This window comes from Dermacentor silvarum, chromosome 4 (assembly GCF_013339745.2).
Source record: "Dermacentor silvarum isolate Dsil-2018 chromosome 4, BIME_Dsil_1.4, whole genome shotgun sequence".
Classification (NCBI taxonomy): Eukaryota; Metazoa; Arthropoda; class Arachnida; order Ixodida; family Ixodidae; genus Dermacentor; species Dermacentor silvarum.
The window spans coordinates 45037901-45323426 of record NC_051157.2 but is presented as its reverse complement, the minus strand read 5'-3'; the positions used below and the strand labels follow the sequence as shown (position 1 = coordinate 45323426).

Here is a 285526-nt window from a genome sequence, read left to right as displayed (position 1 = left end):
TCGCTGCCTCTATTTTGGGCCCAATTGATTGACCAATTGATTGATGGACAGTCGGTTCAGCAACGTCCACTTCTAAATTCTGGGGTTTTATGGACCAAAACCACAATGTGATCATGAGGCACGCCGTAGTAGAAGCCTGCGAATTAATTTTGACCACCTGGGGTTCTTTAACATGCATCCAGTGTACTGCACAGGGCCGTTTTTTGCATTTCACCCCCATAGAAATTCGGCCGCCGCGGTCGGGATTTGATCCTGCGCCCTCAGACTGCAGAGTCGGCCCTGCGACTGCGATTTTCGTCGCATGCGACGGAAATCGCACTTCCGGTGCGATAATCGCGGTGCAAAATCGCACCATGTGAAACGGCCTTGAGCAGCGCAACACCAAAGCCACTGCGCTACTACGGCGGATATGGGTGAAGTTAACAATAGCAAATTTGGACCTTTTTTTGTGTATAGTATATAGCGATTCAGTGAAGCAACAAATTACTTTTCTGGGAAAAGTTTTTGGCGCAGCAGCAATTCCTAGATATGATGCGCCAGTCCAGTGGCCATATACCTCTTCGATATTTCAGTACTTTGTTGCTATAGTCTGTTATCTGCGTAAAACTTTCACAACCAGTATTTCATAGCCCAGGCGTACTTTTTAGCTGTCATTGTCATGTCATTGACCGTATGCGATCGCACTCCGACACCCCTACATTCTTTATCTCTCTCTTCTTTTCTTACTTCGGAAGCCTGCCTTTGTGCCTCTAATACAAGGATAAAGTACGTGTGCATACATATTGTTCCGTGCGGGAAGTCTAATAGAGAACGATAGTATGGTCCATGAATGTGTTTCATGTCGACAGAGCGTCCTGGGCGAAGGTCTGCGTGTCGCACAATGGTTGGCGTAGACCGTTTGCAGTTTACTCGGACAGGCTAAACGTTGCTCTGTCGGGTACTCGTAAATGCAACAAAGTGCAGTCTCTATTTGTTCTCATTGTGTGCAGTGCATTGTCAGCGTTAGCTCTACAGGTAGATGGTGTGTATGTATACGTGGCGCCCACTGCAAAACACCATATAGAGGAATGCGCATGAGGTTAGCGCAATTCGCAGCGGGTGATAACACAGTGACCTCCAACACGCCTCGGGAATGGACTGTTTCTATTGTAAGCAGCTTTTAGGCAAGCAGATATAGTAGTAGCGGAGTGCAGGTTGAGCAACACATCGCGGAGGAACTTGTTTTTCCAGCGAGACACGGAGGATAGCATCTACTCGCTGCATTCCGACACAGAACAAGCCGATCGACTGATATCGAGTCGCTTGTGGGCAACAGAATGTGGTATACAGCTGTCAAGAAAGAAAGAAGGAAAGGGAAAGAAAAAAGAAAGACACACGACGGCACTGACGTAAATACGTATAGAATCGATCTCCCATCATGTATGTGAATCACTCCACTTTGTGGTGGTTATTGCGTGATCGGTGATTAAACGGCGGCGCCATGAGCCGGGACGTTTCGTTTTCGCACGTTACATTTTGATTCACACCTTTCCGCATGTCCTTTTCTTCTTCTTCTTATCTCTCTTCAGTATGTGCTGTCCTGCAGCGTCGCGAGCACTCCCGTCCAGCTTGTTTTCATTTCAAGCCGTGGACGATATACCTTATACGGTTAATATTGCCTCACGACTGAAGGAAACTGGGCTTCTTACGTATACTTTGGCCAACCGTAAAATGAGGCGAAGCTCGTACACTCCCCTCAAGCAACTTGAAATACAACTCCCAAATTGCTTTCAAGGGGCTGTAGTGGATAAACAGGCATATGGCCAGTATAAAAGTGTTTGCTGTTCTATTAGATAAGTCAACGGCGCGGAACAAAGCAAGCACAGGAACAGCAGGAGGCATATATAAAACACACACGCGGACGCCCATGTGTGTGATTTATATGTGCCCCCTTTCACTGCGGTCGTCGTCCTTGTTCAGCGTCGTTGACGTATCCGTTAGAGCCAACTAGACCAGACACTGGTCTAGTTGAAACGCGTCAATTTAGGACCAACTAATTCACATACTTCCCTTTCCACAGTCCCCAGTTCTTGTGACATCGGCGTAATCTTGGCTTGCACACTTAGATCAGAGTGCGCATAACCTTTATCAGAGACCAGATTCGTAGCGACATGACATGACGCTCTTTCGACATATGGAGTGTTCTATATGCTTTAAATTTTTCCTGTCGCGTTTGATTCCGTGAGCCTACAATCGGTATAAGGTTATTCTTATTTCAAACTGGAATACACATAACGAGTAGTCGTTGCTTACAAATACTTTCGACGTTCCTTGTCATATTACTCACGACTTACGTTGCGAGTTGTGTATGGCGCTCGAGCGGGGCGTATTGACCCTTTTCGCGGAGCAGTTTGTTTTAGATAAACGAGATGGCGCTCACGGCGGCGCGCCATACCTCTCCTCAGCGACCGCGCACGAGTACGAAACCATTACCGCCTCTACCTTGCTTCGGTGCGATCAGCTGTCGGAAATGCAACTACACTGTGCTCCAGTCATGCTAGATTGAATCATGTGGTTGGAAGACGTGTGCAATAGTTGGTTGTAAAAATAGTGACTGGGATGTTAAGGAATAGAATGAATATGTGTGGCCAAGTTCGCCGACCGCTGCTGCAACTGTCCGAACGTGTTACCGGCGCTTCGTGATGTATGGCTTTCCTCGAGGATACAGAAATTTGCTCATCCGCCAGCCTTGTATCGCTAACCTTCAAAGAAAGGGCTTCATCCCCAGGACTTCGGTAAGAGTGAGTACCACTCGGTAAACAATGACAAAGGGAGTAGCGCCGCTTCCTGTCATAGTAAGTTTCGCGCACGTTATCTATACACATCTGTCCCAAATGGCAGGAAAACTTACGCCCACTCTATCGCCGACGTATCAAGAATAAGTGAATGGGCGCACACTTGAATATATGCGCACTGTATACGCGCAATAAATGACGGACTACACCTATGGCGCACGAATGGTCGAAGCTGAATGTTTCGTGACGGTCCACAAGAGTAAGCGAGTTACTAGCTGTAATATATATTTGCTACAAGGTATTACAATGCACAAAACAGCTACTTTTCAAGCCTTGTGCGCAGCAAGAACAAATCTATCGTAACTGAGCACACCCGCGAGCGATTAGGCAGAAAATAATCAGATAGTGGCCGCACCGAGGAACTTCACTGAGTAAGAAACTGACAAGCCACTGCTTCAAAATATTTGCCGAATAAAGAACAAAGAGCAAAACACACGAATCCTGACTGAATTCATAATCGCAAAGCTTGGATAGCTTGGAATACATACTTAGCCCCGCTTTTAGAGCAAGCATCATATCCGTTGCTTGCGCCGTTTGAACATGGCTTAATCAGCTCCGAAAGTGCTTTTGCATGTCCTCTGAAGCTGTGATCAAAGCTTCGTGTCGTCCACCTAGTCACCGTCTACGATATCTCCGAAAACAGGTTTTCTAAGCCACGCCGGCGTCATACACTTCTATTGTAAACAAGGAGGCAACGGAGGCAGTTGAGGCAAGCAATGGACGCGTCACCACGTGATCAAACATGGCAGCGCCCACAGGATTACCGCGAAAAGGGTCAATAGGATACATTACTATTACTTATTTAAATATAATTCGAGCGCTTCTTGGTGTTTCTTCAAATTATCTCCTGATTTTTTATCTTGCTTTTCGTTGATTGTTTCTTGGTGGTTGTCGAGTTTGACGAGCAGTTCACCTTTCTTGCGGCTGATTTTGTGCAGCACAAGTAATTAGCCAACATGCGCAGAGACGTGGGAAGGCACCTGCCTTCGATGGTATTCCCGCCACGTTAGCTTGAGAATAACGTGGAACCTACGGTTACAAGCGCCGCTGTGTATAAAGATTGTGCTGAAAAGAGGTTTCTTTCACTTACAGCTTCTCTGACACCTGGCGTAGACTGTCGACACTATGCGCCGACAACACCTCCACCCTGTCGTAAACAATGTGCATTTACTTATGTCCTTGCACTCTTGGCAACAATGGAACCGCTGCCAACAGCTTCCGTTGTGTCTCCGTGCCGGCAGTTTTCGTCCCTGTGAATACACATGTTTTCCCAGCGCTTCGCTCGAGCGGTTTGCATTCACGGCACGCGTTGACGGGGTTATAGCGTGTTTCAGCGAGCTGCTCAGAACGTCATGCTGCAGATTGAATTTATTTCCCCCCAAGCCGTCAAGGCCGTGACTATAAGGCTTTACGCAATGGTGCGCGCGACAGGAACGGGCGGCATAAATATGAATGGCCTTTGGCAACTTGCCTTTATGGGCTTACTATGTTTCTGTTCTCGACACGCGCCTCCTTTCTCGCTACCTGTTTCGTTTGTGTACGCGGACGAAAGAGGCGGAAGATGGGGTTGTAAAGAAGGTTTGCTAAATGCAAGAACCGATGGTGCCTACAGAGCGCTTCACCAGGCACAGCGCAATCTCCAAGCTCGAGCGTCGGATGCACACGATGAGTTGGCAATGTCGCTGCTTATCCGCGTGCGAGGCGCCTCGTCGAAGCTGTTTCGCCTAGGTTCCGACTCGGGTCGTTGAGAGAAATAGGTGTGCTGAGGAAGGGTGGGGAGAAGGAAGGGGAGGGTGGGTTACAGCGAACAGCTGTTTAGAAGTAGTTGTTGCATTGGAAGTCCTACACTCTAGGGAGATCCCCCAAGGACCGGGTAGCCCAAAGTAGAATAAATAAAATGGATCAGAAATTAACTACTGTAGTTTAGAACAATTAGGTTACAATCAAATGAATTAGACGTTGGAGAGTATACATGCAGTAACGATAAATGAAGAAATAACTGAGAACGCTGTAAACTAATACAAATCAAGCTAAATTTGGCGAAAGAAAGCTATAAAGGTCTGAGTTTAGCAGTTAAAGTTCATTGAAGCTAAAAGAGATAAGGCGTAGAAACGTAAAAAAACGAACAAGAGGGAAGAAGAAACTGATTCTGAGAATATATTTGTGGTCGCACACAGTCTGTCAGTGTCACACAATCTCACAAACACGTAATTAAAATTAAATTCTGCGGTTTTACGTGCAAAATGCACGATTTCATAATGATGCGTGCCGTATATAGTGGGGTACTACGGATTAATTTTGACCCCCTAGGCCCATTTCTGCGCCCATGCGTATATACACGCATGGGCGCAGAAAACTTGCCGGGGCAGTCATATACAGTTTCGCTGTAAAAATAAGTATGCGGCTACGGTCAGAGTTCGCACTCGACTCTCTAGCGCGTCGTAGCAGTTGGCCCACACGCGCAAACTGCCGTACCGACCTCGACTCCGTTCTCGCGTACACAGACCTCGTTCCGGTAGCCTTAACACGCTCAGCGGAATAGCTAAAAAAGAAAAAGAAAAGCTAGAAACAAGTTCCTCTCGCTGACGTATATACTGTGCTGATACTCCCGCGGCATACTCACTGGTGCCGCTTTGCGCAGCAGCTGCATACTGAGCAAACCATTTCCAACTCCCCCTCCTCCCCCCTGGCCCCCCTCTTCTGTCCTCACGTTTAGGTAAGTGACGCAACTGCTATTTCCTACGCTGACCACAAGAACTGCGCAGCGCAGTGAAACGAGACGCTCTCTGTTGATAACTCATCAGCGACTCTTCGAAACGTGTAGGCAAACAAAATAGGCGCCGGTTGCGGGGCCCGGGATGGCGACGCTGACTTCGTCGGGCGCTAGCCGCTCGCACCTGACGGTTTGTTGCGGCGAACTGCCGAACAATGCGATTGCTTTGTCAACGCGAGCACCGTCGCCGCGCGCATCGAGGCACCCTGATCGTCGCACTAGCGGCGGGCGCTATGGTATACCGAGCGGATGATTCAACGGCGCTCTGTTGTGCCGGTCGGGGCCGTTCACCCGCGTCCTCCCCCCTCCTCTCGGCTTGTTGGCGTGCTGGCGTCAGGCCAAGCTAGGGCCAAGGTTGTGCGCGGCCTTCGGCACGGGCGCTTTGGCCTCTGGGTGAGCGCCAACAAGAGAGCGAGACTCATCGCTAGCCGGGTTTTCTTTCTCCTCTCACTCGGTGAGAGCGCGGTTCCAAACAAATGAGGCGGCGCTTCGCGACGAAGATTGCCAGTGTCCAATGCCTCTCTCGTTTTATGACGTTTTTAATTTTTTTTTTTCAATCCTGCCTCCCCTGTACTACGGCCGGCGTGTGTACGTGTGTGCATCTTTGCTATTTTCCTGCTCTTTCTCTTCTTTTTCTCCCCACATAGCGTCACGTTCTAAAGCAGTATAAGAGAAAGATCGCTCGCCCGAGTGATCTTGTCCTTTTCCCGGTGGTCGTTGCCAAATGTATTAACCCTTTCCCATTAAACGCGGAGAAATTTCTCTCACGAAAAACCAGGCTCGCGTGCGAAAGCGAACTTTCCTTACACGTCATCCGTACGTCACACTTTTTCTCCGTGACTGTCGCGCTACGCGACCGACGCAGGGTGATATGGGGTGATCCGAGGAGGGCCTTCTGGGAGCACTTTCCCCCTGTTGGCAAGACACAAAAGAAATGACTGGGTTGAGGTGGACGATGCGTGCTGTGCGACTATAGTAATCGTTCGTCTATCGGATAGGGCTCCTCTAGTCTGTGTGTGGCCCGTGACTGTATATCGGGAGAAGAAAAGCGATCATCTGAAACAAGTGCAGTGTGGAGAAAACGCCGGGGACGACATTATACCGCTGTCATAAACGTCGTGATTGCGAGCCTGCTGCTTCAACTGAAGATAGAGGTAACCTTGTTCAAATTATTTATGACTTGCGAAAAAAAAAAAAAAGAAACGCGCTTACTTTCGAAGGTTGAAAGCCACTCGAAAACCTGTACATCGGTGCCATCAAGATGATTCGATGAAGCCAAGATGATTCGCTATGCATGTCTCGGGGGGTACATGTTCCGGCTTTATTACGGTGTGCGCGCAGTAAGTGGCGATGTAATTGACCTCCCGGTTCTGCCGGCATTTGCATAATGACGCGGCAGGGGCTATGTAAGATGCGACGATTAAGGAAAACCGAGCTTACGAAGGGCATAGTTAAACAGGCTGGATAGAATATTAATTAACTTGGACTGTGTTAGTAAACTACCTTCGTAGAATTCTAAATAAGCCAATCTCACCGTGAGAAGAGGCTTGCGTGGTTCGCCAGGAATGATGCAAAAAAAAAAAAAAATGAAAGACAGGTGCCGACGCCGCGTCGAAGTTTCTGCACCAGATCGCCTGTGACGTCATTGATTCTGACTGCGCCTACTCGGGTAATAGTCGATTGTTTATCGGCAAACGTGGACTAAACTGTATTCCAAAGCATCCAAAGACTCAGCATGTTTCGAGACCATTTACTGCGCCACAACGGCCAAACTCTATGGGAGAAATCCATGACGTCATATCGACGTATACCGGCGCTAGGGTATGTTTTTCTTTTTTTTTTTAATGAAATGTATGCGTCAACCACGGTGGTGGCTCTGTAGCTGTGGTGTCACTGCTGTTGAACTCGAGGTTGGCACGTTTGAATGCCGGCTGCGGGGGCTGAAGTCAAAGACACTCATGTAGTACTTAAATTTAGGAGCACGTTCAAAATCAATCAATCAATAATCAATCAATCAAAGTTACTCTCTCGTTACATCCTAATTCGCAGCGTGGTATACCGCAGGTTGCGTGACAAGTGCGTCTTCATGCGAACAGACGTGCTTTTCATCCTATCTCCTACAGTGCAGCATCGCTAAACCGAATCATTTGTTACAACTGAGAATACCTGCAAGTTTCGTCGCAGTAGTATTTCTATGCTGAATAAACTCGCTATAGCGCAGCTATAGACCCGCCGCGCCATAGCCTATCGTGGTTATGGCGTTGCGCTGCTGAGCTCAAGGTCGCGGGTTCGATCCCGGCCGCATTATATACGATGGGGGCGGAATGTGAAAACGCTCGTGTGCTCTGCATGGGGTGCATGTTAAGGAACCCCGGGTGGGCGAAATTTATCCGGAGTCCCCCACTACGTCGTGCCTCATAATCGGAACGTGCATGGGTTTTGCCCGTAAAACCCGATAAATTATTTGTGATGTGACTATAGTTGCTCACTAATTGTTCTTTGTATTTGCGCGTCACTCACTCCTCAGTTGCGAGCACCGTGTTCCGCACGACGAGCAAACACAAAAGGGACAAGGCAGTCTTATCAACATTATCGCGTGAAAAAAAGAAAAAGAAAGAGGGAATCGAGAGTTGTTAGTTTAAACGTATCCTAATTGTGCACAGCACGGATGTGCCTTTATAGCCTTGTATAGTTATCGACACGCTGCGAGGATAATGACGTGGGCGCTCCGGGCGTCCTTCGCGGTGACAGGGTTATTGTTCCTCGCGTGAAGGCAGCATCCGCTCGCCATTTATATTCAGTGTTGCTGTATAGGAGGAGCCTGAACATGCATGCCGCATCGTCTCTCCTGTTACTAACCCGAACCATAGTCCCTCAAAAGCTATTAAATGACTATGCCCGAACTAACGACATGCAGGCAGCGAATTCGGGATTTAGTGTGCCTGTGTCACCTAGAATCGGTCTCTAGCGAGGGGCATGTCTTAATTACACTGGCCCATTAACTACAGGGAGTTTTAGGTGTTCCTCCCCCAAAGTTAGGGGGCGCGCGACGAGCGGGCGTGTAGAAAAGAACGAGATCGCAAAAGGAGTACAGAGGAACGCAAGCCAGGGGGTGAGGCTTTGGGTGCGGTACTTCTGAAACTTCGCCATCACAAAACATTGCGCAGGCTGTATTACAGCGTCACGCTTAGGACAGCAAATGAAGGTCAGAAAGCGCTTCTTGCCGTATACTTTATTTTGAAATTAGACCAACACACGTATTACGCAGGATTAAGAGGGGAAGCCCCTTCGAGATGTAATTACCAGCCCATGGCTTCGAGAGCCATTAAGTTGGTAATGTATACTGTCCATGCCCTTACCGAGACAGGTGGCGGTATTAGTTTTCGTAATATCAGGTGCACGAATCGTATATTGCACTGTAATAGTGTGTGTCAGTTTTGAAAGAAGGCCGTGAGAACGAGTCTTTTATTTGAAGAGTCGTATCAGAAAAAAAATTGTCTTAACAACGTTCGGGGGGGTCCCAGTTGCCGACAAATGAATGCCAAGCACACTTGAACGGTAGGACTTGACAAGTCTCAGTTCCACAGTTCTTATATGTATGTTCATGGCACCAATGTTTCGCTTTCTTAGAGGTATTGACAGTTTCTTTTCGTGCCGCAGATGTAGTTTCTCGTTTTAAAGGGGATATGACATTGATATCAAAACAGGCAGAGAGGTCGGCCTGATGTGCAGTACTCAATAGCTCGCTGAAAATGGATTTAAAGGCTGAACAAACCACACGAACCTTAGCGTCATCGAAACAAATAAAAACCATCAAAAGACTATCTTTGTCAAACTCAAGCTACCGTGAAACACTGACTTGCAAAAATCTTAACTCTTTAAATTATTACTAAGAGCGACAGACGGCTTACTAACACATCTTTCCCCTTCCCTATCGATATGATAGGCTTCCATAAACTCCCTAGTAGTTTGATCTTTATGCCAGAACGAACCCAATCTGTATTTCTTTCTTTCGTTGTAGAGAGCGTGGGTGCTGACCGATAGAAAGAAATACAGATTGTTTGTTCTGGCATAAAAATCGCATACGCAGACGGGGTCGACCAGTGTCAACAACGCTTGAGGCCTCGCCGTTATCACAATTGGCAAGGGCGACACAGTGCTCATAGACGCTGGCGGGTCGGGAAGGCCGTCGTTGTCGCCTCGCGCTTCCGCGGCGACGCCTAGCTCTCTTCCCAAGTGTCACGATGTCGTGACTGCGCGCACTGACGAGTGGCGTGGTCGGCGCTGATTGGATTTCTCGACAACTGAGCTCTAGTTGGGAACTCTTTCTTTATTTTCGGCGGAGAAAAATACAGCATTTCATTTCTTTTTACTGCAACAACAGTCGAGCTCTCCAAACAGGGTTTGTTCCGGTCTCCAGTCCGTCCGTAAACTTCGTTAGGCCCTTAACCGTCGCCGTAAAGGGAAGGAAAAAAAAAAAAACTAAATTTCGCCCGCCACAGGGATTACAAATGTTGAACACATTTCCCTGCGGCAATGCGAAGTTGGGAGCTGGACGCCTCAGCCAGTGACATACATCGCGCTGCTTTGGAGCTGTTAGTTTGTGCCGGGTTTCGCGCCCCGTACTGTCTCTGAGTGGTGGCGTTTCTGCGTTTATTTTAGCGAATGAGGGCGACGTTGCCCCCCACTGCTCTCTCAGTTTCCTTTTCACCGTGCCGGTCCGGACATCGAGCTATAAACGACATTAAGGCTTATTCCTACTCCTACTTGTGCGCATGGCAAAGCAGTAGTTGTCCTTGAGCAGATAGCGGCGTTTTCTGTGAGAGCCTTGCAGCTGCGCCGCAGTACACGAGTTCAGAACGAGATGAATCGCCGATGTCTGATGCATTTTATTTTTCCACTCGTATTAAGCTTTCGAGAAAACAGCTTATTTCGCCATACTAACCGCCTAACTGTCTTAAATTTTCGCGTTACAAAAAGAGAACATTCCTTGCCGGAAGCGCTTTTAAAGGCGTATATGCATCTATCATGCATATACAAGCACTAATGGTTGCACCACGGTATTGCGAAAGGTATTGGGTCGCGATGTCTGATAAAGGAAGTTATTTTTGGGCCCCTAAATTTAAGACACCACCGCCCGCCCGTGATTTCACAACCTACTGCTTTTAAGTGGGGCAACAAATCCCCATTGGCATCATTACAGGCCGCTTCACATATCTTACAGCAGCGCTCGTCTACGTATCTCGTCTACATCTTCGACCTTTCGTGCTGCAACGAAACCGTTATACCGTACAACTCGCCCAACTTTCGTTCCTATTGCAATACATTTGTCATATCTCTTGGTCGCCAAACCATGCATTCGGTCGCACGTCGCAAGTACCTTTGCTTTCCAATTATAGAGTCCGTGCGTATGCAACTTAAAATAGGACATCCGGATTTCCCAGAGCATTAATAAAGGTGGACTTGGACGATTGGCGTATATATATAAACTCGAGTGTAGACTGCTTTGCCGTTTATTATAGACTTTAAATAAATGAAATGAAATTGTCATTTTCCTGTCAGGGTGTCCCAGCTAAAAGTAGCCAATGTTTTAAAAATGACGGAGCGTGCTATGAGGCTCAAACCAACTCAGTGCATGGTGTTGGGGATCGCATGTCCTAGTCTGCGGTATTTCTTGTTTTGTTTTGCAAACTCAGTGAACTAGTATAAATTAATTGCCCATCTTTTTATATATTAGCTTCACCAAGAAAGTGTCAATACGAAAGTTGTAGATCACATTCAAAAATGGCCGACTGAAGTGTTTGCAGCTAAGTACTATTGAAGGAGCTTCTTGTAATTGTCTTTAAAGAAAGCCCGCGAAATACAAAAACAACCGCGGGATAGCGCCACTATTTCAGAGCCCCCAGACAACCGATCAGTAAAGGACATTGTTTGCGTGCCTTTTTTCGAGACTCACTCGCGTGCCCTGTCGCGATCGGGCGCACAGAGCGAGCGGCCGGTGATGAAGGTCTATCGCGCTTCGACGTGACGTGGCATAAACATATCATTCGCTCCACTTGTGGAATGAAGCCCGAACGCACAAGGCAACGACAAAAACAACAACAAAAATCACCAGCCCTTCCTCTGTCGAGAAAATGGGGGTAAGCGAAGCTTGTCGTGTTTGTATCTGACCTTCTTCAGGGCAACGTAAAGTTCACGACATGTCACGGTAATAAAACATAAACGTTTATTAAATGTATGCATCGAGGGAAGGAAACGTACAACGCAACGGAAGGAGCTTCTTGTAATTGTCTTTAAAGAAAGCCCGCGAAATACAAAAACAACCGCGGGATAGCGCCACTATTTCAGAGCCCCCAGACAACCGATCAGTAAAGGACATTGTCAGGTTCTGATTTTGTGCTGTTGCACAAAAGGGAAACAAAAGTAGAAGGAAAGGGAAAGTAGTAGGTCAAGTACACACACAACAACCTTTGCTTATCCCCATTTTCTCTACAGGGGAAGGGCTGGTGATTTTTTTCTTCTCTCTCTATCTCACTTTCTTTCTCTTCTTCTCCCTCGCTTTTTCTCTTCCTTTTTTGTCCCTGATATGTGCCATTGAGCTTGGAACCTTTCTGCACTATCGCCAGGATCGGGCCACTTTTCAGCGTGAGACCACAACCACCACCTCCGCCGAAACTTGTGAGCGCCTATAAAGCTTCGCTTATAACAGAAGCTCGGGCTTGAGTAAATGTTGACGGTAGAACTGTTTAATCGGGAAGGAAAATGCAGTTGTCATGTTCTATTCGTTCGCGATCATATCTGCAGGCGCGTACCTTGCGGCCACCGGGAACGCCAAGCCCGTCCCGGAACCGCTGTCAGCGGATTCAGTTTCTTGGATCGGTCGTCTGGGAGCACTGAAATTTTTCTTCTTCTTTCTGGGGTTTTACGCGCCAAAACCAGTTATGATTATGAGGCACGCCGTAGTGGAGGGCTCCGGATTAATTTTGACCACCTGGGGTTCTTTAACGTGCACTACAACGCAAGCACATGGGCGTTTTTGCATTTCGCCTCCATCGAAATGCGGCCGCCGCGGCCGGGATTCGATCCCGCGATCTCGTGCTCAGCAGCACAACGCCTTAGCTGACTGAGCCACGCCGGCGGGTAGCACTGAAATAGTGGCGCTATCACGCACTTGTTTTCGTATTTCGTAATTGCAAGAAGCTCCATCAATGGTACTTAGTTGCAAACACTTCAGTCGACCATTTTTTAATGTGATCTACAACTTCGTATTGACACTTTCTTGGTGAAGCAAATATTTAAAAGGTTAGACAATTAATTTATACTAATTAAATGAATTGGCAAAACAAAAAAAAAATACCGCAGACTAGGACACGCGATCCTCAACACCACTGAGTTGGTTTGAGCCTCCTAGCACATGCACTCCGTCGTTTTTAAAACACTGGTTACTTTTAGCTGGGACACCCTGTATATATACGGACTGGCTTAGGTTTACATACGTAAACTTGGGTTTACGTATGCTTAGATTACTTTAGTTCTTTTCCGTATATTTCGAAATCTTGTCTGCTGCAATTGACTATTGCACTTGTTTCTTTATAGTGTATATATTTTTGTGCAACATAGTTTCTGATGTTTATGTTCCCAACTAATTGCAACGCTTCTGTCCGTTCATATATAGGGGAACGTTCGTATACTTTCAATAGGATGCTATATATATATATATATATATATATATATATATATATATATATATATAATGTTTGTGTGTGTTCAATTATTATAATAAGCCAACAAACTGGTGGCGCTGGCTAACACTCCCAGGGTTAGTTCTAGCTATAAAACATATACTCCAGAAAGTGGATGGGAAAACGGCTCCGCGGTAGCTCACTGGTAAGTGCATCGCACGCGTAATGCGAAGATGGGATCGTTCCCCACCTGCGGCCAGTTCTTTTTTCATTCATTTTCATAGTAAAATAGGGTTTCTCCTCTAGATGATGCGTGGTTCTCACCCCCACCTCGGCGTCCGGGACGCACCGTCAGAGACGGTCTGCACAGGTGGCTCAATGGGTGAGATCGGCTCGAAGGACGCAGACGCTGATGTATCAACAACGAAAACTTGTATTTATAACGATTCTACAAAGCTTGGTTGCAATGATACATTGGTTAGAGAGTTATACAGGTTTGGACTACATAGAGCAACCCTATCTCGGCCGAGCCGATGGTGCTTAATTAGCACCCGAAATCAGGTCCACAACCACTCTCCTTGATCGGAGCACTGCAGCCTCATTTTCTAGGCCCAACGCTCCGCCCCGAAATGTTTGTTGACAAATCGCTGTTGGTGTGTTGTGTGACTGGACAATCAGTTCACCAATCCTTGGGTTTGTTAGAATTTCCATGCGTGATTGGCCGGTCCGTCAACCAACCATTTTAGAACACTTTTTTAGCACAGTTCACAGTGTAGAATCCTCACCCAAAGTATACAATATACAGCAACAAAGGGGAGAGGGTCACGCTGCCCACATTTGTCTAAAGTTCCAAGAAACTGCATGCCAGCGCAGCTGGTGCAACTAAGTAACAACAAGCAAAACACATGTACAAAACCTGGACGCGAGGAAGCACAGGAATCATGGCGCCAGTCCTCGAACACGGGCGCGAAGCGACCAGATTCCCAGGAGTCAAGGGCCATGTGGCGTCATGAACAACTACTTGTTTTCGAGTAAAGTTGTCAGTGAGTCGCACGGGATAACTGTTTTCCAGCCAAACGCCGACCCCGTGTCTCGACCTCAAGACGAAGTAAACATCTTCTCGGCGCCTACGGTCCGAGACAAAACCGATAGGCTGTCATGCGGCTCAGAAACCACACGCCGGTGCGCGCGGTAGCGCGCCCATAAAAAGTAATGGTGGCCGCGCATCCGGTCGGCGTCGCGCGATTCAAACTGTCCGTGTCGAGACCCGAACCGCGCCTATTCCAAGGCTACGGCGCCAGAACACCGTTGGGGAAGTCGGACACGAGACGGGGTTGTTTGTCGCCCTTTAGGGGAGGCCGCCCGTTTAACTAATCGGTGCAACCTCAAGTTGTGAATCTGTTCACACCCACGCGTTTACCGCGCGCGAGGAGCACGCGTGCGGCGGTTCCGGGAAAGCGCACCGCAAAAAGGGGGTTCGAGAACCCCGCGTCACTGTCAAGCGCGACCGCTAATGTGGCGCCGGTGGTCTTCTCTGCTCCCCGAGCTCTGCGGTAGTTGGGAGTCAAACATGCGTGTTTCTTCCACTTGCCCGCAAGATAACGCTCTGTGTCAGCCTTCGACTCCCATTACTCAAGTGGCGTCGGTGCGCAATGTGCACGTCGAGACGAAAGCCCACTGCCCAGATGGCCCACGCTGCGCTTTTCAATTTGCTTTACTGCTGTTCGTGGCGGTCGGCCTACATTAATTTTCTATTAATTTATAATTTCTTTAATTCAATTAGTAAGCACAATTCCCCTATGTTGTCCTTGGTGTCATTGTTTGTTGGCTTCTTGTGATATGATGAATAAAAATCGGGCCCCTTGGTTCCCTTTCTTCTCGTTCATATATATACTTCACACGTGCCCCACTGGCGAACTAACCACCGCATGCATCCGCTCCATTGCCGCTGATAAAGCTGGAGGTATAAGCAGATATGGCAGTACTTATAAGTACAAATATCCGAGTAGAAACGCGCAGCCTTCGGCCACGACGATCCTCATCACTGAATAGTAAATAGTCAGGAAATAGTTTCTGAAGGTGCCTGACATCTGTATAGACACGTATAATCCGATCTTCTACATGCCTGAACCTGTCGCCGTGACGTATAGCTGCGTTCTGTGATGATAGTGATCTGTAGGATGGAATATGACGCTTAATTCTGCAACCCTTGAAGGAGCACGGGGAAGCGTCGCTGCGCTCAGTGTACCGCGAACAAAGAAAAAAAGAAAAAGTGGGAGAGAGAGAGACACGCATTGTGGTAAACCGTCTGGGCGTTACGGGCGGGCGGTGGCGTGATGTTGCCAGACAGGCGGTCACGTCATCCACTCGTGGACAAGCGGTGACCCTGGAACAGCGGGCGCGCGACGAGCCGCCACGGCGCATGGAAAGCCCTAATCACGTCACGCTATTCCAAGGACTGTAAACACGCCGCGCCTGAAAAGTGCGCCGCTTCTTTGTTTTCCCTCGTTTCCGCTTTTCTTTTTCTGCTCATCTTTGGCTCCCCTCCGCTTTTTCGGACCCCGCGCTAGATGCCCTTCGATGGAAAGCGAGAGTATATGCACCATGGATGGGGGCGGCTGTCCCTCTTATCTCTTCTAGTAGGGAGATGCTGCAAACAAGTTTTGCTGTGGGGTGTGAGACCGCGATAAAACAACCAACAGCCTGGTGACGATAAGCCACAGTGGGAAAAAAAAAAAAAAAAGTTTCGCCCGAGGGGCGAAGCCCTGACAGCGATAGCAAGGCTTAGTTAGGGCTGCGCTTGAACTTGGGTGCGCCAAAATTTGTGGCTCTAACACGCCATGTATAGGGCCTGTAAGGACACATCGCACAGTGCCCACTGTAACCACTGTGCTGCCCGTGAAGAGCGGCGCCAGTGAAATTGAGCACTTACAGATTATGAGCACTTACATTGTTTCGCCCTTTTTAACAATCCGAGAAGACTTAAAATAAAAGGCACGCGCTGTGAATGAAATGTTTCATGACTTTTGTTTGTGCGGTGCATTTCTAAAAAAAAAAAAAAATTCTGATGAATAATTTAGTCAACATAAGACCAGTCTTATAGCAACTTTGGCTTTTCAATAGCAACTACCATGCATGCCGCCCCCTTCGGAATGCGACCGCCGTGGCAGGGATTGAACCCGTGACCTCGAGCTTAGCAGCGCAACGCCCTAGCCACTGGCTAGCGCGGCGGGTTCGTCTCCAAGGTTGGCGTTGGCACGAGAAAAAACATGTGTGGGATCGTAGCCGGAAATAAAGAAGAAAAAGATCGTGGCCCACTGGTTAGAGCATCGGGTAGTTGTGCTCGGCTTCAGAGGTTAAATCCCACCATCGGACACTAAATAAAGCAAGCTATAGAGTAGCGTATAAGCAGCCGTCTAGGGTTTATCGAGAAGCCAAAAAGTTGGGATTACACGTAGGAGAGATATGCTCCTTAGATAGAACAGAGACCGAGAAAAGAAAAGGGTGGCGAGTGAGCTAGTGCAAGAGAAAATTAAATGCATGCAAGTGAACGTTGGGTGCATAACATACGCAGAAGAGACAAATTGGCGCACCAAAAAGATTCTGGAACCATATAAGAGCACTCGGAGCTCGAACTAAAAATTCGCAAACGGCTATTAGGGATGAAGACGGTAACATCTTCGATGGAGATGATGCGCTGCTGTACATCAGAGACGTTATTAGGGATAACTTCGGCACAAACGAAAGCGCAGTTCAGACTCAAACAGATCCAGGAACAACAAAGAAGATTGAGAGATCAAAATTTAGTATAGAAAACTTTTACTGAAAAAAAAAAACAGAAGAAAATGTTCCTAATATCACGGCCGCAGGACCCGATGAAGTCCCAGTGCAGCTAATCAAAAACCTCGGTCCAAAGAGCAAGACACTGCTGACTAATGCGTGATTAAAACGAAGAAAATTCCAGTTGGATGGCGTGGAAGCACGATGAACCTAATATACAAAGGCAAAGGTGATAAGGACAGGACGAGCTCGTACAGGCCAGTTATTGTAACGTCGGTGATATATAGAATGTTATAGAATGTATATAGATATACATTCTTGTAAATCTCCATGGTCCTTTTTGTTTCCATTCTTTGAATTTTATGCAAAGAATGGAAACAAAAAGGACCATGGAGATTTACAAGAATGAGAAGAAAGAAATTAGAAGGAAAATCTGTACGATAGCCTTGCTATTTGAGGTTCGAGCTGGTTGCCTAAGGACAAAAACATACCGGAGCAAATATTCGCAACAGGATGAGACATGTGTATGCTGGAGACCACTCAACATCCGGAGACCACTCAGCACATCCTAATGGAATGCGAAGGGATTCACCCAGTGAGACCAGGAGATAACGTACACCTTCCAGAAGCGCCTGGATTTAAAGTGGACGGGAGCATCAACGGGTCGACCCAACAGTCGAGATAAGCAAGAGACGTTTAGAGTACTGGCGGAAAGAAAGCAAGGAAGAGATTAATACGACCGGATCCGTTACAGGCGTAGGTAGCGGTACAAGGCAGATATAGATAAGTTTTGAGGAAGAGAAAAAAAAAGATTAAGGAGATTTATACAAAAATGCTAGAATGAAACGCATGTATAGCATACCGGAGTAACTCAAGCAGGCTATAGTGACCATTTTTCACCGTCCCGTTTCAAAGGGGATGTCAATATCATCATAATCATCATCATCATCATCATCATCATCATCATGCTTCGTCGCTTTTTGGAGCTCAACGCACTTCGCATCTATGGAGGCTTTCTAAATCCTTCACGCGCAGGCCGCGCGTTAGTCGTCGATAGCAGGACAGCACGGCAACGTCAACAGCAACGGCGCAAATGCGCCTCGAGCGTCCTTATAATTGCGCTATCCGCAATAAAAGAGAGAGAACAGCGCCGCATGAAATAAGCGTCGTGGGGAGCTTATATTCAAGCAGCTCCCACAGCATTCAGTGGGAGCTGCTTCTCTGGAATCCGGTGCGTACATGTCCGGCTCGTCGCATTTACATACGGAGCGAGGGAAACGTGCCTCAAGGTTGAGCACCAATTCCAGATAGCTTTTTCCTCGGCTCGTTGTACAACCTGGCCACGTCGTCAGTACTCATTACTGGGAAAATTGATTATGCATGCTACAGGTGATCGTCAGTAGTCATCACGTGCTATCTTTTTGAAAGCGAAGCTTTTTTTTTTTTTTTTACGAACCTTCTCGCACTTTGCTGACCGTGGGGGTCAGCAAAGTGGATCATAGCCAACGTGTCTTCGCTTGAATTGAGCGGTACGCAGATTTAACAGCGGCTGTATCCGCCAAGGCCCTTGCTGGGGTGCTAATCTCCGCACATTTCCCGTTTCTCTCTGTCTTTCTTTCCTTCTTTATTTCTTTTTTATTAATATGAAATGAAACGAGATGTTGGCACCATTATTGGCACCGACGATACTCCTTTTCGAAGTGCAAGCAGAACAATAGCACAAGTGATATTCACTGGCTACAGTCAAATGGTACTAACGTTTGCATTAACGTTGAATAAATCTGTCGCATTCGGAGTTCGAAAGTAGAAAGGCCTACAGAGTGGCGTCGGTGACCTTTTACTTCGAACCTGTCAAGCCCCGTCAGTCCCCGACAGGGTCTGCTATTGTCATCAACGCAAATGGGGTGCTATAAAATAGGGGCCGATTCCGAGCAGTGCTTGCATAGGTTCGCCGGCGTTCGCTCGAGTTTTATAAAACGGTTGCGCTGTCGGATTCGCTAAAGTTTAGCCAACGGTTCTGTTCGTATGCATACAAGTCCTTGCTAATTTGGTTCTTTGCATCGTAAACTGTCCGTAGTCGGTGTACCAAGTACGGAAATAAGTCTGTCGCCTGAGACTTTTTTTGACACCCCTGTTTCTGCTTTACAATTGTGATTCTGATTCGGAATAGTTTTGCGGCCTCTGTTGCTGTACGTGCGCCGTACGCATTCAAGACCATGAAAAAGGATGTGGACTGTTCAAGATCATGCATGAACGAGGACCTTGGTACGTGTCATAGTACGAGTATATATAAATGTAGTGTTTTGCTGAGAACGGGCAAATTTCCGCTCGTGTCCTCGTTGTTTCTCACTGCAGCATCAGCCACTTCCTGTATATGCACTTGATAATTGTCAGTTACCCTTCTTCACTATATACATCAGAAATTGGGTTAGTTACATCATCAGTAAAAAAAAAAAATACTTAAAGCATTTCAGCGCGAGTAGACAAATACCAAAGGAAGAGGTAGACACCATGGTGCGCTAAATTTAACTGTTTAATTGTTCTCTGGAAATTCACACGCTTATATAGCATGTGTTCATTCGGCACCACTTCTGCTAGAAACGTCACACTGTGCTCCTTGGAGAAATGCGATGCAGAGTTGTGTGCGGGCTAGTTGGTTCTTGATCATGAAAGCCAAGTTGAGCTGTACAGTTAATACGAAACACACACCAAGTGTGTACGAAACACAAACCAAGTGTGTTTCGTACACGAGGACATGCAAGATGACGCGCATCATCTTGTGTGTCTTGGTGCTTTTTACTCGATCCGTGTGTATTTCGTATCAACTATACGTGCAACGCAACTTGGCTTCTATGGAGTTAAACCAATTCAACTCTCCCGATTTTCTCTCCTGGAGAAAGCTAAAGCGTAAGCATAAAGCTAAGGCACAAGAGTCGAAGAACAACGTTTTCAAACTATATATATATATATATATATATATATATATATATATATATATATATATATATATATATATATATATATAATTTTTTTGACGGCCATGTGTCTCATACGCGTGATGTATACGTTCCACCTGACAAACGATGTCCGTTTCTGACCTCTTCGTTTAGGCCTGACGTGGTACCACCATCATGGCTTCGACCTCGAGCAGCGCCAGGCGCATGCTGAGGCTGGCCAGCCACCTGGCCCGGCCTATGGTCGCCGGTAGCAGTGTGAAGCCTGCGGCGGTGGTCTCGGCGCACTGCTGCTGGCCAGTGTCGGCGCCCGGAGCCATTGTTGCTCTGCGAGGTTTCAGCAGCGGGCCGCTGTGTTGCCAGATGCAGACCACTGAGCTATACCGCGAAGAGGCCATTCCGCTGCAGAAGGCCGAGCAGAAGACCACCGTGGTCCACGAGGGACCCTACAAAGAACGGCACGTCACGGTGGGTGCCGTATCTATACCGCGCGTCTCGTGGTGTAACTATGCACTCTGCCTATCAGACCGTGAAAGACAATGGACATGGGAACACAAAAAGGACTCCAGGGTCGCTGAACTTATTTGCTTAGAACGACAGGAACCTGAGCAAGTTGATTGGATCAGGAATCAAATCATACCAGTGTGGAGAGCGTTGTAGCATGCACGCAGCAGCACAAACAATGGGATACGTGACATGGATGAAACGCAGCTGCGAGTTCAGTGCCCATGGCGTCCGTTTTACGTTCTTGTACCTATTGTCTTTCAGCGATGACGCTATAATTCAGCAGAAGTAAGTGGGAAGCGACATGCTTATGTATATGTGCTAGGCTGTTCTGTTATACCCATTATTGTACACTGTTGTGTGGTGAAAGTGCTCCGTGGCACTCTACGCGGTCGGCAGTGTGGAGCTCTAGATTTAGTCGCAAGCAAACACGCAATGAAGCTAGAGAAAGCGAAGAGAAAATTGTTATTTTATAGTTTAAATGTAGAAATAATATTTCAATTCAAGATAACGGTTAAAATTTCTTATGGTTCTTTTTTGCTTCGTTGTCTGTTTGCTTGATATGCTTGTAACTAACGAACAACCAAGTCCCGCGGTTCTGTTAACCTCTACGCCTCATTTTTGCAGGTGTGACGTGTGCGCGCTTAGTGTGATGCTCTTCTGTCAATTTATATGTAGCACGACGTTCTCTCGCGCGTGGCCTCAGCTATTCTAGTGCTTCCACAAATGCTTTTATTGCTTTCTAGTCCGAACTCAATGTTCTGTTTTAACGCGATAGCGTGAAGGGCCCCGTGTCGCAGAAAATCCGGCGTCGGCGTAAGTATCGGCGTCTGGCGGAAATAATCATGCCGAACCACATCATCCCGAACCACCCCGACCGGCCGGGCCCTTCGCGTGGCGCAAGGCGTTAGTGAACCAAAAATGGAATTTCTCGAAGTAAAATCCGTCAGAAAAATCGTAAAGTACCACTTAACCACAACATACAGACGTGATAGCGTCGGATTGTAATTTGAATACATGAGAAAAAAAAAAAGCCTGATAAGCAGCCAGGGATCTTTGAATGCTATCGCGTTCCACTCTTAAAGGCGAAGCTTAAGCGTCCTCCAATTCTGATGTTGTTTCGCTGTTCTAGGCAACATTGAGGGGAATGTTGAAAACCGAGCCTTTCTAAATTTTGATCGGGCGCCCCATGTCGCAGAAAATACGGTCGGTGTCGGCGTCAACGGCGTTTAATAACGCTATCGCGTTCCGCTCTTAAAGGCGAAGCTTAAGCGTACTCAAAGTTTGTTCTTACAGCGAAGCTGTTATAGGCTAGGCTAGGTTATAGGCTAGGATTGCGTCCGCAGAAAACCATAAGTGTAGTTTACAACAATTTTGGACACTGTCCACTGTGCAGAGCAAGGCATTCTAACGACCCTCGCACTGTAACAACTTTAATGGTTCGTTTGACTTAAATCATTTATGAGGCGTACCGAAATGCGAAATTTCATTTAAGCCAACCGATGGAAGCAAACCCTGTCTGGAGTCCTTTTAATTGATTCTTATTGAAACCTTAGAGCTAAGAGGGTAATTGTGCAGAACGCTCTGAGTGGCATCGTGCAATTTGACCTCGGAGCAATGCTGGCAGTAGCAGTCCTGTTCAGGCGCGGATCCAGGGGGGGTGTCCGGATGTCCTGACCCCCCCCCCCCCCCCCCTCAGATTTCTGTATCACCCCCTCGCTGACAGGGGGATGACCCTGTCGCAAAAAAAAAAAAATATGGCCACCAGCATTCTTCAAAAGTATTTTTCGCGAGTACCAGTGGTATCAGCCATGTAGAAGTAAAGCTAGCTCGCTCACAAGCTTAGTTGTATTCCGTAGGAGTGTGGTGTCGCGAAGTTGCCGTAGTTATTTTTTCTCATGAACACCTTGGACCTGGCGCCTGCCGTGCCTTACTCGTCCCGTCGGTGGCGTCGAATGAACGAGGGGACGTCCCTTTTGCCAAACACTCCGAGGTCCGCTCGAGCGCCTTCGCGCCTGATTAACTTAGTTTCCCCTTGGGGTGTCAACGGTTGCCTCATTGGCTGTCATCGGTTCCGTGACCAACCTGCTTAATGAAAGAGATCTCTTGCTGAAGTGTTCATATATAAATAATAACAACTAACAGCTAAACTAAGAACTACGCATAGGCAACTTTTTTTAACTGTAGCACTCATTGTGATCGCAGTTACACGTTGACAATATACAATACGAGCACAATACCGTTCGTACGCTACAAGTTTTTCATTGTAACTTCGCAGTTTTATTGTCGTACATTAAGCATAGGAGGCTCAAGCCCACCGGATCCGTTTATCTGAGTGGGCGTTCTCGCGGAGCGGGGCGAAGCCTCGAGCCGCGGCTGCGAAGTGGGGGAGCGTGACGTCAGCGGCCAACGCCAGCGCGCGGGCCTAGGATGGCGTCGCGTGGTTAGAGAAACGGGAGCAGATGCGCGCCTTGTGTAAAAGGATGACGTCGCGTGGGAAACAAAACATGAAGACGCTGGCTCGCGCTCTCGCCTACTACGCCACATCGTTATTCTTGTAGGTGGCGTCGTGAGTCTTCATACGCGGTGATTCGCATATCGTAAACAACCAGCGTAGTGGTTGCTGCTTTGGAGCGGACCGTTACGCCCGTATTCAAGAACGTTCCTCTAGTCAACACACCACCACGACTCTAGAGAGAAGATGACACCGCCATCCCTCCACAGAAGTGGCCACTGAGCTTCATGATCATTCACGGGAATTCATGAGAATTGTCGCATCTTTATTCTCGATTATTCTGCGCAGTACGACAATTGAAATTTGGAGTCTGATATCTCGGAGCACGGACACGCTAGGATAATTCTTCCGACTGATACTGTGTAGAAACTCGATTGTCTATAAGTTTTCAATACAAACATACCCACTTACTGCAGTCAACAAAAAATAATTGTTCAATGTTAGTTAATTGGGCTGCTTACAGCGATAATTATCATCTCACTTTGTGCCCCCTTAGCCACATAACTTATTTGCACAGGTGGTCTTCGCATGCCTCCCAGTGCCTAACTTTAAGAAAACCATAAAGCTTAGTTTTTAACACCCTGTATTATCAGGCGCAGCCGCCAAGCACATGGCTGTATTGGGTAACGTCCTTTTCCTATAAGCTCTGAGAAACCGATACCTGGCTTCGCTACAGGTCTTCTTCCTCTTTCTGGGGTTTTACGTGCCAAAACCAGTTCTGATTATGAGGCACGCCGTAGTGGAAGGCTCCGGATTAATTTTGACTACCCGGGGTTCTTTAACCTGCACTACAACGCAAGAACACGGGCGTTTTTGCATTTCGCCTCCATCGAAATGCGGCCGCCGCGGCCGGTATTTGATCCCGCGATCTCGTGCTCAACGCCTGAGCTGACTGAGCCACCACGGAGGGCTACAGGTGTTGCTTTAGCCGTATAAAACGCGGGTTTATCGTGAGGAAAAACGGTAAATTTCGGTAAATAAGAAAGGCTACTATCATCATCATCATCATTGACAGAAGCTGAACCCCCCCCCCCCCCCCCCCCCCTCAGAAAAAACCTGGATCCGCCCCTGGTCCTGTTACCAAGAGGGCTTTTACAGCGAAGCTGTTATAGGCTAGGCTCCAGGAGATTGCGTCCGTAGAAAACCGGAAGTGTAGTGTACAACAATTTCAGACACGCTGCGTCACCTCGTGCAGTCGTATGAAAACGCCGGGTTGGCGGCGTTTTCAAACTTAGGATTGTAAAAAAAAAACGTGCATTATACCGGGGTTTCCGCCGGATCTTATGTTTGCTTCTTCCTTACGGGACGTATATCACCCTGGCGACCACGTGAGCGTGTTAGCGCCTGTCTGCACGCAACGATTGGCGTAGCCGTCTTTAATAAAACGTTTTGACGGTACGGTGATCGCGACTGTGTACGTTCCCCCTACAACGCCTACGAAAAACATCGAAGCGTTCGTGATAGACATGTTCGGTTGGGTGATGCCCAATGACGATACGCCCATTCTCATCGTGGGGGGCAATATTCACTACACCAGACCCACCATAGTCACAGCTTCGCTGGCTCCCATCTTCACAGTAGTGGAAGGGCTTTGAATTTTTCTCATTCCACACTTTTACCTCGCACGCAGAACTTATTCCCTTCCACATCCGCGGCTCAACATAGCTCAGGCCCTCACACTTCGGCTTTTGCAAACAAGTATACATATCCTAACCCGTGACCGCACGATCTATCCAGATACTTACACCGACAATTCTTGTCCCTCATGCGGAGAAATAGACATGTTAGATCACATGCTCTGGCGGTGTGCCCGGTCACACTCTACAGTCGATAACAACTCGGCCAGGTGGGATGCGGACCTCCACAGCCCTGATCTGGCCGATCAACTCTGGGACTGTCCAGCAGGCCCACAATGCGGCCGAGAGGCTTGGCCTTCCGGTACCTACATGGGAGCGGCCCGCTGCGTGTTGGAGACACGCTCTGCAGGACCTCAATAAGTTCTCCATAACGCACCATACTCGACTGTACGTGGGCCAATACCCCATAGTGGGTATGCGCCACTAGTATACGGAAACCAAAACGGTGTCCTATGCAACAACCTGCAGTAATGTCCCAGTAAATGAGTTCGGCGCCAGAGAAATCGCTGAAGTCTGCCGATTTTCTTAATTATTTATAATCTAAATATTTTTCATTTTGAAGGGAACGAGGATCACAGCGTCAACATTGTAATGTGGTTTTGAGGCTGCTTTATTTATTTTGTTTTCAGTAAGACAAAATGGCATACCAGTAAAACTATATACTACCAAGTCATCGGCATTGCTGCAGCACGCGCAAGGAATGACCTCGATCCACTTTTCTACGTTTTCAGGCCACCACGACCCCGCTTGCAGGTCGAAGAAAAAAAAAAAAAAAAAGGCGCTGCTAATGGTTGGCGCGTGTGCTCATAAGCGTTGCTGCTCGTTCTGCGCCGGCCATCTTTCTTCCACGCTACTAAAGGGAACCGTCTCAGAAATTCCGTTCAGCATTGCAGAAGCCGAAGGAGAGCACGTTCGCGCTCTCCTTTGTTAAAAAGCCAAGGTGAAGCGCACGCGAAGAGGCAAGAGTCACTTATATCGTTTGTTGCTGACTCTTGTAGTACGAATCTCTGACGCCGAAACATGGGGGATAACGAATAAGCTAGAGAAGCTAAGGACCGCGTGACGAGTGACGGAACATAAAATGATAGACGTAACGTTGTATGATACCAGAAGACGGCAGTATGACTTAAAGAGCTAACAAGGGTAGCTGTTCTGTACTCCGTCTCCTAGGCAATTAGGAAGTGTAAGCTGGCTGCATGGTTCCAGTGAAGGGAGGAGGGCTTTCCCATTATGCGGTACTAATCCTCCCGTGACGCTTCCTTTCCGACTGCACCATGCGGAGTTCGATCAGAGGCGGACAACGGAAGAGGTCTTCTTCTGGTTGCGTGTTTTGTAACGTCCCACTTCATTTTATTGTGAGAGCAATTATATGGACACTACCAGACTCATTTCCACCGTCACCGTAGCCCTGATGTTCAGTATAAAGTCCAAGTGCAATAACAGCTTGGCCGCACGCCGTGTGCTCTGGGTGCGAGTGAAAGTGTGTGAGGTGAGCCGAGGATGGTGGCTCGATCCTCGCGCGCGCAAGGGAGGAAGGCGGGGAGGAATCTTGAAAGCGATCTGCGTTCGTTGCAGAGTCTAGTTTCGCTGAGGGTTTCGTTTGCAATGTGTTTTCGCCGCTTAGTTCGCGTTGAAGCGAAAGGCAGCACGAAGGTAAATTCGCTCGCTGCTGCTGCTGCCGCTCTTCCTCATACCAGCGTCTTGACAGCGAGTGTATACGACCGCGGTCGTCGAGTGAGATGTGTTCGTGTTTGCCTGTGCGCGCGTGACGCCATGCTTGTTAGTTTAATTAGTAAGCGAATGTTCACAAGTTGTTGTTTGTACAGCCGATGAGACTTATTCTTACTTCGTATAGATGTCTAATAATTTGCTATAGCAATCGGGCGAAACTGCAACATTTTTATATTCTTATAATCATGCGACGCGCCGCCTAGTGGCCGATCTCAGCGATAGCGGTGTCACGGCGGCGGTCGCGTCATGCCCGCAGGAGCCAATGAAGCGCCAAAGGGAGAAAAAATGAAATGGAATGTTTTGAAAATACGGCCCCCAGTATCTTTCCTGGTTAGATGACGTGACTCATAGCCTCTGCTGCGCGGCTCGGAGCACGGAGTTGTTAAGATGGAGTATACAGCTGAGATTAAAGCCCGTTTCACATGGTGCGACTTTGTCTGCGAATTCGCAGCTGCGGGAAATAGGCCGCCGGACCCTTCGTGCGTGCGATTTTTCGATGTTCGGCGTGCTGAACTTCTCTGCGAAAACGCAGATGCGGTGGTAGCCACTGTAGCGGTGGAAACAGACGACCAATAGGAGGCGGCTCGCTCATACGTCATCGCCAGTCAGAATGCTTAACGAGTATGCGAAAAACGCAGCTGCCGTAGATCCATGTGAAACGGGAATGCGAATTTCGCATCTGCGGAAATCGTAGCACCGAAAAACGCACTGCAACATCGCACCACGTGAAACGGGGAAGTGGAGTTGTACGTGCATGCCATTTGTAATGCGCATAGCGCAGATAACCGTTGTTTTATTGCTCTAACAAAATCGGTGCCATCAGAAGGTATACGAACGGAGTCGATAACAGAAGAAAATTAGGCCGTGTGATGAGAGGAGAAAATTTGAAGACTAATATATAGATGGAGTCGGCTTGGGCGAGTTTTGGACTGAATTTTGTGCGAGTTTGTACGAATACATGTTCGCCCTAATGGCTGCAGGAGATAATACGACAGAGCAAGCGCTAACTTCAAACTGGTTTTAAGTGCAAGCTAAACTATAGTTTGAAGTTAGCATTTGCCCCGTCGTAATCTCTTCTGTCTACGTCTTCCTTGCGCATTAGGGCAAACATGCACAATACGGGGTTATTGGAGGTTGATTGGGAGAGACCTTCGTACGGCAATATATGATGATGATGGTGATGATGATGATGATTGGTTTAAAATAATGATTCACAATGAAAAAGGAACCACCTCCATAATACTAGTGCTTGCTAAATGCGTTTGTGTCGGAGGGGATGCTATGAAAATTGGAAGGGGCTCCTTTTGAAGTGTGCACACTTCAAAAGGTGCCCCCTTCAATTTGCATAGTGTCCACTCATGAGCGGACACTACGCAAATTGGACACTACGCCTCGCGCGCCTGCTGAACCATAGCATTTGGACTGGACTGCACGCAGGTACACGCGTGCGCCGAGCTCTTCCGCGAGTGGAAGCGCAGCCGGCCGGGCTACAAGTACGTCAACGAGGAAGGCGTGAGCGTTCCGCTCACCTACATCCACACGGGTCTGGACCGCCAGGCGGCGCCCGACGCGCCTGTCGTGTTCGCGCTGCACGGGGCGCCCGGCACGTATCGAGAGTTCGACTCCCTGACGCCCGTGCTCGACGCACAGGGCGCGTCGGTCATCGTGCCCACCTTGCCAGGTACGACGGCAGTGCCAGTCGAGACTTTAGAGACTGGTTCGCGAACGAGATGTCCCACAATGTGTTTCCATATATAGTGTTTCGCCCTGCCCGTTCCAGACCTGAATTTCAGCATGAAAACGCAGAGCTTCTGGCACTCGGTAGAAGAGCGGACGGACCTCCTCAAGAAGTTCCTCACGGCCATCAACGTTCGAGAGTAAGCACTGACTGACTGACACCTTTGATCGGAATAAGAAGTGCTATGCTGAAGCTGGATAATAAACATCAGCAGGTTTCCTTTCCCCAACCTCCACTTTTTGTGCACTTCGTTCGCCCCCCCTGTTACTGCAGATGGAATGCTTCCATGTAAGAACGCTCCAACCCTAATATCTAGAGAGCTTTAGCATGTTTTATGTCACTAAGAAACCTAAACTACACTTGCTGGAATTAGTTTTAGCGCGTCCGGTATTCCGGTGTACGCAATGCGTAAAACTGGGTTACCGATAAAGTCATTTCTTTAGTTACCAGACGCTGGTAGCGACATCTTGTTACGCTTAGTATAACCACAATGCCTTATAAACGCGTTTTCGTAGTTCATGAGCGTTCTTGTCGAAAAAACTTAGTGACGTTTCACTTCATGAACGCGGGTTACGCGCAAGTGTATGGGTGCTATTCCGTTTTTGTGCATTGACCAGCGTTGTCGCATGCCGCCTAGCACGTTCTTCGGGAGTCTTCTGGGCACGCCGGTCTTCAGCTCGTGCCCGGCGCTTGCCGACGACTTCGGGGTCGGTCGACTCGCGCTCGGCCTGCCGCCGCTTGCGTTGCTGCACCGTCCTCGCGCTGCCTCTCGATCGCCAGACGAACCCGGTACATCCATAGCGCACACAGAGCCCGTAGCAACTGCCAGAGGAGGTGAACCCAGCGCGCCTCCGCCTACCCTCCTCTTCCCCCGCTCCGCCGCGCGCTCCTCCTCACAAAAAGACTTGCTCCTCACCACTACTAAGTGGTTCGTTGGGAAAGGGAAAGGTTGGCGCTATCTTCTGCAGCCCTTGAGGGAGCACGGCTCAGCGCCAGTCCTCACCACCTACAGGCGCGCGCTCCTCGAGTCCTCCTCTGGCGCTCGCTTCCTTCTCCCGGCTCGACGGCCTCCGACTTAATCTCACCGATTTCACAGACGGGGCATGTACGCTTACACGTGAAAAAATATAAAGAGGCAACGTGTTAGCGATTACGCCACCGCCGAAAATTTACGCTAGCAGCGAAGTAAATACGCTTGATTACTGCAATAACAGATCTGCCTGGTTAAGCTATGCGCCACCAGGTGGCGCCACCGACTCGGCCGCTCACGTTTAAGCCTTCGGTTAGAGTGTACTAGAACTATTTAGTACACTCTATTTCGGTAGCCTAATTCGTAAACGTCATTGCAAATACCGGAAACGATAAAACAATCTATTAACTTCGCACGTATATATTGCCCTTTACGTTGTCTACGGAATACCGGAACACCGCCGGTGACGTGGATGACCGCATCAGCACTGGTATCGGCATCTTGTGACGCATTGTCCATCTTGTGTTGCATATGGGTGTTCTCGTCGTAGGAAAATATATAAATAAATGTCTACCGACGGTATTGTTGGTCATTGTAATGTTGCAATCCTCTAGTTAAACTCGGCGTCATTAGATGGTCTACGCAGTTGCTCATGTCTACGTTTAGGTTTACGCGGCGTTCAGTAAATAATAGCGCTTATACTGACAGGATAGAATTCTCTATTTTGCAGTTATCCTGCACCCCTAAGAGAAACGGGTTACAGGCAGGCTTTTCTAGAAATAGTGTGCGCGAACGCCTCCACCCTTCCCTCTTGCAGGAAATAAACACCTTAGCGTGCGCAAAAGCGCAGTCGCAGAACCAAGGCTGTTGAAGCCCTTTTGGAGCCCTTTTGCACGCAGGACCGATAGCGTCCGAGAACAGCCTTGGTCCGCTGTGTCTAGAATTCCCTGCTGCAGTGAATATGTCAATTTGGGAATTCTTTTACGCTCTAATATATATATATATATATATATATATATATGTGTGTGTGTGTGTGTGTGTGTGTGTGTGTGTGTGTGTGTGTGTGTGTGTGTGTGTGTGTGTGTGTGTGTGTGTGTTCTCATCGTGCGCACCGCTGCGCATGTCTAAATTACAAGCTGGCCTCCGTTTCTTCGTTTTTCAGGATCGACATGATGGTCGCACACAGTAGTTCCATGTATCCAATGCTCTGGCTGGCATTACGAGACCCGGAAATCAAGATTAAATCCCTAGTGTTCATCGCCCCTTCTGGCTGCCGGAGAATCACGTAAGTCTCGTCTTTACGGGGTTTATGCACGTCCCTTGTCTCGGGGTCCCTTTCAGAAATCGGCAATGTAGAGACCCCTTCGCAACAGTGACTGAAAGGAAATTAACAACAACAAAATTCGGCTGCTCCCGTTTGACCTGTAGGCCGTGAAGTGAAGGCCGACGTACGCATAATAAGATGGGACCGATTTTTTTTTCGGTGTCACGTTAGTGATGGCTACCGGACGTCGATCAGGAATTGTGTGATTCGTACTAGCAGTCTACAACAGGCTACAGTTCTCTAATTATATTTTTAATTATTAGCGCTAGGGTACCGCCTCTGTGGCGCTCTGCTGCTGAACCCGAGGTCGCGTGTTCGATTCCCTGCCACGGCGGCCGCATTTCGATGGGGGCGGAATGCAAGAACGCTCGTGTGCTCAGATTTAGGTGCACGTTAAAGAACCCCAGGCCGCCAAAATTAATCCGGGGCCCCCAACTACCACGTCCCTCATAACCAACTGCGCCGTGATTTCATTACGTTAAAGGAGAACTGCAACGAAATTTCACTTTGGCTATATTTGTTATGAGTAATAAAACCCACTGAAACAGTCTTAGCGAATCCGCAGGGCTGATAATTGTATAGTTCTTTTGATAGCAGCCTTTAAACAGTACCTAAACCCTAAGCAGACGACGCGTGCACCTGGTGGTTGTCGCTATGACGTATAAGACCCAGCACACCGCCTCCACGTTTTTTTCAGCTAGAGTTACTGTATATGCTACCTTTGGTAGCAAATACAGTAACTCTATTTTTAGCGCGCCGCAGGCGCCGCCTTATCTCAGAGGTACTACCAAGAAGTGCGAGTGCAGCTTCTAGCAACCCTAGCTATCCTAGATGCGTGTTGAAGGTAATGCATGTATCACTTCCGGCGACTAGTAAAGGCTGCTTTTTTTTTTTTTCAATTTCGATCGGTCGCCCATCGCTGTGTAAGTTATGTCTATTCGCTAGTTAACAGACCGAAGGCCTTTCCATGAGACCTCCAGTCATGCCCGTCCTACATCAACCGAACCAACCTTGCTGCATGTTTCGTAATCTTAATTTGATACATCCGTCTTCGTGATGCCATTGTATGTGTTCTCGAGTTCATCTCTGAAACATGCGGTGTGCGTTGACGTACATATTGCTAGTGTTCATTTGTAACTATAGGCATGAATTCGGCACGGCGTATTCTCGATGAGCTGTTCGCTACAAGTCTCCTAGTGGGATGGTGTCTTTTTATAGAATCCTTATCGTGTGTAAGTATCATGGGGCAGAGCAGCGCAAATACTTCTGGAATTTGGGCGGCCACAACTCAATTGTTGGCGCGTTGGCGCGATAAGTGTTGGTTGCTGATAACACCTACTGTTTAGGTGACCTGCCCGCCTTATCATCAACACGACCGTGTTGTGTCTCACACACGTCCTCGCTTCGATCCAGTCTGAGCAAACAAAGCGGAGTGTACCGGCGCATAGTGACAGTAAAGTAGTGCGAAAAACGTCGCAAGCCTAGTTTTAGATATTGTATATTTAGAGGTGGCCTTCGTGACTTTTTAGTGGACTAAGTTCTGGACACTAAAAGTCAGCATTTTGGCGTTTTGAGCCAATCAGAAAGGCCAGAGTGGCTTTTGCGAGCCAATCAAAACTGACAGGATGGCGAACTGGACAAGGTCCAGACTTGCACCCTGGATATATGCGCCTCGATTTGTGACTACTTCTAAATACATACCGAAGAGGCTTATTAGTGAGTCAATCAGAGTGCATCATAGCTGCTTTTCCAGGCAAAGCACAGATATAATTTGAAAAAATAATAAGGAAGACGTCTAAGATCCATTAAAAGATAAAAATACAAACTTCCTAGCTAGCCATCGATCATCATCATAACTTGGCGACATTTCTCATAAAGATGAAGTGTTTTGGATTCCAACGCTTGCGACTTAAAAAGATAATAAGCTACCAACACTGAAACACAGTTAATTTCCCCTATACGACTTATTTGCTTTCATTGTCTGTTCATTGGTTTCAAAGTATATTGTTTTGGTACACGGCATCTAGGCAAGTATAAATGTCCACGCTTATATTCAAGGAATACAAAATACAAACATGAAATCAGTTCATACGGGCATGCTATTTCCCTGAACTGCAACTTTAACAAGAATAGAACTTTGATTATTAGCGCCGGGAAAGGGAATGGCTGAACTTCATTCGTACGGCCCTTACGGTTCGGTCTTTTACGTGGAGGCTGATGATGTAATGCGACTAAAGCCTTTGCAACGGGCAGGCATAGCCATAGATAGGGCGCCTCGATGCCAGCGCCGCTTTACGGGGTGGGGACAGCTTTTGAACCGCCCCGCGCAGCCGCTCTGGCTTTTCGGCGCCATGTTGGTTCTTTCGTGCCGGCTGTCGAGCTGAATGAACGCGCGCTCCATTTGCTTCTTTATGGCGTTGTGGTGCGAGAGCTCGTGTTTTGTGTAGTCCCTTGTGATGTTCGTGCTTGTTAACGAAACATGACGGGCTGCTTTGTCGCTCTGTGCACTGGATCGACCGCAAAAGAGCTGCGGGTATTTTGTTACCCCCGCGACGTTGAACGAAGGAAGGGCAGCGCAAGTAAAACGTGACAGCTGGGTACCGACGGACACAACGAAGATATGCGAGTGAGGATCATGATTTTGTTAAGGATAATGTCCCTTTGTAATCCTTTTCACTTTCACAAAGAAGTTGCTTGTATATGTTGGCGCGCCTTTTCTAGTGATTATAAGGCTGCAGTATGGTGTGATCGCCGTGTTTGACTTGTTGCAACGGCGTAGGTTTATTCTAGACGTTTGTGAATTGACCTTTTTTGTAGCTAGAAGTATTGGGGCACTTGTAAACTCGTTTCCTGGATACGCGATCGATGACAGTACCTACCTGGTCGATTTTTTCTCAGCAAAAATTAACCAAGCACAAAGCATTACTCAGTCGGAAGAGAGTGATGAGAGAAGCGACTTCATTCTCGACTTAGAGGAAGTTTCTTCTCTTGGGGAAGATGTGCTCTCCCACTTGGCAGGTTTTTTGTTAAAGCCGATTATCCGCACTGTGGAACACTGCTCTGTGTGCATGTGCATGCTAGCGGCTGTAGAACCCGGACAAGAATACCACCTTGCTCAACCAAATGAATATGTCCAAGGCGGCAAATTTTAATTTATGCAAGCAGACAAATTCTGGACTATGTTTTTAATGTGAGGGTGTTTTCAAGTTTTTTGCTGAAGCTCAAGATCTGAGCTGTCTGACAAACGCAATTGAAAGCACTGAAGGAAATTATTGGAAAGGATGTAACTTGGCAGAAAACCCATGTTATCAGCACAAAGATGTGATTGGGAAACCTCTTGAGCGATTTGTGCCCACACATCTCTGAATCTATCTGTGATGGCTTAACACTCCTGAAAAGGCAGCTGAGTGTTTCGCTAGCAAGACTGTAGCAGGTACGAGCGTGCAGAAGGGCAACCACGTTTTGATCAGATAACCTCGCTGAGAGCTTATAAAGTGGATTAATTAGTGCTTACTTTTGTAAATAAATTGTGTTTGGATGTCAAAACTGTTGTCAATGCCAGTGGCGCACCGACGGGAGGGGGGGGGGGGGTTCGGGGGTGTAACCCCCCCCCCCTTTTTTTTTGTTTAACCCCTTTTCTTTCCTTGCGCATTTGAGTACAGCAAATAAGATGTAAGACGCGCAATCGTCTGCACACTCGCAAAAAGCGCATTTTTCGACAATTTCCCGTGAAGAAATCGAAATTAGTGCTGTTTAGATGGTATTGGCAAACTGTCAACCCCCCCCCCCCCCCCCCCCCTGGCAGAGATCCTGGGTGCGCTACTGGTCAATGCATTTTTCTTCTTCAGCTGGCATCTGAACTTCTGCACCCCTATACTCACGCGACGTCTCCTAATTTTTCTCCCAGTTTCATAAATATGACGGGAAAACCCTAAAAAGCAAGATTACTATTAAAAGAGCTTCAAACATAACATTTCATCAAGTGTACAATTCCAGCAATATTTGTGGGTCGTTTACCAGTGAAATGAGTAAATAAAAAAGGGGGTAACCTCGCAAACAAATCATGCTACCTTCAGGTTGCGATACACGCGACAAGTGTCAGACAACCTCTTTTGAAACGAGCACTCTATGTAAGCAAACTGTTTATCAGATGGTAAAGCAGAAAATCTGCATTTAAATCGCGTTGGTATCGCCCTTAGCACGCCCGCCGCCTTTTCTTTCTGCCCAATGGTTAATCTGCAGCCGCCACACGCCCAGCGCCTCCGTATTAGAAAGAACCAAGATGGCGCCGAAAAGCGTGGGTGTCTCCACCCTGAAAGCGGCGCTGGGAATGTTTAACTGCGCCATCTGTGTGGCTTCGCGCCATCGAATATTACGATAAGTCTTGTCATATGTTACATGCATACCGCTTTACGCTTCTTTCCTTGTATTCCGTCAGATCCCTCGCACGCGGAAATATGTTAGGCGTCGTCATATATTCATCGGTTTCGCTTGACAGCGCTGCGAGCCTTGCCATGTTGCGTCTCGGGACGAAGGTCGCGAACGCGCGCGGCCGGCTTTGTGCATTAGCGCACTCTGGGTTTATCCCATAGGAATGCGGGCCAAGGACACCACACGCCGCGCGATTGTTTGAAGCCTGCAATTTAGGCCCGTCGTGTATTATTGGCCTGCCCATGTCTCGCATATCCTAGCTTTTCGCTAATGCAGCGGTGAACGAAGTGGAATATGTGGAAGAATGGAGCTTTGTTGAAGAGACACTAAAGACGGAATTTAAGCCGGGTTCGTGAATTAAACTTCTCGGATAACCGCAATTTTGATCTTACTGTTAGCGGAGTCGCTGTAAGCCAGAAAAGGCGCAAAAAAGGGAGCAACAGGCTTGAAAGTTCCCGCGCTAGCTGCACGTGACATCATGAGGTTTCGACATCTAGTTTATCAATAAACGATGATGTTGTTGCATTCTGAAGGAACCAGATACTCCACACAGTGAGTTTTAGGAACTTTGATTAGAACTAAAACGGTCTACACATTGAAAATTTATTAAAATCCATAACGTCATACATAACGGGCGGTAAATTTGAAAAGAGAAACTTCGCCCTTCATTTTTTTTTTCTGATAGTAACCAACCTTTCATAGCCGAACAAAATCAGATATGTTCTTCAAATGTACACATAACAGAGCAGATAAACTTATCTGCTGCATTTTGTATTTATTACGACCCAAAAATTGTTTTGCGTGTTTTTTTTTTCTTTCTTTCTTGCTTTTTTTCGTAAATACAATTTTGCCAGTAAACATTCAAACAGTAAACATTTTCCGATGGATAATTTCTTGCATCGTGCTTGCCGTTTTTTCTGTTTTTTTTTCCCGGGGAATATATCTGGTTCACTAATTTTATTGACGCTGAAACGTGTTGCGTAACTGCAGATAGATAGTGCATTTCAACAGTAGTTGTATCGATTACAAAGTTTACAGAATCCAAGCATTGCAAAGATTACAGAATAATAAAGTTTTCCAGAAGCAATCTATCAAAGGCACAGTGGCATGCGGAGATGTGTGACTATACAGGAAGTACAAGTTAGTGCGTTTCATTCAAGGAGGTTGAGTTAATTCGTTTGATATCCGAACACAAATGGAACGACACTTTATTTGTAACGAAATGTGGTCACCGAGCTTCGTTGTATAATAGAGAAAAAAAGAATGACTAGGTAAATACAAACGCTGGCCCCTTCTACATTTTCTCGTTTTCATTGCATTGGCAGGCAAAAGGGAGAAAAAGACCTATTAAAGATATTGCTTGGCCGGCAGGGTTGGTGGGCGTAACAATTTACTCTTGCCAGGCTATATACTTGCATTTGAGCACATGTACTGTAGCAGGTGCGGGCAGATCGGCGCCTTAGTTCTCTGTAAATTTGCTTTTGCTGCCCTTTTTTTTGTTAAAACGGAATTCCAGAAAACAAATTTCGTGTACCTTTTTTCGGTATTTTATTTATTTATTTTTTTCAGTCTGAATACAAAAACACTGAACCCTAGAAGCATAAAATTTCATTTCGATTGAGGTTGAATGTTTGTAAAGTTAACCTCTATTTCAAAGCTCCATCTGCGATAGGTAATGGGCAAGTGATGCACAGACGTGTGATAGTCAAACAAATGTAGAGCGGCGAACTCCTTTTGCCGCAGCAACTGCTTGGAGGGGAGCAGTAATGTTCACCGAGTGGCCACATGCAGAGTAAACATACACCATATCGGGAAGTGTGAGAGCCCTCGAAAAATGGAGTTGACATGGGATGAGTGGTTTACTCTTGCATAAAGGAGTTGCCAGCATATCCTTTCTCATTATGTGTATAATGTGCTGTACTGCACTTATATAAGACTCGTTCTGTAAACAGTTGCTGGTCTGGAGTGTTGTGTATACTGCAACTGTTGTCCTCATCAGTGTTTCCTTGTGAATCACTGTGCTCTGAAAAGCAATGCATACTTTGTAAGGAATATATTCTCTCTTATTAAGCTTTCAGCATACCCATATGTTTTTATTGGAAGGCATGCTTTGTTTATATGCTCTGTGCTTTGGCTCACATTATTGAATGTTGTCTTCTCTAGTCAAGTACTATTAGAATGGGGTGTCTAGCTGCTACCATATGCTGAGTGTGCCGGTACTGTAGTTGGAAGAGCTTTAATTTTGCCAACCTCTTGTGTGTCCGCACCTGCTGCAGGCAGCTGAGCCCATACTGGCTGATGAAGAGCTTTGACGAGTGGTTCCGGGTCCCCTGGCTGCAGCATTTCATGTGCGAGCTTGCAGTGTATATCGTGCGTGTACTGGGCAAGCCCAACAACAATCAGATGAAGGGCACCATCCTGTCCATGATCACCGTTAGGAATTCCAAATACGATGAGGTAGGTATATTTGATTTCGACTTCCAACATTGCATGAAAGCTAGCTATACTACGTGATTCAGGTTATTACCTGAATCATGAATCAGGAGTTTGCTCTGCCCTGAATCTGTAGGGCAAGTGCATCACACCACTTGTCTGGAAACAAGACGTCTTCAAAGCATGCATTAGTCCACCTGGTAACTCATTGCGAAACCCCAGACTATGCTGGATAGCCTGATACCTGCAAAATACTTCTCATAATTCATAGATTCCCACAGTGCATGAGTTATGCATAATTTCTTTTTTAGATTCACACTACACTCTGCGAATGGGTCTCGGAGCTATTTATTGCGGCTTGTTGCGCACTGATGACCAAGCTTACAGGCCAATGAAAAGCTATTCATTCTGTCACGTCACAAATGGGCCATTCAGTCATGATGCTATGTTATGATGATGGCATGGTTATTGCATGGTGATTTTCTCTTTCTAGCAGGCAGACATAAAAGTTATGTCCTAGCTAGCAATGGTAAATGAAATGACCAGAGTCACACTGACAAGATCCATCGTGCAGTGCAGACCTACCTTGCAACACACATACCACGAGTGCTTTTTGTGTCAAATAGGTGCAGACAGCTTGTGGAGTTATTTGCTTGCACGGGAGGCCTGAAGTGCTCTGTAATTGAGCATTCAGTATATTTAAGACTTAAAGTCATTATAGTGACTCCAGTGAACTGCTGAACTGTGCAGGCGGGGCCCATGGTATGCGAGTTGAAACGGCGCGGAGTGCCAATGCTGATGCTGTATGGTGAGCGGGACAAGCTCATTGATGCCGTGATCAGCGAGGAGATGGCTGCCATGATGGGCGTGGAACCAGCTCTCATGCATGTCTACAATGGCAGGGACGACACGTCCTCTGTCTTATTACAGTCTGGTAAGCACTGCTATAACAGTTCTTGTACGAGTCTTGGCAGTGACCACCAACCACAATATATTTTCAGTGGAAGGTGGAATGCTGCAAAGTGGGCATGTGAAACTTCTGTGATTTTTGCATATGTTATTTTTGCATCTGCTACTGCTCGCTATTCATGCTCGTATCTCAATGCATCAGTACTTGCCACTCAAAGCTAGAAGCTGAGTGGGTAGTGGGTATAGGTAAAGCTGGAGGGGAGTCTGCAAGTTTGATATTGGCATGGATGAAGAGCAACCCAGCAGTAAAGTTCTGTACAGAGAAAGAATGCTTTGTTGGCACAGAAAAATCAGCATCTTGAAATACGGTGTGGCGAAGCTATCACTGACTGATGTGCGCTGACAAAGAACATGGCTGTGTCAGGACACATACTAACCCATTTGTGAAAGAATGCACTTGTCACTTGGCTGAAGCGGGCACATTACCCCCGCCTTACCCACCGTGGTGACTGAGTGGCTATCGTGCTGCGCTGCTGAGCACGAGGTCGCAGGTTCGATTCCTAGCCATGGTAGCCATATTCTGATGGAGGCAAAATGCAAAAACGCTTGTGTACTGTGCTTTGCATACATGTTAAAAAAGCCCAGGTGGTCAAAATTAATGCGGGACCTTTCACTACGATGTTCCTCTCTCTCTCGAGACATTAAACCCTACAATTTAAACTGCTGATTTCGAGACCGCCATCAACGTATCCACAATGGTAGTCCATTTCCCTCTATTTGCAATTTCAACATTTGACAAAGAATCTGAGGCTGCATTTTGATTTGCTAACTTTTGAGGGCGCCTATTGTGTCACATGATAAAAACTTCCAGAGTGATCACTCATTTGAACAACAGCTGCTCTGACAATTTGCTTATAAAAGGTGTGCTTCTCATTTAATCGAATCTGCTTACATTGCTAGCCAATCACTGCGCACTGAAAGTGATCAATTGAAAATTCAGCCAATGGCAAGTATTTCTCGATAGGCAGCTGCGAGAGTGTGCACAAGACACTGGGCTTCCAACAGCAACCGCTAGAATAGCTTGTCATGCTTATGTTAAAGGCACACTAAACAGAAAAGCAAGTCCAGCTGTATTCGTAGACTGCCCTTCTACAACACAAGAAAGCCTCTCTTACCCCAAGAGAAGCCTTGATTAGCCAGGAAAAGACTCAAAACTTAAAAGATGGGTGACAACATTGCCCTGAAGTTTGTGACATCATAGATTCTGATGGCTGCCTAGGTAATTTTTCGTCGGTAAAAAAGATTGCCTACATTGTATATTGTAAAGGAGTCATGAAGTAATTTAGCAAGTTTCGTGAATTTTTATTGCACAGCAATAGCCCAAATTAAAAAAAGCAACTTTGAATTCCGTGGTGTTACACTGCAATTAAAGTGTCACACTGCAGTGTAATTAAAAAATGGAAATGTGACCTTCTTTTTCTCTACTAGTTATCGATCAAATGACTGTCGCATCAATTGTCGTCATCAATCTCTTTAATGTCCCGTTAATGGTGCATGCAAAACTGCAAATAAGTTCTGGAGGGTGAAAAGTAAAACATTATGACGACTGTCATGCGTGTTTTTAGTGCAGGCCTCCAATATCAGCTTACTATGCCGAGATTGGGTTGCCGTATAGGAAAAGCATGATGTCATTGCTTTCATACATGCCGAGCTACTTGGCACGTTATGTCTTGAGAAGTTATCTCAGAGTAAATGCTCAACCTTTGCTTGAAACTAAGAACATTTCATTTCATGGAACACTTTAGTAATTATATTGGACTGTAGTTTAAATACAGGGTGTCTGTGAGGATACTCAAAGGTTGCTTTATTGTGTGAGGATTGATTTCCCCCCTTCTCATGTTTGTTTTTATTTCCAGGCAAACTTGCGGGCAACTGTGAAGTCGTCTGCTTCAAGCAAGGAACGCACTATGCATTTAAGAAGTACCCAAACATTTTTAACAATGTTATACTTGAGTTCTGGAAGAGGAATGAAGACAGTCGCACTTGATTTAGTGTACAGAATTTTACGCTGTTTTTTTAGATAGCAGTCTGAGTGGTGCCTTCAGATTTGCCAGACATTTGCAAGTGTTTCTGTGAGTGCATCTATTCTTATGCAGTTGTGTTTAATGTCCATTTATTTGCACAAATGTGTAACTTAGTTCAGCCTGAGCAATCTGATTGCCGGGGCACCCCAACTATGCACTTGCTCCGTATTAACAGGCCACGTTTGTATTCTCCACTAGCACCAAGAAATGACACATTTTTGGTATGTGGTTGTCGCCACGATTTACGCAAGTTTCTGCAAGGCTGTGCCTATGGTAGTTCAAATGTCTTTCAGGCTTTTTGCTAACAATTGAAAACCCTCACGGAAGCACCAAAGTAAAAAAAATATCACAAATTAACTCCAATCTCAATTAATTCTGGGGACTGATGCTACAAGGCAACACAAGTGTTTATAGAACAGTTGAAATCTCTTAAGATGCAGTATTTGTTCTGCAATCATGTTTATTGGCAGAGCACAAAGACAATACAGCCATCCGCTCGTATGCAGATGGCTGTGACGATCATGGCTAACACTTGCACCATTTTTCCAAACATGCAATGATGTCAAGAGTGCGTGGCTAGAAATGCAGGGATCAATATTCAATGACGCTCTTACTAGGTCATTCATTTATCGAATGCCACCTGAAGTGATAAATATGCCCACGTTCACAGTGGATGTCATGTAAGATAAACACCAAAAGCTAGCAGCTATTGTAAACCAATGCTTATATACTATATTGTTATCTTATCGACCGACACAATTAAATGAACTTGTTTTACTTTGTTGTCATGCTTTCTTGACCTGCATAAAGGACATATTCTATTACAAATGCTGTGCTTCAACAATTCACACATATTTATGCCCACTTGACCTCAAGTTGAGTCACCAAATAAAGGAAGTTGGTGGCACTATAGACCAGAATCTGTTATTCCCGCGCATGCATGCAAATTGAGAGCATGAACACTTAATTTTGACCCCAGCTGTCGGCGCAGCCCGCGCTGAGCTGCCAATTTGATGATAGGGTAGCTGACGACAAAGCCATGTCGAGTGAACACTGGCGGCAAGCACGCAGTAAGAACAGGCTAATATTATAGCGGCTGGCTTTTCCTTCTTCCCACAAGTTCCCGCAGTCCTCGGCAAAAGATGGTTGCCCCCTAGAAGCGCTGCAAATTCTGGTCTATAGAGCTTCCTACAAAATTCGCTTGAGAGGAAAAAAGAGAGATGCTAACTTCAATGAGAGAACAGTGAAAAGATTGGTCTCAGTGATGCGACTATAACCTGGCACTCGACGCTGGGGAAGGAGTTTGTAGGAACGACGGAGATAGGGTAGGAACATTAAAGGCAAATCTGCCACAAGTGTCTACGAGACCTGCAAGCATGCCATTTGAGCCAGCGCCGGATGATGGGTGGTACATGGGTTTGTCTTGACTTTGTCCTGGCTTCACATGGCTTTGCAAGTTGACAACATCAATCAAAATACAGCATTATAAATGCAACAGTTTGCAATGACTTTGCATGTGGGCTTTGTGAATTGACTATATTGCGAATATTGCATTGTAAATGCAGCAATTTGGAATGACTATGCATGTACTTACTGCATTCATGTATTTAGAAAGATACGATTGTTTGGAAATTTAAGCCAATAAAGGCACGTGAAGCACAATATATAAATGTGCAAGAACATCTAAAATCACAGGCATTCAGATTAGACAAATCCACATACTATACACCATTTCTGTGGCCGCTGAACAATCGCAGCACCCGAGTTCCCTCTAGCTTGTAGGAGACTATCACATCCATACAGATAACTGCTGGACACTATAAAGGCAAGCATTAAGTCAAATCGTACAGTGATAAATGGGTGCTTCTAAATATTCAAAGCACCACATTTTTATAGAGTACAGATATTTCATAAGTGAGAAAACACAGCTGGCACCCCTAATGCGAGGAAAAGCAAAAAAGCTGCCAGTGACATTTCATATCCTGTTTACAATTGGCAAATCCACAGAGGCAATTAACAGATAGTATTCCGCATTAACTTACAAGAAAATGAAGTCAGGTCAATATTACTGGCTTTTGCCACAGAAGAACTCTCCTCTCCCAAGATTGTGGCTGTAGTACAGAATTCCTGCTCCATGCTAATCTGAAAATGGCCTATATCCACCAGTTCTATGTCAGTCTACAGATTTCATTTTCAGTATTATTGATGGTCTTCTCATTGCAATGAAAAAGCTGGAGGTTTGAGGGCCATAACCAGGCTTTACAGTCTCTTTAGATCGTACATTTTGGATAAAACTGGCACTGAACGCTGCTGGGAAACATTGCAATGGCACTGGTTGAGACGAAAAACATTCTGCTCATGTGTTGGGGTGCCTTGCCCCAATCGGCCTTTTTCCTCCATGCAAACAGCACTTGTTCAAGATGCATGGTGGCCAGTGCACATGACTAAATTGGTGTGGCATACTGTCCCCGTATTTTCACCTGCACCACCCTTTACTATCTCGTGTAGCAAAGGTTGATGCTGCGAGCACAATCAATGTCTATGAAGTGCTGTTGATAAAACAACAGGGGTCACAAGTTCTCGTGGAAAAGGCAGATTGCGAAATGCAAAAACACCCGTATACTTAGATTTAGGTGCATGTTAAAGAACCCCAGGTGGTCGAAATCTTCCAGAGTCTCCCATTACGGCGTGCCTCATAATCAAATCGTGGTTTTGGCACGTAAAACCCCATAATTCAATTCATTCAAAAGGCAGATTCTCGCATTCAAAATTTCAGTGCGAGTTGCTATGCACAAGCTTTGCGATGCACAACCACAACACTTTGTGGACAGGGTTGAATAGACATTCCTTTATTTTGTAACAACTAGTACAGAGAACCTGTTGACACTGTTTCCACAATGAAAACAAAGACAAGGAGGTGAGCAAAATGTATTGTGCCACATTCCCAGTAGAATGATTCTGGCAGTGATAATGTTTTGGGTTGTGCCACTGTATGTCTTTTCACTGGTGCCTACTCACCGGTTGGGGTGTAGAACAAACTAAAGAAAAAAAAAAAAGCTTGAAATACACTGCACAGACATGGAAAATGTGCCAGTCTTGCACATCTTAAGAGAGCCCCATTGGCCAGCAGCTTGCATAACTGCCACTGGCCAAGAAGGATGAGATATGGTGACTCAGCTGCCACTAAAGCAACCTGAAAAGAAAACCGTCAATTCACCAATCAACAGATGGCTGCCTACACCTCGAAACACCATTGCGCTGCAAAGTCAGCACAGGCTCATAGTACATAGACCAAGCAACTTCTACATACAATGTATTTCACAGACTGTACGAAGCTTTTTAAAGAAGGGTCAAAGGAATGTGAGCATGATCACCAGCTGGGACTTGTCAACTTGGTCAAGAGAAACTAAGCAAAGGAGTGGCACTGCGGTAGTACCACAGGCGTTGGCTTGGCGAAAGATAAACTTGAGACAAGGCACAAGCAATAGAGCATGCTCAGCATCTGAATAGAGCAGCAGCCTGTTCCGTTCACATCAAGTACTATTACTATGGCCCAGACATACCTTCAATCAACGAAATTTTATGGACTTGAGATGACCTGCTCTGTCGGATGCCTTAAAGTTGGCTTGCCTCTCTGATACGTAACAGTTGAAGTTATAAAACTGCGCCCTTGGATGTACATTTGGAAAGCCATTTTTATGCAAGCATTATCTGTAAGCTTACTAGAGTGACTAACTGATTCAAAGGATTGACCTAAAGGAAAATTTCGGCTATGAGAGACGCTGCAGTAGATTTTAAAATAATTTTGACAATCTGGGGTTCTTTACAGGCACCTATAGTAAAGTAATTAACTGGAGTTTACATGTGGGCAATTCGTTATAACTTATGGATCAGCCAGGCCTTGTAGCAAGTGGAGTACTTGTGCCACAGCCAAGCGCCGAGCATGTATCTATTCCTTCTGCACCTCGTTTGCATTTTTTTTTTTTTTGTGATGTCAGCACTGAGCATGCCTTGTGCTGCGAATCACTTTCCTACCAAGCTGCCTGAACGAGATTCTAAATGCTTTGCATTGGTGCAGATTTCACCTGAGCTGTGTTGGGATGCCTGCTCAAAACAGAGAAAAAAAGTGTGGGCCAAGTAGGGGGAAAAATAAAAGCCCTAAACTATACACAGAACAACAAGTACACTTGCAATGGTTATGAGACAAGCAAGACATACTGCTCACTTGACTGCTCATGTATAACACATCACCTGCACCACTCGCCTCCACAATATGGGCAAGTCTGTTTTTGTTTTGTTTTTTAATATAAAGAACAAACATTCAAGTATTAACAGTGCTCTAACACGTGGAAGGGCTCTCAACCAACAATCACGCCTCTGGACGAAACAGGTACAGACCCTTGAAAATTACAGCAACACACTCAAGGTGACGAACAACAGCTACCTACAGCTTTGCAAGATGGTCACCGCATCCAAGAAGTCAGATTTGTCTGTGGTACAGTATGCAGAAGTTAAGGTTCAAAGTAAAAAATAAAACAATGATATCCTAAAAGCTGTCGCTTACTACACTTTTTTTTTTTACAGCATAAAACCTGCCCTAGCTGAAGTGTAAAACACTAAATATGTACAAAACTACTGCACTGGGAGCCGCACAAGGAAAAGTTAACGACAGGATAACGTACTCTTATGCTTTAAGCTTCCAATGGATGCATTTGAAGCACGTTGCAAAAGCACGTTCCCAGCGGGCAATCAACATTCACTTTTTAGGCTCTGTACAACTAGTGCAATACAAAGTGCAGAATTGTGCTATGAACAAAAAATCTGCTCTTACTTTACCTCAAGTGTATAAAGTTTGATTCACAGGGATATCTCGTAATGTACAAGATCGTGTTTAGGGATGCCGACCACCGAACTGTCAACGGACTACAAAAAAGAAGGAAAAAAAAGGAACTTTTTAATTTTGATTGTTATGTGGATTGCATGATTACATAGCAATATGTGCAAAGGCTAATTTGTGAGTGAAAAACCAATGCCCGCCCAACAACCTTAATGAAGATGTTATCAATCTTGTACGGCATGACTGCCTCCACACTTGCCACCAACACATTCAAACAGTGACTTCAAAACAGCATCTATAAAATCACTTTCACTGCTGGGTCAAAAGACTATATCCTCGTATCTAATACACATACACCAGCATGAATATAGAAAATGGTTACTGCCAGTGACTGTGGCATATCAAGCGGCTACAAAAGCTTCCACTCGTAGTAACTTGAGCATTTACACATAAACTCCATGACAGAACAAAAGGAACGCAAGAACTCCAGAGGAAATGTCATGCTTTTTCTGCAGGCATATGAAGTACTGCTATAAGCACCGGGTGAACTGCACTCGGGTACGAACAATTCATGAAAAAAAAAAAAAGAGGATTACAGCTACGTTGCCATAGATGAAAAAGTGCTGTAGCTCCAAGTACGCAAAAGCTCATGCGGAAAATAAGGCCACAAATTCGTCTGGCAGTATTGTAATTCACAAATTATTTAAGCCACTGGAATGTTGTGCCACCAACCAACACAACTCTTAGCTGCCCATGCATATGTGGTGCCACGCAAGACAAACTGTGGCTGGCAAAGTGAACATTGGTAGACAGTGCATATAATGAGTTCACACTTTCACAGAAGGTAGCTCGCACACCAATGTTGGTGCACATCTTTCAAAGCCTTTTAACAATGTCGTTTGAGCACTGATCGCTACGCAAGTCGGCATGGCAGTGCTGTTTAAAAGTAGGCAAGTTAATGCATACTTGTAAATCTAGGGTGGCACAAGGATCATTTAGCCATTGTAAGGAAGAGCTGCAACAAACTTCTTGCAATTATGTGCAGCAAACTTCTTGCACCATTGTTAGAGGGAATGAGTAGTAGTGAACAGGTGCAACATAACTAACCAGTCTAACGAATTTTTCATGTCCGTGGATTGTTCTGTTTATTTTAAAGTATGTTTTTCCCCCTTTTTATCAGTGTATTTCAAGCAAGTAAGAAAAGAATAGGGGCTCAATGCAGGTGCCACAGCCACATCCAAATGGCACGAAATGATCAATGTTTCAGAAAGTCAATAAATGTTTATAAAAGCAACAATAGTCTAGCATATATAGCTTGTAATGGAGCCATGTCCAGAAGCAACTCCACTTTCCATTCCTTTTGCCATTTTTCAGGGCTTGCATGCTACCTGACAGCCATTATTGTTGCGGTTGGATACTTGGTACTTTGCCAATGGATAAGAAATCATACAAATTGAAAGACAAGAATTTCCACAGTGATAAGGCTCATCAATTCTGCTGTTCTGCTATGCACAGACTTGCTTGCTAGTCAATGTTTCCGTGACATTGTTAAAACACAAGAAGGGTGTACACCTCAATGTACAAGCCGACCCACTTTTACCAGGCTTTGTGCCAAAGCTACACGTATTGGGCAGCTAGCATCTTGCACCCCGACTTACGTCACCAATCAACAACCTACAGCAGATTACGACGATGAGTTTGAAGAGGGCAATAATGGTTGCGATCAATCTGGCTCGGGTAACAAGGAACCACAAGAACAGTGAGCAACTGTAGTATGCATTAGAATGAAGGCTGGGCAAGACCTTGGCAGTGAACCACAACTTCACGCATGCACCACACACACACACTCATCAACAAATGGGGCAAGTCTCCACATGACACCAAATGAGGAAGGACGTCATCGTCGTAGTTGTCAAAGATGTCGCCAGCCTCTGCCACCACCATTACTTGAGCCCAGCTCCTGGTGGGACAGTGGCGGCAGAAATGGTTGCCCTGTTGAGTGCCACACTCACTTGCAGAGCCCGAGAAGAGGCAGCTAGTAGGTGTTCCCAGCAAGCATCGCATTTGCATGTGCGTGCGTGAGAAAACAGATGGCCTCCTCTGCACAATTCAAAAGGTGGCGCACTGCTCTGGACCACAGGTGCCTCCGAAAATGCATATTCAGCAGCGACACTGGACACTCTGGAGAACACAGCAGTAGTCTGAACACTGGCACACCATGATGCGGCAAGCACTAGCATCCTGTTCTGGGGCAGACAGACGGAAGAAAAGACGAGAGAAAGCACCACTCGGGGAAAAACGGCAAAGCAAGCACCTTTCAAGACGGAACAGCCCCCTTGTGCACAAAGGTGTACAGAAAAGCATTTGCACAATAAAGTACGCTCCTGTGCATCTGCATCTTTGAAAACAAGAGAAAATAAAAATGCCTATATATTTTCATTTTTAACGGCTGTTACAGCATAGTGAGTATGCTTGTGACCTGTCTCGTACTGCTTTGTTGTATAAATATTCTGAGTGTAGATAGCAAAATCACCTCTCTCCCTTCCTCTCTCCAATTCGCAAGGCTTGCACACGGGTTTCTGAAACTACTTAAAAGTTATTCCTACATGACATTTACAACCGAGATGTTGCAGGTGCGATTCACAGTGTAGCTGCTACAATCACTACCTATTTGAAATGCTGTTCTCCTTTTGCATCAAAATAACACCTCTACATATGTAACAGTTTATAAGTCAAACAGAGAATTGCCTAGCCATCAGCTGAACCTGGAAAGGCCTTTTGAAGACTTATTGGCAGTGAAGTGGAACAGGTTCATAACAGACTGATGACTGCACTACTATCAAACTGATGTTGCTGACGTGCTTCAATGACCATGATGTGTAGAAAATGATGTCATGCATAGGTTCTATGGAGAGAAACAAGCACAAAATGTGCACGTAATGCTGGTGGTGAACTGGTGCACATGTTGAGAGTAGATGGTGATCTGCTTTGTTCACATATGATCCAGCTTGAATGCAACCATGCAACATTAAGACATAAATTAAACAAAAGAAACGAGGAGGCTAAGAATGTAAAACATGAATAATGTTCACGAACGTGTACGCCCTATTTTACAGATGCCATCAGTCGCTCCGGTTATTCGATACACACAACATCAGACTAACCTATTATAGCTACATAAAAATACACGCAATACACTTATCAGTGAAGCTGCAAGAGCTACCATATAATCTTTTGCCAAATACTAAAGATGCTGACCAATTTCATTAGACTGGGAATCTCAGATTGCTGAGAAACTGAGCAGTCTATAAAACTATTTGATGGAAGAATAATTTTATTAAATTACACTCTGTCAGCTACATAAATTTGCATATCTGCAAATGCTTACTCCAACTGATGCTAGAAAGAACAGTGCACGACTTGCTGCACATAATATTGTGCCAGCTGTCACGTTACCGCTTCGCATTATGGGCAAAACTGCTATTTGTCGGTTAATTTGATCTCGTCCAACAGCTCCGTCAGGCACCCATAATTTTCTACGGGCTGAAACTTTCGTTATTTTGATCCTGAAATTGTCCTCGCCAGCTAATTCGAACTTGACTGGACAGCACGCACATACCTTATTCCGATGGCTGCTATACTAGTCTTGGTGCTAGACGTGCAAAAGACGCATATCTCCTGCCAAAAATGGCGACTTACTGCTGACCTTGATGAAATTTCAAAGTGGGAATAGCAGCTCACAATGAATGATAACCATATTTACCCTATGTGCAGCTTTTCCCCCCATAAATTGGTTCAGAAAATTTTGAAAAAGAGTGCATAAAAATTTGTCGGCTACTGTAAGAAAACTTACTTGCCAACTTCACAGTGCTGATCGTGCAAGCCTAACTGGGGCTATAAATAAACATAACCTACTACATTTTGCGTGACAAGAGACTTAAATTCATGGACGATAGAGGAGCTATGCGTATGAACAGTCAAATAATATGGAGAGCTGATGCTGCCTAAAACACTGTACACTATATACATTACAAGCACAGTTAGAACGAACACCGATCACCTTGCTTTTTATATTTGAAGTACACACTTAAAGCTGATACTACTCTTTCTCACAAGCAGACCTCAATGAATGCACCCAACAAGGACACATAAAGGAAGGCAGGCCAGTCATAAAACTCTACCTAACAAGAACAGCCTGTCTGTTTTCACCGTAGTTGTTCTCACTGATTGAGTTTAGCTATCTCGCACATTTTACAGTGCAATCTAGAATGATGGTGCACCGACTAGGCCATCTTCAAGCTTTCCCGTAAGATGCTGCAGTGGACTTAGTAATCTCTGAACCTTGGGCAAGATCTGTACAACCGGGACTGTCATGTGCCGACTTTATCGAACACTAGCGTCAAGGTGAGTATGTTCATTCTACTGTGGTGTCCTGTGCAGCTATGTGTTGACACTCTATTGCGGGAGCTAGCATCATAGGACTCCCTATACCCAAGACTTACTTAGCAAACCTTCCCTCATCGTGGTTGTTAACACAGACTTTGCCTTGTGTTTTTGCCCACATACCATTTATCTACTCGTAAAAACACAGAACAGCCATAGCATTTCCATGCCATCACACCCATGTGGTCTGCCCCAGAACAGGAATGCCTATGAGATGTCCATGAAAGGCAATCGTTCCAGGAAGGTCCACAGGACAGCACAGTTTGAGGCGGCGCGAAAATGTTGCGGGCTCATCATTTGTGCCATGGCCACCGCATGAAGAAATAAATTACTGATGATGGACAGAAAAGGTCCCACAATGAGATTCTTGCAGGAGTCTGCTGATGCCTCACGGGATCTGTCCAGATTCACACCACTCAAAACATTGGTGAGGACCAATGGCGCTGTGGAGATGGGCTACCTGCAATGAGCAGAACACATACTGTTACAAGAAAGCTCTGATGAGCACATGAAAAAGTTACACCTAAAGATACGGTGGCCATAACGAAAATTCAGCACTGAAGCCCTTTCCGGAAAATACCGGTGACGTAAAGAAACAGCGATTTTGCAGCAAGTGCTTGGTGTCCCCCTCTTAGCTCACAGTTCAAACTGACACTTTAGGTTACTGGATCAGTTGCTCAAGGACCAAGTCACATGTGATCTGTTTCCATTGCCAACAGGGCCCTCTAGATCCACAATTAGTGCCATCACTTGGAATGCTAGAGAAATCGGCCATGTGCAATGAGGCCTCTGAGGTTGTGTGTGTGGTGCTTCCAGTGAGTCCAAGTCACACGCGGCCACTTTTTATGCCTGCTGCATGAAATTAGCCTAACGGGCACAGCAGGCAATAAAGAGTCATGATTTCATAGCGGCACTTGAAATAAAGGCAAAGTTCAATAAATAACCAAGTAACCTCGCAATGTTGTTTCAAACTTAGTGCCAGAAACAATATTCATATGTGACTTTTTCAGACTCCCGTTTGCTGTATTTACTTGCATACTGAATGCACGTTATTTCCCAAAAAATATGTGCAAGGTTGTTCATTAGGCAGGGTAAAATTTTCAGCAATTATTTGCCGCGGCCACCTCTAAAAAAGTCGCAGTTTCGCCGAACCATCGATTACGATAGCAAATGCATAGACAGCTATACGAAGTAAGGATAGTAGTTTTATCGGCCGTATAAACTTGCAAACTTTTTCTATGTAAAAGAAGCATGGTGTCAGCGCACACAGGCAAACATGAACACATCACACTCGAAGACCGCGGACTCTCACAGTCAAAACGCCGGCGTGAAGAAGCACGGCAGCAACAGCGAGTGAAGTGAGCTTCATGCTGTGTATTGCTTCAACACAAACTGAGCCGCGAGAACAGAGCATGCACAAAGGTATAAGCCGTCGCACCTAGACTCGGCCACTGGCGCAGATCGCTTTCAAGATACGGCGCGCGCGGCCGCGCAATGCACATCCCTCCCCCCAAGCGCCATGCGCGCGACGGAATACGGCGTGTTTACTCCTTGTTTTCCTCTTTCCTCCCTTGAATGCGGGAGATTGTGTCACAATCGACGGCGGCATTGGCAAAAATGCGGCTGGAGTGTCCATATAATTGCGATCGCAATAAAAGTAGGAGACACACGGTACGATTCGGCGTTCAATACGGTGTCCGACAGAATCGTAGCCGCCGGACGCCATATCAGATGCCAAATCATACAGTGTTTCTCCTACTTCACGGCAGCAAGTTCAGGGTGTGATCATTACGCGAGTAAATACAGTACGAAGCTTGTGTGAATATTTAAAATTTTTTACAGTATTCTGAACAAATGAATATACCGTAAAAACCCGCGTATAGCTTAGACCTGCATATAGTCAGAGATATAATTTGCAGACAGCAAGAACGGAAAAAAGTTTTCATCTGCATACAGTCCGAAGAAAACGGTCACTGACAGCATTTATTACCAATGGACTTCTCTCTTTAGCCATCGTCTAATGCACTTAGCTTTTTAGTCATAGTCATCTATTGCACTTCACTATTTAGTCATCGTCATGCCTTGGAATCCCTGCTTCAGTCACAGAAACTCGTCTTCAGTGCTAAGAAGATTGTTTGATATCGAGCATTTCATGAACACGCGACGGACGAGCTCCTCAGGAATGCAGGCCCAAATCTGAGCAATCAACGAGCAGAGCATCACTAAAGAGGCCCGTTTTAGCTGTCTGGCTGGAGTCACCCTTCTGGCTCTCCCTATTTCAGCCACTGCATATAGTAACGCTTGATGGGGTCTTTTTTTTTTCTTTATGGTTTATTTGTGCACACATCAATCATTTTCAACTTTCATGTCATCCCTCCCAAAATGACGACGAGCTCGGTGCTGAAACTGCATAGCAGTCACTTCACTGAATCAGCCAGCTGACAGTGAAAAGCATCCAGGACAAGTAGTGATGGGAGTTCCAGCAGTGCTCCGGGCCACGGACACCATACAGTCTTTATCCAGTCAAGCACTAGTGCTTTGTCCATCCACCGTTTTTCTTGACAGAGAATGCCAACCTTTTTTGGAAACTTGTCCTCTTTTGACAGAGTCTTCAGTTTGAACAGCACGTATGGTAGAAGCTTGCGACCGTCTGCGGTGCAGGACTTATGGTGACCTGCGTCTTCTCATTTCCACTTGACCTCACAAAGACGTGCCTGGAGCCTTTCCGTTGCACTGTTAGTGCGAGAGCACGTCCAGATATACAGTAGAACCTTGTTGATACGATCCCATTTCATACAATTTCCCGGCACCAACGTTTGCAATCAAGAAAGCCAAAAATGAACCAATACAGTTACTCTTCTTTTTTACTGTTAAAGTAAAACCTCGCTACAAGAGACACTCAAGGGACCCGGGAAACATGTCGCTTGTAGCCAAACATTCTAAAAATACTGAGGAGTCGGAGGAGTCACTTTATTATACACCAGCGTCAAAGTGTGTTTAAATACATCTACAGGAAACTGCTCAGAATGGCTTAACATAGTAGTTTGTTTTTTAGTGACTGCAGATTTTATTGCTTTCCTTCCAAACTCCTGGAGGTAAAGCAGAGTAACCAGTTGGGCTTGTTGGTTGTACATCGTAGAAGGTTGTATATCATTATTGTTGAAAGTCAGCGCTGTGTCTTTTTTTTGTGTGCCTTTCCTGTCTTCATCTTCATCGGTTCCGCGCTGTAGCCTTCTACGAGGTAAAGCACTTCACTTGGCAAGCCTTCTTGTTGCTCACAATACAATTCAGTTTCACTAAGTGCACGAGCGGAGAAGGGGGGGGGGGGGTGAGTGGGGGGATGCGAACTGCAGACGGAGCGATAGCAGCACGAAGCAGAAAGTGAGCGAAGATCAAGATGCAAAGTCCCAACATGGCAAAGATTCACAGCAAGATAACTGGGCCGATCGCACGTCTGCCCGCGTCCGCTCGGCACTGTTCGGTTCCCGACAATTAGAACAGAACTGTCTCGTGGAAACATGCGATGGCTCCAGAGTCCGCCTATCGTAATACAAAGCGACCAGCGCCGCAGACAGACAGACAGACAAAGAACTTTAATGAAGGTCCTGAGAAGCTCTGTTGCCCCCTCTCAGGGAGGCGACGAAGCCGCGGGCCGCATCCACGTCGGGACGGGGAGACTAAGCTCCAGCGCCGCATCGTGGGCTCTCTGGACAGCCCAAAATTGGCGTGACTGACGCTGCAACGGAAATCCAACTCAAACTCTCACACTGACTCTGTCGCAGAGTCGGTGTGGGAACGTGACAGCGATTATGAAAGCATAATAACAGAATGTTCGGTGCAATTTGTAGTCGCAACCATGCAAGGAATGACATCCCGCTGCAGAACGGAACAGAATCGAGCCAAGGGAATAAAAATTGCAGCGCATACCGGTTGGTACAATGCTGACCGCGTTGCATGAGCGTGTTTGGGTTGTGTCTCTTCAAAATACATAGCGAAGAATTTACTCTAGGGACCTAAACAAGTTGCCCTTAGTAACCGAGTGTCTCTTGTAACTAGTCTCTTGTATGCGATGTTGTTAACATGGCACAAATAGGAAAACCAACCAAACCCTTTTTAAATGTCTCTTATAACTGACTGTCTCTTGTAACGACCCTTTACTGTAGTACGTTCCAAGAACAGCTATCGCCGCCAACTGCATTGCAATAAGCATATTCGCCTATCTGTTACACACCGTATGTGTCGTGGTGCTGTCGGAAGCACAGTGCCCTTCTAATAGGCAATAAACCCATGTGCCACCGTTCTCTGCTGCAGGAGACACGAAGTGAGCTCCAGGTTTCGCTCTGGCGGCACTGTGGCATTGTATTCTGGCAATGCCCACCAGCTAGATTTCGTTTTGGTTTTTCATCACCGTCTTAAAACGACAAAGCGTGTGCATCAGGCTGCTCGGGCCCAACCAGCCCGATGCAAATCAACGATTCTTGCTGCGTCTCGTGCTGCAGCAATTTGTGCAACGGTTCGCATTACGAACATGTCAATTATAGTTGACTCTGCTGAATTTTTAGTGGCTTCAGATTGTACATTTTTTTGGGCAGTACATTTTTTGGTGCGTTTTTTTTTTACACAGCTTATCAATGAGGTTCTACTGTACTGGCGAAATTTTGAGTAGATTAAATAACAAAAACTCAGAAAATGTCTGCCAACAAATTTTCTGTACTGCTAAATTTTGATGAACTTGAGTTTTTCATGAAAATATCTGAATAACAGAACTTGGGAAAACAAACTGTTTCTTGAGCTGATACTGTTTCCATCTTTGCAAAGGATCCCTTTGAATTATTTTTGTTTAGACTTGTGAACTTCTGGCTTTTGTTTTAATGTTTTACGCAAATCTAACTATTCGAACTACACTAGACACAATTTCGAACCACATGGTGGTTTTTCTGCCAACAAGCATTCTTGCCTCCCACAAATCAGTCTCTGCAGGATGACAGTACTGCCACTGCAGAGTACAGATTTCTGCTTGGTGGAAATGCTCATTGTCAAAGCCACATCACTATAAGCGAAACACGCAGAGCCATCAGCAAAATAAATAGGATGCAAACGTCTGATTTTCATGTTTCAATGCCACATACATAAGCTCACTTTGTTTACGTAGCAGGTGTACAAACATTTAAACTGACGTTTTTGGTTATAGTGCAGCACCAGTTATAGTGTAGAGGTTTGGAACTGCAGCGACTTGTTATTTGCAGCCTACACTGTAATTCAAGCACCAACTCATGGTCCACGAGAGTTTGAAGCAATGCGAGCAAAGCATTGCTTGGAAAAGAGTCCCTAACGCAAGCACCAATGACAGGGGAAGGCGCACCTGAGAGCAGCCTTCAAGAAGCAGCTGTTCCTGCCACAGCGGCGTCCTCTGTTGCCTGCTGTTGCTGCGGCTGCTGCTGCTGTGGCGTCTGGGGCTGTGCAGCGGGGATGTCAAAGATCTCCGCAAAGAGTGGGGGCAGGCGCAAGGCATGCCAGTGCGGGCGCAGCCAAGCCAGGTGCCGGGCGTGTGCCAGCCCCAGGGCACGGAGGGGCCCCAGCAAGGCCAATGCCCGCCCGGGAAGCCCCGGGTCCCCCGGGTGGTTGCGGCCCGCCTGCAGCCGCAGCGCCTCACACAGCCGACTCTGGCCCATGTCGATGGCCTTGCTGTCGTACAGCCCGCTGCGCTCTGCACACACAAGAGGCGAGGATAGCACACTCAATCCTCTTGGGCACTTTCTTTCAACTTGCTTATCACACTACCTAGCGAAATGTGACATAGGCACCCATTGTGCAATTGTTTAAAAGGTCTCAAAGTTTCACAACAATGACAATTCAATAGCAAATGGTGAAAAACAGCAACTTAACTGAAGTGGATTTTGAAATGATGAAAACAAGTGAACATATTCCTCAAACTTTGATATGTGTACATGACATTACCCCCACTAGCTTCTGGGCCACTGCAACACCTTTTCTTCAAAACTGAAAACACAGTGGAGCGGGTGTGATGCCTTTCGATGAATACATTCCCCCAGAATTTTGTTAAAGGACCCAATAATGAATATATAGAGAGTGCAATACTTGGTTTCCACGTTCCTTCTCATGGGGAGGGAGGGTGGTCATAAACAAGTTGTCCAATGGATGGCATCCATGCGCTGATGCCATAGGCAGGACATAGTAGATGAGGCCTTGAAGCTAATCTTTCAACACTTTCTCTGCGGCTAAACTTTCTTTAAGTCCCGAGTACTGTGCATGATGACCCATGAATGAGTCGCCAGGGAATTGTGCCCCTTTGAAAGTTCCTCTAAGTGCAGAGAGATGGCCCCACAATGCGTCAAATCAGAAATGACAAGAATTTTTCCTCTCCGTTGACCCATGTCGCAGTGAACGTGTTAAGCAAGATTGTAGGTCTCATGCAGCGGAATAATATTTGACTCGCATATTCATGGCAGCAATGCCTTTGGAGAGCGAACATTTTCTTACTATGTTCAGAAAGTGCTGCAGTGCCCCCTCACGTCTAAAGGATGGCTACTGGAGAACTGATTTTTCTATCGACATTTCTTTATGCTCCAGCTGACTGCTCTGCAACGAATACCAGCTATGTGGTATATATCGTGTTTGTAAGGACAGGAGAAATGGCTGTTCTGCACTTGTAGTCTATTAGGCATTGTCTAAGCCTGCTCTAACAAATGTTTGGCGATAATGATGGCATGAAGGGAAGCGAATAGATCACAGGAAAATACTAGTACCATGTGCAAAATATTGCAAAAAGCTCTATAGTTGCCGACCGATAATTCGTACAGCTTTGCGGCACCGCCACTGGCCCCACAGAGTTATCATATTACGATGATTGAAATTTCGGACCCCTTACAGCACCACTACATGCTAATTTTGCCTGAGTCGAGCAGAAATAGCAATACAGTGTAGACCGCTTATAACGTAAGTCGCCGGAGTCGCGAATATCCGCACTATAACCAAAGCAACAATTTTCAAGGCCCGCACATATGCAAAACATGTGCACCCGAGCCGCCACGCGTATGCGACAGTCGAGGAATGCAGCTAGAACGTTTGCATTCGATTTACAGTCGAATCTCGTTAATTCGAACCAAATCACGCGGCGGCGCCTCCGACCGGCATTGCTCCGGCACCGCCATAGAGTAAAAGGGTGCAAAAGAGAGACCCCTCAATGTTGCGCGCGAACGAAACAAAAAAGAAAGAAAGAAAGAAAGAAAGTAAAAAACACGGCGGAAATTTCACCCTCTCTCAAATGGCAAGGTCGCCGATTCTGCGTTGCGCCGGAACATGCGTGTACGTGCCGACGTCTCAGCCACGCTACCGTAGCCATGTGTAGAAAATGAAAGTGAACCCTTCTTTCTCCTTTATGCTTCCTCTACTTTCTAGTCACGTGTTGACCTTGCACGCAGCGACGCTGTCCCAGGCCGGCGAACGAAACTGCCCATGCCGGCAAACGCCCGCTTCCCGATAACGGTAGAAAACGAAACTTCGGGGAGCTGGCGCCGGGCCGGCTGGAGCGGCGGCAGGCGCGCACGGTGACAGTCGAAAGTGAGGGAGCTACGAGGGAGGGCGAGGGGAGCCACCGACGCGGCGGAGTTGCCGAGACGAAATCCGCTTCTCTGCTGCCCTCCTCCCTCACATTCCACGGTGTCCTGTCCGCATACGCCCTTCGCCGTGATGTGCCGGCGCCGCCCGCTCCCTGAAGTTACGTTTACTGCTGTTATCGTGAAGCAAGCGTTGGCCGGCGTTCGCAGTTTCGTGGTGCTCGCTCGCTATGCGCGCCGTGATATTTCACGACTCGCACTCAAGATTCTGGTTTCAGTCTCACTGGCTGTTCGTTCGCACTACGTGCCCTTCTCCTCCACTTCATCTCTCTTTCTTCCTCGAGCACTCCTTGAGACGCCCGTTTGAGGGGAGCGTTTGCCGTCGCCGCTGACTTCTGTACTCCCAGACAGCCGCACTGTAACCGGTATTTCGTTTCCCGCAACTGCACTATAAGCGATACGTGTATACATGGAGTGTTATGGGAAAATTTACATGGAGTGTTATGGGAAAATTAATGGGAGTCTGAAAAGACCGCACTATATCCAGTCCTGCACTATAAGCGGTTACGTTATAAGTGGTCTATACTATATTTTGGTTTTTACACATCGCCGGCGCCTTCTCGAAACTGAAACTAGGGAAAGATTAGTTGATCCAGTAATCACCGACCATGCCCAAACCACAGGACAAGCCAAGCCAAGCTGCTAGTTGTAAAAGCTGCATGGTTCGTCATGCAAGTTCCGCCTGTGGTTTTGTGCATCCAGCATTTGTTCCTTTACATGTTAAATAGTAGTGACGTGGTCCCAGGCAGCTTTCGCCAAGCTGTTTCAGGTGGAGCCATTTCCCCCACGATGTCTGTGCCGACAAGGGTGGTGATTAAGTGAGGGAAGTGTCGGACAATGATTGGTGCAAAGAAACCTACGATCACTTCTCTATCGCAACACAACTTCTGTTGTGTTGTCAGGCAATGAAGATTCAGTGCACCCATTACTATACTTTCATCTATCTGTAGCATATGTCTGAGCAGCAACGTGTTGACAAACGTCACTTCTCGGACGATCACTTGCAAAGACCCTTTCACTTTTGTGATATTTCATGTCACTAGAACACTTTGATGAGCGACAGCATTCCTGGCACTGTGATGAGACAGTGTGCTCAGCACTGTGCCAAGATTGCTGTTGCTTGTAGAGAATCAGCATTTATGCTAGTCACGAAAAATCATGTAAAAGTGAAAGTTGCTCTGAAAGTAATCAAACGAGTATGGCACTTCTGGAATAATGCAGCGTATCTTCTGGCAAATCTGATATTTCTAACTCTGGATTATTCAAACATTTAGGTGGTCCTCCGTTGAGTTCAAATTATTGGCCAGTGACAGTACTTAGGCACAATTACTGCAAGCCATGGGACTCTTGGCTGTCAATAAGGTTTCTTTTCCTTCGCATGTGGACACAATAAAGTGGAGCCGATCTAGAAGGTCGTCAACATATTTTTCCAGATCACTCTGAAGCAATGACAGATGGGATCACACCGCTCTCTTTCTTGCAACGAATTCCCACAAAGCAATAAGTTTAGACAAAAATAGAGCAAAACAGATTGGTCGTCCTGTAGCTTACCATTTGTGAGTAGCACAACGGCTGAGAAGAGGCCAATCTCCGTGTCATTCAGCTGAAGGTTGTTGAAAGCCACAAAGAAGTTGAACATTGCTGATACAAAGTCGTGCTGCAAGACAAATGAGAAAGGCACTTCAGGAATCAACGTGCACAAGCAGGGCCACTTCAGATCACAGCAAAATGTTTGCTAAAAATGTCTGACTTAACTCATCTTAATTACTTCCAACGACAAATTTATTACTTTGTTGATTCCCCAGCCTCTGCTTTAGCATTCCGAGTAATTGCACAGCAACTCCATATGCATTGTGCACAAAGCACTCGATACAATCCTCACATCCCCAAGATCAAGTCCTGTAGTAAATGAGCTCACATACTATGTGACGGCTGCGGTTAAAAAATGGATATTCCCCATTCACCGCCTTGGCGGTAAGTGGCAATGGCTTACACTTGTGGGGCTGACCTTGCACATATACATATGCACAAACACTAAAGAAAGTTGGCCGGAGGATGGCGCCATGGCAGCTTCACTGATGAAGCATGGTATGCGTAATGCTCAAGATGTGGTTTCAACTCTCACTTATGGTAGACTTTAATTTCTCTTTAGCTTATTACTTTTACAATTCAATTAAACATAACAATTTATTTCCTCTATGCTTCTCTGGCTTCCTTCTATGTACCTTTATATGATTGAGTCCCTTCGAGACTTGCGTTTTCCTAAGGACCTCTCGCTGAGCTATGTACAAAATCTAAATGAGCTGCAACATAAGTCGTCTTAGTGCACACATGCCAACCTGTTAACGTTAAAATTCGGAAAAATCCTGTGGGCACAACGAAGGGTCCAGGGGCGTGGGGGAATAGAAAGCATATAAGTTTGCTCTGAGTGCACACATTTGTTGGCCACCATGCTTTATAATGATGATTTAACTTCTGACACAGCACACATGCAACAGTAAACTTTGAAACACTACGCAATGCAGCAGAGCAGCTTTGAAACACTACGCAATTATGCTTTCGCAAAACTTGATGCAACATTAGTAAAATCGTAAAGCAAGCTAAAATGTATAAACTACAGCTACGCAGATCTGGCAAATGGTCCGGTAGCAGTGGGAGTGTACTTACATCAAACATAAGCTCGAGCTGCTGCCGAATGAGGTAGGTGCCATCACTGAAGGTGAGCGTGTCGTGTGGGAGACCAACCAGCACTCCTCGAGATACATGCACCAGCCACACTTCAAAGAAGCCGGCCTGCAAGGATCACACAACCTTGTCAGGTGAACAGAACTGAACACAACAAATTGTCAGCGCCATGCTGTAAAACCCTAGAATTTCGTAACCTCAACTGTTTGCGAACTGGGAACGTTGGGCATATTTGCGGCTACTAAGCTTCGAGATTTTGGGCTTGTGCCATATGGTTTACTTGGGCCACAAAAGCTCCTTTGCATTTTTTTTACCATTTTTGCCTTTTGGAAAGAGCGCAGTCTGTGTAGCCTTCATTGAGGTACTTCAGTCACCCGTGTTCTTCATACATGACCTCTCTCTCTCTTTCTTGTCCAAAGGATGAATTGGCTTGCCTGCCCAAGATCAATTAGCATGCCTGTGTGCACAATATTTTCTTTTTCACACAGTCTTGTTTCTGGCATAACGCAAGCTTGCGCAAACAAGTACATTGAATGTGCCACATTTTAGAGGGTAAACCCGCTAGATGCAGTCGGCAAAATTTTCACATCGAACATTTTCAAATCATACATATTAAGGGCACGCAAAAAATAACTGGTTTTACAGTTCTTGAAGTACACAAGAACAGCATAATATCCAGTCATAGCATATTAAAAATAAATACAAAATGAAAACAGCAATAAAAAATCTAAATGTTGAGTTTGATAGCCTTTGCAGTCCATGTGTATTTATCCAATTTGTGGTTGTTCCAGTCAGGAGCCATTTCGCACATTTAGACACCACGGAGAAAAAGCACTCAGGTAAACAAACGCATGTTAAGTCAATTATTTCAGAAAATTAGTTTATTCCTGAGGCTCTCAATGGTACTTCAGCACTGTTGTGGTAAGCACTCGAAGCACTCTCCTGTGTGGAGGCCAGGATTTGCACTGCAGGTCAGTAGGGTTCTTAGTGTCGCTTTCTTCTAAAGTGCTCTCACCAGAGAACGGTTGCTGACCATCTGAACACGAAATATACTCATTCCCGGCACCAAAATCTTCTTCTGATTCACTGAACTGAACGTGTAGAGTCGCAGGCACGAGACTGTTGGCAACCGTGTAGAGTCGCAGGACAAGACGGTAGGAACCGTGTGTGGCGGACGGTGAGAAGATGGATGGTGTGTGTGCGATGGAATTGATATTTTGCAAGAAAATAGAGGTGGAAGAGGTCTCAAAGGAATGCTGATGACTTAGGATATTATGACATACAAATAAGAACTGTGAGCAACGTTGGAAAAGGGTACATTTTCTGGCCTTTAGCATGTAGTTACCCGTCACAAAGGGGCATTTTTGACAGTGCTCAAGTGCAACTGGGAAGGTCGTCGTTGGTACCTTGATGAGAATGAGCTGGTCGTCTTGGACGAGATCAAGGAATCCTGGCACCCGCTTGGCGAATTCGACCACCCTCTGGACCGAGGGGGTCACCAGGGTGGCAAACTGCTGCCATAGGCCCAGTTTGCTCTGCTCGGGGCTGTCCGGCTGCGGCGCACTGCCTGGGCCCTCGCCACTGCCCCCAACCTCTTCCAGGCTCTGCATCCCCCGCACACGACACAAACACCCCCCCTTCTCTTGTCCACATCACATATGCAAGAACAGGTCAACAGCATACTCTCTATACAACAAATTCACAAACCACTTCACAGTGTTAGTAAACGAAAAAAATTTCTGGACACCGCATAACATGAGAAAGAGATGTAATGCAATAGCATTTGTAGGATTATATCATTCATCAAGACATTTGCATTGAATCAACCTTTCTGTGCTGTCCTGACGTCTTCCATTGATGCTGCTCCCTCTCAGCATCTGCTTTGGCCTGACAATTTGCATTCTTCTGTGCTCACTGCCTTTTACAAACGAAACACCTTTGACCACTGAGTTACTTTCAGATGAGCTGTGTTTTGATTGGCCATTTTGTTAGTCTCATGCAGTGTTGTACGAAACGTCGTTCCAAGGAACGGCGTTCCTGGAACTAGTTCCTTTTGGGAGGAATGGAGGAACGCCACCGTTCCGTTAAGGGCCGGTGGAGGTGTAACGGTAACTCGTTAGGTTTACGAAGGAACGGCAGAGGGAACGGCGTTCTTTCTGTAAACGTTCCACGGCATTGAACAGACGCATGCACGTGCTCAGCACATCATGCAGGGCGGACGGGCGACCGCGTGAGGCGCAAAGAACTACCGCTTGCCTGTCACATAATTACGGGGCATTTCTTTTGCGAGTTCTCCGTTTTATTTTTTTTATCATTAGGCTTCTCTGAAACTCCCTCCTGTAGTTTCTTTCCTCCATGCCCGCATGCCAGCCTGCCGCAGAGGAACCATGACGTCAGGATTGCAGCGAAACTTGAGGGACTTCGGATGGAAAATTTCCATTCCTCACATCCTCAAGGGCACCAAACCCTTCTAACCGAGGCACAGGATGAGCTGTTGCGGTACTTGCTGGTACTAGTCGACTACCAGCTGTCGCAGATGAAGAACTTCAAGGGACTGAACCAACTTTTCCTCAAGCACAACATGGCAGTACCCTCAAGTGCTTCGGTGGAACGGCTCATCAACATTGCCAATGAAGTGCTGGCGAAAAAACGGGTTCGTCTGGTGGACACCAACATCGAGATCCAACTCTTGCTGAGTTCAAACAATAGACTTTACTAAGTTGCGAATACGTATTCCGGACATTTTTTTTTTCACCACTCGTACTGCAATATTGAATCAGCATTCATTAAACGCCTATGTATTGTTTCTTTCGATGCTGTTCCTTGTGCAAGAAATTTAATTATATTGGTGCATGTGAGTAACTTTTTGTTTGCACATCTAAAGCGCAGTATCCTGACTGTGCATTTGAATACCATAGTGGAAAGTGCTCCAGACATGTGTTGCATTTGTAATAGACGAGCACCAAAGTTGCAGTTAGACTTATGTCTGGAGTATGTCCGGTGCTTCCTGAAAAAATTTGTCTAGGAGCATTTCTTTAGATTCTTTTTATCTCCAGATAATCTGCTGCCAGCGATGCTCAAATTTGTATAATATACGTAGTTCGATGCGAGTTTTAAGTAGCTAATTTTATTTCGCCTCAGGATTATCTGACAATATATTTTAATTAAAACATCAAATGTAACGTTAATGTAACAATGTGTTCCAATGGTCGAAGTGTAACTGGAACATGTTCCTTTCACATTAAAGGAACTTGTAACGGGAACTTGTTTCAATATTAGGAAGGAACGAGCTTACATTCCTGTTTTAGAGGAACGTGTACTACACTGGTCTCATGTTACCGCACTGCTTTGGCCTGACAACGCCATCTCTCTATAGCAGTAGTGGCCACCTCCTCTTTTGACACGGCCCCTTTTCTCGCGAGGTAACTTGGCGAATGATGCAATCCATGCTGCGAATGCCGCCTTATATAGCGGACAATGAGAGTGATGCCTTCAGCAGCGCACCCAGCTCAATCTACAAAGCCTAAAGGACGAAGCAGTTGGCGCTGCACCCAATGCAAATCAGCGAGCAAAGAGGATTATGCACGGGGTCAAACACTGCAGTGGTTCTCTCATGTGGAACCAATGTAATCGCCTACGTCCTCCTCTTCCTCATCAGTGCCTTGCTTCTCTTATCTCCAAATGTTTCCCTCTTTACCTCTACGCACCTCACCCTCCATCCCAGCTGTTTTTGTGGCTAACTCACAACACCATGCACCCTTGAATGATTCTCATAATGCTATCGCATCAAAACAGAAACATTTAGTGTGACAGTACGAGACATGACATGCACAAGCACATTTTCCAGAGGTGAGGACCCAATCAGGGTTCGCCTTGTCCATCACCAAGACCTTTGTACATAATGCTGCAATTGGTTGCCGAAAATGTCGGTACAGAGCTGTCAGTAGCAACAGAAAGCACTTTAAAGGGATGTTTGTGTAAGTTAGCTGCTGTGCGATGACTCGCAGGAACAACTCGACAAAAAGAAATCAGGGCAAGAAATAGTGTGACAATTACTTATGCTAACTTTGCTCCAGCGTTACTAATTATATAAGGCTATGTTAAGTATAAGCTTCAAAGCTGCAATTTTTAGCACGATAATAGCAACAGCAACCAAGGAGGCTGCAATTATGAAGAAAGAAACCATGACTGAAATGCTCATATGCTGCTCTTACAGCTACTGCTTTCTGGTGTCACTGCAGCTCCAAATCTTATTCATGGCTGACTTAACCTGGCAAAAAGCACAGACATTGGGCCAAGAGATATATAAGCAGGAGAGATGCACTGTGCCCTGCATATCCTGTGTTCCGTCATCTGTACTGTTCCCCACACCGAATGAAAACCAACTAGCACAGCTTTGAACTCTTGCACAATTCATTGTTGACTACCTAGTTACAGACAGTCTGGCTACAAGCAACCCATACCAGGCTCATGCTTATGCACACTCACGAAGATCGCTGGCCGGCGCACAAGGGCGCGTGTCTTCTCCTCCGTGTAGGCGCAGTGGGCGTGGTGCGCCTGGGAGATGGTCAGGATGATGTCGTACATGGCGAGTTGCTGGCTTTCGAGGTCCCGTGCACACTGGTCAGCCTCCCCGGGGCTGCCCAGTGAGAGGCCCTCCTCGCCCGAGAGGCCTGAAGAGCCACCCCGCTCTCGGGAACGCTTGGGCACTCGCCCGTACCGCACCGCTGCATACAGCACCTCATTGTCACAGCATGCCCTTCAAAAAGCCATGGCCACACATTCTGCCGACCATCGGTGGAGATCACCTGACCCATTTTCAGATGGCGAGCATTAAGCATATTTTAGAAGAGATGACAAATTAATAAGATACTGAGGCAGATTAATAAAAGTATGGCAAATAAGTTCTACAGAAATCTACAGTGTAAAGGAAGTTTAATTGAAGGGAAAATTGTCACCCACCCAACAGTAGCCCAAACCTACAAAGGAAACCAAACATGTTTCTCAGAAAGCTTTACACTTGAAGAAAAAATTGTGCAGAAATCATCGACAAACGATTGTCAATATAAGCGAATAGAATGAACGAACAAACGAGCAAGCAAATGAAAGAGCGAGTGAGAGAATTAGAGAACCAGCAAGAGAGAGAGAGCAAATGAACGAACATTTTCCATGTAGAGTCCAACCATCGACCATTGACTAACCACCACCAACCAACCACAAAGAATTCCGAAAGAGCCATTTTAAAGCTATTCGCTTTAAAACTCACCCCGCTCCGGGGATCAATTCCTGGACCCGCGCCTTTCTGGGGCAATTGCTCTACCATCTGAACTAATCAGGACACTTCGCAGGTCATACAGCAAGTCTGTATTAATCGACAACTCAAAGCACAGGGTTTCCTTTGTAGATTCATGCTAGTGTTGGGTGGATGATAATTTGCCCTTTCAGATCAATAAAGTGCTAACAGCACTAAGTAGCTTGTACAGAAAATTTATACCCCTGGTCATATTATGACCACTGTAAGTTTAACAGTTTTAAAAGAAATGCTAAAGATGTTTGCCTAGGCAGGAAGATTACCCATTCAGAACTCTATTTGCCTTTCTTCGATGGAAAAGCACTCATTATAAAAGAAAATTATGTCCAAATTTCGTCTTCTAGAATTTTGCAGCCAGGACGTGGCCCTGGCGATGCCAGGCTCCCGTCATGTTTTTTTGAAGATATTTCTCGGAATCTGGGTTTATTTTTATGCAGGAAAGTTTCTACGACAGTTTGTCTAGTTGAGTGTTTGCTTTGCTGGTAAACAATCGGTTCGTGCCAAGTGTACGCTGCCAAAATCTATGACATCGTGGGCAGGTGGCGTTGGAATTACGAAGCACCTCCAGCGCATTTTCTTTCGTTCGCTTATTTTTTTCATCTTTTCTGGCTTCGGTTCGGTTTGGAATTTCAACCGTATTACCTAGTAATTAAGTAAACTTTATATCTTTCCAATGTTGAGCGTTAGTGCTGCATTAATGCAAGAAATAATATCGATGGTTTGACAACATCTCGTCTGGTTGGGTAGTAAATTCATGTCACAAGAACGGATGCCAAACAAAAAAGTGTTGTTAATAAGTACTAGACATTTTGGCTTCCATATGGTAGCCCTGTGACAGAATAACAAAGAAGTGAAGATTGCTTGAGTGGCAGGCACATGTGTGTGTGTTTGGCGGGCGGGGCTGACGCATGACCTCACCAGGCTTTTTGCATTGGAGTGCATATAGGTTCGCAGCTGCACGCTGATCACAGTCTTAGCTCTTTGTAAATCGGCTTTTAGTGACCGTTTTCTGTTAGCGCCAAATTCATGAGAAAATGGTCAGCATACTTTTTTCAGTTTTTCTTGGTTTGAACAAAAAACACTGGACTCTATTTAAAATTAAGCAACTAAAATCACACAGATTTCAGGTGTCATAGCCTTTTGCTTTTATCTTGTTTTCTGGTATACCTAGCTCCTACTCTGTAGAACGCGACTTAATCTTACCATGAGAGGAGACTTGCCAAGCTAAAAAATATGCATTCAAGTTCTTGCACCAGCCAGCTGTGACGTCATGGACTTTGAGGGCATCTTTTCTGGCCTAGTCAAATTTTTTTTTAGTTTGGCCCAACCCAGTTTCACGTTTGTTGATTCGCATGTTGCAGGATATGTTTGTGGATATATATACTGGCACCGGTATTTATAACTACAGCATGTTGACCGACAAAGTAGTACGAGTCAGTGCATCTCTGTTCTGCATTATCAAACAATGTAGCATGACATAAAAGTTGCACATATAATGTAGCCTCATAGCACACACTGACCACTGGAATAGCACATGATACAGATTTTCTTAATTTGGGCTACATGCCCCGGCTTGTATAGCACGTTTCCTTGATCAACAATGTAATGCCAGTGAGTGCACCTCTGTTCTGCATTTTCAAACAATAAACTACTACTTAAAATTGGCAAGTATAATGTTAGTTCATAGGTATCTTTAGAGCATTAATGGAATAGTGCATGATCTTGAATGGCTTCTTGGATTTTCGTATATTTCTTATATTTGGCTTCACCCATTCTTGGGTCACTGTGAGACATGGAAGCCTGAAATGTGTTCACGTATGTTTCGAGTTTCTCTCTGCCTACACCTCTCCTCACCATTCTTTCCGCAACAAACATCAACATCAGCTTCACCCTTGGTGAAATTTCTGCTTCAACGTCTCACATTGTGCATTCGCATGGAGTTCTGTTTGCATTTTGGCTTAGCTTAGCTTATGAACAGTCTCTGACATTGTGCATTCGCATGGAGTTCTGTTTGCATTTTGGCTTAGCTTAGCTTATGAACAGTCTCGAGAGGGAAACAGCGTGAAAAAACACGACAAGAAGGGAGACACACACCAGCGCTGTGCTACCGACCAGTGTGTACCGACTAGCCCAAGCATCTACGGTCTTGCAATTTATGAACAGTCTAGTGAATAAACTTTACATGGCAATAAAGTTGGTACCTCAGCGGTACACAAACATAAACATTGCATGAGATTACATGTTGCACTGGATTGCAATAAAGACAGTTGTATGCATCAGTTACACAGCATTTAATTAACCACTTCACGATGTTTTGCATCACATAGATTCCAACACATATGTGTGCTAGATCTGTATAATTTGCATGCTTCATGTTTCGTAGAATCTAATTTAAACATTTCAGAAAAGCTCCGCTTAAAATTGATTTCAGCAAGTGCACCGGATTTGCCGTATCTTTTTAGAGCAAAAGACGGGCTACATTGTATTCTAAAGGAGACAAAGACCGACCTTAAGTTTTGTCAGCCTTTACAGTGTCAAAATGGCCTAAATACGAGAAAGAGAAATTACTTCGAAATCGACGATGCTACAATGAGGTGTCAGTGCAAAGGTCTCAGTGTGAAATCAAAGAAATGGAAGTTTGGCCTTAAACAACCGCTTCCTGCAAAATGAATGAATATAGAATTTTAAAAAGATACTTTGTCAGCCTAAACTGATCCAGTGTTTATCTTCAGTGTCCCTTTATTGTAATACTTTTCATCAATTCAAGAGAAGTTAGGATATCCTCAATTGAATTGACGAGCTTGTTCAGAGAGGCTAGGAAAACACATAAGCACTTCAAGGAGAATTGGAAAAAAAGAAAACAAACCACTCACAGTCTCAAGACATGCCCACAGTCAAGCATAGGAAAACACATAAGCCCTTCAAGGAGAATTAGAAAAAAGAAAAGAGAGCACTTACAGTCTCTAGACATGCCCACAGCCAAGCATTTCTTGAAGCGGCAGTACTGGCAGCGGTTACGATTTAACCGGATCACCAGGCACTTGCCATCCCGTAGGCAGCGGTATTCAATTTGCTTCTGGATGCTCCTTCGGAAGAAACCCTGCGAGACAAGGGGAAGGAGCGAGAACATGAACTTGTGTGACAGGCTGGTGCACACAGCTTAAGAACGCCTGCTCCTCTTTCTGAACAACAACCGAGGAAAAACAACTTCACTGCTACAGAAAAAGTGCAATCACCAGAAAAAGCATGCGTTGGTATGACTGAAAAGAAGGCAACTTGCCGGCAATAAAGAAAGAAGAAACAAAACCAGCGGAAAAACGCACATAGGCACAATCTTTGAAAGAGTAGTTTACCATAATTCTAGCATTAGCTAAACACACCAAGGGAAAGATTGCAGGAAATTGTACACTCAAAATGCGATCGCACAAGGCTACTTTCCCCAAGACGGTATGCATTATTTATGCGACCCCAAGTTTAGCGTTATCTAAACACTATAAAAAAATGTTAGTAGTAGATTGTCAAAGTCAACAAAACGTTTGGCCGTACTAAACTGTGCTTCCCTATGGTGATAAGCTTACAACGGAATCTGCAGACCCCATGCCCAGTTTAAAGAAAGGGAACTTTCCAATCACAGCAGCTTCTCTTTTCTGACGATAACATGCCTCGATGGCAGAGACAACAAAGACTATTAATAAATAGGTGTACCGATAACATACTAAATTACTGACATACCAAACGCAATATAAACGAGGAGAAAGCAGCTTGATATGTACTGTACGCGGTGTGCGACAACCTCCTTGGTCAACTGAACTTACAACTGGACGCTTTGAAATACGCTTTTTGTGAACTACGTGGTACTGCGTCAGTTGCGGGCTTCTGTAATTAGGCGCCCGCAATGAATTTGCACGTTAATTCCCTCGTAACAGAGCGCTCATGCGAAGTTTACGAAAAGCAGATCTTCACATCAGACAAGCGTACGTACAGTGCAGTCGCTAGCGGCGGTAGGTAACAGTAGGAAATAGCGACAGAAAGGTATAGAAAACATACACGGTGCTCGATCGACAGAAAATGCGTTCACCTATCAATCCTCGAAGCTTCTGAAGGCGCGTACACCGAGACATCACGCAGCAACATTAAAACAAAAACAAAGAAATCAGTGGTGTCAACGGCCGGGGCGTCATGACACAGCAGAGAGGCCAGAAAGAGCGCCACTGAGGAACACGATAAATACCTTATTAAACGGCGATGAACTTCAGCAACGGCGGCACCAGTATTCACTGTTAACGTACAGGCGGCATAACACGCGAGCTCTTCCAAGCAATCCAAGCAGACAAAGCGAAAAGAAAGTCGTTCGCCAACTTTTTCTCGTCGCGCCAGATCGCTGCGACTGCCCTGTCAGTAGCACCTAGTTTCAAAATAACTCGCCACTAACTCCTACGATCGACTCGAAGCTATCAAACCTCATACAACAAGGGTCTGAGCGATCGCACACAGTAAAAAACTTCCCTGGGCACACAATCGTTCGTTCGTCTCAACCAGGGAGCCGGTTACTTCGAGAAGTTAGGACTCTCACTTACGTCAAGTTGTGCGATATTTTTCTTTCTTTTTTCTTTTTTTTTTTTTTCCTTTCCCTTCGGAGGCAACGTCCCGAGCAGAGTTGGGAGCTTCAGCGATGAAAGTTGGTTGGACGCTAGCGGCAGTTGTTCGGCGGCAGTAATAAGAATTTATAGAGCTTAGGTTAATGTCCTGTCACCGCGCGCGGCGACTAGCGGCACGGCCGAGCCAGATCCCCTTTGTTTTAGGTATGCAGTCCCGCAAGCAACAAAGTTAAAAAGTTTCTAAACTGCCGACGTAGCCTCCGCTAGTGTTCGCCGCGATGGCGCTGCCGGCAACCGGTCCAGCAAGTCGAGAGCGGGGCACGCAAAAGAGAGTTTCGGTTTCGGTACGGCCAACGCGCAGCTTCTGTTGCGTTCTGCAAACACTCTACTGCCTCGAGCCACTTCACTTGCAAAACGCTGTATATCACGTATGACCTCATTTTTGATAATGTTCGGCAAGGTTTACCTGGAAAGTTAATAACGCATTCATTATACAACCTGCGTGCGGCGTCCTAGCAGCAAAAACCGATCTAATTAGTGAATAATAATTTGAATGGTGTCACGCAGCAAGTGCTGGAGAACAAAAATTCCGTGTGGGGCACTAACATGTATGTTCGGCATCTGGGGCCGCATTTTCTAGCGACCCATTTCATTTTTAATTATTTCGACCTTCGTCACTGGCTCGCTCGCCGCCGCGTCGTCGTTACGTCTGGGATCGGCCGCTTGACGCTACGCGAAAAAAAAATTTTTTTAATGAAATTGAAGGTTACAAAAATGCAGGCCCTGGTTGTCCACAGTTCCTGTTCGGACATTTACAGATTCTTTATCCGGCGAGCATGCGCAACACACCAGTAGCCAAACCTTGCTTGATTGTTTGAAATTGCAATACAGGCCAAAATACACGTTTAAAGTGAAGAAATCATCGCTGCCGTAATCATACAAGACACGCTATACATTGCTAAAATTTGTACGCGTCCCGATCACGCATATTTTCCTGATTAAGTAAACAACACCATATCCGCTAGTTGGGTGTCATTCAGCGTTAGATACTTTTTAGGGGGAACGGCGAAAACGGTACTTGGTTGGTGATAAATGATGGATGATAATACTGATATTGCATCTGATATTCATATGGATATTGATAGTGCCTGACACTGCGTCTATCACGCATCAGCGGCCGCCACTACGTATATGAATTGTCATATAAGACGGGGAAAAAATTAAGAATAAATTCTGAGGTTTTACGGGCCAAAACCAGAAGAAGGAAAAAGGACATCAGGTGGACTGGTTGGTGCATATTTGTTAGCATAATTATCTGCGCGAAAAAAAAAAAACAATCACGCGTGGACACAGTGACTGCAGGACGAGCGCGCGAAGGATAAAAGAGATGTACTTATATTTTCTATCATCATCATCATCATCATCATCATCATCATCATCACCACCACCACCACCATCATCATCATCATCATCAGCCTATATTTATGTCCACTGCAGGACGAAGGCCTCTCCCTGCGATCTCCAATCCATAGCCTCCTATGTCAAATTACACCTGCCTTGCGCTAGCTGATTCCAACTTGCGCCTGCAGATTTCCTAGCTTCATCACCCCACTTGGTTTTCTGCCGTCCTCGACTGCGCTTCCCTTCTCTTGGTATCCATTCTGTAACTCCAATGGTCCACCGGTTATCCATCCTACGCATTACATGTCCTGCCCAGCTCCATTTTTTCCCTCTTAATGTCAATCAGAATGTCGGCTATCCCCGTTTGCTCTCTGATCCACACCGCTCTCTTACTGTCTCTTATTTTCTATGCTTTCTATACTTTTTATATTTTATATTTTCTATACTGCTAGATAACTAAGAGACAAAGAATTACTTCTGGTCGCAAAGTCGACAAGAGTTTCGAGATATTAATTTTCAAAGTGTCCGACGAAATGCATTGGCGTTCCAGTCAATTTTGTTCTTCAATGCATAGAACCATGTTTTCTTAAAAAGTCAGAGGAAAAACAGCGCATTTTTAACCCGTTTGACGGCTCATGTATCAAAACCGGTGCCATCCTCAGAATTCGTTCCAAATGGATATGCCTTGCATACTGACTAGCTACAATTTGCAGATTGAAATAAGTGCCGTAAGTAATTCACTAAAATGTTAGTTAGCGTAGTCACGCTAATTATTAGATTAAGCATTTCGATTTCTCGTAAAAGTAATGGCCGCCTCATCAAGAGATGAAGGGTTAGAATTGTGCTATCAGCCACAAGCAATTTTGGTGCAGCTAGAAAAAAAAAAAAAAAAAAAAGAGAAACACCCCGTAAAGCAGGCCCTAGAAAAGCATTCTGAGAACTATATTCTTTTTTTTTTTCTCTGAAGACGGACAGGCTGCATTGCATATATACCGCTATGCGCTCAGAAGTACGTTTGTCGACCCGAGCGGAAGTAGTCGCGTTCGAGAGAACTCACTCAGCCATAGTATAGGTATAATCCATCAAACTCAAACCTGTGCTCGTCAGGAGTTGTAAGGCCTACAGGTGTGAAATTTGTTGCAGACATTTCACGTTTGCTCGGCTATGGTGCCCCTGCGTTCGACACGTATAGGGTCCAGAAATCACGTGAGAAGACTCGGGAAGCAAGACGGAGGGATGCCCAACCCATTGACCACGGCGGAACGTGTCCGTCTCGACACGGAGCGCAACCGCGGGAGATTGAGGCAAGTGCAGGAGCCCCCGACCATCGACTGCGGCGGGGTCGAACGGCGCAGAACAACCTCGGGCGCCACCACTATTTTTTTTTTTTTTTTTTTTTTACTAGTGCCCAAACATTCTCTGCTAAGCAAACAGGCTCACTCTGAATAGGGAGCGAGCACGACTGGGAAGTTAGACCATAAGACCCCCGCACTATAGCTGTAACATATAAGTTAAGCTTGTAAGCTTTCTGCCCGATTTTATTTCTCAGTGCATTCTTTTTTAACATATTTTACCGTAACTATTGGTTGTAGTTGTGTTAAGATTTTTACCCTTTTTGTTTTTGTATCTCTTTGCGCCAGTATCTAGGCCCCCGGTTAGTCCTGGGAACATGAAATAAATAATTGATTGATTGATCGACTGATTCGAACTCTAGGGCGAATTCGAAGGTTGCGGGTCCTGTCGGGCCTGTGCGTGTGTGTAAAAGAATCCAACCTGCGTTCGCGTTTTGCACATAGACCCGTGTCACTGACGCTATTCGTCTGACGCTCTAAACGGCCGATTTCTGCTTTTCGAAAACTATCATTGCCAGAACAAACAGCTTACAATTTCAAAATTTCTCAGAAAATTCGGTTGTATACACACGCTCAAGAGAAACGCGCACGCTAAGACTTCACCCACGCATCACCCACGGAGAGACAGAGAGGAAAAAAAAAAAAAAAAAAAAGCACGGCTGCCGACAGTTCCGTTGCCTTTTTCGCGAAACAGTATTTTGCGGGTCCCTCTTGGAACAAGCGGCACGCGTACCTGGAAAACGTTAGGCGGGCGTTCACACGGCCACGTGCAGGATGCCTCGGGGCGTTCCGAATGACCCAGTAAACCTAAACCACAGCTGCGCTTGAGTGTATACTTTGTTACCGCTAACTATCTGGCGAGCATTCTGCGCTCGAAACGTCACTGACCTCGGTTGGTCTCGAAGCCATCAAGCCGGTTCTGGCAGCTAGTCCCCTGCCAAGCTCTGTCGCTTAACGCCTCTTGTTTCTTTTTTTTTTATTTTTGGAATATAGAAGTCTGGTCGGAACAATGAGCGGAATACAAAGTCCACACAACTTACACGTCTACACGTGTCAAACATTTTTTTGTTCGTTTCTATAGATATGTTTCATTGGTCCTTCGGCTCCTTTCTCGTATAAGTTCGCGTACAGGTCACCGGTGCGCCAGCCGACAGCTGTATACGTTCAGCGTTCGATTGACACGGGAGGACGGCGTGATTGTTGGTTATAAAACGTTGCCGCGGTCATTCCCCTGCTGTGGATGATTATAGCTGAGCTGCAGCAACCGTCAAAAATAGAAATGGCAAAATGTCGCCGCCGCGCGACCGATGCCAGCGACGTATATACGCAAACTGTAGTCCTATATGTATACAAAAATGACGCGCCAAGGGATGACAAAAACCTGTAGTAAGGAGAGATAGAACTATATTAAGATCGACCCACCTGCCTTATTCGACAGTTAAATTGGGTACCCTAAGGAAACCTTTATAAATCCGTTCGATATAAGGTTATCTCTCTTCTACTAATGATTTAAGTCAGCCCTCGAATAAAAAAAAAAAAAACACTGTATCGAGGAGGGCTGACTTATAGAATTCGTATATGCAAGGTGTGTTCGAAAAGAAAGCGAACTTTTGCTATAGCATCTTTATTGCTTATTGTACAACATTTTAAGCACTGTCCCCCTCAAATTAAGTATTCCCCTCTACTAGTAATGCACTGTTCGCGTCGTTTCTTCCATTTCTGAAAAGCCTCCTGGAACGCAACTTCTGGGAAGGCGTGCAGGTCTCTTGTCGCATTGTCCTTAATCTCCTCTATAGTTTGGAAACGACGTCCTTTCAACGTGGTTTTTAAGTTTGGGAAACAGGAAAAAGTCTGCTGGGGCTAAGTCCGCAGAAAACGGTGGATGGGGCACAACGGGAGTGGGATATGTTTTGCTAAATAGCTGCGGTCAAGGGGCGACGTGTGAGCCAGCGCATTGTCATGATGCAACATCCAAGTCTGGTTTTGCCGTAATTCAGGCCTCTCACTGTGCACAGAATTCCTCAAATGCGCTAGAATTCCCTGGTAGACTTCCTTGTCTACCGTCTGACCACGTGGTACAAATTCCTGATGGACAATGTCTTCGTAGTAAAAAAAAACACAACCAACATCACCTTGATCTTTGACCGACTCATGCGTGCTTTTTTGGACGAGGATACTCTTTGCCCAACCACTGCGAAAACGACAAAAACCCACGTCTCATCGCCTGCTATGATGTTCTTAAGGAGAGATAGAGAAAAAAAAATGATTAAAATAAAGGGACACCGCAGGGTCCATTGTCACTCTGGCACTAATCCGGTGAACAGCTTGTGCACGTGCGCACTTCAGCGGCTGCATGTAGCTCGCCAACTGACGGTCAGAGCGAAACACCGCAAATGGCAGTTTGTTGTCTAAACCTGCCGCTACGTGCGCTCAGTAGCCGCTGCGTGCTCCCTCTGCCGGTTGGCGCGCTAATTAAAAAGTTCGGTTTCTTTTTGAACACAACATATAGTTGTGCATAAGGAAATCACGCTGGCCCCGGTAGTATAATGAAGAAAGAAAAAAATACGACGTACGTTGGATTTGCACAGTATATTTTGCCAACGTTCCGGCTGGTATATATATATATATATATATATATATATATATATATATATATATATATATATATATATCGGTCCAGCTTCAACAAGTTTCAACTAGCCGCGCCGAGAGGGTACTCCCTTTTAGCCACATATGTACTTACGGCCCTTGGTTGTAACATTGATGCTGTTTTGCTCAGGGATAAGCGGTGAAGCCACACGACAGGAGCAAATCGTTGTGCACCCTCCCGGCAGAGGGCACAATGACTTGAAGAAGAGCGCCAAATTTAAACATCAAAGCGATTTATTACAACTGGCGTTGGAACGGTAATGGCAGGGCGAGTGTCATTCAGTCTGTTCGCTCGTGCAGGTTTTTGAGAGGCAGCAGGGACGGAGACAGAGTGATTACGCGTGCGCACGCTTGTGTGCTCGTGCGCGTGTCTGCGTACTTGCACTTGCATGTGCGCGAGTTCGTGTGTGTATGCGTGCATGTGTTTGTGTGCGAATATGTGTGTTCGTGTGTGAGCTCACATGCGTGTGTGTGTGTGTGTGTGTGTGTGTGTGTGTGTGTGTGTGTGTGTGTGTGTGTGTGTGTGTGTGTGTGTGTGTGTGTGTGTGTGTGTGTGTGTGTGTGTGTGTGTGTGTGTGAGTATTTTCTTGCTTACACATACTCGCGCGCAGATAGAAAATATGGGTCATAAAGCTTATTTAAAGCCCTATGTAAAGCCACGAGACACCAACGAATGGCACTGAATTTATAGCATTATAGCACTACCTGCAGTTTTTTTTTTTTGCACTGCACCAATTTTTTAAAACTACACCAATCATGTCACCAATAATGGTGACATGATTGGCATTCGAGTATGTAGGTTTGAAGCCTCTAGGTCAGGAGTAATTTGAGTAGTTCTGTGATTAATTAACTGAATTACATTAATTATCCTTCTGAAATATTTATCTTAGGTACATAATACAAATGAGTAGTTTGGAGCACTTCGTTGAAACTACCTAGCTGAGCAAAGACATTTTCATTAAGCAAGCCCCCGTAAGAGCTAGGCGAACAAATATTTTCTATTCGAAAGAACTCTGAAAGCGAAACTGATACTGATGCGGAAAAAAAAGAGCGCCTGTGACGTCAAATATCACCGCCCTGCGTTCCTTCACGATGACACCGTCACCATCGGGCCGGCCCCGTGAGGAGCTGCATAGCGGTTCCCCTTCGTTACCTTCCTTACCAAAAGCAGGCGGGTAACACACCTTACCGAAATGAAACACTCGGAAGAGTAGCTCCCCGTTAGACGGTTGGGCATATGTTTAGGGCACCTCGATGCGAATCAATTCAAGTCCTTTTATCAGCGTGCAAAGAAGGAACTCAAATAAAACGTTTTGAAGTGGTTAGGCTTTTAAATATACTAAGAGTATGTTTGTTGAATTTTGCTTCCCTGGCGTTCGGTGAAAGCTGATTAATAAGCATTGGAACGTTTTTTTATTCTTGAGATCGAATATGTCCTTCCTTCCTTTCTTTCTTCCATTTCTACGTTTCTCTTTCCTTCTCCTTTCTGAAGAGTAAGAGTAGGCAGGCGTTGTGTCCCTTCCTGTGGCAGTTACCAGCCTACTCTTCGTTTTCCCTTTCATGTAAAGTGCATATATGTTTTCAAATCAAATAATAATAATAATAATAATAATAATAATAATAATAATAATAATAATAATAATAATAATAATAAGACGAAGAAGAAGGAGAAGAAGAAGAAAGTCGCAGTTTCGCCCGAAAGGCTAAGCATTGATTGCGACAGCAAATTAGTAGACAGCTTTACGAAGTAAGGATATTAGTTTTATGAGCGGTATAAACTTTTAAACTTTCGTTTACTAGCTCATAACATGTACGATGTCACGCGCGCGCAAGAAAACACGAACACAAATCTCACTCGATGAGCATGCCCACACTCGCTGTCAAAACGCTGGAGTGAGGAAGCGCGGCGGCAGCAGCGAGCCAATTGACCTTCGTTCTGCCTCTCGCTTCAACGCGAACCAAGCGGCGAGAACACAGCGCGCGTGAAGCTATCAGAATTCTGCACACACTGTCGTCATCGCAGATTGCTTTCAAGATAGGGCCCGCGCCATGCGCAGCCGCTGCCGGAGTAGAACTGCCGGAGTCGAAGGGGCCCCAAGACTGCATGCATGATGGCGCCGAAATACAAAAAATTGGAGAGCTAAACTCTGTTCCGATTGCAAGTATTTAGTAAACTAATATTCCATGTGTTTATGCGGCCTTGCAGTTTTGTGGCCGCTTCCACCACTGCCAACGTGTCGGACTTCGTATTCAACGTGACTATGCCTGTGTCAGTATTGTCACAATATCCCTGTATTTTCTTCTTTCGGTTTAAACCTTCGACATTCAAGCAATTAGCGGCAAATTGCTCATCATAAAATTTCAGTATTTTCCACTCCAGCGAATATTTCCGCGCTGCCCCATCTGTTACAGAGTACTTAAGAAAAAATAAATATCGGATGCCGTCATCGATAAATTATTTGCGGGCAGCTGTTGTTATTCCAGATGACGCCAGGAAACCGAGCCTGACGTCAGCAACGCTCAGAAACCTAACTGGGAGCGCAGACAATGTTCTCGCACACCTTGTACCGTATAGCGCTGAGGAGGTCCTCGCTTCTTGTATAATGTAGGACGCTCCATTGTAAAGGCAGAAGTGCACGATTGGGCATATGCGTTGAAGTTGGTGAACTTGAGTTGCACCGAGAAAATCTACCACACCTGCTTTATCAGAAGCGTACTGCACCATCAATAGGCCGGCTGTTTTTCAACCGCACCAAAAAAAAAAAAAAAAATGACGATTATAAGTCTTGGTGACATTATTGTTAAAGTTCGTGTCACTCGGATTGGTAAACTCTAGATACGGAGTAATTCGAGCAATTTTTGTGCGTAATTAACGGAGCTGCGTTAATTAGGTTTTTAATTTATTGATCTTAGGCGGCTAAAGCAAATGAGTAGATTGGAGACCGTCCTGGGCATTATCTAGCTGAGCTAATAAATTTTCAATAAACAAGCTCCTGTAAAAACTACGCGAACAAATATTTTTATATTTAAAGTCTCTCTGAAAGCGTAATTGGCGAGCCAAAAAAAGAAAGAAAAATAAAAAACACGTTTTTAATGTCGACCTCACCGCAGCCTTTCGAGATGTTGCCATTGTCATCAATGGCATGGCCCTTGAGCAGGTTAATTCCGGACAGCCAGCTCTGGGTTTTTATTCTTGATTTAACGGCGCCGCACTTAATGAGACATAGACGAACATTAAAACACATTGACACACGAGAGCTGAACTACAACTGGAAGGTTAATTGCTACGGAAGAGCCTTTATCCTTGACAATGTCTGGAAAGGTAGCGGGAGGAGTTCTGCGGGTGCAACAAACGGAGGCGATCTTGAGGCCGACAGGTTCAATCAGAAAGGACATTATGATAACAAAAAGAAAAAAACTGATTTAAGCATCAAACCATAGACACACCAGCCTTGCGTTTTCGGCAATCATATGCGCAAAAGGCGTGTCTCATTCTCTGAAGAAATACACCGAAGGGCAACTCACGCACGGCTCCCCCATCTATAAATTTCAAGCGTTTCTAAAATATATCTCAGCTTGGCTCTTTCCTCAGATATAATCTTGGTTTCTTCCGAGTTCGGGTACTCTACAACGGAACGCCAGATGATCGGAATCTTTTTTTCGAGCAATGATATCTGCACTCCGTCGGCCTTATGTTTAGGCATCTTATACTGTTTGGCATATATAAAAAACTTTGTGGCGGGTTAATGGGATACTGTAATCAAGCCGCTCTGCGTATTATACGTAAGGGTTCCTGTGACTGTTTGCACACCCGTCCTTACGACGGGCTTGCCGGTATATTAACCTGCATGCCTGCAGAGCGCGGACAGCCGCATTGGCGCTGAAAGGACTACATCCACACCGGCCTTTAGGCCTAAGTCACGGCTCGATTGAGCACGCGCAGAGCGACCTTCAAGCACCGCGGAGGACGAAGCGAGATGCTCACCTTGCACCCTTCGCAGGAGGTGACACCGTAGTGGTAGCCGGACGCCTTATCTCCGCACACCTTGCACGCCACGAACGACTTGGCTGGGCTGCTGCTGTTCGAGTCGGCCGCCGCGAAGCTTTGCTCTGCGCAAGAGAGGGGGGTAAACACAGAGTCAATCAATCAACCAATCAGTTGGACTTTAACAAAACAGCGTAAATAGTTACAGAAATACGTGAACCGTTAGCCTATATATGGATAGCTATCGGTCCAATCTGATGCATATTATTATACAGGCCGTGTGAATGAACAGAATTGTAATGAATAGCTTGCTTATGAGTGGTTATAAACATTACAGGAATTACGTAAGTTTATAATCATTAGAAGAATATCGTAGAGTGCTCTAGAAGACATCAGTATGCGCAACTAACGGAAGTTCTGATGTTGAAAATACAACGCAAAATCAGTACAATGACCAACATGCAAAATTAACTACAAAGTGCATATACATTCGATATTGCAAACAATTTATGTTGAAAACATCTTAGAGATACGACTGAAAGGACTAATTACTACCCGACTTCACTTGAAAAAAAAATTACGAGCTAGTTTGATTTCGAGTGGAACGTAGTTGCAGATTTGAGCGTCAGTGAACTGAATTCATCTTCCCCGAATATGTTTCTGCAGCTAGGTATAGGTTAAAGCTGCCATTGGCTGCGTGTCTTGTGTTACGTGTTCGTAAAGAAAGTATGGTAATGGAATGTTGATAGACGGTTGTGGCATGTATGCATTCACGAATGAGGGACACCAGAGAGCAAAAGTCAGTTTAGTCCGGTGAAGTGTTTTATTTAAAAACTTGATTTGAATTTACTTGACAAACGAAAAGTTTTAAGTTATTAACGGAGAAAACGATGAGACACTGTTTCCCCCTCCTTTTTTTTAATTTCCCACCTGGAATGCAGCGCCGGTACGTTAGCATGAAGCCATGAACTTCAAATGTGTTTTCGCAGCATTGTCCTAATTATAGTAGTGGAATCGGTATACTTTACTTTTCGCTGGACGGTATTGGTAGACCCACAAAGAGAGATGGAGAGAGAGAGGAGATTTAGCACTAAATATAATGTAAATATTGTAACGCAGTCTACGTGCATCTGGGATCATAGGCATTAGCTGCCAATTTCGCACGATCGAGCAAGTCTGCCAGCTGCACATGACCATCTTGGAACGACACGTCAGCATGTATACGACAAGTTAACGGCAGATGTGTAATTCGCCTCAAGGTGCGGCGAGCTTGCCGCCTGAAATGCAAACATTCAAAACTGCCGTGTATACAAACCAGCGCACATTCGGCCGGCAGTGACATCGTGTTTCAGCACGACTCCGTTTCCTTCGTGTCTTTTGAACTACAGTATGAAATGGCGAGCCAAAGCGATGCAGGCAGCGGCTATCCTGCAGTTTCCAGCAGGCTCATGCACACGCGCGGCCTGGAGTACTCGAACTACGGGCGGTCGTCGGAAATACATAACGCCGTCCGCAAACACCGGGTCCCCGCCGGCGTGATTTGCGCGCCCGCGAATCGCGTCGTAAATATGCGATCAGCGCGCGCCTTTAGCGCGCAGCTGTCTGGTCGTCAGTCCCCTGCCCCTGTTTGGGGCGGTGCGGCAGCCGGACTCATGCAGGAGGGGAACGTCTCTCCTTGGCCCGTCGGACGTTCAGATTAGGTGCACGTCGTAAATTCCGACACTAGTGTGTGTGCGTGTGTGCGTTTGTGAAGAGGAGGCGGATGCCACTCCCGTCTCGTCTCGTTCCTCAGGGCGGCGAAAACCCGCCGTCTTTGATTCGGCGGCCTCCTTGACGATCGCACAAAGAAAGATCCGGGGGGGGGGGGGGTCTCGGAAGAGGAGGGGGGCGGTAGAAGTGATGTCCAGGGGCTACAACTCCCCCCCCCCCCCCCCCCCCCTCATACTCCCCGCGATCGTCGCGTCAAAATGGGACAGAATAGAGAGGTGACACTGCTAGCCCCACGGACTGTCTGAGCGGGGCAGCCGCTGGACCGACCGTTCGGCCGCGCCTATGGCATAGTTTATGGTACACGATCGAAGGGTCACTTTCCGCTTCTCCCCACCCCTAGTATTTCAGGGCTTAGACTATACACTCATCCCGCGATCGGAAAACGTGCTCGGCCGCCGTGAATCGCCAGCTTATAAGAGGAAAACAGGAAGACGCATTTCGCGCGGTCGTCTCGAAGGACGCGTCGGGCAGCATGGTTTCCGAAGCTCGGGCGACTCGAGCCACGAGGACGGGGACTCCGCGTTTATGGACGTGTGAACCAGCTGAAAATGGCCGCTGCAGCAGGTCGTCAAAAAAAAAAAAAAAGTGACCGTTCTCTCGAGAGTGCAGAATGAGCTGACCGCTGACCAACCGCCGGCTGGCTGGTTGTATACCGTCTGGGAGTAAAGTGCCGAGGACTGTCTTTTGTTTCTTTGCATTGCGTCCCCCCCCCCCCCCCCCCCGCCCTTTCTTTCGCCGAACTTACTTGCGCAGGCAGAAGCGGACGGTCCAGTTTACGACTACAGGACGTCCGGTATGCATTACAGCGTACTCCACGCACAAGTGCTTCAGAATTCGAGGAGGGAAAAAAAAGAGGGGAGAAATGGAGGTGGAGAGGGACTTGACGTTATGCGGGAAAGCTCGTTTACTTTCGAACACGCGGACAGCTTGCGACATTGTCGCAAGTGTCGCTGTCGTTGCCGAGTCAAAGCTACCATGGTTCAGGTTCGAACCGAACACGCGTGCCCCTACACACACATCGTCGCAATGACGCAGGCATGTAGGAGAAAGCAGTCGTACTTGCGACTAAGCCGCGCTTAAAGAACTCGATCTTTCCTTTCCGTGGCACACATGCAGTCTCCGTGGTGTGGCAATCAAGCGTAGTAAGCGTAAGTTGCGGTCCCATGAGCCACTTCCGGCCTTTCGCTTTCGATATGCCCGTCGAGCTTTCTTGTGGGATCTCGCAAGATTTCTTACACTCGCGGAATTACGCACGTCCGGGCAGAGGCGTCACGAAGCGAGCGAGCGAGCTGCCTGCGGCGGCAAGTTCAAGGACGCGAGCCAGAGGAACTGTACGTTGTGTCACAGCCTCTGACGCACGCTCGCATCCTCTGATCAGTTTTATTGTGGGAACACGCACGTAAACGTTTTGGACGCTTGCCTGCGAGGCCCCGCTGCCTTGCGTTTCCCGCCCCGACGTTCAACGTCAGTACGTAACGACCTTGGTTTCCGCCGTACCCTGATGTATGTTACGGATGTAAAGATTTTGGATGCGTAAACTTGGGCTTACAGCCGGCCCAGCTATAGAAGAGGTAAACGCGTGGTGCGCTCCCGACATTGCTTATGTCAAGGAACTTCAGTGGCAGGTGTGTATATGCCTGCGGCGCCTTCTCTAGCTGGCACGAATTATACGTATACTCCCAGCCCCTCCTCCCATGATGATGATGATGAATTGATTGGTTTCTGACTTAACTTCTGAGGGCAACTATATTTGGAAATATAGGCACAGATTTATGTATTACTCGTGCTTCCGACAAGCAGCTGCAGAAATGCAAGAAATGGGCTCTGCGGCTTGTTGCGGTACCCTGAAGAAACGGGGCTATGTGTAGGGGGAGGGGATGGAGGGGGTCATTATTATCTGTGCTTCTTATTTGTGTGCCTCTTGGTTTCTTGGTTTGCTCGTGCTGTCTAATTTGATCCTATCATTTTTGTCCCTAACGAACCCCTGCCGTGACAAATTAGACTGTGTACATGCTAAAAAGAGTTACGTGAACGTGGTACGTGGTATTATTGCGTAATAAATACAATCACACCCGCATGGCATGTAAGGAGATCTATCACGCCTATCCCTGAAAGAGAGCCAAAGAGCGGAAGTGATAGCGGTGGTGTTACTTGCTGGGTTAGCCTGGCAGTCTCGACAGGCAATTGCTCCTCCTGAATGTTTCTTTACGTGTCTCGAAGATGTGACGTCATTCAGTCCTTCGCGGGAGATGTGAGCAGAATTGCGCACGCACGCACACTCACAGGTAGATAGACGGACAGACAGATAAACATTCTTTCGAAACGGTTAGTCAGTGATCAAGACCAAGACATTTTTGGCAAACTAAAGACCACACGCCCAATTCGCATTGGCATCTGCCGCCGTAGTTCCAGGGTTCATGGCCATTCGCCCAAAGGAAACGAATTGCACGCCCAAATATTTTGGACATCCCCGCTGCTGCTATCTGTTGAGCTTCACCGCAGTACACCAGCGTAACTCAATGGGCAGCATTTTCAAAAATTATATTTCAGAAGATCGGCCGAGTTTTAAGACGCTTCTGTGAACAACGTCGAAGAGGGTGCTTCATTCTAATACCATACACATTTACGTCACTTAGTCGGCACTTAGTGATGCGTTATGGTAGTATTTTGGCCCTGACCAAAACACTGCCATAACACAGCACTAAACGCTAAGTGCCGTAAATAAGCCCGGTATTAATTAAAAGGAAGTGCCCTCTCGACGTTTCTATTTGAGACTTAATGAAACTCGGCGGATCTTTTGAAATAGATTTCTTTTTCAAATGCTACCCATTGAGTTATGCTGGTGTATTGCGGTGAAGTTCAACAGATTGCCGAAGAGGGAATGTCCAGATTTCCGGGGCATGAGCGAACGATAGAGCGCTGCCCACATAGAAAACGAAGCGGCTCGCCCGACCTTTCCTCCTGGGGCGATGCGAGTGGCACCGCATTCCTGCGGCGTTGCTCACGCGACCGCCACAGCGGCCGGCATCCCTCCGTGCATGCGCGTGCTCTTGCTTGGCTCTGGGCAACGGGAGACATCCCCAGTAGCTTTAATGACTGGAAACAAGTCACCACTGACGGTGCTCGCTCTCCCACGGTCCCCTACGCGATTGAAGCTTTAGATAAATTCTGAGAGAACTCCGTTATGACATCGGCATGACTTCCGTAGACAGAGAGATAGAAAAGGAACAGAGAAGGCACGAATGTTAATCGGCAAAGCGTCATAGTCAGCAGGACGGGAAGCGACCTGCAGTGCATTGCCAGAATTTTAGCGGCCGTCCACGAACGAGAAACTGTAAAATGTAGAAGTGGTTCCGAACCTCCGATGCCCGAATACGGGGACCCAAACGTAGAAGCTGACCAAAAAGCTCGAAATCGAGCTGTGAACAGCGCAGCAAGCGATAAGGAGGAAAATGATAAGTACAGCGTAGGAGGCCGGAGGGAAGCGAGGACCGGCAGAGTAACATATTTTTGCAACGCTGTACGCAACATTGAGGAAGGAGAGCACGAGCTTGGTGCTGAAGACGACGTCGTTAGCGATACTTGCAAGGGACATTAATTAAAAGGTGAGCTGAGAGAATTGCGAGGGACGTTTAAACCACACAGAACTTAATTCAGCTGCCAACATTGCTTAAAATTGTCTTGAAGACAAACTAGATCTTGCGTGACCAGCAGCGCAAACTATAAACCAAAGTACTGGACGCACCGCGGCCAAAAAAGGGATGCGATGCTATATACAGTTGGTACGCTTTCGACGCTGGGCAGATGTTTCGACATACACATTAATGTTTCCCTCTCCTATGTCGTCCATAAAATACCACTACTTCATGATCTACTGGTACTGCCTACCGACTACTTATACCCTTGATCTAGAGACGCGGTCTAACTACTCCTCACTACATTATAACTACTGATTATGTGTACATATTAATTATGATGCAACATCTGCATAAAAATTATGTCTCTGCCACGGTTTGTTTGCTACGTGCTTGTGTCAGTAGGCCACCATACTATACTACACAACAACGTTTGCTATGCTTTTTTTATATTCCTTGCGGCAAGTCTACCAAATAAAAAAAATATAAGGGAGGGAGCGGGATTGCAGTTTGACAAGCAAACGAGGAGGAGCTGCAGGCGGACTTAGCTTCGCAAAATGTGCCGGTAATGGTCGACCAGAAGGAAAATGCACGATTAAAGACTGCACTTAGCCTGTCATTCCTGGTGTGTATGTAACATTAAAACCCTTGTGGGGACATACCGTCCCATCGCCCCATCTATGCATTTGATTACACTGCCTCCGGCATCGGCCCACCGGGAGTTACGGGTCAACACCAATGAAAGAAGGTCAGTGACAGTCTCGGACAGTGCTATCGCATCAAAAGAAATACGTCTGCAGTAATACACTCATATTCTACGACAGACTTCGAACAACTAAAAAGCTTTCGCAATTATGTACGTATGCGCGCTCAACAACTAACAAAACAATTGCCTTTACCACATAACATAGAGACAATGCGGCGAAACATATCTCGAGGATACCTATACATCGTGAGGTGGGCTCGGAACGCACTTAAGTAGCTTATATTTTGTGTGATGAGTTCATTAAGCACTTTTATCCGCCACTGTGGATAAGTGTCTATGCCTTTCTGCTGCTGGGTACGACATTGCAGGTTCGATTCTCGGCCGCATTCTGACTGACGTCTCTCACAGCCCACTCGTTGATTCGGGACGTTAAAGCTTTAATTTAATAAGTGCATGTTTAAGTAACATTGCTTCCGGGGCCAGTTTCACAGCGCTGCTGAACGGAAGTAAGCGCTGATCAGTGCTTACAATCAGAAAGCGAACGGAGCTTACAAGTGTCGTGTATGTAGTATAGTGCGTATGGCAATGTGGCTACAGAGACTGACAGGTAGTGGGACCAAGCGGCCGTGCAAGAATCGTCCCCAAAGGAATGGAAAGTAACGGAAAGAATCCCTGAGGTGGACCCTTTAGGTTACAAGCGGTTACTATTCTACTACTACTACTAGTACTACTAGTAATAGTCCTACTGCTACTAGTACTACTTCGCCCAAACACTACAAACAATAATAAGAAGGCGAAAAGGAAGATCGTGCTAAGAACAGCACATTTACACCAGAAAGGTTTTGCACCGCGCACGTGAAGGGCAAGGAATGTGCAGCCGTTATTCTTCCAAGGCCGGCGGCACAAAAGCGCACACGCAAAGGAACCGCCGAATTCTTCGAAGAGCACTCATATTTCGTGCTCGTCCCGTCGACGCGCTCGCACAAGAAATACGAGCCGGCTAGGAAGGTCCCGTTCGCTTTAGACGCCGAGTCATGCCAGGGGAGGGCGAGAGACGCCGCAGACGCCGCGGGTCTGCGACGCAGTCGCGCCGTGCGGAGAGCGACTGCGCGCTGAGGTGAACCCACGAAGTGCTCGGAGGGGAAGTGCGCCTTGTGCTCCGAACGCTCTTCCACGAGCATTTGTTTCGGTACACACTTATGTGACGAGGAACAGCCGACGCAACCACTTAAAGGCGCCGGCGTCTCCTTTATAAGCCTGGGTTAATGTACGTACGTACGTACGTACGTACGTACGTACGTATGTATGTATGTATGTATGTATGTATGTATGTATGTATGTATGTATGTATGTATGTATGTATGTATGTATGTATGTATGTATGTATGTATGTATGTATGTATGTATGTATGTATGTATGTATGTATGTATGTATGTATGTATGTATGTATGTATGTACTGCATGCAGTACTGTACTGTAGTGTGTGTGTGTATGTAGTGTGTGTGTGTGTGTGTATGTATGTATGTGTGTGCGTGTGTGTGCGTGTGTGTGCGTGTGTGTGCGTGTGTGTGTGTGTGTGTGTGTGTGTGTGGTGTGCGTGTGCGTGTGTGTGTGTCTAACTCTAAATTCATCAGCATCTTGCTGGAAACTGAACAAGAATACGAAATGGAGCTTGCTGCTCCGTATCAAACAGTGGTTCGTCGTTAAACCGACAATCGATAATAGTGATCGATAAATGGATTTTAACGTCCTTACACGTTATGAGAGCTATGACAAACTTATGACAGCTATGACGCCGCTGCCCGGAATCGAACTCGCGTCCTCGTGCTCTGCGGCAGAACGTCATAGCCACTGAGTCACCGCGAATGGTAAGCGCCAAAAAAGCATCTCGCACTCGCAAAACTCGTTTCAATAGAGGCTCGGGTAGACCGCATTAAAGGTTATCTTACGTATAACGTGTGGAGTCTGCGCGCTGCCACATGTAAACTTAAGTGAAGGTCAGGCGCTCGTTTGCGTGACATAACGTAAAACGCTGATAAATGCCAGCAACACTTAAACGTGACTTCAGAGAACAAGCGGGAGCAGCAAGCAGCTCCCACTCACTCACAAATGAGCTTAACTTCCTCCGCGGCAGCCACCTGCAGCGTTAATAGTTAACAGTCCAGCGGCGTATTATTTTTCTCACTGCCAGAACGCGAGCTTCTCCGTGCAACCACGCACCCAAGGTCGAGGAAGCGAAGGGAACATTTTGCCAACTACACCGGCGCACTGAAACGCGGAACACAGGAACAGCGCAGCGCCGGTGGGGCAGATGGCTGCTGCCGCCTCCCTCCGGCGGCGAGGGGACACGCGAGAGAGAGTGCGTTCACCCAGGAAGCGCGGTCGTTCACCTTCGGCGCTGGCCCTGAACTTGCCCCAGATTCGCGCGCCGGGACTTCGAGAAAGCGCGCTCGCGTCCCCCACGCTCCTCCACTTCTCCCCTCGGGCGAAGCTTTCCGAGGCAGCCCGCGAGATCTCCGCGCGTCTCCACCCGTCAGGGAGGGCGAGGAGCGCCAACACCCGCCCAACGCTCTGTAACTTCGAGCCGGCGAGGGAAGAGCCGCCGTCGCCTGAAGAATCGCCCTCCCCTCGCCCACGATTCCTCATCTTCGACGCCACGCTAGGCTCTGCCCCTCTCTCTCCGCCTTCCCCCAACCACCCCCCGAACCGGCGGGCGCGCCCGGGGCGATCGCAATGACGTCTCGGTGCAAATTGTAGGTAGGTAGCTCCGAGCCTTTCTTCTTGCTTTCTTGCGCAGGCGAGCTTACGCCAAAAAAACACTGGCCATCGCCGCAGTTGTCGGGACTGCCCGAAAAAAAGAAATGGGGGGGGGGGGGGGGGACTAAAGCAAAGGGCGAGGAGGAGGGATCGAATCCCGAAGCTTTATCGTATACACACGCACTGCATGCAGAGCACATCCGCAGGCAACGGTGCCGCCGACGGCGTGCCCCTCTCCAAAGGTATTCCGAGTTTTCTTGTCTTTCTTTTCATCTGGCGCTGCCGTTAGTTCAAGCTTGGTTTGCTGTTTCCTTCGGCGTTCTTCTAGCGCTCTGCCGGCGTCTTCCGGCGTCCTCCTCCTCCTCTCTTTCGAGAGGCGGGCTTATTGTCGACCTCGGCTGCGAGCGACCGTTAACTGTAGTGACGTGCCCGCTCCTCCGGGGCGGTGGGAGAAAACGCTGCCAGGCACATATACATATTCTACGCGCACGCTATACACATTCGATAGCGCGTTGGTTGGTTTCTACGGAGGACAGGCACTGCGGTGGGGCGGGGCGGTTGGCAACAAGTGCCGCGATGCCACCACGCGCAGCTCTCTGCAGCTTTACTGCGAACACTGTGCCCGGGGATGACGAAGCGAGTACTGGTTTGGCGGAGCAAACGGGACCAGCGGCGGGCGTTCGCGATTACGTGACGCAGTCGGAGATGATGGGAAAATTATGGACGGTAGTAGTTTAGAACCGCGCGAGTCACGAATTCGAACGTCGTTGACGGCCTTGCGAAAGAAACAGCAGGTTAGCATGGAATGGCACAAAATTGCGAGGAACAAAACACGGACAGAGCGGTCGCCGTGCGGAAAAACGCTACCTGCTGGTATCTGGATTTCCATCTTTTGCTTGTACATGTGAAGGACACAGTGTGGTACGGTTTTATTGGGTACGGTCACAGAATGCTGGGAAATGAAACCTTTTTCACCAATACCGCGGTGCGTAAACATTTGCGGTTGACTGTACAGTATACATGCCGGGAAAAGGGCGTGACTATTATTTAAAAATGTGCGCATCCCCAGTAATGTCACTGGCATAGCTGCTGCACCTTGCCAGAACGAGGTATATTCTAATGTATCTTCTTCGCGACATTGTAACCGTGTTGATGACTTTATGATGGCCTTGCAATTACTCTGCGGTCACTGACCTGCGTCAACCTTGTGACATCACCGCACGCATGCACCACATACTTGCACCACCCAGTTGGAGCACAGGGCGGGTCCCGTTAAAAACATTTGGCTACACAGACGACGGATGCCAAATAGGGCATCATTTAGAATGAAGGCCTTCCCCCGTAACTATAACGTTACGTTGAGCAGGTCGGCATCGAAACCCTTTTATCGTCGGAATCTAAGAACAACGTGTAGCGTATTGCTTGCCCTAACACATGGGAGCTGCACTAGGTTGATCCCCCCCACAAGTCATTGTTTTGCCTGTACTACACAGTTGTGACCACAGGCACTTGTAGACGGCGTGCCAACGTGGCTTCTCCGCGGTTTATGCGTGCACTGCCGCAAAGGGCTGGCCCTCATGGAAACCGGAAACGTTTTGGCAACGCGTAATTGAGGTGCATCCCCCTCTCGCCCCGCGCGGGTTTTATGCGGGCACCGAATTACGTAATGACGACGGATGAGGCGACGCCCTAAACGAACGATTAAGCGCGTCGGAACACTGCTGCGCTCGGCGACACCTTAATTCAGCACGTTCGTATAACATGTCCGGGTTGCGCGCTTCTTTGAATGTGCTGAGCATTCATATGCAAGCCTGCAAGAGCTCTTCCGCTTTGTGCTCGGACGTTCGACGGAGAAAACGTCGGAGGCGAACAGGGGGAACGTCACGAACAACGGTAAGAGGGCGCTGCTTTTGCTGCGTTAGCTTGGTGGATTGGTGGAAAAAAAAAAGCAGGGGAGAGATTGATACGAGCTTATTTGATCTCTTACAGTCGTAGGTAGCGGTACAAGGTAGATATTTGAGGGGAAAAAAAGATTAATGAAATGTATGCAAAAATGCTAGATAAAAACATGTATAGCATACCTGATTAAATCAAGCAGGCTAGGTGACTATTCGTCACCGCCACGTTTCAATGCGGATGCCATTAAATCATCATCATCACCAATAGCTTTTCAAGTCAGAGAAGCACAGAGAAAAATTAGTTTTGAACGAAGACTGAGGAGCATGGATCGAAATAAATGGGCGTGTACTCTCTAATCAGAACCGGTATCAAGCGCGTGCTCGGCCTTCCGCAGTCCACGAGCACCGAGAAGCTGCTGGAGCTAGGACTCCACAACACTATCGATGATCTAATAGAAGCTCACACAATGGCTCAAATAATGAGATTGTCGTCCTCTAAGCCAGGGATCAAAATTTTAGAAGAAGCGGGTATCCAACCCAGACATGAACCGGGGACCAAAATTAGCCTGACCCAGCAAGCCAGAACTCGCATCACTCACCCCGTACCGCGAAACATCCACCCAGTGCATAACGAGGGTAGAAGATTCGCGAGAGCCAAGTCGATCCTTAAAAAGATCAATCAGCACAAACTAGGGGCCCTCTTTGTCGATGCTGCCAGATATGACAGTGGGGATAAGTTCGCTGTCTCGGTTGTAGACGCGGAGGGCAACCTGCTTAATGCAGCTTCTGTCTATACTAAGTTTGCACATGTGGCGGAGGAAGCGGCGATCGCTCTGGCTTTTCACAGCGCAAAAGTTCCCCCTATCATCTTCTCGGGCTCACGCACAGTAGTTAGATCCTTCTCGGCCGCACTAGTGTCTGAACAGGCGAACAACATTGTGAACAAAGCACTTCAAAGAACTCGGGAGAGCAGCGAAGGAGGATACCACATCTCGTGGTTCCCAGCCCATATAGATGCCTCAGTTAACCCACTCGGATGTAATCCTAACGAGCAGGCCCACCGGATAGCGCGCGATTTCACGTACCGCGCTGTCGGGGGTAGCCAGGCTCGGAACGAGGTCAACATCCACAAAGATCCATTATGTACCTTCCACGAAATTGTTTCCCATTATCGTCTCGGCAGGAGGACATTTCCACCCCCCCACCCCAAATTGAACAAACCTCAGGCTAGCACACTCAGACTTCTGCAAACCCGTTCGTATCCCACTCCCCGGTCCCTTAACAGGATAGACCCTGACCATTCACAGTCGTGCTCCAAATGTGGTCATGACTCATGCTCTTTTGATCACATGCTCTGGTTGTGCCCAGCCCTTAACGCCTCTCCACCCATCACGAAAGAGCAATGGGAGGAATCCCTCAAGAGCAGCAATCTTCAAATTCAACTCCAGGCTGTCCAGAGGGCCCACGACATCGCGACGGGACTTGGTCTCCCGGTCCCATCGTGGGCGGAGCCACCGACTTAATCTGGGGGAGCCTTCGGCTCGCCTAGATCTCAGTTCCTCAGGACTCAAATAAAGTTCTTGTCATGTCATGTAAAGTGCACAAGTATATTTACCTGAAAAGCGTGGACACAGAATGGAGGAAGCGGTCAAGGTAGTGGGCAGCGAAGTACAGGGTATAGTTAAAAGTGTGAATCCCCGTAACTATAACGTTACGTTGAGCAGGTCGGCATCGAAACCCTTTTATCGTCGGAATCTAAGAACAACGTGGAGCGATTCCAGGAGTCATCAGAAGGAAAGTGAGAGAAAATCAGACAGCGAATTGGATGCAAAGAATGGAAACAAATAAAGACCATGGAGAATTACAAGAAAGAAATTAGAAGGGACAATCTGTACGATAACACAAAGGGAAGTGCCTTGCTATTTGGTGCTCGAGCTGGCAAGTCTAATGACAAAAAGTCATCGCCCAAGCACTCCTTAAAGATGGTTAACCAGCGAAGCTGAAACGTGCGGCCCCGGTGTTTAGGAGTGGGTTAATCCCGACGCTGTATTGAAGCGTTTCTCAATTATTGGTTACATGTTTGTGTTTCTAGTGGAACGCAAGCGCCAATGGCGGGCGGATGCTGCTAACCACGAAGCCGAGCTAACTTGAGATATCGAGCGCATGCGACAACGGTGAGCCGAGGAGGCGGCGTTGCTGGCAGAGCAGCGTCGATCAACGTGGTAATGGCGGGAACGCATTCGCTAACGACGTCACTAACGGCGCTGCCAATGTCGCGCGCGCTTGGGTGCGACGTAGAGAACGACGTAACTGACGGCGCAGCCAATGGAGACGTTTATTGAAACATGTGGCGAGCGGTTTTTCGTTTCGCCTAGTCATATACAGCTTTCGGTGTAAAACACACCGCAGCAAATATTCGCACCAAGATGAGGCATGTGTATGCTGCAGCAAAAATCCGGCACATCCTAATGGGAATGCGAAGGAATTCACCCAGTGAGACCCGTAGGTAACGTACACCTTCCAGAAGCGCTTGGATTTAAAATGGACGGAAGCATCGGCTGGTCAGCAGCTGACATAAGCAAGAGACATTTAGAGTATTGGTGGAAAAAAAAGCAGGGAAGAAATTGATACGACCGGATCCGTTACAGGCATAGGTAGCAGTACAAGGTAGATAGAGAAGTTCTGACGAAGAAAAAAAAAAGGTTAAAGAGATGTATACAAAAATACTAGAATGAAAAACATGTACAGCACGCCTGATTACATCGAGCAGGCTAGGTGACTATTTTCTCTGCCGCCTGGTTTCAAAGGGAATGGACCAGTAAAAACAGGCTGGAAATAAATTAAAATTAAATTATGGGGCTTTACGTGCCAAAACCATTATCTGATTATGAGGCACGCCGAAGTGGGGGACTCCGGGTTAATTTAGACCACCTGGGGTTCTTTAACGTGCATCTAAATCTAAGTACACGGGTGTCTTCTGCATTTCTGGAAAATTGGAAACGAAAAGAAAGGGATAACAAGCAATAAAGCAATGTTTCTAAATAAAGTGTATAACGTAGCTTACGGCCTAAATATACTTTAACGGTTTTAATGCAATGGAAATCTTTAAACAGAGCGAGTTTGGTGACATATGCAAGCGCTTTGAGCATCCTCATCATTATCATTGTCCTCAGTCCCAACGTCTCTTCTGTTCGTTATGTTGACCGCACAATACCCTATAAACAGAGATAGTACTGACAACTTGGGGTTGGCAAAACTGTTTGGATTATTAGAGTTGAACAGCCCGAACTGGTACTCTTAGAGAAGAGGCGAGTCTCGGTAAATGGCATGGACACAAGCGTAATAAATGCTCGCATTTGGAGCAACGAAGAATTTTTGGGGAGTCGCTGAGGATTTGCCTGTTCACGTATAGCTCTCGTGTTGGACAGTATACATTTCCGGGCCTTTAGTTATTTAGCGTAAGTTCGTGCCAAGAACTTTTGCGACGTGTCGTGCGCGAGAAGGGCGTCGTAGAAATGTGTGTTCTTCAGAATGACTCTAGGAGAATTAAGTACATAAGAGGAAAAAGTGATTTTTTTTCTCTCTCTTTCCCTGTTGTATTTGCACAAATGGGTAAATTTGAATCGAATTTCAGACAGCACACCTGATTTCGACGGAACACCGTCTGATCAGGCAAATGCATCATCAGCGGGAAAGATCGTCGACCAATTCAAAGAAACATCGACCTGACGTCCCAGGATCTATAAAGAGCCCCTGCTTCACTATCTGCTACTCTTGTTCACAATCGTTCATAAGGACGCATAGTTGGATGCGACAGTAAGCACGCACACACGCACGCACACACTTTGCTGCGGCACAATGCAATGCACACACGTCGTACGCAAAGGATGGATGAATGTTGCCAGCGCCCGCACACACGCATATTCACACGTTCCTCTCTGCGAACCTCCATTTGGCTCCTCATTAACAATTCGTACGCCGACAGTGCGCGTGCAGCCACCCATCGCAGATCGACGGGAACACAATGCGGCGCCGCATATCTTTGCACTAATAATTTCCGTTGCGGCACTGCCACGGCACATGCGGACGGAGTGAACGCGCCTGGCATCAGGCCGTTCGTGTATTAATTTCAATGAGACTTTACGGTGCGCCCCTCACCACGTACGCATGCGAACACACAAAGGGGTTGGGAAGTACAATCGACAAAGGAGAAGGAACGAAACCGCGAAATGGACAAGCCCCCCACCCCCCTACCACCACCATCAATCGCGCCCATGCGTGCGTGGTGCACAGATACAACGGGAAGTGCCAGCGGTGACGCGTTGCGCTTCCCTGGGTGGCTCGGAGAGGCGGCGAAGGGGAGGGAGAGGGGTGTATAGGGAAACGAACGGTACACGACCTGCCGGAAGTCCGCCACCGCAACCTGTCGACAAGCGTCAGTTCCCCTCGTTGAGTGGAGACGGTGGATTCTATACGTTTCCTGAGAACCAAACGGTGAGTTGTGTCCAGAAAAGTTCAAAAGCTTCCGCCGGGAAGCGAGGGAGAAATGCCGGCGTGAGGCAGTGAAAATACGGCCGAGTTAGTATTTCCATATACACGAATAGCCGGGTCAGAGAGCAGAATGACAACGACGTAGGAATCGTCGGCGTTACATATGTATAATGTGAAAAACAATGAGAGAGAATACGATTGAACAAAAGCGAGTGGGAAGAAAAATCCCGCAGTGACGAATTTACACGAATACTTGAATGACGCGGATGCACTTACACGCCTAGGCCCGCTGTAGAACGCATGTATATATAGCTGCAGCAACGCAAATTGTTCCACGACACCGGTCGATGGTTTGCTCACGAGTGGCTATGAGCCGGCTGTAGACGAGGGGTCAAATGAGCTCACACGAATGTGTCGTAAACACTACTGAGTAAGGGCGATTGCGGCATACATTCTTCTTAATTCCAGAGCGAATCTATGTATATGGACAGGCAACGCCTTTGAACGCATATCAGGTGCAGTCCTTACGCGTTTTGCAAAACAAAATCTCCGCGATGTCTACACGAAAGCATATACGCTCAGAGCTGCAAAGCTACGAATTGATCAGATAGTTGCGCACGTTCACTCGTGGGCAATAAGTTCTATAAACCATTACTAGATTTTAGATATGTGGAGCACCTTCCATTTAAATACCTATATATTCTGCAGGACAAGCTGCTTGAAAAAAAAAAAAAAAGCTTGCTGCAGGCGCAGCTGGACATGCGCATCAGAAGGACTGCTTTTCTGCGTTTATTCAGGTAGCAGTGGTTCACGATCGGCTGGAGAACATTATGGGAAGCCACGATAAAAGTGGGTGACGTTGACTGCTGCTTCGCGGTACGAGGTTTCTGCACAGGGTCAAGACTACCATAACTATCACGGAGCCCGTTATCGGGAAATCACGTAGGTCTGTCAGCCTTGAAGCTGGGCGATTCCAGGCGCAATTTCACACTTGGTTCCAGTGGGGAAGATATTTCGTTAGCCAAGCCAGAGGGCCTGTCAAGTAAGTATACTCGTGTAAGTTACGCATGGCAATAGAATGCTCCTCGTTCCACGGACCCGTAAATGGAGACTGCTTGAGTCCGGCAGTCCCATGCCGCCAACTTCCCAATAGGTGGGTGACCTTCCAAGCGTCTGGAACTCCCGTTGCCGAGCACCAAGCCCGGGAGCGCGTTTGTATACCTATTTTACCGGTAGGGAACCCGACGGCAGCAGCGCCCGTCTGCCTCCCACAGCAGCGGCGGATGCTCGACTGCGGAAAGCTATGAACTGCGTGCGATCACAACATCACTCTCTGCGCACTTCGCACTCCTTTGCGCATCTTCTCAGCAATACAGCCTGTGCACGAAGCTGAGAGATTTATCACTTGACAACAACAGAAAAGAAAAAGTAAGGGGAAGAAAGAGAGAGAAAGAAACCAGAGAGGGGAAAAAAGAGATGGGCGCAGTTAACCGAAACGCAAGCGCTGCCCAAAACCTGAACGGCGCAGCGCCGGCGGCCGCGTCCACACTTGCGCGTGTCACCGAGATGACGTCATCACTGTCATCGCTCACGCGCATTGCGTGTGCTGCCCCGTTCTCCGTGCCGCGGTTCCATGCGTGACGTTCCGCGCGTTGCGCTCGCGGAAGCCTTCCCCCACCAGCGTTAGAGGAGAGAGCGAAAAAAAAAAGCAAAGCAAAAAAAAGGAAAACCCTTTCTTTTTCTCTTTTCCGCACAGCGTGTGTGCGGCGAAGCCTCCCTCTGCGTCGACCACGACGTCCGGCCGTGGCAATGACCCCGATCGCCGCTAAAGGCGCGCGCGCAGCCCGGCGCAGCGGCTCGCTTTCACTCGGCACCGAGCGAACGCCGCCGTAACCGCTCGCGTAACAGGCCGTGCCACGCACCCACTCCCTCACTCCCCCTCTGCTTGCTCTTCCTCCACTCTCCTCCCTCCAAGACCTCCGCATCTATTTATATACACGTATGTATACACACTGTTCCATTTCCTGTCCACGTAATGCCTTTTGTCTCAAAGGCGATATACGTTACGCTCGCGAAACGGTATACATAAGGTAGCAAGCTTCGCGCTGAGGGCTCGCGTGAGACCGCTGACAAGCCCGGTGCGCGTCGGTGCTGTATATGGCCATTCATTGGCCATATAACAGTGCTATTTCTTGTATACAGCCGGGGAGAAAAGGAGTGGCCGGCATCTTCGGTGATGCCAATGCCTCCGACGCTTACAATAATTGATAGTCAAAAAAAAAAAAAAGAAAAGGCCTTTCTTATGCGCTTTCTAGTGTCCTATAGAACGAGTTGTTGTGCCAGTTGGCTCATACTTGCTGGTCTGACACGCGCACACCTCAGTTAAGCAGGATTAAGTGACACGTTGTTATCCGGGCATTGATGGCGCGCGAGTCAGCTTAGCGCACGCAGTGTCAGTGTGCGTGCGTGCTGCCTCATGTACTTTTTGTAGCATACTGTTTTGCACGGCATCGTTTCATGTCCTAAGAAATGCCAGCAACTCAATTCCTGTTTTGTGTAATTCGACCACTCATTCGTTCTATACTTTCTCCTGCTCGTTCTGATACTTGTTGTTCCCCCGGAATACTCCAGAACCCATCGTCTCTATTCCTGGAACTTATTAGCCTAATGCAATGGCCCTCGGAGTCACCGTTTGCGGACTAAGTATCTCCCAAAGGCACAGATGTCCACAAACGGTACCAAGACACGAGAGTGCCCGCAGTACGACGGGTGTCGACCATAATTACGAACTCGTTTGCTTTGCTCGTACGACGACAGGATCTATGGCTCGCACCGACCATAATGGCAGAGATGTAGCAGTATATATCGAGAAAAACAGTGACGAAGTATGCAGCAGCACCTCACTTGGGCGAAAAACGACTGGTACTCGAGGGAGGGCATCGAGACGGAGTTTATAATTGAAAATGTGCCGATATGAGCGGAAAAGTTATACCACGACGTATATTACAGCTGAAACGGCGAATACAACGTGCTTGCTAGTCTGAAAGCGAATATAATAATAATAATAATAATAATAATAATAATAATAATAATAATAATAATAATAATAATAATAATAATAATAATAATAATAATAATGTGTCTTCTCCAGCCGTAAAAACGAAATACACTAAGTTCGAATAGCATTTAACAAGTCAATAAAAATAAATAAATAAAACGAAGTACCTAAGAAAAGAATCGGCGGCAAAATGCTTTAAAAATTAGTTCAATGCCCCTTTTGTGTCTTTTGTGTTTTATCATCCACACATAATTCTCGTGGAAAGGCAGGGAAAGACGGACCACGTAAGTTGCAACGGTTTTTAACATCCTTGTAGTAAAGAAATAAAATGAGCAGGCATGAACAGAAAGAACGACAGAGACAGTTGAGGAAGCAGGGCCGAAGTTGATCCACCAGAGTGGATACGTGCCATTGTGAATGATCATTATCATTCATCATCATAAGCATCTACATCAACAAACCAGCAACGACGACGACGTCTAAACTCTGAATGTATACCCACAAAAGCTGCGCTAAATTTCGAAAAAAAAAAGATGAATGGCAGCTAACATATATAAAAAATAATAACATGGAAGTATGCAACTTGAAAAGAATGAACTATACCGGGTGTTTCCGCAAACATTTTCACTTTTTTTTTATTGCCTGTGGCCAATAGCACAATTCTAGTCCATAAGCTGGTCTACTCGAAGAGGCGGACATGCACAAAAAATTGAAATGCTTAATCGATTAATTAACAAAATTCACTAATTACGTGTTTAACTAATTATATTATGGCACATATTGCAATATTCAAATTCTAGCCGGGGAGTTCGCAAGGCGGATTCACTTGGAACGAATTCTCAGGATGACGCCAGTTTCGAGATATCATTTCCCGAATTTTGCGGAGAAATGCATTAGCGTTCCATTTACTTTTGTGCTTCAATGCATAAAAAACGACGTTTTGTTGAGAAAGTAAGTGGAACGACAGTGCATTTTTACCGCAAGTTTGAAGACGCATCCCTCGTAAATGGTTATAATTATTAATATAATTAGTTAAAAACGTAATTAGTGGATTTTGTTAATTAATCGATTAAGCATTTCAATATTCTGTGCAAGTAAGGGCCGCCTCTTCGCGTAGACCAGCTTCATGGACTAGAATTGTGCTATCTGCCACAGGCAATCTTTAAAAATGTTAGAAGTGTTCGCTGAAACACCCTGTGTATGACAAATCTCCACTGTACAATATTACAGCCGAGTTGCTTATTTGCTTGTTGCCGGCTATTGTCCAGTGGCGCTATCGATATGGTCACGATGAAGGAATAGACGCATCGCCGGCTTAAAAAGTGCTGTACAGTAGCGATTTGCTATGCCATCTTGCAAAAAGCGAAAAGGAAACGATGTAGCAGAACGCGAGAGGCAGTCCTTGGGGCTTTATGGTGAAATGACCCGTAACTGCAGGCGCTGCAGGGCCGTCTGACGCCGCAAAAGCTCTTTCTCTCTCTCACACACACTATGCATCGAAGAGCCGGCCGTCGACCCCAGCAGTACGCGGAAACCGGACGTTAGAGGCAAATTCCAATAAAATTTAGGAGAGAAATATAAAAAAATATATAAACGGCACAGCCAAGCCATACCAATGTCAAATGCACTTACAGGATAGAGTGCACATATGTTTGTATCGTTGTAAAACGTCGAAATCACTGCCGGCAGTAAATCTATTAGTTCGACAGTTCAATGACGCAGGAGTGACGAATCAGAGCATGTCAAAAGGTGAACAGAACATGAAAGTGAGTGTTACTTTGTTTGATATTTCTGTCATTGAAGTAGTTCGCACAATAAGGATGATGCTACATGAAAGATTGTAATCTTATGTGACGCGATTTAACGAAGCACGCTGCAAGTGCGTTCTCGTTTGTCATGCAAACGTACGCAAGTGTGGCGCTTTAGCACCCAGATTACATTTCTTAACTAAAGCGGTACTACGCGCAAATTACGTGTTCCAGTTAAGTCTGGTGTAGGCTGCACTCGACTCGGACAAAACCATGACGGCGCCGGTCATTTTGCGCACTTTTCTGTATGTGTAAAAGGAAGAAAAAAAGTAGTCGTAGCGCTTGCCAACTTCAACCTCTTGTATCAGGAGGGAGAAAAATTAACTGGTGAAAAACATGGCGTTCATTTAAGGCCAAAAGGACAAGCAATGAACTAGGGGCAAACGTACTGCGAACCGACAAACGAGAGTTCAATCACCTATACTATGTCGCCGGTCAACCGCAATCAACTTGTTCCGTTTGAAATCTCAACGTTTCCGGTAATAAAGCAGGTCACCTGATGTTACGATCACCTACGATATAATCGCTAAGCACAAGTCGAGTACTGCGGAAGAGGACCGTGCAGGTTCCGCCGCACCGCCACGTACGCGCGGAGTTCAATGAACTGACCACCGTCTGGCTCCACGGAAGAAGTCGTGCGAGAGAGACAGAAAAAAAAAAGTAAAAGAAATTCGTAAGGCCACGTACTCGAAATTTTGAGTTTGAGACAAAAAACTGCTCGGCGAATAATACTTGCGCTTGTAAGCATTACTTATGTCGAAACCAAGTCGGGTGGGTCCAAGTCACCGGCAAGGTCGTTGACCCTGAAAAATGTGCACTTTGACAACGCTAAGGAATATGAATTATTTAAGTTTCTTGCAGTGAAGGTAAGCTTGTAGTCATATCTAGAACGTGTACACGAAGTTGGTTGATTACGTCTGGCCAAGCAAGGATATATGGTGCAGCTAGTAAGGTCAATGACCTCGCTGTCTCGAGATGTCGGTCAGTGTCGGAAAATGACCTACACCCTGATTTTTCGACAGAACACGGAGAAAGAATGCCCAGCAACTAGAAATCGACGGTAACGCAATTGGCAGTGCGCCGGCGACGACGAACCAACGGAAGCAGTTCAATGACCGGGGAACTGGCAATCGCCGAGATCTCTTAATGGGCGTGCTTGGAGACGCAGTCAAACATGCAGCACGAAAAGTGCCCGAGAAAGATACACATAACCCAAAGCAATTTAGAAATGCTAGGTGGTAAATGGACTTTACTGCTTTTTTTTTACGAGCGGAGTTCGACGACCCCGGTCAACATCACGGGCATGTCACATGCGTAAGAGACAGTGAAGACCCCAAGTTTTCGGTACAGCTATTACGCAAGTAAAAAAAAAAAAAAAGAACCGTCGAGTTTTTCATTAGAAAGCACGAATAAAGACGAACATTGAATAACCCCGAGATCGGCAACCTGAATTTCGGTGACTGCCGATCGAGCAATACCGTTACAGCAAGGATAGGACAGTTGGGTAGATCTCCAAGTCGGGCTAGTTGGTTGACATGCATGGTATATTTTAACTGCGCTAACCCAGACCGACAAAGACGAGGCAGACTGCGCACGTCTTGTCTGCCTCGTCTTTGTCCGTCTGGGTTAGCGCAGTTAAAATATACGTTACAGTTGTAATAAGCACTAGAAACCATACCTCACGGTAATACCTAACTTGACCCTCCAGACATGTCAAACATGACCTGCAAGACCAGTTAGCAAGCACATTAGTTACCCAGGCCAGCGCTAGATGATGTGAGGTCAATGACCCCTGGCAACTACGTACCGCAATATGGACGATTTCAGCCAAAATATATAGTATCCCCATCTCAATTGTTTGAATGCACTGTATAGTTGAACTTCATTCGTCGAAGCAGCTAGATAACGTAAGTGCACCTAACCATCAAGAGGGTTCAATGACCTCACACATTCACTACATACAAAAGCGTTATAGTCGATACTATAAATAATGTGCAGTAAAGAACCGATACATTGTCTGTAGTGTACGGTGATTTCATCTTTTATAAACAGTAGCTGACACCTTGGCACATCTATGGCACTGGGACACATTTGCCTGACGTCATTGACCGCCTGCCAGTGTGGAATGACTGAGCGGTAACTAGGATGACGCCATCTAATCTACAACCAGGTTTTTCGGCATTTCGACAGTATATACGTTTAATTGTAGCAGCACGAGTCGGAACATTCGAGAAGACAGGAGTAGGAACACCACAGGAGACATACGAGTAAAGGTTGTTGACCTGTCCTAAAGATTACGACACGGAATAAAGTACTGGTCTGTCGGCATGCGGTCTTGGAAATAAGAGCGCCCAGCAGAAACAACAGTCGAGAAAGGCAGGTTACGAAAGAGTTATTGCAACTCTGACCATGACTCAGACACTTTCGCATAGATTTGGCAGTTCGAATGAGTTGAATGACCTCCGGTGAATTGTGCTGCGAAAATGACTACTCTTATATATATAAAAAATATCCTAATACTGGAAAAAAATTACAAGAGCGCGAAAGCGTCGTGACATAACACTGCAGTTGCTGGCGACCGGACGATGACAGGCAGGGTGATCTACGAGAGTTCAATGACACGACAACCGCTATCTGGGTCAAGATTTCACGACCATCAGTGTACGTATTTTAGTTATAAATGCGAACAACTTCGTTTGTCTCGTGCAGCACAAGCGATAAGCAGTAGCTTCTTGAACAATATTCATCGTAAGGTTCAACAATCGGTGTTATGCTGCCACACCGATCGCCAATCGCGGCTACACGAAGCAAAAGTTGAGCTAAGAAAGAAGTAAGGCGTTTTTATATTTAAACTGAATGTGAAATGTACGGCGAGCATTTCCCATCCCAGCGCTTCTTACGCGAACTACTCCTGCGTTCATTACACGGGCTTACGGTGCAATTCAACAGATGCTCTAAGATACTCTACGGAGAGTCAGCAGAAGTGAAGGGTGTTTTTCAAAGGAGATGAACTGACGGGGCAAGAGCACTGTAACTTGCGTTTTCGGAGAACTGCGTACATACATAACATAGCATACATGACATAACATGGCTGTCCATCTTATGTCACTCTACACGGCTAACGCGATTGTTACAGACGAGGTAGCCTTCGTCAAGTATAAATAGCCCCACAACGCCGCTTAACAATATAGAATGCCACAGTATCTTAACCCTTTTCAAAGAAAAGGTAATATTGGCCTTTACCACGTGTACTGAAATTTTAGTGTGGACTGTATACGTCACAGGATACGAATGCGGTGAGGTTAACGTCGGCAAATATACGTGTTGCCGAGGCACCACTAACGAAACATTTAATAACATTTTCCTGGGATGCATGTGTTCGTAAGTATTAGAGAAATTTACATCAGTGATGCATAAGACGCGTGTTAACTGTGCTTAAGTTAATTACGCACTTGTAACGTCGGCCTTGTCGGCAGCGATTATCACCACCAGCTCGTCGTTAACATGAAGTCGCTATTAGCTGTTGGTTTGTCACCGAGTAAACTGGTGTCACTTGAAACGAGTATTGTACGTGCAATTTCCACATTCTAGCATGTTAGCAAGGGCAAACAGTCACCAACAGTACTTTAGACAAAAGCAAATACGCGCATCATTTGTTGAGTACACTGCATTTCACCGAAACACGTGAGAAGCGGCAATGTAGAAAGCAGAAGGTTCTGTTCTTGAAGGTGGCCACTGGAAGGCCACCACATCGACGACAGGGTCTACGTGTCGAAACCGACTTTGACTCTGGTTTCAGCTTCAAGATAATAGTTACCAGAGAACATCGGCCATCGCAAATAGCGAAAACAAGGAAATACGTTGGAAATTTGCAAGTGAACCACAGGTGTTTACGCTAAATATCAGTGAAACAGGATGGTGCATCGCTTTCTGAGACTTTGAAGACAAGTCTGAATATCCGTTCAAGAATGTAATTCCAAACTTTCCCTCTCAATGTTGTAGGTGACACAACAGGAAGGAAAAAAAAAAGTTTGCGAAAGGAAGGAGGGTAACCAGGCACATATACTGCGAGCAAATCAAACACGGAGAAAAAGATAGACAAATGTATAGACAGGCTAATGAACACGGCTGTTAGACGACAGGAAAGAAATAAGAGCTAGGCGATGCCTTTGGAAACGTAAATGACAAGACAAATACGCTTTAATTCGCTCCTACCGGGTCAATGACGGTGTCCTCTATGTAAAATTACACAACATTTAGTAGATCAGAACAGAAATAATCCAATAATGGTGCTTCTGCACAGGAGCTATTGCAAGAACTTACGCACAACGACGTGGCGGACCGGTAGCCAGCGCGCGGACGTTTAGGAAGTTCGATGACCCGAAGTCAGCTTGTCACAGAGTTAGGTGGAAAATCGCATTTATCGGTAAAGTGTCCCTGGTCTAACTGCAAGTGATGCTAACACATATCACATGCCCTCGAGAGCGCATTAAGCAAGCGCAGAGTGTGGATCATACTACAGGCAAGGTCAATGACCTCTAAGCGCTAATGTGCCGAACTCGAATAAACCTCCCACGTGGACAGACAAACATGTACGATGTCGGCGGTAAGCAAAAAAAATAATAATTTTACGTGTAACAAAAAGGAGCAGTACCAAGCTAACATTGCAAACCAATATAGGCGCTTAAACGAGGCTGTTAACAGAGTTCACTGACCTACTGTCATGGTATCCAGAAATCGACAAGAATTTCCGCGTCCGCGAAAAATATAGCAAGTAAAATATATATGCATTCACGTTTCATTCATAACTCCGCACAAATTCACACGAAGTGAATCGAAACTCAAGGCGCGCGCAAGTGGCGCGGCGAGCGCTGCCGGAAAACCAGATCAATGACCTGGACAGTGAGCGCGCCACATTCAATCGCGAAAATGACGTAACACGCACGAGGGATGGCGGAAAAGGAGATAATATACTAGGGAATGATGATCTTATGCTTAGCGCTGCTTCACCGCGCCCGTAGACGCATGTGAAGATGCGTGGAGCCAAGGGTTCGATGACCTCCATCCAGCATCCAGGAGAACAGAGACTAGAAAACGGCCCGGAGACAGCGTTTACGAACACCACGTAATATTTTTTTTTTGCTTTTTCACGAAATAAAGCAAGGAAGCTCTAAAACAGAACGTATGGATAGACAGACGACGTTAGGCGCACTGGGTTTGATGACCTCTTCTCGACACCGGGAGTAACTCGGGCATTTCAGAAATGCGGCAGCCGGTTCGTATAAACTTTAGATATTCTAAACACGACGACTCTTGATACCATCAAGTGAGAACACATGAAGCGCACTGCATCGCGAGGGTTCAATGACCCAACAGCACCGAATCATTGAATGAAAAAGTGAATACAGCTGGTGGACGGTAAAACAAGATTTAGTCAGGTCGCTTTCCACATCCCTGAAGATGCACCGCTACTCGTGGCATCTAGATGTGCTCTCGCAGTTCCAAGTCCATCAAAGGTTCGATGACCTTGTGAGCAAAGTTGTAGGAAGCGTAAGGTGACAGTGCCCGCCGAATACGAGGACATCCACTCATGTGCACGAAACAGAAATTTATATCGCCACAAAACACCGGAACACGGTAGCCCGGGAAATGAACGGAATTCCAGAAGGACGATCAATGTATGCCAGTGAACCTTAGCAGAAGGTTCGATGACCGGAACGTACGATATCGAGCAAAGTGACAAAGATTCGTAAAACACAATCCCGGCTACATATTACACGGTCGCACAACATCGTTCGCAACCGGAAGAACAGGAAACAGTAACGAAAGTAAGTTAGGCGAGACGAAGCCTCAGACGCAGACACGTGGACATGCTGAGTTCATTGACCGCATGATTGGCCAAACTTGATCGTTCTCGAAAATTCACTTTCTCTATACGACGAAAATGATGTATACTCCGGGAAAGAGCAGTCGACATAGCCGAGAAAGTCAGCTGTGGATGAATTAGTTACATCACTTTGTCGCCACTTGGCTCCATAACGCGTACGTGGGGTTCGTTGACCTACTGACGACACACACTGAAAAAGTCGATGGTTAGTTGCGAGGACGTCATACACCCATGACAGATAACCACATTCTGAAGTTCCCATGTCATTTCGTAGCGATATTTGACAGCGCATAGCGAGCGTACAGACCGAGCGACTCTCGGGGTCATTCACCGTGCCAACGACCTCGGAGTGTAAAAAGTGCGAAAATCGCGGAAAAAAATCGGGTTTCATAACAGGGAGTCCTCTCAGAAGTACGAGTTATGTAACATTTTCGCCGGTATTCCAGTTTTTCCGAGAGACGCGGTCACTTCGAGACTCGGGGGGTCGGCGACCAGGGCCGATGACCTCACGACCAACATTTCGCCAAATGCAATTAGGCAAAGAAAAATGAAATACTTTTTTGTGTCAGTAAGCGGAATGTTTCATTTAAAAAGATTTTCGCTGAGAAAAAACTGACAGCGGCGAAGAGAAACGGCGATATTTGACTTCGGACGTCCCTGGGGGGGGACGATGACCTCGGGAGCACGTGCAACGCAAAGATCCGATAAAATTCGACGGAATCGCCTCTTGGACCACTTCGTGAAATGAAGGAACATCGGCGATCTCGCGCAGACGGACAGGACGTGGTTTACGCGGCGGCAACAATCCTGCGAGCGTGCCGGCACGTCAACGACCTTGGCGCGGTGCACTGGCCGCCGGATGCGTGCTCCGCTCCGGTGCCGTCCGAGCGCGCCGGGCGGTCGCCAACTGCGCTGGGGGGTCCTTTTTCACGCGAGTGGAATCGGATGAACGAAATGTCCCAACAAGGGATACGCAAATTCTGGGCTCTCAGCACGAACACCGGCGGAGCACTTCGTGTTACTGGAGGACGGAAGCCACTGAGAACACACCAGCAAAAAAGGTGGCTGTGTCGGGCGGAAGAGATAAAAAATACGGTGTCTAGGATGCCACCTGCACGATCTAGTCGAAAAAGAACAACACCACTGCAGTCCAGAAACACGCAACGGAAGACACAACTGATCCGCCGGAAAGTCGCCAGGGCCGGAGGAAGCTCGACGGAGCGCTCGGCAGCGGCGGAGGTGAGCGACTCGGCAAGGTCAATGCCACGGCCGGTCGACGCGCTGGCTCGCGTGCACGCCCAATGGAAAGTGGGCCCGCAGCTCGAGCCACAGGTTCGTCCGGGCCCGTGGAACGCTCTGCAGTCCAGTGGAGGCTCGTTGTCTCTCAGGAAGGGATCGCAGCACGGGGGTTATCCGTCGACCGAGGGTTCGATGACCGCCCGGCCGAGTGAGTCGTCGTCACCACCGGGAGAGCAAAATTCGCCGAGATACCCTGCCCGCACAGCAGCTACGCGATGAGCTCACCTTGCTTGGAGGACGCCTTGGAGAGTCCAGCGTGGTTGGCGATGCCCGAGCTCTCGGGCAGCGCGCACAGCAGGGCGACGGGCGGCGATCCGGGAGGAGCGGCGAGCGGCGAGCCCGGGCTCGCGAGGGGTTCGGCCGGGTACGGCGGCAGCGGCGTGTACTCCTTGTAGTCCCCCGGCTCGAAGTAGCAGGCCTGCTTCTCTTCGTAGCCTTCCTTCTTGACCTCGAAGAAGCCGAACTCGGCGGCCGCGCCGAAGCCCAGCTCGCTCAGCTTGGCCGACTCGTCGGTGGAGCTGGGCAGCGCGCCGTGCTCCTCCAGCTTGAAGGCGTCCATGCCCCCCCGCTCACGGCATGGCCTGCGCGGACACTGCGGCCGGTGAGCCCTCCGCACTGTTTACCTGGCCGGTCGTTGACATCGAACCTGTTGAGGAGGGGCACCCCGCCGCCGCCGCCGGAACCTGTTGGCTTCCTCCTCCTCGCCCCCCCTCCGCCGAGGGGGGGCCCGCCGGCTACCCCCCTTCCCCTTCTGGGGAGACCCCCCCACCTCCTCTCCTTCGGCCATCGGAAGGAGGCTTCCTCTTCCGAGGAGGAACTCGGCTCTTCCTTCCTCGCCCGGCAGAAAGAAGTCCCGTAGCCGGTACGCCACTCGGAGAAATTCGACCGGCCTTGGCAGTTTCCCCATCCCGAGGGCTCGGAAGAGGAGCCGATGCCTGGACGGACGAGCCGCGGCGTTCCACGGCGAATTCCACCCTGGTCGACCTGGAGCGACTCTTTCCCGCTACGCTTATTGGAATGCTTATTTGTCCAGTTCATTAGAGCGCAAGGTCGCGTGTTTGATCAGCGTGCCGACGACGCGTAATCTGAATCTATCAATGAAACATGGGACATTACATCTAACCAGCCTAACGAGCGTGCGCATTCTCGACAATGCAGCAAGGTATAAGGCCACTCCAAATAGAGCATTGGAATTCGGCTTTAAAGCGGTCGTATGGAGTGCAGGCGGTCGGAAGGAGTAGTATGCAGATACAGTTACGCAACGTTACAGACAAGGCCCTTTGTCATGCACCGGGCGTTACCAGGCCGCCTCTGATAATGAGGGTGAAGGTTTTCTCGTCTTCGCGTTCAGAATGACGTAAGTGTCACATCTCGATCTACAGTAACTCCCAAGTGGAGCGCGCACAGGGGGTGGCGGAGAGAGCGAGAGGCACAGTGGGCGACAGGTGGCTCGCGCACGGCGAAACAGCGGTAGTGCGCTCGAATGCATTCGTTTCAAGCCCGACAGCGGCCCTTCCTGGAACACAAAAGGTTAAGTCCGAAAGCAAACGAAATTTGAGGTGATTGGAGGAGGGAGTGTATAAGGCGGACCATTTCCGGCCAGCAATCTTGCATTGCTAAGTGTCATCGCTGGCACGTCAGTTACCTCCTTTCAGAGTTGCGAATGAAAGTTCCATTTCAGCGTTTCGCTGCTTAGAAAAGCCGCATAGAGAAAAAAAAAAATAGAACAAGAAAAGAAATCTGGGTCCGTACTCACAAAAATTCTTAAGCAAGAATTGTTCGTATAAGAGCAAATTCCAGCCAATCCTGATGCTATACATATCAATAGCGAAGGTGGTCAATCGATGGCAAATAGCACTTACATACGAATAGGTTTCTAAATTCGGCCCCTGATGAGTTATTTCTCTGAGAGAGCCGCGAAATGCAGTGAATACTCACCGTAAAATAAAGTCACTATATATAACTGTCTGTCGTCCATTCTGTCATCCGTGTCTTATTTTTTGCACCTAAAAACCATTTCTAGTAACGCTTTTTTTTTTTTTTTTGTCGGCGCGAACAAAGCAAACAAACGGAAAGAAATACAGCCTTCCAACATCCACCAGGACAGGGATCCATAGCCGTATCATCTGCCTGTTGCATTGAACAAGGAGGACAGAAAGGACACAAGTACGTACAGACCTCCCAAATCTCATAGATGACACCAAGCATCACGAAAAACTGGTGGTCCCACTTGGACAAGTTCGACGAGTCTTTAAACGGTCCGACAGAGTTGGTTGCTCATCTAGACATTAGGCCTAATCGAAAGAGGATGCCTATACAACATAGGGGACGTGCGAGTCATTAAAGCGATAATCGCTCCAGCAATATCTGGCGATACATCCACCACACCAACTGTCGAAAGCGGGACCATATGAAGACGAGTGACGCGTATATGCACTTGCCAGACTGAATGATGCATAAGTATACCGCCCGCTGATGCAAGCACTCGAGGGCTCGCTCGCACAACGGCAGACTCGAGCATCAGAGACCCCGCGAAGCGAATCGTCTTGCTCACGGGACCGTGTTCTGGGAATAATTCGGCGGTAATAAGCAGGTCAGGATGTCGTTTCGAGAGAACGGGGAACCGACGGACGAACGCGGGTAACATCGAAGGAAGATTACAGCCGCGTCTCGGATCCCTTTGGAAGTCATAAAACCATTTCTATAGCGAGATCGCCGAGACCCATCGGCGAACTATTTCTCTCTCTCTCCCTTCAGAATGAGCGTACCCCTTGATTTTCGAATCGTTTATAGATATTTGATGGAATGTGTATACTTGCCAGAGGTGTAAGTTTGCAGCTCCGTGAGCTGTACATCGGGGTTGTCGAGAATATATTGAATGCCGTCAGCGCACGGAAACAGCTAAGCACGCGATAGTAACACAGTTCGATCTACATAAGCGAGGAAATAAGCAAAAAGAAACGGGTCACATCAAAACGCGAAAGTTCCTCATTTCCGTATAAAAGAAATAGCCCCGATGTTCTAAATATCAGTCAGCGCGTGGAAACAGCTGCAGGCGTAAAAATAGCACGGTTCGACCGTAATAAGCAAGAAAACAAGGGAAAAAAAAACGGGTCTCGATCATCAAAATGCGAAAATTCTTTATTCTTGTATAAATAAATAGCTCTAATGTTCCAAATATCTGGCATCAGAAAGACTGTGAGATTGTGAGTGTCGTTACGCATTATCCCAGATGCAAGGCGTCATATTGAAGTATTAAAAATTAAATTATGGGGTTTCACGGGCCAAAACCACGATCTGATTATGAGGCACGCCGTAGTGGGGGACTTCCGGAAATTTCGACCACCTGGGGTTCTTTAACGTGCACCTAAATCTAAGTACACGGGTGTTTTTGCATTTCGCCCCCATCGAAATGCGGCCGCCGTGGCCGGGATTCGATCCTGCGATCTCGTGCTCAGCAGCCCAACACCATAGCCACTGAGCAACCACGGCGGGCGATATTGAAGTATAACGCTTTCTAAAGAAACGATACGAATCTTCCAATTTTCTACAACCAAGGTTGACATATCGATGTCGCACAAATGCATCTAGGCTCTAAGCAAAGCGTGAGTTTCGGTTAAGTTACTGTCATCAGGTCAGGAAGACAATTGCCTTCGCGATATGTCTTATATAGCATGCACTATACGTACAATCACAACGTGCACGTCATCAACGTCGCTGAGCAGCCACCTGCTTTCACTAGTTAGATTCTCAACCGCAATACTGTTCTCGCTTCGAGAAACAACGCCAGACTCTCCAGTGTGCCCTGAACAGACTGGACGATAGGCTATTTACAGAATCAAGGGTCTTGGGAGCCTGGCCTCAAGCTCATCAGCCCAGAAAGCCATTCGAGCTCTTCTTCAGTACTTGAAGGCGACAGACTAGTGTGCCAGACTGTAGACACGCTGCACCTAGCTTAGTGCATGTGAAAATGCCATCAAGACTCGTGTTCTCTCTCTCTCTCTCTTTCTTTCGCTCCCCCATCCCCCTCCCCACGCGTAGAATAGCAAACTGGACGAAGTCTGGTTAACCTCGCCTTTCCTTCCTCCCTTCTCTTTCTCTCTCTCAACCGCAATACTAAAGCAAAAACAATTAAAGTGCTGCAAGCGATTTCTCGTGCTGTTTTCAGCGTATACAGTATAGCATGCTAGCAAAAGTGCAACACATCGCCGCCATATACTCACGACTTACAACCAATAACGTAGCAACGTTTCTATCAACACCATCCTACAACGCTTCGTGCTATGTACATTCGGGTGGATGACAATTTTCCCTTTCATGACACTTCCTCTACCTTGCGAGATTCCGCACAACTGATTTACCATATTCAATGTCCCTGTTTTATTGCGATAGCAATTATATGGACACTCAAAACGGATTTCTGCCGTCGCCGTGAGGTTCCGCATGACGTCAAACGGCGATGAAATCGTCGCCGCGCGCCGTATGCTGTACGTGAGAGTGAAAGCGAGCGCGCGCTTTCGCAGGGAGCAAACGCACGGCGGAGAGAAAACACGCGTTCTGCTCCCTGAAGGGCTACATAATTAAGCGTCTTTTTCCTCCTTTACAATCACCATATATATATAGAGAGAGAGAGAGAGCAAACGCGACTTCTTCCGTCGCGCGAAAGGCCGTGGGGGGACGGGAGGGAGGGGAGGCGACGTTTAGCTGCGGCACCAAATGCGTATTTATATAAAAACGTTGCGAGGCGAGAAGGTGGTAAAGACTTCCGACGCTGCTCGACATGTGTCCCGTTCTGATCTCGTCGAAAACCTCCGAGCCGCCCCCAGAGGCGCCGGAAGCAGTCACCAACGCCTCGCGCGTTCGGAGCGAACGCGGGCAAAACGCCGAAGGCGTCGACAACAGTTCTGCGCGTTGCTGGTGCTGCTGCATGTCCAAGTTTATAGCAGCTGATAAAGCAACTATCTTTACTCCGTATAGCTCTACTAATTTGCTATCGCAACTGATGCTTCGCCTTTCGGGTGAAACTGCGACATTTTTTCGAATTGTCGATTAATTCGCCCTGGCGCTGCGATCTGCTATAGCCTCCCGGATAGATCAGATGGTAGAGCGACCGCCCCGGAAAGGCGTTGGTCGCGGATTCGAACCGCGGACCAGGGCGAATTTTTTCCTCAACTTTAGGACTTTCATTCTGAGAGGCCCGTATAGGTTTCCTTTGGAACTTCGTGCTACATTCAGGTTAGCGACAATTTTCCTTTCGATGACTATTAATGTAGCAGACCCCACCATTAAACCACCAGCTGAAGTAGACCAAGCACAACGGACGACCAACCAACGCATCTGGTGACTGCACCGTCTTCTTTGCGTAATGTCGGAAATACGCACACTCTATACATTCGCGGGCTTGCGCTTGCTCACTCGATCAAACGCCCACGCCTACATTTATATTATTCGATCAGACCTGTTCACTTAGTCTTTTGCTTGTTTGTTTCCTTCTCAACACAACCCCGGCTCGATATACGGGTATACCGACTCCTTACCACACCGGGGCGGGCCCACCGCGATCAATGGCGATTAAGCTGGACACCTGCGTCGCCCGCAAGCGGTGTCCACAATGTACGGTCAAGCGTTCCTATTCATCGGAACAATGGCGTTGTTTGGCAGGCAGCGAGGTCACCGTTTCATCCCGTGCCATGCTTTGGTGCTTCCCAAACGTGCACCAATGGCAGGCTTGCGGCTCTGTTCAGGGACCACTGGAACGTGTGCTAATCTACTGAGAGCTTAGAGCAAGGCGTGGCCAGATGAACTTCGGTATATGTACCATGAATGGCAGCGATTTTGAGGTTGTTGCGAGATTAAGGTAAAAACTTGGGCATAAAACGAAGTCCTTTATTTTGGCCTTGGAGGCGAGCCTTCTAGTGCATCAATGAAGACCGCGTGTAGGATCTTTTATTTATTTTTATGTATAGAAGCCCCCGAAGACCGGCTACTTCTTTAAAACTTGACTCTTTGTATGACGCGGACGGAGTGCACGTCAGGTCACTTAATGAAGGACGTTGTTCGCGACCTCCTTTGGCACGCGCTCACGTAAAGCTATCGAAGTGTGGATTAACGTTGATGTCACGGAGCACGCACTGACGCACACCTGGCAATGCTTTAGTATTGTTTTGTTTTCTTTGTAGAATAATATGAAGATGCCGGCGTCCTTAGGTAACGCCTCCAACTTCTCGTTGCAGGATGCTAGTAGAACGAAAACAAACAGCAGCGTACAATAAAATTTAAACACAGTTATTTCATATGCACGCAAAGTTGCGTATAGACAACTACAGTGCCCTAATGTTACGCATTTTTTAATATTTGAATAAAAATAGTTTTTATATACATTCTTTAGCTTGATTGTCGATTTGCTTCATATGGGTGTTGGCTTGTAGCAAACAACTTGAGCTCCTCGGTTCCCCTTATAGTCTTCTCGCTAATTGTGCATTAGGAGTATCTCACGGAGATAAAGCACTGCCATGCACGCAGAGACCCGCTTCCACGGGCACAAAAGATGCCCGTTTACTCTTTCCCTTAACAGAACGTATAGCGGGATCAAATTAATCGATTCACAAGCATTTCCAAAACACGGTACTCGTACGTTTACCTCCATACACGGCAAACTGAAACGCTATATGGTTCGGGGTAAGGCGCATTTCATTATTACAATGCAACAAATTGCAGTGAATCTATCAAACCCTCCGAAAAAGAAAAGCGTAATAAACACCAACAAAAGAAATGCAGTTCTTACTCAGAGTTTCGAGAAGCAATGCTGAAAAGAAAGAAAGAAAGAAAGAAAGAAAGAAAGAAAGAAAGAAAGAAAGAAAGAAAGAAAGAAAGAAAGAAAGAAAGAAAGAAAGAAAGCAGATGAAACCGCAGAGAGAGCAGTGGTCCAGGTGTCTTTCGGCTGTGCTTTCGGCGACGGTTCTACTCCGAAGCACCGAATATCGCACCCGACCGATTATTCTAATCGGACTCCGGGGGCGAGGTGGTGCGATTTCAGCCGAAGTGCTTGCCGAGGTTCCTGACCCGAGAGAGGCGGTGGAGGCAAAGGACGGGGTTTTAGCGGCGCTCGAAGGGAAAGTTCCTGAATTAGGGGAAGTGAGGGAGAAACCGAAAGGAGAAAGGGCGTCTTTTTAACGGCGAGGCGGCCACCGAAGACTTCGCGCGCACAAACAGCGAAAGAAGAGCAGCTCCCTCGCTACAGGCAATGTGGCATTCGTCGAAACCCAGTAAGTACACATGCACACACACGAAAAAAAAAATATTAAAAAGTGGAGCGTCGCCGAAGGATGACTGCTCTCCCGTCGTCTCGGCGAAAGCGAGGGAGAAAGGGCGGTGGCCCTTGTGGGGAGCGATGGCTTTTGTATCCGCGACCCGCCGTCCTCTGTGCTGCTCCCGAACCATCGGCGGCGCCACGCAAAACGCTAGGGTGGAGAAGAAGAAAGCAAGCTGTGGGCTTCGTACGTTTATCCCCTCCTCCATCCCGGGTCTCCCCCCTCCCCTCTTTTTTTTTGTTGTTATTTCTGCAAGCGCCTTCTTCATTGTTCGTGGTTACGGGGAGTCGAACCAATTGCGTTTTTTTTTTTCCTTTTCTAGAGCTGACGTTGCAGTGTAAAGCCTGGTCAGCTCTATCTCTTTCTATCTCACTATGCTCCCTCTCTTCGCTCCTCCTAGCGCTTTACACCCTCCAGAAGGGGGAGGGAAAGGCGGAGGGAAGCGAGCACTTCGCAAGCGCTAGTGGCGATTTATTTGACTATTTCCTTTAAAATCTGTCGGGGGTGTCGGAAAAAACGATGCAAAAAAAAAAAAAATGAGAGGGACTTGGGAGGGGAGCTTCGTTCACGAATGCACGCCGTCTTCGCGATCACGGCACAGGCTTGAAGCGAAAAAACCACGAGCAAAAGCAAAGAACAACCATGTTTAACCATCCTCTTTCTCCTCTCACTCGATCTTTTCTAATGTGCTCGAGGGGTGGCGACAGAGAACTCCGGGAAGGTGTACGAACCATCGAAAGTATTCCGACGTGTCAGTGCTCAAGACTTCTACCAACCCCCGTTTTTTTTTCCTCCATTCCTCAACTCGCCGTCTTTCTTTAGAGGGGCGTACACCGCAGCCACTTGCAACCCGAGTCTCGGTGTGCCTGAACCTGGGCCACTTGGCGCCTCTCCCTTTGCTCCGTGGGGTGACAAGTGAAATCGGCGACCGGGAGGCGAACGAACCTGCGGTCCCGCGGCTGTTGAACTCTGGCCTCGTTTCGCCTTTCGCAGAGAGTCTAAACCAGCCAGGGGAATGGATGATGTTACGAGGGGAGCTTTCCCTGCAAGGTCTCCTCGGTTCGAGAAAGAGCGATTTGCGCGACGCTGCATACGGACAGAAGTCACAGATGAGGAAAAAGTGGCCTTACTTTCTTCGCCGTGGCTCTAGAGAAAGGGGGAAAAAGCAAAGGATGGCGTAAAGTTCTCCTGTTTTTTTTTTCTTTTCCTTTATTTCCTTTGTGTGTTTGTGCGCGTATGCGAGCGTTATTTCACAAGGTATAAGCTTTGCGAGCATAGAGAGGGGCAAAAAAAGTGCCATATGTCGTTGAACATCGGATGCCAGATGCCGTCAACTGGTGCGCGGGGGTGGTATAAGATGTAACCTGCGCAACCTTTCTGACGCGACCTTGTTATTGCTTTTGTTAGGTGTGCACAGCGTCGCGTTGTGCGGGTCAAGTTCGAGGTCAACGCCCTCCGGCGACGCTAAACTGAAATTGCCGCGAAAGCTTCTCGTGACGTTGCTACATTTAGGCCATCTGGACCCGAATTCACAAAGACTTCTTAAGCTGGAATTGTTCGTAAGAGAACATTTCAGCCATTCCCAATGCTGGACGATATATCGTTAGCGAAGGCTGCCGGCGAGTGGCTAAGAACACTTGTAAAAGCAAAGCTTTGCGAATTCGGCCTCGTAGCGTACGACTAGGCCGCATATTTTACCGAGGTAGCGTTGAGGGCCCCGTGGCGCTGAAAATCCAGCGTCGGCGTTAAGCATCGGCGTCTGGCGGAAATAAACATGCAGAACTACATCATCCCGAACCCCCCCGACCACACAGGCCCTCCGCGTGGAGCAAGGCGTTAGTGAACAAAAAATTTGTAAAGTACGACTTAACCACAACCTACAGGCGTGATAGCGTCGGATTGTAATTTGAATATACGAGAAAAAATCCTGATAAGCAGCCAGGGATCTTTGAATGCTACCGCGTTCCACTCTTAAAGGCGAAGCTTAAGCGTCCTCCAATTCTGATGGTGTTTCGCTGTACTTTGGTTCTAGGCAACATTGAGGGGAATGTTGAAAACCCAAGCGTTTCTAAATTTTGGCCACGCACCTCGAGGCAACAGCAAACAATTAATAAAATAATAAAAAAGGTATAAGGCCTTCACATTTTGATATACGACAGCTTAAAGTGCTCCTGTAAAAATGTCTTCCCAGCAATGCATTTGTGTTTAAAAGTGAAGCCGACGTTAAGGGAATCAGCGTAAGCTTGTTCTTTGTAAGCTGGCTTTCCCACGTTGTGTGTTGCAGTGAAGCCTACTCATAAAGAAAAATGTGATGCGAACGGAGCCCGATAACGCTTTCACGTTCCACTCTTAAAGGCGAAGCTTAAGCGCCCTCCAATTTTGTAGAAGCGGCTATATACCACTACCAGTGTAATCATACCTGTGACCTCGATTTATTGGCAGGATAGTTCCGCGACATACTAAGTAACCCCAGAATAACGAGAATGGGGTGCCTCGTTGTCTACGCCACAATTTGTTTTGGAATTTCTCTCGTGGAACCGCCGCGGGCGGTTCACTGGCCATGTCTTTCTGCTGCCGAGCACAATGTCGCGGGTTCGACTCAGCAGCGGCAGCCGCATACCGATATAAGCCTGAATGCAAAAGCGCTCGTGTACTCGTCTTTGGGAGCACGTTTAAGAATCACAGATAAACAAAATTATTCCGGAGTCTCCCACTACGGCGCCTCTCATATATAGCCCCGCGTGGTACTCTGGGTCGATGAAATCAATAAACTAATTATTAATTAAATAATTTATTAATCAAAATTTTTTACAGTGATGGGCGACGTGCGTTTTATTGCAAAAGCAGAAGATAAAAAGTATTCTTCACCGCAATACACACACTGTGGCAAAGTGCGCTTCCAGGACGCTGTATATCCGTATAGCTCTCAAAACGCTTATGTATTTTTTCTCCACCATATTGTAGGTATCGCGACCAGAAGACAAAATGTGATTGCAAGCCATGTGCTAGGCAGTGCATTGTATGAAATGTACGTCTCGAATTGTAATTACTTGACATAATTGTAAAAATATACTACCGTTACGGATGAGGCGTGTTTATTTACAGGTGATGGATGAGAGTCTAGGAAAACAGTCCAGCACCGCTTTCGTTCTGCGCTCCGCACCCAAAAAGATCTGTCGTCCTCCTCTTCTTCCTTTCGCCTCAACCAAGGCGTTACAATACATACAAAAGTGGGAAAACATGGCAATACACTGAACATAGATGACATAAATGAATGCTCGAACAAGGGAATATCATCAACTCAGAGTGTGCTCCACTATTGGACTCGAATTTCAACAAAAGTTGATATTACCAATACACTGAACAAATGATTCCAACGAGGCGGATTTCACTGCCTCCTCAGCATAACGTATTCCAATAATAAATTGCGCGAGGAAATAAAGAGAACTTGTGAACATTAATGTGGCTGACTGGTTGTCTATTGTTTTGGTGCATTCTCTCTGATCGTTTGAAAGGATCCTGAAGATATCGTTCACGTGATAGCTTAAAGTTCTCGTGATGAAGTTGGTAAGTGAATGTTAATCTAGATATGATCCTGCGCTGCTCAAGTTTTTGTAGGTTGGCCCTAATACGTAAGTTGCTGACACTAGAGTGACGGAAGTAAACAGAATAAATAAAACGCAAAGCTAAATCATGTACTCCTTCGATTTTATTAATCAAGTATTGTTGGCAAGGGGTCCAAATAACCGATGCATACTCCAATTTTGGTCGTACTATAGCGCTTTGTATGCCTTTAGTTTTACTGCAGGAGGGGTATTACGCAATTTCTTTTTCAAAAACGACAATTTCTGTAGTGCACCCCGACATGTATTTTCAACATGCGGTTCCCAATTGAAGTTACTGGTAAGTGTGATGCCTAAATATTTAACTTTATCAGTTCTGGTGATGGTAACGTTACCTAAAGAGTAAGTAAAGTCAAGGAGCTTCTTTTTGTTGCTAAACGTAGTGGAAGCTGTTTTAGAAGTGTTTATTCCTAAGCCCCACCTTGCACACCATGCATCAATGGAGTGTAAGGAATTGTTCAATTTAATTTGGTCATCTCGGTTATTTATGGCTGTGTATGCAACACAGTCGTCTGCAAATAGTTTAATCTGGATTGGTGGTTCGACGCAAAGATAAATATCCTTAATATATACCAAGAAAAGGAGAGGCCCGAGGACCGAGCCCTGTGGAACACCCGAGTACACATCCAAATCTTCAGAGACACTCCCATTTAAGGCAACACGCTGCTTTCTATCTCTTAAGTAAGATTCAATCCACGCCACTACTTTCTGTTCAATGCCAATTGCCTTTAGTTTTGTTAGTAAATCTTTATGAGGAATGACATCAAACGCGTTTGAAAAATAAAAAATAGCGTCTGTTTTGCCTTTTATATTGAGTGTACTAATTAATTCATCAGTTATTTCAGATAGTTGGGTTACCGCAGATAAACCAGATCTAAAACCATGTTGTTGGGGATAAAGCAAATTATTATTTTCTAAGTAAGTAATAATGTCCTTAAAGAATAATGTTCGAATAATTTACAACAGGTGCTAGTTAAAGACACGGGCCTGTAGTTGTTAATTTCAAGAGGAGAGCCAGATTTATGCATCGGAATGATTTTTGCCGAGCGCCAATCATCAGGAATTACTGCAGTGCTTAAAGATATAACGAAAATGTGATGTAAATATTTGGCCACCCATACAGCATATCTACTCAAAAAGGTATTGGATAGTTGGTTAAGACCAAGTGATTTTTTTCACATCTAGCTTATGCAAGAGGGCAAGAACACCGTCCTCAGTTATCTCTACCTCAGGCATAGGACTATGATAGACATATGACGGTAACAGTGCATGCGAAACTGTCCACGTGAACACGGATTGGAAAAATGCATTAAATTTGTTAGAAATGACAGTCGAGTCAACAATACTTTCACCCGAAACTTTTATCTCTGATATACACCATTTATCCTTTGATAGCGCCAGAACTATTGGGGTTCTTTGTTCATAAATGACTGCAAAGTGACTGAAAAAAAAAAGTTCTTTCGCCGATCTTGTTTGCTCCCGCAGGTTAAAAATAATGCTTGAAAGGTCACTTCTATTACCGCGTTTACGGCGTCGCTTAATTTTACGTTTTAAATTAATCATTTCTCGCGAATGAATCATATAAAAGCTAATGACGAGAAGCTTCCATTCAAGTGACAGCTTCCGTTTCGTGCATCTCGCGCACGCGTCCGAATAAGTTTTGTTTCTTCCTCCATGGAATAATTCTTCTTTTTCTTCTAAGGGATTAACCTGAATAAATTACAACTGCAATTCCATGCTCATCTTCAGGAAGTATTTACCTATGCCATGTCGCAACTTACGGCTGCTTATAGATAGAAGATACGCTGTGTGGTGCTTGCGTGGGCGTCTGTGCGTATTTGTGTGTGAGTGCGCTTGTACCTTCGCAAAGCTGAACCTTCCAAACTCAGAAAAAAAAAAAGAATACAGCGAGATAAATTGTATAGCCCTGCGCCACTGCAGTATCGCAGGAGAAAGGGAAAAATCCGAGTGAAAATAAGAGAAATAAAACAGGTCAGTGCACGAACTTAATTTAAGAACGAGAGCAGACTGAAAATTTTTAATAGAGATGATCGAGTGAAGAGGTGAAAGTACGGAAAGAAATATTTGAGCTGCCATCAGGCGAACGGCCGCCTAAGGGGCAAGACTCGGGAGCAGCGGCAGCTATCTTGTAAATTGGAAACATTTCCATATCGAGTTTCTTTCGACAAACAAATACATTTCATTTCTTTTTTTTTTTCCCTCCCAGCCAACGATACAGAGCAGCATCGGTTTTCAGTTATTGCGAGCCATTGAGAACGAGAGAGAGAGAGAGAGAAAGAAAGGCGTGCAGCTCCTGATTGGAAATGCAATAAGGCAAGCCCGCGGCGGTGGCGTCGAAAGAGAGAGGGAGGGGAGAAGAGAGATGGCGAGGCATGACAGCCGGCCGTTGCACATAATACGCACTCACTTCGCGCGCAGCAGGCCGAGACTTCCGTGCGGCTCCGGATACCTCCGGCGTGTTCACGCGCGCCGGTCATTAGGGGCCTCGAGTTTTATTTGGTTGGCATTACAGCGCGGCCGAGGAGAAAGAGCGACGCCGCGCGGAGAAGCACCGGCGCAGCGGAGCATCATCGTCGGCGGCGGCGACGAACGACGCGGCAAAGTGCGTTCGTGTGTGTGCCCACATCCCCCCGCGCGCTCTCTCTGGCTTCGGCTTCACTCCGGCGCTGTCGCTAGGCTCGCCGTGTAGCCTAGCCTGGCCATTTCCGCGTTCTGCCTGCCGCGCGCTTCTTATCGCGCGCGTATAGGCTCTCGCTCCTCCTCGTAACCACCTCCACTTCAGCAGCCGCTGACTGTGGTGCGGATATGGCTGCTTTTACTTTGCGCTTCTTCGTTTTCGATTGCCTCATCGCTTAAGCGCGCTTCGGCGGCGAGCCTGCTATTTGGGCGGGAAAATGTTTGTCCAAAGTCGCCAGCCCTCCGCTCCTCCTTTCCGAAAGGCGCTGTAGAGTTTGCCGAGCCGGCCAAAACTCTCGTTACGAGTCGTCGACATTAGCGTCGCTGCAGTATATGGCATTGCGGCGCCGGGCTGCGTTTGTTCGGAGTCATCTATTATGCAGGGTTCGCTTCCGAACGCTGTGCGCGCCGCTGCCGCAGGCGTACGCATTTCTTATTCCGGCACCGCTGGTCGACGTTGCGAAAGCGAGGTTTCTAACGTTACGAGGCTTGAAAAGGTGGTTTGCCCGCTGAACAAGCTGAATTTATAGATAACAAGGCCTGCAGTGTATTTGGAGCTACAACGTCACAAAAGTGGAGAGATGTTTGCGCTGAAAAGTATGTCGCGAGCATAAACACCGTAAGCAACGCTGCTCGCGTTGTCCCTTCCCATTTCATTGTTTAAATAAATAATACACTAATTTATTCACTCGGTTTACTTGGCACCGTACGTGGTGCCAGTGGGACAGACAAAAAGCCGCAAAAGTGCGGCTTGATGGAAATATGTAATCCCTACGTTTACATGACATTAACATTCTTTTATTTTTTTAAATAAATGACTAACAAACATAAGTTAGGACACTGTATAGTCAAAAATTATTCAGCGCATCTACGTATAGCAAGTATCAGAATGTGCTAAGAAAAGACAAGTGGAAGAACTATGAAAAAGCACGCGCCATCCAGAACTTCTTGTGAATCCATGGCGTGTGCGCTCTAGACAGATGTCGGCAATTGAACTCGCATGTGTGACGATGCGACTCAAAGCGTAAATACCTTATGTTATCTCTGTTTCAAAATAATACGGAACTGTATAGTGGAAGCCACAAGTGGTGACAACCGATCAGAATCTATGTATTCTTGACTGACAATTTTCGAGGATGCTTTCACTTTTGTGTGACGTCACACACAGCGCGGCACCTCACTCTCTGGAGCTACGGGCATCCATCCTGTCAACGGCTTCGAGAATTACACCTACAGAGTTACCGTACAGCATAACGCGCGTTACAGGCGCGCTATTGAAAAGAATAGGCTGTTGGGCTAGTTGGTTCACGATGAATAGCTTGAAGCGCACGATATATCGAAACAAAGTCAGGCACAAACACACGTTCAGCGCTGTGTATCTGTTTGTGCCTCACTCTGTCTCGTTATCGTGCGCTGCAACTTATTTATTGTGTGTCATTCCTTTCGTCACACACGTTTCTGATATCTTAGCCAATCAGTGCGCAGTGAAATGAATACGAGAAACCGAGAAAGTGTAAGAGTGGGGTTGAAGATGATTATGCAGAAGACAAATTTAATGTTAAATACCCTGGCAAGGGAACAAGAATTAAGGATCGCCAGTACGTCAGCCTATAGAGTATGCAAAGGAGTACGTTTATTTAGGTCAATTACTCACAGGGGACCCTGATCATGAGAAAGAAATTTACAGAAGAATAAAATTGGGTTGGAGTGCATACGGCCGGCATTGCCAAATCCTGACCGGGAGCTTACTTACCACTGTCGTTGAAAAGAAAAGTGTACAATCATTGCATTCTACCGGTGCTAACATATGGGGCAGAAACTTGGAGGTTAACAAAGAAGCTCGAGAACAAGTCAAGGACCGCACAAAGAGCGATGGAACGAAAAATCTTAGGACTAACGTTAAGAGACAGGAAGAGAGCGGTGTGGATCAGAGAGCAAACGGGAATAGCCGATAGTTGATATTAAGCGGGGGGAAAATGGAGCTGGGCAGGCCATGTAATGCGTAGGGTGGATAACCGGTGGACCATTAGAGTTACAGAATGGATACCAAGAGAAGGTAAGCGCAGTCGAGGACGGCAAGAAACTACGTGGGGTGATGAAGTTAAGAAATTTGCAGGCGCAAGTTGGAATCAGCTAGCGCAAGACAGGGGTAATTGGAGATCACAGGGAGAGGCCTTCGTCCTGCAGTGAACATAAAATATAGGCTGATGATGATGATGATGATGAATACGCAGGATAGTGATCGCTTGAAAACGCAGTCGCAGGAGCCCGATGCAATGGCGTGTGTTTATATACCATGCCCATACAGTAAACACAGACATTTCTCATTACAGTGCCTGCTGGCAATCACATCAATCGGAAGCCACACGAGTAAAGAAAAATCAAAAAGATTATACAAGACACACTCTGAACTGGGTTATTTGGATAAATGCAGAAATTCCCGCATAGCTGGCGAGGAGTGCAATTATGTCACACCTCGCGCCCGTACGTCACAGGCCGGTGGAGCCGGGCGGTGCCACTGCGCATGCAGTATGACGCACGAGAGTTAACGGTTACGGGACGACTGTGACACGACGGACAAGGGGCCGTGACAGGCCCAGGAAAAAGGGAGAGCTTGAGTCGAGCTGCGCAACAATTTCCTCAAGAAACGCCCAGCATTTAGCTTGACACTCTCGGTGTCTTTCTGGTGCTCTCTGTCACGTCTCTGTGTGTTCTCCTTACGCCGAAAACAAGAAGGAAGAGGCTAAAATCATCGAGATAGATATATAGTTAAAAAAATCACAGCGAAGTCAGATGATAGAGAAAAAGAGCTGCAGTAAGCTTGCCAGGGCCAAGCGTTTTTTCGAGCAGATTGTCTGACGGGATGTTCTGGTAGTAGTGCACTGTTTATCATCCCCTGTTTTTGCTTGTATCGTCACGTAGTCGTGAAGGTGAAGATTAAGACACTTCCAAATTCGTGACTTAAGAAAGTACATGACTCAACGTACGCTCGAGCGTAATCGCTGGTGCTCGAGCAAGTTCCATAATGTATACAACACTATTCGCGTCGCGCATGTAACCTGATTTTACAAGGTTCCCCCGCTGTAGAATCCGCGACAACGTTCGAGAGAATTCCAAAACATGAACGCGCCTCTGAACGCGCCGAGCGATAACATTGTGGCAGCGGTTAGTGGGTGAAAAGCGGATATCGGGAGACGTAAACAATGTACACGTGCCAGTATATTTTATTAAGGCCGCCATCTATCGAAAAGACACACACATGTGCACGCACACACGCACGCACGCGCCCTGCTCCGTCAGACCACTTCGCCGCACTGCGCGGAGCTGCTGAGGCGGAGCAGCCTTACAAAGCAGGGTTATGTAACGGCGCGCGTGCGAGAGCGCCATCTGCCCGCGCCGGAGGCAACTGAGAGCTGTGCGCCGGCGATGCGGTGAAGAGCAAGTGGAACGGGAGGAAACAAACTGAATAGGGACCGCCGGTTGGAAAGTGGCACCTCTAGTGTCGCTCGATAGACAGGCGTCGATGCGTGAACGTCTATATATGGAGGCGCGATGAGTGTGTTAGCGCATCCGCGCTATCGCACCCGGCAAATCGAGAGCTTCTAACTAAGCGCTTCTAACTACTTAGCGCAGTTGTGCTTGCCCGGTGACTGGGGCGATAGAAAGTCGTATCCTGGCCGCGGGCACATAACACTTCTCTGCCCGCACGTTGCTGCAGGACAGGAACGAAGTCGCCATCCTGAGCGACGCTTGCCTGTAGTTGATTTAGCAGAGTACTATGTCGGGTCAGTTGGTGCACAGCTTATCTGACTTACTATGGCGCAAAGTATAAAACCCGTGGAAAAAGAAGGAGAAATAAAATAACGCCGAAGGAGAGAGATATTTGATTACAGAAGGGCAGAGAGGTCGGCCTGAGCTATAACTTGCTCTGGCCTGCTGCTCTACACGTGCACTGGGGAAAAGGGAGGGGGAGAAAAAGGTATAACGAATGATGGTGATGATATGAGGAGGTGCGTATATACAAGTTCACAACGGTGTGGCATCTCTAAAGACGTGCTGTCAAGCCCAATGGCTTGTAGAAAGGCTATAGCGGCACTTGTTATTAGGACTGCACTGTTTGCATAATGCCCAAGGATCTAAAAAAAACAAAACAAAGCTCGTTGTGATATGTGAAGTGCGCGACGCGATGCAAGAAAAAAAAAGCAACATCTAAAGAAAAGTCCACGAGAGACTATGAGAAAAGAAGAGGAAGAGAAGAACGGAAGAGCGGGTACGTGCCATGGTTGAAGATCATCATCATGATCATGAAAAAGGGAGAAGACACGTCGGCGGTTGGAAGAACTGCATAGATCCGGTTTATCAATCACTGATCTCTGCTCGTTTTGTAATCAACCGGAGACTATTGACCATTTCTTTCTTTCTTGCCACCGCTTCTCCTCCCTCCGTAGAATGTTTCTGTTATTTCCAAGCAGTAATCTGGGTTTGGCACTTACAACGCCAAACATTTTGTCTTTTGGGGCCTGTCAATTAGGCACAAGTCAGGGCTCTATGATCACTGCTGTTCACAAATTTATTGAAGCATCCGGAAGGTTACGCTGCTAGGGCACCGACCGTGGGACATGTTATTTTATGTTTATTTTTGTAGTTAGTTTTCTCTTAATTTTTATTTAGTTAATTTAAGTATAGGACATCTTAAATCTGTGTTAAGGAGTTACCAAAATCTTAATTTTGATTATTCACCTTTACCATTTTGTTCGTTGTTAGGTGCATGTTTTATTTTATCCTGTGTGGCCAATCCCCCTCGTGGGTACGAGCCATGTTTTGAGGCAACAACAACACAACAACAACTGCCGCCCGATTCATGGCCAATCCCCCATAGTGGGTTGTGCAATATCTACAGGCACCAAACCAAACCAAGTGAAGGCGGCTAGGGTGCAGAGGTATGAGCTTGACGGGTGCTTGGACCCGGGCTCACGAGGCTTCTACTTGGCCGGCTCTGCAAGTGCCGACAAACCGGCGTCTTCCCACCGCAGGCTGCCGTTTGCTCAACAGTGAGCGCTTTCCGGAAGCTGGACGACGAGGCGCGGAAGAGTGGGCTGCCAGGCGACTGGGCCTGGATGCCTAGGCCTTCCACTCGATCACAGCGGACCTGCTGGAGAAGCTCGAGACAACCCTATCTGATCTCCTCTCAGTGGCCAGACCTTGGTTGAGCCAGCGACACGTCGACCGTTCGAGACTTGCTCCCTTCGTCCGACCACAGGCATCATTTTGCTAGTGCCACATCAACATGCACTTCTGGACCACCAACCCCACCACGCACGCTTTACTTGCACGTGACCTCCGCTTGTTTGTTACCCTTAGGTATCTTAGTGAACTCTAGCTTTGTTCTTGAACTTATCCGTGTATTTCGTGCCATAACTGTCCTTGTAATTTCTTTGCTTGTTATTCCTAGTCCGTGTATATAAGAGAGTGTTATCTTCTATTGATAAATGTTTCCCTTGCGTGTGGTTTGCAGCCAGCCTTGTCTTTTATTGGAAGCACCAAGGCGCAACACCTTGGATGCGTTTCCTATCACACTATAAAGAACCTTAATCGTCACACTCGTCTGCGTCGCTTGTATCGTCGATCTGGTTGGGTCCAGTGCTCCAACGTATACAGTTGCGCATTATGCAACGAAGTAAGGCGTTTGTGTCTGTTCGTGAGACCGGAATACGAACTTCAGTAGCATTATTTAAAGCAGTTTTCGCTTCAGCGTCTGCTTGCTCGTTCCCTATCACGCCTCAGTGTGAAGATATCCACTGAAAGGTGATATTATGGCCATCTCTTCGTAGAATCAAGAATCAACGTAGTTGATTGGACAGGGGACAGGTTGAAACGGAACAGGCGGCGACAGGACAAACGCAAGAAGGGAGACAACACGGGCGCTCTCTCTGCGAAAAGAGAATATATATATATATATATATATATATATATATATATATATATATATATATATATATATATATCACCTGGCGGAGCTTGCCAGGTTAGATGCCACTAAGTTTTGTCCCTCCCAAAATCACTATCTGGTGGTGAACGCCATCTTGAACGCCATCTGGAAATTGAAAGTTTTCAGACGTAATGTTCAGCAGAAATATATATATATATATATATATATATATATATATATATATATATATATATATTTGCAAAAAAAGAGAGAAACATCAGCGCAGGCGCCTGCAGAAAACACCCCTCGGCAAGAACGAGGACAACAGCTTTGCGCCAAAAAAAAAAATATATATATATATATATATATATATATATCCGCAGTGCTCACGAATCTTTCCACTCTTCACATTTTCCTTTCACTCTTTGCCTCCCGCCTATATGGCTCTTGCTATGAAATTACATTCCTTTCTGGCAGCTCGACAGTTGAGGTGCGCGCCGCCGCTTGCGAGAAACTTGAAGCGGTGCCCACAGCCTTTGTCGCTCTCTCTCTAACACTTTAAATTCCATAGTTATTTTCTTTTTATATAATAATTAAGTATATCACGCTAACAACAACGGTTAGAAAAACGTTAACTTTAACGGCCCAGTGTATTCCAATACGGCCGCAAGCACGATCTGCGGCTATAAAGCGTGGTATAGCTGGAAATTCTATGAGAGAGAGACGGGGGTACAGTTAATATCGTGCCTTATGTTCTGGCGAGAACTCCTCCTGCTTAAAGCGCGACATTGTATGTTGCTGTGTAATCCTCGTTCGCTTTTTATGTTGCTTATTTTCTTTATACGTTAACAGGAGGTCTCTCTAACAGCTCATCTGTATGCATTTGCCATTTCTTGTGCGTAGTTATACCCCATGTCGCCTCTATATGTGTATATAGAAATTCACGGATAACTCCCCGTTGACATGCTCCGACAGAGGTAGATGTATATGTGTGAAACTATTGCCAGGTGCAAGCATGTTTCACGCCTGTAGTCATTATGAGCGTTTCACTGACGGTGTCAATCGCGCTGTGGTTCCACGCGCGACGGAAGGCGCGACACTCATCGACCCGGGCGATGCCGTGAAATTCACGGAAAAAAACATCGACACGTATGCAACATGCGAGCGCACTGTCACCACGTCTTTCGGGGCACCGGTGGACGATATACTAGATTAAAAAAAAAGAAAATCACCGCCCAAGCACTCCGTACAGATGGTTAACCAGCGAAGCTGAAACGTGCGGCCCCGGTGTTTATCACTGGGTTAATCCCGACGGTTCGTTAAAGCCTTTTTCAATCACAGGTTACGGCTGTGTGTTTTTTAATGAGGTTACGCAAGAAGACGACAACGCTCGAGCCATTGCTGATGATGATAGTTTCTGCGTACAGGTGACAGACGGACGAATCGGCTAGCCATATACAGCTTCGCTGTAAAGCGATTTCTCGCTTCTGCGCGCGTTGACGCCGAATCTAGAAACACTATACCAAGCCATTCTCCAAAGAAAAGTGCCCGGGGTGATAAAACAACGAAATAAAATGTGCCGGGCCTGCTCCATGCAGCCACTGAAGTCGTTTGTAGAATTAGTTCGCAAATAACACAGACTTGAGCGACTGCATACATGTCCGTTCAGCTGTTTACAAATCGGGTTTAACTCCATTCTTCAGGAAAGCAGGCAAGTGACGCAGTTAAACCAGCGCTCCTTCTTTTCGGCAATACTTCGGTTGGTTTACTCATGGTGTTTAACGTCCCAAAGGAACAACCCGTGGCTATGAAGACCGTCTGGGGTTCTTTAGCGTGCACCTAAATTTATGTACTCGAGCGCTTTTGCATTTCGCTACCACCGAAATCCGGCCAATGCGGCCATGGTCCCTATTAAGGGACCATGGCTTCGTATTAATAAATGCAACTTAACTTGATGCTCATATGCTTGACTTGATTTAAATGACGCCTATCGTCAACGTGCCGAAAGGAACGCAATTAGCGTATTGGGCACGTTCACGCCAGGCGTCATTTAGATAAAGTCAAGCATGGGGTTCAAGTTAAGATGCATTTCTGAATACGGGGGTTACAAACTGAACCACCACGGGGAGTACAGGCAGGTCGGAGCTACATTTCTCTCACTTCGTGTGTTTGTACCCCGTCCGGTCACACTGCACGGTCCTTCAACGACTAGATATTCAACCCTCCGAATGTTGCACCGATTTAAGCCAGAAAGTGATAGATTTAAACGTGACCTCTTCCATCGATCGTGCTATCGAATGATGGAACATGTCACGTGATGTTAGGTGTTTGTCACTGAAGGAATTTGTAGCTGTTACTGACAGCTGCTGACCTCGTCATTGTGTAGAATGTGTATTTCACAATGTTTGTCATTACTGCACTACTGTATACAATTACCCTTCCCAGGGCTGCAATATGTACAAATAAATAATGAAATTAATTAAATTGAGATCAGCTCATGCAAACGCGCTCAACTCACAGCTCTCAGCTTTTTGGCGATAGAGATAAAAATAAAAATGTCACATTATCAGCCAGAGAGAATACGAGAATGCCATCTGTATGTGGTGTTCGGGTATTATATGCGTTCAGTGTCTGACTTTGTGCACGTTGGTCCCGACCTGCACTGGTCAGTTCTTTATTTTTCCGTCTTGCATGCGTTGTCATTGGATTGCACGTGCTAATTAACTGCAGTAACGTTGTGTTATTGCGTGCAGCATACAGGGTTCTCACTTTATTCTTCCCCGTATTGACGTTACCTTGCATGTGCTGACTGTGCAGGTGTACCTGTAGCATGCGCTGTGTAAAATGATGGTCGCTCATACACGGCATTTAAGTGCGCTCCAAATGAACATGAAGTATACGCGGTGCCCGCTTTTAACTTGAAGTGATATGCTGAGACCTTTTTTCGGACGCCTGTTATGTTTTTTTGCTTAGTTCTTGGCGTATGGGCCTTATTTTTTTATGTTTATGGAATAACGGTTGTTCGGTGGATTGTCTTCCCTATAGGCTTGCATCATTTATTACCCAGCAGCGCAATACATATAAATACAGATATACAACATTTTCTAGTCCATTCACTTGGCACTCTTCGTTGTTGCTACTTATAGGAAGCTCCTACAGAGTTTCATACTGAACCCTGGACCACTGCAGGAAGCCTGCTGTCTTCCTCGCCGCGTCTGACGTCACGCTCCTCTCGGTGACGTCGACGCGGGCCTTTTTAGTGCGCGGCCAACTGACAGTTGCCGGGCCCCGGCTCTGACGACGCTGGGAAGGAAGAGGAAGAAGAGCGAGAGCGCGGCCGCAGTCGACGCGGCACCGGGGATCCCCGGCGAGACGTCATCGCCGGCGCGCGCCACGTGACTTCGCACCGAGGGGTCGATGAACCCTCGGCTGGCTTCTGCCTGAGGAGCTCCTGGACGCTCGTCTCCGCCGCACGAGCATTAGCGCGCCACCGTAAAAAAAAAAAAAAAAAAAAAAATAGAGCGCGAGAGAGTTGCGTTGCGCGGTGCTGCACCAGTGAGTGGGTTTCTTAATCACGGTAGTTACGAAACCGCCTGCAGGTTAAACTGTCCCATAAGATGCATCGCGAACGGAACAGACTAAACACGGAAGAGAGACGACACGTCACACAAGCGTCTGTTGTGCGCTGTATACTTCGTTTGCGATGCAGCTTAAGATGCATTTGCCACCGGCTCGCCAAACTCTCTACGATTCTGAAGAGCCAACGTAATAAAATTATAGAAACACGTTTCTTTTTGTTTCTTTTTTTTATTGAAGTGACAATGAAACAATGAGATTTAAACGCCTGAAACTGGTTACCGCTTCTTTTTTTCACTTAAAAATGCAATAATATTGGAATGGTACTATTAATGAAAACGTAAAGACGCACAAAATAGCCGAGGGTGCACGAGAAGTTCCAACGTGACCTTAAATGCAAATGCGCAGAGGAGAACGGCTAAGCAAGAACGCATCACGCGCACGTATGCACAAAGAAAAACGCGACTGAAGAGTGCTTCTAATTCGTGCAAAGTGCGCATTTCCTCATTTTAGCTGCAAGCAAGCGCGAGAGAAATGCGGTGTTTTGACAAGAAGCGCCTGTTTTTTTTTTCTCTCTCTCTCTTTTTTCCTTTGCTTGCCGAAGGCGCGCCTGTCTCGTAGATGTCAAAAAATGGTCACATTGTATAGCCGTGTGGCCATAACTTGAAGCACAGTTTCGCAATAAGCAACCGCTTGACAGCGACTATGCGCGAGCTTCTCTGCGCAGCTTGCGTATAAGGTGGCGATGCCCGCTTTCAAAACTGCGAACAGGTTCGCCTGATTCAAACGCCTTCGGTGCAAAAAAACTAATCGCTGCAGGAAGTTACAAAATTGCAGCGGAAACAGGCTAACTGTGACTGTAGCAGAAAATTTTAGCGAAAGCCTTTTGCGCCGCGCGTCAACTGTGCAACCGTCAATCTGCGCGAACAAGTGCATTCTAGCTTCTTTGCAGTACTTGCAGGCTACGTGGCAACGCCCCAGTTCAATGATCACTTGAGACTATATGGAAAACCAAGTTTATGAATTAGCCACACAGCAATGATGGCGATGCTATGTGTCATCAGGGTATGCGTTTTCAACTGCTGTCATGAACGAGAAGTTAGCCGACTGCATTTTCACGACGACGACAAATAATCATGAAGGGCGCAGCGTTTAAACGATGTATTAAAAACAAATGTGTACGTGTGTGCGGCAGTATCACTTCCCAGAATATCAATTCCAGTGCGCGCTGATTGGCTAATCCAGCGTACAATTGGTGTGACGAAAGGAATGGGCAGGCCTCCTCCAGTCAGCGTTATTTTTACGTAGCACAGTTCGCGAATGCACTAAATGGAGACGCGTCGTTCCAGTGACGCCGTCGCACTGTACGTTACGTCACATAAAGGGTGAAATCATAGCAGAAACTGATCGATCGGTAGCGCGATCGATCGTGTTTCCTTAGACATCCGCGCGTGCTTCTGATTGACTTCTGCCGACGAAAGAAAGCAGCAGAGCAAAGTAAAGTGAGCGATGCACCCAACCTTACACAGAGAAGCGACCGAAGCTTGCCTACGGCATCTTTACTTTTACGTTTCAGCACCTTGGTTTGAAGCTGTAGGGCTTGCCAACCGTTGTCAATACCGGCGGATGATAATGATGAAAACATGTTTATCAACAGGCAAGGGGAATTAAATCGGGAAGAGACTCTACTCCGGGGCTCCCATGACGTCTTCGGCGACGACCCATGTCAGCGGAAGGAACCGACGTTGGCCCCAAAACAATGGATTCCAGTTTTGTTTTCTTTCTGGGTCGCTATTCGGTCCACATAAACCGACCAGATAGACAGCCCCGACAGAGAAGATTGAACAACCTCCCAAAATAACAAGAGGCAACGGAAGAGCTGGAGTGCAGAAGAGAGGCTCATTGAATGCGAAAGAAGACGCAGTCAACGTGGGGCAGGCAAGTTTCGATGCGAGCAAGGACGCGGGTGCCGGAACGTGGACGGAATAACGCATCGGCGTCAAGGGCGACGAGACAATCTGCAAGTGTGAGGCCGCGGAGCGAGCTCAGTTGTCGTGTCGCTGCTTCCCCGTGAATGGTGCCAACTTCTCGTAGTCGTCAACTTTCTCGTCCCTATGAGGAACGCCGTAGCTACAACACGTCGTCCCCCATAGCCCCAGCTGTTGGGACGAATAAATCTGTCAGAGCCGTTGTATGCCTACTTGCGCAGCTTCCCCCAAGGAATATTCAATCGCCGGTTTATTTTCGAAGCCTTCTGCTACGTACGTGGGGCAAAGTCTGCGAGCGTACCTCCCAGGTGCTCAAGGAAGTCAGCATGTTCTCACGACGCCGCACATCGAGAGCACATTGAGGAACATAGGAGTCCCGTGGCATAAAGATGTGACTGAAATGCCGCAAGAGAAGGGAAAAAAAAATTTGCAGATCCAACGCAAATTTTGGAATCTATGAGAAGCGAAGCTATCGTGAAGCGGTGATAACAGCAGCAAGCCTGCGACACCAAGAAACTTCCTGGCACGTGCCTTATCAGATGACTATACGCCGGATAAAAAGCGTGCTTTGAGTTTGTTTCTATGTACAGCAAGTTTGTTTTTACATTTTAAGGTAAAAGAAAGGCGTGCAATGCCTCAGAACTAATATACTTAGTCTTTCGTACAGCTTACGGTAAATTTGACTCACAAAATTATGTTTGTGTTCTGGAGAAAAGTGTTGAAAATCTGCAGCTTCTGTTCTGGCGCACTCCTGCTACTAGCTCTTCTTTTTTTTTCTCGCCTGCATAATTTAGCGGGCTATGTCAGCACGCAAAGCCGGTAGCCATCCAGGGCGTCCCGAGACAGCGAATGGGTCTTGATCTCCTGCGCGTTCATCAGCAAGAAGCGGAAGCTCGTACCACGTGATCCACACGACCGCAGATAGTGTACACTGTCTCCAGGATAGGTCCACTTTTCGCCACGCCATCTCAGGGGCCAGCCCAGTTTACTATTTCACAATTTCCAGGACACGCCCCCCTTTTCGGTAGGAAGCTGACCTATAACACAAGCCAAGCCCGGAAAGCAACGCGTATAAAATTTCACAAGGAATTACGCATTTGAAGGGACGTGTGCTTGTCGCACTGAGGAGATTTATGTATACCGTTTGTTGTATCACTGTGGAACATGCTAACACTAGAGTGACGCCAATTCTGGAGGATTAGTCAACGATGTGCACCCACCCAGTGACAACATACCGAATGGTTCAAACATAAAAACTCAAAGTAAGTCAAAGAATCCGCCGAATATAATGTGCTCTTCTATTTTAAGAGGTCAGTGTACTTTATAGATGCCGATAAGCCGATATTATGTGTTCAGCCTAGCTGCAGCTCTGGTGTCACTCACTTTTACTTGGACGCTGCCTTCCGTACGACGCCCGACGGTGTGCGATCCGCAGTTGGAAACCACCGCCTCGACGCTGGAACCACCCGCGCCCGGGAGTACGTGTTTGGTGATAAAGAACCCCTAACGCTCGAACTGCTGGCTGTCCGTGACGCGCTGCACGAAGTCCTCGACGAACCTCCAGATAGGACGCAAATGAGGATATATACTGACAGCCAGGTGGCAGTGCGGGTATTACGCGCCCTCCACGCCGACCCCATCGCCAGGAAGATAGCGGAGGCAATCAGGACTTGAGTGTGGTGGGTTCCCGGCCACTGCGGCGTACTGCAGGGAACGGAGCCCGGCGCATGCTGCTGCTAGCGCGATACTACTAACTCTTAACCGCCGTAGCGACGTAGCAACTTTTGTACCTTCACAAAGTACCGGAAATGAGGACACGTCCTTCTTAGAACAGCGACCTGAGACAACGACAGCTTCGTGAACGCCTACGACAACACACGCCGAAGGAAGATCCACTGCCTGCAGGCTTGTTGCGCGCACGCCAAGTACTCGTGAACAAGGCCCGCACCGGCATACTGTACTTACGCCGGATGTACACTTGCGCGCTGGCGTGCACATAAAGAAAGAAGACGTCCTCCGGACAGCATGGCGGAACAACTACCACCGATACAAACGGGTTGCCCAGCGTGGCGGAAGCAGCGCCAGCCACTTGCCGTGGGAGTGCACCATTAAGTACGCAGCCCTCCGACGAAAGCACCGGGGGCAAGTGGCCATGCAGCTTCGAGGAGTGGATCCATCCCTCAGCGACAGTATCCTGCGAACGCTGTATACGCATTTGCTGCGGAATCGGGCATTCTCCGCATGGCGTAACCGTGCAAGGAAGCATTCCTCGGTAGCTGGCCCGTGTCGTCACCTCCCGATTCTCCAACCCCATTACCCTATATGAGCGCAATCATATTTTAACAAAGCTTTATTGTCATCGCGTAGGATTGTTTTTTTTTTATTATTATTAAGCTGAACAGAGGTGCGCCTACTCTCACTTTTATATAAGCCCGGTTTCATGATACCATACCCGGTTTCATATACCAACTTGCCCATTCAGGAATACTTGTGACCTACTCAAGAACAACTCATTTGCGATGCTCACAGCGTCTTCTTCGTCCGCTATAACATAGCCCGCTGTGACTTTCCAAATGCACGCACGGATGTTACCCCCCCCCCCCCCCCCCTCCTAATAGAGTCTACGTGGCACACGAAAGTCAGCACAAACTGCCACGCGCGAATGTTTCGCGATATTGCGGCGATTGGTGAGACCCGTTGCCACGGGTGAACCAGTTTGATCACCATTGAAAGTGGCGAATAAAGTTTAGTTTTAATGCGACAGCATAATTCCGAACTGCACCGACATTGGAGGTATCTAAGGGAAAATATGGTCCGATGCCGAAGGCAGTGCAGTGTAACGCAGCGTTTCCAAGGCCTAGCTGTCACGAAAGAAAGAATGCGAGGGACTGGCACGTGACTCACGCGCCAGATGTTTGAAAGAGCGAGTTTGACACGAGAGAAGCGTTCGCTGGCGATCGTGGCCTAATGGTTAGAACATTGGGCTGCTGTGCTGGAAGACAGATGTTCTATCCCACCATCGATCGGTCACGCATTTCTTTATAGCATTACAGGTGGACTTCACTCACTTTGGAGGTATCTAACAGAAAACTCGAGGTGTGTTGAGCGCGTCATGTGTGAACGAGATTGTAAGTTTGTAAGAGATGCGCGAGGTATAGAGATGTCACTTCGATAAATGAGAGCGTGCAAGATCTCCTGTGACGCACGCGCGTGCAGCTGTCGAGAATTGTCACAATCTAAGTAAGAAGTTCTGGCCTAGTATTCTTTGCGCTTCATAGAGTAAGAGTGAAGAGCGAGGACGGTATAACGGAAAGGATGGACGGACACAGCAATGTTTCAAGCTTTTTTTTTTCTTTTCTTGCTTTCTTTTGTAGGTGTTGCCGCAGTAAAGGTGTATTGTCAGGATCATTACTTTCGTTTTCCCTAGCCGCTTTAACGTTACCCTTACAAGCTTTTTTTTTTTTTGTCTTTAATTAGCGCGAGTGCGCTTCACCACACTGTACATGGCAGCACCGGTCGTTCGTTGCGCAGTGTTCAGACAAACACGAACTTCGAACTGTGAATGCTAGCACTTGGCTGTTGGGCGTTGTTTATTTACGGGAGCCACGTCTTTGTTTCACATCTCAAAGCATGCAAACTGTACGGACATGTGCTTACGTTAAAAAATTGCCCACGCCGCCGTTAGGATGAAGAACTGTCTTGCGAAAAAGCTATCTTTACAATGCATTTACAATTTCTTGATGATTCGTTTTGATTCTTTATTCGTTTAGTTGTCAGTATATAAGCGCAGCCATTATGAAAAAGCAAGCATAGCGTCATTTTCTTATTGTTAATACTGAGTTAAGTTAACATACTAATTCTGACAAATTTCATTCATTTATTGTTGCCCGGAATTTCTTTTTGATCGAATATATATTTTTTTAATTTACGTCCTTTTTTCCCTTAGCTGTACCACACTTTGAATTAAGCTTACGCTTGTTAGCTGTAGCCACGCATTGTGACGTTTCCTTCGCGTCTTGTCTCTGGTGATAGGCGGTAAGTAATCCATACATTTACTACCTCGGAAAAAAAACATACTTTCGAGATAAGGTGACACGTCGGTTCACGCAATATGTACGCGCGGAGTTTAATAAGTTTTCAAGTGTGTATGAATAAAAAGGCTGTCGCATGTTCAAAGTGAGTGCAAGGCCTAAACATAAGCGTACGCTTTCTTCAAGTTATCGCGTTTTGATGTTCAATGCTGCGTATATAAAAAAACTACACCTAAAGCTAAAACATAAAAAAATAAACGCATGTTTAACACTGTTATTCGTTTCATTCCATATCGTTTCGTTCTCGCCATTCGCCGCGCCGTTTGGTTGATTATCACGACGACATATGTTGCCACTCGAGCAAGTCACGAACACCTGAAACCTCTAATGACTTTCTACTACATAAACTTTCCCCAGACTTTCAACAGAGAATAAAGTGATTCATACAGTGCACGGTAGGTGACGTCACTCCAGCCATTGCAAACCGCAAAAGTACTCTTCGTCGTTTTTCCATCGACTTCACATTCTAAAAGGTCATTCCATATCCTCTACAGAAATATATAGAGGATGACTATGAATGGATATTCTATGAAGGACCTTATAAAGTCCTTACCTAGTATCCCTATCCCGCAAATATCCTTTTCGTCAGTTATAATTCCGCTTTTCACGATGCCCGAACCAGTTTCATTTATACGTGTCATAATAGCCTGCTAATAGTTTCGTTGTTAATTGTCGTTGTCGCAGTCTTCGTCGTCGTTGTTGTGTACTCACTATATCCCCGGCTAAAGTATTGTGTATTTAAACCTGTACTTCAGACTTGTTTTATTATAATTTTTGCGATATGTTGTACAACACACTCGCCTATTTGATGGGCCCTGAGATCGATATAGATACTACACATACACAAAGGCGTTATTCAAACACCGTCAATATATTACATCACAAACTTTTGTCGATGGAAGGGCACCCAAAACAGAATGGGGGGGTCGAGTAATCTGTAGAAAGAAATCGTTCTGTTGTATTCATCGTCCACGCAATTCGCATACACGCGACGAATCCTCCCCACTTTCCGCAAATCCCGACAACTCGCGCGTGCAAAACGCGGCGAGCGATTTGGACGGAAGCCCGCACGCCGCCGCTCTGCTTGCATCTCGTTCGATAAGACTTCGAGTGTGCGCCCCCCCCCCCCCCCGCCCTTTCCATCCATCCATCCCCCTCCCTCCTTCCCTCCAGCGGGACACGTGAGTCGCCGGCCGGCCGGTGGTCGCTATAAAAAGAAAACCCGCAGACGCTCGTCTCGTGGTGCAGTCGATAGGGCCGGCTGTTCCTACGAGGCCACGTATACGCGTATACTATCTGCGACGGATATCAGCGCTCCATGCGCCGCACTGATGCGTACACACACACGCCAGCGCGGCGGCGGCTTGCAAAGCCGGCGTCAACGTCGCAGCGACAACCAGCTGCGACCCCGATTCCGCGACAGGAGGAGACAAATGCGCCCGGACAACGCGTATCCGAACAGAATAAGAACGCGGCGTGAAACACGCTGCGTGCATGGCGCGCGACCCGGGCGCATGCATATATATATATATATATATATATATATATATATATATATATATATATATATATATATATATATATATATGCAGACGGCTCGCGTTTCGAGCCAGAGCGTTGCTCCTTAAATAAGATTGTGAGTGAGAGAGCGGCGAAATAAGGGCGAGTTGCCGTTTCGTTGATTGCCTTTTCGACAGAATCCTAGAGACTTTTGATGATTGAATTCATCGTAAGGGACCCCTTACGACGACCCCTTCCTGTATACTACTGTCTATGTACTAATTTACTTATCAATAAAAATTAATTGAATTGAATTGAACTGTACATTTTAGTTTCGTGTTTATCTATCTATCTATCTATCTATCTATCTATCTATCTATCTATCTATCTATCTATCTATCTAGACTCCATTTTTCTCTCCGTCGGTCCGTCTGTTTGTTGCATACACGTTACGATAGGTTACGTCCGTTTTTTTTTGAGGCGATGACAACGCGCCGTCCCCGAAAGCAACTGACATCCTTAGTTTTCGCTCTTAGACTAATCGTCTATAATGTTTACATAGTCATTTTTTATTGCGATAGCAATAATATGACACTTCAACCGGATTTCTGCCGTCGCCGTCGTCGTCGCCGTGAGGTTCCGTATAGATTCCAAGGGCGATAAAATCGTCGCCGCGCGCCGTATGCGCGAGCGAAAGCGCGCGGGGGACGCGCGCTATCACGGAGGGCGAACTCCCCCGCGCGCTATCACGGAGAGCGAACGCACGGCGGAAAGCAAACGCGACCGTCGCGCGAAAGGATGTGGGGGTATTGGAGGGAGGGAGGCGGGGCGGCGCTGTGCTCCGGCACCAAAGGCGTATCTTGCCACTCAATCTCCCACGCGAAAGCATGAAAGCGGGCAAGCCGCGCGGGAGGGAGGGGGGGGAGGGGGGTCAGCTACTCCTCTGCCAACAACTTCTCCTCTGCACTTTGCCCGGCGGTGTTGGGGTCTCCCGCACCGTCTCTTATCTCCACACGGCTCTGACCTTTGTATGCGCTGTGCATTCGCCGCTCAGGTTCCGTTGAAGCGATAGACCGCGCGAACCTGCGCTTGCTGCCAGCGTTTTGACGGTCGTTGTCTGCGGTCATTCAGTGTGATCTATTCATGTTTGCTTGTGCGCGCTGACACCACGATTGTTAATTCAGTTAGTAAGCGAATGTGTCCAAGTTTATGCAGCCGATAAAACCACTATACCTACTCCAAATAGCTCTCTACTAATTTGCTATCGCAATCGGTGCTTCGCCTTTCGGGCGAAACTGCGCCATTTTTTTATTCACCGGTCGTTATGTTTGCCTCAAATCCTTCTGACGGCCTACGCTATGAACAAGTCCGAAGTCCTCAAATCCTCCTGTCGAATCTGCATGCTATATCTATAGATCCGCGCCCATGGACTCGCTCCAACCCTTCCGCAAACATGATTTATGTTTAGGACGCCTGGCCGTGCTGTAGCTCCCGTTACAACGTCAATTATCTGCCCCGGCGAACACTCAACGTCTCGTGTATCTGTATTTTCGTGAGAAAACAAAAAATGGCCGGACCGGGTTGTCTGGTGTCTCGATTACGCGCGGCATAGGAGCAAGGATATATCGAATGAAGCCCCGTTCGCCTCTCTCTCTTCTCTCGTATTCGCTTCGTTGCACTATACACTAACCACGTGACTTATTTTATTGCAAGATGCACCTCGCGCGCGCAACAGCGCTGCCTGCCAAGAGAGCGGCGCAAATCCGCGCGGGATTTCCCTATTATTGTGCATTTTCTTTCTTCCTTAGCTGACTGCATTTTGGCCGTGAAAAATAACTAAAGATATAATCGAGCCGTGCACGTCTTCAAATATATACGAGTCACATAATACGAGCTTCGTAATAATCTCAATTTATGGAAGCCTTATACGCTTACGACTCATGCGTATATCCGATATGTTTGATCTCGGTGATATTTATGGTAGGCACTGTAGCGTATAACGATTGTTTGAGATCAAGAATGTATACCAGCCTCCGCAACAATCGATGTTTAATTATTCTGCAACCCCGCATTGCTGTTTCTTTCATGCACCTTGTTTTTGCTTGGATAGCTCGTGGCAAAAGTTTTCGCTAACAATGTTACATCCGAGCCAACTCCCCGGGTGTTATGAATAGCGCAGATGTCTGTTCCCAATTAGACTTTACTGACAGCAAAAAAGAAAGGTAATTAGCTGAATTCAACGAAAGGCAAATGACGTATGATGTGGTGGAAAAAAAGAAAAGCATTACATTACATTACAAACAAAGCAGCGTGTCGATATTTTTGTTTCTTTTGACGTTTTTTCGTGTTCTGCCTGCTATGTGCCCGGCGGTATCCTTGCGTCGTGCTATTTCGCATTTATTCCTGCGATATCTATATACCATTGCAGTTCTAGTTACGGGTGCCTTGATTTGACACGTCGATGTTCGATTGCTTATATGGTAATGTTTCAGATGTCGCTCGAAGTGGAGGTCACAAGCGCATTGTGTTACGTCTTGTACGCTCTGTCTGCATGGTTCTGCATGTTTTCATTTCACGAACTCTCCCTCTTCATATTGACAATATTTTTCTGTGTCCCACGTTGCGCTATATTCTCCCCTCCCACCTCACCCAGCCATGCAGGATTCAGCAGAGCAGACGCCCATTCGTGGAGATTGACAGCTAGTTATGATCTCAGCGACCCATTTCCACTTCTCTTGCTCTCTGGCATGACTCCACGCGCAGTATACGACTGTTCCGACTGCTGCAGCGCGTCCCAAATCTCCAACTGGCCGCATTTTTCAAACGGAAGAGTTATAGCACCGAAAGATGCCAGAGAGCTCGCAAGTTTATAGTAGTACATGTATTGGTGTTCACTTTGCTCGCGGAGCAATGCGGACGTAAGGATAAGACAAATATGCACTTCGAGGGCAGCAGCGAATTTCCCTGATGGTCGTCCTTCCACGTAGAAGACTTGCTTGGGCGATGGAGTAACGCGCTATTACAGCGACCTAGCTGCTTTGAAAACCCCAATAACCTTCTTTCATGAAAGCGATATTGCAACCACTGTGTTAACACTTATCATGTGTCACTTTTAAAATTTTTATTTTCTGTTATTGAATCGATTTCATCGCAGAAACTCCAGAACGTGTCGTTTTGTTGCTGTTTTTTTTTTCTTTTTTAAATCCACACTGACTGTTTAAGGCCATTTGGAAAAGTGCTTTGTTGTTTGAACATTCTTCATATCACCCTTAAATAATTCAACAAATTGTTGTTTGCGAAGAAGCTGGCGATACAATAGTTGCCAATATTTCCAATTCCATCCAAATAAATAAAGAAAAAAAATCAAGACAAGCACAAAGGCAGGCCCTGACAGAAAACTGTCAAGCTTATTCAGACCAAAATAATAAACATACACCAAGTCAACGTACGCGCGCATACACTCAATCTCAAGCATATTCAAGCAAATCTATCTCGCACTTAAGAAGAGAGAAATAAAGAATATTGACGTAGTTATCAAATATTTTTCCCGTTGGGTATAAGGCCTCCACAATGTCACGTGACTTCTGCCTTTTCATGTGTCATTTTCACGCAAGTGTGCTCAAACTTCAACGAAAGGTTTGCGGCCACACGACCTATATGGACAGATGCGAGCAAGGCGTATACACCTGAAATTGTCATTGTGCTGTCGGAACCGTTCCTGCGAACAATGTAGCCTGTCCGTTCAGTGCAAACCTTTTTGGAAGAAAGGGGTGCACGATATGTACAACGCGGATAACACAGGCGACAAGCGGATCTCGGTGCTATGCACATTACAACGACGCTTACTTCGGCGTTGACCCGTCGCGGTTTAGCTCAGTGTTTAAGGCGCATGCGCTGCTGAGCACGAGGTCGAGGGTTCGCTCCCAGCCGCGGCGGCCGCATTTCAATGGAGGCGTGATGCGAAAACGCTCGTATACCGTGCATTTGGTGCATGTTAAATGACCGCAGGTGGTTCAAAATTAATCCAGAGTACCCCAATATACGAGGCCGCATAATCAGATCGTGGTTTAGGCACGCAGAATCAAGAAAAAAAAATAACTTTCGGTGCAGTTATTTCTGTTTTCTATAGCATTCCTTTCAATCGCTGCACAGATTTTTCAAGATTTTTCACCTGAGGAAAAACAACAAAGACAGATAAACATTTGCAATCTTTCTTTGAATGTGTAGGCCTGTTCAGAGACAATCATTGTACTGGGGAAGCCTGATATATTATGCAAGACAAATTGAAGTGAGCGCGTGACAATGTCAGCGAGCATGTGCCCTTTCTAAGCCGCGTCAAGTATGTCTTGATTGAGATACCTTAATTACGGGTCGAGCTTCACTTGAAGCCGTTTATAATGTTAGTCCGTCATTTCGCAACCAAAGTATGGTTGCATCACAACCTGAGCAGCAATTCAAGCCGAGAATGTTCATTCCTGAATTGTGCATCTGCAATTCCGGGGACCTTTCCAGGAAATTAGACAAAAAACTGTAGCGAGCAGAGAAGTCTTAATGTAACACAGTCGTTTTGTTCTTGTCTTAATAATATTTTTTTATATTCTGAGTCACGTATTGACTTACTTGATAAGTTGACATGAACGATAACTTGATTATTTATCACGTGTAATTTGTTTAGCCACTCACGTTTCTCGCCTATGATGCACTTGTATGGCCAAATGTTTTGCGCCCTGCGTCGCCACCACCGGAACAAACAATTTTAAAAGCTGTAGGTAAGCATTTATATATAGTGTACCAAATTTCAGCAAAGAAAAAATGTTGACAACGTGCTTGATGAAGACACTACCACCACCACTATATATATACCTGTGCTTAAAGTCGCATATATATATATATATATATATATATATATATATATATGTATGTATGTATGTATGTATGTATGTATGTATGTATGTATGTATGTATGTATGTATGTACGTACGTACGTACGTACGTACGTACGTACGCACGCACGCACGCACGCACGCACGCACGCACGCACGCACGCACGCACGCACGCACGTATTGGTGATCGCCAAGCTTGCCTACGCCCTCCCCCGCCGAGACCGTGCATTTGCGACGACTTTAAGCCCTGACCATTAATTACCACTCCTCCTCCTCGTCCTACACATTCAGCTCTCCTGATGCTTTTTCTCTTCGACTCTCGAGCAAGGCAGCTTGCGAGCACGGCACTATACCATGCAGTAAAGCCAACCCCAAGTGGTACAGTCAGTCAGTCTCTGCGTGTGTGTTTTACACACAAAGACAATATTTATTATATAACATTGCATTATTTATTTATTTATTTATTTATTTATTTATTTATTTATTTATTTATTTATTTATTTATTATTTATTATTTATTAATACTGTAAACCTTGACAGGCTCTTACAGGAGTGGGAACAAAAAATAAAAAAGTACAGATTGCAAAGAATACATAAAAATGGGGGGGAAAAACCTGGACAGTACAGACTAACAGGAAAGGGTACACATTAGACATTGAGTTCGGAATAAGAACTGCAAGCGGCATACACAGTAAAAGCATACACTAAAAAGAACTGCGATCAACATACACATGAAAAGCATACACTCCGTGAGCAGCGCTTTCAATTTCAATTTTCAATAAATTGTTATTCGCTATCTGTCTTTCGAGTACTGATGCACTGCTGCAGCCGGATTTTATTCGGTGAAGGACTCAAGGCGTGGATGATGATATTTCGCAGAATAAGATGCCACCAATAACAACCGAAAAAATTCTCATTCGTAAATGCTGTCCGTGACTGGCTATCGCCACGGCAGTCATGTACCGCTATCATGCTGGCGCTAATCATCGGTAGTTATCACTGGACGCTCGAAAGAGTGCCCAATAGGGAAGCACTCTTACGTAAGAGTAGTTTCGCGGATATTCAAGCACTGTGCGAGTATACTGCAAAGATTCCTTTCACTCGCCATCAAAATAGCCGAGGAGGTGACTGTAAGGTATCACCTGGTAGCCACCCCTCACCAAGCCAAACTAACAAAATAAAGTTGTTTCCTCCTCCTCGATTATATTACTTTCTTATACGACGCTCACGACCGGTCACTACTGGTGATAACGTATGCGTGAAGCGGCACCTGGACCACGTACTGACGAAGCGCTTAAAGGAATAGCATTGAAACGGAATCGTTATATAATATTCCGGTTCTAGTTTCTGCTCGCGAACTCCTGTTGACGTGTCCCTCTGCGGTGTTGTAGAGGACGCCAGGGTCCACCGGAAAACCTTTCTCTCTTCTTCTTCCGTTTCTTCCTCCTTCTTCTTCGCACACTTTTCGTTATCTATCTATGTCCGGGTCTAACCATTTTCCTTTCCCGCCAACTTGGGTAACTGCCTATTTGCCACTAGGCGTGCATTACCACTCTTCATAATAATTACCACAACGTGTAAAACATATCCCTCGCCAATTACACACCCGTCGTAAGATAGATTGCTAATGACATTAACGTCGGCAATCATCCCGAATTATGGATGCGCCGCTATTTTTTTTTTCTTCCTCGACGCCTCCTCTCTTTTATAACTTCAGCGTTTATAAGCGCACTCGGCATATTTGCACAATCTGCGCGAAGGAGACACTCCAGGCGCAGTTTCCTCGCGCGCAGATAAGGCACTTGCCGCGCGACAGTTGCAGTTGGCGGTGCCAGATTATACGCACTTATCTTAACTCCGCGCTCGTATCCCAATAGATGCGCCCGTTGTGACGCAAGTTGCGCAAGCTTGCAGCCATATACCAGAGCGTACGGATAATATCGAGGCGTGGATACAGCTTCGTCGGCGGCGCCCAGCGAAAGCTCAACGACGGGCACGCGCCTGCGAACATCACGTCGGGTTTGCGATTCGGGACAGCACCGACAAAAATGTCCACGGAGAAACACTTGTTTTATTCATAATACCTGAAAGGTCCCAGAACAGGGACGTTGCATGAGGGGTAGGCGCAGTGAGTGAAAGACCCTGAAAAATAAATAATGACGAGATGTTTTTCACTTCTGCGCCGGGGGAGGGGGATGAGCGAGGGAAGACACAACCGGGATTTTAAAGATGAAATACTTGTGTTATAGTAGCAGCAAGAGAAAGAATGAACTTGGCAGCTCAGTACTGAACCGATTCGAATGCATTAATCATATTTAACCTGACGGTTGTCATAAATAACACAGACATATTCTAGTTTAGATCGGATTAAGGTTTTATGCGCTACTAGTTTGACTGACGGAGATGCTGACAAGTAACGGCGTAGGTTATGAAAGTAAACGATTGCAGGAATTGGCTGGCTGATTAAGATGATGGGTTCAAGATAAATCACAAGATAAATGCCCTCCCAGGTACTTAAATGTCTCACACTGTGTTAAAGTAGAACTGTCAAGGAGAGTAGGAGGTCACTACATAATTACGACGGCGATGAAAGGACACGTGTGAGCGGAGTGTCGAATCAAAAAATTTTGGTCGTTCGGGTTTTGGTTTTGGTTCAACGATAACGGTTCAGTTTCCGGTTCAACTCCGGAGAGAGAAATAACGGTTCATACCGGTTCTAGACGGTTCAAGTTAATTTTCATAACCGAAGAACGATTGCAGAAAAAACAGCACAAATTTGTTTTGTATATAACAACTGGACGCTATACTGCTAAGTTGCACTGAAAAATCACGCCTGTTCTTCATCTCGCACGTAGTTACAAAATAATTATGCAGATTCAACACCAATGCTGCAATCTATGTGAAACAAAGCTTTATTGAAGGAGGGAGGGAGAGAGCAGAGGGTGAGAGAGGGGGTATATTGAGGAAACGCAGAGAATCCTCTAATCTGCTACTCTAATTTATAGGTAAAGGTAAGAGGGAGAAAATATAGGGGACTTAAGTGTAATGATAAGAACAGGGCAGTAGGATGCGATGATTTACACGCTCGTTCACAGACTTGTATCGAAGCCTTTGTTAACGCTTCATTTATGTGTTGTGTCAATGGCCCAGTGACACTTTTTCACTGAACGGCCCGTTGTTAAATGGCGCTAACGAAGAGATTATTGCCTGCCGTTCGAAGTCAGACAGGGGGCAACCAACATTTAGATGTACTCTATACTGTCTCAGGTACTTTGCATGCGTCACCATCTGGCAAATCTGCGCGTCGGGTGCGATGCGAATATTGTCGCGTTAACGCAGCACCTACAGACTGCCCCCTGACTCAATACGCTGAAAACTGTAATAACGGTGCCGCTACTTTTAAAATGACGGGAAGATGGTGTGTATTTACAAATGAGGTAGCATAGTTTAGCCACAAGTGTAGGTAATGCATGGATGAAAATCTCTAGAAAAGGTGGGCAACCTGAACCGAAAACCGTTATGTTTTCCTGTAGGTTTCGCTCCGGAGTGAAAATAATCGTAAAGTTCAGGCTCATTTCCAGTCAGAGCAAAAATAAAGTTTTTTTTTTATTCTCGTTTTATTTTTCGGTTTACGGTTTTGAGTGTAGTTCCCTGCGTGTGAGCACTTGCTGACGTCGAAAGACGGTACGAAGCGCCCACTTAAATTGCCTGGTTTTATGTACGATGCAGCACTGAGCTTGGTCGTCACGCTGATCACAACCAAGCTGTACTTGGTGCAACAAGCTCCGGAGGGCGCGAAGTCCTCTAGACTTACTAAAATATTAACGCTTTGATAACCATGCCCTAACGGCATCACAGAAACCTCACTGGTGTTATCCAGGCGCTTTAAATGTTTTCGCTTGCACTACATATGCATTTAGAAATGAAGAAGAAGAAGAAGAAGAAGAAGAAGAAGAAGAAGAAGAAGAAGAAGAAGAAGAAGAAGAAGAAGAAGAAGAAAAGTGGCTTCAACGACGGAAGTTAAACGACTTTGCAGCCGTAAGATTGAGCAGTGATTTTCGGCACAGGATATTGTGCAGATTATAATTAAACTGTAGGCTTCAACGTGCCCAAAGCAACTCACATGCAGGCTACAAAAGACATCGTAGGGTTAGAATTGATTTATATGTCACCTAAGGGTTGCTACATGCGGCCGCCGGCGACCCGGAATCGAACCTTGACCTCGTAGTCGGAGTAGCAGAAACTCCGGCAGCTGCTGCGTATGGCGCGGCCGCGCGGGCCCTATTTGGAAAGCGATCTGCGATGGGGACGGAGTGCGTCGAGTGCTGATAGCTTCGCGTGCGCTGTGTTTTCGCCGCTTAACTAGTTCGCGTTGAAGCGAAAGCCAGCACGAAGGTCAATTCGCTCGCTGCTGCCCCCGCGCTTCCTCACTCCAGCGTTTTGACAGCGAGTATCCGGGGTCATCGAGTGAGATACGTTCATGTTTGATTGTGCGCGCGTGACACCATGCTTGTTAATTTATTCAGTAAGCGAATGTTTACTCATTTATACGACCGACAAAACTACGATCCTTACTTCGTATAGCGCGGTCTACCAATTTGCTATCGCAATCGATGCTTCGCCTTTCGGGCGAAACTATACGACTTTTTGTTGGCTGATTTTCATTAGGAGCGTTTTCCTTTCCAGATGACGTCACACTCGGGGCGCGCCAGTGTCGGGGCGCGCCAGTGTCGACGCACGAATGCGTCGAAGCGCGCGCGCGCGCTTCGACGCATTCGTGCGCAAACAAGCATAACGCTTCGCTTGTTATCAAACTTCGCTGTTGTTTCAAGATTGAAACTTATATGGCGGGTGATCAAGCGGTTATAAGCTGCTTCTGCAATACCGACGCGTGTATGGCTGTATATACAGAATTAAGTGAAACACCGTATATAGCGTGTTGTTCAACTGAGATGCAGTCTTTCCCGTGGCGCTTCATTTGCATTCAAGCGCTACGCACCTAATTTTCTGCACGTTCGTAATTACTTTTTTTTTCTTCTGAACGCGATACCGTCTCACCGTTCTCGATCTGCACCATTCCCACGATTAATAAAGACTCGCCCCGAGAAATAGGTTTCAACAGAGAATGGATATACTGATACGCGACGTTGCCAACGTGTGTGGATAAGATGGCCGAGCGAGAAAGTAGAATTGGGGCTGAAGGGGTTGGGCGAGAAAAACAAAAAGAACTAAACAACAACAGCGCGGCGGCCTCAATTACGCTCGCGGGCGCTGCGTGCAGTGTTAAGCGCTTTAAGTATAGCCGGGCCGCTGTCCCCCGAAGACAAATCGGTGTCGCCTTCTTGCGCAACCTGCCAAGTGACTCGCGGCCGGCGGCAGGCCCACGAAAAAGACTTTGCCACCCTTATTCGCACAGGGCAGATGGTGCAACCCTTGCTTCTGTATATATAGTCTGCGCGTTTGTTTCGGTGTGACGGTACATTGTGTAAATGGAAAATACGCGGTGTTGCAAGTATCTATCTTGAATGTATACGAGGGGCGCTGTAAAGGAGAGCGTGGATTATCATTGGTTACCTGAAACTTTTAACGCGCTTTGATATTTTAGTACATAGAAATTTTTGATGATTGTCTGAATGGGTTCAGCGCCTCACAGTAACACCGGGGCGATATATGAGACGGCGTAGTGAAGGCTCCAGATTAACACGAGCGTTCTTGCATTCCCTTAATATTCCCCATAAGGAATGCAGTGTCTGCGTCAGGGATCCGAACCCGTGACCTCGTGTTCAGCCGCAAAACGCTATAGCGGTATACCGCTATACAACGCTACACACTGCTTATAAGCAATGTACAGCGGTGGCTATAAACAGCGGACCTCATTAACAGCGGTATCTCCTAAGACTCCTTGTATACAATACATTGCACATGACCGTCTACATTTTTTCGAAATTCACTCGGAAGTGATTACGCAAAATATCCATCATGGATGTGATAGTACAGTGCATGTGCAACTATAAAGAAGTGGTCTACTCATGTTCTTGTCATTCGCTTTCGAGGAATGTGACACTGAATTGATCTAGACCGCTGTGTCGTCCCAGACGGCCGAAAGCAACTTTGAGGTGTGTTTCGAAATCACTGAGATTGCGTGAAAATACCGGATGCGACAGCAACATGGCAATGTACTACACGTAGTTCCATCTTCATCTCTGCGTTTAAGCAATGAAATGCAGTTTTTACCATAGCAAACATGAGGAGATGATGGAGATAGTTTTTTTTTTTTTTTTTTTTTCACGTACACGGAGACGCAGTTCTTGGCATCTAACCGTGGTATTTAAATTTTTTTAATTGTTTTTAAAGTTCGTCACGTAACAGTAGACAATAAAAACCACCTTGAAGAGCGATTATATCCCATAGTTGTGTTCTGGTCTCAGGAGGGTATACACAGAACGGCAGCGTAAAGCGACAAGCCGGTGGTGCGATGTCTGTTACCACGCTTTAGAAAAACGACATATCTCACGGCGCACTTCAATTAGCTGCCCACCAGGAGTTACACTACTGCACTCACATATCGTGAAAGAAACCAAACGAACGCTCTCATTGAAAGCCTCTCGAAGGCGAGGAGACAGATGAGGACGGCAATGGGGAAAACCAGTGCGGTGCAGTGCTCACACGTGAGGCTCCCTTTTACCCAAGTAACCAGCGAGAGTTGACAGGGCTCAAAGCCTCTCAGCGAGATGTGTATGCAGCGCGTTATATATATATATATATATATCTGCCTCGGCAGCAAGGCGTCGCTTGGTGACCAGAACATTATGAGACGAAGAAGTCTCAACACCGATGCAGGTGAAGAAGGCGAACGACCCCCAGTATTGTCCGATGATGATGAAAGGAATCAGCAAGGTATCTCCGTCTTCACGTGCACTGTTCTCGTGCGAATCTGTTCTGTGCGTGAAAGCAGAGCCTCCATTCCGTGTTCGAGAATTTACACGTCGCGTCTATATGAAATGGGAAAAAGGGGGAGGGGGGGATACACTAGACTTTCTGCTTAAATTGCAATTAAAAAAAGAACAAAAAAAAGTTCCGTGATTGGGATTTCACAACACGAAGGATCATTTGGAACACACATTAAGTGTTCCCCCCTTCATGTAATGGTGCCGTGTGTATACAACGAATAGTGCTGCTGTGTTCCAGCTTTATCACGTCAGTCTTCTCACGCACGCACAAAAAAAGAATAAAAGATAAAAACAAAAACAAAGAAAACGTCGATCTACGCCAACAGCTCCCTCTCTCGCGACTGATACACACTGCACGGAACTACCGCGGCGCACGGCGCGGCGAGCACGATCGGCGCGCGCACGCTGTCAGCGGAAATCGAACGCGCGCGGAATACAAAGTTACCAGCACTGCACCTCATGCGCGCGTCCACTCTGCGCGTAGTGTACGATTCCGCAACGGGCGCGCCGCGCACGGGAGCGGCAACTGCGCCGCCGCCGCCGCCGCCGACGACGACCTGATTCCGCGAGGCCGGCTGCTGCTGCAGCGCGGAATACACACACACTGCATCGATTTCGGCATGCGCGGCCATAATCGATGTTGGAGAAAGAAAGAAAAAAAGAAAGACGGTAAAAGAAAAAAAAAAAAGAAGAGAGAGAGAAATGGTGGACCCGCTCGGCGCTGCGTCCAAATACATCTGCAGAAGTGCCGCACCGAGAGCGAAGGGGGAACAGCCGCGACTGTTGAGATACATCCCTCTATATTTCTATATATATAATTTTGTTTTAAGTTTACCGTAACTATATTGATTTTCCTTTATTATCGTTGACTGTGCCTGTGCCTGCGCTTGTACGTGTGCGCGAGCGTTTAATTTTGCGGGCAATAAGAGTGAGAGAAATGGGACACGTGTATAAACCGCTGATCGAGGGCGCTTTCATTTTCTTTTTCTTTTTAACGCGCGCGCTTCTCTTAAATTACATAACGGTTTAGATATCGTTCCCGCGTCGTTCGGCGTTACATTATGGGGCGCGTCACGCGCCGTCACTTTGCGTTCTAAAGTATATCGGTATAATTTTGCGCACGCGGATGTGAAAAAGTGCGTGAAAAGGGTTAAAAATGATTGCCATCTGAACGAGAACCCGCGTCTGGCCCCCATCTTTTAGATCCTTTCATTTCTGTTGTTCCATTTTCGAGAAAAAGATTGCTACGCGATCTCGAAGCTTCCTATTCTTTTATCGCGAGAGGAATGAAAGAAAACGAAGAGAGACAGAGAGGGAAAAAAAAAAGTGAATCGAGACGGAATAGAATTTTTCTGAGTCAAAATAAACGGAAAGACGTGCGACACGACAAAGCGCTTGCGAGCTATTGTTGCTGCAAATCTTGTTAGGCGACAACGCATTTATTTCTTGAAAGAGGGAAGAAAGAATAGTAATAGAAGAAGACGTTGACAGAAAGAACTCGCGGCACACATAATCCAGACGATAGGGATATATGTGCAAATTATTTTGTGAATTAACAAACGGAAGCAGGCGAGACGCAGGCAGAGACACGGAAGAATTAAAGCGTACGCGCGTCGGTAAACCCCTGTCGTGTCGTTTTTACGAGCGCTTACGTATAAGGGCGTAGAAATACGGTATGCCAGAAACGATTGGTAAGGAAGAATTACGAAACAGTGAGGAAATAAATAACAACCAGAAATTGGAGGCTCAGGTGCAATTAAACGCCGGAAGAGAGATAGAAAAATAAAACGAAAGGCATTACGCGGGATTTAGCGGACCAAACCTCGGACTCGAGGGTTATTTTCTAAATTAAAAAAAAAAAAAAAAGGTGGCCGGGCATTACGCTGTACGCTTATTCAGCAAGCGAATAATTAATAACAAAACGAATGGAAATGACTGCATGACGCATGTGTATACGTTATACAGCATAATATGCTGTTCGCGTGGAATATACTTTATTATCTATAGTCGGCGCTCACGACTATGTGCAAAGCGATTATACGCAGTGGTCGGAACAAGTAACAGCTAGCATAGTGAGATTTTCGCACACGCAAAGCTTAATGCGCACTTATGTTTACCACATGTATACCACAGGAACGATATAGTCTCTATATATACTGTAACCGCTGTTACACGTGAAAGTGACCACGCCCCCTTTCTTGTGTTCGCCACTTGCTGATGGTTGGAATTGACTCTTTGAATGACAAAAGCCCCGAACAATCCTACAGCGCTGCTGCGCTATAGGGAAATCGCTTAGCACACATCGAGTGCGCGCGCGACAATAGCTTTTCAGCCCTTTCGAATTTTTCGCGAGACCAACTAGATATCTCGGCGTTTACCGTGTGTCCTATATAACGCGGCACTTGTTGATAGCCTTCCAAAAACAAAAACAAAAAAAAAAGTTCGTTATAAACTAAACAACTCGAGAATGGCAACTGCGTTCGGTATAGAGGCGAACTTCTTAGGCCGCATGATTATATATACACACCAACGCGTCGAGGAGAAATATATTTGTGTGCCGCCAATCATTTTAAAGCAAATAAACCCCGACATTATTGGCCCACTTTCTTCATAACTTTGCTTCTACTTCCTTTAATATGTTTCTTCGCCGTTCTGGCACGTGAATGAACGCAAAAAATAAAAAAAAATAAAAAAACTACAAACGAACATCCGGAGCGTCATACCCCAGATACCACGATATTTGAGGAAGGACAAAAAAAAAAAAAAAAAAAAAAAGATCGATCCGAATGTTGACAGAACGGACTTGAGAAGTTCGATACAAAGATCAACGTAAGACAGCGGGCGTCGCAAAGACCTGTACTGATATTTTTTTTTTAATTTGTTATTATTGTGACGATGAGCGTATGCCCACGACTACCGATCGCCGACGGATGATCACGCAGATTGGCAGGACTGTAAAACATTTTCGTCGGTTGGCAAATGTAACGGCCGCTTACTCCAGTGAACGAAACTAATTCGCGGAAAGCGTTTCCTCGAAGCGAAAGATTTAGTAATACGTCTCGAATGAGAGGGCTCCTTTTTTCTTCCCCCATTCAAATTCGCAGACCGTCATTTAATGCTCTTATTTTCATTGGTCGATAGAGAACACCCCGTTACTGAACACAAAATAGAAAATATTCCTTTCGCCCCACCCCATAAATAGAGCGATGCAAAATATAATTCAAGTTTCGTTTGTTGCATGTTACGGAGGGTAACGCCGAAACGCTGTGCGCAAGTTCTATAACAAACCTAAAACAATCAATGCGCACAATTTGTTGCAAACTTCTACGCTGCGTTATGTCAGTTGCACCCGCAGTGGTGAGGGGAAAGAAGAAACGAAAAATGGAAAAGATAGATAGACAGACAGATGCGCAGCAGGGGAAAACAGTCAAACTGCAGTCGAAATGACCGAAAATAAAAATAAAAAGAAAGCTCAGGTGCAGATTTCCATCGGGAGATAGGTCGCTTGCAAAAAGAAAAAAAAAAAAGAAAAAAAGAAAGCGCGTGCTTTTTGCATCGCCAGCGCGCGCACGCTTACCTTGGTCAGGCAGTGAAGTATCCTCGCTGATGTCAGGAGTCGCAGCGCGAGCGGTGGTGGGGCATTTTTCGTCTTCTCTTTCCTCCGTGTTATCCGTAGAGTCCATAGCAACGCATCAGCAGGGCACATCGCACATCACACGCAAACTTCCTCCAAAGGGGGGCTGGGCTGGGCGCCCGTCGCTCTCGGCGCTTGCAAACGGGGTGCACGCACGCTCAGGGGGTCCCGCAGGCTTCACGGGGCGAACCGCGGACTCCTTCGCCAGGCCGCCAGAAATGCGCCCTCCGCACTTGCACCATCGGGCCCTGTGCTCTCATTTAGGCCTTGCACTGGACGTGCACTCGCCGCCCGGATTGCATTGCAGTGGATCTCGGCGCGGTGCAGCCATTTGCAGGTGCCCGGCGAGCACGAGCCCTGCGGAGAGAAAATTGCCAAGCAGACGCTCCTGCGCCGCAGAGCGCGAGCGCACAGCGGCAATATGGCGAGCGCGAAGTACCGTTAGGCCACCAGATGTCCCTACTTTGTGTACGCATTAAAGTGTCGGACGAGCGTGGAGTTGTGATCGCATTCACATCAAGCGAACGCACGCGGAACGCGCCGTTTTGCGATGAAATCACGCAATAAAATAGATATACTTTTCAAGCTTGCGCTTTTCAATCGCTACAAATCAAAACAGAGCCTGTTTCGAGGATTGGCTCGCGCCGACTTGATCGCTTAACTCGGCTATAGCTTGGCTACACCAGTCTAGCCACCCTGGAAATAGAAAAGAGAGACAGAGAGAGGAATGAAAGAGAAAGCAGCTGGAGAAAAACAGAGCGAGTTGTTTGTTCGTGTTGGGCATGGTGTTGGGTGTCCTCTGCGTGCGCATCGATTGCTGTAAAACTGTTTAAGCGTGATAGTCGCATTGACAGCTTTGTATATTTTGCGCTGTTGGATTCTCATAATTGCTCGTACATTGTCAATGCGACCATGTCGTATACGGAAGGGAAAGTGCTGAGTCTTCAGTTCAATCAAGATCACGGTAAGACCGAGCAGCCTTTGTTTACGTTCTCTCACTGTAGCCCTCGAGAGTGTTTAGATTTTATTTACGCCGTGAAATTATTTCTTTTGCCGCTTGGGCGAAACAGAAGCGGGAGTGCAATGGGAGTTGACAGACGCTGTGCCCATCGGATACCTTTTTTGAGCGCCAAATCCTTTGGACTGGGGAGTTCGTGGGCAATAAGACGTCTAATGTTCTTGTCCAATTGTTTGTTGAAATTTCTGCAATGCAAATACCTGTCATGGGGGGGGGGGGGGGGGGGGGTCATAATGTTTAGCACTTTGAGCAGTTTTGGTAGGGGAGTTTGTGCACGACGGACGTGCAGCACACCTACAATAACGTTTCTTTGTTCCTTCAGGTTGTTTCTCCTGCTGCATGGACACGGGACTGCGGATATTTAATGTTGAACCACTGGCAGAAAAAGCACACTTAGGTACAGGCCTTTCTTTTTCTGCTTGATATGGCAAATTTTGACGTGTGGGCACTGCTCAAATACGTCCCTTGCTCACGCAGATATGTCCCAGGTGGGCAGCCTGGCCATCTGCGAAATGCTCTATCGCACCAACTTGTTGGCTGTTGTTGGAGGTGGACCTTCGCCCAAGTTCGCTGACAACACAGGTCTGTTCGCTTATTTTCACAACAAAACTTTGCGCATTTACAAATACATATATTTTGCATTAACTATATCCTTCATTTTGCAGTGCTAATTTGGGATGATTTGACGAAGCGATTCGTCATGGAGTTTACTTTTCCCACCACTGTCTTGGCTGTGAGGCTCAGGAGGGACAAGTATGTATACAGACATCATTTGTGCCCTGAACGCATTTTTACACCTGTGATTGATGTAATGCACTCTACCATCCTGCTGCTCACTGAGATCTTGCCTCTCTAATCATTCTGTTCAATCTATTAATTGCTTTATAACTTATGCCTAGTAATAGGTTGTGCGTTAAAAAAAAAGTTAATTGACTGTCTCACACATCTCCCTGCCATCTCAAGAAATTGATCCAGCAGTCCCCTCACTTGCTACACTTATTGTTACTGCCACCCGTGTCTTCATGCAAAAAATGGAAACTACATTCTGCTTAAAAGACATCAATATGACAGAAAACATAGCAGATTTAACACATGTTCCATAAATGATCTGCAATTCAACTAGCTCGAAATTCTTTGCTGTATGCTATGTGAAAAATGTTTACTTGAAAGCACTTCAGCTGGAAATTTCTGAAGTGCTAAAGTGTAAGTGCATGACTTGATGCTAGAAATATATATTTTTTGTTTTCTGTTCTGCTCAGGATATTTGTGGTGACCAGGCGTCAGATCCACGTAATGTCATTCCTAAATAGCCCGGCCAAGCTGTTTACGTGCGACACATGGGACAATCCAAGAGGTAAGGTTTCTTTTATTTCTTTTGATAGTTCCATAGCCTGAGAATTGATTGGTTCATCTGGAAAATAAGCTGACAGAAAACTTGCAAAGTCTCACTTTGGAACATCAATTTCATTTCAGCTGTATTTTTGTTTTACCTTGCAGTGTGCATTGGAAGAAAATAAACTGATGAGTTATACAGGACCGATTAGTCTTAGTTTGGCTGCGTTGTTGGCATTTCAGCAACTGTGCACACTGGAAATTATTGACGTTTCCTGGTGTCACTCAGTAGTTGGCATTGACAATGTTGCGCTGACTTTCTTTAAAGGCTACTGCTTATGCTATTTTGATAGCAGGTGGACGTGTCTGTTTACACATACTGCCTTTACAATTCTAAACACAACAACAACAACAAAAAAAAATGCCTCAGTTTCCTGCGGTAGTTGGACAGTAATAAATGTTTCCGACTACACTGTAGTCCAATTATGATGTTCCTGAAAAGTAAGATAACCCTATCATTAGAACTTTGTCATATATTGTTGCATTGGCAGGTTTTACACAGATTCAACATTCAGTGTACTGGACACTGCCCATCATAATAAGTAGTGATCATCTTAAGCAGACTGCATGGTGTCAGAACTGTACAGTTTTTTTACCAAGCTAGAACAAAGTGCCGTTTTTGTAGCATCTGTGAGCTCGATTGCTGTTTTACCAAGTTCTCAGTGGCCATGCAAAGGATGGCTATCGGAAATCTAAACAAAATCAGTGTTTGGAGTACTTTACTAAACGAATGGGTATGAGCAAATTTCATTCTTTTCTCTTGAGGTCTCTGCCAAGTGACGCCTTCTGCTGCTGCTGAGAGGCACCTCCTTGTCTTTCCCGGCCAGAGGTGCGGCGGCGTCCAGCTTGTGGTAAGAGATTGCAGCAAATTTTGGAACCGGCTCTTGCTTGCAGTTACAAGTGATGATTACTCTATGCTAGCAGACTAGCCTGTCGTATATTTCTTGATGTGGGAATAATAAATTGACTGCTCAGGGACATTAATTTTTGTAAAACCCAGACCAGTGCAAAAAGCACCCAGCTCGGTTCGATGGCACGTGCACGGCCGAGTACCTGATGTCGTGGTTCTCATTATCTCTTAAGGACATAAGGGGTCTGCATATTCCCTTCCCTTCTCCAGGTCGAAATAAATTTTCTCTGCAATCATTTCATTTTTGTCGTCTGATGCAGCCAATTTCTCCATGCACAGCACTTCATTTTTCAATTCAGATGCACAACAGATATCAGCCACAGCAGCTCACTAAATACATTGTTAGTGCGGAAAAAAAAAGGCAGTTTAATTTCCCGGCCAACTTTCCCTTGCTTGCTTCAAAGCAGTGTGGTCTGCCACCAAGGCCTGACCCGATGTGGACTTTGCAAAAAAATTGGAATTGCAGGGTCGTGTGACGCTAAGTTTGTCCAAAACTGCTATTCGTTTCCTGCGGAATCTAACTTTTCCTTGTGAATCCAACTTGAACAGTTCAAAAAGGGCGATTGAAGCAACGATTCTTTCAGTAATTATTTTCAGCAGCTGCTGGGGTGCACTCGTGGATAACTGGCATGCATCTGCCATCTTTCATTTAACCTGCATTGTGCAAGCTTGCAAAAAAGGCAGCACAACTAAAAGAGGACACATGCCACACAAGTGTGAGCTTGCAACTATTCATTTGTATGCACCATGCATTGGTGGCTGTCTGCTCTTTCCAGCTTTGTTCTTTTTGATGTTCTAATGTTGTATTATTTCTGATCCTACGTACAAATTAACTGTGTTAAAGATCATGCTTCTCTGGTAAACATTCCTTTTTGGTACATTCGTGTCCTTCTTTTTGTTTATGCTCCATTGGTTCAGAGCAAGGTGGCTTATCAAGGAGTATAGCATCACTTGCCAGCATGCATATGCGTAGTCTTTTTCACGTCTGCCAGTATTTTGACCCCCCCCCCCCCCCACCTCCTCTATTTTTTGTACTTTCAGGACCTCTCTGCAACGGTGCCAAGCATGTCAATGTCTCCAGTGACCATCCCCGCCCACCAAAATGACATTGCATGCATCGCTCTCAACCAGGAAGGCACCATGCTTGCCACTGCATCACAGAAGGTTCTATTTTGCTTTCCATTTGCTAACTCTTATGTTCAGTGTAGCTGCTCTAAAGGGATGCCAAAGGCAAACGTTAAGTCAAGCTGACCCAATTAGTGCTCTGAAATGTCCACAAGATTATTTTTATTAAGCCCAGAGCTTCATGAGTGAGAATGACCTAAATGTGGGACACGATTGGCACTATGACAATGGAAGTGGGGTCTTATGTCTGGCTCCTAATACAAAAATAGTTTACAAGTACTAATAACAAGAGAGTAATTCCATTACTTCTTATCATAAGAGAAAAAATCAGTTTGGCCGGTTAGCAGAGTTTGCTTTCTCTGCTGGTTTGTATTACTGAACATGGTGGAATGCATGCCCACAACACAGCTGTAGCTGTTTTAGGCACACAAGATGAAACTGAGTGAAAGCATAGCTTGGGCGACTTGTTTCCAGACAAAGGCAGCCAGGAGGCTCAACTTTGATGCTCTAGGAATTATGAAAGAAGATAAAAAAAATAATTTGAAAAGTATGTAGTACCATATTTACTTGACTTCTATGTGCCCTTGATTGTAACGTGCGCCTTATTTTTCATGGCCAGAAATGAAAGATGCAGGGCAAATAAAATCCCCTTAGTTGTTCCCTCACCATATTTGATTGGCAAGAGAGAAATAGCAATTTGTTGTCGCTTTGAAAAAGAAAATTCAGAATGGAGATCACTGGAGGTGCAATTTGTACTGCAACTATAGGTGATGTCGGCGATGACAAACATTTGGCACCTGCAGTATTGTTTCCGAACATAAAAGTGGATGTTTAGGGCTGCTTTGTAGATAAGTAGGATGTATCCGCTCTTTTGTGCCGTTAGTGTACTGACAATGCGGCCTGCGTGAATGGCGAAACGTCTATGTTGTAAAGCCAGGGCAAGGAAGTTCACAACTATGAGTTCCTTTGACTTTTGGCAAATGAAAAAGAAAGTATGCATTATAATTGAGTAAAAATGGTAAACCACATATTTTAGCTTCATTTAACATTGCCAGCTCTTGAAGTGCTTTTGAGTATCATTGTACAAAGAGATTTGAGAAGGGGGGGGGGGGGGGGCTCATGCCTAAGACGCTTTGAAATTTTCTCAATGTGACGCATGGGCTACATCATCTTTTCCACCATTAATTACAATGATTACAATGAGACTCTCATCCTTGTGAGAATAATAGGGATTGCACTGAACACTGCCATTTTTGCCGAGTCTCTGATCCAGGTGGCTACATGAAGTCTCGTGTGATAATATGTGTGAGCTAATGATGCAAGCTGAAAAGAATGGATCTGGAAAAGTCTGGTGTCTGTTTCCAGAGTGGCTTTAGATGCTCTCAGTTCAAGTGCACTTTACCAATTTGTGTGCTTGTAACATTTTGGTATCCTGCTTGACAGGGCACCTTGATTCGTGTCTTTGACACACTCAAGCGCAACTTGGTTGTGGAGCTGAGAAGAGGAGCCGACCCAGCTACGCTTTACTGGTATGCACAGTTACGTATTGGCTCTTGCCTGGCTGGCATCTTTAGAATGTGTTTGTTACATCCAACACATTGTCTTTCAGCATAAACTTTAGCCAAGACTCGGAGTACATCTGCGCGTCAAGTGACAAAGGGACAATCCACATCTTTGCCTTGAAAAATACCAAGCTAAACAGACGATCAACGTGAGTTGGTGCTCGTGGCACTACGGCTGCTGTTTACCCTGCCGTTACAGTGCGCCTTGGTTACTTGGCAACTTGAATAGCATACCTGCAATGTTTGCTCCTTCTGCTTGCGCACAGCTTCCAGAAGATGGGATTCTTGGGTCCTTACATGGAGTCGCAGTGGGCCCTGGCAAATTTCACGGTACCAGCAGAGTGTGCCTGTGTTTGTGCTTTTGGCACGGGGTCATCGGTGTATGGTAGGTGGTTGGCTCTGTGCTCCCTACTTGGCAGGCAATGCTGTGGAAGCTGTGAAAAACAGACATCACATTGAAAGCTTGAGCTGTGAACCTGTAGCCTTGGCATGATCATTTCAACGCTGCATTGTTTGTTGCGTGCAGCGCCTGTCCTCGCCTCAATTTTAAAGGACATATCTCTATATGTATGTGCAACCTAGCCTTGAGACTGTTAGCCAGCACTGCTTCCGCCTAACCAAAGGAATGTGGAACATCTTAATACAGTAAAACCTCATTAATTCAGATTTCACAGGACCAAAAGAAATGTCTGAATTATTTGAATGTCGAATTATCGAGGTTATCAAGAAAACAATACTTACTATGTCAACATGCTTTTATTTACTGAATTAATCAGCAAATCCTGTTTCTATTTTCTATGAAAGTAGAGTGGCAGCTGCAATTCTCATCATCTTGGGGCTGATTAGCACTTGCAGTGGCGAAGGCCTCGCGACTTCCTTTGCAGTGCAACTGTGGCTTCATCCCAGCCATGCTTTTCACTACTGCGTGCACATCCCAATACAGTGAAATATCGATGATACGAATCTCACAGGGTCATGAAAAATATTCGAATTAGCCGAAATTCGCATCATCGAAACACATTTAAAACTAGCTAAATTAAAGAATCGGAGGTGAACTCACTCAGGCACACCTACGTAAAAAGCATTTACAGTATAGACCACTTATAACGCAACCGTTTATAGTGCAGAACTGGCTACAACGCGGCCTTTTCCGACTCCCATTTACCCTCCCATAGAACTCCATGTATACGAATACCGCTTACAGTGCAGCCGCGTGAGACGAAATACCGGTTATAACGCGGCTTCCGCTGGAAAATCTCGCCGACAAGGGCGGTAGCGAGCACGCTTCTCAACGAGGTGCGGCCACCGACGGGAGAGGAGATCAATGAAGGCGATGCGGAGGAGGAGCATGAGACGTGGAGCATGAGTCCAAGGGCGATAATATCGTCACTGCGCGCCGTATGTGCGAGTGAAGGGTGCGGGAGATGCGCGCCTTCACGCACGGAGAGCGAACTCTCCAAGCGGAGGCGAAACGCGCTTCCGTCACTGCCAGGCTCGCAGTCGAGCCCGGCCCTGCTTCCGTCGCGTTGTCTGAATTAACCGGTGTATGGCCCAAATACGTCTGAATTAGCAAGTTTGATTCGATTAAATAATGCATACCCCTGCCAGGACCAGAGGATGAGTCCGAATGAACAGATATTTCGAATTAACAAGGGTCAGATTAATGAGGTTTTACTGTAATACATACTTACACGGCCACTCCCTAGATAACTAGGGCACCCACCCTCTCGCAACCCCTGCTTCTCCAAAGTTATACTCGTTTTGTTTGCAGCGCGCGCTCTGCTTCTCAGAAAGCAACTCGTGCAAACAAAAACATTGCGTACCTGTTGTGTACTATCTATGGAAATGTAATCTAAGCATATAAAATGTGTGTAAATTAAATTTCTGACCCAGGTAGAGCACATGTCGTGGTGCTCAGTCATTCTGTTTTGGCAGGGCAGCCACAGTGAACTGTTGTGACAGATCAGTCTGCAGTATGACAGACGAAGGAACTTATGAACTGTTGATAAATTCTGCATCGGGAGAAAGCAATGATGAAGAACCAACTTCTATGTAGCATGAAATGTTTGCTGAACCATTGCGTGAGAAAAAATATCCGGCAGGAGCTGGGGAACAGTCGGGGAAGAGAACACTGCATTCGAAGGGTTAAACTGTGGTCACTATGTGGAATTTAATCTCTGGAATGGGCAACCTTTGGCAACCAAGGCATCATAGTGTGTTCAAAAGTGGAGGTGCTCTTATTCACACAGGCAATAAGTGTTTGAGTGCAGATTATTATTGTACGTTGCGTGCCAAGGACAGCACAAAAAAAAAAAAGAGAAAAACATATTTTTGAGAAATGCAATTTCTGCCCAAATGTTGCTTAAAAATGTGCATCGCAATACTTACAATCGATGTTCCTAATTGGTATGCACTCCCACTTCATAAAGGGAAAGCTCTACCACCCGACAGTGACCTCCCTAAAGAGTTGTTTCTTTCAGTTTCAAATCCCAGAGCAGGCAGATTTTATTTTTTTTTTCAACTGCAAAGCTTTCTTCCTAAGGTGTCCTCTGTTTCCTTGTGGCTTTGTGATACTTTTGGGTGGATGACAATTTTCATATTCTTGAAACTTCCTCTACCTTACAGATTTCATCAGAACTGATCTGCCATACTCCTGCATATGTTGCTGATATCCAGTACTTGTTACACAAACAGCATGTTTGCATAATATTTCTTGGCTTCTACATTCTATTCCTGTGGTAGTCTGAAAATGTTACCAGTCACCCTCTGTGGTAGCCCAGTGGCTATGGTGCTGCGCTCCCGAGCTTGAGGTTGTGGGTTCGATCACGGCTGCGGCGGCCACACTTCGATGGGGGCGATAGGCAAGAATGCTCTTGTACTTAGGTGCACGTTAAAGAACTCTGGATGGCCAGAATTAATCCATAGAACCCCCACTGTGGAGTCCCTCCAAACCAGATTGTCGTTTTGGCGCCTAAAACCCTGGATCTGTTTTTTTGTTTGTTTTTTCTTCAAATTTAATTTTGCTGAAGGAATTCCACTACAGTGCCCTATTTACTTCCTCATTGCTAAAAATAATTGCATGTACAGAACCTATTAACGAATGGCCTATTTGAGGACATGCAAAATTAGTTTGAATTCTCCTATGCAGAAACATTTGGTTGGTTATTACAGATGTACTGAAATGTCTTCTCTTGCAGCAATTTGTGTTGATGGCTCGTTCCACAAGTATGTCTTCACCAAGGACGGAAACTGCAACAGGGAGGCATATGACATCTTCCTGGACGCTTGCGAAGACGATGATTTGTGATCGTTGCGGATAATCTTTGCCCTGTAGAAATTGTACATATTGTGATTGTCTTAATATAAACCTGTTTAGTCATAATGTTGTTGCTTTGTTTTTTTCTCGTCGCATCTACAGTCAAATTGCTTGTGTTGCCAGCGTGTTTGCTATTAGATGTCGTCAAGGAGTTTCAGAAATTAGAACCTAAGGTTCACGCTCTTGGCCTTGCATACAAAATGGTTCAAGAGGGGAAAACCCAAGTGAAGTTTGGATTTTTAGGCACATGCTACAATTATTTTGTTAATTCCAGCTTCCCTTGCTGATAAAATTGTTTTGTGTCGAATATTTTCTGCAGTCGAACATGCACTGTGAAGCAGACGTTCATGTCAGTAATGTTGATGTATTTGCATTGTGAAAAGTCCTATATGTGGCACACATATTATTCAGTGCGAAAATGATGAAACGCATAGAGCGATGCGCTGCTGCCAACAGTGGACTTATTGAAACAGAAGCTGTGCCTTTAGACATGCGGAAATCACCATCACTTCCCACTTCTAGCTAAACATTGCCTTGAGGAAGACTTATCTACAACTACACTTACGCACATGTCCTCTGCCTGAAGTTTCAAGTATTTCCCTCTAATTTATCGTGGGATTTTTGAAAAAAGTTTCTGAGTGGTGGTGGAGTTATGGGTGGTGGAAAGTGATGATGCCCACATGCATAAATCTGCAGTTTCAATAAAACCACAGTTGAAAGCAGTGCATCGCCCTGTCTGCTCGTGATATTTATGTATATTGTGCTTCGTGGTTTTCACGCTAAATAACGAGTCTCGGCAAGCACCAACTGGCCCAAGCCCAACAAATTTAAACAAGATTTTCGCTCCACCAAAAAACAGTGGTCTCGTATAATTCTGTAAGCATGACTGATGTGCTGTGTCTACGGGACTTATTGCTAAAAACTCTGCTGTAAAGGTGAAGTTCTTTTTTGGATTTGTGCTGGCGGATCCGGAGCCCCCCTCCAAGAGATGCGGTCACTTCAGCTAGTACACTCTACTTCAGCGTTGACAGCATTGAGCACACATGTGCAGCGAATCCCTCCTGTGAGTACACCTTTGCGGAGGGATGAGGGTATGCGTGTCCCACCGGAGGTATAGACTTTCGGGTAATGTTCAGAGGGAAGGCAAAAAGGAGTTAACAGTTGACGAGAAAGAATAAGGTGGTCCGCAAGGTCATTGTTGGGGTCATGACCATGTGCTTCCACGCATGGATGTATTTGTTCACACGTGATTACTTGTGACGTTTGAGAATCTGCTCACAAATGTTTCACTTGAATTGTCGTACATGCAGAGCATTCCCCTTTGCACAAAATCTTAACGCCGGCGCCAATGCGGAGTTAATCGTCACCAACATCGGACACGATATGCATTACTGATCACATTTCTAGAAAACTTTTTTTTTTTTTTTTTTTTTTTTTGTAATATACGCTGCTCAACAAGCCGATTTTGTGGACGAATATCTGAACAGGGCCGCGATTTTGTAGCGATGACTTTAAAGTAATAATGCCTTTTCGCGCTTATCGCGCTTTGTCAGTGGTCAGAGCGACGGTCCGCTCGCGTTATCAACGGGATCAGCCGGCCGTGAGCGGTGGATGATAAGACTATTCTAAAATAAGTCATAAGGCATCGCTACAAAATCGCGGCCCTGGTGACATACTCACTTTGGATGGACATGCCTTCAGCACATAATAAGTTCCATTTTTACAAGCTTTTAAACTGCCTCAGTACCGTCGATAGCATAGAACCAACTTGTCGATAGTCATCGCTGCAAGGCATGCGTGCGTTTACAAACTGCCCGCGCCAGAAATGGACGCTGCAAAAAAAAAAAACACGTGATCAATCAGCTGATGGCGCTTTCTGTTTACAAAATGGCTGCCACCGGTACGTATGCATGCTTATCTCAGTACATTTTTTTGTGTTGCTTTGCAATTAAGGTTGCATACAGTGTTTTATCGATGGATAGTGCGACGCCTCCTCACGTATTTCTAACGGGAAGCGCAGGCAGAATTAGAAATGGATTTAAACTAAAAGTTCACGAAATCCTTACGTAAGTACTTTAGGATTCGATTGTAACGTAAAGGGGGTGGAGTGAAAAGTAACAATAAAAATTTTACGTGACGTTTGCTCCATTCGAACATACCCATGAGAGCAAACCTTTAACGACAGCTGTGAGTGATCTCTTGTTGCGCGTTGCCCTGCTGAAAATAAAAATAAACCTAAGGTGTTCTGCGCCTAAAGCCGGCAACAAGTGAGTGAGTCAGTACAGCGCGCACGGGTGGCCGGCTCGTGTCATGCTGCGCATCTCTCTCCACTTGCACCGTTCTTGCGAAACATGCTGATTTCAACCATTTGTCTATGGAAATCTGAGGCTACATTGGTAAGTTGTGTCAGCATGAAGACGCGTGCTCATTGATATGCATGGGAACTTATTCGATCGTTCGTGTAATGCGACGCCACAATAGTGCTCGGGATCCTGCATGACAGGTGTTTTAAGGAGACTTAGATTAATGTGATCTTTCATTTTTGTTGTAAGGATTGATTGAAATGGAGGGCTCTACGACGTGGACGTCAGATTCAACAGAGGAAGAGACTCGTTCCTCGGAGGTTCGTCCTATCCGTCCATCACTGTGAGTGGCAGCTGTAGTGTGTGTGTATATATGTAAGGCCTAGAGTGACTTTTGCCGTGCAAGAAAAATAAAAATAAAATAAAATGCATGCGTTAAGAAGTCGCTGTGGTGCTTGACGCACTGCAAACACTGTACTTTTTCTGTAGTGATCTGTGCATGTGAGGCCATGAAAACTTCATAAATTTGTAAATTCAGTCTGTTTTAATTATTGACGTCTTTTTAATATATATATTAAATATTGAGGTTTAAGTTGAACTTCACCCTTTGCTTTTCGTGCCGCTGTCAGTACTGAAATTGTTGTGGCAATATTATGTACGCTATATAATTAAAGCAACTTGACAATGTAATAGATTTTTATTTACCAGCTCATAGCAACAAGTTCTTTGTCAGTTTCACATTAACCTGTTAACATTGATCCAGTTATGTTCTAAGTTGAACATCTTCACTTAGTATATAACCAGGCCAACTCCCTCATTTTCTTTTGCTAATGAATTTTAGATGAATGTGGTAATTCTCTTCATAATTCTGTTATACCTCACTATGAACATACAGTTTACAGGAGCAATGAAGTACAGTGGACAGAGCAAAATAGTATACTTTTTTCTAAGCTCTGCCCACTCTTAGAGGCAATCAAGTCACCATACAACACATAATGCGCAGATCCATGTTCCAAATGGCAATCCTTTACAATCTTATAATTGGCCAGTTATGTAATTATGCTACAAAAATTCGCATGTTATTGATGGCAGCAGCCCTTGCACTTATCCGTGCATTCATCATAAATGTGCATTTCCACAAAATTCTATAAGGTAGTGCACATTCTTGTGGCCCGTGTGTATTGGTAGCACGTAAAAGTGCTTAAAACCTGAATATGTACATTATTGGCTGTTTGTAACAGGGAATATTGTCATCCAACCGAATTCAGCACTAAGCTACAAAGGAAACCCTTAGGGCTCCTCATTAAGAAAGCTTTGCAGTTTTTCCAGGGATTTGAACCTGAGACCAGGACAAATTTTTCCTAAACTGCGAAGCTTTCTTTCTGAGAAATCCGTACGGGTTTCTTTTGTAACTTCGTACTGCATTCAGGTGGATTAGAATTGTTCCTTTGATAAAATCTCTTCAACCTTGCGGGATTCTGCAGAACTGATTTTACAATTGGCTGTTCACCTTCGAATGCTGTTATTACAGGGTTTTAGGTTCCACTTCTGATCCACTCTGGAATTGCAACCAGAATTTTGGCAACTTTCTCAGTGGCCCTCCTTCACTGAGATCTGACGGAACAAGCACCATTGGGTATGAAACTTAACCAGATGCGAATTCTGGTTTTAAAAGTTAACTATGGGGTTTCTTCTTGCAAGTCCAGTTTCCTTTTGCATTATAATTTATTATTGTATTTCTTTTCTTCCTCTTCGTGTTGTCTTTCTTCTTCTTTTTTTTTATTTTGAGGAGGAGGTGACATTTTTGTTCACTTAGTTTGGACCACGATGTAAGCAATAAAGCAATATACTTCAGGCCCCATTGGCCCCTGAGCCGGAGCGCCCCCCCCCCCCCCCCCACGCAGCTGTGGCACATGCGCCGGCCGCAGCTGCTTGGGGGGCGCTGCGGCTCAAGGGCTGACGAGGCCGAGCCGTAACCTAGGCAACCTAGGCGATTGCGTGCTTGCGTTTCAACGAACGCTCGTCCCATCGGCGCGTCTGCCGGTTTTGCGCCGCACAAGATCTGGTCGCGCCGTTGGGCGGAGTGTCAACACCTGAAGTATATTTCTTACACCGTGGTTTGGACACATGATTTCAAAACTGAAGGCCAGGCCCTTTGAGTGTTGTTATGCAGCATATGCATAACAACACTCAAATGCTTTGATTACCACCAGCATGATTGAAATGCAAACTGAAAATAACCGGCTAGAATGCCAGCTATGCATAATTACATGGAAGTGCAACATATAATTGTTCTATGGTTGGTTTATAAGCTGGAGTATTCCCAAGTGTACGTTTTGTTGTCTGAATTGATCTACTGTTACAAACACATGTGAGACTGGAAAGTGAACAATCCATTGGAATAGTTCCGAAATTGTCCACATCTCCTCACAAAACATTTTCACCAAAAAGTTTTTGAATGTGTTTTCCATGAATGGAGTTTGTCGGTATTCATATCAGGGGGGGGGGTCTGCCATGCCTTTGTGGCTTTCCTCTTCTTTTCACTGCTTAAACTGCACTTGAAGCTGTGCTGCTGTGCCCATGAAAGATGATGGCCACCATGCTTTGCCAATTTTTGCACTGAGCTTTTGCATTGGCATAATCTTGAAATAATGTGCATGATCATCTGCAGTGTTGCCCAATCTTATGGGCCACCATATCACCACTGTGTTATTATTCCCCAACACCAGGTGGTGTTGCCATCTTAGCAGTGATGAGATTCCTGTGCTTTTGTTTCTGCCAGAGGCACTACTTAATTGTGATGTGAAACAAAATCTGGGCAGTGACGATGGTGTTTAAAAGAGCATATGCATGTAGGGAAAATTGACAGAAATTTCAATACATTGAAAGAAATAACAGGCAGTCTTTTGAATTTAACTGTAGCCTTCCAACTGCAACTACGTGAACACTGCAAGTACGTGAACAGTGTTAACCTTAGATATTGCAACATGCCATATTTGCCACGCCATGCCAACATGGCCACGCCGATATTTGGACGAGGAGGGAAACGTTTCTGGGCTGTTCCTGTTTAAGACGTGGACTCCGAGCTGTGTCTTTGTACTTCGCCCGCGACATGACTAGTGGAATGATCTAGGTGTCTGCAGCGCATGGGGAACCCATGGGGAGGAGCAGATTGGGTATCACAGGTCTGCCTCGCCTGACTTGTAGTTGTAGTCGACATCCTGTCCAGTCTGGACCACAAGGGAGTGAATTCGGGTGGTAGTTTGTGTAGGTGGCAGCCGTTTCTAGCTGCAGGCACTGTGACTGTCTCCAAAGTGCTTGAAGGAATGGCGGAAATTTAGGAGCGAAAGTACATGGTACCCGGCACCTCCACCAGTTATGTCACAGGTGAAGTTATGCTTGGAGTCCACGTCTCTACCAGGATCAACCCAGAAATTTCTCCTCCGTTTCCACCCAAATGCACACACATCAGTGTGGAAAGCGCATACCCAATAGCGTGTGACCGTATTGTCTAGCAACTAAACCGGTTTCTTGAGCACATTAGAACATTACTTATATTGTGCTGTGTCTTCAGCTATGTTAACAAAACTATAAGCAGTAATTTGATACATTGAGCTATAGCACACGCAGAAGCTTAGGGGACAATGATCTTCACTGCTGCACATTGAAAAGCAATTTTTGATTGTCTCTATAGGTTATAAAAATGTCATAGAATTATTTTATATAGTGAATTCCTTCTGTTTTCCTTCTCTTTGCAATCCCGTACCTGAAACTTAGTGCACGTCACAGCGATTCAGCCATGTACTCTGTGCTTTCACGCAGTAGTAAAACTGAAACTGTGTTGTTAACTCTTTCCGTACCGCGCCCATTGGGCATGGTTAGCCCTCTATCGATGTTTGAAACGCCGCTTTCGAGACCTTCCGTGCCGCTCACCGACATACTGCGCTATCAGACGTGAAGGAGGAGAACTATATTTTAGTTTTCAAAGCAATTCGCTTTTTTCCCGTGAGGTGGTGATTTTTAAACGCGCTCCGAAGTTTCGCGATCGTCAAAGGAGAACGAAAAAATGTTTGACTCCAGAAACGGCGCATGCGCTTCGGGAGATCGCAGATATCGTGATTTTGCTGCCTCTGTGGCTGATCTTATCGATACATAGAATAGCAGCGAGTCAGAGGATGCTGACTTTTCGTCGGACTTTGAGTCTGAAAGCGACGACGACGCAAACCAGCCCGGAATATCGGCTGGCGGCAGCCAAGCACGCCCAACGGTAGTGCTTGCAGTTAAATCTTTGTAGCGAAATACCTGTTCAATGAAAAATTTTGATCTTTTTGGAGATAGTGCCTAATAGACGGCAATACATTTTGTATATCTCATAATTTTCGTAACATTTTTTTTCTTAGTAGATACAAGCGTGTCTTTACAAACTTTGTTCAATTTTATTAAACAGTCTTGATTTTAACAATTTATATCTTTTTATGACATACATCTCATTAATAAAACCTTTGTGCGTGAAAAGTGCATTCATTTTGCTTTCTGTTTATGTATTACATTAACTATTGAGTGCAGTAGTTCCTTCAGAAAAAAAAAAAAAACATCTGCCATAACATACAAAAAACACTTATTTTCCCCATGGTAGGGAAAGAGGTAAAGTACAACTTCATTCGAAGACTGGTGGAAATATTTTAGCAGAATGTCTACAAATGCTTTTGTTGTAGTGCTGTTTTAGACTGCTGACATTCCGCTGCATTTTATCTGTAAATAGTCTGCTGGCCTGGAAGATAAGACAATGTGGAGTGGTCTACCTTGAGGCTGTAGGCATAGTTCTGATAAGGCTGAGAGCTTATGATAAGGTTACTTAATGGAGGGAGGAGAGGTCTTTCAACCCTTGGGGTTATTTATCTAAAAAGTGTTACAGGCTAGCTTATTGTCTTTATCAGTACATTCCTTTCCTTTGAGCAATTCAGGGTTTAAATCACTGGACTGGTTTCTTAGAATTCTCATGGTCTTCAGCATTTCATAAATGTAAAAAATGGAGAGATAAGTTCTCTTATCTCTGATTTCATAAGAGATCCCTGGGGAACTTCCTATGATAAATTATAAATTATAGTGCATAATCTTGGTTTATGAGAAGCTTCAGAGTAATTAGTTGAAGATAATGTGGGCACGCACACAATTTAAATAGCAGAGGAAATTTAAAAACAGTGTGCAGTGAACAAAAACAACAGTATGGTGAAGATGTAACAGCCAAAACAAATAAGTATTTGTTTCAGCGATATGTCTATAGTAGTCAAAGTAGCCAGAAGATGTTCTTATATTTCTGCTTCGAAATGTGCTGACTATAATTGTGTTTGTACAGTTTGGAAGTTGATTAAAAGATGGAATACTGCTGCCAATCTCATAGTGGTTGCATAATAATCGCGTAGTCTTCACTTCTCAAGACCATTTGCCTGATTTGTTAATTGTTCTTTTATATATATATATATATATATTTATTAGTGAGGACTGCTGTTTTTTATGCTCTGTTGCAATAATATTCATGGCCATGCAGGTTAGTTTTAGCCAATGCTCGTGTGCTGTTTTTTTATGCTTATTTTATGCAAAGAAATGGGCTGTATGTAAAGAAATATGAAATAAAACAAGAAATTTCAACTAGTAAGGACTAGTAATAACCGGATGATGCAAAAGTAATAGAAAAAGTAAAAATTAAATAAGTTTAAAAATTGTTAGCTGATGTGATTTTCACAGAAAATATAGAATTTTTATTGATAATCGATCGAAAAATTTAATTACCAGACTAGTTATATTTCTGTATGCATCTTAACTACTGTATACATCTTAATAGAATTCGAAGGTATTCACATAGTGATACGCTTAGGTGATGTACATTTTCCAGAAGCACTGGGATTTAAAGTGGATGGAAGCATTAACTAGTCAGCAGTCAAAATAAGCGAGAGATTAGAGTATTGGTGGTGAAAAAAAAAAAAGAAAAGCTGAGGAGAGATTGATAGGACCGGATTCGTTACAGGCCTAGGTAACGGTACAAGGTAGGAAGAGAAAAAAAGATTAAGGAGATGTAGACAAAATGCTAGACTGAAAAGCATGTATAGCAATAGCATACCTGATTAGCTAAAGCAGGCTAGGTGACGATTTGTTACCACCTTGTTTCAAAGGGGATGCCAATAAATCATAATCATCATCATAGGGTTCCTCGACACCAAGTTCTAGTATTGAGGCACCCTAGTTGTACAAAACTACTAACGCAACTGAAGCACCACCTGTTGGTGGCAAATATAACTAGTAGGGTAACAAAATATTTGATGAAAAAAATGTATAATGTGTTTCTGTGTATTTCTGTGAAAATGACTATACTTTATGAAATATTGAATGTTTAATTACTTTTTCAGGTTACTTTTGTATCACCACAGCTCTCTTGCTGTACTAAAAACCAAACTCAGCAAATTTTCTCTTTGGGCTCGCCATTTGTATAGTGCAGTGCGGAGGAATTCACTTACATCACAGTTCTACTGCAACCCAAGGGAATGCCAAACTGAGTGCTGCCCCGGTGCATCTGAAGCTGTAGGACACACATCCACATTTTCAGTGAAGCAGTCATCTCAGTTGCCGGTCTGGCTCTGGCTCCTCCTTGCCCGATGCCTGCGGGTGCCCCTGCCAGGCAGAAGGGCCTGCCGTTTTGTTCCCTCAATTGGACTTCTGCTTCAGGGTAAGAACTCTTTCTGTGCAGTGAGTGTAGTCTTTCTGTGCAGTGAGTAGTAGTCAGTGTTGCTATTACAGCAGTTTTCTGCTAGATTAGCAGTTTCTTGGCTTGTTTAGTGGTGTGTGGTCAGATAATATTGCAGCCGTAACAGTTTTTCTTAGTGGTTTTCTGCGTTTTACAAGGTGGTGTTGTCTCTACATGTCCAATAAGAGCTTTTAAAATAATCTGAACCCATATGCGATAGTTTTTTCTTACATAATGTGTTTTCATCACCAGTGTTTCCAGTGTATGCCATTCCTATTAATGACGCTGTTGGCGCTGCGATGGAAAATTCTGGACATCTTCCCAAAAGACTTCTTCGGCCTGCTTTGGTAGTTTACAGCACAATAAGCAGGCATTTTATGGGAAGAAAAGAAGAAATGCCGAGCTCCCATGCACGCAAGGTGCTGCTGCAATGTTGCAAAGAGCCAACTTCTGGGACAAGGCTGGCTCCAGTCGAGGGTGCTCGATGCACTATCCAGCCCCCTGTGGTAGAGATCAGTGGGCCACTGTGCAATGTACACTCTCCGCCGATATAAAAGGGAACACTCCATTTGCGTTCAAACAGCATTTCTTGCAAACGTGCAAGTCAGAACCTCACTCACTGCTATTTGTTATGTTGTTCTGTTGAAGAATCCCGCTCGCATAAGTTTCCTCATTACAAGCACACACAATGAAAATTACTGGCTTTGAACACAAATTCGGTGTGCCCTTTCCTATTGGCGCATCCACTCCACATGCATCCACTCCTTTCCTTTTACTTATCATTATTTACCACTGCTTTTGCTTCTCTTCGCTACCCGCTGTGGTGGCTCAGTACTGATGGTGTTCTGTGGCTGAGTGCTAGGTTGCAGGTACGAATTCTAGTAGTGGCAGCTACATTTAGATAAGGGCAAAATGCAAAAACGCTCATGCACTTAGGTTGATGTTATATAGGTTCATTTTCATAAAAAGTTCATGTTGAAGAACCCTAGGTGCTCAAAATTAACCCGGAGACCTCCACAATGGCATTTCTCATTGCCTCATTGTTTCTTTGAGATGTTAAAATCAATCAATCAATCAATCAATCAATCAATCCCCTCTTCCCCAATGCAGAATAGCAGGCTGGAGCACACCTACTGAGGCCGAGCGGCCTCTCCTGTATATAAAATATTTTCTTAGTGGCAAGGGTGTGCATTTAGCAAATGGCAAATGTCCTGGCTGATTTCGCGTGAAATCTTTCTTAACACAGTTTTAGCAGAATAATGAAAACATTCAGCAACACTAGTGGGTTTTAAATGCTGTTTTATCAGATTCTTGTACTTCAGCAGAATGGCAAAAGGGATTTGCATGCAGTGTAATGTGAAATAACTGCACATGCCTGTTTTTGAACATTTTATGATGTAAAATATGCAACAATAAGAACATTGCCATCAAACCTAACAAGTGCTTTTGATCTTGTTTTCTTGTACTATTTGAGGCTTCACTGCAATAATAATGAATACTTGGGGGGCCTTGAAAATGCCTGCTCAGAATACTTTGTTTCTCCGTGTTGAAATTCTTGGATGCGACTTCATTATAACGAGATTTGGCTGTATCTGCTTCTGCTCCTCTTCCCTGCAAAACATGAGTGTCCTTGCTGGCTCCCACACAATTTCTCCATTTCACCTACCCTATGAGACTTCCTCAAACACATACAGCATAGTGAGCCCGTACACAACTGCTAGTGCCATTAGTAATCTTTGGACATCTCTAATTTGCTGGTTCTCCGAAACCTTGTTTTGCAGCCTTGACGGTGCTGTCATGCATTGGCCTGTGCCTTGTGCACATTGCCTATGAAGTGCGGCTCATCATGGTGTCGCACGGGGAATCCAAGACCCTCTACCGGTGTATCAGTATTTTTTTGGTGGTCAGCTGGTGCATCTTTGGACTGTACGGGCGACGGCTGGCTCGCAGGCTGTTCAGCCACCCTGCATTCCTCAAGGTATGGCACTTGGTCGACTCACCAGATGGGCAGCTTTTTGCTCCTGACCACTGTCTCAGTTAAGCTGAAGTGCAAATACTACTACAGACTAGTATACCTGAGCTAACATGAAAGTTTTGGCTTGTCATCAAATCTAGCATGGAGGTTACATACTGCAGCCTATTTTGTATAACAAACTATGCAATTTTATGATCTAACAGTCGTGATAGACCTCATTGGCATCTCCCTAGGGTGCTTGTAATGCAGCACTTTTATGCACAATTATCATGTCAGAAAGGAGTATTCAGCGCAGCCTACATGTGCTGAATACTCCTTTCTCGATGCACTCTACTATACTAATACTCGATGCACTATCCAATAAAAAAAGTCACAATTTGCCTAAAAGGCGTAGCATTAATTGCAATAGCAAATTGTTAGACAGCTATATAAAGTGAGGATAGTTTTATCAGCCGTATAAACTTTTAAACATTCGCTTACTAACTAAATTAACATGCATCGTGTCACGCATGCACAGGCAAACATAAACACATCTCACTCGATGACTGCAGCCAATTGCTGTCAAAATGTGTGAGGCAGGAGCAGCAGCAGCAGCGAGCGAATTGCCCTTCATGCTGCCTCTTGCTTCGGTGTGATCTTCAGTGCACATGAAGCTATCAGCCCTCAGCGCGCCTAAACTTTGTAGCCATTGCAGATCGCTTTCAAGATAAAGCCTGCGCGGCCGTGCTCAGCCACACCATACGTAGCCACTGTCCGAGTAGAACGTCCCACCGGTGCCTTGCACGCAATAGAAGACGGTGTGCTTCTATAGACGGTGTGCTTCTATTGTGGAGGCACGGGGAGGCACGCACGAGACCGTGCCACCATCCTTGGCTCACCCTCACACACTTTCACTCGCACCCACAGCGTACGGCGTGCAGCTGCGATGTTATCACCCTTAGATTTTATGCAGAACATCACAGTGACGACAACGACGGAAATGCACCTGGAGTGTCCATATAATTGCTCTCGCAATAAAAAAGCAAGGGAGCAGGTGCAGTGTGTGTGTGGGGGAAAGGAATCATTTCCAAATTCTTAGCTTTCGACCAAAGATTCTTCAAACAAATGTTCATCTGTATCAAATGAGATAGACGGGGACTTCCGGGCGAGACTGGAGCACTGGCAAAGCAGAGCAAAGAGAAAAAATTTCACACAAAATTCTTTTTTCAAGTACACCAGTCTACGTGTTTATAGTATTGTGAGCTGAACCTTTGTCGATTGCCTGCTTTCAGGACATCAGGATGCACTCCAAGACTTTGCTGAAGATCAATGCGGCGGCCCTTGCCATAATATTGGGAGCAGTATTTCTGGCTGTGAATGCATACAGTGCACGCGCCATGATACAGGGCGAAACGTGTGCACTGATTGGTTTCCCACGGGCTGTTTGCACCATGCATTTTGTCCTGCGTGTCATCTACTCGGTCTTCTCATTGATGTGGCATGGTCTGGTGTGCATGGTTCTGGTGTCGGTTGCACGAACACATACCATAGGTGAGTGGGAAGCTCCTGGCCTGTTCCCATCTGGCCTTTCTATTTGTTTCCTCACAGATGTAGCTAGTGTCTGCTAATGCAGAAATCGCGGTTCGTAGTTAAAGGAGTGAAAGGGCTTTTCAGTCAACTGCAACGCTTTCTTTCAGAGAAACCTGTATGGGTTTCCTTTGTAGCTTTGTTCTACATTTGGGTGAATGACAATCTTTCATTTCATGAACCTTCCCCCATCTTGTGGGTTTCCGCAAAATTGATTTGCCAATTAAAGGAGTACTTTGAAGATCTTGTATCCCGCTTTTTTTCTAAGGCAGCTAGCTATTTGCTCCACAATTATGGTACAGAGCCTTAATTCCTCAAGTGTGCTGCAAATAAAAAAATGTCACAGTTTCGCCCTAAGAGCGAAGCAATGAATGCGATAGCAACACAGCAATGTCATACGAAGTAAGGTGAGCGGCTTTGGTAGCAATATGAATTGTAGTAAACATGAGCTGATTAAGTAAGCAGGTGTGCTACGCCGTAAGTAGACCGACATGAAGAGAGACTCGATGACCATGAGAAGAAATGGTGGTGTTGATGAGAAGCGCTTCCCGTGGGCAGCGCGTGTGAAGGGACACACCTGTAGCGCTGCACTGCCGATCCGGGCAGCATTGCATGTGTAGCATGCGTTGGAAAATGTGGCCCGACTATTACTAACTGAATGAACAAGCGTGGTGTGAGCGCGCACAAACAAACATGAATAGATCACACTGAATGACTGCAGACAACGACTGTCAAAACGCCGGCAGCAAGCCCATATGCCGCAGCAACGGGCGAAGGTACGTGCGGTCTATCGCTTCAACGGAAACTAACGGAAACTGAGCGGCGAATGCACGGCGCATAAAGGTCAGAGCCGTGTGGAGATAAGAGACGGTGCGGGCGAGCGACGAACGCGGCTGTTGGCAGAGTAGAAGTGCGCCCCCCCCCCGCTCCCTCCGGCGCTGGCTTCCTGCTTCCTTGCTTGCGCGTGGGAGATTTGAGTGCGTTCACTCTCCGTGATAGCGCACGTCCCCGCACGCTTCCGCTCGGGCATACGGCGCGCGGCGAAGATTTCATCTATAGGGAACCTCACGGCGACGCCGACGGCAGAAATTTGGTTGAAGTGTCCATATAATTGCTATCGCAATAATATTTACAGATTGTTTAATCTGACCAGTCAAAAACGCGAAGGAGGCTATTCATGTCGACGAAACTAGAGGTGATTGTCATGTAATATCGGAAACAACTCAAGCATGTGCCAGTCAGCCTGGTGCGAGGGTTGCAGGCCATACAATGACTGTATTGCCGAAAGCTGCCTAATTGGTCCTTCCAGTTCTGTGCTTCTCTTGGAAATGCAGGGAAACCTGCTCTCCCCTCTTGTCCTATCGAATTCTGCAGCACAGTCATTGTGTGTGTGTGTCAGTGGTGTCGGCTACCACGAGGCTGCTGCATCAGGTTTCGATGACGAGAATAGTCTCCTGCTTCGCATCTAAAGCGACGCTGCACTTGATGCGTGTTTTGTATGATTGCAGTAAAAGGTAAAATGATTAATATTTGTTGATATCAGGCTCCACGGCACAATTACAGGCTCAACAGCTGTGTACTAAAGAAAAAAAGAAGGCACAAATGTTGTGTCTGTACTCCTTTAAGGTCTTGTGATATTTGTCTGATTGGTTGATAGAATGATTGATTAGGTTTTGTGCACGAAACTCATTACTGCATTTAGGGCTTGAAAATTACAGCATGAAGTAATGGCATGTGTGAGAGTAAAGACAGTCACAGGATGCACAGAACAGCACTCAAGGGAAGTTATCAGAGCTTTCCACATATCCACTAGTAAATACTGCATAAGCCAACCATCCTTCACCCTATCCCAAAAAGATATTGACTATCTGCACACTTGGATTCTGCTTGTTTTCATTCTTTCTGCAGTTGTACATGCATATAGTGCCCATGTGAGCTTTATATTTAACTACATTGCAATAAAAAATAAACAGTAGTTAGGAAAGCATATTTACTCTGGCCCACATCATTTCTTCATGCTCAAATTTCTAAGCCATGAATACGTTCCAAGTAGCCCACCTTTCCATTCTCTTCTATTTCTGAGTTGTGTGTGAATGTACATGCTCAAAAACAGTGTTCTGCATATCCTTTGGTGCTGCATCCTAGTTGATGAAACGTTTAATAAGCAGAATGACTATCCCCAGCATCTCACTGTTCTTTTTTTTTTGACCAGATGTAACAGAGATTCGAATTAATGCAGTGAAAACCTTCCATAATGTGTGAACTTTTGCTAGCTGTATGGCCCAAAGTTAAATTTAATTTGTATTTTTTTCGGCCAAAACTGAGGGCAATGTATGTGGGCAAAAATTCATTAGAAAAAAGTAAATAGAATAACATTTTAGAAGAAAAGCACTACCTTGGGGCAACCTTTTATAACTAGTTTATGAAAGTTAAGTGCTACTCTATACTAAAAGTCTTGCTTAAGAGAAGTCTCCGTGGCCACTGTAATTTTTTTTTATTTGTTAGTAATCAATAACTAGAATAGAGGCCCAAATTCTTGGGTGTATCGAGGGAGTTCATTTTTGCCAGCCCTGCGTTATACATTTGTGTTATTCATAACTCTACTGTGATGTTGCACCTCTTTTTCTGATTACAACGCTTCCTAATGTAAACATTGAAAAACTGAACATCTGTAGTCAGAAGTTGTAATGTACGTGAGCTGTTACATTTCCTGTTTTTTTTTTTTTTTTTTTTTATAAATTGACATTCACTTTCAGGTATACGAAGGTTCATCACGGAGCTCGAAGCTGATGCAGTAAACTATGAAATGTGTAATGCCAAGCAATATTATGGTTCTCCAATGACAGCTGAAGACATTTGTGAAGGTCAGTGCTCCTGTTGTCTCGGAATATTGCACTGGCATAAACATGTTGCCGCAAGCATGATGCGCTGACTTATACTTTAGGTTACAGGAATAATGGCGATGAATGATCTATTTGGAAAAGATAGGTCCATGGATTTATCGAGAAATTGTTTGGTGTAAAGTACGGAGACTGAGATTTATGAGCTCGTTGGAAAGTTTTCCTGCCTCAGATGTAGGACGCATACTATAGATGGTTATTCGCGCTGCACAAGAGAGCTACATTGTTGTCTCCCATATCTTTTAGCATCCTCTTGTTGTTGCTTCGTGGAGCCATTGCAGCATACTCATATGGCTGAGAGTTTGGTAGCATGGGCAAAATGCTTCGCCAGCTAAAGACAGATGAAAACAAGTAGAAAGAAACAAATGTAAGGCCGAGCAGTCAACTGTATGTTGTCAAAGTTTTTATTACCCTTAAAAAGAAGTAGAAAAAGGAAAAATAATGATAAAAACAAAAGGATTAGCATTGAATCAGTGAGATTCACAGATTATATTTTCTGATTCTTCTTTTTTTTTTTTTCAATGCTGTATCTCAACTTCTTTGTCCTCTTTGCAACACGACAGTTCGTAGGTGTGCATCTACATTTACGTGAACTTTGTCTGTTTACTTACCAGAAAGTGTTTGGATTGAGAACAAGATGTCTGCGAGTGGCTCTTACATTCCGGATGACTGCTACAGTCAGGGTTCACGCAGGCATGTCCAGCTGCGAAGTTGCGAGGATGGCCCACGCATTTCAGTTCTCACTGGAGCCTATGATGCTGTGAGTATGTTAGGGGCTGACTTTCTTTCTGCAACCTGTGCTTTTGGCATCCTCATGGGTTCAGGGTTAACAAAAAAATGTTGCGTGGAGGAAACAGGACAAATGCTCTACCTATTAGCTTCTTCTCTGTGCTTTTGTGCTTTTCGATGTGAAAAACTATTCGAGTGTGAATGTGACCCAACATGAGCAAATGTTTGTATAATTTGCATGGCTTATGTGTACGTTTTCAGGGAAGTCTAAAATTTAGCATGACAGTGCTTTGGAATTTACCATTTATGAAGCCTGAGTAGTCAAGTTCAAGGGGTGTGAAATTAAGGCTCTGGATTATCACAGATGAGTGCTTGGTTGAAAACAAAAAAATTGGGGACACCTGCACAAATTTCAGCAGCTATACATCGTACCAAGTAAACAGCTGCCAGTAACATCTAGCTTCTTTCACTTCATTACTGGTTTACTAGGTGCCATGTGCTGTGGTATGGTGCAGTGAGAGGCAAGGGCTGTATAGCACTTCTTCAGTAATAACGCCAAGGGTCTTGTTCTTGACTATTTCCATCCGCGCGGTTATGTCTCGGTGAGTTGTTTTGAGATTTCGGTAGGAAGCAGATAGGATTAGCGCTGACCTCGGCAAGGACACTCATTTGCTGTAAGAGGTAGTTGTGGTTTATGGCTGAGTGAAGAACATATACGGCTTTAGTAATTATGTTGTGCCAAAGATGGTTAGGGCAAGGTGTGGTAATGCACATTTTCATATAATTTACAGAAGCGATATAGCCATTTATGAACATTAGTTCCTTGAATGGAAAGATAACGAGAATGACAGTCTCTTTCAGTATTTGTTTATGTGTAGGTAGATAAATAACTAAATATCTAAATGGTCTGGTGGTGTTTGTGCCAGTTACCTAAATATTGGGGGCAGTCTTTTCCTGTGTCACGTACTCTTGCATAGGAAAAAAAGTAGATACAGTGGAACCTCGCTGATATGATTCTGCATAACACATTCTATTTTCTTTTCCCAATAATACGATTTGGTTGGATGATACGATTTTCGAATGATAGGCTTTATTTTCCTGTTCCCGTGAAGATTGTATAAACGAGGGTCCGCTGTTATCTGTTGCTGCGATCTTTCTCTTTTTTTCGGTTTTAAGTGAAGAAATTGCGGGTATATTGACATTATAGTGTGCTGAACACACCAGTCACTTTTGATAAATGCTGAGTTAAAAATAGTGCTTCTTTTGACATTTCCCTTGATGCTCAAAGGGTGAAATTTAAAGGACCATTGTCACAGTTCAGCAGCACTTACAAAAATTATTGATTTCAATTCAGGATGTCACAAGATCAGCAGACCTGAGTGTGGCCACCTCTCAGGCACCACGAAGCTTGTCAATAGCTGAAATACTTCATGTATACTGGAAGGTGTCGGTAAGTCCTTTGCTCTTGGTAACAGTGCAAAAAAAAAAGTTTGTTGTACAGAGGAGCTTGCTGAATTCATCGTCAAGATCGTAACAGCGCAAACAAGACACGGACAAAAGGAAGGAAAATCGACAATGCAGCGCCGTGTTGTTGATTTTCCTTCATTTTGTCCATGTCTTGCTTGCGCTGTTACGATCTTTACGATGAATTCCAACTAACTGGCCCAACTTGCTGTCTTGTTGCAGTATATGAGCTTGCCTGACTTGCACTACCATTATCTTCCTAGTCTGGGTTTTATTAGCCTGCCACATTATTTTGCTTCTGCATATATTGCAGCTTTGCACATGTGTTGCAGGTTTATTTACTGTATGCATAATGCTCTGATTATGTGGGAGTGTTCAACATGGTTAAACTGAATTTCATTTCTTGCCTACTGCAGTTATAGCTGCAGTTACGGTTAGCTTTTCTTTGTAACTGTGTACAACTTTTGTAGGTTGTAACTGAGGTTGAGCTTAACTGTGGTCAGAGGGCCCATGTAACAAGGTTTTGAGGAACCCTAAATTAGTCTGGGACTCATAAAGTATTCCTTCGAAACTCCATTTTCATTAATTTTGCAGTAAGTGGTTGATTATCAGAGAAAAAAAAATGACGGCCAAACTTCTATTGCTTGAATTTTGTGCTGAAACCTAGCACTGGTACATCGACTAATGTCACGTATCTCAGAGTATTTTCTCATATTTAAGCTGTCGTGGTGCAGATTAAATTCTAGTAACTTGATAACTTCAGTTTATGGCTCCTTTAGGATACAGTGTAGTCAATCTCTACTGATAAAAGGTTAACTAGGCACGAGCAGAGGCGGTCAAAATCTATGACTTCATGGCAAGATTATGTGGGAACCTCAATTTGGCGTCACCACTTCTGTTTCGTTTGTCCATATTTTCTGACATTGCTGGAGCCAAGGGACCATGTCATGTTTCTGTCACGAGCACCGCCTGCCTTTTTCTCTCTTTTTTTTTTTTTTGCTGAGCAGCGCACATCCAGGGGCGGTTTGGCGCGTACTCCATTGGATGATCTTAAGTCAGGTGCCATAATTTCTTACATTGCAGGCAGCGTGTCTGATGTAGAGCCGTTTATGCATGTGACCTTGATTCTCCGGCAATAGGCGGGGCTTTCTCAAGAGGAAGGGTGAACCGGCTTTGGTTTGAAATTTCAGCTGTTTTTGTGGCTGTGCAGCAGCGGTTTGATACTTCGCAGACAGGATCATCGGAGCATGATCTATGCACTGCTCATTTTTCTTTGCAATGCCTGAACTTTTCTTAAAGCCATGTGGCAGTCGCATGAAATTTCTGTTGCCATGCAATGGTGGTTCATTGCTCCCATGTGTCCTGTTTTCAGTGCCGACTGCGCTTGACTGGGCGTGCCCTGCAGCGCTGGGTGGGCAGCCTCATAGCCCTGGTGGTGTTTTGGTGCTCGTCCCAGCTGGTCACCTGGCTGAACCACTTGCCGACCGTCTGGGAGGTGGTGCAGTTTGTCTGCCCACTGACTCTACTGCTTGTCATCACTTCCTCCATTGCCGAGGTCAACTTGGAAGGTTCACGCGTGCTAAAGGTGAGAGCGGATGATAACAGAATGTTGAGGGATCACCAAGTCATTCCTTGTTGTGGTACTGGCATGGACTAGCCACAGAAAAGATGTCCTGGCACGCATCATTGTGTGACCTACTCTAAATATGTGAAAGACGTGAAAGGCTAATTCTAATCTAAGACGTGTGGGTCAGAATGGCACTGTTGCATGACCTGATCTGGTTTTTTCCGTGTTGCCTCAATATGACATATAGTGATATTGAGGAAAAGATTTAGATAAAAAATCAATTGGGGCAGTTTAGATATTGAAAACTAGAGAGCAGTGCAGTTAAATATCATTGTAACAAAATCGCATCTGACATGAAAATGCCTTTGTTACATCCAATATTCATAATGACATATTCATTAGAATCAATGCACACTGTTATCAGTGAAAAACGTCTTTGATCTATTCTGCTATATCCGACAATTTATTATATCCACTCCACTATATCTGCATTCTTATACCATGGTTAAAGTGTGCATTGGATTTACTACTTAGTGGAATTTTTAGCTGAAACATTGTGCTTTTTAAATGTACAGTAAAGGCAAATGGTAGGTCTAGCTGATTGTTGTACCATGGCCCTGAAAATCTATCAGCATTTTTTTCTTCACCAAGAGATGGCATAGTAGTTAAGAAAGTTCTGATTTAAGTTGATAGATTGCTTGACAAGAATAGGCGAAAATTAGGGGTGTGAGAATATCAAAATTTTCAAATACAAATTGAATATGAATACTTAGCTTCGAATATCAAATAGATTATTGAATATTGATATGCACATGCAGGACTTCTGCATCCCAGCTTGTGCAGCAAGCCCCTCTGTTGTTTTCCTTCAGTGTGAGACATCTGACTGACTCACTGTGGTAGAGGCACTGCATTTGCAAGAATATAGCATACGCGCCAATATAATGCGAGGTAGTCTACATTATACTACAGGAAGAAGGAAAAGGACACCTTCGATTGCATGCAAAAAAATTTTTTTTGATTATAACTCCAAGTAAGCATGTGTAATGCATTTGTACTAGTTTGGAATTGTGCTTTTTAGTATACCGCAATGCGCGCAGGCATCGAGGAACGCCCATCGCCTATGAGATCTATACTACAAGCTCCACTTTGACGCGTATTGCAGTAGTGGATCGGCCATCGCTCTACAGGCATGCCGTACGCTGCACGGAGGCTTGGGGCGCTGCACGGACATGCATTGTTGAGCCAGTTGGATTATTATAGCAGCAAACGGCACCAGTGAACACAAGGGACAAGAAAGGAGACCAGGACGATCACAAGGTGCTTTATGTAATTGGCCTGGTCTTTTTTCTTGTTCCTCGTGTTCTCTGGCGCCATTTGCTGAAAATATGTACAACCACGTGTTAGTACAGCGCAATGATTGTGTGCTCACTTGACAGAGTGCCAGATAGAGAGGGTGCTGCACTATTGCAAATAGCATTTACACAGCAGTGTGTGGATAGCTAGTGTCAGTGTTCCACAGAAAGATCCAGTGAAATTAGCAAGTCTAGATTTTTCTTCATGTTGATTTGGAATGTAATTACACTTTTATTATCAGTATTTGACTGCCGTTTACCAAATGTGAATGGGACATAACATGTGATCGCTTCATATGTCCTCAGTAGTGGTGTCAATGCTGTCCCACATTTGTTATTTTACTTACAAAAGCTCCCTTCTAGGTGAAACTGAGACTTTGGACATATTGGAGCTGTAGTTTATTACCTTAGCTGATAATTACTTTCAGGCGTTCCTTTAACATTGGTGGCCTGTACTTTCATTCAATAATCATGTATTGTGAGATCTGCGCAAATCTAGCAATGATTTGCAGTGACCATGTATTTAAAGTGCTGCATACAGTGGACTCCGAATAAGCGAAACTCACTTAAACGGAAATGCCGGATAATTGAAATGAGGGTGCCAACATTGGTTGGCCACCCATGAGCACAGGGTTAATAAACATTGTTTAAATGAAATGCTTCTTGTTGTCAACTCCGGCGAACTGGTTAAACAGATCTGAAAACCAGATCTAAAAACCAAAGTCTGAAAACCAAATCAAATGGTGATGCTAGTGAATAGTTAAGGAAATCGAATCCATCACGCAGTTGCAGGCAAATTAAGGCAAATTAGGTTGTCGAAGTTGCAACAATGTTTCCACCATGATGGCTTCACTAGGGGAGAAGTGATCCCTGAGAAGGAAGAAAAATAAACTACATTTGGGTTGCCACTACTGCTTCATCCACTTTAGATGATGCCTTTGTTGCCTGATCTGACACGACTGTTGGGGTACTATTATCACAAAAGTTCATGGCGAATTATTCTAGCTATGATGACAAATTAGATATTACTATTCCAGTGCATGTTACTGTTTCAAATCAGCTGGCAAAGTCTCCAGAGCTCTTTTGAACATAATGGCTGCACAGAATACTTGTGAAAACATTTGCGCATGAACACATAACTTGTAAATTGTGCAACAGAAGTTTCGATATTCGAAGCAGAGCACAATTGTGCCTGTTTTGTTCCACTGCAGTAAAATTAGGGTGCTCTAAGTTTTTGCAATATAACTATTATTATTGATTTTTGTGACTGGTATTTTTTCTGCCCTTTTCTTCCATTTAAGCAGAGTCTAGTGTAATTCTCAACAGCTGACTCTCTGTATTGAGTGAGAATTGTTTTGAAAAGGGGAAAGAAGTCGGAACAAGCTGTGCGTATGAGTAATGTTGAGGCATATTGCTTAGTGTTGGGCTTAGGTAAAATAGTTCAGGCTGTGCCTTTGCCATCACATGCTTGATACATTATCTTTGTCTCCTCTTGCAGTGCATTCGTCCCACAGAGGAAAGACTCGCAATGATGAATTTTCTTTCAAAAGCGCCCATACAACTGAGCGTGAGTTCTTTATTTTTTGCACATTTTTTGCACTTTAGCAATGCACTAATGCATTGTGGTGTCAGTGAGTATTGGAGGAATGTCATGCAGTTGAAGTGAAAAAGGAAAAGATGTGAAGTGCAGGAAATAAAATTGGCTCTCATGGATTTGTGCTGCCGTAGTAGGCTTTGCAGTTCACTGCCAAATACGTATAGTAATTTCTGTCGCCACTAAGTTCTTACAGAGTGGGAGAAATTACTTAAGTCTGCTTATTCTCTTGTGCATGTCCAATGTGTGCGGAACAGATCTTCACTGGAGCTATACTTGTAGCACATTCATATCGAAAACATAACCTGTGAGGCCTTACCACTGCCTGCACTACTTTTCATGAAAGAGTACATTCAGGCTTACATATTATTTGTTCTTCCTTTCATTTCCTCCTGTGGGAAGCATTCCTGGATACTCTGTTTCATGCAGTGCTGTTGATATTGGGGTTTTATTTTTTGTTTTTACAAAGCATCATTATGGGGGTTTTATAAGAGAGTACCGTATTTACTTGTGTAAGACCCGGACAATTTTCTCTTCGTGGTTGCTTAGTGGCTATGGTTTTGGGCTGCTAAGCACGAAGTTGCTGGTTCGAATCCCGGCCACGGCGGCCGCATTTCGATGGGGGCGAAATGCAAAAACACCCGTGTACTTAGCTTTAGGTGCACGTTAAAGAACTCCAGCTGGTCCAAATTATTCCGGAGTCTCCCACTATGGCGTGCCTCATAATCAGATCGTATTTTTGGCACGTAAAACCCCATAATTTCAATTTCAGAATCTTGGTAGGGTGTGGCTCTTGCATGAGTTATGCATATGACTACCTGCTGAAACCCTGGTCATGGATAGTGTACAGAATAATGCAATAACTGGCCGTACACTAAAGGCCAAACCACATGTGCACTTGCCAGTGCGCAAAAGCTTATGCCTGCGTGCCTACGCATGCACCCCTACGCATGCGCAGATGGTTCGAGACTGATCGTACGCGTCCAAGCATGGCGGGAGTATGGATTTCGGTTCCAGACAGATATTGGGCTCTGGCTGCCTTGCGTTTACACATGCCTGGCTACGCAGCTACGGCGTAGTACACTCGAACACTCAGTAAGGCAGATTTCTGTCATGCGAGAATGTGCTCTTCCTTTACTTTTTGCGCTGATCTAACGGCTGCAAAAATAACAGAATTGCATTTATCAGTATTTCAGAATTTTAAAGCATTGTCATTAACCAAGTACAAGACAATGTCTGCCAAAACGTCCATCAGTTAGCCAAGTCAGTGTGTGCTGCTGTGCGTTTCCTCTAGTTGATGCAAACCGCCATTACTTCCGAGGCACGGCAAACAAGGTGCTCAGGCGCGAGCTTGTGTGCATCTGCAAGCGTACTGTGGTCTGGGCTTAACGTAGATGTTTGTTTGATGCTGAGCACCAATAATCAAGTTCCGCTTCATTTTTCATGGGTTTTTCAGGGCAGTGGAGACGTTTTCGTGTTGGCGACCTAGAGCGGGGTTCTATTTGGCTGGACGTTCTTTCTTTTCATCGTGTCGCTAAGGCCATGGATATACACAGGGGGGAGGTTGTCCTTCGCATGGTTTATATTACTTGCCATATTTTCAGTGTGCCATGACTCCACTATGAGCCTTTTTCGCAGGTTCGTCTCTGTTCAAAGGATTTGGGTTTCTTGGAAAGCAATATTGTGGGCGGCGTCTTCAGCACATTCAGCGACAGCGCTGCGTATTCAGTTGAATGTTCTGACGTCATTCTCATGTTTGATTCTTTCTTTTCAATTTTTGGTTTCCCCGATGTACATTGCCGGACAGTAGGCACGGCTGATTTTGTAGATGATACCTTGAGCTTTTTCTTTTGGTGGACATTCGTTTGGTTAAGGAAGGAGGACATTCAAAGTGTTTATTGGTTCGTGTGCGACATTGAAGCCTTCTTTTTTCAATTCCCTTATTTGGTTGGAGTCACTTTCAAAGTCGTAATCAGTTCTCCCAACCAGACAGGTAATTCGGTCAAGTTGTTTAGCTTACCTTATTGGCGCACTTCCAAAGGTTGTCAGTGTCGTCCATGCTGTCAGATAATCCAACAACTATAATACTTTTAGCGACAGTATCAGCTGATACCAAACGCCATGCATTCAAAATGCAATTTTAGTGAAAATTTTTTGTTTTAAAATTTCTGACTTTGAAAATGGGGAGTGTGGGTATTGCATGGGTAAATATGGTACATTTTGGTTTGTATTGCCTGTTCTACTATGGTTTTAATTAGATTGTGACAGACTACCATCTTTCTCATTTTCAGACATTTGGGTTTTCATTGAGCTATGGCACTATTATGACTGTCGTTCTTGGCGTTCTCATGGCATTTGCTTCGAAGCTCATAATTGTCGAAATTCAAGCCAACACAGGCTGATCTTGTGTCATAGCACTACTCATGAAAGATTGTGGACAGGAAGAGTGGTAAGTCTCTGATTTTGTAGTGACGAGTATGTTGATGTAGGCATGGCATTTAAAACATTGTGCACAGCGCTGTCAATAATAACAGTCGATAAACAAGTTTTTATGGTATGGCTGACATGGCTTTTGATTAAAAATACCTTTTCATTTTCAGAAAGCAGACTGAATTATTGAATGATATATTTAAAGTTGTGTGCCAGTTCCGTGCCAATTTGCAAGCATGACATTAGGGGTCAAAACGGGGCACTAGAATATATTTCTTGGTTTTATTCCTTTTCATGTACATAAACGCTGCAGACATCTCTTAATTTGAGCCTGACAAGGCTTCGTCAGCATTCCCTCTATGATGCTTCTGCTGCGCATCAGACATGCTCATAAAGTAATCCTCGCAGCCCTCACTGTCATCGCCATTTATCACGAAGCTGGTCAGATGCTGCAGTGATATATCCATAATCCAAAAATATTGTGCACTTTGAGAGACATCTATTACGTGTCAAGATGTCGCGTTGCAAATTGGTTATATTTTGTGTAATCAAAGGTGTCATCAAACATGTTATGCCTTATAATCCTCGCAGAAACATTGGTCCACATTTGACTTCTCTTTTTTTTTTTTTTTGAAGGCTCAAGAATGAACAATACCAGTGGCCATGAATCATCCTAGAAGTTGCTGTTGGCGGGAGCTGTGCGTGAACTACTTTGGCAGCTTTCAGGCAAACAGCATCATGTTGACACCGTGTCAAGGAGAATGGCGCAATTTCCGCGGCGTGTTTTTAATGGTTGCTCCTGCAAGCTTAAATGATGGAGCTTGTGATATATTTCAGAGCTTTACCTATTTACTATTTTAGCTGTTTACTCTTGTTGTTTTGATACATCAACTTTTTGGTTGCCTTTGTGCTTCTGGCAGTAGAGGTCTGGCTGAAGCCTGGCTGAAGTTATATACAACAGATATGCAAAAAAGGTCGCTACTATATCAGACATTCTTTGCATAATATTTTCACATTTAACAATGTCCTGCTGTCACAGAGCAGTTGTATGCTTGCAGACCAAATTGAGCACATTAAGTACATTACACTGATACAAAATTCTTGCTCATGCATGATGGCGTCTCCTACATGTTGGCCACAATGTGTGTTTTTGGATCTTTCTAGGAGGAACTTCTTCATTTAGTTATTTCTGTGGGCCGTATGAATTGCACTGCTATCAGTTCATCTGTGTCACAAATAATTGCATAGTGCTTGTAAATGGAACAAAGAGGTACAGCAGACAACAGACGTTGTTGTGCGTAGTCTGCTCTACTTGTTTATCCACTGTACCTGCACTGCACAGTTAATCATACCAACAAGCCCAATCGCTGTATTCGTAAGTGAACCTCGACTAGAAGCTCTTCAACTCTACCAAGTGGAGGGCAATGCTGCTCCCTCGATTGAGGACGTTTTGCTTCAATAATGGACCTCAGTGATTTCTGTGGTGAGTCACTTCAGAAGTACTTCGTAGTCCCACTGCATTTAGCAGAGCTGAGAGGACCTGTTTATGGAATTTTAGCTTGGGAATCTTTGAAAAGCATATTATTTAAGCGCTGTGACCGGAGCTCCTCAGTCACGTCAGTTATGAAACGCCTCATAGACTCAATGTTTCAAAACTTGGGCACAGTAATCAGCGAACAGCGTGGGGTTGCTGACTGTCGAGTCATCTATGGATAACAATGTAAACTATGAAACAGCACTTTTTTACGAGCACAACAGCAAACTAATGTCACAGCAGGCACTCTAAGCAAAACCAGGTTAGCTGTATTTTCCAACATGAGCTTTCTTCAGTCAGTTTAGCCATTTCAAGCTTTTTAGCAAGCAGTGAGTTGCAACGAACACTGGTGGCACGTCAATGTGATAAATAACCTCCCACAGAAAGGTGCCTGACATTGTCTGGAGTTTGACATAGACTTTTGGAGCTCGTACGCACTCTGACTGTGATCACTTAGGACAAGTTGCTGCTGCTCTCAGCTTTGTGCAAGCTGAGGAAGACTGTCGTGTGGGCGATCGATTAAGAATATGAAGGCGAGCATCAAGCCTACTTTCTTGATGTCAGAAGTTCCTCAGCTTCTGTTCCTTTTATCTTTCTTTAAAACATTCCACTATGCTTTATTACTGATTAGCGAAATTATTAGTCACTGAGTGATACTAACTTCACTCCCTGCCACTATACAGTAGAATCTCACTGAATGGAAACCTGAGGGGAGCAGAGATTATATATTCCGATAAACGGGAGTTCCGTTTACAGACAAATATATACAGGAGTGCAGCACCATACTATGTCGTGCACCCTGTTAACACTGGTGTCAGAAATGTTGAGCATTAAAAAGTTAATGTAGCAGCTAGTTAAAAAAAACAGGAAACGACGAGGTGCCTGGTGCTTAAATCTTTATTCTGCAACAAGTATAGTTCAACAAGTATAGCTCGCACAATTCATTTAAAAGGAGAAGCTGCATGCTATCCAAGTCGGGAGCTAACGCCGCCTTCAACATACGGCACGTACCCTCACGATCGTCGCCGTTGTCAACGTCTTCACTGCTACAAATTGTGCCAGGCACTTGCACACTTAATAGTAGCTTCTTCTTTTGGAGAGGCAAATACTCCTCCAGGAGAAAAGTCGTGGCTTCCATCGTACCGCAACAACACAACTAGAGTGTACAAAACAAAACCACCCCCACCACGCCGCACGCTTACGCGGTTTGTGCAGCATTTTCACTAGCCGCAACTGCGGACTAAGCGATTGCAGGCTCAACGCGTTTAAAGGCTGCAAAATTGTGCACTATTCTATCTTCAAAAAATAATATGAAATTATAATATTTGACTAGTTTCCATGTTGTTCTTATGGATACTTTGTGAGCAGGGAGCAACCTTGGGCGTCGCTGCGACGGAAGACGCATGTGAAAGCTGCCAGCGAAAATTGCTCTGCGACATGCGTGACAGAACGATTTTTTTCGCCCCAATCGCGCCATGTGAAACGGCCTATAGAGTAAAAGCTTAGGAGAGACCCCTCAATGTCGCGCGCGAACAACAACAACAACAAAAAAAAAAATGCGGCGGAAATTTTACCCTCTCTCAAATGACAAGGTCGCTGATTCTGCATTGCGCAGGAACATGCATGTACGTACCGACGTCTCAGCCACGCTACCGTAGCCACGCGTAGAAAATGGCAGTGAACCCTTCTTTCTCCTTTATGCTTCCTCTACTTTCTAGTCACGTGTTGACCTTGCACGCTGCGGCTACGGCGCAGAGGGAAGCAGCGGCACTGTCCGAGGCCGGCCAATTAAACTGCCCATGCCGGCAAACGCCCGCTTCCCGATAACGGCAGAAAACGAAACTTCGGGGAGCTGGCGCCGGGCTGGCTGGAGCGGCGGCAGGCGCGCGCGGTGACAGCCGAAAGTGAGGGAGCTACGAGGGAGGGCGAGGGGAGCGACCGAAGCGGCGGAGTTGTCGAGGCAAAATCCGCTTCCCTGCCGCCCTCCTCCCTCACATTCCACGGTCTCCGCGTGCGCCCTTCGCAGTGCCGTGTCGGCGCCGCCCGCTGCCTGAAGTTTCGTTTACTGCCGTTATCGTTTACTGCCGTTATCGTGAAGCGAGCGTTGGCCGGCGTTGGCAGTATCGTGGTCCTCGCTCGCTATGCGCGCCGTGATATTTCACGACTCGCACTCAATATTCTGGTTTTAGCCTCACTGGCTGTTCGTTTGCACCACGTGCCCTTCTCCTCCACTTCGTCTCTCTTTCTTGCTCGAGCACTCCTTGGGGCGCCCGTTTGAGGGGAGCGTTCGCCGGCTCTGCTGACTTCCGTATTCCCAGGCAGCGGCACTGTAACCGGTATTTCGTTTCCAGCAACTGCACTATAAGCGATACGTGTATACATGGAGTGCTATGGGAAAATTAACGGGAGTTTGAAAAGACCGCACTATATCCGGTCCTGCACTATAAGCGGTTACGTTATAAGTGTTCTATACTGTATTTGGACTCAGCAGGGACCCTGCAAGTCCAAATAAATGTATTTACTAGAAATGAAGTGACTTAATAGAACAAGAAAAAAGGTTTCTAAGCGCATTGCCGCACGCACGTATTCTTTCATGTGATGTGGTCCGTGTCTACACTTCGATCATCGCCGTGCTGTCACTACAGATAGACGAAAGCACGGTTAATGCATGCACCAAACCTGCATCCTCCAGTCAACTTTTAACAGAGGTTGGCTGCACTTCGATAGCCGAATAGTAGCGGCTTTTTTCACACCAGTCTTTTTCCGGCACTTCCCTCACTTCATTTCTACCTTCGTTGGCGCAAGCATCGAGGGTGGTATTGGTGCTATTTGAAGCTGCTCGATTCTGAGCGACAAAAATTCACAACAGCAATTCAACAGCCTGTGACTGCTTTAGTATTTATCACGTAAAGGAAAGCTCTGGGTGCCCAGCACATGCCATGTGTCCAGCAAGAATGACTTTCTTCACAGAAGATAGGCGTTGCAAAAAAAAAAAAAAATATTATTAGAGGTTCATTCTGTAGCTTCGTTTATAGGGAGTTGCAAATATTTTGGTTTCAATTAAGGCAAGCTTGTTTTACATTGTTCAAATACAAAACCAACCGAGAGCTTATTGTTCAGCTGAATCAGCAATTTCGTTTAAGCAATTTCTGTTTACTGAGATTCTACTGTAGTGGTAAAAAACATCTGCATGCACATTTCATGTGAGCACTGAAATGTTCTTTTTCCTGGATCTTTGTGTACTACTTGAATGTCACTCATTGTAAACATTGTTGACGCACGTGTTTCGCTATTCACTCATTCACGTTTCACTTGTCCAAGACAGTACACTTGCCACTCGCATAATGTTCAGACATGATCTGCAATGCTCAGGATAAGGCAGCAAATCACTCGACCACATAAATTTTTGTTTGTGGTACAGTGATACCTACTAAATGCAAACGAATCCACCATGTGTATTTTCCTGTGCTTCCATTTGTTCCTAATGCCATGATGGTTCCACTGTATATTCTATAAAGGGCATTATTTTGATATGTTGTATACAAAAATAAAATATACAAGACAAGTGCGTTGCATGGATATGTTTATTGCTGTACAAGAGTAAATCCCTGAGCTTGCTTAGATACACAAATTTGTTTCATTTTAATCTCTCTAAAGCTTTTCCTTCTTTTTTTTTTTAATTGTGCCATTGCAGAAAACAGCCCACATTTTTTATTTACTTTGTACATACAATGGCACTAAAAATGCAAATGTGTGCAGTGCATTTTTAATAATTAGTGCCAGCAGATCATTAGGAAGCTAAGAATGGTGCATCATAATAATTCCATAATTGATTTGAGATTTATATTTACTTGCATATGCATGCCATTGTATCAATAGTGACTATCACATTTTATTAATTGGTTATTAATGCAATAAATAGGAATTGAAGTTCAGAAGAGTTCTCACAATAACTTCCATTACTTGAAATTTAGAATTGTTGGGAAATACAGAGCTAGAGTTGATGCTTCAGTACTGGGCAATATAATAGAATGATAGAATTTCATATTTAGGTATAGTTGTTCATTGAGCACTGCCAAAACTGCACTTGATGACGCTCCTGGCATGCATACACTGGATTCACATCCATGACCATTTGAGCCTTTTCCGACTGTCCTTTCTGCTGCGTACAAATCACTCTTGGAAGTACAAACATACTCAGACTACGCCACTTTACAAGCTTTGTAATATTAGGCAGTGGTGTCAGTTTAAATATTGAATGGATATTAGCATAAGCAATCAGCTGTGCTAAATAGAAAAAATAAAGCAATCCCTTTATAGCAGTACTCACTCATATTTTCAAAGTTATAGAAACTTTTCTACATGCTTCTCGCACATAAGAGGATGACATTTAGCAAGTATGAAACTCCAGAAATGCTTGTGAGATAATTTAATTTGATACTAAAGTTGATCTCGATATCCGGATCTGGCGTCATTGACATTATTGTGACTTCATGACACAGAGCAAATTTTGCTGCGTCTGCCAACTTTTGTACTTGATAAGTGTGGTTCTTTTACACGCGATAAGCATGTAGAGTTTCTACAACTTCGAAAATATGTCACTACTGATGTAATGCACCATATTACAATTTCTCGAGTCTTCGACGCTGATACTTTCTCTAACGATAAAAGGCACAGAAAAGTCCAATCTCACTCAGTTTCTTTAATTTGGCACGATAACATTTGGGCACGTGACCGCCATGTGGGGCAATTTCGCAGGCAATGCGGGAGATCATAGTTCTGTGCACTGTATCACGAAAGACAACCTTAGGAGTAGTTTTTTACCCTTTTTGGACGGGTAGGAGCAACTTCATGTCTAGAAAAGAGTGAGCAAGACCGAACTGACTAGAGCAAAGAGTGTCGTGGAACAAGGCTGTGCATGTCCTGTCTTTTAATTTCTTTCATGTTACTTTTGAATTCCCAACCATGTATAGTCAACTTCCTTTAATTCAACCCTGGCAGGACCGACTAAATTGATTGAATTATCCGGTGGGTCGAGTTAAACAAGATGCAGAGAAAACGCCAAAACACACCACTGATTCATTTGACAGCATTTGCCGCATTCTAGCACGCCCTCGAATCAAACGCGCGTCCACTTTCTATGTGTCGAAAGTAGATAACTAACATAGAAATGACATTAAAGCTCCTAAACAAACTAGAAATCTAACGCACACCTGCATTTATAGCAAAAAAAAAAAAAACCTTCACCTTTTGAGAAAATAGGGGTAAGCGAGGCTTGTCGTGTGTGTACCTGACACTACTTTTTCTTCCCTTTTGTACTACTTTTCCTTCCGTTGCGTTGTACGATTCTCTGCTTGTTGCTGTTGTCGCTTGTGATCGATGTCTCGAGTTTGCTCGGCGGTGTGGTTAGTAGCATTCGTCCGTCATTGCCGCTTGCGATTCTTCGAAATTAAATTGCTTCAAAATTAAATCGGACCGTCACGTAAGACAGTGAATGGGTCATACCTCTTTATGCAACGGCTCATACCCCCATATGCCTCCCCATTACGACGACAGAAGAATGGAACGCTGGAATGATGAGCGGCAACGGCGCCAGCTTTGGCAGAAGATGATGACGACGAACGTGGGAGCAGTGGCATCAGCGCGTGCGCCACCCGATGGGCGCCAATGAGACATCTGCGGAAGACGACGACGATGCCCGAGCCAATGCTGATGATGGTGCCGTGACTTCGACCCCGACACAACTGAGCCTATAAAGCTTCGCTTAAAGAAACGCAAAGGTCTAATGTGTGTTGCACAATGGCGGCCAGTTTCCTAAAGCCAGCTTTGCCGCAATAGTCGTGCTTTGCCGAAAAGCATACAACTGCCGCGAAGGTAGTTCTAGTTTTCTGTCCGACTGCAGCCCGCTGGCAATTTTCGACCTAATTTTCTTTTCTTACAAAAAAAAAAATCGCACGTTAGAGTCAGGTAAATGCTGTAATCAGGCATTGTGAGCTATAGTTATTGCTTGAAAATCTTCCTAGGGCAGGCCGAAAATAGGCGTTTGCGACAGGAGATGACGTTCGTTCACTGACTCCTAAGCTTCACCGAAACACGTTGCCACTAAAGGGGTCGCTATTGGGGCCACTAGAGTTAAGGCTTTACACCAAAGTTGGTCAGGCGCGTGCATGCTGACTCTACCAAGTTTTAATTATCCGGCAAAGGTCAATTTTAGGGTCGAAATAACGAAAGTATTTTTTGAAACTCCTATTGAAATGCATGAGCGCCGGCCGGAACCTACAGTCAGGATCGAATTAACCGAAAAATTTAATTAACCGGGATCGAAATAACGGAAGTAGACAGTATTCTTAAAAGTGGTGTGGAAAGTTGGACCGGGGCCTGGTTGATGTCGGGGAGTGTCAGAGGTGCCAAAGAAGCTGGAGTTGGGGGAGAGGGGGGTGGGCATAGCAGGGAGTTCTGTGTTCGCTTCTCTGCATGTGCACTGTTCCTCCAGAATGTTATCAACATACCACCGAACAACCGAACACTAGGGAAAAATCACTCACTCCCTGTTACTATGATGTAAGAAGTCTGGGGTCACGAGCACTCGTTTCATTTTGTGTGATGTGCTGTTGCAGCCTACACGTGTCATTGCCATGGGCTCTACATAAAGGTGCACGCAGTGGGATGAAATGGTAAAAAATTGTTGCAGAAACAATCGTACATAATTCTCAAAGTCAACAATAACTTCCTCGTTAGACCCTGCAATCTACCTCCAACGCCATACACTAAGCACAATGCAATATATTGTGACGGTATCTTCACTTCGAGACGTGGCAGAGTTGATAAGTTCGAAACCAGACATGGTTTTGGCGGTGATGTCATGACACACATCTGTGTTGGGCGCACGCCTTTCTTTTTATCGCCTCTCTTATATAGGTGACGCCACCGCGAATGTTCTCCAATCGCGCATTACGCTCTCTCCGCCTCCGCACCTGCGCATTACGCTACTCTCCTAGACTCCTACTCTTCTGTTTATCATGCTACCCTTTTGGTCTATAAAGCAAGAAGCACCAACGATCGGAAGTCGGTGAAGTAACTAAATAAAGCTATCACTTTAAGAGAGAGAGAGAGCTTTAAAATGCAAATGAAAGGGTTTATGCTTAATGCGCATGCAGCTCACACACGCACTAAGCCGCTAGAGAGAGAGCGCTTAGATGAGAGCACGTAAAACCCAAACAACGACAATGCGGTGTGGTTCTATCCATCCGCTGATCCCCTCTGAATTGACGTGTGGCTCTGAGACTCCCTACATTTGTTATTGCAGTTCCGTTCAAATGAAGCTTCTTAGATTCCCTGTGCCGGTGTTAGCATGAAGCAAACGAGTCATCATTGTACAGCTGTTGGTTTTCAGGAGCCCGGTCTCGTGGGAAAGGACAGGCGCACCTCTGAAATTCGTATATTTCTGCACCGTCTATTATACTTCGAGCACGCGTTCTACCCTACTCTGGGGAAGGGGTACGGGGGAAGAAAGTGAAAAGGAATAGGAGGGAATGCGTGTACACACACAACAGCGTTCACTGCGGATTCAAAATCGGTCGCAGAGCCCAGTCGCCTTGAAAAGAGCGCAACAAGGCAAGCAAGTTTGTGTACATAACGGGTTGCACGCATGTACAGGGTCGTCCACTAACTCTTGGTACGAAGGCGGCTCAGCGTGGCCGAGCTCCGCGGAGTACCAGCGCACTCGGCGCGGCCACGCTGCGCCGTGTTCGTACTATGAGTGGACGACCCTGTACATGGAGGTGCACGTTCGTGCGCAAATTTCTTCGAACAGTTGACAAGTGTAATCACAACCAGCTACTACAGTGTGAGCCGTGTTTCGCCAGAAGTCTGGTGCGCAACGACCACAGTAACACCACGAGTTACGGCGTTACGGTCGGATCGTAGGCAGGCACATGCTGCTGAGCCTACTATATAGACAGAGCATTGGCTAAGGTTTGGGGCGCTGTCGTAGGGCCGCGGCGGGCTTCCCTTTGATCTTGGCGATCTTTCCGGCGGACTGTAGGATCCAGGGCACGAAGGTAGCCACGCGAGTGTATACGCCCGGGTATCCCGGCAGGCCGCACTGGACGCCGAAGGACACGACCCCCACCACCTCCCACACGGCCTTGCCGTCTCGTTTCACTCGCACTGCCAGCGGTCCACCGGAGTCGTGCTGTTCGTAGAAGAGTTCGTGCCGTACGCAATTAGCCAGTGGCAGGTTTACATGCCTCTTTCTGTAGTGCTGTTCTGGACAACACCGACGTTGTACAGTTAGCTTGTAAAGCAAGGGAACTTGATTAAACAGATCAATGTAAGTGGGAGCAAGGAAGTTGAGTGGTATTATGGATAGGTTATACTAGCCTAGCGATAGGCTTGGGACGCAATACTCTAGGTGAAATGGTGCCAGATGAAGGAATAGAAGTGAGAAAACGAAATCACATGCACACATTAACACACACGCGCGTCCAAAATGCCCTAGCACAAAAGTTATTTACCGAACGCAGGAGTTCGTACGTCATGAAACAGCGTCAACCGGCAAGGATATCCGAATGCGATCTATTTCGCTGATGCTTTATATATATATATATATATATATATATATATATATATATATATATATATATATATATATATATATATAAGCCTCCGCAGGGAATAAAGCAAGTCTGCGGAAATTTACTAGAAGATCTTTAAGCACTTTGGGAAGGGCTTTCCGCCAGCTACCATGGCGCTCGCCTTCTCCACCAAGGTTCGTTGGAACTTTGGGAAGTAATGCCCGCGAACATGGGTTTGCTCTTTAACAGCTACGCTGCCACGTGGCTTGTGCCATGTACGCACTTTGCGCTTGCAAATGCGGAGCTCGAATAGGGAAGGGCGGGACGGCAGAGGACACGGCTTTCGTTGGCAAAAAAAAAAAAAAAAAAAAAAAGCTTATCGGTTTTGAATTGGTTTCTATTGTAAACCATGCTGAATTTAGGTTTAGTATATTGCAGTTGCATTGGCATTTTAACATTGGCGCTCATTTTCGAGAATGCGGGAATCGCGGCCAAAATTAAATGCGTTTCCTCGACGTCCTGTGTTTAGTGCGCGAGAACTCTGCAATCACATAAAACTTGGCTATACACCGTACCTGACAGGCGTCGACTCCGCCTTCAGTGATGTTTCCTGCGCAGAGGAAGTCCTGATCGACGCCGTGTTGAAAGACGGTCTTGTAAGTTCCGAGGGTCTTGTAGAGCTTGTCGCATTGCTCGTTGCTCACGAGGGGCACGTCGGCTTCCTGAAGGTTCGTCTGCAGTTTCCCTCCTGCAGATCAAGTCAGAGAAACGCGCGCGCAGAAAAGTTGACACTTTGCCACCGTATGTGTAGTCAATGGCGTAGCTAGGTCGTCTGGCACCCGGGGCCCATAGGTCTTCTGACACCCCCCTCCCCCGGGTGTAGTCAGGAAGGCGAGGATATCGAAAATTCCCGGGGAGGGGCTAATGTTTCAGCACCAGCACAGCCACCTTGGATACCGCCCATGTCCCCCCCTCCTCCTCCTTCGCTTTTGTTCCCAGAGATCGAGAATGTAGCAGGTACACACGATGTTCTTTTTATCTGCACCAAATAACACAGTATTGCACTGATAATTTGTGATAAGCGCATTTGCACATTCATCTGCTGTCAGACTGTAAGGCTTGGCTGCCAATACAGATGCGGCATCGTGGTAAATATGGCTCGCAAGTAACAAAAATATTTTAATAATGTTTTAATTAGTGATTTTAGAAACAATATTGCATTTGCAAAATTGAAGCCCGACTGTCACATGTTGCCCAACAACATCACAAAAGTCGTCGTAGGTACTACGGCGTGCAGTATATTTTGGCTGTGGGCAGCCCTGAGCCCAAACGAACATTAAATACTGTGTCAGCGACGCTGATCTGCCCACCCTATTAGAAAACGCCACCTGCTTCCCTGCTGCGCAGGCGCCAATGCTATGACAATTACGACTTCCCTTCATTCTGATCCATAAACCATTCTTTATTTGCTGCTATTGACAAACGTGCTGCGGTACCGCCACAGGGTTGGGAACAGAATAGATCACGATGCGCATCGATTCCTGGCGTCACCATGCAAATATATATATATAAGGCTGCAATGAAGCCCTTGCCAACGAAAGCTTGCGCTACTGTTGGTCTGCAGTCGCAATGGAGATGATATGGAGGACACTTTGTTTCTGCAAACTCATTAATAACAGTATAGTAAAGTTTATGGCCAAGTTTCGTCAAGTTTCATAGCCTTTCATCACTCATGGTGGAGCGCAGATACGTTTTGATTAGCTTTAACTTGGAAAACTTCCTTTCGCATGATGCAAATGACACACATACCGTGGGGAACAAGCGAAAAATAACGGCAAGATTTGGGAGGGACGCAAAGAAGTTCTATGTGGCGATGTTACCGAGCATTCTTTACCATTTACGCCCAGTCAAGCCGCCGGAAAGAGAGGGGGGGGGGGGGAGGCTTCAGACATATATGACACCACCCCAACTACCAACTAATACCATGCCCCCCACCGTTACTACGCCACTGTGTGTAGTTCACTACCATTGGCCCAGAACCGAGAGGCTAAGCGCAAACATTTTTGCAGGAGCGTCAAGAGCACGCTACATTCGAGGTCTCGCACGTGCGTACGCCTCTTCAAATGTCTCATGCCATTCATTTTTGAGACGAGGTGCTGAAGCTGTTTCGAAGGGTGCACCTCCTAAAGGCACTCGATATAGTATTAGTGGCAAAACCGTGATCCCTCGAAGCCCTGGATAAAAGGAAACCTTGTTGCCTTTTCTTTTTTCTCTTCGTTACGTTGCGTCGGATTGAGGACTTATCTCGTCAACGTGAGAGTCGCAGGGTAGGCAACCAGAACTACATCTGGTTAATTTCCCTGCCTTTCTTTCTTTCTTTACAAACGACCACAAATGTAGCCTCTTTTTCCTCAGTCAGACGCGAGCTGACGCGGATGCGTAGCCAGACGCGTACGCCGCACCTTTCGCCCATACGTTGTTGGCGGGACGGCGAAGACGTTTGGTGCGTGTGCGTGAATGAGTGGATCATCCCCATCACACCGGTACCAGCTGCGCAGTGGTATCGTACCACCGTGCGGTTTTTACCACCTTGTTAGACTGCATTATCTTCGGGATCGGCCCATGAAAACTGTTAGGCAAGAAAATCGCGGTTAGTTCCAAAAGAAAAGCTGAACTCTTTAAAAGCCATCGCTGTATAGCTTCATTTGCTCTTTGAACGAAACTGCGATTGTTTCACCCTGCGGTTGACCGTGCGCGCCGACGTTGGGGCTTCTTATCATATACGTATACGCACCGAACCCGTTGTGTCCCCAGCCGAGGATGACGCCCTGGTGTGCGGCGGGCGGCTCGTCTTCGTCGGGGAGGCAGGCGGCCGGCATCTGGGACTCGCTCACGCCCGCGTCCTTGTGCAGAAGCAGCAGCGCCACGTCGCTGTTCTGCTGCTTGCCGTTGTAGGCCGGGTGCAGGTGGACGTGCTTGACCTTGCGCTCCACCGTCTGCGTCATTGCGCCCCGCACGCGGCTCTTGGATATGTCCAGGCTGCCCATGCGCACGAAGAACTCCGTGTCATTCCTGCGTCGATCGAGAGAACGGTAGCGTAAAACTTGGTACCTTGCATGGATAGACAAAGGGAAAGAAAGAAGAGAGTTGCCAGACTTCGCCAATGGCTCTCCTTATTATTGTTATTATTTATTATTATTATATAGTTCTAGAGCGCCCGCCTCGGATGCGGGAGGTGGTGGGTTCGATTTCCACCGCCGCCGAGCACCCACTGGTTCAAATGGGCACAAGTGTACCCCGGCCTGGCGTTCGGCTTCCTTCAGGGGTTACACGCTCGGGAAAGGAGCCTGCGCCCTAAATTCCCGTCGAAATGAAACCTTCGTGAGCACATGGCCTGAGCCCTGACCAAAACGAAGTGTTCCGTAGAATGGCATTGATTGTAGAGAGGTCATTTGTGTCTGCCAGGCATGACTTGTACGTATCATTTGAGGTATCTAGAGGCGCTAGAAGGGAGTTGGAAGGAAAGGAGCCGAGGTTGACGCTTGTGTACCAGAAAAAGAAATGCAAATTCTTTCCAGCTGACCATCATATGCGTGGCGTACATTGAAATTGTATGATTATAGTTTTTCTCCGGAAGGGTACATAACTTAAGAATTGACCAGTCTTGGGGTAAGGGTAAAAGTACGAGAAAGACAAGCCTTGATTTCCCAAGATCATGTCGATCACGTTAAAATGATCGATTATATTTTGGAAAAGCAAGCTTCAGCATGGTTAGCTACCCGTCATTTTTGTTTTTCCCTCGATATAGCGCTGCTGGCACCGGAACACCCAGCCACTCGCCCTATTGAGTGGCCATGAGATGTAGCATATATACAAATGGGATAAGCAATACTCACGCCTTGTAGAAGCAGTGTGCCGCCGACAGAACCACCTGCTTCGTGATCAGGGCCCCGCCGCACCAGAAGTTATCCACCTTGATCTTGTCGCGGAACACTGCCACCTGGAGAGAAGAGATGTCTGTGCTCAGACGTCGCGAGGCTTAACATATCCTGCAAGTGACTCAGAAAGGAAATTAATTCTACGGGAGCATATTGGCGTGACTTAATTCCTCGATCTTATTATTATTATTATTTGATTTGTACACATATACACACAAGGACACAAAGGGATTAAGGAGGGAGCAAGCTGACAACTGCCACCGAGAGGGGCACATCCTCGATCTTTGCTAGCGCGAAAAAAGCAAGCGCACGAGAAACGCGAACGTCTAAGGTGAGAGCGTTGCGCCGCTGCTTCGAACGAATCAAGGATGCTACAAACGCACACAGCGGTCGATCACCTCTGCTCTTTCTACTCGGCCGGCATATTTCATAATCTAGTCCTCCATTCACCCTTTATAGACATAATACCAGCTCTGTTCTGATCTTTTGTCGCGGGACATTCCAGGTGCCCGCAAATCATCGAGGCAGTTATAGGGTTCCGAATGCTATATCCGTTTCTCTTATCCCACCATCGTACATTTTTCTTGTGTGTGAATAATCAATTGAACTCTATCGATCCATCAGTCAATCCACAGGTAGCACTGTGGGTCTGTTTTAAATATACTTCGTGTTGAAACAAGGGTATTTCCGTCGCGTAACGTAGCTAGCGATGTGGCGTTGGTTCGTCTACAGCCGCAAACGCTGTGTGCAACTGACATAGACTGAAGCGCGAACACGTAAAGATAGCCCACAATACGCCCTCACTTTTTTCACCATGTTCGCCAGTGATACCGGCGTTATTCATTCTCGCGGGCGCTGAGTTTCAGTGCCACAGCATGTTTAGCATGTATTTTAGAACGTCTGTAAGTTTGTAAGGATAAAAGGAGCTGCATGGCAGGCGTCTAAACAAGGACACAAGTAGAACGAAAAGGACACGCTTTGTGTCGTCATTTAACGTTCTACTTCTGCCCGTGTTTTCACGTCTTTCAGAACCATGTTTAGATAGTAGTTACGCAGCGGCGCCACATCTCGACCTCCATTAATGACGCGTTATATATATCCCCATTTTCATTTACTATCATATTTCAGCTTTTCATAAAAGCATCTGTACCTTGAAGAAAGGAACACCTGAACAGCGCCTGTGAAATGAAATGCGCGCAAGTGCATTCGCTATTATTGTCTTACATACGAAAGATTGAGCACGATGCTTGCGACCCTCCGTGGATGCGTGCATGCGTGCTTAGCGCCCTAAATTAAAAAAAAATGTCGCAGTTTCGCCCGAAAGGCGAAGCATCGATTGCGATAGCAAATTAGTAGAGAGCTATTCGGGGTAGGGATAGTAGTTTTATCGGCTGCATAAACTTGGACACATTGGCTTACTAACTGAATTAACAATCGTACGTGTTCTAGCGCGCACAAGCAAACATGAATAGATCACACTGAATGACTGCAGCCAACGACTGTCAAAACGCTGGCAGCAAGCGCAGGTTCGCGCGTAAACTGAGCGGCGAATGCACAGCGCATAGAAAGGTCAGAGCCGTGTGGAGATAAGAGACGGTGCGGACGACCGGCAACCCCGGGCAAAGCGCAAAGGAGAAGTTGTTGGCAGAAGAGAAGCTGCCCCCCCCCCCCTTTTTTTTCTCGCTTTGTTGCTTTCGCGTGGGAGATTGAGTGGCAAGATACGCCTTTGGTGCCGGAGCACAGCGCCGCCCCGCCTCCCTCCCTCCCTCCCTCCCATACCCCCACGGTCTTTTGCGCGACGGTCACGTTTGCTTTCCGCCGAGCGTTCGCTCTCCGTGATAGCGCGCGGGGGGGGGGGGGGGGGGGGGGTTTCGCCCTCCGTGATAGCGCGCGTCCCCCGCGCGCTTTCGCTCGCGCATACGGCGCGCGGCGACGATTTTATCGCCCTTGGAATCTATACGGAACATCACGGCGACGGCGACGCCGACGGCAGAAATCCGGTTGAAGTGTCCATATGATTGCTATCGCAATAAAAGCGTTTGTCAAAGCACGCTTCTCCGCAATACCACATCGTGTGAGGAGAAGTGGTTCTTCATGCTTAGCTCCACAAAGCGCTCCTCAAAGCTCGCTTCCCCACACCGTGGTATGTCCAGGGGAGAAGCCGTCTTTAGTGCATAGCTCCATAAAGCATTCGTCAGATTGCTTCTCTACAATACGATGTCTTTTGTGGAGAAGCTGTCTTTAATGTGTGGCTACCTGAAGAGCTTGTCAAAGCTCGCTTCCTCACACGATGCCTTCCGGGGAGAAGCCGCCTTTAGTGCATGGGTCCCGAATGGTTTCGTAAAAGCTCGCTTCGCCAAAATGCGACGCTTTGTGTGGAGAAGCCAACTCCAGTGCGTAGCTCCCCAATCTGTTGGTGTAAGCTGGCTCCTCCACAATACGACATCGTAATATTAAAATTGTCTTATGCGGTCTTGTAGCGCACAAGGTTACGATTGCAACTGTAAGCGTTGTTACCGATAAACATGTAAATAATAATAGGAACACCAGCCGCGATCAAACTTAGGCTTCCTCAATTCCGAGACTGGTGCAGAAGCGGCTGCACTTTCAGAGCATCTGCACGTGTTAAGAGGGTCTCATGCCTCGCAATGTAACGTACGGCGCACGTGCACGTGGAAGTTAGGACGTACACGCTGGTTAATCCGTCATGTGTATGGAGTGCACAACAGCAAGATATATGCAAAAAAAAAGAGATGAATTATTTTATTTTGGGGCTAGAACATGTTTCATTTTTTTTTTTTTTTTTTACTTTGGAAACGCCCTGGGCAAGGGAAGGTATCCACTTACCACGAACGGGTACTCTCCGTGACTGCGGACGCTCCTTCCTCCAAGCACGTAATGCACTGGGAACCGTTTCTTGCCGTCCTTGCTGGGAGGATTCCGGCCGCACACTGGAAAGCGTTCAGTTATTATCGCGAAATGTTGGCCGTCTGACGTGTATCACGAAGCCCTTCGTATGCATACGTAAGAATGACTCGGGGACTGGAATGGCAGCGGTAGCTTAATGTGTGTTTTGTCGACGGCTATCGCATACGACTGCGCCACCTTTCGGACGCCACCGTCTGCAGTTGCTGGGACTATAGCGCTACCGCTCGAACGCCAAGCTAGGTCATAGATTAGTTTTCTGTCTCTGCGCTTGTTTTTAAGGCGAAAACCACATACGAGTATGTCCCATGGTGAGGTCTCCGTTTCAAGGCCGTTTCAAAACCGCGTCGTCGAAAAGAGATGACCCTCTTAGGATAAGAGGCTATAATGCGCACAAAACCGCGAAAAAGGGTGGAAGATAGATTAAGCAAGTGAACTTAAGTGATAATGAATGTGGGGAAGAGTGAATAAGAGACAATTAATGGTGAATTAAAGGAATTTAGTTGGGTGATAGGAGTCAAACGGAAGGTAATGATGAGATAGAGTGAGCTAAGATAAGTAAGAGTAAATGAGAATGAATTAAGAGTGAATGAAGATGAATCAAGTGGTGATAGCGTGAATCAAGAGTGATGAAAATTGGGAATTTGGAGTGATAGAGCAAACCAAGTGTGTGGGAAGTAAAACCGAGATGGGATAGAGTCAATGAAGGTGAACCAAGCAGTGATAGGGTGAATCAAGAGTTAATCAAGTGTGAATTAGGAGTGAATCAAATGGTTATGGAGTGGGGGACTTGCAAAAATATATGTGGGATTCGAGGGTCCAAGTGAGAGTGACTCAGCAAAAAAATGTGCTTAGTCAAGGTTCCTGTTTGGTGAATAATAGAAAGGGTGACTTGCAAAAAAAAAAACATGAACTTACAAAAATTACTGTAAATTGTGGTTTAAGAGTTATGATGGCTCAGCAAAAAAAAAAAAAGTGGTTGTCGTCTCATTGAGTTAGTGGCGCTTGGGCTTTCGGCTTCAAGTCGTCTTAGTTTTAGCATAAGGGACCCTGTTATGATCGGCAAGGAATTCGAGAGGTCAATGGGGGAAACCAAACCCGCGCACGTTCCCGTGTCGGGGCAATTATCTACATCCCCAGAGGCGGTTGTGATCTTCCTGGAAACTGTACCTCTAAAATGTGGGAAACGAGCCCGAGCGCCTTTCCCATGACGAGAAAATCCCTTTCCTCCCCGAGAAAGCGTCACACCTCTACGACCTGAGCAGACGAAAAAGGCGAGCTACCAAGAAAGAGGACCCGAGGGAGAGGAGGTCGTCAACTTGACCACCCGACAGAGGACTGGCACTTCCACAAGTTCCCCGAAGGAGACATCGGCTACCACGACGGGTTATTTAAGGCCGTCCTGACCCCCGTGTTAATCAGAACCGCTCGAGACTCGGATAGAGTCAAAACCATGTACCAATGAAGTGAATACAATCTTTTCTATTTTTTTTCATCATCAGGATGCCCGCCTTCATCGTCGTCTCCTGGTTCCTGCGGTGACGGCCCACCTCACCCGGTCGAGATTATATCAACCCCTAGTAATTTTTTTACGTGTAGTGCCTTTTCGTCGAGGGGCTCTAAACGAGATAGCGACCAAAACTTGTTTTTTGTAAGTCGCAGGTTATCAATTATTTGGAAGAGAGCAACTTAATTTTTAGGTATCAGCATGGTTTCCGCAAGGGATATACGTGCGACACTCAGTTAGCTGACTTTATTGATGACCTGATACCAGCATCCATAGATGCTGGTATTCAGGTCGACGCAATATTTCTTGATTACTCGAAGGCATTCGACCGTGTTCCACACCATCGTCTTCTGACAAAGTTAGCAAGGTATAACATTCATCCTCTAGTTCTCCCATGGATTAAAGACTTCTTATCTTGCAGGATGCAGTTCACATCGGTAAACAATTTTAACTCTTCATGTGGCCAGGTGACGTCAGGCGTACTGCAAGGCAGCGTTCCTGGGCCATTACTCTTTTTTGTTTTTATTAATGATTTACCAGACAGCGTTTCATCCAGAATCAGACTTTTCACAGATGACTGCGTAATTTACCGTAATATTTCTTCTGTAATTGATCAAGAGGCTCTTCAAACTGACCTTAACTCTGTAAGCGCTTGGTGCGATACTTGGTTAATGTCACTAAATCTCTCAAAGACTAAATTTATGTCTTTTACTAATCGAACTACTAGACTTCATACTTCCTACGTATTAAACGACACTAACGTTGAGTTTGCTTCTAGTTATAAGTACCTAGGGCTCCGGTTCTGAAGTGATCTTACGTTGAAGAGCCACATTGAAACCATTATAGCATCTGCTAACCGCTGTCTGGGCCTCATCAAACGTAGTCTATAACACACGCCTCACCCCACATTAGGAAACTAGCATACACTACATTAATTCGACCAAAGGTTGAGTACGCGTCGGCCTTATGGGACCCAGAACAAGAGTACCTTGTTAATGATATTGAAGCTCTGCAAAATCGTACTGCGAGATTGATTTTTTTCTGACTATTCACCAACAACTAGCGTCAAGCAGTTAAAACAGCGTGCTGAACTCGAGAATTTGTCAGTTCGTCGCAAACTAGCACGCTTAACACTCGTTCATAAGCTTTATCACCACCCGTTCTTTCATGAAGATTTTTTTCATACCCCGTCCGTTATACTCCCTCTTCATGATAATCCTTTCAAACTAAAACGCGTTTATTGCCGCACATCACGATACGCTCATTCGTTCATACCACACACTACAACCGAGTGGAATAATTAACCTGCCATCTGACATCGCAACATAACTCGACTTTAATCAATTTCAGAAATTTGTTCGGTCGTATCTTATGCCCTAAAATGCTCTTCAACCGCGCTCGTCCCTTTTTATCGCTCTCCCTGTTTTTTTATCTTCTTGTCTAGGTTTTTATATTTACTTACAGTTAAAAGAACTGTTTCGTAGTGCTAAATTTCAGTGTTTTGCATTGTATAACCATTGCATTGTTCTGCATTACATAAAACGAAACTTTGACACAAGTTGGGCTTACGATGTTTTCTTAGATGTTTTGTTTCTATTTGCTGAGTGTGATTGCCATTAATGTTTTTCTCCCCTCTTTTTTACCTTCTATATTGTTGTAATGTTAGCTTTGATGATGTTGCATTCCCCCCTATGTAATACACTTCAACTGAGGGCCTTTAGGGTATACTGAAATAAATAAATAAATAAATAAATAAATAAATAAATAAATAAATAAATAAATAAATAAATAAATAAATAAATAAATAAATAAATAAATAAATAAAAACTGTTTGCCATTGGTCGGCCGCCTTTGCAATTGACATGTACCACGCTACGATTGGTTGACACCTGCTTCTCAAGAGCTTGCAATTCTGGCGTAAGACAATTTTCATGAAGGTTCCAGGTGATCAAAAAAATTGGCAGTTTCGCACGAAGTGCGAATGACTGCCTGCGATAGCAAGGTTTAGAGTTGCGCTTGAACTTCTCAGACGGTGTTGTAGCTATACGTGGGTCTGAGTAACGCCGACGCGACATACGACGATGCGCAAGAATTTCTGGCACCCTTAAAATTTAACACGCTGTGTAGCCTGTAATGGCATCGGACATGTGCCACTATGCTGCTGCGTGAAGAGCCACACCAGTAAAAGGCATCACTTTCAGGTTTGAGCACAGATATTGTTTCACGCCTTTTTTTTATTTTATGGGCGGGGCTGTTTGTTATTGTAGAAAGTGATGGTCAAAGTTTTTTTTTTTTTTTTAATACGAGCCAACGACGTCACGGATCACGCAGTAAATTCTCACGTAGTGGTTCCTTTTAGTGCGCGGGAAGCCTATAACAAACAGTTGCCTGACGTACTATCCGTTTATTCTCGAATTTCTAATAAAGCGTTTCTCTATTTCTAAGAAGAATCAACGAACAAATTTGCTAGTCTCCGCTATATTTCCCATAGTCTGCAACGTTAATATGAGCTGGTGCGGGAATGCCAACTTGTCATTGCCGCCCAAGGCGCCTTCTTGTCGCCACCCGCCATCTTTCTTTTTACGTCCTGGCAATGCATTTGGTGGTGCATCAGTGTCAGGGGCGTAGCCAGAAATTTTTTTCGGGGGGGGGGGGGGGTTCGCCGGCCAGACCGGGGGGGGGGGGGGGGGCACGCGCCTGCTTTTCTCTACGTGACGTGATCGATAATAAATATCAGTAGTTTACACAGACTCTATACATGTATATCCAAGACATAAGACCACCCCCCCCCCCCCGACCACCCCCCCCGACCACCCCCCCCCCCGACCCCCCCCCCCCCCCCGCCCTTCGCGTGTGCGTGTCCTTGTGAAACAATAAAGGAAAAAGTAAAGTAAGCTCAGTAAAATACAGTAAGTATGACAGGTACAGTGGGCGTTTGAGCAACGGTCTCTCATCGCGCCACTGAATGGACCAGTCTAGAAGACATCATTAATTGCTCCGTTAAGCGTATATGGCGTCGTCCTCGTCGGGGCGAAGTGCGTTTCACAAGTCAAGGACGGCTATACACGTGAAAATGCACGTGTGACTGTACTGTGTGTGACTGTACTGTGTGTGTGTACTGTATGTGTGACTGTGTGTGTGTGTGTACTGTATGTGTGTGTGACTGTACTGTGTGTGTGTACTGTGTGTGTGTACTGTATGTGTGACTGTGTGTGTGTACGTGTGACTGTACTGTACCGTGTGACTATACACGTGAAAATGCACGTGAAATGCACGTGAAATGCACGCATGAAATGCACGTGTGACTCCCATAGCAATAGCTTGTTCGCTGCGTCTTTGCGCTAGAAAACTTAAATACGCGCATAAACGCGTAAGGTTTGTTTTTTCTTTTTTCTTTCTTTCTTTTTTTTGCGAAGCTTTCGTCGCCCTGCTCCCTCATACGAGAGGGTTGCGTTTTCTGTGGCAAGTGCATGGGCCGCTGTGTCTTCCGCTGTGTGCGAGCGTGCAGCCGTCATTTGCCTTTACGTCAGCAGATTCAGAATTGTGCAGAATATTTCACCGCACAGCATAGATATGGCATGTGTACGCAGTTTTAAGTAGTACGTGCAACTCATTTCTGCTTCATTTACGCCGGTGCAAACAGGAAGCGGCCTTGTACCTCAAAATTTCGGGGCGGGGGGGGGGGGGGTGAACTCCCCCCCCCCCCCCCCCTGGCTACGCCCCTGATCAGTGTAATTTACTAATCTGGCCTAGCATAATACTGTTTGCTTCTGTCTTTTTGACTTTACTTGAACCACCGACACAAGGCAACGCTTTTTTTGTACGCGGCGTACTGATGTCACACTTTGAGGTTGACTTTTCCACAGAAACAATGCGTTCGCGAAGAGATGAAATACATAAGCGTCGGTGCTCGCTTGTTAGCGGGCATTTTCTTTTCTATTATGAGTAATGACGTCGCACTAAGCGACGTATCTGCTCTGTATACAGGGTCTCGCCTTTTGGGCGCTCTGTTTGATAATGACGTATAGCACTAAAGTGGAAGCTATGCGCCGCGTGCGCTAGCGCTTGAGACTGAGCGGACTATGTTCTGGCGCGGAGGGCACGCGGCGCAGGAGGACGCGCGGCCGCACTATTGCGCTTCTGGCTGGCTCACGCCAGCCACTTCAGTGGTGCATTACTTTGAAATAGAATGGATAGGCACCGTGCATTGCAGTTTGCGCGCGATCTATGCGCCACTACAAGTGAAGCTTTGGGACGGCCAGTGTAATAACCAGCAAAACTGGAGAGACGCTGTATACATTCGCCGTGATATATACTTTCGATCGCTTATCACGAAAGAAGGCTGTCCGAGTTGTGAAAATATAAAAGTGCGCATGCTCTGCATATGATAGCACGCGTTCGCGATCGATATGAGCAGCGGGAACAATTGTGAACTTGATATCATCAAAGTGCAGGGCATACCTCTCAAACGAGCGACGATAAGGAAGCCGTTGTCGTTCGGAATGGCGTATCATTTTCATCGCCTCTCTAGCGGCCGGCGTCGGCAATACTGGGGCGAAACATGAAATGTCGTAGCGCCATCTGAACAGTGAACGGTGCCCATAGTTGGGGTGGCAGTAATTAGGCGAGGCTGCAATTATGTCTGTGGACACCTGTTGTGCTTAAGAAACAAGGGACGAATCAAGGGTTGCTAGGCGACTGCATACGTAGCCTGTTCTCCTGGAGTACCGCCAACATGCGGTCCTTGTCGGCGGCGGAGCGCTGCGGTCTCGACTCCCGGCGGCAGCACACATGGTCCAGTTGCTCGCACGAGTTTGACCGCTCGCGTCGGGCCTCCGGGCACGCAGACTCGGGAACGCAGCGGCCAGGCTGATCCGATGACGGCGCCTCGCAGTCCGAAGCCCGCATAGGTGAATACGCTTTCGCTGTTCGCAAACAGAGACCCCGGGATGTTTTCGCTCTAACACTTCTGAAACAACCCGTTCAATTCAGCAGACACGAAACAGTGTGGTACGTATAGGCCGCAGTCGCTTGCCAATGAATGTAGGGCCATCCAGCTGCCACGTGTACTCTTGCTTTGCGATTAATTGCAATTGTCTATAGACTGGCCTTTCTTCGGATTAAAAAAGAAGACGTGAGCATGGGGCATATGAGGCGTGTTTATTAGTACGCAACTTACTCCCTGCCAATACCTAGTTTTCTCGAAGCTGCTTTCACAATTTCGATTGTTTCAAGTTGCACCTCACTTTCTGCTCACAGATCAAACGAGACTGTTTAGCCAGTTCTGCCTGATCTCTAGAGCTCGTAACTGTCAAGCCCTGATGTTTCTCTAGTTGGTCATTCGTTGGTTGCGAGAGCTAGCGATTTTTGCGTTTTAACCCATTTGCAATATGCAATTGCCACTCTCCCGAAGGAAAAGCAAACGGTCGTTGGCTGATATAGGCGGACCAGGGCTTGGTAGGGCTGTTCGACTGCCTTTTTGAAAGTAACTGGTAGGTTACTGCTTATGGCTGTGTGTTCCGACTGGCCTGAGTGCCGCCATATTATCGAACAGCGCCATGAATTCTCGTACTTCTCTCTCTCTCTCTCTCTCTTTTTTTTTTTTTTTTTACTGTTTAGCAGGCAGTTCCGCTGTTTCCGTGACAGCTTTCCATCATTCCAGTAGGAAGGACGGTTAAGCTAGTTGTTATTTCACCAGTGGGAAACTATAGCGCTGCGAGAGATAGGGCGCCAGCGTGAGTAGCTCCTACGCTCTGCGGAGGTGGTCCCTTAGCTTAGTCAAGAGGGGGGGTTTCTGTTAGTGTTCACCTAGTGCACAAGTTCATTTTGTCTGCTGCTGAAGTGCTGATTGGCCGGGAGCGCCTGTCTCCTTCTCACGTGGACCGCAGCCCGGCCAATCAGAACTTCAGCAGCAGACGAAATGGACTCGTTCACTAGGATGTACTAGGGTGCCTTGATGGCGCTAGCATCGAGGCACTCTAGGATGGACACTAACAGAACGCCCCCACTGCACTGAGCGAGGGCTTTCTTTTCGACTGTCGAGCCGTTCGCCGTTTAGGCGTCAACTGCTGGTACGTCCGACACGATATTTGTCTTCCTACAGGTGTCGCCACCATGCACAGAACCGTGCCAGTCAATACGAGAGATAATTTTATTTTAGCGAGAGGAATAGGAGGTCATGTCAACCAATGAATGCTTCAAGCCAATTTCAAGCCGTCATATATATGAAAATTAGGTTCTTTTCCTAAAGTTCAGCTCTGTGTTATAACTACGAGGTGAGTCGCATTCCTCATGCCAGTCACTGTCCCGTCACCTCAAACACATGTCAGGTCGGTCATAGCCCCACCGCGTTTTGTCTGGGAGAAAGCGCATATGATGTAGCTGTATACGTTTTCTTGAATACATTCGCGTCTGTTGGACATACGCAGAATTTCTTTGTTTTTAAATCTACCTTTGGTGAAGTGACAGACAATCCTTAACTATAAAATGTTGTTGTTGGCATAGGTGTAGATTCTCTTCTCTGTTCATAAACAAAAATTACCGAGATGGTGGTTGGAATAACAACACAATCTTTTCATGCGTACGCCTTTATTTCTCTTTCATCAAAGAACAGCAGTAACAACAGGGTGCTTTTGCAGTATGTTGCGTCTGAATTTCAACACTGTCATGAAAGCTTTCCTCGAGATCCAATTCCTTTCAGTATCGCGCGTGACAACATTCGAACGGTCTGACAGCGGTTCTGACGTAATAAGTGAAAGAATACTATTCTTGAATGAAAATATCATCTCGTATCCTTGCAAACGGTGGTGTACGCGTGTATACACATAATGTCTCGCAAGACCCCAAATCCGTACATATAGTTTCTCAACAGGAGATGGCCAGAAAGCTGAACACGTTATCAACTCGTTTGTGGCTTAGTCTTCGTCAATGTGTATCGTCTGCAAGAATGACGTCGTCAAACGCCTTTCGCCCGTGCGAAAAGTGCGACATCGAACCTGGAATCAAGACACCGAGATTGATCGATTGTTTTGCACGCACGACGTCAAAGTATATACTAACGTCGGCAGAGGTGTCCTCTGCTTTGAAGCTGCGCCTCTTTTAATTTACTTTTACGTAATTTGAGGAGGCGAAGAATCCCTTAATTTCTGCTCTTATCGCTCAAGCCTCGACGATGCGCGCCTCTTCGGCGGATGGTAGGGAAGTGGAGAAGCTCTGCTCAAGAAAACAATGTGGGCAGCGGCTCGTGCACAGTGGTCCCGCTGCAGGTCGGTCAGTGCTGTCTCGTTCAGCGTTCAGTGCTTCCCTCTTCTCGGGTCGATTAAGTGGATGTAGGAGTCTTCGGGCTCGCACTCGGGCTTGTCGCATGGCGCGCCGGCATCGTCTCCCTCCGCTACGCACAAGGACAGAAATGCAGAGCAAACGATTTGGCATCGAATCTTCGAACAGAGCTCTTCTGATGAAAGAGTCTCCACTTTTTCTGTGGTGAAGATGAAATCTCGCGGAATGGCGCATGCAATGATTTGTTCGTGAGTGGGCCACGAGAGATCGCGGTGATTGTTAGTAAAGCACCCTGTTGTTACTTGCTGCTGGTCGATGTCTGTCTGCACAAACAGCAGTGACGAGCGTGCAAATGATCAAACAACACCGTGCTAATCGCCGTTTGTGCTATTTCTTCCGATCGTCAGTGTGAGTGATTAATGTGTTAGTTGCAGTAGCGATAGAAGGTTCGAAACGCACGGTTTAAGACTGCTGGTGAAGAGTACATAGTTAGGCGGTCGACCGAACGAAAGCACAGAACATGCACTAGTTATTACGCCACTGTAGTAATTCAAGGCGAGTTGTGAGCAGTATGACAAATAACACTGAATTCGCTTTTAAGAAGCGATTGATTGTGATCTATGGATTCAAGTTTGACATCTTAATATGTAACAAGTGACTGTTTATTAAACATTTAGTCTTTAAAATATTTGTGTATGTGTGTTTAGCGACTGCGTCTTCTTGAAAGCAAATTGGGTGCCCCATTTTTTATCTTTCGAGGGGATGGTTGGGTGGGGGGGATATAATGTTTGGGATCACTGGATGAGTGTGTATGAGGAAAATACCGAGTGCTGGTCTTGCAAAACACGTTTGCAGTGTTATGGCAAGCGAATTAGAGGTGTTGAGAGAAAATAAACGATCCCATATTATAGAACAGCTATCATACGATACAAATTAGCTACTTAAGCCGCACTTCAACTAACCGACGCTACCCGATCTATTACCTGGAGGATTGCTGCCACCGCTAGGTACTGGCCGCTTGCCTGGCTTGTTGGCTTGCGTTGGCGGAACCGCTGGTCTTGACGGAACCGCTGGTCTTGACGGAATCATTGGTCCTGGAAATTACGAGAATCGGTCTTTCGCTAGCAGCACATTAGACACGGTCAATGTAGACCCTTCGTGGATTAAATTGCCTTTATAACGATCCACGTTTACACAACACGTTTACAGGTGTATGCGTGAAACAGCCTTGCGGGTGTTAGCCTACAGTATATCCTGCTCGTTTTCCTTGCGTGTCTCCAGTTTATTCTACAGGCTATCAAAGAAACGAACCGACGGGCCCGCCATTAAGTGTGCTTGTATGCATACGCGAATTCGGGATTTTGCTCTTGGCTTAAGCAGCGGAATTCCCATAAATTCAATAAACAGAGAAGAAAGAAAGAAACAGAAGAAAACGAACGAGCCAAAATTTCGATATCGGAAGGTGTTAACTGTCAATTTTTTCTTATAGTCTCCACGAATGGCCAAGATGCGTCGCACCTGAGCTGCTTTAACGGTTATAAGCATTTCGATCCCGCGAGAAAGCATCCACTTTCGACGAGCCCATGACCGCGTTCGTCTTTTTTTTTTTTTTTTTTCCGAGGCCAAGGACGCTGATTGCAGCGAACATTCAAACGGGAAATCCCGCCGCGTACAATCCGCGCGCGCGGCCGCGATGTAGGGCGGCACGCGGTCGCGATTTTCGCCTTGGAGACCTTCTGCGACGTGCATGACTGTACTTCGCTGGCTCGGAGGCCCCTTCGACTGCGCGACCTTCACTTTAAAACGGCGTTGGCAACTTTCTCTTGGCCCCAGGGAGAGAGACGGGAAGGCCGCCTCACCTTCCGAGACGTCAGGGGGGAAGTTTTTTTTCTTTTTTAAACAGTAATTACTTCCGCGCCCGGCAATCATGGAGCCGCTGTGTCGACTTGTCGCGCGATTAGCTTCGCCTTGCGGCTACGCTGAGCCGATGTGTTAACGCTCGCGCGCAGTCGTGCGCGCATCGACGCCTACGGAAGAATGCTGAGTGGCATTTGTACGTACTCTGTAAACCCCGCGCGCCCGCGAACTTCAAGGGGAAGTTCGTGAGCAAGCGAGAACGATATCATCGCATTGGTGGCGTGTTTCCTGCCGTGCACTGATAAAAATAATGACGAGCTACACACTGTCTTTGTTTCTTCTTTACGCAGTGAGAAGCTTGATTGCAAAATGTGTGATAAGTTGCGGGCTCTGTAGTGGCAACGTGACGAGCTGATTCTTCGCTTTACGGAGCACTGCAGCAGAAGACAAAACGTTATTCGAATGCTACAGCTGCGTGTTATACATCACAACTAAGCTGGCTTTCTCACTTATTGGTTGTCTGTGCACTGTGTGGTTGTTGCAGCGCCTATGTAAGGCCAAAAGTGTGAAGTTTTCGGAATTTGGTGCAAGACGAGCTGAGATGGCGTGCTGCAGTTTGAACCATTTCCTTTATAAAACGTTCATTCTTACGTCTGAAGTTAGTAAAGTAAACCGAATGACCTATCTCTGATTCAGCTTTGGTGTAAATTTCGAGGATGGCAGTAAATGAAAAAAAAAGAGAGGAAGAAGATTGCATCTCAGGGACTTTTTGTGTAGCATCACGCGTGGCGATGACAGTGTTAACAGAGCCGTGCGATGCATATTTGAAAACGTTACACGTATATAACAGCGTAGATAATGAACAAGCTGCAACGTGGAGTTTCTTCATTTCTTCTTATTTTTTGTGTTAATAGGGTATTTATTATACCGTCAAACATGGTTTTGGGCAGGCGCAGCATTCGTTATACTTTTATTACTTTTGCTAAGGTCACACGAGTTCGCGCGGGTAAATTAAACTAATGGGTCGTTCAAGTTCATTCTCGTCGATAGAACGAGCTGTCCACTGTAGGCAACTGGATACCGGGAAAAGCAGGAAAAACTCGATTCAAGCGCGAACCCATCCCACCGATCGAATAAGTGTTTGAAAACCAGAAGTAGTCGTGAAATACATGATATGCTAACGAAGGCGTTGTTATCGATACACTGAACAGCAATCATTGTCCGCCTGTTTTAAGGTGTTTACGTACGCCGCCCAGCGCAAGGTGTTGTGGCACATGTGCAAATGGCTATAGAACACCATGCCCGGTAGTCATTCTCGCCAAAAGCCTATGCCACGATGCCTGCGTGACGTTAAAGATCCCCTGGTGGTCAAAATTAATCTGGGGTCCCCCACTACGGCGTGCCTCATAATTAAATCGTGGTTTTTGACACGTAAAATCCCAGAATTCATTCATTCAAGACTAGGTCATTCACAATGGAAGCCATCACTGACGTGTCTTTGGAGCGAGAAAGGAGACCGTTCACAGGCTTACAGGGCACCTAGAAGATAAAGGGTCAGCGCTATGGCCCGTGACTGGTGAAATGTCGCGGTCCTTGCGCTATTTGCAACTGCTAGGTTCAACTTACCATCCCGTATTTAGAATTGCATCTTAACTTGAATCCCATGCTTGACCTGATCTTAATGACACCTGGCATGAGCTTGCCCAAGACGCGCTCATTACGTTTCCTTCGGCGCGTTCACGACAGGCGTCATTTAGATCAAGTCAAGCATGAGCTCCAAGTTAAGATTCCTTTCTGAATACGTGGTAACAGTGCTTGTGGAGCCGGTTCGAAGATCGACGCGGAAAGCTCGCTGTGTTTTCCTGATCGGAAAGCACGGCGAGAGGGAGACGTAGAGACAGGTCTGCCCGCGACCGCGTTTCTTTCCGTCGCTCTGCGCCTCCGATGTTTGGCCGTGCGTGCAATACACGGCGGTTCAATGTCGCGAGCGTGTCGTCAGTGTCGCCACAGGGTGCGGCGTCCTCTCCCGCTCTGTACTCACCGCCGCCTCCGCTTCCCGGTCGAGGCGGGACCGGCCCGGTTCCGGGGGAGTTCCCGTGCGGTGGCTGGGGGCCCACGTCTGCGCGACAACGAACCAAGCAGTTAATTACAAAGGATGCAAGCGATAGCGATCCCGTGCAAGCGAGAGGTGCATTCAATGCGGCGAACGCAGTGTGTCCGGTAGAAACCTCCAGTCTGATTTATTTGGATTCTGATCAGGATTTTTCTGTGCAGCAAGTTTTTTTTTTTTTTTTTTTTTTTTTTTTTTTTGTAAGAGCACTGGCGTTATGGCGTAGGAAACAAAACGGTGAAAGCACCGCGTCCCATCCTCTGCAACCTGTTGTGGTCGCGGACGTGATGTGCTGCAAGCAAGTTGCACTCGCAGGAAAAGAAGCGCACCACACTGCTGACTATCTGCCTTTCGGAGCGTCAGAAGTGGAGCAGTAGAACGTCTTACAGTGTAACACTCTGATCACAACGTGAACCTTATTTTCATGCTTGCGACAAATGCCGTAAACGTAATGCGATTTTTCATGCGAAGCTGTGGGAGGATGAAAGTGAGGGGAACGTTTAGAGGTTTATTCGACGTGCTATTTCCGGCCCGCTACTCTTCTAGTAGTATGCAAAACGTTCAGATCCTTCTTAATTCCTTTCTGGGTTGTCACCCATGACAAGGCCATAACAAGGCAGACTCATGGGTTGTTACCCATGAGGCGGCCCTGTTGCTTCTTCAGACAGGCTGCGCTTTGCTCCATAGACGCGGAGCCCTACACACACTGACTCCTCAACTTTCACGCGGGCTCCCTTGGTTGCATGTGAACAGAGCTGTTCCATTTTCTTAAGCAGGAAACCGTGCACTTGCCTACATTCTTTAGCTGAACGACCTGATTCAACGCACAATGGAGGAAAGAAAAAAAAATAGTGGCGATTTAGCGGTAAGTGCGAGAGGAAGGCGTTAGCATTACTTCGCATCTCTTTGTGGTCCCGAATACATGATTAAAACGGCGTTCACCACATAGCAAATCGTTGTCCAGGAGCTCACTCGACACAAGTCCTGCCTTTTCAAGGATCGAAGTGCAACTGACAGTGGTCCGTAGCAGACGTTCGTCAGTTGCACAAACGTTCTTGTAAGCTCTCCCATCCCATCTGTACCTCTACCACGTGACTGGCTTCCCACACTTCGAACGCACACCTTTCTTTCCCCACTTTGACACTCCTAATGCCAAGGAACTAAAAAAAAATATGCTCGAGGCAGGAGGCACACCTGTAGGATAGTTGTCCTCCGGCCTAACGGGAAATCCAGAGCCACCGCCATTAGGCGGGAAGGGCTGGTGAGGAACTTGAGGTTCCGGTCCTGCGTCGGCGGCGAATGAGAGTATACATTCGTTAGGAGGACGATGGCGCACGACCTACTCGTTCACCGGTCTGAGGAGACCATCCGGCGCATGCATGTATACCTGGCAGATTGCCTTGGGGATTGAATGGAATTCCGAAGCTGCCACCTGGTGGCAAATGCGGTATCAGAGGAAGGTAAGGGCCTGTGACGTAATCGGGCACAGAGTCATTCTACAAGCACACAGTGGGCACTGCTGAGTTGATTGAACAGTATGCAAACATTGTTGATATTGGAGAAAGAAGACTACAGCCCCGAGGTGTCCAGTAGGCATACAATGAAATATAATCACAGCGGAAAATATGTCACGTGACTCTGCTGTATGGCATCCAGCACGTAAGTGGGGGATTTATGCACAGTGACCACGGTAGTGGGAACCTAACGTAGGCCAGCACATCATGGACAGCCTTGAAGTTGTGTACCGCTTTGTTTCTCATTGTATCTAGACAGCGCAGATTTTTTGCCAGGAAGATTATAGTACGCTGCACCTTTCATTTGAGTTCAAGAAAGGAAAGTGTCTATCAGATACTAAATTACAGCAACTCACTACTTGTCTCTACAGGATTCGACGAAATTGAATCATGCTCTCCCTGAGTGCTCTATCGACAGGTGATGAACGCGTCACCTCTCGCGCTTTTTTCTTTGTTTTTCTTTCTTCGTTTTTCTTTCTTTCTTTCTTTTTTTGGCGAAGGCAAAGTTACTTACTCACAATATAGAAGAGAATGACCGGCTGTTCGCCTTTTGTCCTGACAGCGCAACATTAGGAGAAACATATTCGATATTGGCAGGCAGCCTGAACAGAAATTAAAGCCAACACTCTCAGTATTTGTCTTCAGATGTGCCGTAGTATATGTTTTGTATGTTGTTGATTTCCTTTTTGACAATCACGAACGCATGTAAATGTTTTCTTCTCTCCTTAGCAAGCCTGGCCGTGTCCAAGCACGTCGCCTTCATGACATTGCGCAAGAGCCTTGCGGCGTTTCGCACGGTTGTCAGCGTTCTCGCGTTCAGAAAGCGTATTGGTCAAGTGGAACAAAAGCATTGACCTTGCCAGCTACTCGTTCAATGGGGCATAGCGCCAAGTCATCTAAACAGTACTCTGTTCTTAAGTGTGTCTTTTTCTTTTTTTTTCTTTTTCCCTTTCAACACAGCTGCGACGCGTGGACAACGGTACACAAAGGAGGAAAGTGTTTGTGGTTGAAATAATTGTGCTTCACGAGCCGTTGCATCATTTCTAGCAACCATGGGTTCAGCTAGACTTATGAAGCTGGGCCTATAGCAGAGAAGGCTTAGGACGAAAAACTCCGGACTCACCCCAGACAAACGCTATGGACCCAGAACATCACGCAATAAAGTTTTATCTTTCCGCGGGCTGTGTGATTGCTTCCAATTTGTTCAGTTAGGGTGCCGGAAGTTTGAACAATGGGATGACGTGGATCTACTTGCTACAGTTCATGCAAACGAAGGGCATGCGATTTCCCGTAAGACCGATTTACCTGGTATCGCTCCAAAGTTGTGCCCTTGAGGTGGGAGTCCGAGGAAGCGCGTATAGTCGTCAAAAGAATTCACGCCTGGGATGTTGACTCCGTAGGGGCCAAACGGTCCAACTGAGATGTACACACGACACAATTGCTTCGTTAGGTCGCAGACTTCCCACTAAACGGTCTGCGTTTGCCTTCTTGACTTTCTATAGCCTAATACTCCTCCCCCCTCGCCCACTTTGTCTCCCCCTTCTCTCTTGACAATTCCGCTGTAATGTCACTCCTTTTATTCCACTCAACCAACGGTGACTGCTCCTGAGCGCATCGACTCTTCTGCTTGTTTTATTCGGCATCAGGGAAGATGTCCTGGGTAGTATCGGGCCAAGATACACTGCCACCCCTTCACACAATAGTCCGTTCCGAGTTCAGAAAAAAAAAAAAAAAAAAAGCCATGCGTTCCTCTTGTTCTTACTTGTTCACCGGCAGGGCGACGCTGGTGGCACACGAGCCAATAGGGAACAACGGCTGCTTCCCGCCATTCTCAGCAGTGACAAGATCTTGGAAGCAGTTCAAAGGAATTATGCGTGCGGGCTAGTTCACAAGCGCCGTTAGAAGCGTGAGCATTGTTCAGCGTCAGCTGAGTGGAATGGCGAAAAAGATGCGTGGTAGACGTGTTCAGCTGCTTCCGGGGACAGGACAAGGAAGCATTTGGCCCCGTCAACCTTTTTTTTTTTTATGTTTATGCCACACTGAACGCGAAATTTACTGACGGCTTTGATGGACCCAGTCTGCCAATCACACAGTTCTATATTTTCTTGAGTCTAATTGTGTCCCTCTCTCCACTTCTGAGGAAGGCAATGCCACCAGAAATAATGTATAAGAATGTAAGCATGCATCTTCTTTGTTTCCGAACGTCAGCTTTCGACGTTTGACACGATGTCACGGCGACGAAGTAAAATTTAGAAAGTGCGACATCGCAAACAGACACGGCGGGACTGTGGACAGTTTGTCATGGGATACCAGTGGTAAGAGGGCCATCAGCTCGCGCTGCCGAACAAATGACGAAGTGGTATAGCATGAGTTAGCGTCATTGAGGAAGAGTGAGAGGGGGTGCAGCAACGTAACCTACGGTGACAATATTTTGTTTTCTTACGTCCGATGCAGGCTCCCTCGTTAATAAAATAACGTTTATTGCTCAGACATTGTTTCTTTCTTTGCTTCCAATCCATGCAAACTCTGCTAATTTCATCACTATGTGCCAGGAAAAAAAAAGAAAGAATGGCTGGATTCGAGACAATATGGCAATACGCTTTCTATTACAAGTGTTTGTTGATTGATCGGCTTATCGTTTCTTTGACTCTCCCAAATGGGGTCATTTTGTTACGAATAATTTTTGACTACGAATGATCTTGCGAATCTGGGCCTTCAGTGTGGCATCAACAGTGGATTAAGTACGGCAGCCATGAACCAAACGTGGCACTTCTCGACAGGCAAGCAGCAGCGCCTGTCGGCTTGCGTGAAGGTTAACAAAAGGTTATTTGCAGTGGCCATGAGGGGTCAAGTGTCACAAAGCATTTTCATATGCAAAAGCGGACCCTGCCATGGGGGACAGCACGTGGCAATACTGTAGCGAGTAGTCACAAAATGCCGTTGTTTACTGGGTTACTGGGTTAAGAATGCAGCTATGTAAATGTCACACCGTGTTAGGCGCTTATGGAGCTTTAGCTGAGATAGCCATACGCTCTTATCACAGTAATCTTTATCTGTAGGCGCTCATTTTTCTCATTCTTGCGCAATGACATTCAAATAAAAATCGCTGCGCAGTAGTTACGAAGTATTCGTTATTTCTTGTCGCGTATGATAGTCACATAGACTAAAGCGAATGTTGGCGTGTAGGTATCTAATGTACAGTCTGATGCATAACAATGCGACACTGTGCATTTTTAATAAAGATTACTGCAAATAACATTGTTCTGATAATACGCTGACCTTCCTGAATTGCCATGTGGGATATGTTCATATCTACGTGCATATGTTACATATCTATGTACATATAAATACTGGAACTTTGCGTATTCTGGCTGAGGGAAAGTTTCACTGTATACTTCCCCCGTTGCATATGCCGTACACGGCGAAATTTTACGTTCACAGATTTTACTCTACGAAGTGTATCTCAGACCTCGAGATAGTTACGCGCAATTTACTGCAAAGTTCGTTCTTCGACTATAGCGCTTAGAATTGCGAACTTGTGCTTGCTACCCTGAATTTATTGTTGCTTTTCAGATAAGGTCGCGTAGTCCAGTAAATATGCAGCGCCATGCCATATCGCTGCGTATTATTGGATGTATACGGTGTGTACGCTTTTACAATAAGTGAAAGTAACGTTATGGCTCAGTGTAAGTGGCGCATATAAGTGAAACGATGTTAAAAAATCGCATGAGGCGCACAGGTGAAAATGGTGTTATACTTAGGTTAGTTTCTTTTATAATTTTGTTCGTCCCAGTTTTTTATTTTATACCTGAAACCTTGTTCTCGCATACTCTTCATGTTTTGTTTCGACGATTTTCTTTAAGTTACGAATGTGGGATCGAATTCATGCATTCAGGCTTTTAGTTCGTAATTGCTTTTCGCCATTGGCCGGCAGCATTCGTCAATAATATGTCCCGCATAAGGCTTGGTTGATATCTGTATTTATACACATTTCTTGCGTAAGAAGGTTTTGTGACTACAGGCTCTGAACACTTGCACTGAGGTCGCAGCACGTTAAAACGATGGTATACGTTCTATTCGATACCTATTCTTTCCTCAGTGACGGATAGCGAGTGTTGAGCTCAGCTCTTGTTAGGCAGGCAACAGCGCAGACGGGCTTGCAAAGCAAGGAATAAAGCCAGCTAGGCGGACCAAGCATGGAATTCGTTACGCCAAACGTATACACGCGAGTTCCGTGTTTTGCCAAACTTGTGGCGGTGCACACGAACAGAACGGCGAGATGCGAAGGTGTGGAGTGAGAACGGGACTTACTTGCGCCGGCATGTGGGCCTCCCACTGCCGGTCCTAGCCCCGGGATGCTCTTAAAGATGCCATCTACCACGTTAAACGGGTCCAGCGGGTTTCTAAAATCCCCTGCGTGTACAAAAGGAAAACGCATGTAGAATAACATCGATCGGGTTTTAGGGAGGAACTTTCTTTTCTACCCACTCTTTCCGCATTGGCGCAGTAGCGTTCTGCTGCCGAGCAATGTGTCGAGGGTTCGATTCCCGAACGCGGCGACCGCATGCAGTTTGACGGAGGTGGAATGCAAAAAATGCTCGTTTTACGTGCTTGCATTTAGGGGCTCGCTAAGTAACCCCAGGCGGTCAAAATTAATCCGGTGCCCCCGGCTACACGACGTATCTCATAGACTATGTTTTTATGGGACATTTGCGTTTAATAGGAACGATTTTCCCTGACTGCGTGATTTCTTGTGCGCATATTACGACGGTATTTAAGGGGTTTGTGGACCCGTGTACAGGCGTAACTCACTCACTCCTGAGCGTCAACGTCTTCTGCGACGGGAAGCTTAGCAGAGACGTGATTAGTTGCGCTGTTTGAAAGTGGTATACCGAAGACAGAGAGCGCATCACTTGGGCAGTCGATGTTGGTTCTGGGAAAAAAATGTGCACTCCTTCGTGCTTCGGCTTCGTAATGTCGTCAAAGCGTTTGACAAACGCTATATGAATGTCGCTGATTTATACCTGGAACCGCGCTTGGCGCTTGTGTGGGCTAAATACACAATGCATTTTCACCGTGTCGACAATGGTGGAACGAGTCAAAGGAACTGGTACCACTGCGTCCTGTTGCGTGAACAGCACATGTATCGTCAACGGCAGTTAGTATATGGACAGCGGTTTAGTTCTGCTTGCGCATAATGACTGCACAGGAACATGGCACAGTCGTGTTTCAGCAAAAGCAATGCGCGCTACTGCACTACTGCTCATGATAATAGCAAGGAGGGCTCCAAAATGTCAGTATAGGGCAGCGGTTAGTTTGCACGCAGGTTATAAATAGTTATACCGGGACCGGAAATTGCAATTCAGATGTGGTGAAAGCTTTTGTATTATGCATGCGCATAGGCGATGAACCAGTAATTCTCTTGCACGAGCGGATTTCCGTTCGGTAAGAACTTCACTAACTCTGTTTGGGTATCTTAACTGTTAAAGTTAATTGCTGTAACTCACATCTAGTAGAGATACCACACATCTGTCAAATGACTAAAGCTGATCAGTAAAGCAGCACCCGGCGAAAGCCTCTGCGCTCTGAGCTGTGACGCAAGAAGGACGGCAAGAAGCGACTCTTATCGTCACTCCATGCTCGGCTGCAGTAAAATACCGTTGCGCCGCTTGTGTAAGATTGTAACTCTATATAGGAACACATACCTCATATTGCACGAGCTGAGGCTTCCTGCGCATGCGCGGAAGCATTCTGTAGGCTTATTTGTGCTTGCTCAGAGATTAACTGTGCTCGTACCTCCGAATCGACTTTCTAAACCACTTCCGGTACAGGATTGTAGTACAGGGTACCCGGTAAAGGCTACGGAGGAACTGCGCGTGCGTACACGGCCGCTGCAGAGACTTTCGCGCAGGCGCAGACGCGCAGGACCTGAACCAGGACGTAATTTTTAGATAATGGATGTTTGATCTCTCAACTCTTTTTTTTTTCAACATATTTTCTCATATTAAAGCTTTAAACCTTTTTAATGTGCGTCCTCTGCATAGGGCTTCTGTAGTTAGCAAGTCGATAGCTTCGTGTCATTGTACCATGCAGCGCGGCTAATCAGTGAGTGTTCTCTCTCCATCTCTCGCTGTCATGATTCGCCGAGTTCTCATATATTCACAGCTGTTTGTGAAGGGCACAGAAACTACGTGCAGTTGAATGAACTCGCTAAAAAGAAAAAGAAAAAAAAAAGGGGGGGGGGAGGGCATGTGTCGTGCCTAGACTCGGGGACACGTTTCAAGGAAACTAACGCGAGGAAAACACACCGCACACGTACGCTTTCTGGCATAAAGTATACACAGACACTGGATTAGCTCGAGGATGACGTCATCGTGTGCTTAGTTGAGCGAACGTTCAGCTTTCCTCCTGCTTCACTGGTCTTTCTTTCGCGGTTACGCGTTGAGAGCGATACGCTTCAGCTTCTAAAGGCCTTGTTTGCTTTTAGCAGCGTCGATGCACCATTCCGCTAAAAAGAAAAAAAGAAGAAAAGCACAAGAAATTCTTTCTGTGTGGCAGAGAACGACAGAACCCGCTATTTGATATAGATGCAACTTCGTAATTAACTTTAATCGTCGTCATCACAGCCTGATCAGCTTTACTGCAGCATAGAGACTTCTCATAAACCTTTCTGCTTACTCCCGTTCTACTCCAGTCGAACCCTCTATATGCCAGACGAACCGCCTAGTCTTGTCAATCTCATCCTATACGCCGTCCCTTACTACGTCCCCCTTCCGTTGGCGTCCATTCTGTTGCTCATGTTGACACAGTTCAACGAAACCTTCACAAGGAAGACGTGTAGTGGTATGCACGCGCCACTTGCTCGCGTAATATTTAGTGGGAAATAAAAGTAAACAAGCCGCCAGGCATGTACCTCGGGTCCCTGCTCTTGCTTCTGCGGTACGCCTCAGTACAGTATACGTATTGGTGTTGGTTAAGACTGTTTTGACGAATGAACTTATCTATATGCGATCTAAGCCCCTTGGTAGTTCTCCCATTTGACTTGTTCTTGTGCTTTTTTTTTTCTTTTTTTTCTTTTTTTTTGTTTGTAGGTTAGGCGAGATTAGACCTGTAGGGAGCTTGCGCTTGACGTCACATAATCTGTTAAGGTTCCCGTGGTACTTTCCCACTTTCAGAAATTCCCACCTCTTGCTCCAAGAATGGCAAGCTGGCCTCGTTGGATCTAGTTGGGACAGAACACTGTACGGAAATCGTCCGGTACGTCCGTGCTGCTAGTATATACAATGCACATTATATCTGCATATTCTACCTGTTTTTCCGGTTCCCATTGTCTGTCACAGCACTGGACTCGGCAAAACGAAAACCCTTGCAGTCAGTGCTGAGGTTTTCGCATCGAGAAAGGTGCTGTAGCATATAGACGTCTCGCGGCGACGTCCCAATAGCAGAGCGACGTCAGCGGAAGCTCCCCACAGATTGCGCGCGAGAGCGGGACGCGCGTGCACCTGGTGCTCCTCCTCCTCCTCCGCCTCCTGATCCCGGCGCGGGACGTCCCATATTGGGGCAGCACACGATGGGCCTGAGCAGTTCGAAGCCGCAGATGACCGGGAAGTTGAGTCGGATGATGCCACGCAGCGTCTGCTTGCACTTGACCATCGGCATGCACGTCCCGTCCAGGAAGCCGCGGCCCAGTGGGTTCTTGGCCTGGCACGGACCTCGCTCCACTGCCCGGTATGTAGGGATGAGAAACCGTTGATGCTGGACACACGTCCTATATACGTGTCGCACTCGCGGTGGCTCTATACGGGCAGCGAAACCGGCAACATCGCCCGTGCAGCGCCCGTCGCCCACCGCGGTGGCTTCCGTTCTGCTGATGAGCACGAAGAAGCGGGTTTGATTCCGAATACTGCCGCGTTCAGATGTGGGTGGCGCCTCCTATTTCCCTATTTTTGCTCCAGGAGGGGCGCCGTTAAGACTCATTACTTGATCAATTACTCAACCTTTCGCTAGGAACGGCGCGGCGAAATTCTACGGTGGCGATATCATCCGAGCTAATGACACGTGGATGTGGATGGAGTATACTCATCGGAAGCTAATCGGAACATTTGTTAACTGCCCATTTACGGTATTGGAGCCCTCACCTGCCCATTATTATGAGAACAGCAGGGCAGGTGGAATTACATTGACCGTTTCCTACAATTTGTTTCAATACACGTATGCGCGGTCTTCAAGGCACATACGTTTGCTTTTGCACGTCGGATATATGGAACGCGCACTACACGAATCCTTGTACCGGTGGTCAACCGGGCATCTCTCTTGAAATATCCGAGCCACTTAGTAGCTGGCATTTGCTCCTCATACTCAAGAGCGTCAGATAATCGGGATATAAACGCGGGAGACATACCACACGACAGGCCACATGACATACCGAACGAATCTGACAGCTCAGATTTCATGCATGGGAAGTGCGTGACTGACTTGACAAAAATTTGACAGTCGTTGAAACGCGCAGCGTTTATATTTCGTTATTTTGTTTGCCCGAAAGTATTGACAACACCTGATCATTAAACGCTTATTATATTAGTGCCGATTCCCACTGTGGATAGCATGAGTTGGCTACTCGGCGTGTTTTTCTCAACTGTACGTATGCGAACCTTGTAATTATAGCGCCAAGCTATCTTTATCTGAGCCGCTGTCTGTTCGCCGAACGACTTCCTTTCTTACGCGAAGGAATGCTATTTATGCAATACGTGGAATATTACGCTTTCCCTTCGCTGCCGGCGGATTTGGCGAATTTGCATGTACGTGCATTCGGATGCGATCTTAAATCATTTTTCTTTCGCACGTACACGAGTGGATAAAATGTATACAACGCGCAAAAGAGAATGTTACGCAATTTGCTCATTCACGCATCGTGACTCATCCGTCTGTTTAAACGTAAGAGAGAACAAAACAAGAAAAAAAAAAAGGAAAAAAGAAAAGAAAAAGGAACAACGGAAGGCCTCCTCTTCTTTCTCGCCCCTCTCCTTTCAACCTGTTCGATGAAAACGTGCCCGTGCTGCCAAGTGACGACGTCCAAGGCGGGGCATTAGCTGATGTATACGAGGCCTATAGCACATGCTCCCGCCGTTAATATAAGGCGGCCGCAAACTGTTTCGCAATCGACGGCGCGCGTGAATTAGTTCCGCCGTCTCGTGGGACTCGTAATGAGTCAAGGTGCGTTCTCGTAGATTGCTACAGCGTGTCAGCAACAGCTTTGGCTCGGGCGCCAGTCCATACCTGTACAATCCGCGCGTAACTTTGACCTCCGAGCGACGAACATATAGACAAGTGAAAGGCGCCGCCAATCCTTGAGCGACGCCTAATAGAAGAGAAGCTCGCCTCACATGTTTTTTTTTTTTCGTATCTTTTATATATTTGAAACACATACAACTCTCATCATTACGTACGGTTGTGCCAACACTGAAAAACTAAATCAGTTGAACTGTTGTGGAACGCTTTTCTTTCAGTTTATCAAAGAGTCGAGATATCTTCGTTCAACCAGTTGATGACAGTTCCTAAAGCGAATACGTATTACTTCGAGTTAAGTTGATACTCGCGCGCTAAGCTTACCGAACAACACGTGACACCTGATCTGAAAACAATTATGCTCATCTTCTACACTTTGTTTGCATTTCTGAAAGAACGCTGCAAAGTAAACGGAAAAAGAAAGCGAGTCAAGACGTTTTCGCAGATTATACTACAGCACACCAACAGGAGTTTGGCGTATACGCACCACCTTAAACTCAGAGGGTAATATAAATTAAGTTAATGACAGAGGCGAGCAACGCAAAAGGTGAAAGTATTCGCAGTTATACACGTCCCCATCACACGGAGAAGACAGAGTACACGGGACATTTTCCGAAGCTGGAAATCTGAAATATTAAGGCATCAACTTGTGCTTCCTAACAAGTTTCATATTTCTTTATTCTATATGTGCGCGGTCTGGTGATATGCTTTGCGATATACAAAACGTCATGTAACTATCCTGTACTTTTCCACTTCGACAGTCGCACCTGCTACCTTCGCGTGAGAGGGTCATCTCATACTGCGCGAACACTGCAGAAAACATCAGTTAAAAGACAGAAAAGACAGCAATAAAAGAACGCATAAACGCAGGCCAAGTATCCGAACCACCACACTCACCTGATCCCAAGAAATGAGCCTCGCAACCCAGGTTCGAACCGAGGGCCAAAAGGCCCAACGCTAGTAGGAGGACGCACATTTCCGTTCTGCGTCGACGACGCTGACTATACACTAGTTGGAGGCGCGAGCGCGCGCGTTGACGAAAGCGCGAAAAAAAGTGTGCGACGGGTTTCCCCCCCTACAACGTCGACGCGACGCGCTCTCCCGGCCGGGGCGCTACGAGCAGGCCCCTCGCAACCGCCGCAACACGCTTTTACCCCTTTGCTCACCCTCAAACACCAGACTCTCGAATCATGAGAGGGCAACCGGTTGCACCTTTCTCTCTCCCCAGCGAGCCAAGTGAGGAGCGCAGCGAAACGACGACGCCTTGTCGACCACGCACGACGCACACTCCGGTAGCGCGCTACGGAAGAGCTCGCGCGTGCTGCAAGCGAGCGATAGTGAGACGCGCGCGAAGTCGGTGAAGCGGAGGTTGCATCGAAAAGGGAAGGGGGGTGTCCTCGGCGTGCCTTGTGTGTGTGTGTGTGTTTGTGCTTTTCCGTTCGACGCGCGAACGCGGCGGTCAAAACTATCCGCCGTGCCGGGGTCTGGAAAGGGGTTGGAGGCGAGGCACTTCTTTCGCCGCGGTGGTTGCCCAAGAAATCGGCACGCTGGGCGCCCCACCGCGACCGCGTCCTTGAACGAAAAGAAAGTGGCGGGCCTTGATCTTAACTAGTGGCCACTTGTGGTCAGTGATCGCACGCCCGACTTGGAACGACGGAGCGCGAGCGGGCAGCGCTCTAATGGGGTTGTCGGTGGTTTTCTCCGGCCGGTCGTTTACCACGGCTGAACCGGCTGACGGCCGCGAGGTGTCGGACCATGGGCGGCACGCCGGAGGCGATTGCTCCGATTAGGGCGGCCCTGTTTTGTTTTATTGTTCGAGAACCGAAAGTGTGGTGAACCTTGAAGAGCTCCTGCTCGTTCCAGGAGCAACGTGTCAAGCGCGATTTGAGTTACTCATAAATAAAAATGAAATCGTAGGTTGAGCCCCCCCCCCCCCCCCCCCTTTTTTTTTTTTTTAGACGCATGTATGGGGAACGTGAATACTGTGGCGTAGTGACTCATCCGTTGCTCATGTACAATTAGCAGTTCATGCAGGTAGGCGAAGTTTTTATTGTGACTGACGCAGGGAACACTTTCAACTGTGCCTAGACTAGTTGTTGTCTCTCATAGCATTTTGTGTCCAGCACTGGCTGCGCGTGATGAAGTTCTTTTAACAGCACCCGTGGACGTCGCTCCTGTTTGGCAGCGCACAGCTGAGCCAGCACCGATCTTCAATGATTGCGTTGACGATGACAATTAGCGACGTCTTAGAATCAAGATGCAGTCCACATACTTCCCCATGACGCTCACGAGACTGCGCCCCTGACTTCGAGGGTTGAGGGCGAAGCCGCAGGGAAATTGAACCTCCACGCGACTTCGTTCTGTATGCGTGAGATGCGGCGGTTGTTTGTAAGGTACGTGGCTGGCATTATATACACCAACTTATGGCCAGCAATGTCCACTGCTCTGCTTCAAGAAACAAGAACAGCTATTTCGCCATTTCACTTTATTCGTGCCTCAGCAATCTCGCGCCGTCTTGGGATGTAGACTGGAAGGGCTAAACGGAATGCTTGAAAATTGTTGAAATAATTAAACACGCAGGAGGAGAGCTGGGCTATCGCAGCAGATTAACCGTCCCGACACTGAACGATCAATCATGCCGTGTCGAATATGCAGAACGAGATATCCGCAGCAAAATTGATGCTGAAGTCGAAACATGGCAGTAAATGTATCGCCATGCATGGGACTTATCAGAGAGAGAGAAGTGTGTGTTGCTTGCCTTTTTGTCTGCTTCCCTCAAGATGCGTGCCGAACGTGCGTGGAGGTCACGGGTACGGCAATAAGTCGCGCACTTCGATAAAATCTTGAGACTTCGCCCATACGTCTTCACTATGGTGACGACTAACAGCACTCTCCTTCGAGTTCGCGGTTTTTTAATCGAACGCCTAAGCTGTGGATCGCTACAATCTACGGCACGTCCTTTTCGTGTGTCTCCGGTGGGGACCAGCCGTCGGTGGCATTTTATTTTAAAAGGTGAGACAGCCGAGTTATCGGCTTTGGCGAAGACAAAGAGGCCTTTTATATAGCCAGCCGTTGGGCGCACATCGCGATATGACTCCTTGGAGAAAAAGAGGAGAGTCGACATGGCGTTGGAAGGTGGCGAGTTCAGTCTGCAAGAACAGTACACGAGGTGTACGAGACTGGGGCATTTCCAAAGAACGCGCCGGACGGGTTCTTCATAGAAAATCTGGTTCTTCATAGAAAATTGAGCCAGAGCTGAAGACCGTTTAGCCTGAGATCATACGCCTAACTTCAAAGCGCTTGGTTTTAACACAATTCCATAACTTCGCTCTTAACTAGCGTGCAACAGGATGTAGTTTTCTTCATCGTATACAAGATGGAGGCCACTGACAATTCGTTAGGCGCATTCCGTCGTGTAAGCATAATACAATATATAGAACAGCGCCAATTCCACATAATCTAACATTTTCGCCACATTTGGCTTCGATAAGTACTATTGTCTCGCAATTCCGCCGTTAAATCTCTGGCCTACACAACTCAAAAGAACATCAGCGCGCATGCGTCGCGACTCCCCACTCATTTTCAAACGCTAGATATACCTCACGTGCGATTGCGTGAATGTTCCTGTACATCGCTACGGGAGCCATGCATATATGCATGGCGGCTCCCGCATATGCATGGCTCCTTTTTTTCTTTTTTTGACGGCCGATCAGACACTTCGAATGCAGCCTTTCGTTGCGGCAACGCTGGTTGTGACCAAAGAGGAGGGGAGATGTTGCTGGACATCGAACGTTTTTGTGACCAACCGGATGGGAGGGGAGGGGGGTACGAGAGAGTGAGAACGGCGAGCAGCGCGACGACATCGGAACTGCTTTCTTTTAGTTGCCTATACAAGCGCGCGGAGTTCTCATGCAGAGACAAGTGGCAACCGGACGGGAAAACGTTTCCACGAAATTGCGTCCTCTGCTCGCGCCGACGCAGACAATCCGGGATTGAGTAGCAAACGCGGAATTCTCTATAATCCATTTTCTAGATACTGTTGTTGTTTCCACGCATGGAGGATATTGCATATGACGAAGAGCTGCTGGCGCCGGGGCGTCGCTGCGTCAGTGTTTTGTATGTGTAAATGCCAACTCTAGGATACAAAAAAAAAAAAAAAATGCCCGACGATTACGATACAGCTGCCTATAGTGCGAAATTTGAGCGCAGCTGTATACGTGTTTTTATGTCGCGATATATTGAGGCAAAGAATTTGAGACTTAATTCACCGCACTGAATGGCAGTGGGCCAGTGCCAGCAACGTCTTCGCAGAGAGAGTGTTAGTAAGGGAACGCTGGTATGATTTGCGGTATCGGAGCCAGTTGTGGAAGATGACGGCGACGAAGGCGAGAGCAGTGGCACGAGCGCATTGGCGTGGTTACGCCGAGGGACGCCGAAGCTCAACCCAGTAATGGGTGCCTAAGAGCAACAAGAAAGAGACGAGGAGGGCGCTGATGTCGTGTTTACTAAGGCCGAATGTTATCTTCCGCGTTGCCCACGTCACGCGATACCAGTGAGACCGCTACTGTTCGGTGGGCTGCGTCGATTCCGATTGGTTCTCGTTCACCAGAGCCTCGTAGTCGGTGTTTTCGTCGGCTATCACGTTCGTTCCGTCCTCTCCGACACCGCCTGCCGCCGTCGTCGTCGTCGTCGTCGATGTTTCCACAGCGTCAGGGGCGTTCATCTTGGGCCGCAGTTTCTTCCGATTAGGTTTTACAGTCCTGCGAGACGAAAGACAAAAAGAGCGGAAATGGGGTGAACATGGAGAGACGATGCTTTGTGGGAATTTATGCTCTGGGTACTGTGACAGGTCAAAATTTCAACTGCAAATATCCATCGAAGGGAACACGTGTAAATGCGTAAGCGAATGATCTCGTCCGGTTCCTTCTATCTTTCTTGTTAGCCTCTCTCGGGCGCTATACCATCGTAGATTCCGAGGTGGGAGTGTTGTTTTATACGTGTAAGATATAGGTAGTCACGCTTCTTGCGTTGCACACACTTTCTCATGTGTCGGCGGGGATATTCTCTTGACTGTTCTCCCTTTTCTGTGCTTCCATGTAGTGCTGCGAACCAGGTGACCATATGCGATCTGTCTTCGTCCCCGCTTGTTGATATTGACTTGCCGTGCGTGTGGTTTGTGACTGTGTGGAGCACGCTGTTGCGGAACCGAAACTCCCTTGTTTTCGTGGCCTTGACCGGTAAGAGGGCTATTTTCTGGGAGCGCAGAAGAGCACAGAGCAGGCGTAACGCGCTTTTGCGAAAGGAGCTTCCCTTGCATTATTTTCCTGCCACTGGCTTAATTTAGTTGTTCGCTTGCGTATTACACTTGACCCGATGCCGGATATCCCTTTTCCAACAATATAACCAGGCAAGGTAAAAAAAGTGTCGGATTTTCGCTCGAAAGGCGTAGCATTGGTAGCGATAGCGAATTATTAGACGACTACAGGAAGTAATCTCTGTAGTTTTATCGGCCGTACAAGAATTGAAATAAGCATTCGCTTATAATTAAATTAACAAGCATGGTGCCCCACGCGAACAGACAAACATGATCAATATTTCGCTCGATGACCTCGAGCACTCGCTGTCACAATGCTGGCGTGATAAAGAGAGCCACGGAGCGAACGCTTTGTGCTGCCTCTCGCTTCACCGCGTCTCTGAAACTTGAGATTGCGCGACCTACAAAATTAGGCACGCGAAAAAACAGTGCGCCTAAAGCTGGCAACCATCTCTGCTCGTATAATATTTGCACCCCCACCGCAGATTACTTCCAGGATACGGCGCACGCGGGCTACATAAGCTCTTAGCCGGGCGGACAGCCATGCGTAGCCACGGCCGAGCTAGAGGAAGAGACGCGCGCTCTCCTCCTTCAGCGCGCGCTTGATCACGTGACCTCCAACATTGTGCGCGCGGCAAGACGGCGCGCATCAAGTCACCGTCCTTCTCGGCTCACCCTCACACGCTTTTCCACGCACCCATAGCATACGGCGCTCGAGGCGCTATCTTATCCCACTTGGACTTCATATGGAACTTCGCGGCGTTGACGAAGATTCACCTGGAGTGTCCATATAACTGCTTTCGCAAGAAAAAAAAAAAGACGCCAAGAACGCTTACTTTGATTTCGGATGCTTTGTGATGACGATCCGTGGGACTTTGCTAGACGCCGACCGCTTCTCCGGTTTCAACGATCCCCTCTTTCGAGCGCCGATCGCAGTGGTCCTCAGCCCGCCACGCTTGTCTACGCTTCTGCGTTTTCCCATCGTGTTCGAGGTCGTTTTCTTTCTCACCCCCTTGGCTGGCATCGTGGCTAGCTTCTTCGTCTTCCCCTTGGCAGGCTTGTCAGTGGTTTTCTTTGTCATCTCCTTGGTGATGATCTTGGTCATTTTCTTGGTCACGGCTTTCCTCCTCGCCGCTTTTCTGGTAGTGGCGCCGTACCTCTTCGCCCTGTCGGTCAGCAGCGGCATCGGTTCCGCCATGTCCGTCGCATGTTCGGCGTCCAGTGCCCTGCGGAATGCCAGCACGGTGTCCGTGGTCGAACCGTCGTCGACCCTCATCTTTGCAGCGGCGCCGAACTCATCAGAGCTCCCTGCCAGTTTGAAAGAAAAAAAAATTAAATTATGGGGTTTTACGTGCCAAAACCAGTTCTGATTATGAGGCACGCCGTAGTGGGGGACTCCGGAAATTTGGACCACCTGGGGTTCTTTAACGTGCACCTAAATCTAAGTACACGGGTGTTTTCGCATTTCGCCCCCATCGAAATGCGGCCGCCGTGGCCGGGATTCGATCCCGCGACCTCGTGCTCAGCAGCCCAACACCATAGCCACTGAGCAACCACGGCGGGTACTGCCAGTTTGAAAGAGAAAACTTGCACAGGTGCTGACGAACTAGTCGGTTATTCAGCTTTATATTTAAAGCAGCACACTTGAGAAAAAAAGAACACGGATGAACAAAATATGAAGCAGACACAAAGCGCTCGGCTGTCTCAGCATTGCGGACTGACCTACTGGCAAGACAAGCCAACCATGTAAGCCAGCCAACCAAACCAACCAACCAACTAGCCGGCCAGTCAGCTATAGAACGACCGGTGTGCTATTCTAGACACTGCCAAATTCCGCCACTTTATAGTTGACTATAGCCGTATTGTCGAATTCCGCTATGTTGAAATGACATGAAATGTTTATATTTCTCGCAGCTACGAAGTAGCCACGGGAAAAAGGATGCCGCGGGCCGCAGGCTACTCGATGCAGCTCGCAGACCGAGATGTGTTCGTTGATTACACGATAGCAATTCAGCCAGTGAACACGGCCGCAAAAGTTGTACAATCGCCCCTACCCAAAATTAACGTGATACATTCGTACGAATTTCAGAGTAATACAGACACCAAGGCCTACATCAAACCAAGAAAACACCCGAAAATAATTCATTTCATTCAATAATATTTCAATTATCACGAAGAGTTCAAGCAATGACGCTTTCTTTTCTGAATATTGTCGTTCTGAGCCAATTAGAAAGGGGCGTAGCTAGCCGCCCTGTGAGCCAATCGGAGCTCACAAGATGGCGAACTCGACAGTATGGCTGAATTTCACGCTATGCGGTGGGTGTATATTGAAAATCTAGAACGCATAGCGCCTTAGCAACCGCGGTTGAACGCGATTGGCTGAAACGCCGCCGGCGAAGCTCTGATGTCATGCCGCGAGGATTGCCTTTGCGTGTCGCCCACGATAGGTTAAGTTAGGTTAGGTAAGGTTAGGGTAAAAGGCGTTAGGTGACGCGGCGTACTCTCTCGGCGGTAGCAAAGGGCATCGAGCGTCGCCGGCGTCGTTTCATCCAATCGCATTCAACCGCGGTTGCTAAGGCGCTGTCAGCGCCTTCTAGATTTTTAATATATGCGTCCGGAGGTGCTATTCTGGACCTCGTCAAATTCAGCCACATTGTCAAATTCTGTAATGACGACATTTTAAGCCAACCAGAGTGGCCCCAGCAGCCCTCTGGCTCTATCAGAGCTGACCAGATGGCTAATTATACAATATGGCGGAATTCGACAATGTGCAGAACATGACCCCTGAATGCTACTCTGACATGAAGGAAGTGGAAAGAACTATGAGTCAGCGAACACGTGATCTTCATGTCAGAGCCGCGGTAGGTTTTAGTGCTCCAGCCTAGCAGATAGAGCCATGGCAGAGCAGCCGAAGAAGGGCCGCATCGTATAAAAACTACCGGAAACCAAACATTCTAGGCCACTGCACTGTCACAGAGGTCACGTGTTGGGTCGACTTTTCCAAGGAAGAAGCGAAGGGAATGTAGTTTCACAAAGAGGTGGCGCTTGCCAACGCTGGCTGCGGGGCGCAATGTTCTCTCCTACTTTGTATCGTTCTTACATGTATTCTGGACCCTGCAAAATTGCGTAATACTGTCGAATTATGCAATAGCAACGTTTTGAGCCAATCAAAGAGGCCGTATATATCAGCCCTTTGAGCCAATCGCAGTTGACAAGACGGCGAGCCGTCCTAAATAGCGCCCCAGAATAGCATTCCGGCGCATATCGACCGACCGCCAGGTAGACGGGCAGCTGTCGATTAGGGTGTTTCTTGGGGCGAGCTACGGCTCACCGTGGCCCACGAAGAAGGAGAACAGTCCGACTGCAGCCACGACGAACAGCACGGCGCCAGCGATAGGCAGTGCCTGCGCGGCTTTCCTCCTATACGCGCCGTCTCTGCGCAGTTGCGGGAGAGAGTGGACACCGTGAGATTCAAGAAAGCATCGTATAGTAAATGGCTACTCAGTTAACGCAAAGCAACTGGACGAAGGTGTCACGGGAAGTTCGGAGGACGAACGCTGGGCATCGATCGGTTTGTTAGAAAAAAGAACTATACTTTCACTAGTCGAGCAGGAACTGAACAGAAAGCAAGAAAGAAAGCTTCGCTTTAAAAGTATCACTCATTCAGCATGCGACATACTCAGGCTCTGACTACATGAGGTAGTCAAAGTCTCTTTTAATGTTTAATGTTTAATAAAGAAACGCTCTTTATGCCTCATCTTTTTTCATCTGTTGGTTTCAACTTTGCGCCACACATTCTTCTTAAGAATGGAAGAGACTCAACAAAATGGCGATTCCATGTAGTAATGAGGACATGATGATAAGCATAATCTGCTCGACAAGGCCAATGTGCAATGTAAAAAGGGACAATTGGAAGGCCACCATTGAGAGCTTTATGGACGTCTTCAAAATCCATTTATGTGATTTTTGTGCAGAGCTAAATTTTCTGTATTTTGGCAGTGCTTCCGCGCACATTCGCAAAGTGTCACACAGTGTTTGTATGAGCCACATGCAGACGGCTGGATGTAAGAGGTGATTCAATTTTCGCAACATTTATGCACTTCACAGGCACACTGCTCCATTATTTTGTAGCAACGCGTGACCGTCAAAGAGACCAACTTAGCGTTTGTGGGCATCGTTAATGTGGTATGTGTACATCCAATATATATATATATATATATATACCCCAGAAAGTGAATGGGAAAACGGCGCCACGGTAGCTCGATGGTGAGAATATGGCATGCGTAATGCGAAGACGTGGCTTCGTTCCTCACCTGTGGCCAGTTGTTTTTTAATCCATTTTCATTCTCATTAATTTATCATTTCCTTAATTCAATTAGTACGTACAAGTAATTTCCCTTATGTTGTCCTTGGTGTCATTGTTTGTTGGCTTCTCGTGATATGATTAATAAACATCGGACCCCTCGGTTCCCTTTCTTCTCGTTCACACACACACACACACACACACACACACACACACACACACACACACACACACACACACACACACACGCACACGCACACACACACACACACACACACACACACACACACACACACACACACACATATATATATATATATATATATATATATATATATATATATATATATATATATATATACTGTGCTATTCAAACAATGCAAGCATATATGTGCCGCTTTTCTTTTGAAAGTAACGTCAAATTCTGCGTTTCTCGCTATTGGTGTTGTCGCCGTATGCAATGGTGAAGTGACGGAACTTCAACAGAAAGTGGCTGTTGTAATCTACTACAAGACACTAGCAAGCGTAAGAAAACGTTCCGTCTGAAGCGATCTTTTTTTTTTTTTTTCATTAATACTTACTTGGGTCCTGGACCTAAAATTGAAGTTTTGTTGTTTTGTTTAGTGTTGTGGTTAAGTTACGTTACAGTCGCTTTGTAACATCACTGTGAAGAACACTATAGTGTTATGCGTTATTTTTCTGTAATAATGTTTTTACAAGTAGCGCTTCCAGACGTTAAGGGGACATTTTTGTACAGGAGCCATGGTGCCACGCGTTATCACCTCAGCAACGTGGAATTCAAACAAACAATACAAAAAGCGCGTAATTGTTAATAATAAATTATTCATAAAAGCGACCTACCGATACCTCCGGTCGATACGTGTTTAAGAGTTCTTGAACTGAATGGTATAGGAGGATAGAACTTGTTGAGCGCACATAAAGGCGGCTGGAAGTCAAGCTCATGGTATTGCTTAGTCAAAGGAGCGTCAGTAACAGTTAAATAACCAGAGTTAGAGGACACAAACGAAGTACTCTGTGTCTGATGTGCCAGAATGTTGTTTCAATATTGCAGAAGGAGGAGGTTGAAATTAAAGCTAAAGAGTTTCCTAAATCAAGCTTACACCTACAATAGATAAGACAGGCTATACTCTCTTTTCTATTGAATAGATTTGTTTATGTTGCATTGGTTATATATGGAAGCACTGCACTTTCAATGTACGGGCTGAATGATCGATTAATTTGTGAAAAACTCACGGCATTTGGGGGTAAATTTTAGCGTACGCTATAACGAGTACGTTCTGTTAGTCATCCGATCACTCGGTGAAAGGTTACGCGAGCTCCGCCGGGCTCACCGCACTAAGTCTTATATGGCTGTCTGTACGACCCCGAATTACCACTAAATATTTTTACAGCTTAACATTACTTCAGTGTGCTCCCGGCATACACGTATGCCGGAATAAGTAACGTGAATGCACGATGAGACACACTGGACAGCTTCCGGCTATATAACTGTGCATTAGAAGGAGGGCCAATCTTTTTTTTTTTTCTTTCCTTTTACGAACAATGACTCAGAAGCAACAGGATGAATAAAAAAAATATGCCTCACCCTCCACTACGGGCCCCGACATTATTCTTGACGAAAGCATCGAAGATATGGAAATCTCCGAGTAATCTGCAACACGGACAATACAGTGTAGGTTAATACATGTTCTCTCGCTCGGGCGACTTGTCTGCTGCGATATACTCTTTCTGCACTGTCTCCAGCGCCGCTGTAAGGAGCTAAATCACTCGCCTACGGAAGTTTGCAAACTATCAAATCTATAGGCGCCTGTCGTCGCTTCTTTGCAGAAAGTGAACTGTCAGGCATCTCTTGCGAGGGCCGTTCATTCTTCTTGCGATGTGTACAGTGCGAACTGTCGCGGACGAAAGGAACACCGAACATGTGACACGAAAGAATCGCAACTTGTTGTCCGTGTTTCTCCTCTAGGTAGTCGTTATTTTCGTCTCCGTTAGCTCGCGCAGTACACAGCGCCAGAACAATGGACGTCCACTGTGGAGCCCTGTTCATCGCCCTTGTAAGAGATTTAATTTTAAGTCCCTTGTCGGCCCTTGTAAAGGCCAACATCGATCAGCTGCCAACAAGAACTCTGGTTCTTTTTAGATAACCAAAGTTAAACATCTGGCTCGGACACCACTACGACTAGCCACCAGGAAATGTATAGATTGCCGATGGGTCTCTTTCTGCCGCGGAAAATTTGAGGTGTCAGGCTTGATCGAGGCACATAATGTGACCTAACGTAATCTTACCCCATTCAGCCGAACGCTAACAAGCACCTAATCCGCTTATTTATTTATTTATTTATTTATTTATTTATTTATTTATTTATTTATTTATTTATTTATTTATTTATTTATTTATTTATTTATTTATTTATTTATTTATTTATTTATTTATTTATTTATTTATTTATTTATTTATTTATTTATTTATTTATTTTACTGATTATCAGGTCATGCCTTAAATCAACACTGCCTCTTTAAACGATAGAAAATTCGCTTGTCAGATTCCTGCCACTAGGTTTTCCTGTTCACTTTAATCCAAGCGCCAGCAAAAGTAATCTGAGTGCCAGGCTATTTAATCCAAGTGCCAACCATATAATCCTAGTGCCAACGTATTTAATCTACGCCAGCACAAATATCATCTCTGCGCCAGTGCGTTTAATCCAAGCACCAGCAGCTGAGCAGCTTTAATCAAAGTGCTAGTCAATCTAATCCATGCAAGAAAAACGGCAGGATTACGAATCAAAATGGCTGACACGCTGAAGTAAAGTTACCGAAAGACGACAGCACTAATTTTTGTGGTCGCTGCTAGTATTTATCAAATGCATGACTGCGGTATTTCGCATAGAAATAAATGTCACAAATTGGCCGAAGTTTATAGTGAAAGTGGTTAACTTACATATTTAGAGACTGAATCAACGCTGGAAGCGGAGATCGTTAGCACTTTATTGAAAAACCTCGCACTGATCTGTATAATTATTTATAGCTGTCACAGAATTTCGGCAAATCATGTACGCGGCTGATCGCGTTTTGGTGCAAATTTATTGTCGTCTGCTAGAACTGCTTTCAGGACTTCCTCGCGGACGCGTCGAAAGTAATCCCTTGGACCGGAAAAACGCGACGGCGTCAATGCCATCTTACAGACATATTTCGCTTGCGCTTCAATTCGAATAAGGATTAAAATTACTAACTACAATGTTTATTGTTTTTATTTTGCAATAATCATAAAAGATTATACGAATCTACCCTTCCGTTCACACGCTACCGAAAAGACAAGCAACCACCTTTACGTATGAAGCTTTTGACCCAACAAACTTAGCACTGCCTTTTTTTACAACTGCACCTTGATAATCCGAATTGTGAGCATGAGATTACTGAAGCGATCCACTTTTCTCGCGAATATGGTTTTTTATTGAAGTATAAGCTCTCCGTGCACATTTACACATGCCTCAAGCAAAATACCACAGTCAATCATTTTATAAATGTTAGCAGCGACAACAAAAAATAGTGCTGCCGTCTTCCGGTAACTGTATTTCAGCATTTCAGCCGTTGTGACTCACAATCTTGTTGTTTTTCTTGCCTGGATTAAATTGCCTGGCACTGGGATTAGAGCTCCTGGCGCTCGGAATAAACACGTTTGCACTTGGATTCATTTCGCTGGCTCGGCCTATTTGTGCTGGCGCTGGGACTAAGTATACGTTGGCGCTCGGATTAAATGCTTGGCACTTAGCTTAAATAGTCTGGTTGGATTAAAGGGAGCAGGAAAACCAGTCGCTCGGTGACGTTGTTGAAAACGAGTTAAACGAAGGCACTGGAGTTCTTAGTCGTATGTCGTTATCAATTTTTAATTAAGAAAGCAGTGGTACGTTTACCCGATGTTTCAGCTGAAATAAATAAAAGGGAGAGAGGGACATCATTTACACCATAAGGACACAAGACACAATTAAATCTTTCGCGCTGTTACCAGCATCGATAGTATTGCCTTGGGCTTGTTCCTATCGAGTGGAGAGGCGATCTCGTTGGTGCAAAGATTGCGCCGTCCCTACTTGTGCGCAAGCTGGTGTACTTTATGACACAAAAACGTGTAACACAATAGTCAAACATTAAAGAAACGGTACAGGAATTTGCCGTTTCTCTCTAATATCCGCATAACTCGACTTCTCTGTATCGAAGGCCACTTTGTAACGAAGTGCAAAGCTTTCTCGGCGTGCATGAGATCCTCAGGCTCGCAGTCTCGCCTCCCATCGCCGTTTCATTTTGATAAGAATCGGAAAGCTCGTCCAGCATTCAGGCCTTCTAAATCGGTTTTTGTTGCTGTTTCGTTTTCAATAAATGTTACTAAAAATTAAAAAAAAAAAAACAACAGCAACCAAACTCTTACTTCATCATCTACGCCCGAGGACTTCGCCGCAAGGTTCAATTGCCGTGATGGAGTTAGTAGCTGTGAATTGCTCCTTGTGAACCCCGATCTCTTTTCGCTGAACTAATTTCGAAATAATGTCAACAGCGGTAAAGAGTAACGATAAAGAAAAACAAAACCAAATCGCTTTTCGTGAGTGGTTGCAGAGCCTTTTTTAAACGGTATCCTGTATATACGAGTATACGCGTTGCGAGGATACCGCTAGAAACGCGCGACGTGGTGTTTTTGTGAAAAATTATACGACGTTTTCAATGCAGACGTTTGGGCAGCGTTAGTTTGTGCCAAGCTAGAATACGGAGGTGAGTCAAGATGTGAGGCAGAACGCCGGGCTCTTACCCATGGCTGGAGTTTGGCTTTATCTTCTTCTTCTCCTTGCTCCGGCTCCTTCAACGACGCTTCTTCTTCTTCCCCTGGCCTGTGCAGGGATGATTTTCGTGCTTTAATGTTTGACAGCGATACGAGTTGTTCGGTTTGTTCCTCGTATAGCGTTGGAGCCACTCTGGGGGATCGCCGGTGGAAGGGATCAAAATATATTAAAAGAAGGATGTCGGTAAATTTCATTTCAAACGAAATTATCTGACCATTGATATATTGAAACTGATAGTTTGCCAATACAGATATGCAAGGAATAATGATAACTATATAAATATTACTGTAAAAATATAATTGTAGAAAGAAGAAAATTTAGCCTGCAATTATTCTTGTGTCGGTAAACAAAATTTTAAAAAATGCCTTCAAGAACGTTTGTGGGGTGAAAACTCAACAGTAGCACCAAAGGAAATGACCAGTGCACAAGTCATGCAAACGTATTTCCTAATTGATAAGTGAAATAATGACATCCCAAGAAGAAATGTTTTATATGACAAAACATTTCTTTTACTTACTAATTGAGCTAAAGAAAGGATAGATTTATGTAAAGAGAGAGGAACAGAAGAGGGAATGAGTGAGGATGAGGATAGATTAGAGGGGTGCTAGATGAACAACCTTGCAGCACTGCTAATGGCAAAGACTCACCTCGATGTTACGAAAATGTTCAGAGTATCCGTCAGGTTTCAAGTTTACTTGAGTTTATGAAAACATGATTATACGATTGGAATATGCAGAAGAGAGTCCCAAGGTCAGGCGACTGTACCAGGACCACCTATGCATAGATAAAAGCAAATTACAAACAAACAGAAAATCGAAATTTAAGCAAGACAATAAAAAACTGAAAAAAAAACTGTAGAAATAGGTACAAAAAATTAAAAGGCAGAGTAATAAATTCAAGCAACACAGAAAAGCAAATTAACAGTGTGAGTATACAAAATTGTCTCTGGCACGATGGCTGCGGACCAAGGCGGTAGAATGGCATTTTGAACTACGACGATTTGTCTCGATCAATGAAGTAAAATATTTATTCAGGAAATAGAAACTCCAACTAGAAGTGAAAATACACAAGGGAAGTTACGTCGTTAGCACATAAAATTGATCGCAGACTTATGAAAATGAAAGTGGATGGAAAAACAATCAGCCCTTCCACTGGGGTGGAGATGTAAGACCAGCGAAGCTGTACTATGGTGGGAATTATGTATTTCCAATTATGACTATTAAGATTTGATGGTGTAATTGGTTATTTGAATTATTAAAGAATGAGAAATATATATTATCCGGCGGTTTTCATTTATTTAGTGACTACAGGGACCATGTCCTTATATGGTCGCTAGGGTACACCGCCATAGGGTGTACGGCAAAGGTTGGCACGTTCTTCATAAACACGTCACCAACGCCCGGTGCATTCGGTACGGACGCGGGCAAAACGCCGCCGCCGTAGACAACAGTTCTGCGCGTTGTTTGTGTGACCGCACACAACCGCTGCCCAGACGCTGGCGTGAGCAAGCGCGCCTGCAACAGCGGTTGAAGGTTCATGTGGTCTGTCGCTTCAACGGAAACTGAGCGGCGAAAGCACAGCGCATACAAAGGTAGGATCCGTGTTGCAAATCGCTTTCAAGATATGGTGCGTGCGACCGCCCGGCGCCGTGCAAAGTACAAGTTGCTCGCAGAGCAGAAGCCGCAACCTCTCCCTTCCGCGCTGCCTTCCCGCTGCCCTCATTTCGCGTGGGAGATTGAGTCGCCAGTTTGGCGTCGCTCGTTGCGTTGTTCCTCCGAACGAACGGCACGAGGACCGGGCCATGGCGAGTCGTAAGGGCAACTATAATAGAGTGTTTTAGTTGAGCGTCTTTACGGTCCGCGCCGCTCCGCTGTGGCTTAGCGGGGCAACTCGCCGCTCCGAGTTGCCCCGCTAAGCCACAGCGGAGCGGCGGGCGATTTTCACGTTTTAGTTACGCGCGTAGCCTATAGCGAAGCAGACCTTTCGTAGTTGCAGCGCCCTCTGGCCAAATTCAGCGTATAGTGAAACAAAATAAAAGACCGTTTTGTCACTTTTACAAAGTAAGGCGAATATATATAACCTATTTGTTCATTAAGTATCTAGACGGGTACTTGTAATGCGTTACCTGTCCATTTTATTGAGTGGAAAATGAAGCGTCGACTTGGTGAATACCACGTGATAGCCAGCGAGGTTGCATTTCGAATCCAGTCCAATCCTTTCTGACGCCAATGCGCTGGCGACGTTTTCCTTAGCTGTGCTGTTCACTTTATTTCCTTAAAGAACCAGTTGGAGGTTTATTACACAAATGATTCGAGTTCGCACGACTGGTGCCTCGATCCAAGGTGCTTCGATGTACGCGACCACCCTCGCTAGCGAAAGACGGCAGCAACGCTCCGCTTAGACAGCTTCTAAGCGGACCGTGTTTCTCGCTCCGCAAGCCCGCTTGCGGCTAAGCGGAGGGCGCATGCGCATTCGTGCTTCCGCTCGGCTCAGCAGCTAAGCGGAGCGTAAAAACGCTAAACTAAAGCTGTCTAATAAGAGCGGTGGCACGCTGTCTACGTGACGGAACGGCTAAACGCCAATGTCGACACTGTTGGGGGAGAGGCGGGCGAGAGCCCAGAGAGAGTCGGCACAGACGGCAGAGGCCGGCAGGGCTGCGCGCATGCGCCGCAGTGGGAGAGCGGGAACGCACACGCACGGTCTAGGGTGATGATGATAAGTGGTTCTTGAGGGAAAGGGAAAGGTTGGCGCTATCTTCTGCAGCCCTTGAGGGAGCACGGCTCAGCGCCAGTCTAGGGTGCCTCGATGCCCTTCTCGCCCACCGCTCCCCTTCCACTGGGAAGTCGCGTTTGCTCTCCGCCGTGCGTTCGCTCCCCGTGAAAGCGCGCGTCCCTCGCCCCCGGGCGCTTTCGCTCGCACATACAGTATACGGCCAATGAGAGGTTTTTTTTTTTCTACATCCGGACGCGACGCTGTAAAAAAAACAACTGGCCGCAGGTGGGGAACGAACCCCCGTCTTCGCATTACGCGTGTGATGCTCTCACCATTGAGCTACCGCGGCGCCATTTTCCCATCCACTTTCTGGCTATTTATGTCTTAAGGCTCATTCACACCGGCAACTGGCAGTGGTCGCGCGACCAAGTTGGTCGCAAAGCGACCAGTCACAAATGGTCGCTTTTCTCGAAAAGCGGCCATTTTGGGCCAGTCGCTCGCTGCTCGATTTTTTTCAGTCGCGCGATCGTGGTCGCAAAGCTGCTCAACCAATCAGCGCCATGTGTTTTTATCTGGCGTCGTCCACGCCAAATGCAATGTCCGCGCCACCACATGCAGACTACAGGCCGCCAATTGGTGTCTTGTGATGCTGGGACGCAGCAGTTGCAGCAACGTGTCGAATGTACACGGTCGCATTCGCTGGAAGCTAAACAGCAGGAAAAGAAAGCATAACACAAACCCTTTTTCCAGCTGCCGTTCGTTGGATGAGCACGCCACCCAAAGGTGAACAGCGGGTGAACAGCTTCGCTTTAATATTATGTACCGAATCTCACGCAATGCGAACTAGAAATTACAAGTTTCTCTCGATAATACTCGTTGTCATGCGCACAAAGTTCGGGCAGGAGGCGGCTTGCGGGGCCGGCCACTTTACGAGAGCGGAGGCACGGGCGCACCCACCAGCGTCGCGTTTTCTTCGGAGGCTTCCGCGCTGCCACAGCTGACACCACGGCAGAGCACATCAGCACAGGGACGACGTCATCCTGTTCGCTCGAATCAAAATTCAGCCATCGCTCGAAACAAAATTCATGGCTGTTGCCGGAAAGCGAAACCAATTTACACAGTGCCAGCGAAGTGCGCGCGTACTGCCTAGATTCCTAGAGTTCTCGCTGAGAACGATAATCTCCGGGATTGCGAATTGCCGGTCGCGCTCAGCTGGGCTTGCCGGTGTGAACATCGGTCGCCTTCGGTCGCTTTTTGGTCACTAGTCGCAAATGGTTGCGCGACCTCCTCAAGTCGCCGGTGTGAATGAGCCTTTACAACTAGAACTAACCGTGGGAGTGTTAGCCAACGCCGCCACTCACAAACCTAGGCGGCGGATGTGGAACATCTTTTCTGCCGCAGGCGTCATGAGTACGTGATCTTTTTGGGTGAAGGCAATTGGTCAATAAACCCACATATGCTACCTGAAGGCATCGACTGTTGCCGGATTCGAGACCCTCGTTAGGTAATGAACGAGAAGAAAGGGACACACACGCACACACGCATACACGTGCGCACACGCACGCGCATGTACGCACTTGCGCGAAATAAAGGAATACTGCAAGTTGATTTTCCTTAAAAAATTCAAGAAGCTGGCTTAATCCATTGAGTTTTTGAGAGAGAGGTTACATATTATCAAGGAATTTTCCAACCCCATCGCCCGACATCCCTCACCACGGTCTTAAGGCCAACATATATATAGTCAGGGATATTTATTGACCGACACGGCGATTCCCAGGGGATCTTTGCGATGAGAGTGTTACTCGAAAAACACTAACTCTACCGCCTTATAGCACACGCCGATATAATAGTTCGCACTCACTCACTATATAGCAGCGTCTTGGAGCAGCATTACGTTTTAGGCAACAGTAAGCGTGGCTACAAAGCAGTAGCGCACCCAGGATCTCTGCCAGGAGGGGGTTGACAGTTTGCCAATACCATCTAAACAGCACTAATTTCGATTTCTTCACGGGAAATTGTAAAAAAAAATTTCGCTTTTTGCGAGTGTGCAGACGATTGCGCGTCTTACATCTTAGTTGCAGTACTCAAATGCGTAAGGAAAGAAAAGGGGTTAAACAAAAAGGGGGGGGGGGGGTTAAGTCGGCCTCGGGGGGGGGGGGGGGAGGTTTACAACCCCCAAATACTCCCCCCCCCCCCCCCCCCCCCCGGTCGGTGCGCCACTGCTACTAAGCGAAACTCATCTTCACCTTCCTTCTTTAGTTGATGAAATCGCACCTTCTCTACGTAGTTTTTATGCCACTGCATCGACAAGAGCATAAAATTGCCGCCAACAGAGAATTCGTTCTAGATGTGTTGATTACACAACATAGAAGACAGCGATATCCTTGCAACAAAAACACGTTTAAATTCCATTGAAACCGAACACCAATAAAAGCCGCGAGTCTTGTTGACTCCCTTGTCAAGCAAGCTTGCATATTCCGGTATTCATTGATTTCAGTGGTCTCTGTAACGAACACTCGCCCGACAGGGCTATGATAGCTGGAAGGCCATTCAAGCTCTAGTTGAAGTCAATGAAATGCAGTGTCATCATGGAGCGAGTTGGAGGTGAGAATGGGGTGTGCGAATCGTACGATTATGGTGAGCCGCGCTGGAGTGACAACGTTTGATCGACGTCAACTACAGATGTTTGAATCGCCTTCCAACTCTCTTGAGTGCATGCATAGCCGACGTCCGGCACCCTCGGCACGTTTATTCTTAAGCTCTTCAAGCTCCGACTCGGTCAGAAATTTCTTCGGGCGCGGCATGGGAATGCGAAGGCGAGTGCGCGCCGCTGTCTTTCCACGCCGCTTGCCCGATGCACTTACCCAGGGCGAGCGCGATGTATAGTGCTCCTCCGCGCGCTGAAGGCCGAGTCACTGCGCACGACACTATATCGCGTCAATCCTCGTGTGAGGGGAGTTGGAAGAAGTGTCGGACCGAAGACAGGCACTATCTTCGTGATCGGCCCACGAAGGAGACTAGAAGTTAGAGACTGATATACCCAATATGGAAAAGTGGCGGTAGCTCGCCAAGGAATACATTTTCTTCCAGACATAATTGAGAAAGGCGCACAAACATACTCCACGGCGGATTCTTCGTAGCAGTGTAACTAGCCCGCCAGCGAACACTATTGAACTCCATAGCGGAATCATTTCGCCTGAATTTTTTGAAATATAGCCACCAGCTTTCCACACTGACACGGCTGGTTTGTGCTGATTGTATTGTTTGCACGAACTAAAGGCAGTGTGGAACACTTGCTTTATTTGAGGCACTCTTCGGGGCAGATGATGTACATGAGGTAAGCACTTTTGATGAGTTCCTTCTGTGGTGTGCGTTATCTTTTGATGTAAAGGAACAAAAAAAAATAGAGAAAAGATGGGAGGGATGTGTGTTGCAGGCAGGTGGGAAGAGAGCGCCAAAGTTCTAGGCTCGGAACGCGTGGTCCCCTTCGACGGTGTCGCCGTAGAACCTGTTGCTCTGGACGCTGCCGATGACCGTCACGTCCAGGTCGTTGTCCGACGGTGACTTGGCACCCCGAAAGTCGCCGCATTCCTCGCGACCCGTCACGACTTTCGGACGGATATGGGGCGAAATGCTGCAACCAAGGGTGTGAAGTCATCATGGAGTGACGGGGTTAATGACGTTATTTTTTATTTGACCTTCAGACGAGAGAGGTCGTCCAACAAAAGCTGCCGTAGGGGTTCAATTCGTGGCCTCTTAACAAAAATAATTCAAAGCGATGTGTTTTCGCCATTATTCTCATGTGTCCCGAAGGTGGCGCAGGATGTCAGAACGAGAGATTGTCGCTCGATTTCCAACGGTGCATTGTTCAGATTAATCACAGCCCCTACAGCCACACGTTAGTATAAGCTCAGCCGATCTGTAATAGGCTCAAGGTACACCCCAACAGTGTGTCTGGTTTTCACGGAAAGCAACTGGAATCGCACCGGCTTTAATTTTTATTTAATTTCCGGTTTTCCGGCAAACAGCGAACATTACTCACACGAGTAGTCGAAATGCATAATTGACGAATTAACAAAAATCACAGATTCAATTTGGACTAATTACTTTACGGTACACATTGCAATTTACGAATTGTAGCCGATGAAATTGCAAGGCCTATTCACTTGGAACGACTTCTACAAATTTCACGGGTTTCTGAATATGAGCCGTGAAACTTGCGGTAAAAATGCACTATTGTGCCACTTACTTTTTTTTAGCAAACTGGCCGTTTTATTCATTGAAGCACAAAAGCACGTCCATGTTATTCGTCGCACATTTTGGGAATGAATATCTCGACCAAGTTGATATGCCTTGCGACATAGAGTACGTTTCACACTATAAAACCTAGAGGGAAATGTGGCGCTGATGCGCTGTGGTATGCCGCTGTGGAATGCCGGTATATTGTGTATTCGGAATGGCATCGTTCTTGGAGAGCCAGAACGCCTTGAAGACTCGGATGGCTATAGCACCGTTCCGTCTGTCACAATGATTCATTCGCTAAAACAGCACGTAAAAAACTGTTTTAGCTTTATTATTACACAAAAACATGTTTTGTTTAATTTTGAGGACATACTATTGGATGCACAATTTTATGAAACGTAAAAAGTATCAGTTGGCCGCTAAAGTTGGAGGGCAGACGACAAGATTTTCGCTCGCTTTTGAACAACTTGTCGTCCGTTCTTGCTTTTCTTCGCTTGACGCTGCATTGTAGGTGAGTAAACTTTATTGAGAGATGTAATATGGGTGAATTAAAGCCTTTTATGTATATTTTATTTTAAGAACGCGTTATTTGTGTAGCCAAAGCCACGTTTTAGACGAAGCCTCGTACAAGACCAGCCAACACAAGCCTCGCAGACACATATCCCGTCATTCCCATGAGGGCATGGCACCCTTTAAGAAACTCGCATATACGGTGGCGCCAGTTTACCCTCTAGGTGTTATAGTGAGAAACTCTATGCCTTGCGAACTCAACAGTTACAATTCGTAGATTGCCATATGCACCCTAAAACGATAAATAATAAAGTTGATTAGTGATTTTGTTATTTTGTCGGTTATGTAATTTGATTTCTCGTGCGAGTAACGTCCGCCTCCTTGAGTAATCCAGCTCGATGACAAGGATTATGCTATCTCCCAAAGGCTGGTTTTTGAAAATTCTGTATAATCTATTTAAAAAAACACACGTGCACACACACGCACACACCTTAATTTAAAAACTCTTCGTAAAAACTCTTCGCTTCCCGTGCGTGAGCTTCGCCGCATTTCATAAATTCACTACAGGGCAGAACCTAATACGCATCGAATGTGTTTAGCGGGAAAGCTGCGCCATCGCGCTGTTATTTTTGATGAGATACGATGACACAATTCACAAGCAGGCTATATGATCGTACCGATAAGGCGGTAGATACGTCTGTGGCTTACCTTTGGCCGCTTTCCTTGAGGGTGTGTCCCACCGGCTCGTCCTCGGAGACGGCCAGTTCCCGCTTGTTCATCTTGAGACATTTCCTCGAGAGCCGCATGGAGGTGAACGAGGCACAGGTCAGCAGAAACGAGATGATGACTAGCGCCACCCAGAAGCCGTTCTGCGATGAGGGGAACGATTAGAGCGAGAATTCAAGTATGCCAGTTTCAAAACACTGCAAGGAGCCCAAGTTTGAAAACGAAAAGAGAGAAACGCGCAAACTTGCTCAGTTTCGCTCATTGATTTGATCAGTTGTAGCTTCACTAGTGGCTGACAAATATTATAGCAGATACCGTCGACTAGACGCTCTCGGGCGTGAATTGTTAGCGTGTTTGTCGCTTTTGAAGCGAAAGCTTCATTACGCTACCTCGTGCAGCCATCGGCGACTCAACACTTTTCACCTTGAGAGCTAGAGGTCAAACCACAAGAGAGCACTAAGGCGCGTTTATAGTTCGACGTTATCGGTACGTGGGCGAGCGTCATCAGACGCCGGGCGCGTCGGAGCGCATTGGCCGCGCGTCCGGTTACGTTCGCGGCGCCAGTACGTCGAACCATCGGTCGAACTGTAGCCGCTGTTGTTCTCGCCAACGTGACATAACGTGTGCGCGCGTTCACGCTACGTCGGACTATATTTAGGCCTTTACGGAGCCCTGAAAGGAGACATTGCCGCCGTTGCCAGAGTAGAGTTGGGCCCGGCTGCGAGTTGCAACCAAGTCTCACTACTTTACTGATCACCGCAGTGTCTTCATGGACATAAAAATGATGAATAAACACTGTATATCATTGCGAAACCACACCTCGGCCACAGCTCGACAATGGGCCTAGCCAGGGCAGTGAAGCTTTCGCTATCGACCAGGGTTAACCAAAGCTAAACCACAGCAAAGCACAGGCTCGACAATGGGCCTAGCCAGGGCAGTGAAGCTTTCGCTATCAACCAGGGTTAACCAAAGCTAAACCACAGCAATTTTTTAGCACTAACCGATCAGTTTTTGTCATTCACGTTCATTTAAGTAATGATTAGTTAGGAGCTGCTATAGGAGCCGCATAGTGTGTCATTGGTTTGCGGCTTTTTATTATGTTTTTTCTTTTTTTACGTGTTGCAGAAGCACAGGTATAAAACGCAAGAAAAGCATTTACCGCGTTTGACAGAATGACGTTGCACATAAGCGAAACCCCGGAGTCGTAGGCCTGTTTCAGCTCATCGCAGTGTCCAAGTGCAGCGATCACCTGCGCAATATAACATAGAAAAGTGAGCTGAGAGCCGTTGGGCGATCATAACGAAGCAGATATTTCACAAAGAATTTTGCGCCGTCATTATCCCGGTGAAACAGTTTCACGGACCTCCACAAAATAAGTGCGCCCACAACCAGTTTGTCAGTTCTTTCAACGCATTTGCGTTAACTTTTGAGCAATCGTATTCGTGAAACCGCGCTCGCAATTTCGGTTGGAATCATACGACACAAAGGGGCAGCATGCGATAGCACACGAACATTTTAATGCAAATTTGCAGACAAAGCAGATAACTACGACCTTAGTTCGAGGCGGTACTGAAAAGATTGCGGAAGGATAAGTTTGAACAAAACTCACATTGGTCCTGACGCCAGAAAATGCTGCTTCGAGTCTCAGAACCCTTTTTCTCACAATGTTTCGGTAGCTCTGCAATGAAAGACAAATCCCTTAGCTCTCCGTTTCAATAAACAAAACTATCTGTGTATCTATCCCTTGTTGTTGACCGCAGTTGTCACTGTAGACCACACAGGAAGTCTGCCTTCTGCGGCACTATCGTTCAACCCCAATGTACGTAGACGGATTCAGAAGCACAGTTCTGCTGTACTCCGTAGAAGTCATAAGATCAGTTCGCACTATAATGGGCAAACTATAACGGTCCAACGGTAGATTACTTGGGCGTGACATGACGAACGCAATATTACGGTAACCATTAAAAAATTAAATTAAATTACGGGGTTTTACGTGCCAAAATCACGATCTGATTATGAGGCACGCCATAGTTGGGGACTCCGGAATAATTTGGACCACCTGGGGTTCTTTAACGTGAGCTTTAAGCTAAGTACACGGGTGTTTTCGCATTTCGCCCCCATCGAAATGCGGCCGCCGTGGCCGGGATTTGATCCCGGGACCTCTAGGTAACCATACACAGCTTGCGTAGCTTTTCCGGAGACAAGCGGATCAGATTTTAACGTGCCGCATTTTTTTTCTTGACAATGGTTCTTTTAAGATGACAGCCACGACTACGTCAGCGAAATCCATCTGCAGTTGATGTCAAGGTCAGTGCATAAACTTTGTTACACAGTATAAGTATATACGAGGGATCGAGAGACTACCAACCTTTTCGATGACCTGAGACATCTTCGCAGCCAGGGCGTCGCCACCGGTGGCAAGACTGAACGTGATGTAGTCGATAAACTTCTGCGTGGACAAGCAAGTGTACGAGTACGCAAAACTTGACGGCCCATTTTGGCATATATTTGGTTTCTGCATTCTATGCCTGCTCTGCGTCCCGTCGCCCTCTAGTAAAAAAGACCCTTATGGCTCGCACTGGAGAGGACAGAAGGCAATACATGCATTAGTCCGGCACCAAATGACAAACAAGATTTCGTTCATTCGCCAAACGTGCGCACAGCCAGGAACAGTGCTGGAGTAGAACCAGCCAGTACAGCTTACATCGCACAGATATGCGCCCACACTAAAGGAACAAATTGAACTAGGATAGTAGAAAAGGATGTGCTAATGTCGATTCTAATGAACCTCTTCCTCCTACGGCGCCATAGGTACCACCCAGCCCTCGGGCAGTTGTCAAGAACATGCGTCACGACGGGTTGAGTTAAACGCTTTTCAGCTATGACGATCATATGCCTACCTATGAAACAGCCCCTTTACCCAGAGGCGTTTAGCAAAGTAGAAAGTTGCAGTAACTGCATCGCTGAAAGTATGGTCACCTTAACCGCGTCCTATTGGAAGCGTGGCAAGAATAGGAGAATATGGAGCCCAACGTGAGGAAGCGAAGTAAGTTCTGAGATGGAAACAAGATTCAACGTTTATTATTCCAAGTTTTGTTCATGTGAAGGGAAACTCTTTTCCGAGTTATTTAGTCAACTTTCCCTTGCATTTTGGCACTCTTCCACGTGATTCCAACACCCCACCCGGGACAAATAAGCATCCGCATGAATACGGCGTGATCAGTGCGCTTTGGCTTGGCTGCGGCTCATTAGCCAACTCATTGAGAAGTTCATTGCTGTTGGATCGAGAAAACATACGAGCCGTAAATGACCTTGCGTTCTATAGGAGGGGTGCGATCTTGTAACGGTTCGGAAACCGAACTGTTCGGTTGCCCTCGAGTGATTGATCAGAATCGCGCTTTCGTCAGCAAAAGCGCCATTGTCACCAATCACGCGAGGGCAAGCGAACGGTTCGCTTTCCAAACCGTCGCGAGATCGTAGGTAGCATATTTCTGCTATACCCTCTATCGCAGGTGCTGCAGTCTCACTTCTGGCGGTGTTTCGCTTTACCGTCTGCCTCTCGAGTCTTTTTGAAGGTGACGTCACCGCACCTGAGAAAGTGAGCTGATTCGGCGTCACAGGACAGGCATTTCGGAACTACAGGGTTCAGTAGAGACCTAAAGTGAGACGAAACACCGTCCCACACGCATAAGCCGTGGGATAGCGCGACCACGGTGGTAAAAGCGGGACAAGCCGCACCTAATCGGGAAATCTGCGTGGGTATTCTGTAAGTGTCCACCTATAGTGGACGTGTCCATTTCGTCTGCTGCTGAAGTTCTGATTGGCTGAGCTGGGGTACGGGTGGGAAGGAGACAGCGCCTCCAGCCAATCAGCACTTCAGAAATAGACGAAATGGAATACAGAATAGAATAGAGAAGGACTTCCAGAATACCCCCCCCCCCCTCTCCCTGGTGACCTTATTCTATACGCAATTTGTCGTTGCATCCTTAGCTGATAAGTTTACACAGTCAGCCACCGTTCCTGCAGCACCAATCAGTACTTCAGTGATATTAAGAAAGAAAACGGGTTTTACAAGTAAAACATTAAGGCGTGTAGGCTTGCTTACGGTTATACTTGTTTCGGGTACCTGAAAAAAATAATAATAAAACTGGGTCTGAGATACACAGAACTTCGTGAACAGGGGGCGGGGTTATAACAAAAACAGCGTGCTCACGATGCTTATGCGTTGCCTCTCTTCTTCCACGTAGGACTTGAAGTCAGTCACGTACTGCTGGAGAGTGCTCAAGTCCGCGTCTTTGTGACGGAACGCTGTTGCTGACGGCCCGCTAAGCAGCTTTCTCCTCACTCGTCCGATATCCTGGAATTTTTTAAATAAGCGCACTGCAGGTCCCCAAACGTCCCATGAGACTTTTCCTGTCACGCAGCTGCTCCCGACTAGACGTTTTCGCCTGAACCTTTCCTTTGAATATAAAAATGGGACTTGCGGGAATGGAATATTAAATGGTATGCTAATTCGTAATAATACGCTGCCGTGCCATTAAACCTACACACATCACAGTGGTAAAGCGAGAGAAAGTAATTATAAAATTTCCTGCACTATTCTTTTTTATCTCCTGCTTCTGCAATATGTGGAGTTCAAGCCTCCCACTTTTTATTTTTCTTTCATTATCGCGGCCACTTTGGTCAGAGCACGACCTGATGCATGTGTTTTAAAAAATGCTGCATTGGTGCGGAAGCTACAGTTTGCGTCAGCCAATAAGGAGTGTGATCATAGGAATACACCACTACTTAAAAGTTTCTTTTTCTTTTTTTGTAGCGTGAGCTACACTGGCCGAGGTTGGTCAGTTTCGCGTGGCTCCTGCAGAGCCGTGCTGAGCATACGCGAAGAGCAGTGACGCCACACGGCGCACAGCTGGCGCGCAGGGCGTTTGCCAGTGTGGCCATGGTGAATGAGAGCGAAATTGCTGCTCAGCGGCGGAGAAGATTAACTCATCGGATCCCGAAGTAGTTGCCTGGCAATTAGTGGTTGAGCGTAGGAAGAACGAACAGAAGAAGGGTAAACGTACTGCGGAGCCACCGGAGCAAAGGGAGGAACGTCTAGCAAAGCGGCGTTGCCAGGAGGCTGAGCGACGTACCCGACCATCTCAGCAGCAGCAGCAGCAACAAGACGCCGTCGATGACCTCAAGGCTCACCTAGACTGACTATACGGTGAAACTTAGCGAAAGCGCGACTCGGACCTTCGAGACGGACTTCGTAAACAATCTGTTTGGATATGTGTACGACGTGTGTGAAAGACTGCCATGTGTGGATGCGAAGCAGCGGGGTTAGCTTGAGCGGGAGATGGTTACGCGGCAGCGGCCCGAGCGCTCATCGCGGCGCTGCACAGGAGAGAGAATGAGGCGCGCGCGCTACGTCATTTTCATACCACGGAACTACCGTGGCGCCCCCAGCGGAGTATGCAGCTGTCGCACCACTTGTCGAGTGCGCCGCTCCGGATTCCTAGAGGAGAGAAAGGGTGGGAGGGTAGGAGAGGAGAGAGAGGGGCAGGGGACGCGCATGCGCTGTGGGGGAGTGGCACGCGGGCGCTGCTCCGTACAGGATTCCTAGAGGAGAGAAAGGGGGGAGCGTAGGAGAGGAGAGAGAAGGGGAGGGGACGCGCATGCGCTGTGGGGGTGTGGGACGCGGGACAACAGACAGAGCCGCCGGCAAGAAATGCTTCGCATTTAAAAGAGGTGCGGCGTGCTGCGTCGCGTCGCCGTCAATGGGCGAGCGCGTCTCGGCTGAGTTGACAGTTGCGGCCGGGCTGTTTTTGGTGAGAACGCCACTGCTCCGGTACGCAAGGCAGACGCCGGTTCGTGCTACAATGTGGTTGCCTCAGGATTTATGCTTGTTGGTGCGCATTCTCGTGTGCTTTTTTTGTGTGATCGTGTGTGTGTGAGCAGCTTGCCTCATGGTTCCTGTGCTTGAGTACGCTTCTTTGGTGTGCGCGTGCGTGGCAGGCGGTTTTTTCTAGCGATGTGATGCCGCGAAGCTCTTGTGTGCCGCTGTGCAACTCGAACGCGAGAAGAGGCGCTACTGTGAAGTACCACGAATTCCCCTGCAATCTAGGGCGTCGGGAAGCTTGGCTGAAGAATATTTTTCGCCAAGGGCCGTCAGGCAAAGGAAGCAAGTAGGTGCCAAACGACAGGTCGCTGGTATGTTCATTACATTTTATTGAGAATGACTATAAAAAAAAAGTTGTCGCAGTTTCACCTGAAAGGCGAAGCATCAATTGCGATAGCAAATTTGTAGAGAGCTATACGGAGTAATGATAGTAGCTTTATCAGCTGTTTAAACTTGGACATGCAGCAGCACCGGCAACACGCAGAACTGTTGTCGACGCCGTCGGCGTTTTGCCCGCGTTCGCACAAAATGCGTGCGGCGTTGGTGACTGTTGCTAGAGCCTCTAGGCACTTGGTGCCGCAGCTAAACGTCGCTGCTTCTCTTCCCTCCCCCTCCCCCCCCCCCCCCCCACGGCCTTTCGTGCGTCGGAAGAAAGTTTGCTCTTCATATATGGTGATTGTAAAGGAGGAAAGAGACGCCTACTTCTGCAGCCCTTAAGGGAGCACGGCGCAGAACGCGCGTTTGTTCTCCGCCGTGGGTTCACTCCCCGTGAAAGCGCGCGTCCCTCGCGCCCTTTCACTCGCACATACAGCGTTCGGCGGCGCGCGGCGACGATTTCATCTCCATTGACGTCATACGGAACCTCACGGCGACGGCGACGCCGACGGCAGAAATCTGCTTTGGAGTGTCCATATAATTGCTATCGCAATAAAAAAGTTGCAGTGGCTTAGCTCGGCTATGCCAGGATATACGTAGCGTTAGAAAAGGTTCAGCTGATTATTCTTAGCTTTCCTGGTTGTCTAGATTGTCAAGGATTAGCTTGATTGTCATGCTTACTGCTGCTCCAATGACACACACGCGGTATACGTATTATGTGGCACATGTATTCATTCCTCCTACGCTCAACCGCTAATTGCCAGGCAACTACTTCGGGATCCGATGAGTCAAGCTTCTCCGTTCTTCTGCGCTGTTGAGCAGCATTTGCGCTCTCCTTCTCCATGGCTATACCACACTGGCAAACGCCAGTCAGAAGCGCAGCGGCTCCAGCGCAGTGTCAGACGGCGACTACACAGCGAGCGAGCGCCGGCGCCAGTGCGTCTACCACGGCTACGACGTCACTCCTCTGGAATGCGCAGACCGGCGGTGGTGAGTCGCGCGCGGCGGCGGCGGAGTGCGCGAGAGGTGCCGGCTCCGGTGGCTCCGGTGCGCAAGCAGTGTGACATCACTGATCCTTGCGCATGCGCAGCACGGCTCTTGATGTGCCGCGCGAAACGGGCTTGGCTAGGCCAGTGTAGCTAACGCTACAAAAGAACACGAAGATTAGGCTTTTGCTTCCGACTGCGGTCCCCACTGTGTTTCCCGGTTATCCGCAGTGCATGCAAAAAATATAAGAAACATGGGCAAGATGTAAGATGAACAGCGCGTAAAAAAAAAACGGAGGCAGAAGGAAGAAACGTACACATAACAAGCACTTGTCATTTCTGCGTATCTTATTTTGCCACTGTTTCTTTACGCGCTACTGATTTCAAGTCATGCATCTTTACTAACCTGCCCAACGTACCGAACTTGTCAGATTGCAGAGAACAGAGATAGAGGAAAAGTTATATTTGAGGAGAAAAGACGCGTCAGGGCCCTTTGGCCGCCCTCCTCAGTGCCTGCATCACTCACTGCTTCGTCTTGAAGAAACACGTAAATCCACTCCCGATTATTTTTAATAGATCACTTTTTATTTCAGGTGAGTCGAGCGGGCAGCCTTCATGGGGAGCATTGAGGCCCACTCTACAAAAAATTGGCACTCCTAGGGCAGACTTTTCACATATGTAGGGTAATCGGCACTTCTAATAACGACTTCAATATTCAACCTGTAATGGGAAACTATAAAACGCGTTATTTACGTTCTCTAGGAGAGCATGCGCGCGGCGCGCGCAATGCTCGGGAGAGGGAAATAGAAAACGAGAACTATAGCGGCACCAACTAGGCAACGCGCAAAGCTGCTGCCGACACCGCCCGCGTTTCCCCGTATCCCGCGTTCGCGCCGGGGAAACGCGGGCGGCGTCGGCAGTTTATTTCGCCCAAAAAGAGGGGACCAGTCCAAGGACCGGTTGCGCTGGCTTAGAGGAGGTCGGCGGGGATCCCATGGGATTCCGCGGCCTCCACCGCACGCTGGATGAACCGGCGTTGGTCTGCTGACTCGGAGGTACTTAGGAGGGACTCCCACGACTCTGGGGTGTTTGCATTGTCTGTGTTGTAGTGCGTACAAGTCCACGCCATGTGTATGAGAGTGGCCGGAGCTGAGCAGTGTTTGCACCTAGGCATTACTGTAGCGAGAGCTACATTGGCCGTATTCTCGCCATTTCGCTGTGGTCGGTGGCCGCACCGTGAGCTGAGCCGTTGCCTAGCAATCGCCGCAGCTGGCAGCGCCGCTCGCCGTGCCATCTGGCATGATGTCAAAGGAGGAGCCGGTAAAACCGCGAGCTGAGCCGTTGCCTAGCAAGCGCCGGCGCTGCCTCGGCGTTGCCGGCGTTGCATCGTATATATAGAAGGGGCGGCTCGGTGGGATTCGTCGGCAGATATGGAAAGTGAGTCGGAGAGACTCAAAGAAGCCAGGCTTCGTCGTTGGAACAAATCCAAGAGGAGGCAGCGAGCCGAGGAGACGGTGGAAGAACGAGCCGCACGCCTCAAGAAGCGTCGTAAGTACGAAGCAGCCAGGCGAGTGCATTCAGATGAGGCTGGTTCGTCGTCTAGTTCGGCATCTCGTGCCACGGCCGCGGATCAACGACGGAATGAAACCAGGAGAAGGCAACGAGCTGCGGGTACAGAAGAAGAACGTGCTCGGCGTATCGAACAGAGACGGCAGAGTGATGCCGCTCGGAGAGCGCCGCGCCTAGCCGCCGATACAACGCAGTTGGAGGACAGTGAAGGCTCGCCGTGTGACGGACCATGTGATTCGGCTGGCAGAAAGGTTAAGTGCGACGCGCATGTTCCAAACGGACTTTACAGGCAATCCGTTTAGATTTGCGTGTGACGTTTGCGAAAGACTTTGGCATATGCGAGATTTGAGTCCGGTGAGTAGCGCAATGCGTGAAACACTTGGTTTAGCCCTACCTGAGTGGGGTGAGGAAGGAGGACCCGTGGCGAGTGTTTGTGCTACGTGTAGGAACTTTCTCCAGAAGCAGAAGATCCCGCTTTACAGCGTGAGTAACGGGTATCGTTACCCGCCGATGCCACCACGTCTACCGGTGTTGAACGACGTGGCGGAACGTTTGATTGCGCCGCGCATACCCTTCGTTCAGATCCGACACCTCATGAACTGGAGAGACGGACAGTTTGGCATCAAGGGACCCGTGGTGAACGTGCCGGTCGACACCGACGAGATGCTGAAACAGCTCGTTAGAAGAGGACAAGGCTGATAGCTGGTAACCGATGTAACCGTACAGAGAACCAAGCTAAACAGTAACATTAACCGTACCTCTCGCTGAGCACACCCAGGCATAACTGAGTTAAGCCACAGCCATTTTTTTTTTTTTTGCGGAAAGATTTTACTGTATAAGAGGGGGTGTGGGAAGCTGCCTGTTTGTAGTTTGCGCCATTGGACGTCCTCGCGTCTTGTTAGATCGCGGTGTGCGGGATATATGCATCTTCCGAGTCGGTAGTACTGGAGGATGTTCGTGTAAGTGGTGACTAGAGAATCGTGCGAGATAGTTGTGTCAGGGGAATCGGGGCGGTGGATCCTACACGGCTCGGCAGCTAAGATCTTGAGCAAGTGTATGCACCTGGACGTTTCCGCTGAGCGACTCGTGGGCTGGAGCCTACAGGAGTAAGCGGGATGTGGAGGAGGAGGGAGTAGAAACTAGAATGTGTGATGCCGGGCGAGAGATACGGCCGGCATCGTAGTTGCGGATCGCCTGTTGAGAATCACTAATGACGACTTTGGTAATAGAATCTTCTAAGGGACAAATGCAAAAACACTCGTGTACTTAGATTTAGATTCATGTTAAAGAACCCTAGGGAGTATATAAATTTATCCGGAGTCACCCATACGGAGTGCCTCATGAACAGATCGTGATTTTGGCACCTAAAGCCCCTGAATTTTTTTTTCAAGGTAGCTTTGAGAATCGCCATGCCTTTAGAAACGAACCAAGCGTCCTTATCAAGCCGCAAACTCGCTCGCTTTATGCTTGTCCGACGGTGAGGTGTAAACAGGGGCATCAGTCATGGGCATCTGCTAAAGGCGTGGCAGTTTCTCTCTTCAGCAGTTCAGTTTCACGTTTTTTGATGAAATGATCGAAATTCATTACGCTGCAGATATCAGCGTCTGCGGCGTTGCATAGAACGCAACCAGCGCTCCGATGAACGCGCACCGGAACGCATCAAAGTGCTCCGCGGCGTTCCACCGAGTGACGCCCGCTTTCCAAGACAACTGCGGCGTCCGAGCTCGCCGGTGACGTCACCGCCCGCCAGGATATATAAAGGGCTCGCTAACTCTATATAATATAGAGGATATATAAAGGGCTCTTGGTTTGGGTCTTGGACGGTTGTCTTCGGTGTCCTTCCTTCAGTGTGTCTACCCCGGCCGACACGGTGGCAGCAACGCTACAGCGTCAGCTTTTTGCATGTCTGGAACCGGATATGGACTTCTTGAACGATGGACTTCAAGTCTTATATTGTACTCAATCGTTTCCCACTTTCGGTAAAAAAAAGTAAATTTGTGTATTTTTTATAATTCCTCGTTTAGCTATTATCTCGAATAATTTTTAAACGTATGTACCCGCACTAATAGCAGTCCACAGGAAATCAGTTAATTATCGCATCTTCCCTGATTAAGGAATTTCGAGCACATTTTCTGAAACACCCTGTCTGTAACTTCCACTCCTACGTCGCCTTATTTTGAAACAGAAGGTTGTCACCGTTCGCAACTAGCCTACTAATGCGAAGCTGAACGCATTCAATTTTTCACATGGTCGTGCCGGAGACTGCTGCGCGGCAGCGTACCACTAAACCAGTGTCAACTAGCTATAGGCGCGCGCTTCGCCGTCGTTTTGCCCCTTTCGCTCGAGATCTTCGGCCAACGCCTCCTCTCAGCTCCGACGTCACCAGCACTGGGTGGCTTTAGACGGGGCAACTATGCTCCTCGTCAGTGTATGTCTAAACAGCTCGCTTCAGTTGGCCGCCGTTTCTGTTAGAGTGAGCTTAGGTCCGTTGCATGTGCAAATCATTTGAAAGTTCCGTCGAGCTCTTGGAAAACGTGCGCACCGGAAAACGAATTTGGCACTCTAATCACGTGTTCAAGCGAAGCACGTGAGCTTGTTCGTCTATCGCTGAAAGCGCATATGAAAATCACATCATTCGTGAAAATGTCCGTCCAGGAAACGTAAATAAAAAACACACAATGTTATGGGTTTCATATATATATATATATATATATGCTTCATTTAGGCGTACGCACGACATGCAGGTGGATACGATTTTACAAGCCGTGGGATTTCAATTTGACTTACTATTATTTCAAGGGGCTCTATGTCGGTCTTGATGGCTTTATCGAGGGCGCTTGCACATTTTCTGAAAACAAGAAAAGTTGTCCATTGATCCTACACGTCCTCATTCTCACGGAAGTGCGACAGCGGTGTACGCTCGACTGACGGGCAAATAGAGACTAAAGAAAATAATTCAGCGATACATTTGGAGATCGCGCTCCTGAAATTTCAGACAGGACAGTCTTGTCATGAGGGGAAGACTGGCGCGCGAGAAAAACAAAGAAAAGTTAAGAAAACGAAAGACTGGCGACGACGTCATGGCGAAACCTCGCCGACACTGGCTCGTTGTTGATAAAAAGGATTATAGTGTGCCAGCTTTTAGGAGCTTTACGTGCACCACAATAGGTGAAAAACGGCCTATACGATTGTGACGTCACGAGCGCCGCGCGGTCTAGGCACGAAATGCAAAAGTTTGGCCATCATTTCTTTGTGATGATAATCGATCTTCCAGACAGCACGTATAAGGAGAGTATTAAACGTATCTGTCAGTCCATACTGACGTAGTGTTCGATTTAGGCGTCATCATTTAAGCGACCTCATTACTTCAAACGTGATGCCCCTTAAAAAAAATAAATAGGCTTGCTTCTTACGTGAAGCTGGACGGATAAGTGAGGTAGTCCAGAATGTGCGCAGTGTACTTGCGGTTGACCTCAGCTGCAAAACGTATCTGTAAGGTGAGAAGAGAACTCGTTAATGAACTGATTTCGGAGCGCTCACACCAACGCTTAAAGCGCATTATTAAGGAATATATATATATATATATATATATATATATATATATATATATATATATATATCATAAGAACCCAACAAACAATGACACCAAGGACAACATAGGGGAAATTACTTGTACTTACTAATTGAAAAAAAGAAATGATAAATTAATGGAAATGAATATGGATGAAAAAACAACTGTCCGCAGGTGGGGAACGATCCCACGTCCCAACGCGTGCGATGCTCTTACCGTTAAGCTACCGCGGAGCCGTTTTCCCATCCACTCCCTGGGGCAATTTATGTTTTACAACAAGAACTAACCCTGGGAGTGTTCTCCAGCGCCACCATATACGCATATATTGATCCCCCCATAATTGTGGTTCGATTTCGTCGCTGTCCTTTCTCTACCTCGCACACACGCACGCAAACACGCACGCACGCGCACTGAAATACGCTCATGAAATCCCACGCACATGCGAGCGCGGTAAATGTTCACTATATGTCAGTTAAAATTTAAAATTTACTTAGCTATACGGGAAAATGCAATGCGCATCTTGCCGAAGATGTTGAGGACGTATTTCTCTAAATTGGTGCCAAGCACCGGTCGTCTTGCAAATCGGTGGGCTTTATTATATGGTCTCCATATTAGCTTCAGTTTTGCAATCACGAATCCAATAAAGTTGGCAATTAAAAAGGTAAATAGTGGATTGTAGTTATCAGTTATAAATTGGTAATTAACGCACAAATCCCAACATCTGCTGCGCGAATGACGTGTTGCAAAAAGAAAATCGTCCCTCAATCTCTATTGCTCTGCGTTTTGTAATCACTTAAACCTTCTCTGAACCATCCGGTATATATTAGCAGACTATTGCAGCTTGCGGTTTTTGTTCAGCACGCCACATTGTAAACTATGGCGGCTTTGGTTTGTAGACAGCGAAAGGGTCTATAGAGCCAAGTAGTCTATAAGACGTTTCTAGGCTGCCCGTTTCTAGACTGCCCGGAATAAGTGTTTGTTTGCGAGAGAGAAACTGGGCGTACGTGATCCACAAGGCTGGGATTTCTCCTCGAGTAGGGGTTGCAGATGAAGGCCTGGGCGGCTACGCTCATGTTCATGATGTTCCGGCCAATGACGAGCAGCACGGCCGACGCAGGCAGTGCGCCGTAGGCTGTACTGAAAAGGGTCCAAGAGTAACGGTAAGCAAACAACTCAATTGTGATGTGCGTTGAAAGAGATGAGGATGGGCAGTATAGTAGAACAGTCTAAGTCGAGCCATTACAACTTGTAGGAATCATGTGTAATTTTGTTAGAATTATCAAAAGATTTAAATGCGCGATTGAACAATAATGTCAGGAAAGAATATGATGCCAGACAAGACGAAGTGTATTCCTCCTGCACTGCATTGAATAAACTCGGGCACTACCAACAAATCAATGCGAAAAGAAAAGTTGTCACTGAGCGGTCGAGTATTTTATTTCAGTTTGACTGACGCGGAGTCCCGCAATGACACCTGATTTATAGGAGACGCCGCAATTGGAGAAGAAAGGGGGGTGGGGGTGGAGCAAAGATGAGAGCGGCGCTATACGAATAAACCATATGAATTTCTTAACGTGCACCTAAGTTTAATTACACGATATTTTTTTTTCTACAGCCACGATTGGAACTGCATGACGCTATAGCTACTAAGTTACAGCGGCGGTTAAAGCAACCTAAAGCTTGTGGGGAAGTAATCACTTGTATGTTCCTCCAAGGCGGTCAACCACATGAAAACAACTATAGCGAACACTTTAAAATGTCAACTCAAAATTATCGGTGCAAGTCCAACTTGAGCACCCAATGCGAACGGCTGGAGTTTCAGTACGACGATGCAGCTTTTTGCGTAGTTGTCAATCAGCCGTATGTACAAACACGTAATCTCCGACAGTCTCGTAGCAGCCGAGGCACGTAACTGCCACATGTGCTATGAAATATCCAGAGACCGGAGGCTTGCCTTCAGAAGTCTCCGATGGAGCCGGGCCTGCGGTCAGGACATGTACCGGGGCATCTGTAGAACTTTCGATGGTGCGCTGGCCGTGACCATTACGAGGAACAGTATGCTTCTCGCCCTCATGAACTTATTAGCGTTAAGCACTTCACAAGAGCCCGCACAGCTAGGGCTCGGTGACTGATCCTGCCACTCGTGGAGTGGCTTCGAAACTTCGACAATAATCTTGTGCGAGTTTCTGAATGGCTTCACCGCAAGACACCTTTGTAATGCGGTAAAGTATACACAATGTATTTTGATGACCGGGAGTGAAAAAAAAAAAAGACATTTGTTTTGCAAGCATTAAATGTAAACAACGTGTCATTATTGACTAAACTTTGGCAACTCCAGAACACCGAAAAGGCAGTGGGGAATCAAATCAGCAAGGATTCGTTGCAATACATATCTGTATTGCGGTGAAGCTTACAAAAGTACACCTGCCCCATTATGGGATGCATATAACACCCTTGCGGAAGCTTCTAAGGCTGTACCTGACCGATCCGAATGAGTTCTGAGGAAATCCGCAAGAAGATGGGAGGGTGAGGAGGGAAGGGGGGAGGGGGGAGAGGGGGATAGTTCACAAAAAGAAAAGTTGCCATCTACCTGAGTGTAGTATGCGGCCGTACGGGTTTCCCTTGTAGCTGCATCCTACATTAGGACTGATTTGAATTGAATTGAATTTTATTTTGGACAAACATTCGCCAGGAGCCGGAGATTAGACACCATACCTGCCTGACGTAATCCCGGACCTCTGTAAACCCTCATGTGACACAGAACAAAGAAATAGACATCAAGTGTAGCATACATCAGCGATCATCACACGACTGTAATGGAGCAACCATAAGACAACCACAAAATTTTGCTCAGGAGGGTCAATATGCAGAGTCAAATGGGCTATGGTAACAACTGCGAAATGAGTGCCACATAAAATATATTTTCACAACTTCTTTTAAATAAACACTTGTGCTGTCTGTACCTATTGGGCGAAGGCAAAATTAAACGGTAACTTGTTCAGAAACACTGCGATGATGTACTGTGTAAGCAGTGATCCGTACTGCGTTCTAATGCGAAGGTTAACAAAATGTGGTGGTAATCCATTCATTTTACCTTTCTGAGTATAACGCAATGCGATATGATGTACTATAGTAAGACATCTAATCAAGATGTTATTTAGTGTAAGTGAAAGCGCCAGATGAGCCGCGCATTGATGCGCGCGTACGCACAAGAGGATGGCCAGGCCGGCAAAGTTCGAGAACTTGTTCTTCTCGGCGGGCATCGTCTCCGGGCTGCGCATCGAGATGCCGAGCACGATGGTGACCATCAGGGACAACACGAACACGACCACGACCACGGACGTGACGAAGGTGACCAGTCCTCCTGGGAAAGTAAGCCCTGACATGTTTTATTTGGTAAACACGCATGAAGAAAGCAGCCTTCCAATAGTGTTCGCGGAGCGCACACTTCCTTTACGTATATGATGAGGCGCAGTTCTCTTTCAGCGTGACGTAACCGTATGCAGTGAACACCAACCAAGTTGCGAAAGCTGTCTCCGAGCTCTTGGTTGATTGATTGATTGATTGATTGATTGATTCATTCATTCATTCATTCATTCATTCATTCATTCGATTCAACGCCCCAATGCAACTCTGGGGCTATGAGAGATGCAAGCGAACTTCGCTTCACATATGTGGAGGGCTATAGATCAGTTTCGACCACATTTTGGGGTTATTTAACGTGCACCTAAATGCGGTCGCCGCAGCCGGGTATCGCAGCCGGGAATCGCACCCGCAACCTCAGGCTCAGCAACACAAGACCATAGCCATAGAACTATACCTCGGTGGGTTAGAGAAAGGGTATAACGGAAACTACTACATTTACGACGCAGCACACTGCAAGTGGAGGAACATAATTACTTTTGACATCCTTTTAGCGAAACGGACCGAGGCGACGTCGACGCTTCTTGTGTTATATGGTATTAGGAACTTGGGAAGAAACATCGCCTGCGTCGAGGAGGCATCATCTTTCAAGAGTGCAATAACTGATTATATATTGAGTTTATCACTCTAAATACTAATAATTGTTTGAACGTGCTGAATTTTTTATTGTTTATTGTACCAACTCCCTCTATAACGCCCTTATGGGCCCTGAGGGTACTGTAAACAAACAAATAAATAAATAAATAAATAAATAAATAAATAAATAAATAAATAAATAAATAAATAAATAAATAAATAAATAAATAAATAAATAAATAGAGATCACGTCGGCAGTGGGATAAAAACTCATAAGGTAAAATGAGATATACTATATTTCTTTTCCTTTGCCACAGTGTCGACGCAGCACTAGCTTTTATAGCATTAAGACCCCTCTTGGCTTGAAGAACGATGTTTGTTAGCAAATGGTCTCTGGGTATGGGCCACTCAGATTATTTTCGTCATTGTATATGATTCTGGACGGTGACAGCCGGATTGCGCGTAAAGAATGCTCTGTTTCGATGTCAGCCACAAATGATGCGTGACATCTGGCACGTAGAGTTAACGCCAACTACAGCAGAAACAGGTATGCTAGGAAGTTCTCGCTAGGCCCCTAGATAAACTTCATATCAGCTGCGGGGTTCCTTTTACGCATGTGACTTGTGATTTGAGTGCGATTAAAGATGCGGCAGGTGCATGGCGTCCGAAACGAGCGACACCAACTGAGCAAACTTCGCTATTCGTCCGTATACAGCGAAGTGTTCGCAGTTTTGTTTCGGCAACAGCTCGCGCAAGCTTCTAAACTTTGTGATAACAGCTTGGCCTGCGCGAAAGTATCACGGTGACGACGTTTTGTGTTATGGACAGTACATTATAGTTTTAGCCACGCCGCGAATTTACGCTGCGGTTGTTATAAGACGGACGCTGTTTGAGCGTAAACGTTGTGTCACTTCATTATCAGCGTTCACACATGCTATAACAACACGATATTGCGAAAGAAAGACAGAAAGTTGTGCTAATTGGTAGAGATTCACGTTAGAAAAACGTAGACGTGCAGACACGGACACAAGAGGAGGAAGGTCAACACAAACGCCGAAAGAGCTCGTCGCATTCGCATCCTGGCTCATCGACCTAACGCAGTGCACAGGGCGGTCTGCACTGCGCAGACACTGCCGAACACAGAGGGCCGAGGCCGCGGTGGGGGTCGCGGCGATATTCTGGGAACGCAGTTCTGAGAAGCAACCGCGGCTAACGTGTTCGATATATAGTCTCGTGGCGTGGTTCACGCCGGCGATAACACACACTCACAGCCGCCGCCTGCCGGCCTGGAAGGGGTCCGTCCGCATTCCCAAGAAGCCCGGGTAGGCGATCTCGTGCGTGAGCAGCACGTCCTTGGCCTGCGAGAGACGAGCAAGTGGGCCACGCCTCATTTAAGCCTCGCGCGCGGGCAGACAATGCTTTACACATCGAGTCTCCTTTACATTATTCACTGCTGAGGTCGGCAACCTTTCGGAAATGGAGCTCGTCGGACGCACGTTGAAGAGTAATTTACGTCACAAAGCGATGGCATAGACGCAAGGAAAGAAGACACACGGTGCGTCATTGTTGTTTCCTAAGTTGTTGATCCTGTGGGCGTCATGACACTGCGTCGCCGGCCGCCGGTTACACATCCGCGCTTTAATAAATGGATGCGGAGTATTGTAGCGTTCAATTATTTTAGGAGTTCACGTTAAAGAGAAGTGATCAAATCGAGACGAAACACACTTTCGACTCTGTCTGCCAGTGACAGCGACTTCTTATTGGTGCTTGTTTCCTAAGATTAACTTATAAAGTTATATTCTATCACGTGTTTATTGTTCAGTTATATTGGTTGTTGCTGGAGATTAGAGCTTATTTCAACACTTAATAACTTGTCCCAAGTTTTACTCTAAAACGTGGAAATAAAACGCTTGCAGCTGAGCATCTCGCTCGGCGCTCCATTAGGGAAAAGTTTGTCACTTCCTTTTCAGCTTTCAGCTTTTCCTTTTCAGCTCGTTACTTCATTGATACTAGAAAAAAAATGTCACTCTATCGAAAATTATATTTCTTCAACAATTATTAGAACAATCTTATAACATGTGAAATATTTCTCATCCACTATTTGCATTGTCGTGCAACATATGTCCCGCCAGTAAATGTCGGACTTCCGCTATGCAATATTCCAAGCAACGTGAACATCAAGGCATGTAGGGGAAAAAGAAAGAAAGAAAGAAAGAAAGAAAGAAAGAAAGAAAGAAAGAAAGAAAGAAAGAAAGAAAGAAAGAGAAAGAAAGAAAGAAAGAAAGAAGGTTCTAGTTTACCGTCGTGATCTTTTTATGGACGTTGTCTTGCACCGCCTCTGCTATCTTCTGTATCTTGATCACTTGTTCCACAGCGTCTGCGTTTTAACCACGGTATACGTCATTGATTTAAGTCGAGAAAACAGCAGCTGATATAAGACAGTTACTTCACAATCGGAGGTCACTTGTGTTTCGTGACATTTAGGTGCAGTGCGTGAATCTGTAGAAAACGCATGCGTTATATTAAATAACACAGTTACGGCTTCGTGGTTGCGCGTTCGCCTCGGCTACTGGAAGTCGTATATAGGTTAGGATGCCGCTGAAGCCCCGGTTACCGCCCGGCAAAGGTAAGCACAGAGGTCAACACACATGTCTAGAACACACTCGCGAGGGCCAAAGCAGCCACAGAAGCTTAAGCCGACCACCAGGTCGAGAGAAATCAATGGAAACTGTAAATGTAGTCCCGCAAGCTCAGATACAGCCGATTTTCTGCCACATGCCGCCATCAGATTCGCCAGCGCAGTCCTGCGAACGTGGTTCGCGCGTTCTAGAGATGTGTGTTGACCTCTTACAAGCGTCCCTCGGCCGGGCGCCGGCCTTTCTTCGCGCACGACTCGCTTCCGGAAGGGAACGTGCCCTATAGCAAATTCCCCGTCGAATCGCGTGAGTACGACTGCATCGGAAAAATTCGTATCTCTGTCTTAGAAGTGTTTTTCCGTATGGCCCTGGCACACTAAATACACGGTATATCTAAGAATGACGTCACGTTGGGGAAGCCCTTCTGCCCTTTTATAACCGCTGGGGTCTCGCTACGAGCACCAGACCGGGAGGCCGGCTTGTACCTACCATAATACGCCAAGACATTGATTACTCCACTATCGCTCGTGATACTCCTACAGGCGGGGGTCACACCTGATGTCTCAGTGTCTAAGCAGAAAACAATTGAAACGAGAGAAGGACGCGTGGTGTCCGAGAACGTTTTGTTCAGTATACTTTTGGTATACCAAAATATATCTTAATAAAAAGGGGGAGAAATTTTGTTGAAGGTAGGTCGAATGTTTGGTTGCAGCGGTGTGGTTTTTGCGAGGGTGAACGATGTCTCGGTGTACTTTATTCGGCTGTTATTTCGTAAGAAAACGGGTGCCAGTGAACTCTCCGGGCTAAGCACTGCAGAAGTACATATGGGTCATGCTGCCTTTTCGTACAAAAAGAAGGCAAATGTGTGTTACGAAGACGTGGCAGGACCAAACTATATAATGACTAGTGATTATTACGGTATTTTATAAGGGAAAACATCACGTGGCAGTAATGCCATGGGTCGTACAACTCCTGCGCATTCGCCACAAGGACACCCTGTGGCCGTCTTACAAAATTAAATCAGGCAGTCTGTATATTGTGTATAGACGTTCTGTGTGCCGCTTCACCTTCTTGCAGACTTGCTGTTTTGTATATTCAAAGCGTATGTACACTATCTATAAGCATAAGTAATTACCAAGTCTACGCCCTTTGATCATGTGGTTCTTACACTTCCCAGCGGCTTACTTGCAGGCAGTTTATTTATAGACTTTAGTCGTCAACAAGTGTAAGACAATAGGTCTACAGGCTGTCTATAGACTATCGATAGATCCCCCTCCCTGTTACAGAAAAGCTCTGTAAAGTTTCTACAGGATGTAACAAAACATTTTGCTGAGGATGAACTGAAGGTACGCCCGGAGGCCACTCCTGACCAATTCCCAAAGAGCGGCTTGCACCGGAACTCTTTAGCAATCTTCAAGACTTCCACACATTATGTCAAATCTGAACAGGGCTTAATGGCGACGTTTTCATCCAGTAAGTGTTCCGTCGTAGTATTGAAGGAAGAAAAGTATGCAGAAAAACGTTCACCTCGTCTGGCTTCGGATTTTAGGCTGCCAAAACTGCTAACCAGCTGCGCCCAAAGCTCCTGGATCTGAAACGAATGCAGCCACTTGTCGTCACGACTGGTTGAAGGAGTTGAAGGAGTATTAGTGAATAACTACAAATTAGTTTATTTCATCTGACTAACATTATTGACACCAACTTTAATGAAACAACAACAGTCGCCTCTTTAAAGTGAAAAAGTAAAACGGAATGACACCTACCTCATGGTCAGTCTTGTTCGCAGAATCGACGAGGTTGTTGAGACTTGCGGCCACTTCTTCCTAAGTTAAACAAATTGAGGAGGAACTGCGTTAGCATCACCTGCTCAAACTAGATGTATGAAGTTAACCTTATTTCGCCAGTGTCAACAGGGTCAACTACGCAGTATGACTGTTGGCTTCTGGACGGGTTATGTATAATGTTAGAAGCGCGAAGATTTCTTCTATAACATAGGACCCTGTATTTTGTCGTGTATTTACCATTAAACACCTACTACTTTACTTAACGATTTTTTCCTCCTTAGAATATCACGTTATTGATTAAAATTGGATTGCTGTTTTCCTCGGTTACAGTTACCCTTTTTGCTTCGGCACTAGCAAGAGACGTGTCGGTCGCCACCATGATGGGAATGTACTTGCCGAATGATACTTGCCTTATTCGCATAGGCAGCGATAGTTCCGCGTATCACTGTGAACAGGGGGGCAACGAACAACGGTGTAGAGGCGGAATAGCACACTTCATTAGACTGCTATGGATAGACAGAACAATCTCAGACAAATAGATAGGCAGATCAACGCACATAATTAAATTGACGTGCGTAAGTTATACTTCTGACGCTTATTTGTTAGCTCGTACTTATGCGTGCTTTTGAGCGAGCTAAATTTTTCTCCGAGTTACGCAATTCATACATCAAGCTACCAACATCTATCTTCTGCTAAGAGAGCTTCGCTCAAAAATAATAAAAATAAATAAAAGAAAGAAATGAAATACAAAGAAATATATTATAGAAGACGGATTTTCCGTCGAACGCTGGAACGCCGAAATTTGTTAAAATGTCGTTAATTTCTCAAAATATTGAACACGTAGACCTTCGAGTCGATTCTCTCCCTCTCTCTCTCTTTGTTTAAACCCCATCTCCGGGCCAGTCTTTTTCAGCGTTCAGCCGCTGTGCTTCGGTTGCTACTAGAAAATATATGTTTAAACAATTTTTTTCGCAGAAGACCACGTCGCACTGAATAAATAGGAAAAAAAAATACTTTTTTGGTGTTACGTTTGACTCAGACAATTTCGAAGGTTCATGCTTTCATGCATGTATGGACGATAACTCACTGTCGAGGAAGCTGGTGTTGTAGATGGCTTGGAGTGGAGTATTGCTCATTACATTCCGTACTTCCCTTGCCAGCTGCTCCGGAAACGAGCTACTTACTAAAAGAAAGTAAAACAAAAATTATCAGGATATTTATAATGTCACCGACAAGTGCGCTATTGTCTTTGAACGTAAGTGAGCATTTCGCACTGTTTAACCCGATATGAGTTCTTTTGAGAAAGACCCGAGTAAGTGTAAGGACGTATTCAATTATCCGATAAAGCAGTGCTGCAGGCTCAATTAACTGTCGCAAGCTACTTCCTTGAAAGCTTACTTCACTGCAATATGTTATTGTAGTGCAACAAAGCAAACTTTACTCATTGATCTAAAGAAGTAAGAAAGAAAGAAAAAAGTTTTTGTCAAGGCGCCGAAAGTATTTTGCGACTTAGAGGATGAAATGGCAAATTAGCGATCGCTTTCCCGCAACTAAACTGCTTCCCCAAATATGATCGCCACACGAGAGATTTGCGAAAAGTGCAACAGGGCTACCTACGGTAAGCACGTTTACAGCGTTGCACAGGTTTGCACTCAATCGGTCCACGTGAGCGGAGCTAGCAACTTACTTCCGGAACCGAAAGTGCCCTTGACGGTTTCTAGCGTTGGCTTGATGTCGCCGTCGAGAAACTGGTCGAATCGCTGAAACAGCAAGCGCAACGAGCTTTTCAGACGTGCGAAATTTCGAACTTCTAGATGCCCGTTATCATCTGTCAGTGTGGTTCACAGCGAAGCAAAGCCCATACGTTCACCTCTTCACTTAAGTAACGACGTGCAACTTCATCGATGTCAAAGAAAGAAAAAACTCACACAGTTCATGCTGTTTAGAAAGAAACGCATGTCCTTCCTGATCTCCCAAGTCTTGGTCTGCATGATGTCGACAGCGTTTTCTGCTCCAAGTGATGAACAAATTTGAAAGATGTAGAACAACCTGGAATGGCGAAGCAACACGCTCTTTGTGTGATCTCTTCAAGTTAGACGATGGTCTTGAGACACCCGAAAGTGCTAAGCCGCGTGTTATAGGTTTTATATCTCTCTCTGTTTTTCTCTGTAACTCAGTGAGGACGCTTTTCTAAGGTTGTAGAATAAAGACTTGGCTGAGGTCTGCGTACCTCGTTAGCGAGATTAAAGTTATAAGGCTGCGAAAATGTTCCAGGTGCGTTGTAATTCAATGAATTGTGCAAACGTTCCACTGAGACGTGCCTTCGCGAAGGTATGCGTAAATAAATTCCTAACGAAACGCGCCAGTGCCCGCTGTCTCACCAGCAGTAACCCACATGGTACACGCCTTATCTTGAAGAAATTGTATATATACTAAAGGCAGTTTGTGAATGTTTGTAAGATAAGAAGCTACGTTTAGTAACTTTAGTTAGTAAAGTTTACTAAAAGACTTCTTTGTCCAGGAATCCTGGAGATTGCCTCTTCAGCTGTCCGTCGAACTTCACCGCAATGTACCAGTGCAATTCAACGGGCAGCATTAAAAGAGAGAGAGAGTAAAAAAAAGTCGCAAATTTTCTTCTGCGGTATAGCAGTGCTTTAGGACGGAAACACTGCTATAAGGTAGCAGGGAAATTATGACTAAGTGCCGTAAACTCGTATGTTATTAGAAGTGCCATCTCGACATTGCTAATTGAGTGTTCTGAAATTTGGCCGATATTGAATATATATATATATATATATATATATATATATATATTGATGTCGATTGTTTTATGCTGGTACAGTGCGGTGAACTTTATAAATGCGCAGAATTCCGAAGTATGTAGAACAAACTATATGTTAAAGCAAGGACGGATAGAGTAAAAATAAATAAATAAACAAAAATATTGAGGGGAATCCAACGCCAGCGTGCGCCTCTTCAATGCGGCTGTCACCAGTGATGTAGCAAGTAAATGAACTCTACCTAAGAGAACGTTAACAGGTTTCTTTGCCTATGCAGTTGGACGTTCGATTGCGTCCAAGTAATCTTGATATTCCTGATATATGTCCGCGCATACTATGTCGCTGATGGGCAACTGTCGATTCAAATAGCACAATTTGGTTTAGTTTTCGGCAATATTAATGTACATGATCGCAAGTTTCGTTGTGTTTCTGGCTCACTTACGTATATTAATAAATCCTATTAATCCATTAAAAGTTTCCGTTTATTTGGGTTAAAATGTTTCAATCGATGTACCCTCAACCCACGGTGCGTGGTCGCACGCACTCACGTGATGAAAGACGCGAACGCTGCCGTGGAGGCGGTGTACCACGTGATGCTGTCGGTTCGCGCCGGCAGCGCCAACAGCCTGCGCAGGAAGCCGCATTGGATGCGCGACACGGACACGCGTGACACCACCAAGATGGGAAGCAGGATGAGCACCACCACGATGAGCGTCGTCAGTGCGTACCACGCGTTGTTCAGTCGCGGCTGGTGTCGGGACGCCTGCACAAGGTGGAGAAACCTCACAAACATTTAGACAGTTTATAGAATCTCTATAGATGTTTTGTTATAATGTCTCTGGAACGCGCGAAGACAGCTTATATGCGTTCGCCTTTGCATTTTTTTTATCGCGATAGTATTATAGGTGGCCTGCGACAACTGTCTAAGTATCCGTCCATCGAATAATATGGGCCGATCCCGAAGGCAGTGCATTCTAACACATAGTGTCAAAGCGTTAGCTGTCGCGAGGGAAGAATGCGATAAACTGTCACGTGACGCTTGCGCCGGACGTTTCAAAAAGCGAATTCGGTAGGAGAGAAAGATGTGTGCGAACGTGGCCCTATAGCATTGGGCTGCTGTGGAAGACAAGAGGTTCTATCTTGCCATCGCGGGCAAGTGCCTTTCTTTATAGTATGACCCGTACTTCACCCGTTTTTGATGAGCCATATTAATTACGTCGCATCGGCACTGAATTGGTCTAAAAGCGAAGAGGATAAACTAGACACTTTAATGCGAAAAAGTATCAAAAGGGTGCTGGGACTTCCCATGAGCACCGGCACGGACAGGCTCATGAGCCTGGGCATGCACAACACCCTATCGGAGGTTACTGAGGCACAGAAACTAGCTCAGGTCGCGCGGCTCTCCTCCACCAAGGCTGGGCAGCGTCTCCTACAGTCGCTGGGCTGCCATCATATGGGCAGCACCGAACAGAAGGTGTTTTTAACACAGACAGTGAAGGCTACCTACGAGGTGGAACCCTTCCCGCGTAACGTGCATCCGCAGTACAATGTTGGCCGGCGAAAGGCACGGGCCAGGTCTCTGCTTGACTTCGTAGCTAAATCCCCGGGAAAGGTGGCTTTCATTGATGCGGCGCAGTATGGCTGCTCCGATAGCTTTGCGGCCGTGGTTGTTGATCATCGCGGTCGCGTACTCAACTCAGCTTCCGTTGGGAAGGTGTCTGCCTCCGTAGCAGAGCAGGTAGCAATAGCTCTCGCGATGAAGGATCCTTCGCGTCCTGAGATATTCACTGACTCCAGGGCTGCCGTCCGGGCCTTCGCCTCGGGGGTGTTCTCCAGGGAGGCTGCCACTATCCTCAGTTCGAGGGGTGCGGTAGGCTTTCACACAATTACGTGGTTCCCAGCCCACATGGGCTTAGGGGTTCATCCGTCAGTTTCAATGTCAACGAACTTGCCCATAACCGTGCGCGAGAAATCACGTGCCGCGGCGGTCCGGGCGGGTCCGCAGGCGGGTTCGCGGAGAGCTTCAAGGATCCACTAGGCACCTTTCACGAAGTTACGTCTCACTATCAACTGTCAAGGCGGAGGTACCCCCTCCCGCATTCCAAGCTCACTAGACCGCAGTCGTCCGTTCTCCGGATGCTGCAGGCAGGTTCGTTCCCGTCTCGTAGCACGTTTAGTCACTTTGCTGAAGGCATAGATCCAGGATGCCCTAGCTGCAGGGAGAATAAGTGCACACTCGCTCATATGCTCTGGCAGTGCCCGGCGTTATGTGGCGCCAAGTTCAGCACACAGCAGGACTGGGAGAGGACCCTTAAAAGCGGCGAACTCTCAGTCCAACTCTCGGCAGTCCAGGAGGCCTGCGAACGGGCGGAGGGCCACGGTCTTCCAGTACCGGCGTGGGCGCGGCCAGCAACCGTGGCGGACCCCCCTTCGGGGGGTGTCTGATCGGGGTTCTTCAGGACCAAATAAAGTTCATTTCACCTCATCACCCGTTTTTGAGGTATCTAACAGAAACATCAAAGGATGTTGCGCGTACGTGAGTGCGTCACAGTGCGCGCGAAGCTGCAAGTTTGATACGAGGTACAGAAACGCCACTTCGATAAATGAGAGTGCGCAAGGGTCGCCCGTGATGGAAGCGCGCGCAGCTGTTCAGACGTCACAATCCAAGTATGCTGTCACACTTGTACTTAGGCAGCTAGCTTGGCTAAGTTTTTTTCTTCTTTTTTTCTCTCTCTATGAATGCCTACAGACTTTCTGCGAATCACCAGTTTAGAACTTTATGGACCGCAATCAGACCAAAGGAAATAAACTTCAATGCTGTTTTATATAATAGACAGGCCGCAGACTTATGTGACCTGAAAGAACAGGTCTAGAAGAAGGTAAAGCAGTCTAATTGTTGAATGTAAGCGCCGTGTGCGTCTACTCCTTTGCGTCTTGTCTGCCTCACACTGTACCTGTATAGGCATGAACCGCCAACAAGCCCAATTATCCACCCTTTTCGACTGTATAAATTTGACCCGCCGGGGTGGCTCAGTCAGCTAAGGCGTTGCGCTGCTGAGCACGAGGTCGCGGGATCGAATCCCGGCCCCGGCGGCCGCATTTCGATGGAGGCGAAATGCAAAAACGCCCGTGTGCTTGCGTTGTAGTGCACGTTAAAGAACCCCAGGTGGTCAAAATTAATCCGGAGCCCTCCACTACGGCGTGCCTCATAATCAGAACTGGTTTTGGCACGTAAAACCACAGAAAGAAGAAGAAGATGTATGAATTCGCCTCTTTAACGAAACTGCTAGCTGAAGGGCTATCTGTTCAGCACGGTAAATAGAGCAAGCAAGGAAAGCCGGGTTACCTGATAGTTTTGTGGTCAACATAACAGAACAACGGGAATAACGAGACTAGAAAAAGACAAACAAGACAAAGCAATTGCAAGGTTGGTCCAAATAGGTCGCGAAGCTTCGGGCGAAAAGCGGTTCAGAACGAATTGTCACCGACATCAGCAAGGGTGGTGATGGGAGCAGCGATTAAAGCGCGCCTATTTTTGGAGGGAACACACATTGGGAAAGAAATCAGCGTTTTCTAATTAAAGCGAGACACAGTTCGATTCACTCACCGAAAATAAAATTCCTAATCAATTTTACATACGCATGACGTGATCATTATCAATGAATACCTTTTTTCTCCGCCTACTGTAAGAGTGCCCACCGATAGCGGCGGGCGTTGACGCCGCTATCACCGCTATCACTTGCAATGCAATGCAGCTCTTGACGTGTGCAGAAAGGCGCGCTCGTAAAGCTCACCTGTCACAATACGCCCCCCTCACACGTTGCGTTGTTTTGCTTGTCGACGTTTGTCTGAATTTGGTGACGCGGGTAGTTTCATTGTTTCTTAACCTGTTCAGTCAAAAGTAGTGAGTCGCGACCGCCAGATAATTGTTTACTTTAGTTGTTTTCGATCGCGCGACAGCGCTGGCCGACGGGCTTGGCGTCCGACGAAAGGACGAGCGCTGTACGCCCAAAGCGTTCGTCGGCCTCCAAAGAAAGTATGTTCTGTGCAGCGATGCAATTTCGACACCCGTGCGGCTGACATTTTCCTGCCTCGCTTTCCACGCTCAAAGCTCGAAACGCCCATCAAGTCGAATGGCGAGGCATTTGAATATACAGCTCTAATGGCAGGCCTCCGAAAACAAATTTCGCGCCTTTTAGAACAAAATGACGTCACTTCAGTTTTTAGCGGATATATGGTAACATTATTTTCTTCTTCCGCCAGAAGTATTCCCTTCTCACACAGATGGCGCTAAGCCCCATGAAGCGCCGATGAACCGCCACGTTTTGAACGTATGGGCTTCTATGGAAGCTCCGCTACCAGGTATATTTACCTTGGCAGTTGTGGCTTAGCCAGAGGTGGGGTGTTTCAATTTGAGAACATTGGAAATTGTGTCAATCCTCGTGCAGAGGAACAATAGAGGTACGGTTTAGAACATGACGAGAACACCTTAACCAGGTTAAAAACACCTTCGGAAAACTAAGCCCAGCATGGTTACTGCATTGCTGCGTACCGGTTCTCTCGCATATGTTAATGAATGGATGGGCGTTACAACCGTGAACGTGACTTAAGCGTACAGTACGGGAGATGCTGGTTAACTTTCATCATGCCGGAATGAATAAAATGACTTCTTACCAAGCTGGCCAGACCCGTCCGCATGTCGAAAATCTTGTCGTCCAATATCTTGTCTTGAAAAGCAACGCAAGAAAAAGAGTGCGAAGAAATATGAGCATTCATATCGAAGGTATAAGGCCACTGGCATACCTTATAATAATACATAATTAATGGTTAACTGATCGGATTTCATGTTCCAAAGACGCACCCTTGCTGCGAAAAACGACGATGTGGTGAGCTCTGAATCGATTTCGACCATGAGATTATTTAGCGTGCATCTAAATCTAAAAAAACACACTTTTTTTTTTCGTGCTCTGACATCGCAATGTGGTCTTCGCGGCTCGTAATCAAGCCCAATATTTTTCTCCATCTTATTCGCTTAGCAAGAGGACGTCATAGCCGCGGAGAATTCGCGCGGCTGTGTGCGCGGGTTAGCTCACATGTTTCCTAAAAACTGCTACTTGCAAAACATTAGTCAGATCGAAACTCGAGTATACGCTTCTTCAATGTGGGACCCTCACTCTTTTACAATTGTATCTACACTTGAAGCCATTCAAAAGATCGGCGCATTGTCGCCAACTACTCTCGCACCGCCGCTATCGCTGCCATAAAATATATTGACCTTCCTGAACACTTTTACAAACTAAAACTAGCCCGTCTATGTCTTTTTTTTTTCATGAGATCTTTTTTAGCAATCCTGAGCTGAAGCACATCTTGCTAGCTCTCTTTCCCTGCTACGTTTTATCTCGTGTCGACCCTCGTTATAGAAAGAGAGAAACACTAATGGGAGCGACAATCGTTTAAAAATTCAAGTGCTATATATATTGCCTGCAGACCATCGTGCACATCCATTCGTTCGTGCCGAGAACGTCTTCTGAATGGAATCACCTCCCCGCCTCCGTCGCCAGCAACCCGGACCACACTTCCTTCAAGACTCCCATTTCGAACATGATTTGAACTTGCCGCTCATCTCTACTAACGTCGTAATGGCATTCGGAGTATTGAAATAAAACAAAGTAAAAATGGGGAAGAATAGGTGACAGCAGCGGCGCTGACACGGTGTGCTGTGCTGTAGGATGTCCAGTGCGGAAAACAACCATTTATTACAGGCGCGTGCACCATACCAGATATAGCACGTTCGCTCACAGCGTCGCAGCATTGAAGCGGTGCTTTCCCGACCACATACTTCTACCACAGGATTGCAACGGCGGACGTATTTCAACGTATTTAATGGATGCTCTGACATTCTAACAGAATATTCTCAATGGTTTCATCACCATTTGAGTTCGCGTGACGAATATAGAAAGGTAACACTATAAGCATGCAGAGGCGTTCACATTTTACTAAGACAGGGCTTATTCTTTGACCATAGAAAATTAATAACAAATGGCCTTTCTTCACAATAAGCAAGTTCCTTATAAACTTTATAAGCATTATAATATGTAGTCAAGCGTTATCGAACAGTTACAAGGAAGAGGACAAACACTGCTCATACTGCCAGTGTAGTTCACATCTGAAGACGTCATTAGGCAATCAACCAGACCAAAATTGAGCGTTGCTCATAAGTTCCTTGTTTGGACTCGGAGCAAGTGAGCTTGCCAATTGCGCGGCAGCGTGACGCACACTGTAGTGCGCGTTATGACAGAAACTGTCATCATTCATCATTCAGAGCACGTTTCATCATTTAGTGCGCGTTATGACGCGTCGTTACGACAGAAACTACTGCCAACGCACTAGACGGTGTAATTTTTCACACCATTAGCGCTGAACCGAAGATGCAGATGCGTTTACCGGTATCGACGTCGTCGGTGAGCGAATCGGCGACTCTTGAGGCCACGTAATTCCATAGGTGCACGTAACTGGCGTCTCTGTACAGAGTCACGTTGCGCTCTCCCACGTACGCGCATCCCGACAACTCTGCAGCAGCGACGGCAGAAGCTGCACCGCTGCTCAACGCCAGCGACAGTGTCGCGAGCAGGGTAGCTGGGAACATGTGACCCGGCAGCAGCACCTGCAAGAAGCGGGCCCTGCTTGTAGCGAAGAGCGTGCTGCTATGAGACGTCAGCAGGAGCACACAGTTGCAGAATTTCGGTGAACCTTTAGCGATATGCAAGTATAGCATACAACGGGGAGCATATTGGAAGGCATCCTGGCACAGTGGCAGCTAGTCAAGCGCCATGGCCGGTACCTGGACCCACTGGCGTATACAAGGGTGAAAACGAACTTACTCTTACCGATTATTTGTTCTAGCTCAGATTTTGAAATATCGTATTATTGCGATAACAATTATAGGAACACTCCAGACGCATTTCTGCCGTCGTCGTCATCGTAGGCGTCGTCGTGAGGTTCCGTATAAAGTCCAAAGGTGATAAAATCGTCGCCGCGCGCCGTATGCTGTATGTGCGAGTGAAAGCGTGCGAGGTTGAGCCGGCGATCGTGGCTCAATGAGCGCTTGCTCACTCCAGCGTTGCGACAGCGAGTTTCCGCGGTCATCGAGTGAGATGTGTTCATGTCTGCTTGCGCGCGCGTGACACCATGCTTGTTAATTTAGTTAGTTTGCCTATGTTTAGAAGTTTATATGGCTGATAAAACAAATGTCCTTACTTTTGCTATCGCAATCGATGCTTCGCCTTTCGCGCGAAACTATGACCTTTTTTTTTCGTCCACATCCTTTTACAAAGTACATGACACCATTTCTTGTCAACTTCGTCCCGAAAAAAAAATAAAACAATATATCGAAAACTACAGTCATATGCCCATTTCTATATGAAAGAAGTCAGCCTTTTGCAGAGACGTAAACTGCTTTGCGTCTAAGCAACTTGTTTACGTTATTTGCATAGACTCGCTGGTGCAAGTAACGACGCCAAATGCAGTAGTGGACGATGTAGACCTAAGAACACAATCTTGCGGCATAAATTTAGCGAAACTAAGCAACTGTATGCGCCAAAGCATTTCAAATAGATGCTACAATTAAGCTGTAGGTACTGTACGCGTGGCCCGACGCGAACTGCATGCGTACGCACGCGGACATGTGACGAAGAATGAAGCGCCGGCCGCGAGTCAGTTGCATGGTTACACAGATTCTTTCCGCGCCGACAGTCAGTTTAAAGCGAGACTGAATGGAAACACTACGCTTAACTATGTGTTTCGAGAACATCGTCATTCAACTTTCATTTCATTCGTCCACCAGATGTAAACGATGTCAATTCGACGCGCAGTGCGTACTTGACGCCTATTGGACGATCGCCGCGAGAGGAAAGGAACATGCATACCAAGAGGTTAACATCACATCACGGAAGCATCGGTAACACGCTACAAATGTTCATGAAGGTTCTTCCCTTGTGGTATGGTCATGCGTGCATGGTGCAGCAACCATGCTGTGTGAAAGCGCGAGCACTTAACAGCGTGTATTTCTCTTCCTCTCTCGCTCTTGAACGTTCGCGCTTTCACGCAAGAAGTTTCAAAACCATCTGGCCCAATAGGTTACGCCACGAAGCAAACACGTTTCACACTCACGTCCAGCGCGCCTACACGTAGGGGCACAAGATCATCCGTGTCCACTTTCCCGAAGAGGTCTCGAAGCTCACTGGGGGCATTGGTGTTCTGTCCTTTCACTCGCCGCTGTTGTCATTTGCTGCAGCTAGCGCTCACGAATGACCGCCAATAATCTTCATCCTCTTCGTCATCGTGTCGAACGATATTACTTTCTTCCACAAAGGAAAATTAAAAGTCACAACAAAGCAAGCAAAAACTGAAGCGGAGATTTACGATGCACGATCTCCCATCCGTGTTTTCTATTCCGCCATCATTTCCGTTCCAGTTCCTTCGCTTATCGAGAGACAAGTCCAAGATCCGAAACGAACGCGCCAAGCGGACGAACCATGCAAGTTCGATTGTTGGTTAGTCCTCTCAAGTGAAATGACACAATTCCCACCAGATGCATAAAGACAGCTATTTTATACATTTCGGCTGTATGCATATATATATATATATATATATATATATATATATATATATATATATATATATATATATATATAATCAATAATAGATTATTAAGGTTTCGTTTACAGGGCACGCAAGAAGGGAAAGGTCGAACTGCAGCCAGAACCGGCCCCGTATACGTAAACTTGCTTGCTTGCTTGCTTGCTTGCCTGCCTTCGAGAGTGGCTCAGTATAAACGCTGGTGATGCGCCAGGGTGACCGGCACTTCTTCGATGGATTTAATACGCCGGAGATGCCCCTGGCTGACCGCCTGTTCTTCTTGGTTACAAAATAAATATATACAAGGAACAGTGGTACGTTGCATTATACCGTTGTGCTTGTGAATTTCACTAGATAAATTGTAGGGAGTGATGGCATTCTATGTACCACTTCTCAAAGCTGACGGAAAAAAAAATGTCATGGTAGTTTTGTTGTCTCAGCAGGATGACGATAAGGTCGATGAAGGCACAACGACGACAAGGACTGCGCAATGGCGACGACGACTCACACATCGCGGATCCTATATGGAATCCTGGGTGGGACTATACTTCTCCAAGGAGAACCAGCTGATGGTGATACTAGGGACAGACAGCCAGGTAAAAGGAGAATCAACCAAACTAACGTCTTGTTGCCTACACTTGTCAGCAGAAGAAGATTGAATAAATTAAAAAGAAAGGAAAGAGAACAGACAGGTAGCTCATCGTAGTACACGTGTATTTCTCTCGTGCTAACGCCAATTAACTCTTTGAGACGACTAGCGCCTTGGACTGGTCTCAATGAGACAATTCAGACTAGTGTTAAGTGTTGTGTTTTGCGCATGTTGTGCATTTTTGTTGTGAACTGTGCACATCGTTTCGTTTTTCATCCTATCCATTTGGAGTAGCATGCTAGGTATGCCGCCAGGCAGACCTCTCCAGGATCCATTAAAGAGCTCCTCTCTCTCTCTTTCTTTAGCGCGCACATCATGTCACACAGCACGAGCTGGAGCACGTGTGCGCGTGCTATAGTTTCCATTCGGCAACAGACTTAAGCCTGTCTTTCCCTTGCGTCACGAGTGGGAGCATGTCAGTCTCTCCCATTCTTGCTTCCTGGCATGTAACGCTTTGAGACGTTGTGTCAACTGCACCCTCCGTCTTCGGTATCGGCCCACATTCGCCAAACGCTGCGCCATATTAATAGTACTGCCTTAAGGATCAGCACAGGTCGTAAAGGAACAAGTTGTAATGTTGTAAAGTTGTAATGTAAAAATAGAAACTGTCGTAATTCCGTTGCTGTCATCCTTCTGTCGCCTTGCTTCTGTCGTCACATACAGGCTCGCGTCAACCACGGCTGCTTGCTTTACGCAAGCACGTTGGTTCATCTGGTAACCTTTCGAGGAACCCCAAACGGTGCTGCATAGCCAGATAGCTGCAAAATGCTTCTCTTAACATCTGCAGTGCGTGAGATCTGCATAATTTTAAATGCGAAGCATTTCTTGGCGAACATTTGCCACTTTGACAGTATCTATCTATCTATCTAGCCGCCTACATCTTAGAGCTATCATGGTCGTATCGTTGACTTGGTATGTACCAAAAATTGGCATAGTATGACAAGAGTGTATGATGAACATAAATGATTGGTCAAGATATGAATGTCATCACATGCGTGACATGTAGGTCATGAAACAGCAACCTAAAATGACAATGACCCAGCGAAAAAAGATTAACAGTCAAAATTAACTGAAATGGGTTCGGATATGGTACTAAGTGAAGGAAAAGACTAATGGTCGAAGTCATAGTCACGAGCATGACTAAGGCTTTCGCCTTAAGGTCCCCTAGGCGAAGCTAAATTAACTCCTGAGGACTCATGATATGAATGTCATGACATGCGTGTCATGTAGGTCATGAAACAGCCGCCTACGTCTTGGTGCTCTCATGGTCGTTTCGTTAACTTGGTAGGCTCCTCGCACACTTCTTGGCATAACATCGATTCCCACAGGGCGTGGGATCTGCCGGCTTTTTTTCTTTAGCCCGCTACTTATCAATTTCACCGCTATGGGTATGTGTCATAGTTTGAAAATCGTCATCGCCATCACTCGAATCCGCATCATTTTACCGGCTGTTGATGCGTGAGGCCGTGCACTTATTTATGTTATTTATTTACAGGATGCTGCAAACCACAATGGGTCCATGCCGAAGCATCTCCTAATAGTAATAATAATAAAAAAAAACGGGCGATAGCACAATTTTAACGGCTATTAATTACCAGACTATAGCCAAATCATTAAAGGTTCTGCTTGTACTATGAATACCTAACATGCAAATTGACCTAAACGACATGCAATAGGGTCGATAACCACATCATTTGACAAATCTACACGGGTGTGCTAAGTTAGTGGGCCTCCTGAAGACCGACACGTTTCTAGCTCTGTGCAGTGCCGTAGCCAGAGGATGGTACACCGGGCTAGTACACGGCCCTTTGGTTGGGGCACCGCCAGAACATACGATCAAATAGACACGGAGTGTGTCCACAACTTTTATATTCCGTGGGAATATCCTGGTCAATTTTGTTAATCACGAAAGGTGTGGGTTAAGATTTAGTTTGAATCATTCTTAATGCGACTTGCCTGAGCTCGGTTGAGTTTCTTTTCTGATGGAGGGCGGGGGGGAGGGGGGGGGGAACCTCCTGCCGTCCCTATAGTGTGAGGTGATCTCGTGAAAAGCACTGCGGGCCTATGGGAGACGCTACAGTGATCGGACCGAGCGTTCGTTGCATGTTTTCGCTGCGATGTTCATTTGTGCCGTACGTATTAGGGAGTCTTTAGAAATACGGCGACCAAGCATCGTTCTTTTGTAGTGGCTAGAATAGTGTCATCTAACTTTGGGTTGATAACCATCGTATTGGCTTTAATGTGATTGCATTATATGTCCCATTACGCGAAAATCCGTCGTAGTCGGCATGACCGAAAGTAACTTATTCAGTAAGGTCTGGGCTAGTGACTGGGCTATAGAGCGAGCACAAACACGGGGACGAATATCAGACACGGACAAGGGCTTTCTGTGTCCGATATTCGTCCCCGTGTTTGTTCTCGCGATGTGTATTACCAGTGACCGAAAGATCCATGGTGCCAAATATGGCCGACGGAGCAAAGAGTAAGAAGACGTCCGAAAATTCTCTGAATGACGTCACGTTTCTCAGGGAGGTTCCTGTAAACAAAGGAAATAGATGACTTTGAAAAGAAAACTTGGTACATTTCGGTCTGGGTGAGAATCGAACCCGGACTTTCGGAGTGCGAGACGAGCACGCTTCCGCGACGCCAAGGCGGCTCCACGGTTCTGGCAAGGTATACCTTGGTTCTGCCCACGGTGTAAGACACTTCTCGGCTTGCTTGCTAGACGCGATCGACCAGATAAAGCAGCAACGGCACGCGTCTATCGGGCCGGTGACGGCAGCGGATACCTATCGGCGGAACGACGCAACTTAGAACGCAGACGAGAGCTTGCGCAGACAAGGAACG

General features: G+C 46.4%; 8 protein-coding genes across 17 annotated transcripts in view; 3 read left to right on the top strand and 5 right to left on the bottom strand.

Annotated features, from left to right (window-relative positions):
- Window positions 1-41076, top strand: part of LOC119449932 (uncharacterized) — a 67153-nt gene extending 26077 nt beyond the window's left edge. The window contains exons 2-8 of the mRNA XM_037713226.2: window positions 20180-20491; window positions 27848-28091; window positions 28191-28287; window positions 30281-30403; window positions 37150-37330; window positions 38057-38240; window positions 40132-41076. Coding sequence (XP_037569154.1) covers window positions 20201-20491; window positions 27848-28091; window positions 28191-28287; window positions 30281-30403; window positions 37150-37330; window positions 38057-38240; window positions 40132-40262 — 1251 coding nt within the window. The 5' untranslated portion in view covers window positions 20180-20200 and the 3' untranslated portion in view covers window positions 40263-41076. The remainder of the gene's footprint in view (window positions 1-20179; window positions 20492-27847; window positions 28092-28190; window positions 28288-30280; window positions 30404-37149; window positions 37331-38056; window positions 38241-40131) is intronic.
- Window positions 41077-43127: 2051 nt separating this feature from the next.
- On the bottom strand, window positions 43128-153127 carry LOC119449931 (ecdysone-induced protein 78C-like). The gene is made up of 9 exons (XM_037713225.2): window positions 152633-153127; window positions 79198-79322; window positions 68171-68312; window positions 64390-64628; window positions 61308-61505; window positions 59884-60009; window positions 58768-58873; window positions 54942-55286; window positions 43128-50039 (listed from the first exon to the last, which is right to left on the bottom strand). Exons 1-8 carry the CDS (start codon window positions 152736-152738, stop codon window positions 54955-54957), a joined length of 1374 nt encoding a protein of 457 aa, XP_037569153.1. The 5' UTR covers window positions 152739-153127; the 3' UTR covers window positions 43128-50039; window positions 54942-54954.
- Window positions 153128-153399: 272 nt separating this feature from the next.
- Window positions 153400-162071, top strand: LOC119449930 (WD repeat domain phosphoinositide-interacting protein 4). The gene is made up of 11 exons (XM_037713224.2): window positions 153400-153653; window positions 154030-154104; window positions 154185-154289; window positions 154373-154460; window positions 154967-155061; window positions 155865-155950; window positions 157051-157173; window positions 158578-158663; window positions 158744-158845; window positions 158963-159081; window positions 161894-162071. Exons 1-11 carry the CDS (start codon window positions 153602-153604, stop codon window positions 162001-162003), a joined length of 1041 nt encoding a protein of 346 aa, XP_037569152.1. The 5' UTR covers window positions 153400-153601; the 3' UTR covers window positions 162004-162071.
- A 1707-nt stretch (window positions 162072-163778) lies between these two features.
- On the top strand, window positions 163779-191730 carry LOC119449929 (uncharacterized). 3 transcript variants are annotated; one of them, XM_049665533.1, is made up of 13 exons: window positions 163779-163912; window positions 164565-164658; window positions 165847-165951; window positions 170804-171036; window positions 172836-173032; window positions 174301-174559; window positions 177352-177459; window positions 178110-178255; window positions 179579-179674; window positions 181061-181273; window positions 184106-184174; window positions 186493-186650; window positions 187268-191730. In XM_049665533.1, the coding sequence occupies exons 1-12, from the start codon at window positions 163879-163881 to the stop codon at window positions 186601-186603; spliced, it is 1665 nt and encodes a 554-aa protein (XP_049521490.1). In that variant the 5' UTR covers window positions 163779-163878; the 3' UTR covers window positions 186604-186650; window positions 187268-191730. The 3 variants fall into 3 exon arrangements, with proteins under 3 accessions (XP_049521490.1, XP_049521491.1, XP_037569151.1); XM_049665534.1 differs by lacking the exon at window positions 163779-163912 and adding an exon at window positions 164029-164078; XM_037713223.2 differs by lacking the exon at window positions 163779-163912 and adding an exon at window positions 164140-164408.
- A 4-nt stretch (window positions 191731-191734) lies between these two features.
- LOC125944691 (clotting factor G beta subunit-like) lies at window positions 191735-210634 on the bottom strand. Its single transcript, XM_049665535.1, has 6 exons — window positions 209818-210634; window positions 203527-203630; window positions 200638-200741; window positions 199536-199813; window positions 197317-197489; window positions 191735-196359 (listed from the first exon to the last, which is right to left on the bottom strand). Exons 1-6 carry the CDS (start codon window positions 210017-210019, stop codon window positions 196135-196137), a joined length of 1086 nt encoding a protein of 361 aa, XP_049521492.1. The 5' UTR covers window positions 210020-210634; the 3' UTR covers window positions 191735-196134.
- A 1048-nt stretch (window positions 210635-211682) lies between these two features.
- LOC119448590 (proline-rich protein 2-like) lies at window positions 211683-228275 on the bottom strand. Of its 8 annotated transcripts, none has more exons than XM_037711823.2 (9): window positions 228053-228275; window positions 225373-225591; window positions 222182-222283; window positions 219176-219286; window positions 217744-217824; window positions 217551-217640; window positions 216288-216365; window positions 213373-213483; window positions 211683-212501 (listed from the first exon to the last, which is right to left on the bottom strand). In XM_037711823.2, the coding sequence occupies exons 1-9, from the start codon at window positions 228129-228131 to the stop codon at window positions 212404-212406; spliced, it is 969 nt and encodes a 322-aa protein (XP_037567751.2). In that variant the 5' UTR covers window positions 228132-228275; the 3' UTR covers window positions 211683-212403. The 8 variants fall into 8 exon arrangements, with proteins under 8 accessions (XP_037567751.2, XP_049521480.1, XP_049521481.1 ...); XM_049665523.1 differs by having other exon boundaries at window positions 217744-217788; XM_049665524.1 differs by lacking the exon at window positions 217744-217824 and having other exon boundaries at window positions 228053-228274.
- Window positions 228276-231716: 3441 nt separating this feature from the next.
- On the bottom strand, window positions 231717-265600 carry LOC119448589 (uncharacterized). The gene is made up of 14 exons (XM_049666422.1): window positions 265405-265600; window positions 263199-263331; window positions 262037-262113; window positions 261411-261471; window positions 254023-254166; window positions 253915-253935; window positions 252178-252258; window positions 251419-251487; window positions 250969-251058; window positions 249792-249952; window positions 247840-247965; window positions 235801-235904; window positions 233306-233777; window positions 231717-231915 (listed from the first exon to the last, which is right to left on the bottom strand). The coding sequence occupies exons 1-14, from the start codon at window positions 265578-265580 to the stop codon at window positions 231717-231719; spliced, it is 1914 nt and encodes a 637-aa protein (XP_049522379.1). The 5' UTR covers window positions 265581-265600.
- Window positions 265601-267458: 1858 nt separating this feature from the next.
- On the bottom strand, window positions 267459-281855 carry LOC125944959 (uncharacterized). Its single transcript, XM_049666421.1, has 12 exons — window positions 281563-281855; window positions 279838-280057; window positions 278068-278120; window positions 273942-274156; window positions 272542-272662; window positions 272301-272373; window positions 271701-271796; window positions 271024-271058; window positions 270593-270652; window positions 270357-270420; window positions 268494-268570; window positions 267459-267551 (listed from the first exon to the last, which is right to left on the bottom strand). The coding sequence occupies exons 2-12, from the start codon at window positions 280037-280039 to the stop codon at window positions 267459-267461; spliced, it is 1089 nt and encodes a 362-aa protein (XP_049522378.1). The 5' UTR covers window positions 280040-280057; window positions 281563-281855.
- Between the last annotated feature and the right edge of the window lie 3671 nt (window positions 281856-285526).

Excerpts from the sequence above, each read along its gene's own strand:
- LOC125944959 (XM_049666421.1), bottom strand. The coding sequence starts at position 280,039 with ATGTTCCCAGCTACCCTGCTCGCGACACTGTCGCTGGCGTTGAGCAGC. Across the intron at positions 274,157-278,067 it reads GGACGGGTCTGGCCAGCTTG|GCGTCCCGACACCAGCCGCG; the intron begins GTAAGAAGTCAT and ends CACCTTGTGCAG. Across the intron at positions 272,374-272,541 it reads TTCTAAACAGCATGAACTGT|CGATTCGACCAGTTTCTCGA; the intron begins GTGAGTTTTTTC and ends TTGCTGTTTCAG.
- LOC119448589 (XM_049666422.1), bottom strand. The coding sequence starts at position 265,580 with ATGTCAGGGCTTACTTTCCCAGGAGGACTGGTCACCTTCGTCACGTCC. Across the intron at positions 263,332-265,404 it reads GCCGGCCTGGCCATCCTCTT|TACAGCCTACGGCGCACTGC; the intron begins GTGCGTACGCGC and ends GACCCTTTTCAG. Across the intron at positions 247,966-249,791 it reads CTCAAGGAAAGCGGCCAAAG|CATTTCGCCCCATATCCGTC; the intron begins GTAAGCCACAGA and ends CCTTGGTTGCAG.
- LOC119449931 (XM_037713225.2), bottom strand. The coding sequence starts at position 152,738 with ATGGACTCTACGGATAACACGGAGGAAAGAGAAGACGAAAAATGCCCC. Across the intron at positions 79,323-152,632 it reads TACTTCACTGCCTGACCAAG|AGCAAAGCTTCGCGGCGGCC; the intron begins GTAAGCGTGCGC and ends TCTCTTGCGCAG. Across the intron at positions 55,287-58,767 it reads CGTTGTGCTACTCACAAATG|AGCGCAGCGGGCTGTACGAC; the intron begins GTAAGCTACAGG and ends TTGTGTGTGCAG.
- LOC125944691 (XM_049665535.1), bottom strand. The coding sequence starts at position 210,019 with ATGCGGGCTTCGGACTGCGAGGCGCCGTCATCGGATCAGCCTGGCCGC. Across the intron at positions 197,490-199,535 it reads CTGGGGACACAACGGGTTCG|GAGGGAAACTGCAGACGAAC; the intron begins GTGCGTATACGT and ends CTTGATCTGCAG. Across the intron at positions 196,360-197,316 it reads GCGGAGTCGACGCCTGTCAG|CACGACTCCGGTGGACCGCT; the intron begins GTACGGTGTATA and ends TTCTACGAACAG.
- LOC119449929 (XM_049665533.1), top strand. The coding sequence starts at position 163,879 with ATGGCGCTTTCTGTTTACAAAATGGCTGCCACCG. Across the intron at positions 165,952-170,803 it reads GACGGAACAAGCACCATTGG|TGCAGTGCGGAGGAATTCAC; the intron begins GTATGAAACTTA and ends CCATTTGTATAG. Across the intron at positions 174,560-177,351 it reads TGCACGAACACATACCATAG|GTATACGAAGGTTCATCACG; the intron begins GTGAGTGGGAAG and ends ATTCACTTTCAG.
- LOC119448590 (XM_037711823.2), bottom strand. The coding sequence starts at position 228,131 with ATGTGCGTCCTCCTACTAGCGTTGGGCCTTTTGGCCCTCGGTTCGAAC. Across the intron at positions 217,641-217,743 it reads TCCCCAAGGCAATCTGCCAG|GACCGGAACCTCAAGTTCCT; the intron begins GTATACATGCAT and ends CCGCCGACGCAG. Across the intron at positions 213,484-216,287 it reads ACCGGGAAGCGGAGGCGGCG|GACCAATGATTCCGTCAAGA; the intron begins GTGAGTACAGAG and ends CGTAATTTCCAG.
- LOC119449930 (XM_037713224.2), top strand. The coding sequence starts at position 153,602 with ATGTCGTATACGGAAGGGAAAGTGCTGAGTCTTCAGTTCAATCAAGAT. Across the intron at positions 154,290-154,372 it reads CAAGTTCGCTGACAACACAG|TGCTAATTTGGGATGATTTG; the intron begins GTCTGTTCGCTT and ends TTCATTTTGCAG. Across the intron at positions 154,461-154,966 it reads GTGAGGCTCAGGAGGGACAA|GATATTTGTGGTGACCAGGC; the intron begins GTATGTATACAG and ends TGTTCTGCTCAG.